This window comes from Phyllostomus discolor, chromosome 14 (assembly GCF_004126475.2).
Source record: "Phyllostomus discolor isolate MPI-MPIP mPhyDis1 chromosome 14, mPhyDis1.pri.v3, whole genome shotgun sequence".
NCBI lineage: Eukaryota > Metazoa > Chordata > Mammalia > Chiroptera > Phyllostomidae > Phyllostomus > Phyllostomus discolor.
The window spans coordinates 3,690,147-3,894,439 of record NC_040916.2 but is presented as its reverse complement, the minus strand read 5'-3'; the positions used below and the strand labels follow the sequence as shown (position 1 = coordinate 3,894,439).

The 204,293-nt window shown below is 49.8% G+C and overlaps 3 protein-coding genes and 1 non-coding gene across 5 annotated transcripts; 3 read left to right on the top strand and 1 right to left on the bottom strand.

Moving 5' to 3' along the window:
- Nucleotides 1–27,590: 27,590 nt before the first annotated feature.
- Nucleotides 27,591–161,491, top strand: PLEKHA6 (pleckstrin homology domain containing A6). The gene is given in 26 exon segments (XM_036015413.1): nt 27,591–28,168; nt 33,391–33,467; nt 36,487–36,544; nt 121,588–121,668; nt 122,345–122,459; nt 127,179–127,283; nt 127,972–128,044; nt 130,506–130,606; nt 134,030–134,172; nt 135,680–136,133; nt 136,135–136,163; nt 137,257–137,746; nt 144,119–144,187; nt 145,426–145,506; nt 145,797–145,946; nt 146,748–146,843; nt 148,291–148,402; nt 148,964–149,103; nt 151,465–151,594; nt 151,804–151,910; nt 152,784–152,957; nt 153,956–154,123; nt 154,199–154,332; nt 154,840–154,985; nt 159,382–159,505; nt 160,184–161,491. Coding segments are annotated over 25 exon segments (3,432 nt in total). The 5' UTR covers nt 27,591–28,085; the 3' UTR covers nt 159,498–159,505; nt 160,184–161,491.
- On the bottom strand, nt 65,405–65,511 carry LOC114512192. The gene has a single exon (XR_003685774.1). It is a non-coding gene; the product is annotated as a U6 spliceosomal RNA (small nuclear RNA).
- Nucleotides 161,492–171,384: 9,893 nt separating the features above from the next.
- GOLT1A (golgi transport 1A) lies at nt 171,385–188,713 on the top strand. 2 transcript variants are annotated; one of them, XM_036015306.1, is made up of 5 exons: nt 171,385–171,494; nt 184,417–184,508; nt 185,558–185,670; nt 187,652–187,715; nt 188,379–188,713. In XM_036015306.1, the coding sequence occupies exons 1-5, from the start codon at nt 171,470–171,472 to the stop codon at nt 188,415–188,417; spliced, it is 333 nt and encodes a 110-aa protein (XP_035871199.1). In that variant the 5' UTR covers nt 171,385–171,469; the 3' UTR covers nt 188,418–188,713. The 2 variants fall into 2 exon arrangements, with proteins under 2 accessions (XP_035871199.1, XP_035871198.1); XM_036015305.1 differs by having other exon boundaries at nt 185,492–185,670.
- Nucleotides 188,714–192,212: 3,499 nt separating this feature from the next.
- KISS1 (KiSS-1 metastasis suppressor) lies at nt 192,213–195,088 on the top strand. Its single transcript, XM_036015741.1, has 3 exons — nt 192,213–192,587; nt 193,380–193,474; nt 194,608–195,088. The coding sequence occupies exons 1-3, from the start codon at nt 192,448–192,450 to the stop codon at nt 195,069–195,071; spliced, it is 699 nt and encodes a 232-aa protein (XP_035871634.1). The 5' UTR covers nt 192,213–192,447; the 3' UTR covers nt 195,072–195,088.
- The last annotated feature ends 9,205 nt before the right edge of the window (nt 195,089–204,293 follow it).

Below are 204,293 nucleotides of genomic sequence, written 5' to 3'. Positions count from 1 at the left end.
CCCAGTATTATCTTTTTCCTACGGTTTCCTCCTGCCTTTGCAGAATTCTTTTTCACTGCTGTTTTATTTTATAGATCCTTACCTAGAAGAAAGAAGACCTTCACAATATAAGAACAGCACAGGTGCCAAGGTTTGTGTTTCTTAGAGGTACTTTCCATCAAGAAGAAAGGACCTCACAGAGTTCTTAAATCTCTTCAGAGCTTATCCCACATTTCCTGACCAGAACATTAGGTTAATGTATACACTTGGAGACTGGAATAACTATCAGAAATATTCCGAAGGTGTTCAGGGTCCAAGCAAAGCTGGATTATGCTTTGAGTCACGCTTGCTTTTCTTAATGGAGTCCATACGTTGGCTCTGAAAGCAAAAACTGGAGAGGAGTCCCAAAAGAGTTCTGAAAAAAGCTCATCTGGATGTATGTTCTGAAATGGTGGTTTAAAAATTTTTCATCATGAGAAGACTAGTTCCTCTTTGGATCTCGTATTCCTTCCAAGAGACCTCTTACCACCCAAACCACCAACCCTGCCCTTCCATTTCATTTTCCTTTTAAAATTATGCTCACTCTGACATTTGTTAACATTTTTACTTGTTTCTTGTCTGCTGCCACCCTCACTGGTCTGTTAACTCCAAGAGAGCAGGAGTGTGTCTTATTGTATGTCTTATTTACTCTGAGCCCAAAGTCTAGAACTGTGCTCAGGACATCATAGATAGTCAACAGGTATTTGTTAAATGAGTTAATCAAGTCACCTATCATCTAGCCTCTACCAAGTTTCCATCAACACAGCCATGTCTGATTAGAAACAAATGTTCTGCAATCATAGATGATGTAGCACAGAACTGAAAGGTCCTTAGAGAGAAGCTGCATAAGCTCTAAATTTGTAGAATGTAATTACAAATTTTAGTTTGGCTAGGGATACCACATCAGTTAATTTGAATGTCATTAATAAGGTGCAGGTTAATTTATGAATTTAATATGTAATCAAATCAGCTGAGACTTTTTCTCTTGTAATTAATAATCTGTATTCAAGTATAAAAGTATCTTCTCACTGCACCAGAGGTTTCAATCCCACTCCCTTTTGACAAAAGATTGGCTTTGGATCGCTAGAGATCCTCTGTTAATTCCACTAGATGGTGTTACCACCTCGGATTGCCTGGTGGATCCCTATTACTAACCTAATGGCTGTTGCTAGCTTGGAGGTCATTTCTCAGTATAAATAATCAAGATGGAAAACGTCCCAGCTTGTAGTAACTACCTAGAATTGGGGGCTGTTTCTCCTGTGAGAACCAAGATTTATATTTGTATTTGAACTCAAACAATGAATAAAATGAATATAGTGATTTAGGAGACTGGAGGTGACATCTGAGAGTCTGGCATGGGGATATTCGCTGGGTTTTGTGTATTGGGATTTTTCCAGTTAGGGCTTTATTTTTACTGGACTGTTGGCTCAGCATTCAGCTTTGTATCGCATTCCTGTGCATCAGGGCAGTCATTCCCAGTGAGAGGAGACGTTGCCACACCGCTCAGGGCATGGAGAATCACTATGTCTGGTTATGGTCAGCTATACATGTGATTGGCCTGGAAGGAGGTAAAGAACCTCAAGAACTATTGGGCTGGGTTTCCATGCTGATGTTCCCTGTTTCCCTTGCAGCTGGTGGCCAAGACCTGGTGGATAACCAGGACTGCCCTCAGGTAGGTTGGTGTTGGCTCCAAGAGGCTGCCCTGGACCCACTTGCTTGCAGGGGTGCAGAATGGAAGCCGTTGCGTGTTTGCATACAGTCCCCCTGTGCCTGCAGTGACCGAGGCACCTTGCAACTGCATTCTTGTGGTACTTTTCCTTTCTTTTATTTCAGCCTGATTTAACTGAGTAGGGAGGAGGGTAAGAGGTGGGTTTTTCTTTTTTTTAATAACTTCAGGAATTTACAGAGAAGGTTTATTTTTTAAATATATTTTATTGATTATGCTATTACAGTTGTCCCTTCCCCCCTTCACTCCCCTCCACCCTGCACACCCTCTCCTACCCACATTCCCCCATTTAATTCATGTTCATGTGTCATACTTATAAGTTATTGGATTCTAAATTTCCCATACTATTCTTACCCTCCCCCTATTTCCTAGCTTCCATCTATGCTACTTATTCTCTGTACCTTTTCCCCCTCTCTCCTCCTCCCACTCCCCTGTTGATAACCCTCCATGTGATCTCCATTTCTGTGGTTCTGTTCCTGTTCTAGTTGTTTGCTCAGTTTGTTTTAGTTTTAGTTTTAGGTGTGGTTGTTAATAATTGTGAGTTTGCTGTCATTACAGTGTACATGTTTTTTATCTTTTTCTTAGGTAAATCCCTTTAACATTTCATAAAATAAGGGCTTGGTGATGATGAAGTCCTTTAACTTGACCTTATCTGGAAGGCACTTTATTTGCCCTTCCATTCTAAGTGAAAGCTTTGTTGGATAGAACAATCTGGGATGTAGGCCCTTGCCTTCCATGACTTGGAATACTTCTTTCCAGTTCCTTCTCGCCTGTAAGATCTTTTTTGAGATATCAGCTGACAGTCTTATGGGGATTCCTTTGTAGGTAACTCTGTCACTTTCTCTTGCTGCTTTTAAGATTCTCTCCTTATCTTTAATCTTGGGTAATGTAATTATGATGTGCCTTGATGTGTTCCTCCTTGGGGCCAACTTCTTTGGGACTCTCTGAGCTTCCAGTACTTCCTGGAAGTCTATTTCCTTTGCCAGAATGGGGAAGTTCTCCTTTATTATTTGTTCAAATAAGTTTTCCACTTGTTGCTCTTCCTCTTCTCCTTCTGGTACCCCTATAATTCGGGTGTTGGAACATTTAAAGATGTCCTGGAGGTCCCTAAGCCTCTCCTCATTTTTTTGAATTCTTGTTTTTTCATTTTTTTCTGGCTGGATGTTTCTTTCTTCCTTCTGGTCCACTCCATTGATTTGACTACCAGTTTCCTTCCCGTCGCTATTGGTTCCCTGTATATTTTCCTTTATTTCTCTTATCATAGCCTTCATTATTTCCTCTAATTTTTGACCAAATTCAACCAGTTCTGTGAGCATCCTGATTACCAGAGTTTTGAATTGTGCATCTGATAGGTTAGCTATCTCTTCATCGCTTAGTTGTATTTTTTCAGGAGCTCTGATCTGTTCTTTTGTTTGGGCCATTTTTTTTTTTTTTTTTTTTGGCTTGTCGCACGTGTCCCATAGTGAGGGATGGAGCCTTAGGTGTTCATCAGGGCCAGGCAACCCAGTAACTGGGTTGTGATTCTGTATGTGGGGGAGGGGTCCAAGAGGGAACAACGTCATTTCTGCCGCTTCCAACAAGCAAATTGGGCCCTTCTGGTGCTGATTCATGGGTGGGTGGGCTTGTGTACATTCTAGGACCTTGTGGGTCTCTCCAATGAACTCTCCTGTGAGGCTGGGAGTTTCTCCTGGCACCTCAACCCCCACAGGGTGTTTTCAGTTGGTGTTTTGAGGCTTTATTTCCCTGTACTGGGACCCTGGCTTCCTCAGCCTGTCTCGCTCCCCAGTTTTGCCTGGTTTATCTGCACGTGAGTGTGGGACCGCTCGGGGTCCACCAGCCGCCTTGTGGGCTGCACCCCTCCACAGTTCTTCACCTTGCTGGGTCCGCCAGCCACTGCCTGGCCAGGAGTCCTCTCCGCCCAGCTGCCTGACTCCGCCCCTCCTACTGGTCTGGATGAATGTGTACATTAACTCCTTGGTTGTCAAACTTCCATACAGTTCAATTTTCTGTCAGTACTGGTTGTTTTTTGTTTCTAAATTGTTGTTGTCCTTATTCTGGTTGTGCAGGGAGGCACAGTGTGTCTACCTATGCCTCCATCTTGGCTGGAAGTCCTGTTTATTTATTTTTTGTTTTACTACTGATTGCTGTATTTTCTAGAGATCCACCTTGGAACAGAGTGTTTTTCCCAGGACAACCTACCAAAAGTCACAGCTGTATTGGTCTACAAGGGTGTACCCCAGTACTGCCTGAGAGATGGTCATCTTTCTTGAGCAACATTGAATTGCAGAAGAAAAGTCCTGCTGGGCAGTTGGAGTGTTGAAACATGTACATGTTCTTGCAATTAACTTCCTAAGTTGTGTCAAATGGGATGACAAGTTACATTAAATCAGTGTCCCTTCTTATCTCTCCCATTCAGCACAGACTCCCTCAGGGTCATTGGGGAATATTCACCTTCCTTGGTCAATCAAGTTCATCTTCCCTCTCAGGGGTGTCCCACCTTTTGGCATCTCTGGGCCACACAGGAAGAAGAAGAGTTGTCTTGGGCCACACATGAAATACAAACACTAACAAAAACTGATGAGCAAAAAAAGTGTTTTCTATTTTTTTTATTTTAATCATTGTTCAAGTACAGTTTTCTCCCTTTTACTCCCATTCCAGCCCACCCACCCAAGCAAAAAAAGTTTTAAGTATTTTACAGTTTTGTGTTGGGCTGCATTCATAGCCATCCTGGGCCATGTGCACCCGTGAGTCGGACACCCATGCAAAGGCTTCCCTGCTGATGACTCCATCTCTGTATCTTCATAGTTCATCTCGTTTTCAGTATTAACAGCACCCTGTCCACCTTTTTATCACTGTTCATGTCACATTGAATTGTAATCGTGGTTTGCACTTTCTTTTCCTCCTGTACACTGTGGTACATCTTTGGCGGAAGGGTTCTCCACACAGAGGCCAGAATGTCTTAGGTACACAATAAACTTGTTTTTAATTCAAGTGACAGTTTCCATAGCCACCTTCTGATGCATAGACTCTTCCCCCAACCCACCCACACAACAATTAAATAATTTATTAGTTCGTGTTTCAAAGAAACAAATGTGTGAAAAGGTCTATCTATATTTAGTGTATACATTGTATTTATGTATAATACTGGAGGTATTTTTAAGAAGCTGGTATTCCTAGTGATGACTTTAAACCTAAGGTTTTAAATCACTTGATGTTAGGTCTTCATTACTGATCTTTCAAGTAACAGCATAAGGGTTAGTGGAACTTGCTCAGTGGTGGTATGAAAAGCACTTCTTAGCATTCATATACAATTTTCCTAAAGAGTTAAGAACATTTTTATCAGTTTATTGATGTATAACTTACAATAAAATTAATCAATTTTAAGTATAAAATTCAATGAGTTTTGGCAGACATGTAAATACTACCACAGTCAAGACAGAGCATCTGCATCACCCCAGAAAGTTCCCTCATGCTCTTTCGTATTCACCAACCTCCAGTTTTTGGCAGCCATTGATCTGCTTTTTATCACTGTTTCACCTTGTCTAGAATTTCATAAAAATGGTATCATACATACAGGATGTACCTGTTTCGTGTCTGGCGTCTTTAATCTGGTGTGATGCTTTCGAAATTCATTGATGCTGTTAAGCACATCAGTAGTCCATCCATCCCTCTTTACAGCTGAGTAGTGTTCTGTTGTATGATTATATTACAGTTCATCCATTTACTAGTTGAGGAACAGTTGGTTTATTTGCAATTCATGGTTATGAGGAAAGCTGCTATAAGCATTTGCATACAAGTATTCTGTGGGCATACATTTTCATTCCTTTTGGATAAATTTAGGAGTGAGATTGCCGGATCATGTGGTAAGTGTATAGTTAACTTCATAAGAGAACTTCCACTTGGCAGCAATGTATGAGAGGTCCAGTTGTCTCACATCCTTACCAGCATTTGGTTCTGTAAATCTTTTAAAGTTAAGCTTTTCTAGTGGGTTTGTAATGACACCTTATTTTGGTGTAAATTTGCATTTCCTTGATGTTTAATGATAGGGGGCATCTTTTTATATATTCCCTTGCAATGGCAAATACCTTTTTTGGTATAGTATGTATCTAGATCTTTTGTCTTTTTTAAAAAATATATTTTATTGATTATGGTATTACAGTTGTCCTATTTTCCCCCCTTTGTGACCCTATACCCTGTACACCCCTCCCACCCGCATTCCCCCCCTTTAGTTCATGTCCATGGGTCGTACATATAATTTCTTTGGCTCCTACATTTCCTATATTATTCTTAACCTCCCCCTGTCTATTTTCTACCTACCATTTATGCTACTTTTTCTCTGTACCTTTCCCTCATTCCTGTCCTCCCCTTCCCCACTGATAACCCTCCATGTGATCTCCATTTCTGTGATTCTGTTCCTGTTCTAGTTGTTTGCTTAGTTTTGTTTTTGTTTTGTTTTCAAAGATTTTATTTATTTATTTTCAGACAGAGGGGAAGGGAAGGAGAGAGGGAGAGAAACATCAATGTGTGGTTGCCTCTCATGTGCCCCCAACTAGGGATCTGGCCTGCAACTGGGAATTGAACCAGTGACCCCTTGGTTCACAGGTTGACACTCAATCTACTGAGCCACATAGCCAGGGTTTGTTTTGTTTTTTAGGTTCAGTTGTTAATAGCTATGAGTTTGTTCTCATTTTACTGTTCTTGTTTTTTATCTTCTTTTTCTCAGATAATCCCTTTAACATTTCATATAATAAGGGTTGGGCAATGATGAACTTATTTAACTTGACCTTATCTGGGAAGCACTTTATCTCCTTTTTCATTCTCAATGATAGCTTTGCTGGCTAGAGGAATCTTGGATGTAGGTCCTTGCCTTTCATGCCTTTGGATACTTCTTTCCAGGCTCTTCTTGCCTGCAAGATTTCTTTTGAGAAATCAGCTGATAGCCTTATGGGAACTTTTTTGTCTTTTCTCTTGCTGCTTTTAGGATTCTCTCCTTATCTTTAATCTTAGGTAATGTAATTATAATGTGCCTTGGTGTGTTCCTCCTTGGGGCCAGCTTCTTTGGAACTCTGAGCGTCCTGGACTTCCTGGAAGTCTATTTCCTTTGTCAGATTGGGGAAGTTTTCCTTCATTATTTGTTCAAATAAGTTTTCAATTTCTTGCTCTTCCTCTTCTCCTTCCGGCACCCCTATGATTCAGATGTTGGAACATTTAAAGATATCCTGGAGGTTCCTAAGCCTCTCCTCATTTTTATGAATTCTTGTTTTTTCATTCTGTTCTGATTGAATGTTTATTTCTTCCTTCTGTTCCAAACCACTGATTTGAGTCCTGGTTTCCTTCTCATCACTGTTGGTTCCCTGTTCATTTTCCTTTATTTCTCTTAGCATAGCCTTCATTATTTCCTCTAATTTGTGACCATATTCAACCAATTCTGTGAGCATCCTGATTACCAGTGTTTTGAACTGTGCATCTGATAGTTTGGCTATCTCTTTGTCTCTTAATTGTATTTTTCCTGGAGCTTTGATCTGTTCTTTCATTTGGACCATTTTTTTTTTTTTTTATCATGGCACGCCTGTTACATAGTAAGGGGCAGAGCCTTAGGTGTTCAACAGGGCGGGGCAACCCAGGTCACTAGGTTGTGATTCTGCATGTGGAGGAGGGGTCCGAGAGGGAACAATGGCTCTTGCTTCACTCTCTGCTGGTTTTCAGTCACTTCCCCCGCTTCCCACAAGCAAATTGGGCCCTTCAGGTGCTGATTTTCGTTCGGGTGGGTGGGTTTGTCTACATTCTAGGCCCCTGTGGATCTCTCCAATGAATTCTCCTGTGAGGCTGGGAGTTTCTCCCACCACCACAACTCCCACAGGTGCATTTCAGTCAGAGGTTTTGAGGCTTTATTTCCTCACGCTCAAACCTTGGGTTTCATGGTCTGTCTCCTTTCCCAGTCATTCCTCCTGGTTTATCTGCACTCGAATGTGGGACTGCCTAGTCCTCAAGCGCCGTCTCACTTGGTCCAACACCTTGCCTTGCCTACCCCAAACCTCCAGCCGCTGCCTTGCTGCTAGTCCTCTCCACCAGACTGCCCATCTCTGCCCCTCCTACTGGTCTGAATGAATGTTTCTTCTTTAACTCCTTGGTTGTCTGACTTCCATACAGTTCCATTTTCTGTCAGTTATGGTTGTTTTTGTTTTTAAATTTGTTGTTTTCCTTTTGATTGTGCAAGGAGGCACAGTGTGTCTACCTATGCCTCCAGCTTGGCCAGAAGTCTTTTTGTCTACTTTTAAAACCAAGTTGTTTGTTTGCGTGTGTGTATGGTTTTCAACATATGCTAGATATAGGTCCCTTATCATATAAATGATAATATTATATATTTGTAAATGTTTTCTCCCAGTCTGTGACTTGCCTTTTTGTTTTTGTAATAATGCCATTTGAAGAGCAAAATTCCAAAACTTTTCAGAAGCCCAATTTATCAATTTTTTTCTTCTGTGGTCCATGATTTTTGTATCCTATCACAGAAACCTTTCCCTAATGCAAGGACATGGATATTTTTGCTGTTTTCTTCTGGAGGAATTATTGACATTTCAATCTATTGACATTGAAATCTATGACATTTCAACCTAACCTCTTTTAAAAATTAATTGACCATATATTTGGGTCTGTTTCTGGGCCCTCTGTTCTATTTTATGTTCTGTGTCTTTGTCCTTCATAAATACCACAGTCATTTACTTGATTACTGTAACTTTATAGTAAGTCTTGATGTCACTTTTTTCTTTCAAAATTGTTTTGGCTATTCTAGGGTATTTGCATTGATATTTGAATTTTATTCAATTAATTTATTTTTTAAAGATTTTGTTTATTTTTAGAGAGAGGGGAAGAGAAGGAGAAAGGGAGGGCAAGAAACGTCACTGTGAGAGAGAAATATTTATTGGTTGCCATTTGTTTGCACTCTGACCAGGAACTGAACCTGCAACCCAGGTGTGTGTCCTGACCCAGAATGTAAATGGCAACACTGGTCAGGGCTATTGAACTGTATGGATTTGAATTTTAGAGCTGTCTTATTAATTCTACAAAAAAGAAAAAAGGCTGCTGAGCTATTGAATGAGATTACATTGACTTTATAGACGGATTTAGGACAAGTTGATAACAATATTGAGTATTATTCATAAATCTAGTATATCCTTCCACTTATTTGGGTCTTTTAAAATTTCTCTCAGCAATGTTTGTAGTTTTCAATATACTAATCTTGCACATATTTATTACCTTTATCCCTAAATATTTCCTACTTTTTATAATCCAAATATCACTGGAGGTTTTTTTTTAAAAAAAATTTATTCATTTATTTTAGAGAGAGGAGAATATAGAGAAAAAGAGAGCAAGAGAGCCCTGGCTGATGTTGCTCAGTGGACTGAGCGCCAGCCTGCAGACCAAAGGGTCACTGGTTTGATTCCCAGTCAGGGCACATGCCTGGTTTGCACGCCAGGTCCCCAGTTCGGGGCATGTGAGAGGCAACCACACATTGATGTTTCTTTCCCTCTCTTTTTCCCTCCCTTTCTCTAAAAATAAATAAATAGAATATTTTTTTAAGAAAAGAGAGGGAGAGAATGATATGTGATAGAAACATCAGTCAGGTGCTTCTCACATGTGCCCCAAGGGGGGACCAGGCCTGCAACCCAGGCAAGTGCCCTGACTGGGAATCGAACTATTGACCTTTCCACTTTGTGGGATAATACCCAACCAACTGAGCCATGCCAGTCAAGGCTAAATATTTCCTATTTTTAATGCTATTGTAAGTCTTACTTTTTCAAGTCAATTTCCAATTATTTTCGTATATTGATCTTGTATCCTGGCCATTAGGATTTTTTACACCGATCATCACATTGTAGATTAAAAACTAGCTTTTCTCCTTTCCAATATGTATGCTTTTTTTTTTTTGTCTTCTTGTACTGGGTATGATATTTAGTACATTGTTGAATAGAAGTGGTAAGAGCAGACATCCTTGTCAATAGGATTGGTGCTATCTTTTTCATTCTTGATGTTGATAATTTATGTCTTCTCATTCTCTTTTTTCTTTATCATTCTGGCTAAAGCTTTGTCAATTTCATCGATCTTTTCAAAGAACCAGCTTTCATTTATTTTCCTCTATTGTTTTTGTTTTGTTTTGCTCTGTTTTGTGCTCTAGTCCACTGGATTCTGATTTGCATCTGAATGTCTGTTTCCTTCTATATTCTTTGCATTTAATTTGATTTCCTAATTTTTTGTTTTGTAAGATTTTATTTATTTATTTTTAGAGGTGGGGGAAGGAAGGGAGAAAGAAAGGGAGAGAAACGTTGATGTGCAAGAGATACATGGATTGGTTGCCTTTCACATGCCCCCAACTGGGGACTGACCCTCAACCTAGGCATGTGCCCTGACTGGAAATCAAACTGGTGATATATTGGTTTGCAGGCCAGCACTCAATCCACTGAGCCACCCCAGACATGGCTTTTTCTAATTTCTTAAGGTGAAGATTAGACCGCTGTTTCAAAACTTGTTTTTCCTTCTAATATACGTGAACAATACTATAAATTCCCCTATAAGCACTGCTTTAGCTGCTCCTCAAGTATGTTTATATGTTATATTTTCATTTTAATTTGGCTCAAGATATTTCTGATTTCCCTATGTTCTTTTTTTTTGACCCATGAGGTTTATTTTTATCTTATAATTTTTTTCAATTACAGTTCACACTCTGAAATATTTTGTATTAGTTTCAGATGAACAGCATAGTGGTTAGATAGTCATATACTTTACAAAGTGATTCCCCTATGGGTGGGTACCTGGCACCATACATAGTTATAATATTATTGACTATATTCCCTATGCTGTATTTTGTAACTACCAATGTACTTCTTAATCCCTTCACCTTTTTCAGTCAGCACCCCCAAACCTCCTTCCTCTGGCGACCATCAGTCTGTTCTCTGAAACTATGAATCTGCTTCTATTTTGTTTGTTCATTTTTTTGGTTCTTTAGATTCCACATAATATTTCATTTTTATGGCTGAGTTAATATTCCATTGTATAAATGTATTAGCACTTTTTAAAATCCACTTTTCTCCTGATGGACACTTGGGTTGCTTCCAAATCTTGGCTATTCTTAATAATGCTGCAATGAACATAGGGTTGCACTTCTTTCGAATTAGTGTTTTGAGTGTCTTCAGATATATACCCAGAAGTGGAATTGCTGGGTAATACAGCAATTCCATTTTTAATTATTTGAGAAATCTCTATACTGTTTCCATAGTGGCTGCACCTGTCTGCATTCTCCCCAACAGTGCTTGAGGTTTGCCTTTTCTCTACATCCTCACCGACATTTGTTGTTTGTTGATTTATTGATGACAGCCATTAGGAAAGGTGTGAGGTGATATCTAATTGTGGTTTCAATTTGCATTTCTCTGATGCTTAGTGATGTTGAGTGTCTTTTCATATGTCTATTGACCATCTGTATGTCCTCTTTAGAAAAGTGTCTATTCAGGTCCTCTGCCCAATTTTTAATTGGATTGATTTTTTTTAGTCCCCCCTTCCCTGTTTTTTTTTTGTGTGTGTGTGTGTTGAATTGTATGAGTTCTTGATAAATTTAGGATATTAACCCTTTATATCAGCTGTGTAAATGGTAAATATTTTCTCCACTCAATAGTATATTTTTGTTTTGTTGATGGTTTCCTTTGCTGTGCAAAAACTTTTTAGTTTGATGTAGTCCCATTTGTTTATATATTTTTTGTTTCCCTTACCTGAGGAGGTATATCTGAAAAAAAAAATATTATTAAGAGAAATGTCAGAGATTATATTGCCTATATAATCTTTCTTCTAGGAGTTTTATGGTTTTGAGTCTTATGTTTGTTTTTATTTGATTTTATCCTTGTATATGGTGTAAGAAAGTGGTATAGTTCCATTTTTTTGCATGTATCTGTCCAATTTTCCCAACATTATTTAGTGAATAGAATGTGTTTACTCCATTGTATGTCCTTGCCTCCTTTATCACATATTAATTGACCACATAGGTGTGGGTTTATTTCTGGGCCCTCTATTCTGTTCCATTGATCTATGTGTCTGTTTTTATGCTAGTAATAGACTATTTGATTACTGTAGCCTTGTAGTATAGTTTGATATCAGGTGGTGTGATATCTCCAATTTTGTTCTTCTTTTTCAAGATTGCTGTGGCTATTGGGGGTCCTTTATGTTTCCATATAAACTTTTGTATTATTTTTTCTAGTTCTTTAAAAAATTCCATTGGTATTTTGATAGGAATTACATTGAATCTATAAATTGCTTTGCATATTAATTCTTCTTCTCCATGAGCACATTATAGCTCCATTTATTTCTATCTTCTTCACTTTCTTCCTTCAATGTCCTATAATTTTCTAAGTATAGGATTTTTTACCTCCTTGGTTAAATTTATTTTTAGGTATTTATTTTTTATGCAGTTGTAAATGGGATTTTTTAAATTCTCTTTCTGATTGTTCATTATTGGTATATAAATATGCAACTGATTTCTGAATATTTGTTTTGTATTCTGCTACTTTACTGAGCTCATTTATCAGTTCTAGTAGTTTTTTTGTGGAATCTTTAGCATTCTTTATATGTAGTATCATGTTATCTGCAAATAATGACAGTTTTACTTCTCTTTTTCCAATTTGGATGCCTTTTATTTCTTCTTCTTGACGGATTGCTGTGGCTAGGACTTCCAGTAATACGTCAAATAAGAGTGGTAAAAGTGGACATTCCTGTCTTGTTCCTGATCTTAAAGAAAATGCTTTTATTTATTTTTTATTTAATTATTTTTAATGTTTTTTTATTTTTATTTTATTTTAATTGTTGTTCAAGTACAGTTTTATGTCTTTTATCCCCATTCCAGAAGGAAACACTTTTAATTTTTTCCTCACTGAACTCTGGGTTTGTCATATATGGCCTTTATTATGTTGAGGTTTGTTTCCTCTATTCCCACTTTGCTGAGAATTTTTGTCATAAATGGGTGCTGCTGCCATGGCTAAGTAGCTCAGTTGGTTAGAGCATTGACCGGATACACCAAGGTTGTGGGTCCAATCCTCAGTCAGGGTACATATAAGAATCAACCAATGAATGCATAAATAAGTGAAATGATAAATCAATGTCTCTTTCTCTCCCTCTCCCCTTTCTTTCTCTAAAATTAATACATAAAAAAATTTAAAAATAAATTGGTGCTGGTTGTTGTCAAATTCTTTTTTCTGTATCTATTTATATGATCATATAATTTTTTATCCTTCATTTTATGTGATGTATCATGTTAATTGATTTGTGGATATTGAACCAGCCTTGCATTCTAGGAACAAATCCCACTTGATCATGATGTATAATCTTTTAAATTTATTGCTGAATTTGGTTTGCTAATATTTTGTTGAGGATTTTTGTACCTATGTTCATCAGGGATATTGGCCTATAATTTTCTTTTTTTCATAATGTCTTTAGAATCAGGATAATGCTGGCCTCATAAAATGAGCTTTGGAGTTGTCCCACCTCCTGAAGTTTTTGGAATAGTTGAGATGGATAGGTGTTAATTATTCTCTGAATGTTTGGTAAAATTCACCTGAAGCCATTTGGTTCAGGACTTGTGTTTGTTGGGAGTTTTTTCATTACTGCTTTGATTTTGGTTGTATTTGGTCTGTTTAGATTTTCTGATTTTTTTTATTCATTCTTAAAAGATTGTATGTTTCTAGGAATTTATCCATCTCTTCCAGATTGTCCAATTTCTTGGCACATAATTGTTTAAAGTATTATCTTATAATCCTTTGTATTTCTGTGATATCAGTTGTCACTTCTCCTTTTTTATTTCTAATTTTATTTGGGTCCCCTTTTTTTTTTTCTTGATAAATCTGGTTAAAGGTTTACCAATCTCATTGATCTTTTCAAAGAACCAGCTCTTGGTTTTATTGATCTTTTGTATTTTCTTTTTTAGACTCTATTTTGTTTACTTTTGCTTTGATCTTTATTATTTTCTTCCTTCTACTCACTTTGGGCTTTGTTTGTTGTTGTATTTTTAAAGATTTTATTTATTTATTTACTTTTAGACAGAGGGGAACAGAGGGAGAAAGAGAGGGAGAGAAACATCAATGTGTGGTTGCCTCTCACGTGCCCTGCACTGTGACCCTGGCCCACAACCCAGGCATGTGCCCTGACTGGGAATCGAACCAGTGCAACCCTTTGGTTCACAGGCCAGTGCTCAATCCACTGAGCCATACCAGCCAGGACTGTTGTTCTTTTTCTAGTTCCTTTAGGTATTAGTTTAGATTGTTTAAGATTTTTCTTGTTTCTTTAGGTAGGCCTGTATTGTTATGAATTTCCCTCTTAGGACTTCTTTCTCTCTATCCCATAGATTTTGGGTTGTTGTGTTTTTACTTTCATTTTTCTCACGGTATATTTTGATTTGTTCCTTGATCTCATTGTTAACACATTTCATTACTTAGTAACATGTTATTTAGCTTCCATGTGCTAGTGTGTTTCTCAGGATTTTTTTTCTTTCTGGTAACTGATTTTAGTTTTAAACCACTGTGGTCAAACAAGAAGATATAATTTCAATCTCCTTAAATTTATTTATTTATTTATTTATTTATTAATTATCTGTCTATCTATCTTTAGCTGAGAGATTTATTGTACACATTCAGCCACAAATGAGAACAGAACCAGTCTAGAATGTCACAGGTCCAGGACAAAGGACCTAAAGAGACATTGTCTGAGCAGGGTGGGTCTCTCAAAAGGTGGCTGTGGCGATCAGATAGCAATGTGTGTTTTAGATCCATCAGGAAGTTGTAGATAGCAGGTATGCAGTCCATCCATTTGTACCAATGTCCCTATGCCCTGGCTTCCCTTATTTCTGCCCCTGTGGCTTCCATGGGTACACAAGCTAACAGTTTACTTGGACTTCTGTGTAATCTTTCTCCTTTTGTGCTTCAGCCTGCACATTAGCTTCTTCCTCCACTTGGGTCTCATGGCACAGAGATTTTTAAGAAGATGGTGCTAGGGCCGAAAGACTCAATCTTCTTAAATTTATTAAGACTTGTTTTGTGGCCTAAAATGTGGTCTGTCCTAGAAGATGTTCCATGTGCACTTGAAAAGAATATGTTTTGCTGCTTTGCAGTGAAATACTTTCAAAATATCAATTATATCCATCTGGTCTAATGTATCATTTAAGGCTTATGTTTTCTTCTTGATTTTCTATTTGGAAGATCTATCCACTGATGTCAGTGGGGTGTTAAATCCCCTACTCTGACTGTATTATTGTTGATCTCTGCCTTTACATTCATCAACATTTTCTTTATAACCCTGCCTGTGTGGTTCATTTGGTTGGAGCAAAAAGGTTGTGGGTTTGATGCCTGGTCAAGACACATACCTGAGTTGTGGGTTTGATCCTAGGCCAGGCTGCATATGGGAGGCATCTGATCCATGTTTCTCTTTCACACCACTGTTTCTTTCTGTCTCCCTTCCTCTCTCTCTAAAGTTGATAAACATATCCTCAGGTGAGGATCAACAACAACGAAAAAGAATAAACACTTCTGATTTTCTTTTTGCCTGCCTTTTGTTCCTGTCCAGAGCCCTGAAATATGGGGGTTTTTCTGCATTTTTTTGCCTAGTCTTATATTTGCTTTTGTTGATCTCTTCATGCCACCAAAACTGGAGGTCTGACCATCATTTTACTTTTAATATATCTGTATTTATATTTAAAATAGTTTTCTTGACTTCTGGCATAGGTAGATATACTTTGCTTCCTTGCATAACCAAAAGAAGGACAACAACAAATTTAAAAATAAAAAATAACCAGAACTGCCAGAAAATCAAACCGTATGGAAGTCTGACAACCAAGGAGTTAAAGAAGAAACCCTCATTCAGACTGGTAGGAGGGCAGCGATGGGCAGCCAGGGCCAGAGAGGATGCATGGCAAAGCGACGGCTGATGGACTGGGCGGTACAACATTTGTGTCTGGATAAATTGGGAGGAACAATTGGGGAAGAGACAGACCTCGCAACTCCGGGTTCTAGAATGGGAAAAGGAAGCCTCAAAACTTCTGGCTATAAAAATCTGTGGGGTTTGCTGTGGTGGGAACAACTCCCAGCCTCCCAGGAGAGTTCATTGGAGAGACCCACTGGGTCCTAGAATGTATACAAACCCACCCACCTAGGAATCAGCACCAGAAAGGCCCAATTTGCTTATGGGTAGCAGAGGAAGTGACTGAAAGCCTGCCAAGAGCTGAGGAAGTGGCATTGTCCCCTCTTGGACCCTTCCCCCACATACAGTGCCACAACAGTGACCTGAGTTGCCCCACCCTGGTGAATACCTAAGGTCTAACCCTTACTATGTAACAGATGCACCAAGATAAATATGGCCCCAATGAAAGAACAGATCAAAGCTCAAAAATTACTTAAACCTTAGCAGTAATCTATATAAAATTTGAATAATAATCTCTCTCAGAGTACTTGGGAGAACTAAATTAGATAATGTTTGAAAAGTCTTAGGTTCCTAATCATATCAAACACATATGGTGTGTATTGTGTGATATACCTGTATACCTCCCAATTTATAGAGAAGGGACCTAAGGTGTCACAACCTACTCAAGATTACACAACCAGGGAGATTGGCAGGGAACTGGGAGTTAGATCCAGACTGGCTCTAGAGTCCATGCCTCTAACTACAATGCTTCTCCCCTTTCAGTAAATGTTAATGAATGTGATGGCAATAGGATTGGACTTTGAAAAATGAGTACTCTTAATTGGGTGGATGTTGAGGAAAGGGGTTAAAGGTAGGGAGACAAAAGACATTTAATGTAGAAAAAATAGCTTTAGAGAAAAGGTTGAAATGGAAGAATGTAGGAAGCATGTTGCTGAAAGGGCCAACAGGCTGGTCAAGCTAGGTATGCATTCTATGGGATGGAGAAGTGTAGCATGGAGGGTAAGGTTTGCTGTGTAGACTCTAAATGATAGAGTACTGTGAAGGCCATGCAAAAGAAATCTGGCCTGTTTCATTCTACGTAAAGTTACAAGCCATCAAGAGAGTAACATGGTCAGATGGGTTCTTTTGGAATAGCTCTTGGGTCATTTGGTGGATGGATTGAACTGAGGAGAAACTAGAATACAGAAGTCAAGTAGAATGTTCTTGTACAGTTACATGTATGAAGTAATGAGCTCACCAGAGGGGGTTAGACTATAAAGGGGAAATCATGGAGGTATAATAGTTAGCAGGGCTCCGGGGCTTATTAGATGAAGGAGAAGGTGATATTACAAATGAGTCAGCTTCACTATCCTTGATGGCAAGGAGGAAGGTGATGTCATTAATTGAGACAAGGAATTCTAAAAGAGGAGCAGGTTGGTGAAGGGAGATATAAAAACTCTGCTTTATGCAGATAACTTACCGTTTTAGCATCTTCACCACCTGTAGGAAGCAGCAACATGGGCCACCTAAGGGAGGTTATGTAGGATAGTTCCGAGGGGGAGAGGACATGGAATTCACAGAACAGAAGCAGATTTGGCATGATTTGCCATGAGTTGAAAATGGCATGGAGGTTCGGAAAGGTCTTATGAGTAGCCTGGATCAGCACTTTGCTCTATAAAATTCCCACCTCAACTTTCTACCTATCCTTTCCCTCAAGTCCAAGCCTGGCCAAGATGCAGCTTCAAGGAACTATGAAGGTTTGAGACAAGACCATATAGGATGTAGCCAGGGTAAACTGAAGAGTAAGGGCCCTTCCTGGATCTTTTGGATTCCCAGGAACTCCTTATGTCTCTAGAGGTTGGGGAAGGAGCTCAGTTAATTGAGATTCAATCTCTTGCCACCCCAGTGGTATGGGGACCTAGAGCAGATTACATTTTAATTAAGAAAATAACAGAATATGACATTTCTTACTTCCTGGCATATCTGTAACTATTATGATTATTTAGTTTAAAAGTTTCTCAGTAAACCATAAACTTCTAAAGAAACATATGTTATTAAGGTGAGCCTAGTGCCTAGCATAGAGCTGGGCTGACTCTCATTAATTTGTTTACTTAATATCACTTATGAGTACAGTGGGAGGCCCTGTACTGCGTGCTGAGTATGCACTTATTCAGCAAATATTTACTGAGCACTTACAGTGTGCCAGGCCAAGCACTGAGAACACAGATATGAACAAGACTGCCAAGGTCTCAGCTCTCAAGGAGCTTACATCTTGGATAGGGGAGTCAATGAACAGAGAGAGAAACTTGGGGAATGACTTTGGATACAGCAATTAGAGAGGGCATTGCTGAGGAGGGGACATTTGACCTCATACCTGAATGGTTAGATGGAGTGATTCATGAAATGTGGGAAGCAGGGACAGGAAGAGGGGGAACAGACTGTTGGATGACAGTGGGTGAGTAAGCAAGGGCCAGATCATTCAGAGCCTGCAGGAATGAAATTTGGATTTATTCAAAGTGTACTTGGAGGGTTTGGACTGGTAGGGGTGTGGGGTGCTACAATCATATTTCTCTTTGAAAAGATCCTCTGGCTATTGTGTGAAAAATGTAGTGGGCCAACCAAGGAAGCAGGGAACCATGTGAGGAAGCTAAAGGGATGGTCTAGATGGGACACGATGGAGGCTTAGACAAGGTGGCATTGGGGGTGGAAAGAGGGTATGTCTGGAGAGAGAACCAATTGATTAGATGCGGAGTGTGAGGAATAGAAGGAAATCTAGGGTGACTCCTATTCCCGTGTGCCCAAGACCAAGGAGTTTCCTGGGACGTGGGCTTTCAGAGCCAAAACCAGAACAAGCCCCAGGCAAACCAGGACAAGCCCCAGGTAAACAAAGAGAGTTGGTTGCACTGCTGCTAGGACTTGGGGCAAGCAATGAGTTGACTGTTGATCGTGCTATATACTGAGATAGGGAGGACTCTGAAAGGTATAAATCAAACATTCTATTTTGGCCACATTAAGTTTGAGATACTATTAATCACCCATGTGGAAAAGGAGTAGGCAATTGGATTACATATCTGAAGCCCAAGGGAGAGGTCAGATTCAGATGGAAATTTGGGAGCCAGCAGCATGTAGATGGCATTTGAAACAATGGGAAGATGGCCTGGGGAGATTATGTAGGTAGAGTACAGAGCAGGCTGAGGGTGGAGCCTGGATGTGCCAACATTTTGAGGTTAAGCAGAGGAGAAGTGGCTACCCTGCAGATTAAGAAGGGATAGTCAGAGAAGAGGAAAAGAAAAAACAAAACAAAACAGGGGAATGTGGTGTCCTAAGGCTTAGAGGGAAAAAAAGCTTCATGAAGGAGTAGCATCCAACTGTGTCAAATGTTGCTGAGTAAAATGAAGACAAAAAAGTAGATTTAAAAGGCAGCCCCTGGTCCTAAGGAGTTTCAGTCTGCAGGGAGACAGGAGAATGAGTTCCATACAATGATGAGTGCTAAGACAGTAATGTGCACAGGATGCCAGGAAGGAGCATGGGGCTCCTTCCTGGGATGCACTTGGAAGGAGAAGTGAAAAACAAGAAGCAGACAGATAAGGGTTCTTTAGGCCAAGAAGGCCACAGACACTGATAGGGGACAGTCAACAGGATAGTCAGCTGTGGGGGTTTCAGGATGGTGGGGGCATAAAGTGGTGAAATAAATGGGGGCACCCAATGCAGGAAGGCCTAGAGCTATTAACTGCATCAGAAAGTTCACCTAAGATGAGACAGAAAAGTCTCTGTTGGCTTTAGCAATCTGGCAGTAAGTGTTTATCTTTGCCAGAATAGTTGTGGCCATTTTCAAGGAGATGTAGGGACAGAAACCAGGCTGTAAGTAATGGAGAGGCAAGGAATTAGACACACCAAGTGCATAGATAACTCCTTTAAAAACTTGAAAGGAGAGAGTGGGTAATAAGTTGGTTGAAATGGGGGTGAGCATGGGATTGGGTTTTGCTGTGTTTTTCTATGGTAGAAGTCTTTAAAAATTACTTTATTGAATTTATTGGGGTGACATTGACTAATAAAAGTATAGGTTTCAAGTGTGCGATTCTATAATATATTATTTGTATGTTTTGTTGTGTGTTCACCACCCAAAATCAAGTCTCCTTCCATCATCATTTATCCCCCTCTACCCTCTTTATGGTACAAATCTTGACCTTAGTTCTATGCTTGAAGGAAAGAACTAAAGGAGAGGGAAAGCTTAAAAATATAGGGAAGAGGGGATAGTTGATGGAGAAATGTTTCTGAGGAGCTGGTAAGGAGTGGGCACTTGTAAGGGTGGAAACACATAGAAAGTTTAGCTTTGGATAGGAACAGAGAGACAGATGGGTAGAAATATAGATGGTTGCAACAGTGGCCACAGAGAGATTAAAGTGAAGGTGTTCTAGGGTGAAGCTGTGCCTTTCTGGTTACCTTTATTTTCTTTTGGAATCCTGATGGGGGCTGCTGCCAACAGTGACATGGACCCAGTGAGGGGCATGTGGAAGGCAGAGGAGTGTGAATAATGGAGCATCGATGTGATTAATTCCTCCAATGGCTTGGTGTGATGTTTTTCTGGGCATATGAGCAGGGAAGGCGGAAAGATTAATCCTGGATAAAGTTTTACAGTGCGGATAAAGGTGGAGACAAATGAACAGGAATATTGTCTGGAGAGGGCAGGAAGTGAGAGGCTAGGCGTTTGAGACGAATAGTGCAGGAATGAAACAAGCTTTAGTTGCTGCAGTAAGAAAAAAATTGAAAGGCCAAGTGTACTATAGGAAGGCAAGGAACAGGTGTAAAGGGAAGAGAGGAATGAGGGTGTCGGAAGGACAAAACTGTGGTCAGAAAGAGGGATATTAGAGTTTATGTTTTTCAAGTTGCAGTAAATCTAATTGGTGAGAAAGTCTAAGGCATGGCCTTGGTTGTGAGTAACTTTTTTTTTTAATCCTCACCCTGGGGTATTTTTATTGATGAGATAGAGATAGAGAGAGAGAAGCATTGATCAGTTACCTCCCATGTTAGCCATATGGAGTGTTGAACTCACAACCTAAGTATGTGCCCTGACTGGGGATGAAACCCACAACATTTTTGTGTTTGGGATGATGCTCCCGCCAACCAAGCCACCAGCCAAGGTGGGTATGAGTAACTTATTGAAGCAGAGGTTAATATCCCTGGAGTTGAAGATAATAAGGTATTGTGTGGCTAGGATAATGGATAAGTTCATTAACATTAGCACTGAAATCACCCGAAATGAGGGAGTTAAAGGATGGAGAGGAAGGGGCTAAATCAGGATCCCAGGCCTTGGATGAATATAGAAGACTGATTGGCAGGCTGGTGGATAACAAAGATGAGAGGGGAGAAACTGAAGGCTAAAACAGTTTTTACATACAGTGGCCTAATGGTGCCTTGTAAGGGTATTGAACTAAGCCAAACCGAAACGCTTGCTGTGTTAGTTCCAGGAAAAGCCAGCACAAGCGTGAGCTGCCATTTTCTAGAAGAACCCCAGGCCAGACATTAAAGTCGGCACAGAATTGTGTTGCCCAAGCTGTAGATTCAAGAAAAGACCCAGAAGAGAAATATCACCAGGTTGACTACCAGGCTATTCCTCTGGGCCCCACTCAGCCCACATCTTGTCCTGAGCTGATGCCTGACAATTTCATTCCTCCCCTCCCCCTCTGGGGAGTTGCCAGTGCCGGTTCCCTGCTCCATAACACAGTCTTGGCAGGAAAAATCAGCCAGCCATCTTGGGCTGGCATCTTTCCCAGGAGAAACCAGAGCAGAGACTTTGAGAGATGCAGCTGAAGGCAGCACATTTCAGGCACACTTCTCTCCAGTGAGCAAGGGCTCATTAGCCAAAATGATCATCTTCCTAGGCTCAGTCTCAGACCAGCTTAAAAATAACCTGAGCTGTCTCTCCACCCTTTCACACAGGAGTACAAGTTGCTTCCTGCTCAGACAGAACCCACCCTAACCTCAGCCCTTCTAGAACACAAGCACCATTGGTGCGGTCCTGCTCCTTGTGCGCGATGTGAATACTCTCAAGGCTGACTTCCAGGACACTACTTTCTCTTGTTCTCCTGCTTCACTAGCTGCTTATTATTCAGCCTCCTGTGCAGGTTCCTTCTCATTAACTTGACCTCTAAAAGTTGGAGTGTCCCAGTTCTCAGCCCTTGATCTCCGCCTCCTCCCTACCTACGCTCATTTCCTTTATGATCTCAACCAGCCTCATGGCTTTAACACTGTCTAATCAGTGAAAAGCACCAAGTGTATATACCTGTACACCTGGAATAGACTCTAGTCTTATACATGCTGTTATCTCCCTGTGTCCTAATTGGGTGTCTCACAAGCATCCCCAACTTAACACGCTCAGAACTGAACTTGTGTTTTCCCATTCTCCCCTGACATGCCTTCTCTCCCTGTAGCCTACGCCCATCTCGGTCAACAACAACTCCATCCTTCCCACAGCTTAGGCCAGATACCTCTGAATCAACCTAAATCCCCTCTTCCTCTCATGACCCAATTGCAATCTGTCAGTAAACCCTGTCAATCACACTTTCCAAAGATACCCAGAATTTGACCATTTCTCCTCACTGCTTCTAACCCCCAGCACCATGAACCAAGCCATCATCATGTCTTGCCTGAATTATTGCAATAACCTTCTAACGGGAATCTGCTTCTGAACAGCAGCCAGAACGAGCCTCTTAAAAAGCTGTCATGAAGATCATGTCACTCCTACCCTCAGCCCTCCAGTAGTTTCCCATCTTGTTCAGAATAACAGCAAATCTGCTTACAGCGGCCTGGACTGATCTGTCCCCCTCACTGCCTCTGTCCTCATCCCCTACTATTCTCTCCTTCATTATTTCTGCTTCAGCCACACTGGTCTTCTTGTTGTTTCTCAAACACCTCAGGAGTGTTCCTACCTCAGGGCCTTTGTGCTTGTTACTTCCTCTGCCTGAAACGTGCTTCCCCAATGTCCACATGGTTTGCTCTCTTACTTCCTTAGAGCCTTTATTCAAATGTCATTTTTCTCGGTGAAGCCTTTTCTGCCCACCCTATATAAATATATGAAATACAACATGTCAGCATCCTACTCCTTCTCTTCTTTCAGTTGTACTCCATAAATCCATCATCCTCTGAGACCCCGTATTATTACTAAATGCAAACTCAATGAGAGCAGATACTTTCTGTTTTGTTCATTTCAGGATCCCCTATACCGGAAAAGTACCTGGCTCACAGAAGGTACTCATGGAATTCAAGGAACAAATGCAATTCAATCCAACTGGATATAGGCAGCCCCCATATTCTACCATCCTCTGGTTACCAGAACCAGTACAGTAGTTTTTGTAACAAAAACCTTTTCTCTCTAGCTCTTCTAGAAATACAACTTTAATAAAACAATTAGCTTGTCTGGGTTCTTGCATATTTGTACCATCATGTATCCATTCCCAGCAGATGTGTCCCTTGCCTTTTCTTCCTTTGCTTCCTAGTTCCTATAAGGAAATCACAAGTGACTGGTGACCTGGTCTGCAGGTGAGCATAACTATTAAACACTTGCATGCAAAAAAATTACTGTTGTGGTTATTCTTTTAAAGACTAGAGGTGTCTGTTATTTTAATCTTCTAGTAACTATTGGAGTCTCTTCACCAAATATATATATATACATACACACACACACACACACACACACACACACACATATATATATTTAAATTTTAGTTTTTTAAAAAGACTTTGTTTTTAGAGAGAGGGGAAGGGAATGAAAAAGAGAGGGAGAGAAACATTGATCAGCTGCCTCTCCCACACCTCCAACAGAGGACCTGGCCCACAACCCAGGCATGTGCCTTGACCAGGAATTGAACCAGCAACCCCTTAGTTCACAGACCAGTGCTCAATCCACTGAGCCACACCAGCCAGGCCTTCACCAAATATATTTAAATGATAAAGCAAATGGCTTGAAATACAGCTTTCTACCATGGAATTGCTGTAACTCTGGGTACTTCACCTGAGTTCCCCAGAATTCTCTAGGGGGAGAATGTAGGCTTTGAACTAGATGACCATTAAGACCCTTTTTTGGTCTAAAATTGTGGGCTTGTTGGAAGAGAAGAGTTCCTGTTCTCAAGTCATTAGAAATGCAGGTGGTTATCTCATGGGCTCTCCCAAAGAAGCATTGGTTATGCCAAAGAAACAGTCAAGGACACAAGACAATGTGACCTTTATATTGGTCAGGACTTTTCCATTGTTAGGGGTAGAAACCCAAGTCAAACTGTCTGAAGCAAATAAAGGTATTTATTAGCACCTACGAGTCGAAATTCTAGGGATACAGCCTTTTCTGGCAAGCTGGGTCCTAGGGCTCATGGGATAAAAGGCGGACCCAGTCTCAAGCCATCTTCTGGCCCCACTTCTTCCTGTACTGGCTTCACTTTCAGTAGGCTCTCCTCCCACAAAGACTCCAGCAGCACCACAATGACACATGCCAGCTTCACATCCAAGAGAAAAAAGGCTTCCCAAGAATTCTGGGATCTTCTTAAAACCGAGTCTCATTGATTTGGTATGAGTTATGTGGCCTTTCCTGAACCGATCACTATGTTTAGAGTCAGATGAACCTCATCTGTGTCCTGTTCTCCAGTGGAGCTGGGGTGGGAGTGGAGCCAGCCCATCCAGTCCACACGGGCTGGCAGTGGCAGGAGGATGGATGTCCAGAGGAAACCCAGGGGGCTATAACAGAAGAAGGGAGACTGGATATTGGACAAATGAAAATAATAGATACTAATTTCTGTCCTCATTAAGTTTTGATTTTCTTATGAGTACTCTATTAATTTCCCATGGCTGCTGTAACAAACTGGGTGGCCTAAAACAATACACACTTACTCTTGCACAATTCTAGAGGCTAGAAGTCTGAAATCAAGACACTGACAGGGCCATGTTCCCTCTGGAGGCTCCTTCTTTGCCTCTTCCAGCTTCTGGTGGCTGTCAACACTCTTTGGCCTGTGGCCACATCAACCTCATCTCTGCCTCTGTGGTCACATTACCTCCTTCCCTTCTGTCCTTTCAGCTATTCCCCTGCCTCCCTCTTATCATTGATTCAGTTGTCATTGAATTTAGGGCCCACCCAAATAATCCTGAATAATCTGATTAAGATCCTTATCTCATTATATCTGCAGACATTTTTCCAAGTAAGGTCACATACTTAGGTTTCAGAGTTTGATGTGGACAGCTTCTGGGAAGGCATGGTTCAACCTACCACAGGTATGAAACCGGAAACATAGTAACATTTAAGTGACCAGACCGAGGTCTCAAAATGTGTGAGAGAATGAGAATCATTTCTAAATGCTACTGGTGTATTTTGTCGACATGATTTGTTGATTTTTAAAGAGGTGAAATAAAATTTGCTGCAGGGAAGAAATAAACAACATCTATAACGTACAAAATAAATGTTAATTGACTGTTTATGTTATCAGTAAGCCTTCTGGTCAACAGTAGGCTATTAATAGTTAAGTTTTGGGGAGTCAAAAGTTATATGCAGTAAAGTGTATGATTGTCCAACCACTATGATGTATACCCAAAACTAATACAAAATAATATTGAATGTGAACTGTAATTGAAAAAGTTATATGTGGATTTTCAACTGTCCCAACCCCCGTGTTGTTTAGGGTCAACTGTATTAATATTGATAGTAATTTATAAACAAGAGCTTGAATGGAAAAAAACCACCAGCAAGAATACACCACAGAAAGCTATTTTCAAACCTGATTTCTTTTCCTAATCAAATGAATAAAAACATTCAAAATCTCGACCACTGGCTTTTCTCGACTAGGTCAATGTTTGCAGGAACCTGAGCCAACATCAGAGATGAACAGGACACAAATCTTGTGAAGAGATCAACAGGATCTCCTACTCCTTCAAGAAGACAGCGGCTGAATACCTGTTTTCAAATATATGTCATTTTGTCCCCTATTTCCACCCACATTCAGCCCAAGCAGCCACCCTTACTGGTTGCTCAGGTTTGACCGGGAGTACACTGGTTGCTGGTATTTTCCCTGGAGGCTTATTGGCAGTACTTCTGGATTCAAATCCTCCATATCACAGGGGCTGGGCAGGTGGCTCTGTGTTTTATCAGCAGGGTTAGTCCTACAGGTGTTTCACAAGGCTGGGGACTAGGGACGGGGGACTGGTGAGGAGTCATCCCTTAGCCCTCTCTCCCTCGCCAGTTCAGGAACTAAAGGGAATAGATACTCATCTGTGATTCTCAGGTGTGGCTCTGCTTTCTCTACTAGAAACCTGTAGGACCTGAGAAGGGCGACAAGAGTTGGGTGTTATGATTTCTGTTCCTCTTCTGCATCTGGAGACATAGTCAGCTTACACCTGCCACACAGGAATCAGCCTGTTTACACACCGGGAGAGCAAATTTTCCAGTGTTGTAGGCAGAACAATGTAATAGAAAGAACTCTGGCCTGGGACACTGGTGGGCTGACTCTTCTTTGCCACGCCCTTGCTTGGTGACCTAAACTGGCACCTTTTCTTCTTTGCTCCTTAATTCTACATATTTAAACAAGAGGATTGGACTCAGAGGCAGCTTCTAGCTTCACTATCACATGCACATGTATTATACCCTCAATGTTCAGCATTTGGGATACCTGTAAGGCTCATTGGCTGCTTCTTTTTCCAGAATGCTCTCTTTCTACACACCCTGATGTTGCTGATGGTGAAATTTACCAGGACCCTAAATGATGTCCCAAAGTGCAGGACTGTGGTTAGAACTGAGCTGAACCCAGCTATGCCAGTATCAGTCATTCATCAGACATGAATTGGGTGCTCCAGGTGGGCGTTAGACTAGTGAATGAGATGGAGGCTCTGCCCAGAGGAACAAACACACAGCTCAGTGAAGGAGACAGATGAATAAACAAAGGTTTGCTTTACAGAGTGGTAAGTTCTACTGTAGGGTTATTAATAGGGCTGCCTGACACATAGAGGATGGACATATTAATCTGTCTTTGGTGGAGTCAAGAATGGCTTCCTGGAGGAGGTGACACATGGGCAGACACCTGAAGAAGTGAATAGGAATTACCCAGGTGGAACAGGGATCCAGTCTCTTACGGTGTTCCTAGTAAGGATGCTCACTCAGCAGACTTGCCACCCGCCCTGGGACATATTGCTTCCTCTAAATGCAGCTGTCTCTCCCCTTGTCTATTCCATCGGGTCTGACACACGGATTGGAACGGTGTGCGCCTAACTGCAGCCCCAGGGGAAGGTCCTGTGTAAGCTGGGAAAGCTTACCGGAACCCAGCTTTGACACAGACCTGGTGGCTGGACAGCTGCGAGCGCCGGCAGCACCATCTCTGATACACCAGCACGGCAGCTGGCGCCCTGTGTCCTGTGCACAGAACACACTCCCTCCTCTGGTTTTGTTTGCTTGTTTGTTTGTTTTCCTTTTCCTCTTCCGCTGAAAGTTTGGGGGAAGGCACATAAAAGCTGTTGGTTTCTGAGCGTGTTTCTAAGGTGTCCTCTGATTCTACTTAGTCATGGCGGGCTTCTTGGAGGAAGTGCTCAGAAAGAAAGGTAAGGACTAGCTTGACTAACGAGGCTGGCATCTTAGCAAGAGGAGTCTACTAGGGCCTCCTGCTGCTCACACCCACGCCACCACCCTTCCCTGAATTTGACCTTTGTTCCTCTACTACACTCCCGCGGAGTATAACCTGGTTTGACCACAACCCCTTTTCCGTTCAGTGGCTGGACATGTCCGTCAAGTTCGTGGTTCAAAGCTTTCAGCCAAACTGGTTTTCCAGCGCCTTGCATCTGGATTTGGGGACCTGAGGGCTGCGGTCATTCTGGCTGTGAATTACCTTCGCAGGCGGCGCCCTGGCTCCGCCCCCCCCCCCCCCCCGCGTAGGTTCAAGTGTGGGTTGGGAGCTGGGGCGGTGAGGAAACACTCCTCGCTCGCACAGCAACCTGCTCCCTGCTCCGCCGCCAGGCTGCTGGCCGCTGGGAGCTGGAGGGACGGAGACCTGGCGCGCTACCCTGAGCGGTCCAGGCCGGCAGCGACCGAACTCGAACCACGCAGATCTTCAGTCCCTAAGTTCACAGGCGTCCGAAGAGGAGTCCGGGCTCAAGCAGGAGGCAGATAGCACCGGGGCTCCGGCGGGGCGGCGCGGAGCACGCACGGCCCCGCTAGGGTTAAGTCTTGCCGGCTCCCTGCTGCCCGGCTGTCGGCCAGCTGCCTTCAGGGAGAGGCCGGAGCCACTACCAGGGACCCGGAGGGACGCCGCCAGCTGGGGCTGCACCTACAACAGACCCCCCTCCCTGCCCCATCACTGCTTCGAGGAGGAGCAGAAAGTGGGGGCTGCGGGTGGGAAGCCCCTGCCAGCTCAGCACCCGGGTGCCTGGGGAGCCAGAGGGGCAGCGGGACACCGAGATGGCCGATGATGTTGACTGGCTGGACTTGCCGGGCCGGTGGACCTATGGAGTTGACCACGGTGGGCGAGTCTTCTTCATCAAGTATGTTGTCTGTCATGTTTCTTTTTTATTTTGCATTTCTTTAAAGTTGTCCAACTTGAAAGGTGGCAGGGCTGGGGGCTGGCTGTTGTGGGAGTGGGAAGTGGTGGCTGGAACCACAGGCATGACTAACAAGTTTATCTCCATGCCTGTTGGAATGGGTCTCCCGCCTTTTCCTCAGCGGATCAAAGTCCAGCACAGGTTCAGCTTCCTGAAGTCTGGAAGGGCAGGGCCAGGCAGGGTAGGTGGTGGCCTTCCGCCTCCCTGCCAGTCACAGATGGGAAGGGGGGCTCTGCGGAGGATGACTGGACCCAGGGCCCAGCCTGCAGTTCTTCCCCTGCCGCTCCTGGCAGTCCACCGGCACGGCCAGGAGTGAGTTCTTTCTTTCTTGCCCACTCCCCCCTTCCTAAGGGAAGACCTGGGCTAAGTGACAAAATTCCAGGAGACCCTGCCTCTACCACCCACGTCCCACTGTTCCCAAGCCCACAGCCTCTACTTTCCTGCTTCCTTATGGGGCTGTGGTCAAGGGGAAGGAGAAGATACCCAGAGCACATTCAGCATTCTTTAGAGAGATGGAGCCTTTGCTGCTCTCAGTAATATATTAGCACTGTTATATTAATTTCATAAGCCAAAATGGCCTTGGCATAGTCTCATTATAATAGAGTGGCACCGCTGGCACTATTTTGGCCCACTCCTACTGTAGTTACCTTTTGCCAGGAGAGAAATCTCCCGATAATGTAGCGAGTCTACAAGCACAGCATTTGGAACTGTTACCCACATGGGATGAGTGTCCCTTCCTCAGGATAGCCACTCACAGAACACTAGAGCTGAGGGGGTCTCGGCCACAGCTGCCTCCTTTTCAGATGGGAGAGCTAGGGCCTCAGAGCCTGCGAGTGCTCATCTGAGATGAGGCCACTTGTTAACTGGAGCTCAGAGGAGCCCAGTAGGTGCAGACTACAGTGCATTGCCTTCCCTGTGCTAAACTCCCTTTGCAGGTAGCTGGCGGTTTCTCTTTGGTGTTTCTCAGTTTTCACACTGGCTGTAGGCCGTTCTTCTGTAATTATCACTATTATCATAATTGAGGCTGTAATTAGATCATCTTAGAAATTAACGCCACTAAAGTTCTTGACCCTGGGTTAGATTCTTAAATAACAGAACATCCCCAGGATTGAAACTGGAGTTCCTTCTGTCAATGGTTTGAGACTTTGTTGCCCATAAGAATCACCCAAGGAATTTATGAAAAAGGTTGATTCTGACCCTTCCTGCTGGGGTTCTGGTTCAGAAGACCTGGGGTAGAGCCTTAGAATCTGAATTTCCACACACGTTCCTCAGTTATTCTAATGAAATATTAATTTGACTCTTTTCATCTTTCTTTCCCATCTCTTTTTTGCCTTCTAGCTTCTTTTACTCAATCATTCCACAAACATTTATTGAGTCTCCACTGTTTGTCTGCTGTAGGGCTAGGCATTGGAGATAAAAAAAAATGAAAACAAAGACACAGGTTTTTCCTTGAAGGGAGTAGAAAGAACATGTAAGTAAATACTTAGGAAATAATAGGATACATTCTGGAGGTATTTGCATGGAGGTATTCACTCCAGGAATATAAGGAGAACTAATGTTTTCTGGGAGGTTGAGGGAGGGCCTCCCCAGGAGGAAATATTTGAGCTGCATTTGTAGGATAGAGACTGGAGTAAAAGGGGCCTTGAAGCAGAGGCTTGTGGGAAGGAGGGCACTGAGGGGTGCCAGGGCACAGGTTATACAGGACATGCTGAGGGGGTCTCTACCGATGGAGTGGAGGCTGCAGAAAATGAGACAGAAGTAGGAAGGGGGCAGCTTCGGAGAGGCCTTATGCGGTATATATAGGCTGAGGGTCTGAACCTGATTCTGCAGGTGGAGGGAAGCCAAAGGAGATTTTAAACAGAGAACTGACATAGAGCTGCCTTTTAGAAGGCTCCCTCTGGCAGCTGCAGGAGGGGAGATGATGTGAGGGTTGCAGAGGGAGGCAGGGGGGGACTTGAGGGGTGGAGAGCAGTGAGGAAGCAACTGCAAAAGTCCAGGAGACGGGTGTGGGGACCTGAATTTCAGTGGTGAGAACAGAAAAGAAGGGGAGGGAGAGATGGGAGAAACCTTTAGGAGTGGAATTGAGAGCATTCACAGACTGCTTGGATGCTGGGGAAGGGAGGGAAGAGGAGGAATGGAGGGTACATCTCAGAGTTGTTCACTTCAATCTGACAGCGATCAGGAGTATGGGAGGAGGAACAGATTTTAGGGGGAGACAAGCTTGGAGGGGGAGGGTAATCGAATTGAGGTCCCCGCAGGATATTCGGGAGATGATTCTAATAGGATCGAGTTTGAAGAGAAAAGCTGAGCTGGAGCGTCCTGGGAGTCATCATGTACAAGTGGGACAGCCCAGAAGAGTGGGAGAGAGGAGACAGGAGGGTGCCCAGGCAGCACCAGCTTGTAAAGAAAGGGCAGAGGAAGAGCAGGTGGAGAAGGCCAGGGGTCACAGAGGTGCACAGCACCAGGGCCAGGGACGGGAGCCGCCCCAGACTGTGAGGAGGAAGGATGTCAGGAAGGAAGGAAGGAAGGAAGAGTCAAGGGTCAACAGCGGAAAAGTCAAAAGTGTCTACTGGATTTAGGAACAGGGGTGGGGTGGGCAAGGTTTTTTAATGACATCTAGGAAAGTAGTTTTAGGAGAGGACTAGAAATAGAAACCAGGTTACAAAGATTGCTGAGTGGGAGGCCAAGAAGTGGGGACAACTAGAAGGAACTGGTTCCCAAGAAGGATGTTTGGTCAATAAGAAGAGGAGCACGAGACAGGAAGAGCGAGGAGGGGAGGCAACGTCCAGAGGAGCATGGTTGCCTCTCCCGCATCCCAGACCCGGGACCTGGCCCGCAACCCAGGCCTGTGCCGTGACTGGGAGTCGGACCAGCCACCTTTCAGTCCTCAGAGCAATGCTCAGCCCACTGAGCCACACCAGTCAGGGTGTTCTTTTTTTCTTAAATTAAGAGATAAGGTATTTGTTGAGAAGGGGAAGGGTTGGGGAGGAGAAGCAGGTGAGAGACTGTGAGGTTGGTGAGAAAACAGAACAATCTGCAGATCGCAACTGACTGAGGCCCCTGAGGAAGATTCTAGGTGGTGCTTAGGGCCCAGCCAGGCCTGGGGACTGTGGATTTGCAGTGACATCAGCCTTCCCCATTCCACAGTTTCCCCGTCAGCCCGAAGCTGCAGTGGAGACAGCCTGCGGCTTCGGTGTTCTGGACAAGCGGCTCACCTGGGGAGGGACTAGGGGAAGAGGAAGTAGAGGGCGTGGTGGGGCGTGCCCACACGGGTGACCTCGTGATTGTTCGTGATAGCCAGGCCAACCGGAGATAAGCCTGTCGCCTGAGGGAGCTTGGGTGTGAGAGCAGGACAGGGATCAGGGGCCGGAAAGTCTTCGGGCAGCAGGAGAGGAAGTATGAGGACCAGCGTCCCCCTCACACTTACAGTTACAGTCCTTTGCCGGCTGGGCTTCCCCGCCTCAGGCACCTGTCCCATGGCCTCCCAGACAAAGCCCAGCCCAGAGGTCATCTCCCAGCACGCACAGTGTCTCCAGGGCCCCAAGAACACCAGAGCAGGGACTTTGTTTCTTCTCTGCTCTCCTCATTAGAGGGGCAGTTCAGCTGGGAAGTCTCCCCTGCAGAGGGTGGCCACCCTAGAGAAAAATTCTTTTAGCCAAGAGAAAGGAAAGCCTGTGTCCACACAAAGACTTGGACATGAGTGTTCGTAGCAGCTTCGTTTGGAATGGCCCCAAACTGAAAGCGACCACAACAGTTGTCAACAGGCGAGTGGATGAGCACACCGTGGCACCTCCTATAATAGACTACTGCTCAGCAACGAGATGGGAGGTGCTACTAGCATGCGCTACCACACGGGAGGGAGGGAGGAGGTCTGGTTTGTGTGATTCATGTACACAACACTCTAGAAACTCTAGAAAATGCCAACTAGTCTATAGTAACAGGATGCAGATTAGTTGTTGTTGGGGGAGGGGGAGGGTAGCAAAGGCTGTGGTGGCGGGGAGCCGAGAGGAATTACAAAGGGCCCAGAGAAAGCTTAGGGGAATTCACCTCTTGATTTGTGTGGTAGTTTCGTGGGTAAATACTATGTTAAAACTTTAAATTGCACATTTTAAATATGTGCAGTTTATTAGATATCTTGCTTCACTAAAAATGTTGTGAGTCCTTCTTAGTGGACTTTTTAAATATCCATTAAAGTATTAATTATACCTTAAAAGCATGGAGTGTAGTCCTGTCCTGGGCCCCAAGGACTGCCGGCCCCCCCAAAGCCTGGATAACACAGGGGATCTGAGAGTCCTTTCCTCCTTGGACTGGCCAAGAAGGTTCAATATTTCATGGCTCTGGAAAAGTCTGTCACTTGGTTGGTGAGGGCTGAGAAATACCAGTGGGCCATCTGCCCCTGGAGGCCAGGGCCCAGAGGATCTGCGTGGCCAGGGAGTGCCCACTGTTGGCAGTAGATATTAGGGGAAACTCAGGTTTTAGAGGTATGCGTCTGCACCTGAGTCCTGGTGTCATCACTTACTGACAGTGTGACTTTGGGCCAATTACTTCACTTCTCTGAACCTCACATTCATCATCTGTAAGTTCCTAATGCGAGGGCATGTTGTGAATGAAAATATATAGTATTGTAGACACCCAAGAACTGCCAGTTTCCCAGGCCTCCTGCTTCCTGATCCGTTGAGCAGCTGCCATGGAAGGAGGGACCTTTCCTGTCCTCCCCACGTGACTTCACTGTCGCCTCAGATGCCACCTCTTCAGTGAAGCCCTCGCGCTGCTCCTCCTCCTCAGCTTCACCCCTGTGGTGTGTGCACTCTCTGTGCACAGCTGTGATGGGGGTATACATCCTACAACATCATCCTATAACTGCCTTTTTATTTCATTTTTAAAAACTGAGGTACAATTGACACGCAACATTATATTTTGCAACTATCTTTTTATGTTTGTTTCTTTGAGGTCAGGGATCAGATATTACTCCTTTCTGGATCCTCAGACCCTGCTCAGTAAACACTTTGTGAATGTGAATGAATGAGTGAATGAGTGAGTGAAATGTGGGTGCTCCCGCCTCGTGTGTCTGGGATCAGACAGTTGGTGTGGGCGTGAATTTGGAGACGGGTCCCGCTCAGGGAAGCCTCTCTTGAATCTGACCCTTGCTCATTGGTTTTCTACAGTGATGAGGAAAAGTCAACCAGTTGGGTGCACCCTGGTACGAAATCACCCATCCAGAGTGGACACTGCTCCAGCCCAGGTAAGAAGCTCATCTGTCCCTGCCTTTCAGTCGAAAAGGAAGCAATGGCTTGAGGTGGCAGTAGGACTTTGCTCCTGACTTTTTCTTTCTCCATGGATGGGCTCAGCTGAACATTATTACATCCACCATCTGGAGGATATTACAGGAGGGCTGATGCTCACTGTTGGGTCTTTTAAAGCCTCCAGCTTTAAGATTAGTATCTGGGAAAGACCTTTGAGAACAAGGATTTTACTCCTGTCTCATCCTCCTGCTCAATCAGCAAATCCCCTCCATCTTGAGAGCCCCGGACGGGCGGAGCACCCGCCCGGGAACTGCCGCCTCGGGAGGACCTCGCTCTGTGCCGCCAGTGCGGTCACCACCGGCCGCAAGTAGCTGCTGAGCAGTCGGAGTGTGGTTGTTGTGACTGAGGAACTGAATTTTAAATTTTAATTAAGTTAAATGTTCAGTAACTAGGAACTCCTTCACATAGGGGAACATGACAGAAAAGGGGACAGGGCCCACAAGGATTGCTTACTCTGCAGAAGACTATTCCTACCCTTGGGGACCCAGGCTAGTGGCAAACGGGGGACAGGTACAGGCAAAGATTTCAGTCCAAACGGAAGGACAGAAGCACAAAGACTCAGAAGGCCTGGGGTACTTCAAGTGAACAGCCGATTGTCCTCTTCAGGCCAGCAGAGACCCACCCCCACGGGCCTCCCAGCCCTCCACCTGACCACAGGGCAGGCACGTGGTCCGGAGAGGCTAGGTCACCCCTGGGCCAGTGGCTCTGCTGGGCACACTGGGGCAAGCTGTTGACTTGCCCCCAGCCTACTTTCTTTTGGATTCCTGGCTGGAATCATTGTGTTTTTCGAGCTGGAGGGGATGTCGGGGATCCTGGAGTCCAAGGCCTTCATTTTAAAGTCGGGAGGTTGGAGAGCAGAGAGGCAGCCCCCCGCTCAGGGCCACTCAGTGGAGAAGCGGAATCAGGGCGAAGTGCAGACGTTGTGGGGGCAGGGAGACCTGACTCAACGCTCTGTTAGTGTGGCCTTGAGCAATAATTTTTCCAGGACTCGGCTTCTTCCTCTGTAGAGTGGGGATAGGATTACGGACCTCAAAAGCCTGTGGCACAGAGTCTGTGAGTGAGTCACTCTCAGCAGAGGCGACTGCTGCTGTTACAGCCGGAGGTGTCTTTCTGACAGCGGGCCTCCTGACCCCAGACAGGACTGTCTCCTTCTTCCGTGTTTCAGCTGTTTGCAGTCCGAGTCCCTCCACCTTATCAGGGCTAGGCAGGACTGGGAGAGGAATAAGAGCCCTCGGGCCTATTCCTTCATTTTTGGCTGCAGCCAACTGGTTGTCCAAGGCTGGGAAGGGGTTAAATGCCCCTGAAGCTTGCTGGGAGGGCAGCTGTCTCAGCGGGCACTCCGCCTGGGCAAGAATATAAGCACCCTTGGTGTTGCCCAGGCGGAGAGGGCAGTGTGGAGGGAAGTTGCTGGAAAAGGCAGGGCACATAATCCATACTGGCCTCTTTCCCAGGCACATCACAGTAGCAGGATTTTTTATGATTCTGACCCAATGGGGGTCCCTCTACTTGGGGAGGCTGCCAACCCACACCCTTCTGAATGGGAATGTCCTCCCACAGGGACACAGGGGAACAAGTAGCATTCACAGAGCAGCACAGAGCAAAGAATGTGAGCTCTGGAGGCAGCAGACCAGACTCACATTCCGGCTCAGACACTTCCTGTGTGACCTCAAACAAGTTGATTGACCTCTCTGGGCCTGTTTTCTTATCTGTAAAAATGTTTGGGATGAAGCCTATTATGTGCTGTTGCTGTGCAGATGAAATGTGCTAGTGGTGGTGAGATGTGCAGCTTAGAGGAAGGAAGCCCACGCTAAGTGGTACCTGGTGCTGCTATTTCTATGGACCAAGTTCTGAGGGAGCGGGGGGGCGGGGGGGCCTGCTGACTGCTCGCCTGTGTTGAAGCGGCAGCATTTCCATCAGCAGCAACTATGGAAATAAACCTCGACAAGTAGGGATGAGTAAAATGAATTTATCAAAACTGGGCTCTCCACTCTATAGAACCCAGCTGGTAATATAGCTGGGGAGATCCAGGCCTGTATTTTATGAAACCTCGTACACAAGGTGGGCATTTGGGCTGACCGGAAATGTGGCAGTGATTGTGAAGAGATCCCACACCTGTTTTCTAATATGTCAGCCAGGGACCTCTTGCACCCCAAAATGAATGATCTCCCCCAGAGCCCTGCCGGTCCCCACCTCTGACAGCGGATCCCCTCTGGTCTCTCCTTTGCCTCTGTGGGGCGGAGGAGCCCTGTTTGCTGGAGACACAGGATGCTGTAAGGGGCCGTTTTGGAAGGGCAGACAGCACGAGACGGAGACCCCAGGGCGCTCTCAGGAGATGGCGGTGCTCCGCTCCGGAGCTGTGGGCGGGGGCTGAGCCTCCCGTGGGTTCCTCAGCTCCTCAGTCCCTGCTCACTCGGCGGGTCTGGGATTCTCTGCTCTGAGCATTTCTATGGATAATTTTCCTTGCAGAAGTGCTATTAAAAATTGTTTAAGAAGTCTGATTTTCTGGGACTGGTATCTTGTCTTTGGCAGCAGAATTTGGAGCTAATTATCTGTGAGGCCTGGGGCTGTGATATAAGCAGGCGGTGGGACAACCCTGAGAACCCTCAGGGCCACAGTCTGTGCGTTCACGGCTGCGTCCCTGGGGGCTGGCGCAGGGCCCCACACAGAGCAGCTGCTCATCAAAGGTCGTTGAATGAGTGAGTGAATCCTGTGAGGTGGTGATTCGTTTGGTCACTGCTCATTGACAGGGGGTGTTCCGTTTGCTGCCATCTTTCTTTCTATTTGCTGGAAACAGTCTGATAAGAATAATGGACAAAAAGGGTGAAACGTGGGGTTTGAATGCTGTTGGCTGCTCTGAATTTCCCTAGTTCCCCCAGCTCCCATCCCTCCTGAGTTCAGATCGGGCTTGTGGGGCTGAGAAGGGAGAGAGGGTGACTTTGTGACCTTGCTTCCTCACAGATCTGCCCACGGGCTGGGAGATGGATTCCACCCAGGAAGGAGCTGTGTATTTCATCAAGTGAGTATGGTGCGCTTTGCTTCTGGTCTCCCTGTTGGTTCTGCTTTTGTCCTTGTCACTGATGCCTTCTTGAGAGGGGAGAAGGTTCGAGCGTCCAGTTTTTCTCTGAAGGCCTTGCTGGGTTCTCTGGCCAGGTGTCAAGCCTTCCGAGCCAGCGGCAGATAAAGCTGGGTGTGTGTGTGAGGTGTGTGTCTCTGCGTGTGTTTCTGTTGGCCCGGGAGAGCCAGTGTTGATCGTGGGAAGTTTTCTGAGGCAAGGTGGGGTGGGTGGAGCATTGGGCTGGGCTGTGGGAGTAGGAGGGAGGGGGCTAACAGAGGAGAGAGGCTGTTCTAGACACACAGGAGGAACGTTCAGAGGAAGGGGACGGAGCCCTGGGTGCCAGGAGAAACAGGAAGTGAGCCAGTTGGAGGGAAGGTGTGAGTCAGGTGCACAACAGGCAGGTTGGGTGGTGACAGGGCTGCCTCCACTACTCCTGCTCCTCTGGGTGGGGTCACCGCCATCCTGACTGGGGCAGGTGTGGGTCCAGTGCTCTGTTTTTCTCAGGGGCTTGGTCAAGCCCCCTCTGTGGGCTGGGATAGCGCATGCTCTCCGCAGCTAAAGGCGCCACCATCGATGTCACCATGGAAGCAGCTCTTTGGGCCGGGGTGGTGCGCACCTGCCCGATTGGACTCATTTCCCCCTGCCTTGGCCTGGGTCTCTCCATGTCCCAGCCAGGCTGGGTCCTGGCTTTGTTCCCATGGGTGAGGCTCAGCGTGCTCAGGCCTGTGGGCCTCCCCACGTGGTCTGGCCTCAGATCCTGCAGGGCTGGTAGAGAAGATGGCTGCCCAGAGGGGGCCCCTACCCAGCCAGGGGAAGGAGGACCCTCCTCCCTCCTTCTCCTCCCTCTCTTTTTTGAAATCTTCGCTCACCTATACCGTGAGAGGTCACTTTTCCATTCCCACTGTGAGACCAGCCAGCACTTACATCAGCCTGACTGTTAACCACTGAGGTTAAAACAAAAACAAAATGTGACAAATTATCTGTTTTGGAAATTGTTCCGATATCACATGGCTCTCACGGCTTGAACTTCCCCTGAAACAGCCCAAATCCTTCCTGCTGCAGTTAAGACGTTTCTCCTTTGCTTTTTGAAGACACCGTCTCAGCATCCAGTTACATGCATTTGGTTCTCAAGGTCACTGACTGCGAGTTTTCACGTGCCCCATCTCTTCTCATCAGCCACAAAACGCCTCCCACCTGCTATGGCCTGGCCCTGTCTTCCTCTCCCCGACCTGTCCAGTTGTGGTGATTTTCACCTTTCTTTTCCCCATCACACCGAGTTCATCCCTACCTCAGGACCTGTGCACTTGCCTGTTTGCTCCGCCCGGGAGCACTTTCCTCCTGTTTTGGCCCATCTGGCTCTTGCGTATTATCGAGCTCAGTGTTACCTTCTCAGAGGGACCTTTCCCGACGACCTCATCTGAAGATCACCCCCACTCCTCCTCACTGCCTCTTACTTTCCCTCATTGCACCTGCCACGACTCGAAAGTTTTTTGTTTATGTGTTTATTGTTGGTGTTCCCCACCACTGACACATCAGCCCTGAGAGTGGATTCTGGCTATTTTGTGTTCCCCTCTGTCCTAGAACCTTCCTGACATATGATGGGGAGTCAATATTTGCTGGAATAAACGATTGAAAACTGTTGGGAGATAAACAACTGTGGCATAATTAAGTCCTGGTTAAGCGACCAATCCGGAGCACGTCTAGTCCTGAACTCATGGCCTGTCCATCACTGACACCTATCCCATCTTCATCAGAGGGGCCACCAAGGCAGAACCCCAAGAGACAGCCTCAGGCTCTCCCCCTCAGGGTCTGCCAGTTCTCCTAGATATCCCTCCACCCACTCCCTTCTCATCATCGTAGGGCCACTCCCTGGGTTCATGCCCCCTGGGCTCTCACCTGGGTCATTCCAGCAGCTTCCCAATTGACCACCCTGCCTCCAGGCCACACTGCTGCAAGAATGCTTTTTTCTACAATGCAAATGTGGTCATATCGTGCTCCGCTGAAAACCTTCCATGCTTTCAGTTATAGGGCAAACTGAGGCACTCCTGCCTTCCTTCTCCAACGCCCCCGCCCCCCGCCACGCCCCAATTTGCCAGACCAAATTGCCACGGTCCCCTCAACACTTGCCTCCCTTCTGTGCCTCCAAGCCTTTGCTGGCTCTAATGCCTTCTCTAGCTTGACTTGTGTCCACCTGTGAACACTTGCTCTTCCTTCAAGACTCTGCTCATTACATCACTTCTTCAGGGAAGCCCGCCTGTATTGTAATTGCTCGTTTACACATTGTCATTTTCCCTAGATCAGTGGCTCCCAAACTCGAGTGTGCATCAGAATCTCCTGGAGGGCTTGTTCAGACAGATTGCCTGGCCCCTCCCCTCGAGTTTCTGATTCAGAGAGTCGGAGCATTTGCATTTCATAACAGGTTCCCAGGTTATGCTGATGCTGCTGGTCCTCAGACCACACGTAGAGACCCACTGCTGTAGACTGAACACTCATCAAGGACAGGGGTGAGCGCAGGGGTGAGTGCAGGGTGGTCGTAAAGCCTGGAAACAGAGATGATGTTATTTCATCATGTGTTGTGACAAAGTGGCAGCAAGCCATCTACTATGCATTCTTGGCTGTCCCCAGGCATGGTGGTCACTACACACACCGAGAGCAGCAGTGGATACTCTAAGAGCTGGGTGCTTTCCTGCATCATTTCATTTCATCCTCACTCCAGCGTTATGAGGGAGATGCTATCATTCCTAACTATTTAAGCAAGCAAATTGAGACTTGGTAAATAACGTGTTTAGTGTCACAAAGCTTGTAGAAAGCAAAGCTGGGACCAGCCCCATGTCTGCTTGATTTCACAGGCTGTGCTTGCACCTAAAGCCACGGTGTCTCCAGCAGCCATGGTCCTGGGCTCTGGCAGGGCGGTGCTCAGTAAACCCTCACCCACTGATGGAGAATGAGTGAACGGCCCACTCCTTATTTTCACAGTTCCCTGAACAATCCACCCTAAAAAGGTTTATGGCATTTGGTTGGCGGGTGGGTTACAAACTCTGAGGACCCAAGACATGCATCCCAAAACATAATAATAAAAGTGAGAAATACAGGCAACTTGGGAAGCTATTTTTTTCTTTCAAGATTATATTGATTTATTTTTAGAGAGAGAGGGGAAGGGAGGGAGAAAGGGTAGAGAAATATCAAGATATGGTTGCCTCTTGCACGCCCCCTACTGGGGACCTGGCCTGCAACCCAGGCATGTGCCCTGCCTGGGAATGGAACTGGTGACCCTTTGGCTGGCACTCAATCCACTGAGCCACACCAGCCAAGGCAGGAAGCTATTTTTTTCTTCCAGTGTGAGTAAGCCAGATTTCATTGACAAATATTAACATTTGCCCAGGATCAGACAAGTATAATCGTGTGTCAATAAGCCCTTTCCTTCATGCTGCATGGGAGATGATTCTCATGGTACCCATAACTGATGTCATTGCCTAAGTGAGCCTGCAGTTTCGAAGTTGTCATTTACAGGAAGGGGTGGTGCAGGGAGAAGAGAAAAAACAAAGGGTTAAAATGTGGGTAAAACCCATTGTAAGCCTTATGTGTGTACCAAATAAATCCAGAAGAGGGCACCAAAGCATACACGATTGGCCCAGCAAAGGCGAAAGGGAGGGCTGGGCATCTCTCCTCAGGTTGGTAGGGAGGGCCCTCCTGGACCTGACAGACCATCTTGACCATCTTCCGCCACCTCTCAGCCATGATGGGTCTTTCAAAGCTTAAGCATCTGGCTGTGTAGCACCCATTCCTGGTCTCTGGCCCTGGCTCCTTCCACTCTTCCTGCGGCAGCAGCCAGGGTGGAGCTTGCAAATTCCGTCTCCAGTAGCGCCTTTCCTAAACTGGTGGAGGGGGAGATGTGGCAGGGATGCTTTCTGCAGCGCCGCACCTCTGCTGACCCCTGTTCCTTGCTCGCGCCCCTGCTGCTCCTGCATGTGGGTGCAAGTGCCTCCGTGGGCCATGCCAACTTGGCCCGTGCCAACTTGGCCCTGAACGTCCTCTAGCCCAAGGACCGCTGCCCAGCTGTTATCACTTCGTCCCACTTCTGGTCCGAGCACTTCATCCAAGAAGGTGGTGGCCACTCCACCAGTGCCTCTGGCTCACCCGAGCTGCTTGCTCATGGCTGCACCAGGGCTGCGGGAGGCAGGGGTGCAAAAGCCAGGGCTCTCTCCCCAGGTGCTTGTGGGACCCCCTAACCTTTGGGACCCCACGGCAGTGGTGCCTGGGAAGTGCCGTGGAGACACCAAGAGCTGTTCTGTTGCCTTCAGAGGGCAGATGGGACAAAGAAGAGAGGTCACAGGACAGCAAACCTGCAGTTAGTGCCCATGCTCTGCCCTCGGAAAGGTAGATAATGACCACGACCAACCAAGAACGAGACGGAGGAGGAGAAAAGGTTGTGAGTGATGCAGGGTCCATTGGCAGGTGAGGAAAACTGAGTGAGGCTCAGTAGTCAAGTAACTTGTTCAAAGTCCCTCGATGGGGTGGGAGACGGGACTGGGGTTCAAACTCGGGTAGGTCCTCGAAGATAATTCATCACATGGGGCTCCCTTTTCTGCTCCCCACTTGGCACATTCTGGGAGGGAGAGACCCACGTGCGCATGGCCTGGGTGAGGAGTGGGCAGGGTGTGTGCGACAGGCAACAAGTCCTTCGTGGTGGCGGCCTCTGCGACCGCAAGATGGGAGTGGCGATGACACCTGGAAGGCAGGGAGGACTGGGGTGTTTGGGGAGTTGTGGACTCCCGCTCTGAGCACCGGGGCTGTGGGTTCTGGGGCAGAAAAGAGAACCACAGAGGTATGTTCTCAGGAACCCTCGTTCCTTTGTCTGACTCCTCACACCCTTCCCAGCTCAGCTGCTCTGGACAAAGAGAATTTAGGTTTGGCCAAGGGAGTCTGCTTTCTCTGCTCCACTTCACCCGTCCTTGTGGGAACTCTGAGACCCGCCTGCTGCGTCCCCCAACCCTGCTCCTCGGACTGAAGGCACTGTCCCCCACCGCAGTCCTCCCTTTGGCCTCTCAGGCCCCCAGAGCCACCCAGATCTCCCAGAAGCCTGGATGGGTCTGGCTCAAGCCTCTCAGAGGATCCACAGGGCTCGTATGCAGCCTGTGCCCTCTGTCTGCCGGAGGGGAAACCCTCTCAGCAGGCCCATCTGTCTGTCTCCTGGCTTTTCCAGCTGCCTGAGGGTTTTGTGGGATGGGGGCCGGGGTCCTTGTCTCTTTCCCCACCCTCCCTTGCCCCTCCCGGGTGCTGTGATCTCTGGCCCCTGCCTTGCTTTGCTCCATTGGCTTCTCAAGGCAGAGGTGTCCCCTGAGCCCCTCCCTCATCTCTGTCTATCGGAAGCCAGCTCTTCCCCAGCCTGTACAGGGTGGCCTTGCCAAATCCTGGAGAGCCAGGGCAGGTGGGTTGGGCTTCACCTGCCCTGCCTGGCACTGGGCCTGCACCCAGGACTTCTCTGCCACCACTGCTGAGTGGCCTTCCCAGAGCCAATGAGCTCAGCACCCCAGTTGAGCTGGGGGAGAGTTGGGGGGTGGGACCTAGGGATCGCACTGCCCAACACAGCTTCAGGCAGGTGCATGACGCTGCAATCGGAGGGATCCCGCCCCAGCCTGGCCTTCTCTGCAGTGGGAACCACAGTCCTTCTCGTAGCTCTCTGTGGTGTGGGGAATGGGGTTTGGGTCAGACCCCCTTAATATCCCCCCAGCAGGGCTCCTCCTGAGCCTCAAGGGAAGTCTGCATTTCTGATTATATCGTAGAGTTTTCTTGTAAAGATAAAGTTTTCAGTTGGTAAAAATGATGCTTATACTTTAAAAAGACCGGCAGAGCCCTGGCTGGTTAGCTCAATTGGTTGATCGTCATCCTGATACCCCAAGGTTACAGGTTTGATCCCCAGTCAGGGCGCATGCAAGGAGCAACCAGGGAAGGCAGAAGTAAGTGGAACAACACATTGATATGTCTCTCTCTCTCTCTTAAAATCAATAATAATAATAATAAAAGGCCCACAGAGAAGGGTAAGTATTTGTATTTGAGGGAAGAGGGGCTTAATTAAAAAAATTGAGTTGTACTAATAATAAACATTCAAAAAAGACAGAATAATCATGTGGGTGGTCCTTGTAGATGCCCTTCCTCCAGCCACTGCTTTGCGAGATGTCTCTGTGTTCCCAAGTGACCCCAGGAGCTCCTCTGTTTCGGGCTGCAGCTTCTGGGTCTCAGGGCGGAACTGAGACCCAACGAGCTGGCCGGGGAGCTCAGGGGGAAGACACCACTTTCTCGCCATCTTTCTGATTTGGTTATGAAACTCAGTCTTACCCATTGTCACAGAGAATCTGATACTTTTCTAGCATCTATAGAAATGTGAAGAAGAGAAGAAAACTGAGGGTGGGAGAGATACAGAGGGAGAGAGGGAATCTCTTAATGGTATGGCCTCGTCTACAGCAGCAACACGGCTGCCATCCTATTATCTGAAGCCCTCCCTTCTGCCTCTGACCCTAAATAATGCAAAACACAGACGCCCCCTAGCTCCACCAGCATCCTTGCCCAAGGGCATTGGAGACCATCTTGGGTTAAGGACCAGAAGGTCCTAGCACCTTGTCATGGACTCCTACCAGCTTTGAATGTTATTTCTTTCAATTCATTGTGCTGGAGTGGGGGTGGGGATGTGAAGGCGCTAGGGCCCTGGCCAACTCTCCTTGGCACCCAGAGACGTGCCCATGTCTTGGGTGAACAGCCACAGAGGTGGAGGCTACCACAGATGGGCCCAGTGAGGCCAGACCCCTGGGTACCTTCTGGCTCCCTGCATTCTGGGGAGCACTGAAAAATGCTGCTTACACAGAAGGTGGCCCAGATCCCCTTTGGGGGGCAGCCTTGTCTCAGTGGTGGAAGGCCGGGTGAGCTGTGCTGAAGTACCCCATCCTCTCCAGGGTGGCCGCATGGGTGGTTAGCAGCTTGTCGCTGGTGTGGAGGGAGTTAAACCTTTCGGGGGGACTATTTACTCCTGATCCTAAGTGACAGCTTGGGGAGGGAGAGTCACGTGGCCCTGAAATCCCCTCGGGAGCCCACGGAGCATGCCCAGCTGCCTCTGCCTGGGAAAGATGCTGGATCCTGCAGTCACCACAACAGCATCCTCTCCCCGCACCAGGGCCCCGCCAGCTGGAGAGATGACTAATTAGACCAGATAGGATCCAGAGCCCCGCTTTTCCGAAGGGGGCCCTGAGAGGCGGGGGAGGAGGACCCCAGCTGGCCTGAGCTGGGGGGAGGGGTGCTTTGGGGCCCAGAGAGTTAATAGCTCTTCAGCGTGGGGCTCACACCTCAGAAGCCGGTGAGTCTGTTTTGATGCATCATGTAGACGAGGTGGGAGGAGGGAGGTTGGGCTCTGGTCGGAGCTGGCAGCCGCCTGCCCTGTGAGCCCAGGCTGCTGGCACTGTGGTGCCACTGCCTTCCCCCTTCCTTATTTTTGGCAGCGTTACTTGGGGATCATGGATTCTGAGAATGCTAATTATAGTCCTCTCTGTGTCCCCTTCCCCAGACCCGCCCCCCCCCCCCAACACCCTCAGAATCCCCAGGAAGGGCTGATGTGGTTTGAATTTATTATATTTGAATGGTACCTCCTAGGTGAGGCCAGTTTGGGGCTGTCAGCTAACAAGGTTCCATCTGGGGACCCCAACCTGCCTAAAGCAAAGAGACCAGCCCCACCCTGCCTCTGTTCTTGCCGGAAGGACTATGTTGATGGCAATAAGGAAGGAAAGATGGAGGGAGGTCCTGGGGTCAGACTCATGTGGGCAGGGCTCAGAGTGTGTGTGTTTTATGGGCCGGAGGTTGGGGCCCAGGTCTCCTGAGGCTCTTGGACTCCCAGGGGGCATTGGACCTCTGTAGTCTAAGATCAGGTCAGGGGCACCTGAAGGAGCTGGAGCCTGGTGTGGGCACTGGGGGCCTGGGGAGCAGGTTTATAATGATGGGATCAGGCTGCAGCTGGATACGGGCCTCAGGCTTCCTGTGTGAAGTTCTGGGTGAAGGAGTGAGGTTGGGGAGCTGGCAGAGAGGGATAGGAGGCGAGAGGGGGGGTTGTACAGGAAAGGCTGGGGACAAAAAGGGAGAAGAGGCCACTTGAGATACTCTTTGTGACAAACCAGGAAAGGTAAGAGAGGGGAGAGCCAGGATGGAGGGAGCCAGTCCTGGGTTGCAGGGACAGGGAGGCTGAGCTGCAGTGGGGAAGGTGGTGGGAGGGGATGGGCTCAGAGTCCAAGTCCAACGGAGTTGCAGCCTTCAGGGCTTGACAGTGCTTCCCCATCCCCACAGACCCCTCGCCCTCCGTCTGATGGCGTGGGTGGCGGGCTCCACCGAGGCTCTGGTACATGTGCGGCCCCAGTGGGCCTGTCTCTGCCTGAGCCTGTGGTCTAGATGTCCTATGATCCCCCAAACCCTGGCTCCCAGGTCCTCCCAGAGGAGCGTTACTTCCTCCTCGCTGCACCTGCCTTTCAGCTCGGGCAGTACATGAGCAGGTCTTGCTGCTGGAGAGGAGGCAGGAGGGGGTCCCCCGGAGACTCGGGCCTGAGGCTCCAGCCATCTCTAGGTGGGGGTGGCAGGTGAGTCGAGGTGGCTACCTGGCACTGCCCTGGGCTTTCCGACAGGAAACAAGCAGCTCTGTGTCCCCTCACCTCAGGGAGTGTGGGGCTACGATAGGAATTATTAAAAACCCTTGGTTTTCCAATCAGTGGCAAGGTGATAAATGTGTTAGCTCAGAGTGTAATTAATCCTGGGCGGCTGCACAGGCTCTAGACAATATGGGATTTTCTTTCTTTCTTTTTTTTTTCTCTCTTGCTTGGTTGGGTTCTTTTCCTTCTTTACAGGAAGGTGATGGTGCAGGATGCATTACACAGATAATTACTTTTAACACGTCTGCCTGGACTGAGTTGGATTCTTCCTGCTCTGTGTAAATGAAGTAATTACAAAGGAAGTCAGTGAGCCAGCAGCTCTGGCTCCCAGGCCGACATCACGGCTGGTGGGCCTGAGATGCCCCCACCCAGCCAGGCCCAGCCTGTGTCCGTGGGCTCAGAGGAAGGAGCTGGCGGGCCCAGGGCCCTGGACTGGGAGGAACTGAGTTGAGCGTGGGCCCAGCCCAGGGTGAAGAAGCACTGTGACAGCCGGTTCTGATGGGTCTCTCTGAGCCGTTTCCTCTCCGTCTTCCTTTCTGGCCTGCTGGGAGGTTCCCTGAGGCCATTGGCACTGGGCATGGGGGTCCCCCAGAGGATAGTCAGGAAGAAGAAGGTTGCAACTGGATTGCAACTGCAAGAGTGGGCCCTTGTTTCTAGAGGCTTTGCACGGGCTCTGGGCTCTGGTCTGAGGAGGTCTGGAAGCCAGCACATCAGTGCGGTGACTTCGGCAGGCCAGTCTCCAACCTCTCAAAAAAAACATTTAGAGAGGAGAGACCCTACTTTGTTTGGGGAACATGTAGAACAAATGCAGAGCAGAGAGGAAGAAGAGTTGAGAATAGGCTGGGTGAGCCCTCTGTGTGCCTTCCAGTGTGGCAAGTGTCCGAGTGTTACCCACAGAGAGTGGCGCGCTGCCTGCTGGGGCTGTGGAAAGACCACTCATCTGGAATTTGAAGACATGGATTCAAATCCTGATCCAAATTAGCAGCTGTGTAATTTGTAGCAAGTGTTTGCTGGTTGTTATTATTATTATTTGAACAGGGCATAGCAGAAGGCAATACCTTCACTCAGAGGTCAGACAGGTGTTGCGGTGGATTAGGGGGAAATGTGTTTAGGACAGATGGTATTCAGGGTGACTGTTAAAACGCTCCCAGGTCACTTATCCAGTCTCTGTAGAAGGTTGTGTGAATTCAGGAAGCTGAGCTGGGTGTGTCAGTGCTGATCTCATCAACACGTGGGGACGCTGAGGCTGTACTCCTGCAGGGCCTAGGAAACCCCTCCATGGGGAAGGTGAGGCCCCTCCCTAGCGCTGATGATGCCCAGTCCACCCAGTCTGACTCATCATTACCTGAGAACCTGGGTCTATGATTGCAAGTGCCAATTTGCTTTTTCAATTAGCCTAATGATTGCAATTAGCCCATTAAAATCAACCTAGTCTCTGGTGGTAAGGTTGTTTTTCTGATTTTGCTTGGTTCCTGGATTCTCATTAGTATCAATGGGCTATCCAAAGAATCGTAGGCAAGCCTGCTTGCCTCAGCTGAAGCTTTGGCTGCCCAGCCGGGGAACCGAAGAGGTTATAGCTAGGAATGAAAGCCAGCTTTCGGTGAGGTGGGATGGTGGTGTGGGAGTATGCTGATGAAGGGGTCGTTAGACTTGTTAGAATCACAAGTGAGGCCTAGACCCCAGGTTCCTTCCTTCTAATCCAATGTTCTTCCCCTTTTGAGCCTCAGTTTCCCTAGCTCTGAAGTGAGGGCAATAATTCCTGCCCTGCCTACGTCACTGAGGTTCAAATGAGGTCACGTAAGAAGTGGGTCTGAATGTAAAGCAGTGCAACATGAAATGGCTTTATCACATTGAATGTGAAAGCTCCTTAAAGTTACACAGATGGTCTCAGTGTCCTCGGCCACTAGTTCCTAGACCCCTGTACCTTATTAGTCACTTCCCACACTGTCCAGTAATTCCTCATTTCCACTGCCTTCTCATGCTGCCTTCTCTCCCCCAAACCATGAGTGATTTGAGGGCATTAGCACATAGTAGTAGATGCTCAACAAATGTTGGTTGGATACATGAAGCTTTGAATGAGTCAGAGTTTGGCCCAGGGAATAGGCATGGGGGAACAGTCCGGAGAAAGTCTTTGATGGCGGTGGTGGGGATGCATTTATTTCCCATCCTCTTCAGCCTTGCCTCTACCTTCACTAGACTGAGCTGCTTCAAGGCAAGAGATTGTCCCGTTTGTCTTTGTCTTTGTGATGTTTTGCACAGAGCCAGACATATAGCAACTGTGTGATAACTGCTACTTGAATGAATGAATGAGTCAGGGTAATGTGGTAGAGAGCACATGGAATCGAGAATCAGATGACTGGGACTTGGAATCCTGGCCCCTCTACTTTCCTTTGGCAGATATTTACTGTATGCTCATACCAGGCAGGAACTAGTTTGCAAAAATGAAATTTTAAATCACAGTCTAGTAAGGGAGCGGACATGGGAGCCAACGGTTGTCCTGTCTGTGACAGAGACACACGTGTGCTACACACGTTGGTGGGCAAGGCAAGTGAGTGATAGGCTCTCCCAGCAGAGTCAGGAGAGGGTTCCCAAAGGAAGGGACCCCTTAAGGTGGGTCTCATCGGCTTGGAAAGGTCGCTTAATTTTGGGGGGTATTGGTTTCTTAAGCTACCATGTGAGGAGTCTAAAGCCTCCTTCACAGAGGTAAGGACTAAGTAAAATAATATGAATAAAACATCTGGCATTGAATAATCTTTTAATAAAGGTTCAAAATGTTTCCTTGAAGTCAGACCAGGTTGGTGGGGGATGGACAGGAGCCAAGAGCTCAAGGAATTTCAAAAGCTGGTCCACCCTTCATCTTAGCTGTGCTAATTAATGACCTTAACAAGTGCCTTAACTTCCCAAAGTCGCAGTTGCTATATCTGCAAGGTGCGGATAGTAAGCCTGTTGTGTGGATCAGTGGAGGAGCTTTGCACAAGGTGCCTAGACCATGCTTGGCACATAGTAAGAAATATGAGCTAGAAAATAATAGCTCTTCTTTGTTATTATTACCAATATATATCATGGAGAGACTACACTGTACACACACACACACACATGTTGCATGTGTGTTAACTCTCAGATATGCTCAGAGAGGGAGGAGGGTGGGAGGGGCTCAGGGTTAGGCTGAGTGACAGCCAGTTGCTCCTCACTCAGAGAAAATTTACTTGAGGCGAGGTCACTGGAACTCCAGAACAGGTTGGAGGGACCAGGCCTGAACTAGAAAACTGAGGAAGTCTTCTTGTGGCTCATGTCCCAGGCTGCCTCAGAGGAAACTGAGAGGTGGCCCCCTGACAGCAGTAACTTCATTCCCTCAGGCACATAAGGCCACCCCTCCCCCCACCTGGGCCAGTGCTGCTGGCAAGTTCGCTGCAGCTCTGTTGCCTGGCTGGTCCCCTGACCTTCCTAAGCAAGACAGCCTGGCAGCCATGCTGGGTTGCCATGGTAACTGGCAGCCTCCCAGCTGGGTTGCCCGGGTAACCAGTTAGCTGGCATTGGAGGAGGGGGTGGCAAGCTAGGGGGAAATCAGCCTCAAAAGAGGCAGAGGAGGACAGAGGGGACCAAGAGGAGGACAAATCCCAGATGCCCCCATCACAGTCCTCTCCTCTCACTCTCATGGGACGGGGAAAGCCTGAGAAAGGCAGGTAGGAAAGGATGCCGTGTGGTTTCCACTGCGCACGCGTGCACGCGCCTGTGTGTGTGTGTATGTGTGTGTGTGTGTGTGTGTGTTGTGGTGTGAGTCATCTCGGCCAATGCGGGATGCTGGTAGATGAGCTAGGACGACGCGCAGGCGCTCTGCTGGGCGGTGACAGCGGCAGCGTGGTCCAGAGGGGAAGCCATGGGCTTCCAAACGTAGCTGTCAGTCCTGGTCCCCGCCCCCTCTTTGAGCTCTAGTTTCCTCATCTGTAAAGTGGAGGTGCTAACGTGGACGTCCAGAAACGTCGTTTGGGACAGTGCCTGATACTGTCAGTGGAGGTCCCTTCTCACCTCCATGCAGCTTCCTCCTAAGTGGGTGCCTCCCAGCCTGGGCACGGCTCCTGTCGGAGAGCCGCCCTGGTCCGAGTGCAGCCCTGCGGCAGGATGGAGGTGGGAGGGGTAGGAAACGCGGCCCTCGCACTCGAGGAGTTGACCATCCCAGCCTACCCAGGGCGGGAAGCAGGTTTGTCAGGCAGGAACACCTGCAAGAAAGTGTTCAAAGTAAGGCCTGACTGAAATTTTTGACAGCAACCAATAGGAATGAATTTTTCATCACAACCCAGAAAACACATGTGTGTTTCCTTTACTGCTAGCTTCTGGTTACATTCAGACTAGTCTGGTCTCTTTTGTTAAAAAAAAAAAAAAGATAATCTTGACCCTCCAGCATGATTTCACACCCACCAGCTGGGTCACTGCCTTCAGTTTGAGAGGCACTCGGAGAAAGTCCAAGCCTAAACTGCTCAGGCTTCTCTCGCCCTCCACGTGCAGTGTTGGTTGGATCCCCGCAACTCCAATCTGTGGGTTTACTGAGGCACACAGGTAAACTCGAGTTGCCCAGAGTCACAGATCGGAGGTCACACACCTTGCCCAGGGTCTGTGTTGCTGATGCTGTTGCCCAGTCTTTTCTTGCTGCAAGAGGAATGGAAGGACTCTTATGGAAGGAGAAACAGGGATCTAAAATCAAGGGCCTGTAGCTGAGCCTCGAAGCTGGCACCTCTTGCTTGTTGTTGCAGGGATGGGAGAGGCTGGGTGCTGGGGAGAGCTGAGGGAGGTGGGGCCGGGCCTGAAGAAGTCCGGGGTTCCCTTGTGAGGAGCAAGTCCGGGAATGAAAGGGGAGCGCGGTCTGGTTTTTCTGGTTGCTGAGCCAAGGTGGGTACAGCTGTGAGAAAAGAAAGAGCCTGTGTCAGGGTCCTGGGGCTTGCGCCTCAGGCTTCTGGGAGATCTTCCGAAGGGAAAGCCTTAAGCCAGTTCCCATAGAGGCCAGTTTCTAATGGTCTACCTCCAGTTTGGACATGATAGTCAGCAGGAGGCCTGGCACATGGTTCAGTTGGGGGAGAGCTTAGCACCGGTGGCGGTGGTGGCAGCGCGGTGAGGAGTGGCTGGACTGGGAGGGCACAGAATCCCTATCCTATAAATATTTATTGGGGTAAATTAAAGGTAAGGCCTAGAATCGGAATCGGGAGCACGAGGAGGAGCTCATACTGCCCGGCCCCATTTTCAGCCGCGCTGTGAGAGTTAGCCTGTTTCTCCGTCTCCCAGGACCTGGCTTTCCCATGTGTACGGGTGCCCAGCGGCTGGTGCCAGTTCCCTCCCTTCCCACCAAGGACTTTGCCCTTGGCAAACAGAAGCATGGGTGAGCAAGGGGGCGTTTAGAGCTGACTGGCAGCTCCTTTCCGTTTGGGCGTATTCCCCTCTCAGAGTTCACAGGGCTCCGCTGCCCAGCAGCGGTGTGTGCCTGTGGTCCTGGGAGGGGGTGGGGTGCGGGGCGAGCGGCCCATCAAACCCAGCTGTTCCTTGTCTATCTAGGCTTCCTGTTAATTTACTCAGCACCCACTGATTGAGGTCAATTCCAACCATAAAAATGAGAGCAATTAGAGGTATCTCATCTAGGCTCCTGACCTCAGGCTCTGGGTGCCTTTGTAGTGCATTGGGCCAGGGCAGTGGGTGTGTGGTGGAGATCTGCTGGAACCCCAGTGGGGTGTAGGCTTCCATCTGAGGCAGGGTGAACAGAGGCTGGGGCAATATGGGTTTCGGATGAGGAGATTCAGTACCCTAGGATTCTACAAGGAGGTCGTGCCTGATGCTTGAATAAGGACCAATCACACAGGGAAAGTGGATGAGTATCTTTTTGTAGGGACCTTTATCTCTACATCTGTATATTCTGCATGTCCCCAGCTTGTGCAGGGTGACTTTTGATGACCCCCCCCCCCTTTTCCCTATGCAGAATCTATTTCTGAGATGATGGACTCAAGAGTACATTGAGAGGTGGGGGAAGAGTCAGAACTAGAATTTACAGGTGTTTTCATGCTTCCTGCCCAGCTCTCTCCTCACCCCTTATGTGGCCCACATTTGAATGCAGATCATGGAAATGGGGCCAGGGGAAAGATGAAGACATGGTGATTTATTTGGCTCCACTTTGTCCTGACACCCTCAATAGTCACAGCTTATTTGCAGCCCCTCACGACTGCCCATCTGGCCTCTTCTCCTCAGGTGCCCAGACCCTGAGTCCTGGGAGAGGCGGTGGAAGGTAGGTGTGGTCTCCTCTGCAGGAGTGAGAGTGTGTACATGTGTTACTTGCAAGTCCATGCACATGTAGGGAGGGCCCACAGCTGTTCTTGGCCTCGTCAGGGGGCCCCTTCAGGCCATGCAGAAAGAAATCCACAAAGACATTGAGGCAGAGGCTTGGAGGCAGAGCTGGGCTGGAGGGAGAATCAGAAATCCTATCTAGTCCTTACAGTTCCCTTCTGCCCACATACTACAGGAGGGGGAGGAGGGGGGGTATCTAACAAGGCAGTAGATCCTCTGGAAGCCCCAGTTGTTTTTGAAGTTCAGGTCTCCTGTGAGTCCAGAAACCCTCTGGTGACAGCCAGCAGGGTGGGCTTAACTGAGTCTCTCCTTTTCCCTGTGTTCTGCTCTTCCCTGATATCCCTATCAATATGGTTCCTTTCTGAGTGTGTGTGTGTGTGTATGTGTGTGTGTGCGTGCTTGCATAGATGCGAGTGTGCATAGTGACCAGGCAAGCTGGGCGAGCCCTTTCCCCAGTGCCTCTGGTCCCTTACTATTAAGGTCAAAGGACTCAGCAGAGAAGGGAGGGTTTGCTCTAGTGGCTTTTATGGGGGGACCTGCCAGAAGGGAGGGAGCAGCGCTTTGGTGGGAGGAGAGGGACAGGAAGAGTCATGGTTGATCTTGCTGTCCTGTTCAGGGCGATTCTAGAGTGTCCCTGTTAGTGTGTGGTGACCCAACCAGCCTCCCATCTCTCCAGGGCTGTGCAATGGGTGAGGCTGCACCCAAGGCAGAGCGCCCTGCGGGGGAATAAAGGTGGAATCCTGCAGACCTGCCTCATGGTGGCAGGCCCCAGATGTGGCAAAAGCAGGAGGACGGGGGAGACACAGACCAGGCAGGGGTGGGGAGCACAGAGAGGGCTCCTCATGGAGGGAAACCCTGAAGGGAGGGCCCTGGGCCTGGGTCAGCATCTTCCAAATCTGGTGCTGTCAGAAGCAAGGCCAAGTCAACAACACTTACACTGATTCAGTTATGTATATATATTAAAAATGTTTTATTTATTTATTTTTAGAGAGCAGGGAGGTGGGGGAGAAGGTTAGGAAGAGAAACATCAGCATGGGAGAGAAACACCTGATTGGTTGCCCCCGCACCCACCCCCACCAGGGACCCGGCCACAAACCAGGCGTGTGTCCTGACTGGAATCGAACTTGTGACCTTTTGGTTTGTGGGACGACACCCAACCCACTGAAACACACCAGTCAGGGCTTATTAAATTATACTTTTATAATGTCCTTTTATTGACTGAAACAGCCAGCTGGAAATAGTTGCAAAATATTTTTATGCACATATGTCCTTCTCTATGATTAGTTTGTGTATCCCCACAGTAAATAGCATAATGCCTTCAAATCACTGGTGCCTGACACCTCCCTTCCCACCCTCCCTGGGCACTCTGCTTGGGGGTGGGGCAACCCACAGGAGGGTAAGATAGGAAACTGCTCTCAGCCCAAACCCTTTTGTGGACTGAGATTTCAGATAACAGTGGACTCTTGACAATGTGGAGGTTAGGGGCTCTGAACACCTGCACAGCCGAAAATCCACTTATAACTACGGTCTACCCTCTGCGTATGTGGATTCCCAACGAAGGAGCTGACCCTTAAACAACATGGGTCAATTGATACAAATCTGCATGTAAATTGGCCGGAGCAGTTCAAACCCATGTTGTGCAAGGGTCAGCTGTATTTCTCCACCTAGCTCAAGCCGGGACCACTGTCTCCCAGGCACTGGCTGGCGGGTTTGCAAGGCGGAGTTGGATCACATCTTGTCCATCTGTCTATGCCTTTTTCCTTAGAGACATGGCCTTGTCACTCACTCCTGGGGCACTCTGAGAATGTTGGTAAGGTGCTGGCCCACTGCGTAGTTTGGGACAGGAAACACAACCTCTTACGTATTTGTCATGATGACTGTATTTATTCATATTTCTTTGAGAAGAAGCGAGCTATTTTCAGCCAGCTTAGAGGAGTTTATCCCTCCCACAAGAACCTTATGAGATAACAGGTCAGGGAAGGCGTGTCAGCAGAAACTCATTCACGTAGTTCTCCAGACCTTCCTTTGGCTCAGTTTGCAGCTGTCCTGGGTGACTGTCGTCTGGGCACTGCTGCCACTTTCTACCACACACTCCAGAATTGGTGGGCAAGTCAGGCTAAATGTGGCTCTTCATAAACTCTGTGTTCTGGTGTCAGAGTCTGTTTTTCTAGATGGACAGACCAAGACAGGGGAGGGACCTAGAGTCTCAGCCTCGACGGCAACCTTTCATTCCTTCCAACCCCCCTCCCAGAGCAGATGTCTTTCCAGTGTCCTGGACCCGTGCCCGACAGCACCACCGACCCCTCCATGGCTTGGAGCAGAACTGTGTCAGCAGCCTTTTCCATCAGTGGACATCAGTGGACAGTGCTGATTCCTGTCTTTCCTCAACATTGATCTTACACTTTTCTTCTTCTACCATCCACTCTTTGGTTCCAGTTTCACACCCTAGTTGTTCCTTCCTGTCCTCACTTGTTTGTCGCCCTTTCAAGAGTCAGACAAGTGTCAAGAGACAATATGACACAATGGGAAAAATATAGGCTCTGGGGTCCATCTGTCTGAGTTTGCATCTAGCTTCACATTCACCACCTTGTTACTGTCTAAGCCTCTGGTTATAATCCTTAAAACCTCTTTAAGCCTCAACTTACCCATCCCAAACCATGAGGTCCTTACCTCATAGTATTGTTGAGAGGGTGAAATGAATTAACACATGTAAAAAGCTTAGGACAGTGCCTAGCAACTGTAAGCCCACTCAGGGCATGCTGACTTCTCATCTCCTCTTAAATAAGCTGTGTAGACTGGAGCTCGGTGCTCCAGATGTGGTCTTTTCGGGGGACTGTGGGGCCCTCTACTTGATGGTCTGTTTCTGTTATGTCAGACTGTGTGTGCAAATCACTAGTGTTTAAACTGAGGTCATTGTACTGAAGTCCTCAGGTCACTTTCCCATGCACAGCTGGTAGGTTTGGATTTCCATTCTCTTACACAAAAGGTGTGATCCGTTTCAGAGGGAAGGTCAGTGTTGACGGGGGCCCAGAGTATGCCTTCACATTTGTTCCAAACGTACCTGTACCCTCATGGAAGCAGTCTGGCCCTTTTAATAATGCTGCTCTGTGACTGGTGTTCTATTTGGAAAGTCCCTTGACCTGCAGTGGCCTGAAATAAAACTCCCTGCTCCAGGGGTTTTTCCTTCTTCAGTGGGTCTCTCCCACTTTTCTCTGCACTTGTTTATCATGTAAGCTGGGCAAGTACTGTTGCAACCTTCCTAACTTCCAACTCCACTGGTAAACCTTTGAGGGCCTCTAAATCCTTGCTCTTCGTGGGCCAACAGCATCTACACCACCAAGGAGGTACAGAAATGCTTGTTAGATTCTGCTTGTTAGAAATGCGGAATCTCAGGGCTCACCCCCCAGCCACCAAATCGGAATCTGCGGAATCTGCGTTTGAACAAGCCTCCCCCCCCCCCAGGACACTCACACGCACATTACAATATGAGAAGTGCCGCGTTACATCATTCACTTGGGGCAGGAAGGAGGTTGGGCGGGAAGAATCCCATCTTCCAAGGTCTTGAAATCAGCCCCACCGAGCAGGCTCCTGGGACAGACATGACACTATTTCCAGGTTAGCTGATCACAAACTCCCCACACTCCCTATGTGCCTCTTGCAATGCCAATAGAAAGGTTTTTATAAAACATTCATACATCTAAAAAAATCTAGATTGTGTTTTTCCTATTTTATGAGGAATAGGCTTTTGAGCATATCTCAAACCTTTGGAATATATGTACGACTGGAATCTTTAAAATGTTAAATGTAGGGTTTTATGTTTATGACATATTTCATCTTGTCAACGTTAGGCTATTATTTCAGAATTCAGTCCTGATTCTGTGTGTATGTACCAGCCATCCCTCCCAGCTCTCGCTTCGTCAGCAGCAAATCTGATAGCCTTGTCCTCTGTGTCCTTATGCAAATCATGGATGAAGAAGACACAGACACAGCAGGGTCAAGAACAGACCCCCCGCGGGGCACCACGGGAGGCCCACCCATTGGTTCAGCCAGCCCTGTAATCTGATGGGCTGCTGGGAGCTTGGCTCTGCTGCCTGCTGCCTTTGTCACCTTTGGCAAGGTGTCACTGCCCTGCTGGACTCCTGTTTCCTCACCTGTAACTGAGGACATTGGAGTAGTCATTGGCATCCCCTGGGGGGCATTAAAGAAATGCGTGTGTCTGGGCCCCTGCCCCCACCCTCCATGCAAAGATCCTGATTCAGTTGGTCTGTAGTGGTCCCAGGACTTAGTATTTTTAAGAAACTGTCTGGGTAATTCTAGTATGAAGCCAGGATTGAGAACCACTGGATTAAATGATCTCTAAGGTGATAATCTGCCTCTCTGATCTCAGCAGCTCCCCAGCTCCCCAGAATCCCAGCAGACATTTTTCTGGGGCCGCAGGTCCCACAGCCTGACCTCTGCAGGCCGTGGTCCACAGTCGGAGGGAGGGCCTGGCTGGCTGGTGTGGCACAGTGGCGTGCCCTGGACGGGCCACGCGGGACCACAGGGCGCCCTTGTGGACGCCTCCTGTCAGCTGCTTGCTCTCCTACCCTTTTTCTCAGGACAGAATGGATTCTCTGACACTGGCTCCTTTCTGTGCGTCTGAGCTTGCTGCCTGAGAACAACAGCCCAAGGCCAGTGTAAATCGGTTTCAGTGTGGGTCAGCAGAGATGGCTCCCTGCTTGGTTCCTCTGGGCCCTCTCTTTCTTTCCCCTGTAACTCAGGAGGCAACAGCACCTCTGGGCCTTTCCTCTCTCTTCATCAACTCCCATTGGCTGAGGGCTGCTTAAGGCCTGGCTGCGGCAGCTCCAGGAACCCTGTTGGCCAACCTGTGAGTGACTATGGAGCCCTCTGGCTTGGCACTGGAGGTCAAAGCACCTGTATGCCCTGCTGGCTCATTTGGGGCATGATTGGCTTCTGGCTTAGGATGGATGTTGCTTTGAGCATCCCTTTCTGCTTCTGGAGTAGGAGTGTACCCAAGATCTGCGTTCCCTCGTCCTGCTCCCCCCACACCCCTCCCCGTTGCTGCAGGGTGCTGGGAGTGTCTCTGCAGTGGGCTTGGTAATTGGCGCTTCAGTGGGCTGATTGACTCTAATGCTGGCGAACATTTAGTTACCCGGCAGCCGCCTCTCAGACAGCCGCTAATTGCAGGCACGAGAGACAATAATTACAGGATAATGGGCGGCTTTTGTGTGAGTCCTTCTCCTTGCACTGTGTCAGCAAACACCAAGGGTTTGTTTCCTAACATTCAGCTACTCTCCTGAGGAGATGCCCTAGCCCCTTCTGCTCACTGGTCCCTGTCGTCCAGCCCAACCCATTCCTGCCCCCAGCCTGGGTTTGCCCACATCCCCTGGGCCACAGACAGTACGTTACCATCTCCCCAAAATATTATCTCCTAATCTGCAGGCAGACATGCCCCTTTTTTAATACTTGCGAGTTTGAATTTGTGCCTTATTAAAATGTGGTACTTAACCAACTTTGCTTAAAGAAAGGGTAAGTAAATACTGTACTCTGTGCCTTCGTCCCTGGGCCCTTCTTTGTTAATATTTTTATGTAGCTGTAATTAGTGTGTAGCTGTTGTTCTGTGCCATGCATTTTTTGTTTGTTTAACGTTATTTTATATAAATACTTCCAGGTATGACAATAGCCCATAAATTTGTCATTTTAATAGCTGTAAATAATTCTGTCATGTTACTCCATTATTGTATTGCTTTTCTATTATGACTGGGAATTTGGGTTGTTTCCAGTTTGTTGCTATTATGAATAGCTCTGCTATAAACATCTTTATATGTTACTGATTTTCTCCCAGTTATCTCCCAGGGGGGTAAGTTGAATGATAAGTTGTATTGATCTGGCATCGTGTTGGAAAGAGGTGAGGGGAGTGGGGGGCTGGAGGCTACTGGGAGAATTTAACTGATTCCCTCTGTCTCTCCCAATATACAATTTCTTCTCATTGTACCTCTTTTCCTGTCCATTTCTATAATAGCATGATCCTTGCTCCAACTTCCTTAGAAACACCTCAAGTTAGTGATGTGGAGTCTTGGCACTCTGGTTACCTATTGCTACATGTAGATCACCCCAAGATGTAGAGACTTAGGGAAAAAATGTGTTGTTGCCCAGCTGATATGGCTCAGTGGATTGAGTGCTGGCCTGCCAACTGAGAGGTTGCCAGTTCGATTCCCGGTCAGGGCACATGCCTGTGTTGCAGGCCGGGTCCCTAGTTGGAGGTATCACATTGATGTTTCTCCCCTTCTTTTTCTCCCTCCCCCCTCCTCTCTGTAAAAGTAAACAAATAAAATCTTTTTTAAAATGTGCTTCTATCTCTCAGGGTTCTCTGGGTTACCTGAGCTCAGCTGGGTGCTGGCTTGGCTGTCCCCTGCCCTTGCAGTTATGTGCAGGCTGGACTGGGCCAGATGGCCAAGGTGGGTCCTCACATGGCTGTCATCTGGAAGCTCAGCTGGGCAGTTTGTTCCTACAGGGGGTGTCTTGAGAGAGTAGGCCAAGAGACCCAAGTGGAAACTTCAAGGTTTCTTATATCCTAGCCACAGAAATCATATGACATCATTCTTTTACATTCCATTGGTCAAATGGAATCATAGGCCCACCCAGACACAAAGGACATGGAAAAGGACATAGACTCCACCTCTCAATGGCAGAAGTTGCAAAGAACTTGCAGTCATGTTTGATCCCCTACTCTTAAAGACAGAAAGTCTGGTTTTTTAAAAAAATTTAATTAATTTATTTTTCGAGAGAGGGGAAGGGAGGGAGAAAGAGAGGGAAAGAGACATCAAGGTGTGGTTGCCTCTCATGCACCCCCTGTTGGGGACCTGGCCTACAACCCAAGCATGTGTCCTGACTGGGGTTTGAATTAGCAACCTTTTGGTTCACAGGCCAGCACTCAATGCACTGAGCCACACCACCCAGGGCAGAAAGTCTGTATTGATTTGTAGCCTATGAATCCTGTCAGCATCTCCTTAGGAGAAACCATATAAGAGACCCTGCCCCTCCATTTCACCTCAAAATGCTGCCCATTCCCACAGCTCAGAAGTCATGTGACCTCTCCTCAGAAGCTTCCCTGATGGTCCCACGGGAGTCATCTTCTTCTCGCAACCTCCATCCTTTACCTTCCTAAACTCCCAAGGCCCTATATCTTTGCTCTCGTCTTACACAGCTCTTATCACACATCACAACACCCAGTCATTTCATGGGTTTGGTTCACTATGCTGTCAACTCCTGCCTGAAGGCAGGGATTCTGTCCTGTCCCTCTTGTTAATTTCTATGCCTTCCCCTAAAGACCTTGTAAAGTGCCTGGCGTGTAAAAGGGCTCCCATCAGTCCTATTCCCTGCCCCCTTTTCATACATTGGACACGCCACTGTCTGTTGAATGAATGAGTCATCTCAATGAATAAGGGGCAGAGAAGAGGACTGACATGTACTGGACATTTACTGTGTGCACTGACCACCACTAGCTAGGAGCTTTATATAAATGATCTTATTTAATGTTCACAATAACCTAGCAAGTACTTAGTTGTGTCTCTGTTTTGCAGATGTTGAAGCTGAGGTTCAGAGAGGTTAAGTACTGTGTTCAGGGTGACATCGCTGGGTCACATAGAAAGTCGTAGAGTCATGATTTAAACTTAGGTCTTTGGGAACTCAGGACGACTGTTCCCTTCTGTACACATAACCTCTTGGAACCTGAGTCTCTTCCTCTGTAAAATGGGGAGGATAATACTTAGCTCATAGGGTTGTTTGGATGAAGGGAAATTCGACATGCCAAATTTCAGCACTGGTGTACTGAAGATGACGTGAGACGTGAGAGTACGCACTCACGTCATCTTGCCTGTGAGGACGTGACTTCTTGAGCTCCGGGGTTTGACGAGCACTCTCTGCCTTGGGATGGCTTCATGGCTACCAATGTAGTTGACAGAACAGCTCTGTCGCTGTCTTTTAGTGTGTGCATTGTTCACTGACACACACATGATTACTCTGGCACTGTGCTTCCGAATCCCTTGGGCAGTCATTTCCCAGGTGCGACCTCCCACCTTCTTCGTAATCACAGTGCAGGCAGCCAGGTCTCCAGTCACCCAGGCGCTTCCCCTGCAGCTGAGCCTCAGGAGTCTGCCCTCCCACAGTCACTGCTTTTGTTTGCTCTTTGAAAATTAATTCCAACAAGAGCTCATGCGTTCTCTTTCTTTTCCTCATCTTCACATTCATGTGCCCTCTTTACCCCTTGGCTCTAATTCATTGTGGTCTCTCTCTGTCTCGCCACATACAAGGACCCCTTTCGGGATGACTCTGCAGTGCTGACGCCTTGCTGGGTGACTTATGATATGGACCAGAAAGGAGACTGCAGTATTGTGAAGGAGGGTCCTTGGTGGAGCTGGGGGTGGTGATGATTTATGTCTTTTCTTCCCTGGTGTCCTTCCCTCTTATTGGCTCTGGCCGCATCATTTTCTGGCTCGAGACACTGCCCAGGAAGGGAGGAGCGAGCTCGTCTAGGCGTCCACTAGTCTGGTCTGGTCTCTGTCCCTTCATTCCAAGCTCAGTCCCGTCTCCTACTCCCCTGCCTGGCCACTGATAAATAGCATCGAGTTGCCAGAGTCACGGAAGGCAGAGGCGGTTGGACATTTTTTTTTCTTAACTCTTCTCATACCCTTCCCTCCAAAGGTCCAAACAGAAAAGTCTAGGAATCCAGACAGACCAGAGTTTCTTAAAATTCTTTTCTCCATGGCTTCAGGCGCTTCTTTTCTTTCAGTGAGGGTTGTTGGTAAAGTGCAGGGCTCCCGCCAGGCCAGACGAAAGCCATCCCAGCACGTGCAGGGGGCTCCCCACAGGCAGCTACTGGCTTTTGTGATTCTGTTCCTGGATGCCTGGATTTTGACAGATCTTCAAGTGCAGAAAAGCATTTCCGGCGTCCATGTGGATTTGCAAATACAGGAGTGGGCTAAAGGAGGTTTACAGTTGTGAGTATGTGAAACAGAGCTATTCAAGCTATGGTAATAGTCATAACCTGCATGTCTCTTTCCATTTGAACAGCTAACTGTGAACCTACTTTTGCCCGCCCCTGTATATGGCCTTTATGTTGGCAAGCTGGTGGGGTGACGGAGGGAGGAGGAGGGCAGAATAGCATGCAAGCTGACCAGTGCATGATTGGGAATAATACCTCCTCCCCCCTCCCCTGCCCCCGCAGCTTCCATGGAGTCTGGCCTGATAGCCTCAGCCAAACCACTCCTTTCACTGAATTCCAGTGACTTGTCACATTTACAGGATATTTATGCTTTTAGTTATAGGGTGGTCGTAGCAGATTGTATTGGATACACAAATTGGGGCTAGGTTATATAAGGTCTTGCATTTTGAACTAAGAAATTTAGCCTCTACGCTGCAGGCGGCGGAGATGCCCTGAGGGTTTGTGAGCCAGGGCAGGGCCAAACTGCCGAGAACAGGCAGACCACGTTCAGAGGTGCTCTTTCACCTCCAGGGCAATGTGACTGGGGTTGCTGTCTCACATTTAATCTGTGGTCTAAAGTCTACCTCACAGACAGGGAAGATTTTCTGGTAACGGGGGGCTTCTGGTGACACAGCGAGAGCTATTTTGGGGGCTCAGGGGTGAGGCTGGGAGTCCAAGTCTTAGGATAAAGTTAAGTGGGTGACTGGTGGCAGGAGGTGTAGGGTCAGAGCATAGAGTATCAGATCTAAGGGGTACAACACCCTTCTCTTGCTTCTAGAAGGGTTCACATTGGGCCATTCCCACATGTGGGGGCTTTTGCTCTGGAACACCTTGGAGGCACCTCTTAAAGGACCTGGCAGAATTATTTGCTGGCTCGAAGTAGTTGAGGCAAGACAACAGAGGACTGTGGTAGAACAGTGGCTATGGGGGGAGGGATTCACCTCTGTCAAGAGGGTACAGATATGCCCCTGTCACATAGGCACCTTCATGCCCATTGCATGGCTCAGAACAGCTGGCCCTTCCCTGTGCCCCCTGGGGACGGAGCCCTGACTGCCAGGACAGAAAAGGGGGAGGAGGAAATGACAGACTCCTTGTCTGTCAGCCATCTTCCAAGGTCACTTTTGTCTCTGCACGGCTGTCCCTGCAGCTGCAGGCTGCCTGCTGTTGCCTGGGTGTCTCCTTGCCTTCGTTCTGCTGCTCCGGCAGAGGGCAGAGGAGGGTGGAGCTGCCTGCTGCAGCTTCGAAGATGCTGAGGAGACAGAGGTCCTCCTTTGGACTGCTCCCTAATCCCAGAAAACAGCCTCTGCCACCCCTCACCCAAGGGAGGCCTTCTCTACAGCCTTTCATTGGTGGGGGAGGGAGGGAGAGGCTTGGTCCGAGGGGCCCAGGGAGGGTGTCTGTACCCTGAGTGGAGCTGTCTGTAGTGTTGGGTTGGGGCCAAGCTAAACACCTCCCCACCAACTGTCCCATCCATCCTGCTTTTCTGGCCTGGCTGGGGATGGGGGCTGGAGGGGGTGGTTGTCTGCAGGTTAACCCTTGGGAAGCCAAAGAGAAGGAGAAATTCCGGTGGGAAAGAGTCCGTTTCCTAGACGGGCGGTCTCATCAAGCCCAGAATGGCAGGCCCAGAGCCTTTCTCCTGGGATGATGTTATTAGAGAAGTTCTTCAGATAGTCAGGGACCTTGAGTCACAAAAATTTAAGAGTTCACTGAACAGGCTGAAAGAGGGCTTTAACTTCTGCTTTACCTTGTTGCCTCCAGCCCTACCTGGCACCGCCCCCTGAGGTGGGGGTTGGTTGTATTAGCTGTGGCCTTGGTCTCGTTGCCCTGTGCAGAGGTTTGCCTCAGGGGAGCTTCTCAGGGCACCTGGGCTAAGGCACATTGAGTCCACACTGCAGGCTTCACCCCAGCCCAGGCCTGTCCCCAGGGAAGGTTCTGAGATGGGGATTCTCTTTGTTCCCCATCCCTGCCATAGTCAGCATATTACTCTTGGCCTTTTGCGTTCAAGGCCTGGGGAGAAACGGCACAAGGCCGGACCTCCTCAGAGGGACCTTATGATTTTAAATAGGCTGATATAGATATTCTTGTCTAGCAGGAGCAAGATGAGTGGATACTTCTTGTTTTTTTTAATATATTTTATTGATTATGCTATTACAGTTATCCCATTCCCCCCTTCACTCCCCTCCACCCTGCACACCCTCTCCCACCCACATTCCCCTCCTTTAGTTCATGTCCATGTGTCATAATTATAAGTTCTTTAGCTTCTACATTTCCCATATTATTCTTACCTTCCTCCTGTCTATTTTCTACCTACCGTCTATGCTACTTATTCTCTTTACCTTTTTCCCCTCTCCTCCTCCCACTTCCCTGGTGATAACCCTCCATGTGATCTCCATTTCTGTGGTTCTGTTCCTTTTCTAGTTGATTGCTTAGTTTGTTTTTGTTTTTAAGTGTGGTTGTTAATAATTGTGACTTTGCTGTTGTTTTACTATACATGTTTTTTATTTTCTTTTTCTTAGATAAGTCCCTTTAACATTTCATAAAATAAGGGCTTGGTGATGATGAACTCCTTTAACTTGACCTTATCTGAGAAGCACTTTATCTGCCCTTCCATTCTAAGTGAAAGCTTTGCTGGATAGAGCAAACTTGGACGTAGGTCTTTGCCTTTCATGACTTGGAATACTTCTTTCCAGTCCCTTTTTGCCTGAAAGGTCTCTCTTGAGAAATCAGCTGACAGTCTGATGGGAACTCCTTTGTAGGTTACTGTCTCCTTTCCTCTTGCTGCTTCTAGGATTCTCTCCTTCATTTTTACCTTGGCTAATGTAATTATGATGTGCCTTGCTGTGTGCTTCCTCGGGTCCAACTTCTTTGGGACTCTCTGAGCTTCCTGGACTTCCTGGAAGTCTATTTATTTCCTTTGCCAGAATGGGGAAGTTCTCCTTTATTATTTGTTCAAATAAGTTTTCCACTTGTTGCTCTTCCTCTTCTCCTTCTGGTGCCCCTATAATTCAGATGTTGGAATGTTTAAAGATGTCCTGGAGGTTCCTAAGCTCCACAGTTTTTTTATTTCTTATTTCTCCATTCTTTTTTGTTTGGTTGTTTCTTTTCTTCCTTCTGGTCCACTCTATTGATTTGAGTCCCAGTTTTCTTCCCATCACTATTGGTTCCCTGTGCATTTTCCTTCACTTTTTTTATCATAGCCTTCATGTTTTCATCTAATCTGCAACCAAATTCAACCAATTCTGTGAGCATCCTGATCACCAGTGCTTTGAACTGTGCATCTGATAGGTTGGCTATCTCTTGGTTGCTTAAAAGTATTGGCTCTGGAGCTTTGATTTGATTTGTACTTCTGTTTGAGCCTTTTTTTTTTTTTTTTTTTTTGGTCTGGTTGTGCCTATTACATATGAGGGTCAGAGCCTTAGGTGTTCATGAGAGTGGGGCAACCCAGTCGCTGGGTTGTGACATTGTATGTGGGGGTGGGGTCCAAGAGGAAACAATGGTGCTTGCTCCTCTCTCCATCGGATTTCAGTCCCTTCCGCAGCTTCCCCCAAGCTAACTGGGCCTTTCTGGTGCTGATTCCTGGGTGGGTGGGCCACGTTCTAGAACCCCATGGGTCTCTCCAACACACTCTGCTGTGAGGCTGGGAGTCTCTCCCTGCACCTCAACCCCCACAGGTGTTTTCAATCAGTTCCTGGAGGTTCTGTTTCCCGGTGCTGGGACCCTGGGTTGCATGGCTGTCTCACTGCCCAATTTCTCCTGGTTTATCTGTGCTCAAATGTGGGATCACCTGGAGAGCCAGGTGCCTTGCATGCAGTGCCTCGCTTCACAGTTGCCACCTCACTGGGTCTGCCAGCTGCCTGTGCGCCCAGGGTCCACCCGCTGCGGTCTTGCACTCGGGATGCCTTACATGCCCAGGATGAATTACGAGTCCAGTGCCACCACTTTTTGTGCCGCCACCCCTCTCTGTCCAGCTGCCCAACTCCACCCCTCCTACTGGTCTGGATGAACGTGTATATTTTAACTCCTTGGTTGTCTGACTTCCATCCAGTTCAGTTTTCTGTCAGATCTGGTTGTTATCTTGTTTCTAAATTGTTGCTGATTTTATTTTGGTTGTGCAAGGAGGCACAGTGTGTCTACCTACGCCTCCATCTTGGCCGGACTTTTTGGTTTTTTAAGGGAATGTATTGCTGGTAAAACCCTGGGCCTGCCATAGAACAGCCTGCCTTTAACCCGTGAGGCCCCTCAATTCGCCTGGTCCGTAAATGGTTGCTGACTCCTGGTGGAGGTGGCCCAGGCAGAGCGCACTCCACGGAGTGCTGGAGAGCAGCACCAAGGAGGTTTCCCTCAGAGGGTGAGACAGGCCTGTGCATTTGTGGTCACCGCGCCCCTAAGCACCAAGCCCTGGGCTGCACCGGGTATGAGCCGCTTCCCTGAGATGCATAACTTCCAGTGGTGAGTCCCCCTCAGAGCGCCAGCTGTTCATCAGCTGAGGAACAGGGATTGGACACGAGGCTTCCCTCCTGTGGATTTGTGAAGCTACAGTGAAAGTAGTCAGCGTATATAAAAGGTTATGCAGAGATTGTTATGAATATTAGTATTCTGAGGAGAGGCCTTATAGTCCTAGGTTTCAGGACTAATTCCGTGTGAAGTTCCTGCAGCCGCAGCTTCCTCCCAGGGTGGGGGGTGAGGAGAAGGAGCCACTGTGTGTGACTTGCCTGCCCCTCGTAGCCACCCGCTTTGGGCCAAGCCCTGGATGGTTAGAGAGAACCCATCAACCCACACAGACAAATGCTAGGGCCAGAGCATGCCTTCCTGCCCATCCCTCTGTCCCCTTCTTTGCTCTTTTTTGAAGCATTTTTCACGAATTTGTGTGCCATCCTTGTGCAGGGGCCATGCCAATCTTCTCTGTATCGTTCCAATTTGAGTGTATGTGCTGCCGAAGCGAGCACTCTTGAAGCATTTTTCATTGCCCCCTCCCCCACCCTGCAATCACGAACCATGGAGCTCCTAGGCAGGGTGCACAAAGCCTGGGGGCCTCGCTGTTCTGTGGCTTGGTTTGTCCTTTGCCTTCTCCTTATTCAGATGGCCTTGGAAAGCCTTACAGAAACCTGCCTCCTCCTTCCTAGGTGTGGCACTCTCGTTTATGGTAACGATACCTCACATTTATAGGGCGTCGCTTCTCCTGCGAGCCTTGAGCATTTTTCCTTCTGTGCTTGCTCCCATGGCTATGGAGGTGCAGGCTGCGGGGGGACAGGCTCCCAGCAACTTTATAACAGAGGCTACGAGGTGGTCAGTGGCTTGCCTTAGGCCACACAGCAAGTGGCAGAGCCAGGATTTGAGTTTCAGAGTTGGAAGGGCCCTGGGATCAGTCACGAGGTTCCTCAACTGTCAGCAAGGCACTTGTTGGCTCACTTGCTCCATGTGTTCAGGGGAGGGCTGATGCCTGCCTGCCCCGGGTTTGGTATGGGTTGGCTCCAGGGTAACCTTGGGATGGCCCTGTGGTCCCTGAAGGTCAGTGAGTATTAGGAGGTGGGAGGCTGTCACCTTGTGGCCACCCAGCATGTTCATGAATATGGAACAGGCACCTGGTATGAATACTAAGTTAACCTGTGTCCCCTTCAGCACTGTGCCCCCAAAAGGGCAGGCTCTGGGCAGGCTCCTGCTGGCTCCCTTGATTGGCCACTTAGTCTGAGGTGGAGCCTCTTTTCTGGCACTCAGCCCCTTAGGAGGCAGGTGGATTGGTCTGCTAGTTTCTCTTCCAGGAGCAGGCTGCTATGAGGTAGGAAAGGGACCAGCTGGGCCAGGAGGTGTGTCTGCGAGCTGGTGCCCGATACCCCTCCTGGGCCCACAGGGGCAGGGAACTCCCTCTGAGCAACTGTGCTGGGATGGGTTGGGGGACCCTGGAGGCATGGGCTGCTGAGCGGGGTGGGCAGTCACTCGGGTTACATGTTCCTGGGGGCCTCTAACTCTCCTGCTCCATCTCTCTCTCCTCACACCTTACTGTTGCTTTCTTTCTCCCTCGCTCTCTCTTCTCCTCTTTCCTTTGCACAGTTATGGCCTTAGCTCCACAGTTATGGCCTTAGCTCCTGAATGTGCCAGGCCGGGCACTCTCCCCATCTGTTCCTCATTTCCCAGGGACTTCTCCAGATACCCCGTAGTCCTCTCCTTTCCCTTCTGAACTCTCCATCCCGTTCTCCCTCAGTCTGCTCTCCTCTCCAATGAGCTCTGTGGTCAGTAGCACCAGGAAGTGCTAACTAAGGGAGGGACTGGCCTGGGAGGTGCCAGTTGTTTGCCCAAGGTGGGGTGGGCGATGCCTAGGCCCCTGCTGGGCTGGGCTGGAGTGTGGGCTTGGGTGGTTGGTGCGTGTACGGCCTGCCTTTTCACAATTTCTTCCTTCTCCCCTCATCCCCTTTCCCACTCTGGCGCCTAATGAGACAGAAAGGCAACAGGCACTCCCTGCAGTTACTGCGGATGCTGCTTTGTGGCGACAGAGTTCTTTTCAAGTCCTAGCGTAGTAAGAGGTGATATTCAGCATGGGGCTGCAAAGCTCTTCGTTTTCAGCTCTGAGCCAGGATGGTCCGGGCAGGAAGGGCAGTGGGGGATTCTGCCTCAGAAGACTGAGTGTGTCTCCACTGCTGCCTTGTGCTGGGATTGAGGGCTGCTTTTTCTGCTGTTGTACTGGCTCTGCCTCTGTCCAAGTCCCCAAGGGGACATAGCTGTAGAAAGTGAGGTCTAACTTGTTGCAGGGGAGCTGTTGGAAAGGGGGAAGCAGCCCGGGTCCTCCTCCATCATGTTCTCAAGGTGTGGAAGCCCCAGAGGCCAGAGCCAGAGGCCCGGGCGGCTCAGAGGAGCGTCCCGCACTGTGCTGTGTCACCAAATGCCGATCGTGGGGTCTAAGTGTTATTTAAAAAACTTTTCATCGTAGAAAATTACAGATATGCATAAAAGTAGAGAGAATAGTATAATAATCACTGTGGATACAAGCTTCAATAGTTTTTTCTCTTTTTAAAAAAGGATATTATTTATTTTTAGAGTGAAGGGAAGGGAGGGAGAAAGAGAGGGAGAGAAACATCAATGTGTGGTTGCCTCTCGTGCACCCACAACTGGGGACCTGGCCCGCAACCCAGGCATGTGCTCTGACTGGAGATTGAACTGGCAACCGTTTAGCTTGCAGGCCGGTGCTCAATCCACTGAGCCACACCAGCCAGGGCCCAAGCTTCAATGGTTCTGAAGGCATCTCATGGTCAATCCTGTTTTAGGTATAATCCCAGCCTTCGCTACCTTCTGGCTATTTTGAAGCAAATCCTAGACAATTTATCATTTCATCTCTAAATATAGGAACTTAAGAAAATCATTGTCATACCTAAACAAAATGAACAATTCCATAATATAATCAAGTATTTAGTTAAATTTCCTATTTCTCTGATTATTATTTGTTTTCCCCTAGTTTTCTTTTTCATTTGGATCCAAAAACATCTACATATTGTGACTACTTGTTACAGTTTTTATGTCACTCAATCTATGGATACTCTTTTCTCCTTTTTTCTGTCTTTCAATGTGTTGCTAAAAAAATTGGGTCATTTGTCCCGTAGAGTTTCTAACATTCTGTATTTGCCCCATTCACCCTCGTTATATCATTGTTTTCTGTCCACTGTCTCTGTGCTTGTGGTTAGACTGCAGCCCTAATCAAGTTCAGGTTTTGTTAATGTATTTATTCAGGGGAGGGAAGCAGGAACCCCCGGGTGATGGCGCACATCTATCAGGAGACACGATGTCTGGCTGTCTCTCCTTTTGTGGTGCTAGCAGCCTTGATGATCATTGCCGAGACTCGTCCATTCATTACGGGCTAATTGCCTATTAATAACTCTCCCTAATTGGACGTTACTTCTTTCACTCCAGTAAGTAATCTCTTGCTTTGGAAAAAGGCTTCCTTCTCTGCGAGGTGTTGCTGAGGAGGCCGAGACCGCATGGCAGTGGGGCAGCCCCCTCCCACCCGTCCTGCCCGCCCTGTGGACCGGTGAGGCAGGCCTCCCATAGACACCAGTCTGGGAGCCTTGGGAAAAGTCCTCTGCATCCCATTTTGTCAAATTCCAGGTATTTGTGTTCATAGAGAGAGTCAGAGCCCGAGACACCCCAGACAGCCTTTCCGGTTAGCTCTGAAATACAGCTCAGCTGCATGTAATTAAATTAACGCTCAGACACAAATCTTCCTGGACTCTGCACCCATCCCTGGCTCATGGCTACCCATCAGCTACCTAATAATCACTCTTCATATTTGTATGATAGTTTATAGCTTGCAGAGCACGTGCCTGCACACATGAGAGGTTAAGAGGGAAGCCCTGAGGTCAGCTTACTTGAATGTGGATTTTGGTCCACCTCTTTGTCGTTGCTTGGCACTGAGCAACTTAGCCAGTTTTCTTCTGCACCAGTGTCTCCACTGATCTGACATTAACTTAGATCATGTAAACAATGCCTGGCACATAGTAGGTGCTCAATAAGTAATAGCTATTATTATTTTGAATCATCTGCTCAATCCAGTATCTAGCTGCAGGAATCCACCAGCACTACATAAGGACAGAGTAGTGGCCGACAACTGAAATTTGACCGTATGTCACAGATTAGAAGTGTGTGCTGCTTGTTCCAGAATCCATCAATGAGGAGGTACAAACAACATTTAATAGCAGTTTCTTTCCTTTTCACCCAGACAGGGTCATCTCAAAGTAGCCAGGGCCCCAGATCAAATTTTAAGGCTGATGAGGCTGTGTCCAGAGCAGTCAGAGAACTTGCTCTCTGAAACACACAGAGAGTCAGAAGCTGTGCCTATAATGGGAAAGGAGACCTGGCCACCCTGGCCGTCTGATACTTGTGCTGTCCTTTCCTTAGGAATGAGAGCAGTGGGGAGGGACTGGGAGGACGTAGAGTTTGGCTTAGACTTGCTCTTGTATTTTTCCCTTTGGAGGCCTGGGCTGTCTCTTGCCCTGGAGGAGGCCCCCTGAGGCCTCCAGTGTAGAGAACCAGGTGATCAAGCCTCCTCCCCGGGAGTTTGTGGTCCCCTGGGGCCTGGCACAGCTGCCTGTCCATCTTCCCATGCAGATCAGAGGCAGAAATCTGCAGTTGGACAGTTAAACAGAGCAACCTGCCCGGGCAGAGGGGTGCCGATTAACCTCAGGGCTCTCAGCATGCTCTTTGGCCTAAGTGGGCCAGAGACTCCAGGTCAGGAAGGGCTCCTGAGAAGGGGCTTGGAGAGAGACTGGTCGGCACCAAGCTCATTTGCTCTGTATTAGCTCCTTATCACTGGCTGTTTCCTGTAACTCTCCATGTGCTGGGCAATACAGTTAAGACACCATTTGCAGCTTTCAGAGAGATACAGAAAGGAGTGGGGCTGAGGATAAATAGGGAGCAAGGCCTCAGTTCCAGGAGGGAAGGAGGGATCAGAGGGCTAGGCAAACAGAAGCACTGGCACTGCTTTCTTAGGCATAAAAAAAAAGAAAGAAAGAAAGAAAGAAAGAAAGAAAGAAAGAAAGAAAGAAAGAAAGAAAGAAAGAAAGAAAGAAAGAAAGAAAGAAAGAAAAGAAAGATACTGGTACATAAGGAACAAAACAAAATGTTATATTGCTGTTTCACTGGGCGCCTGCCTGTTAACATCCTTGAGCTACTTCTTTTCCTGGGAGTTCGGCTTGTGATTTGTGCATGCGAGCTGAGAGTGGTGGACTTTCCATCCCAGGCAGATGAGAAAGGGGGAGGGGAGAAGTGGGGGAGAAGCAAACACCCAAGTAGCTTCTTTGTCCACAATTTCACACTACAGAGGCCTCCGTGCAGAGTGGGCTTCTGCCTCGACTGTTCCCAGCCTAAGCACAGGGCTGGCCCCAGAATTTGACCAATAAGGAGAGTGTGAAGGCGCACAGCAGTAATCCATTGGAATCATGTAGCCAGAAAGGGGATGATGGGGACAGTAGATGCTGGGTGAGGTCAGATTAAACTCCTCCCTGAGCCCCTGTGCCTAGGTCTGTGCTGGCACACAGAAGGCTTTTATAAAATGTGAACTGAGTCCTGTCCGATGTGGCTCACTTGGTTGGAGCATTGTTCCATAAACCAAAAGGTCATGGGTTTGATTCCCGATCAGGGCACATGCCTAGGTATAGGTTCAGTTCCCTGTTGAGGAGCGTACAGAAGGCAACCAATCAATGTTTCTCTCTCACATCGATATTTCTCTCCCCCATTTCCCCTCTCTCTAAATTACAAGCATGTCCTTGGGTGAGAATTAAAAAAGAAAAGAAATGTGAAATGAATGAATGAATGAACCAGTCCAGGAGAAGGAAAAGAAATTTGAGTAGTACAGCTCTCATTAGACCCTTTTCATTCTCTAGATTGAATCTTAGGGGTTAGACTTAGGACTCAGGCGGTAAAAGTTGCCTGTTAGAGGTGCATTCTGAGTTGAAGTAAGTCTTGGTTATCTGTCCAACAGATCTCTGCTTTGTGAATTAACCAGGATTTTGGCTTCTTCTCTTTCCCTTTTATCTCCCGACTCTGCCTGTGCTCACTGATGTGGGGACACAGAGTGGAGCAGCCATATGCAGACTCCTTAGGGTGAGCACTGGGAAGGATCTGTAGAGTTCGCCTCTCGTGTGCTCCTGCCCCTCCTAGGGTTCTGCCTGGGTCTTAGTTGCCTCTGTTTTTTTCCTATTGTGTTGCACGTAGTCGGCACTGATAACACATTTGCTGAATTAAGAAATACTATAACTTGGCGAAGGCAGAAGAGAGAGGCTTTCTCTATCCTGTCTTCTTTGGCCCTGTTCCTTGTCCCTGGCCCTAGACTAGGACAGACTGCCTTTAAGGGACAGAGGAGCTGAGTATCTACTCATGCCCTCTGGTCTCTATGAACTCAGGGGCCCAGTTTGAGCCCGGGCTTTGTTTCAGCTGGCAGAAGGGGCATGGAACTGGAGCCTGCCCTTGGCTGTAGAGAAAGTCAGCTACAAGCAGGACTGGACACATCCAGTGCTCAGCAGCCCGCCCCACAAAGCAGCTCGGGAGAAAATGAAGTGGATTCTAGCCAGGGGAACTCAGCTCCCTGAGCGGGACTCGTTCCGATGGGGCTGGGGCAGGGTGAGGAAAGGGGCACTGCCCCTTTCCTGCTCTGTCCAGTCTGTACGTTAATGGCAGCTCAGCTGTCCTTGGTGTTGGAAGCCTGGAAATGGCTGTTCTTGCTTCCCCCCCCTGCCCATCCTTAGCCCCTAATGTGCCCCAGCCACTGAGTTCTTTGAAGAACTAAGTGATCTCTGGAATGGCCAGGAAGCAGAGTCCTGTTGTGGCCCCCTCCTGGGCTTGCTCCTAGGCTACTCTAAGAAATCACCAAGAAAGATCTTTCTCAAGGCCCAGGGTCCCAAGAAACCTCAGTTAGTTTCTGACAGTGTTTTGTCTTCCAGCTGGGAAGATAAACTCACCCAAACCTTCTGGAGGAACCAAGGCCCAACGAGGCTGGGACAGGGGCACAGTAACATGTGCCAAGGGCTCCCCAGGACAAGCATAGGGGCACTCGGCCTCCCAGCCCTGGACACCCGAGCTCTCAATGCACTTGAAGATTTCATGTGGTATCGAAGGGTCCTTTGGCAAACTAGAGGCTTATTTCATGGGTGAGTCCTTTGGTTTAATGACCAATTCGTCCTGGTTGGCCTGGGACTTTCTCCATTTTAGCACCCGAAAGTCCTGCATTCTGCAACCCCCTCAGTGCTGGACAAACTGGGACAGGTGGCAGACCTATCCTTGGGGATTCTCCAGGTTTGCATTTGTCTGTGTTGCTTAAATCACAGGAACTTTTCTTCCTGCCATTCAGCTTCCGTGAGCTGACCCAGAGATTTGAACTCAGATATCACCTACCCAGGGTGCACGAGGCACAAGGCACGTAGTCCCTATCTGAGGCACTCTGAGACAATCAAAACAGCCTGCAGCTGGGGCAGCTGAAGCATTGCCTGGAGGTGGCTCCTGCCTGTCTAGAGCCAGAAGCTCTGATCAGATCTTGCATTTCTGCATCTCCTTTTCTCTAAATAACTCCAAGTGTGGTCTGCTTTACCCTAAAACAGTCCCTATCTCAAGGGATAAAGAAGACTACTGGCAACATGATACCCTTTCAGTAAGTGGGGAAGCTGAAGTCTGCAGAAGGTCTAGTGAGCTGCTGGTGCAAAGTCATCCAGAAGCACTAAGATCAGAATCAACTTTGAATTCAGCAACTTTACGCCCCAAAACTTTAGCTTTGGTGATTTCTGGGTTAGGCTCTCCTGTTCCAAATCCCTTCTTCTGAGTCTTATTCCTCCCAGTTAGGATTGTTTTTAGAGAAACCTGATGTCAGAGAAGATTATTTATGTGCTCTTTTTCTTTGGTCCCCATTTTGGTCATGTCGGTGCTGAGATTTTCCTTTCTTGACTGGGGCCAAAAATTACCAGAGCTGGAATTGCCCAGCCCCATCCTTTCCATCCCATCCCATCCCATCCCATCCCGGAGTTATTCACCACGGACTCTCTGCATCCTATTTATGAATATCCCAGTGACAAACACGACTCTGCCCTCCTTACCCCATCCTCTTCTACATGGTTAAGGTGCCAGAAATTTTCTCCAATCCTTTATAATCCATAGCCCTGGATTTTTTTTTTAAAAAAAGGTTTTATTTTTAGTGAGAAAGGAAGGGAAGGAGAAAGAGAGGGAGAGAAACATTAATGTGTAGTTGCTTCTCACATGCCCCCTACTGGGGACCTGGCCCACATCCCAGGCATGTGCTCTGATTGGGAATTGAACCAGCAACCCTTTGGTTCACAGGTTGGCACTCCATCCACTGAGCCATACCAGCCAGGGCCATAACCCTGGTTTTTACCAGGCCTGTTAACAATCAAGTCAGAGAGCAGAGATGGTCTTTGGGACACAGGGCCATAAGAGCAGCAGGACTCTGGGATGTGGACAGTGTAGAGGACTCAGGAAGTTCTTGTGCAGCCAAAACAGCCCTCTCCAGCCCCAAACTGGATTTGTATTACACCACATTACAGCCAGGGGTGACTCAGGCAGGCTCATGCAGTGCCTTGTGGCCCAGGGCAGAAGTGTGACTTCAGTCCTCACTCAGCACTCACCAGAACACTCATTCAGTGCGCTTGTAATGAGAACTGAGCGATAGCGTGGATGGCGGAAACATATGACCTGTCCTTGGCCAAGGTGGTCAAGAGCACAGTGCTGGGGTCCGTCTTCCAGGTACTACTTCGCGTGTTTAAACTCATTTTGTCTCATCTGTAAAAGGGAGGTGATAATAGCTACTGTGAACGTTGTGAGGATGTCGTCAAGATGAAATAAGTTGCATTTAGAATTACGCCTGACACAAAGTGTGCTGTCATTACTAGCTAGCTCATACCCTCTGCCACGTGCCTCTCTAGTAAGTTGTTCATTCATGTGACAAATATGTACTGAGTGCCCATTATGTGCCAGGAAAACAAGAACAAACTTGTTCCAACTTTCTAGTTACACAGCATCTTATGACACCCTCTATTTTTGCTTTAGCCTTCTTTCTTCCCTGATGTGGATTGGCAGTGATGGAGGTTGAGAAACAGATCACCACTCGGTCCCATTGAGCTCTCTCAGGTCCTAGTCTGCATGGTATGGGGCATGATGCGACGCAAAGGCCACTCACCTGACTTCTGCAGGTGACCTACCTGATAACCAGCTGGGGTCACTTCATCTTTCTGGGCCTCAGTGGTTCTATCTTTCAAATAGAATAATAAGACCTTCTTTTCTACCTTATTAGGGGTGTTGGGCAGATAAAACAAGATAATGGATGTAAAAGCACCTTGCAAAACTAAAAATCCTTTGTAAACGCCAGGTACTGGGATGGAACAAAGAGGAGACAGTGCCAAGAGAGCTCCCAGTCTGCGTGCAGAGGTGGGCCCCCCAGCGCAGGGCCTGAAGGCAGCTACCATGAGCATAAGCGCCTTTAGGGCACTGAACGTCCAGCGCCTAGCACAGTGCTTGGCTCACAGCAGACATATAATACATGCCTGCCTGGCATATGGTTGTAGATCCTTAGTAAATGTTTGTCAAATGAACAAATATAAAAATGGCTCCAACCACTGCACATGCAGGGAGGGTATTAAGTTCTGAGGAAATGCAAAACAAAGGCAAGATCAGGGTTGGGCATAGTCTCTCGGGACAGCTTTCTGGGAGAGATGACTGAGATTTGGGATGGGGAGAAGTACTAGAAGTTGCATTGGTGAAACAACACTCCATGAGACGGGAAGGCTGTTCACAAAACCCCCAGGGCCAGTTTGCTTGGTTTGAGTGTGTGTGTAGTGGGGGTGGGGGAAGGATGAGGGGACAGTTCACAGAAGAAAGGAGTGAAAGGAGTAAGGGATGTTGGGAAAGAACCCATGAAGCCCAGGAGGAGGGGTTGCGTGGGCAGTAGTCACAGCTGGGTCTTGAGAGAAGAATGTAGGGACACGTGGGAGAAGTGGGACTGTGGTTGGTGGGGGAGTAGTCACAGGCTGCCCATTATCTGCTGTCCCCCCATTACGGTCAGAATCCCAGTGGTAGATAGCTCTGGGTAATAGAGACATTGGTTGAGGCTGCAGGGGCCTGGGACTACCTGCCAAGCAGTCACTAATGACACTTTGAAGGTGGCAAAAGCTGGAAGGCAGCACTTCGGTGTGCAGTCCCGCTGGCTTCCCCAGGCAGGGTGGGGAGCCAGCCCGGCTCATTAGGCTTCTGGGAACTGCTGTAGCAATGGGAAAGGAAGGCAATAGAGAATTTCCAGAAGGCTGCCTGGGCTGCTAGGATGAAAGTTCTACTGTTCAGAGCCTTGAGGTTAATAGATTATTATTTCCTTCTTTTATAAAAGAAGTCTAGCCCTGGCTGGGTGGCTCAGTTGGTTGGAGCATCACCCAGTGCACCAAAAGTTTGAGGGTTTGATTCCTAGTCAGGGCATATACCTGGGCTGCTGGTTTGATCTCTGGTCAGGGTACATGCAGGAGGTGAGTTATCAATGTTTTCTCTCACATCGATGTCTCTCTCTGTTGCTCACTCACTCAAAAAAAAAAAAAAAGAAGAAGAAGAAGAAGAGGAAGAACTGTAGGCACACAGGTGTTCATATGCTCATGTTTTTAAGTTCGGCAGGAGGAGACTACGGGCAAGGGTGGTCAGACAGATTTGAGGTCCTGTCTGAGCTCTGCCACCTGCTATGTGACCTCAAGCAAGTTTCCCAACCTCTCTGGACAACACTTTTCTCATCCATGAAGCTTTTTTCAGGGAGTTTATTTAAGGATTAAGAAAAACACCGTGTCTGCAGTACTGACAATAGCACCTACGTAGCACATAGTAAAGTACTTACGAAGAGGTCATGGTTTAGTATTTAGTTCCTTCTTCCCAATGTCCTTGAGTCCCCCACTTTGGAGAGGAGGCAAGGCCTGTGATGCAGAGCCCAGGGACAGCGCCCGGTGCCTGCCTGTCCTGACTCTGCAGCAGCTGGGCCCTCTGTGCCCGAGCTGTCCTCAGCACTAGGGGCAGCACACCCTGAGACTGCCTTTCTCTCCTTTGTACCCTGGCACCTACCAGCGCCTGGCACAGAGCAGACTGCTACTAAATGTTTGTTGAATGAAAGAGGACTTTGACGTGGTCTTTTCAAGTTCACAGTTTAGCAGGGCGGACAGACTTATGGACAAAGAATTATGAAAAATAAGATTGGATGTGCAGAGTGCTTTGGAAACACAGAGGAAGAAAGTCTGCCTGGGTGGAAGGCAGGAGCAGCTGTGGGGGCACGGTGGGTGAGCAGCGGAAGGGTGCGGCTGCCGCAGAAGGAACAGCACAGTTGAGACGCACCAGGCAGCCTGGGAACTGGAGATGCATAGGTGTGGTCAGGGCAGGAGCACCAGGAACCCTTCAGGGGTGTCAGGGGAGGAGGCTGGAAAGGGGCTGTCTTGAGAAAAGCCCTGGCAGCTATACCCAGGAGAATGGATTTAACCTTTTAAGGGTTGCAGCAGGCATGGGGTGCCATTTCCTTCTTCTCCTCTCTTTGCCCCCATCCTTCAGGCCCTGTGCAGAAGGGCCACCTGAGGGTCAGAGAGACTGTGGCCTGCTTGAGGTCACAGGGCATGTTAGCTGTAGGGTCAGAATGAGAGCTCAGTGCCCTTGGCTTTCACGAAGTCGTACTTTATGTAGTGGGCTGTCGTGTCCATGTTGCCTGACTCCTTCTACTATCCTGTGGGTGCTCTCAAGGGTCATCTCAGCAGCTGTGGCCTCTGGCTAACATTCTCCACATTCTGTCTTGCAACAAGAGCCTTGTCCATTCAGAGAGCCCAATGTGACTGAGCCTGGACCGCCCCCCTGCCCCCACCCCTCTACCACCCAGGTCTTTGGCACAAAGGAGAAGCCACAAGATCTCCTGGAATAGCTTCCTGCTTCACTTCCAGGTGCCTGGCTGCCTGGCATGGACCAGGTTTGGCTTGAGGATTTGTTTTTCAAAAGAGATCGGGCAGAATTTGCACTGTGATGGCATTATTCTAGGTTCTTAAGAGAAGGCCAAGAATGTCTCTGCCTCCCATCCTACCCCCACCTATTCTAGGGATCCAGTTCCAGTTTGCCCCAAGGCCAGCATGCCTTGCAGATATGTGTATAGTAGGTCTTCACAAACGTGTGTGGGACAATGACTGCGTGTGGTCATGGCCCATATGGGGAGGGGAGGGGATCTAGTACTTCCCAGAGAGGAGGAGGAACCGTGGGGGCCTCTCAAGGGTTCAGTCTGAATAGGGCTGATCACAAAGTGTGTCTCTTCACCCCAGGAAAACTCCAGGGAAAAGTCAGTTTGCAAAGTCCTGGTTTCCAGTTGTTTCCCAGAGTCGGGCAGGGGCCAGCCTGCTCAGAAGCCCCTCCCTCTAGAAGTCACCCCTCCCTTTGCCTCACTGCGCCTTCAGGGACGCAGAGCTTGTGTTTGTGGTGAATCCAGATGGAGGAACTTGGCTCTTTCCTCAGGTTTCTGCTGGTGTCAGCCCCTCACCTCACCTCTGGGGCTGGGAGTCCAGTGGAGGGGTGACCAGCGGTGGGCGCCCATTCTCCTAAATCCATTCCCATCATCCAGGGCAGGAATGAGCCTCCATTTAACAAGGGGGTGGGGACAATGACACCAAGGCAGGCGTGGGCAGTGGGGCAGAGCTCGGCCAAGGAGAAGACGCACTGGCCCTGTTCCCTTTCTGCAGGTGCAACAGGGGAGAAGGGAGGACCACCGCGCAGCAGTGCCTGGAGTCCTGGAAACTTCCTGGCCTCCTGGGGGGCTGCAAGGCGCCCTTGGTCTCTGTCCGGGACAGGCTGGGGTGGGGGCAGCCTGCCTCCACGTGTCGCAGTTGGGCTGAGACCAGTGGAGCGCCATGGCGCAAGTCCCTTGACTCAAGGTGACCCTTATCTCTGGATACCTGGTCACCGCCCTTCCGGCTTCCCCTGCTTCCTGCTCACTCTTTCTCTGTCTGTCTTCCCCCCTCATCCCTCCTTCCCCTTCCATTTCTCCCTTCTCTCCTTCATCCCATTTTATCACTCCCACTTTCCCTTCCTCTGCCCTTCCCCCGCAAACATTTATTGAGAAATCACTACATGCCAGACACCAGGAAAAAAGATAAATAAGATTTGGTCACTGCCCTCAGGGAACTCGGAGTCTGATGGGGAGACAGATAGGTGAAAAGTCATTGCACTGCAGGGACTGTCATGTGGCTCAGAAATCCCTGTGTGAGGGTTACAGGGGCGGGGGGGCAGGTCACTTTGCTGGGTGTGGAATGGGAGAGTTCTGGAGGGGCCTTCCTGGGACCCATTCACACCTATAGTCACAAAGCTTGTGACTGGGAGCCAGTCGCTTAACCCCTCTGGATCTCAGTTTCCTTATTTATTTTTAAAAGCCTGTATTTGAGGCTTACAACAGAATGAAAATGTGCTAACAAAGCCATGGGCCCAGTGTGAGGAAGTGTTAGCCAGTTCTCACTGGAGAGAGAACACACGGATGCTGGGAATTTCGGAGGAAATGGTCTGTAGAGCTGGTGGCGCGGAGACGCGTGCTCCTCTTGCTCCTGCTGGGGACTTTCCGAGGGAGGTGAAGGGCGGTGGAAGGGGACCCGACCCACAGTCGGGCCTGCCATCACGTTGTCCCCTCTTTCTCCTCATTAGAAGTGACTCTGGGTTAGATGAACCCCTGTCAGTTCCAGAGATAGACTGGGTACTTGGGGGGACGTTTTTTAAATTAATTTTTTATTAAAGTATATAATTTGTACACAGTATTATACTAGTTGCAGGTATACGACACAGTGAATTAACATTTATATACCTTACAAACTTACAGTGTAACCACGCCCTAAGTCTAGTAACCCTCCGTCATCATGCAAAGCCATTGCAACAGTATGCCCTGTGCCCTGCACGGCACCTCCTGGACGTACTTATTTTATGACTGGGAGTCTGTTCCTCTTATTCCCCTTCACTGTTTACTGTTTCACCCGTCCCTCCGCCACTCCCCTCTCCAGCAACCATCACCTTGCTCTCTGTTTCCATGAGTCTCTTTTTGTTTTGCTTTGTTCGTTCATGTATTTTGTTATTTCTTTAGAGCCTCCATATAAGTGAAATCATATCATATTTCTTGATCTGACTTATTTCACTTAGCCTACTGCCCTCTGGGTCTATCCAAGTTGTCTCTAATAACAAGATTTCATTCTTTTTTATTGCTGAGTAATGTTCCCTTGTATGTATGTACATTTTTAAAAAATTTGTTTTCACTTGTTGATTTGAGAGAGATGGAGAGAGAGAAAACTGATTTGTTGTTCCTCTTATTCATTTGCTGATTTATTCTTGCATGTGCCCTGACAGGGGATCAAACCCGCAACCTTGGTGTATCGGGACGATGCTCTGACCAACTGAGCTACCTGGCCAGGGCTTGTACCACATCTTTTTTTATTCATTTATTTATCAATAGCCACTTAGTTGCTTCCATATTATAAATAATACCACAAAGAACATAGGGGTGCATCTATCTTTCTGAATTAGTACTTTTGTTTTCTTCAGATAAATGCCCAGAGACTGCTGGGTTGCATGGCAGTTACATCTTTAGTTTTGGGGACTCTCCGTGCTGTTTTGCACGGGGCCGCCCCAGCGCACAGTCCCACCGGCAGTGCACGGCGTTCCCTGTCCTCCACATTCTCGCCAGCACTTGTCACTAGTACTGGGGACATTTACGTCAGTGTCAAGGAGGTAAGGAAACCAGGGCCGACCGGGAGGGTCATGTGGCACTAGGGATGCTGATGCGGAGGCCGCCTCACTTTCTTTTTTCCTGTCAACCAGAAACCTTCCCACTGTTCGTCTTGCACTCACTCACAAAGCGGCCTCTGGCAAGTCATGAGCCTCTCAGGGCTGGAAACAAGAGACTGTGCCCCTCCTGGCCTCTCTTGGCCTTGGAGAAGATAAAATGAGACACAGCCAGACAGAACTTGGGTCTTGTACAGTAGAGTAAAAGGTGCGGGGAATTTCATGTCTTCTGGTCAGGTTTGTACTGCTCGGCTAGATTGAGGACTTAACACATCACAAGGTTACGAGCCCTGTTAACCAAGTTTATTACCTCCAACTATTGTTGCAGAACTTTCTGGACTCTATGATGGGACCCTGGAGGTGCTGCTTCTTGAATCAAGCCATTAGAAAATTAAATTGCTTGGTTTTGAGGCCAGGGCAATGGAAGCTGCCTCTCTTACAAACAGGGCGGCCTCCACAGTCTCAGAGCCTTCTCAGGTCTGGCTTCCAGAAGGTGGCATCAAAGTGAAACAGACAGACAGGGCAGTACAATGGCTAAAGGCCCAGACTTGGGTGGGAGGCAGAATGCAAATCCTGGCCCCACTGCTCATTAGCTGGGAGGCAGCTTACCCTCCCTGTGCTTTGGCTTCCTCACTCTTGAAGTGGGAGCACGACAACACCTACCCCACAGAGCTGAGTGTGGGTTAAGTGTAAGTTAATTTGGAGAGCACTTCACACAGTGCTTTCAGATACTCAGACCCGCTCAGCCCAGCCGCCTGCCCCTCTCTCCCTACCGTGAGCAGGAGGAACACCAAGAAACCCGAGGCCGGGGAATTTGACTTGAAGCCTAGCTGTCCCCAGACAGACGCTTCCCAGCTTCTCCCACAGCATCGGCTTCAGCTTGTTCTCCACACTCCAGGAAGATGTTCGCCTTGTCAGCAAAGATGCGTGCGTGCACACACAGACACAGACACTCGTACATGCGTATATTAATACATGAAGGTACACTTTTATGTAAAACTTGAGCCAAGAACTTTTCCAGATGCTTTATGTATATTAACGAGTGTAGTCCTCCCAACAGCCCTGTGAGGTGGACGCTGCCAGCGTCCCTGTTTTAAAGATGGAGACACTGAGACAGAAAGACTAAGTGGCTGAGTCAAGGTTCTAACACTGTGTGTGTGTTCCGGGTTATTAAAGTATCAGAAATGAACTCTTACGAAGTGCAGTGCACACAGTTTTCTATTCTGTTCCATTAAATTTTAAAAAATGCCAATCTTGATTTACTAAATTGATTTCCCCAACCTACTTATGAGTCAAAAATTAGTGTGAAAGTCGCTGTCCTGCGGAATCTGCTCAGAAAGTGAGCTGGGTAGTGACTGGAAACCTATGGGGACGGGGTGGGGGGGGTCGGGGGCCCGGGGGATGGGAGAGCCAGGGCAGCTCCACTGTGGCCCTTCCTCAGAGGCGGGTGCGGCCCCAGCTGGGGGTGCCAGGGCTCTGAGACACGGGAAGGTCCCTGTGGTTCCCAGAGGTGGGGCCCGGAAGACAGTGCGCACAGATGGCTGCAGCTGGGCTCTGGTGTTTGCTCCTGAAGATCTGGATGTGGGGGTGTTGCTGGTCCCCACCTTGTCCCTTACCGGACTCCAGTCAGAGAGTGGCCACCAGCCTGCAGCCCTGCTGGGTGCCCAGGGTGTGGGGCTGACGGTCCGGTTCACAGCACTGGGCCCTTATGAGCAGATCAGTGTGCCATCCACAGTACTCTATGTTTTGCTTTAGGCTTGACTTTTGAAACATTTCTTTATTTATCAAGTTATCACATACAAGAACTGAATTAGGGAAGTGGGGGTTCTGGCCCATTTCACAGGTGAAGGAAGAGGGCCATGGAGAGGTTCAGTGACGTGGCCACGGCTCAGAGCAGACTAGGACACAGGTCTCCTGGCTGCTAGTTCCAGCGATGTCACCTGCAGGTCACGGTTGATGCTGGGATTCCGTGCTGACCATGGAGGTGTTTAAGGTAGTGGATACGAAGAGGCCGCCTCCCCTACCTGGGGTCCTTCATGTGGCTCCTCTGTTCCTCAGCCCCAGTGAGGTGCCCACTGGTGAGATACAGTGGAGGCATCACCACCCTGGGGGATCCTAATGCACAGGCCCGAGGACGGAGGGGTGCGCCGTGGCTTCCGTCTGCCTGGTAGTGTCATTCTTATCCGGGTAAGTTCGATTGCTGCATTGCCTTCTCCAGCGGGGAATACATTTAGATGCCAGCCAGCCAGATAAAGGTTTTACTCAAGACTGGATGGCTGCAAAAGGTGGAAACCAAGGGGACCTGTGGCCTATGGGAAGGGACCGTCTTCTTTCTGGGCTGGGCCAGCTAAGGTGTTGTGCCCCTCCCACAGGAGGAAGGAAAAGGTCAACTGAAGAGGCTTTGCCAGCTCCGGGGTTGCTGAGGGGGCCCTGCCCCTGCAGCCCCCACCCTGGCATTTAGGATCAGGAGCCGCTGGGGAGGGGGATACTAGTAGGCCGGCCCGTTGGTCTACCCTGAGTGACCTATGGCTGTCTCTCAGGGCAGCTGTCCCCAAGCCTCCTGTGGGTTTCTTGCAGGGACAGGGAGTGCTCTGACGCCCACTCTCCATCCTGTGTCAGGAAAGCCAGGCCCCCACCCGCCAGCGCCTCCCTCCCTCATCAGGCCTGCTGTTGCTTTTAATAGTTGAACAAGCCGGGGAAACACTTTCCGGGGCTCTAGTTGTTCCCAAAGGGTCCTGGCCTCTCCCCACTGGGAGTGAGCCTTCAGAGATCATTTTATCTATTGATCAATAAGAAAATATTTCCTGAGCAGGAGCCACTTCGTGCCTGGTGGGACTCCACAGCCTGGCCCGAGACACTCCTCCCGCTGCAGTTAGTTGTGCGGGATAAAGAAGGTCCCGACTAGAGAGCAGTCCCCGTGGTGCACGGTGAACATGCAGGAGATGGAGGCCATTCTTACCTCCAGCCGCCCCCTGACCCAATCAAGGGCCAGGATTCTCCCACCCGTTGCCTGTGGCACCCTTTTGGGAGCGCTCCTCCCCCTCAGAAGCTGTTGCAGTCCCCGTGCTGCTCCCTCCCCTGGTCACCCCCTAGCTCCATCATTCTGCCCCTTGGTGGGCTGCCCTGGAGGGGAGGAGGGCTCTGTGGGTTCAGTTCCATCTGCATCAGGCACAAGCCTGGGGACTCCTCGAGTTGCAGGGGCCTCACCTGGTCTCAGGATCTAGCACTGTGGATGCTCAGGGGATGTCTATGGAAATCACGTCCCTCCGTGGCCTCCCTGGTGGCGGGGGGTGGGGGGTGGGGTGGGGTTCTGAAGGTGTGTATTTGACCAAGGCTTTCTGCAAGAGGTGGTGTTAGAGCTCAGCCTGAGAGCAGTGGCTGCCTGGCTTCTGGGGAGGCTGAGATTCAACAGGCTTCTGGGACAGGACCAGGGAATCTGTGTTTTAGAGGAGTTTCTTGGGTTACCAGATAATCAATTTGGCTGAGATCTGCTATCTTAAAGGTTGTCTTGCTCTGGTGGCTGGAGAGGAGAGGGACATCTGGGAAACAGGGTGGGGATGCTATTGCCAGAGCAGAGATGCCTGAGGCCACTTGGGGAGATATCGAGACATACTGGGGGATACTTTCTGGCTGGGTCAGAAAGTTTACACCCCGAGCGGTGGAATGTGACACTGGAAGGTGGGTGGGGATGCGCTGTGGTGGGCTTTCGGCACCAAGACAAGGGGTGAGCGAGGACTTCAGGTCGCAGGCAGGGGAGGGGCAGCCATGGGAAACTCCTACTGGGAGGGTAACGTGACGCCTACCTGGGGGAATTGGCTGTAGTATTTTTAAAAGTGCAATGGCAGAGTCCTAAACTTCCTCTTTTTTTTTTAGATTTTATTTATTTATTTTTAGACAGAGGGGAAGTGGGGGAGAAAGAAGGAGAGAAACATCAGTGTTTCAACAACATTGGTTGCACTTGTGTGCCCCCTACTGGGGATCTGGCCCGCAACCCAGGCTGGGAATCAAACCCACGACCCTTTGGTTTGCAGCTCAAATCCATTGAGCTACACCAGTCAGGGCCTACACTTCCTCTTATCACTCATTTTGAGTGCTTCTTGGTGTCTAACCTAAATCTTTTCTGCTGTAATCAAAGTCCACTTTATCTTGTAGGAGTTGGAAAACAGCTGGACAAGACCCAGTGACTGGAAAGAAAAGCTGTTCCCCCATTTCTGTCAGAAAGACCCCACATGTCTGGGAGGAATGAGAGTGTGTGTTAGGCTGGCAGAGCCTAGGGCCATGTGAGGGTACTGATCTCGGTGCCTATCTCCTGTGGCTTTGGGGTAATTTAAGCCCCTGTGGAACTGGAAGGCCTGGGTTTGTCCCTGAGGTGCTGTTCCGCCGCACTCCCCCCGCCCCCTCCATTACTGGCATACACACTGGGTCTTTGAAAAGCTTGTGGCATCAACACAGCCATCTCTACCCTCCTGCTCCATTGTGCAGGTGAAAAAGGTGGGGCTGATACAGGTCTAGAGCCGGGAGATAAGGGCCTAGAAGAAGAAAGATAAGATATTCAAAGGTGGGCACAGGGGAAGAGGTTAAGGGTGGGGGGCTCACTGCTTCCCACCCCAGCTTGTTGGGGTGCAGAGAGGGGGATGTGCCAGGAGCCACAGACGCAGCAGGTGTCCATTCCCCTCCAGCCTCCAGCTTAGACCGTCCCAGGCTAGGGGGAGTGGGCAGGAGTTCAAGTCTGTCTTGTCCTCCATGGGTCCTCTTCTGTAGTTGCTCTTGTCCCATTTTCTCCACCTGTCATCTGCAGCCGTATCTGATGGAACCCCAGAGACTGCAGTCCCTAAAAAAGAAAGCTTTTCTTAAACAGACGATTTCTCCCCCTGGGCTTCTAGGACAAGTGGAACATTCCATTTAAAGGCTGAAACAGGAACAGGTGAGTTACAGTGCAGAAAAGACAGTGCTCAGAGACACAGGTGCGAGGAGTGCTGAGCCACTCACACTGCTCACCTCCACCTCGGCCACCTCTTACCAACCTGCTCAACCTGCTGGGTCTCCTTGCTGCCTGTGCCCTGACCCGAACATGCCAGCAGGGCAGGACATGGCTCTGGGACTCCTAAAGAGGTCAGGTAGGCAGACATCCTCTCAGACAGAATCCGCTGACCCTGCAATCTGGGACTTTCACTTTCCCACCCGCCTGGGGCTGCAGTGTCCCACAGTTCTGGGGGCACCGTCCACACCGAGCTCCATGTGAATGGCACCCCTTGGGGTTGTGCGGAGGCCGGAAAGTCAGTGCCACCAGATAAGGACGAGGGCAGAATCAGACACTTTTCTGTGCTCTAGGCAAACAATAGGGACCTTTCCAGGAAGCTCTGGGGAGGGAGTTGCCTGTAAGAGGATACGGGGGGTGGATGCTCTGTGAGGTGGCTTGAACAGGTTTCTGCATTTGCTGATTGCTTAATTAGACACCTACATAGTGCTCTCTGCTAATGACCACATCTCCCAGGGAGATGGCAGATGAAAGGGTCGGTAACTTCATCTGGCAAGAGCCAGGTGAAGGTCTGAAGAATGGGCTCGGGAGAATGGGGGCATTGGAGGCAGAGAATCATGGGATTTCCTTGGGCCAGTGCAGACTATAGACTGTCAAAGAGCGTAGGTGTTTTCTCTCTGCGACTGACAAGGGAGGCAGTGAGCTTGGGGCCAGTTTCTGTCCACAGTATCAACATGCTGTGTGTGTGAGCTTCAAACTCCTGGCTGTGGTTTTCCCGCTTGAGATGGGGAGGATCATCCCCAGTGTCCAGCCAGTGCCCGAGACCAGATGAGCTCAGGAATGTGCACGTTCCTGGGTGTATGAGCTCTGAAGTGGAGAGCAACCAGGTGTTTTTCCAAGCACCTGTGTTAGGTCGTAGAGGGAGCAGGTAGGGAGCTCTGCGGATTGTGTGGAGGAGTGCATCACTGAGCCTTGTGAACTCCGTCTGAAGAGACAATCAGAAACCATTCTGGGACTTGAAGCCGAGTTTCATAATGTGCTAAGGGCCTAGCAGCAGCGGTTTCAGAGCTGTTCAGAGGATGTGCTGGAGGCAACTGATGCAGGTGCCTGACTGGGGAGTGGCTGGATGTGAGTGTTTGTGATTCTTCTGAGCCCATCCAGCTCATCTTCCTAGAACAGGGATTGTCCTGTGGGGCAGAGTCCCCAGCCCTCTCCTGGGTGAGGCAGCCAAATATTTACCAAAAGAAAGTGCCAGGACCCAGGTAAACGTTGTGCTTGTGCTGCCCAAACAGTGCCATATTCCATGGGCTCCCAAACACCAAGCCCTGTTGGGAGACTGGAGCCAGAACCCTGCGAAGGTGGGCTGTAGGAGAGCACAGGACTGGGCACCTTGTGTGAGCCAGGGAGAGGCCACTCGCTCCTTGGGTATCTCTGGGACGCTGATACCCTCACTTTGGGTCTCCTTTGCTCTCATCTTCTCCACCTCAGGAAGGCCCGACTACATCGAGAGGCTGGAATCTATTATCGGACTGCAGGACTGCTATAGACTGCGGTTTCTTCCCTGCTTCTGATGGAAATGATAGAAGTAATCATTCCTATGCATTTCAGAGACAGGGGAGGGTGATGATCTACCGCCATGGAAACATCAGACTGTAGGAAAATGCTGGATTTTGAAGCTGGGCAAAGCTAGTTTTGAATTTTGACTTTCCCACTTACTGGCTGTGTGACTTCGTGCAAATTATCCGACTCCTCTACTCAGAGTTTCCTGTGGTGTAAAGTGGGACTTTAGGGCCCACGTTGCCATAGGTGGTTGTGAAGTGTCCTCCTGTAAAGAAATAGCACAATTACTTTTACAGCATAACCTGAAATCTTTCATGTTGGGAAGAAGGAAAAGTGACTATATTCAATTTTATTCAATAAATGAAAAGGTGTTAGCAGTTCCAAAGAGCCAGCGATTTTGTGTCTTTAAACCCTTTGAACATCTGGGGAGGAGGAAATATTTGAAAACTCTCTTATATTTGGCAGTTATCATTAGTTTTTTGTTACCCATTCAGGAAGTCTTTTTCTGTTTAGCCCCAGAACAGGAAACACGGGTGGAAGCAGAAAATCATGCTCACAGCCCTTCAACAGGCGACCTGCAGAAGTCATGAGCGTCTGGTCCTGTAGGGGCTCAAGTGCCATGCCCGCCTTTTCTAGGAGCTGGGGAGCGCTTTCCTGCCTTGGGTGGGGGCGGGGGCAGACTGCTTAGCCCTGAGATGCCTCCTCAGCGTGGGAGGCTCTGATGCTGGGGCCGCCAGAATTTCCCTACCCTAGTAGGCTACTGCCTGAGAGATTGGAATTAGGAGGAAATTCCCCTGGGGATTCCTGACTTCCATCTCCAAAGCACACACCCTTTTGTTAGGACCAAGTCTTGACTCTGACATCTGTCTCCTCCCTGAGTGTTCCTCACCGCCACCGAAGGCCTCGTGCTCCTGCGCACTCTGGCTCTGCTGCGTGTCTCAGGACTGGCTTCGGCTCCGCGTGGATCTTGCCCTGTCCGCCAGACCATCTCAAGCAGGACGGGAGATAGCGCTCAAGCAGCTCTTTACAGAATTCCCTCCGGGTGCAAGGCTCTGGTGCAAGAGCTGAGGGGGAAGGCATGGGACTGTAATACATAGTCCCAGTCCTTAAAAAGCTTCAGTCTCTCTTTTGGAAACAACACAAGTAAAAAGTTAGGTGCGGGCACAAGGCTGTAAGGAATGACCCTTAAGTGGGAGTAATGGCAACGGTAGGGAGAGTGAGTCGTGGGCTGAGGCACTTGGTGACCTGGGCCCGGGTTTCGGACACAGATTACTGCCGGGGTGAGACACTGGAGCAGGAGGGAGAGGTCAGAAGCTGGCCTGGCCGTTGGAAGGCTGTGTGACCGAGACAGTAGACGTCGACCTTGATAGAAGTCAGAGAACTTGGGTGAGGAGCCCGTCCACTACAAAGTGTTTTAAACATGCATAGATCACAATATTCACATGGCGCAGAGAAGTACCCAGTGAAAACTTTCCCTCCTGCCCCGTCGGGGACCTACTCCCTCCTCAGAGATGGTCACTGTCACCACTGTCGCCATGTCCGTCCTGCGATGCTCAAAGCCAGTCTCAGCTGTGACCCGTGGGCCCTGCCCAGCTCACCACCTAATTTTGCATGACCTGCAAATCAAAAATGATGTTTACATCTTAAATGGTTGGAAAAAAAATAAAGAGAAGAATAGTTTTGTGGCACATTAAAATTATATGAAATTCAAGTAGAGTTTTATTTGAAACAGCCGTGCTCATTCATTTATGCTCATTTCTTTATGTTCATTCATTTATACTCACTTGTTTATACTAATTTACACTCATTTGTTTGCATATATCTTTGGCTGCTTTTATGCTACAAAGGCAAAATTGAGTATTTGCCACAGATGCTATATGGCACATGAAACTAAAAATATTTGCTAACTAATCCTTTACACAAAAAGTTTACTGACCTCTACTCTAGGCAAATACAATCATCCAGTTAGTTACAAATTCTCTCTTAACCCAGATGGTAGCATACTGAGTTAATTGCTCTGCCACTTACTATCTTCATTTATTCTGTCTGGGAGACTGTACTACAATGTAGTTAGTCAGTGGGTGGTGAATCTTCATTTTATTTTAGATATGCTGAGTTTCAGGCGGAGACTGCAGGCACACCCTGGGGATGCTGTGGGTTTGGTTCCAGGCCAGTGCAATAAAGAGAGCAGCACAAATAAGCCCAGTTGTAATCTTTTTGCTGGTTAGGGGTCAGGGTCTTGCCTTCACTTCATGAAAAATACTCGGTACTTGTGAAGCACAGTAAAATGAGGTGTACCTGGAGTTTGGGGGCAATGTTCAATAGCTGGTTGGGCTCCCGGGACTGAAACTTGGCGCCTGGAGGTGGGGACATTTGCAGGCAGCTCTGCAGGGCGCATCTGTGACCTTGGTCTGTAAATTAAAGATTTCCCTTTAGCGACTTGAAGCGCTGCACTGTTAGCACTGTACAAAGTGACCTGTGAATGTTACTAATCAGGGTGGCATAAAGATAATGAATGAGACATGGTAAGCCAGCACCTGAAGGAACAGTAAATGCTAAAGGCAAGTTACAGTCACCTCTTGAGACAGAAGTAGGAGGGAGTGTGCAGTAGTGAACAGAGCAGGAGAGCGGTGGATCTTCGTTGAAAACCTACTGTGTGCCTACTGCTTTATACTTGTTACCTTATTTAGTTGTTCCTTTCTCTGGTAGTAGCATTTACCTCATTTCACAAATGAGGAAATTGAGGCCCAGAAAGGTTAAGTGACTTTTTTCACATTCAGTGATTCAAGCGAGTGTCTGGTTGTACCAAAGCGTGATTCCATTGGACATTTAAAGCCGCCTCTTGCCTATCACCCAAGATGCTGAATTGGGCTGGGAGTCCCTCCCAGCTTTGACAAGCCCTTTCATCTTCCTGGCCTCAGTCCCTTACCTGCAAAATGAGGCAGTGGTCACCATAGACTTCCCTTCCCACTCTCCCGTGGCCTGATTCTCTCGCGGGTGAAACATTAAGGAAAGAGGGGGCTCTATAACAGCCAGACACTGGGACTTGGGAGAGGAGAGGAAGGGAAGAAGAGGGGAGGGGAGGGGAGGGGAGGGGAGGGAAGAGGTGTGCTTATCAATTAGTATACTCCAGACCAGTAATCTGGGATCTGATCCTTAGGAGACTGTTATTCCTTGAGGTGGAGGAAGAGTCTAGAGATAGCTTCTAAACTGGGAACTTGCCCATCAGCTTACTCCCAGGACTGTGAGCGCCGCTTAAGCACCTAGACTTGAATTGCTGGAGGGGCTCAGGGTTGGGCGAGAGGGTGGACCCTGCCTGACAGGTCTCTCCCTGGTCGGCTCGCTCTGCTCTGGGTTTCTGGAGGAGCTGCAGCTAGAGGGCTGTCTGATGTTACTAAGTTGCAGGCGGGGAGAAGAGGGAGGGGAACAGGGGCGGGTAAGCCATCAGACCCAGGAGCCTGGGCGTGAGTGTGTTTATATAGGAGTCAGCCAACCTGCAGTTTCAGATTTCAGACCCCGCTTTATCCGGAGACTTCCCCCTGGTTTTCAGTCCATGCTGGAGTGAGGCGAGAGCGCTGACACCAGAGCCCGTCTTGGAAGGCTGAGGCACTTCTGGACTCCCGGGCTCCTTTCTTCTCACAGCAGCTGCATTCGCCACCTTTGGCAATTTTCTCCGATCTGGAACGTTGTTTCATTTCTTCCCAATCAGCCGTCTGAGTCTTCCAGTGGGGCCCTGTCCTCCGGCCTGGAAGGTAAAGTCTGGAGTCCAGGGGATCTGGGCAAGGAGGAACTGGGGTTCCCTACATGATCCAGTGGAGAGGACTAGGGAGAAGGAGGCACGTGGGCAAAGAGGAGTGATGGGGGGTGCGTGGGAGGGGGGTAGAGAGAAAGAGAAAGAATTGAGGCATTTCTGTTATATTGAAAGTAAGTCTTCTTTTACTTCCTTTTCCTTTCATTTATCCCCTCTTTCTCTCCTAACAAATAAGAATGTCCCATGAATGTCCATCTTCCTTTGGGACCTCCCATCAAGAAATGGGAGAAAATTTCTGACTTCTAGAATGTGAATATTTCCTCACTTGGAAGTAGGGGCTGCAGAGGGAACTTGGGGACAAGGGTTGGTGCCGCAGATCTGTGTCCCGAGGACTGATGCCCCTAGAGCCAGTCTTGGTTTTTGCAGGCACTTGGAAATATTCCCGATGAGCTGTGAGTCCTGTAGCTGTTTGCATGTTGGGAAGGTGTAACCAGTGTGGATACCAGCATGGTCTTCACGTGAAATTAGCTGCAACCATCCTAAAGGGATCAGAGCTGTGAAAGGCCAAGAGCCAGGAGCACTTTCTGCCCAGTGCCTCAGAATGGGTCAGGGTGGGGGTGGGGCTTGGCACTCTTCCTGAAAGCAAACATTTGGGTGAGGAAGTGATGGGTGGGTGGTGGGTAAGGCTGGCTAAAAGTGACTCTGTCTTCCCAGGGTTTGCATGATGTTTCTCAGTAGCCAGGAGCAGAGGTCAGAGGTCAGAGGTACCTCCTACAAGGGCCGGTGGGCTGGCAGCTTGGCCTAGATGCCCAGGCCTGTTGTTTGTGCAGTCATGCCCAGTGGGCAGCCCTTGCTGTGAGGCAGGGTCTGGCAGGCATGGCGGGTGGACCAATGGGATTCTGTACAAGGCTGAAGGTGGTTTTTGAAAAGCCCATTTGGGGTGGTGAGACAGCGTCGGAACAAGAGTGTGGTGGAGTGAGCTGGAGGCAGAATGGAGGGAATAGAAGGGAGTAAGGAGAGGGGACCGAGGAGTCCTAAGCTCTCACACATTCCAAAGCTGCTGCCAACCAGGGGGCCTCAGCTCTCAATATAGATGCAACCCAAAATAGTGAGTGAACCAGGGTTTGCTCACCAAGTTCTGAATATAACACGAGAAATGGCTGAGAGGCAACGGGGGCTGGGCAAAGTGTGTAAAACACAATTTCAGCGCAAGAAATTGTACAACGCGGTTGAATCTGCAAGGCACAGCTTTGTTAGGCAATGCAATTAATAGGTTGTATAGTCTGATTACTCTTGAAACTATGGGTATTTAAAAGTTATTTTTTATTTACATCATTGGCTACTTCCAAATAGAATTCTAGTGTCTTTGTATATTTGATAGATGGTGTGGTGCCTAATTTTAGCCAACAGATCATAATAACCTTTTCTTTTCTCAGTCGTGTAAGAGCCTTCCAGCTTGGAGTGCACTCCCATAGGCTCAGTTTACCAGATGTCTACCAATCCCGTTCTCTCTGAGGTCCTGTGTGAGGTATTGAGGATGCACAGCTGGATGAGACCTGGTTCTGCCCTCAAGGATCTCACAATCTAAGTACAGTCCTATCAGGAAGATAGAGGGGAAATCATTCCTACAAATATTTATTCCGAGGTTACAGCTTTCTTAATTTCATGAGCTGATGATGAGAGTTGATGGTAGTTGGCCTTTTAATATGTCCTTATTTGGCAAACTTAAAAACTGGCAACCTTTTAATGGTTTGTTAAATTTCATTTTTTGGTTTAACTGGTTCATGAAATCCAAAAATCTTGCCTCCAGGCAGGATCTTCTCCAGCCCATGAGAGTCTTCCTGATAAAGGCTCTTTGGGGCAGGTTCCAGAAAACTTGAGTTCTGATCTGTCTGCGAGATAAACTCACATTGTCTTGGTTTCCTCATTTTTAAGATGTGGGAGGTTCCTACCTCTAGGACAAGGCCATCGGCAAAGGAATGTGCTCTCAGTTCCTCTTCCCCTTTGTCAGAGAGCCTGAGACTCTCTCATCTCAAAGGCTCTTGGGATCAGGCCTTGGAGCCTCAGGCCACCTCCTGTTCCTATAGTCATCTCTTGGGAGTGGCAGGAGTCACCTTCCATCTGCGGAAAGGTGAAAGGGATGTGTGGACTGGATTACGGGAGGGAGCAGCACAATGGATGTTTTACATTGGGGTCTTGGTGTCCAGTGATGATCATTTGGAAACACCTCTGTAGCCACATGGTCAGGAGTCCAGGGCATTTAAACATCTTGCTTTCAGTTTTTGAAATGGTGAATCTTCCTGAGCCCTCAAGAATATCAGCCGGAGCTTTTCTAAACCAGGAGGCTCCTGGAGGCATTAGAGTATCTGAATCTTCTAGCTTCTGAGGAGCCAGGCCTGGAAGAGCAACAAATATGTGGGAATCCCCAGGCAGCCCCAGCTGCCAGCCTGAGACATGTGGCTGGGCACGCACATGTGTGTAGACTTGCAGGAGAGAAACCGTTTAGGGGAAAATTAGTTTGAAATCACCCTAGACATTGAACTAGATGCTCTCTTTGAGATTTATCTAGGACCCTTTTTTCTGACCTGGAAGGCCTGGAAGGCCATGAGAATCTCCTTCGCCAAAAGGCTCCCAGGCCGCGCGGGGCCAGTTCAGCAGCACGGCCCATCAGAATAGCGCCGCGCAGAAGCCTGTGACTATGGCAGGCACCGCGACCTACTCAAGCTAGCTGGGAAAAAATAAAACAAAGTGAGGAAGGATCCACGGGGTGCTCATTAAGGACCTCTGCCACAGTTCACCTGCTGGCTTCACCTCGGTTTGAAGCAGGGGAACAACAGTGACGAGGCATCTCTGGTCACCAGTGATGGTGGCCATGCCTGAGGAGGCTTTACTGAGAACTTTGTCCTACGTTTGGGTAGGTTTGGGACACGGAGACGTGGGGTATAGTCAAATTCTTGGAGATAGGATCTTTTCTGAGACGATCAAGCCAAGAGGGCAGAAGGTGTAACCATTTAGCATGGCTTTTTCTGATGATAAAGCTCAGCAAAGACATGATTGAGCCCTTAAAGACATCCCCGCCCCTGTCACGGTGAGGCTGTAGAAAGCACTGTCTGGACTCCAGGACTACCTTTGTCTTCAACTGGCTGTGTGATCTTGGGTAACTCATTCCCTCTCTGGGCCTCAGATTCCTCATCTGTAAAATGAGGGAGTTAAATTTGATTGGCAGCATCCTATTTGTTTACCTGTACGTGCTTCAGTCTCAGAGGCGGACAGTGGGGCCTTCCCCAGAGCTTCAGGTCGACCTTACCACTGCAAGAGAAGGAGTGTCCACCATCTCTCTCAGAATGGCAGGTCTATTTACTGTCTGACAACTGCGTGTCTATCGGAAAGGTGGCTGGAGGTGGCAGCATAAGGCAGGCATTCTCCAGACAGCAGATCCACAGTCAGAAATGAGAAGCCCGCGTGGGCAGCTGTGCCTCAGATTGGGTCGAGCCCCTAACAATCACCAGTAAATCCTTAAAATGTACTTTTGGAGCCAAGAGATCTGAGGACACCAATTGCCCAAGATCGTTCACAGTTATTGGCCGGGGCTGGTTTGCTGTTTGAAAAGCCTCCTGGGACCACGAAACACGTCAGGAGGGACTGCCAAACCTGCTCCGCTGCGTGTCCCATCCTCATCATCTCCCTCACACTCGGCATCTTTTCCTTTACTCAGTCCAGTTCCCCGCAAACGTTGGCCCCTTCTACCCATTAGCATTTCCCGATGCTCAGCCCAGCTGTTTACTCCCCTGGGAATGCCTCTAGGGAGGAGGTAGCATGGAGGAAGCTGTGGGGGGTGATGGGGTGGAGAGAGGGCTGGAAGCCCAGCAAGGTGGGGAATTGGGAGGCATGTGCGTTAAGAATCTTCAGGCGTGCCCCCACCTGAAGTCCGGCGCAGGAACAGCCATGCACTGCCTCTGTTGGCTTGCTCGGGTGGAAAAACAGCAGATCCTTAAGGGCTGCTGGGCTCCTCTTTGGATCATCTTCCCTGTCCCATGCCAACTCGAGTTCCAGGGGCCTGGCTCCAGGCTGCAGGGACCCAGGGGAGACCCAGATTGTGATGAGGCAAGTGCTTTGGTTGGCTGTCAGCAGCTTCAGTTTCAATAGCTCTGGTGGCTCTCCTGAAACCCCTGTCTGCAGGGGCTGGAGGAGCGGCAGAGGCAGCTCCACGACTCACCTGAAACCCTTGGGGCCTGCAGGTTTCAGAATGGTAACACGGCCTACATACTATGTATTACCTAACACCTCCAGCACGGCCTGGAGCCATTCCAAAGTCAAATATGTTAATGTTTCTGCAACAAGACCTATTTAAAGGGTCATATTACATGGAATAAATCAAAGGCTATAGTCTCATGCCAGTCCGGGTCATACCTTGCTGCCAACTAGGGTCAAGTCAGGTTGGGTTCTGCCACCAGTTGAATTACAAAAAAGCTTTCAATTCTCAGGTGTTTGTGGATCTGGGAGTGCTGTAAGGCACTGCAGCTCTGTACTGCCTCCCAGGATCCAATCAGGTGCGATCAGCATTCCCATTTCACAGCTGAAGAAGCTCGGGCTCAGAGAAGGCCAGAACTTACCTAATGCTCTTCAGCCCATGAGTGTGATTCTAGCCACACAGCAGAGCTGTGATTCCAAGGCAGGACAGTGGGTCTCCAGAGCCAGGCTTCCTTGTGGGAGGCGTGGCACCCTTTACCTCTCTAGGAGCGAGTGAAGGAGACTCAAGGGTGGGGGGTGAGGAGCTCTGATTAGGAAGGCACTTTCTGTACATCTGATAGGTTTTATATACTCATACGTTGACTTTTGGAATCCCAGGAGGCTTGTGGCTTCCAGAGGAACTCAGCTGGCTTTGAGGGGACAGTGAGAGCCAAGAATAATAGGGTCAAGTTGGGTTTAGGGAGAGAAGCATCACTTGTAGGGGGATACCCCCCATCCCCTGTGAAGAACCCATGGAATGCACAGTGCTTGCTGCTAGAAGTCTTGCCTTGAGTGGGGACCAATCTTGAGAGAACTGTCTGGAAGGATCACGAACCCCAGCAAAGGATGATATTGATGTGCAGCTTGAAATAAGGAAAATTCAATTAGGGAGTTTCACTGGTCTTCATAAGTGATGTGGAAAAGGTCAAGGAAAATACTAATTCAATCTGCTAAAGACACACCATGTACTTTTAATACTTTACTGGAAAGATGGACATTGGTCTGTTGTCTGAGCTGTCAGATGGCAACAGCCATTTCTGGGTCATCTCTAGGTCACATAAGATTTGAACTGTTAATAATCCAGGCCTGTGTGTCTGCAGTGTGGCTGTGTGGTGAGCAGCCTGCCATCAGGGAACTCTAAGCAGCACAGGGGAGCGGCCTGAGCTGTGTCCTTCACTGGGAAGACACCCATTAGGAAGGGTGGTAGGTTAGTTGCCATAGGAACAAGGAACATCTGCTCCAGCCAACTAGAGAACAGATGGGGGAAAATATTCTTAAAGGGGCCATTAGCTCATTAAATTGGTGCCAGGAAAGTAGGTTTTCCTAAAGAAGCCCTGAGGGGCAGATTGGACCCCTTGGCTGAGAGAACTGTGAGGCTCCAAGGCAGCAAAGGAAGCACATTTGCCTTAGAAAATGCAGGAGAAAGAATACAAGGATTTTTTTCTCCCACGAAGAATGACTGTCCTGTGGGACAGCATGTGTCAAGCTCTGTCAGCTTGCTGGTTCCGAGCTCCCCAAGCCCATCCATCAGCAGTGCCCACCTCCACCTTCATTAGGGGTCTGAGCTCACCTATGGCCCCTCATTTGTTGCCAGGTCCCTCCTAAACGTCCTAGGGACTTTTCTAAACCAGAAAGCAGTAACCTCACCTGCTTTCTCAGACCTTTGCCTTCATCCTGCCTCTCTGGCAGGCTGAGCTCTAGGCCAGCCGAGGTCTCCCAGCTCTGGTTTCTGCGGCCATTGGGCAAACCTCCCACTCCTTTTCCTTTTCCCCTTCCTTGTCATCCTCATGCCAAGTATGCAGAGGTGACGAGATGTTGGGTCCTCTAGAAGTCACCATGGTCATCTTGTCCTTCTCCTGGTGTGGTTAGGACTTCTGAGTACACGTTACTGAAACTACTCATAGCAGCTTAAGCCCCAAAGAGGGCTTTAGTGTAAGGGTCAGAGGAATGGCTGGTCCACAGCAGCAAACTAGGAGCAAGAAGCCAGTGCCTCGAGTGTGATCTTGTTCATCCTGTCCATGTGCTGGCTCAGTCGTTGCTCTCACTGCAGAGGCTGCGACTTCTGGGTCAGTCCGCAGGGCGGAAAGGTCTCTGGCAGCCACCTCCTGTGCCCGTCACCTGGACAGGATGGCTCTCTCTTCTCTCCCAGTCCCAAGTCTGAGCCCTGGCGAGAGGTTTGGCTGAGCTGGGATCAGGTGGCTACCTCCATAACCAAGAGAGTGTTGCCAGGCTTTAAGAATGGGGCTATTACTACTGTAATTGAGTTGGTATCGGGATGGGGGAAGTTTCTAGAATGGGGTGGGAACTTTCTATCATAACCTTAGCCCTTCTTGGACCTCCAAGCCTAGAGGAGTTTGGTGTAAAGCAGGTGTGTTTAACCTGCTTTATGGCTCATGGGCTGCCTGCAGCTCAGGATGGCTGTGAATGTGGCCCAACACAAAATCATAAATTTACTTAAAACATTATGAGATTTTTTGGTGATTATGTGTTGCAATATATTTAATGTGTGGCCCAAGACAACTCTTCTTCTCCCAGTGTGGCCCAGAGACACCAAAAGGTTGGACACCCCTGGTGAACAGTTTACACACCCCTAACCGCTCTTATTCCGTTCTTTTCTTGCCTGGCCAAGGGGATGGGCAAGACCTAGGAGGCGGCAGCCAGTGTGACTGAGGCAGAGCATGGCTGAGGTGTCATGGCCCCTCCCTGTGGGTAGAAAGGCATGGGACCTGAATCCTGAAGGCCATTGAGGCCTCCACCTTGCCCATTGCCAAAACTCTGTCCTTTTAGTAAAGTCCTCCATACAAGATTTAATGAACTGTTCCATCAGACATTAGGGAGTCAACATCCAAAACTCATCACCATTTGTGAATTCCGTCATTTATAATGTAATTGAACCCACTGTCCCTCATCCCATCTTGGGCTCATGAGGACAACCACGCCTGCCATTTTGTTTAGGTTAGGGTCCAGCTGGTGACTATGGAATCAACCGCTTGCATGAGGACAGGGGTTTGGACTGGCCGCTGCCTTCATCCACACAAACCCCAGAGAAGAGACAAACTGAAGGGTCGATTGTATGATGTCTTCATGGTGCCACCCCTTTCTCTTTATGCCTCCCTCATGCCTTATTCCACCAAAACTCACCTCCATCCAGTGTAATAGCAGACACGAGCAGAAGTGCTGGGACAGGGAGGAGCTGGGGCTGGGAGGCAGGCCTTGCTTGGCTCTGCTCTGCCTGGCGTGTGTGGGAGGGGAATGGAGAACTGAGCACTTCCCTGTGATCCTGCCTGATTCCCCTGGAGCCTGGGAGGTGGGGGTGTCTCTGAGTGAAGGAGAGGGAGGGCCTGCAGGGGCCCAGGAGCCTGGCTATTTCTGTAACACAGAACACATCCGCAGCCAGCCCGCAGAGAAGGTCAAACTCTGGGCGCAGGGCTGGAATGCAAGGGGCCAGGCATTGGGGGGAGCTGTGGTTTCACCCCTTCTGGAAGCTTGGAGGGCCCCTGCAATGCCCTTTGGGGAAGGTGGGGCTACCCACAGCAAAATGCATGGGGTGGGGAGGCACTGGGCCCTGGTGCTGACGGTGATGGTGTAGTGCACTGGAGGGGCTGGGGAAGGGATGCAAAATACAAGTACCCTTTGCACAGCATGGGGAGGACTTCAAATCCAAAGGGCAGGGGCTCCAATCTGTGCTCTCCGCTGTAGAAACAAATCAGGCCCAGCAGAGCTCTGTGTGAAGGGGAGGAGAAGCAGTGCTGAGGTGGGGGGCTCAGATAGATGCAAGTGTGAGAGTGTGCACCCACGTGCAGGGTGCTGACAGGAGCATGGGCCAGCGTCCCGTGAAGTGACACAGCGTAGCTTGGGGCTCCTTCACCTGCACCGGCCCTTCCAGCGTCCTCTTTCAATGTATTTGCAGTCTTTTTTTAAATGAGGACGCCCCAAATTGTATAAGCTGCAGGCCCCACTACACCTGGCTCTGCCCCTGTACCCACATGCAACAGCGTCCACTCACCTCCCTCTTTCCCTCACTGCCACTTCACACAGCCCTCTCCTTCCTCACCCGTGATGTCTTCTGTGTCATGCCTGTGCACGGCTAGGGGCTTCCTGAGTTTCTGTTTACAGACAGAAAGTTGCCCTGCTCCAGCTCTGCCTTTGTCACAGAAGGACATCTTCGCTAAACCTGACAGTTGCTTGACGTTTGATCACCCTGCTCCTGGCCTGATCCTCCTCAGCACCCTACACACACACTCTTCTGGGGCTTTTACCTTCTCATGCTTTGGGCTGTCCTGGATCAACCCAAACCTCTAAAATGGGCAGAGCGCTCCAGGGGAAATTAGCCTTAGAGAGCAGCCTTCTCAAAGGACCTGAACTACTCAGGACTCGGTGGCCTCTTTCATCCTGTCACTGCCTCTGGGGGCAAGGTGAACCCCTGTCCCATGTCAGTGGGCCCCGAGGGGTAAGCACTTGCCCATGTTACATACAGCTGGATGGGTACAGGTGGGCACTAGAGCTTGAGTCTTTTTGGTTAACTCCTTCTGCCCAGTGATGTAACCCTTGGAACTAACGTGCTTTCTAACTTGAGAGTGTGATGCGACAGAAGAAAACCCACCTCCAGTTCTAAGTGTGCTAGGGGCAGACCTCCCTCCTACTTGAGCTTCTCAGGTGTTGATTATTCTGATTCCTCAGGAAAAGGAAGTGGGGGGCAGCTCAAGGGCATGACAAACTCAATTTAGGAATCTCTAAGTGCATCTTGATGGATAAGTGCTTTAGGAGCAATTATTAAGCATCCATCTTCACGTGTCACAGTGCTGAAGGGTTTCACAGTCAATATCAGGCCATTGTTTCCCGTGGGTGAACAGTCCAAGGCAGAGGCAGAGAGGTGATAATCATTCCTGGCATTTGTCGAACATTTACTAGGTGCCAGGACCCCTCTTAATTGTTACTTGTGTAATCTCATTTAATCTATGAAAAACCCATGAAGCAGGTACTGCTATGAACCCTTTTTACAAACAGGGGAATGCAAGTGCAAGGAGGTTAAGTCACGCATCCAAAGCCCTTTGGGTAGTAACTGGTGGGGCCAGGGTTTAAGACTAGGGCTGTCTGACTCTAGAGCCAAAAATCTCAAGGCCAATGCAGATTCAAGTAAGTAAAAATAAACTAAAGGATTAGCTCGTAGGATGATGCATGAGAAGGGAATTTCACTTTGCACAGTGAACACAAAGTGGGAAGAGAACTGCCTTGGGACTGTGTCCTGGGCTCCATTCCCAGCTCACCCACTTCCAACCTGTGCAGCCTCGGGCTACTGACTTGACCTCTCAGGTTTCTCTTCCATTAGCCCAGGGCAGCAGGACCTGTTTCCAGAAGTTATGCAGAGAATTTGCTGGTGTGATGGCCTAGGGGAGGTGTTAATTTCCTTGTCTTCCTGTGCCAGTTGTCAAGCCTTTTGGGAGAGAGGGAGGAGTCTTGCTTCAGGAGAAACGTGTCCACCCAGCCCCCCAGCACCCAGTCTCTGGACGGGGCCTCCTGCCATCACTCTTTTCTTCTGTCTGCTCTTGGTGTCTGCAGCTCTCGGGCAGCGGTTGCCTCTGGGTTTTCTTCATGGGGTGTTTTTTTTCCCCCTTCTAAAAACAAGGATATTCTCTTGCATAACCACGATACAATTAACAAATTCAAGAATTCTAACCTTGATGCAACACTTTAATCTACTATACAGTTCATATTTAAATTTCACCAGCTGCCCTAATTATGTCATTAGTATTTAATCCAGGACCATATTTCTACCCCCCTTAAAACTGGAAGAATGTCTCAGCCTTTTCTTTGTTATCTACGCACTGAGGGTTTTGAAGAGTAAGAACGCTCCCTAGTCCTTTGTGCGCCTTGTCCAGGCTGCCCCCCCACCCCCACTCCGCCCAGATTCGCTAGGGTAAGGTGACTGAGGCACTCTCCTTAGCCTCAAACTTTAAGAAAGTGTCAAAAAACTCAGTAATCAAGATAAATAACATTATTCTGCCTACCTTATAGGGCCACGAAAGAATCAGATGATGAGAGTTCTCTGTGAACCGTAAAGAATTTTACTTGATATTTTCCCTCCTGCTGTAAAACAAATAATCCTTTATTTCCATAAAGATCATATTCAGGTCTGCTACATTACTTTAATGCAATATTTAAAAAAAATCAAAATCAGCCCTGGCTGGTGTGGCTCAGTGGATTGAGTGCTGGTCTGCGAACCAAAGGGTTGCCGGTTCAATCCCCAGTCGGGGCATGTGCCTGGGTTGAGGGCATGAAAATGGGCAGGTGTGGGAGCATGGGAGAGGCAACCACACATGGATGTTTCTCTCTCCTTTTTCCCTCCCTTCCCTGTCTTTAAAAATAAATTTAAAAATATTTTTAAAAAATCAAAATCAGTATAAAAATTTCATGAACAGAATATCAACATTTTCAGCAAAGACAGGAGGAGTACCAGGGCCACTGTAAACCCTGTGGGAGCCTCGAGCTAAAGGGACGTTCAGTAACACTGGTCCAGTCTTGACGGACAGTACTTCATTTGCCACAGACATTTTGCATTTTTATTATTATTTTTTCCTTTTTTAAATTGTATTTTCTATCACCATTTATACTCCTTGCACCTACCTCCCTTCCCCACCATCACCACACGATTGTCCATGTCCATGATAATTTTTATTTTTAAAACTTCACATAAAAATATTATTAACCTTGATTCTTGAGTTTCTGCAGGGTGGATTTTCTCCCTCCCCCCTCATCCTGTCCTCAGAACAAGGGGGAGAGAGAGGTAGGGCTCACAGCCAGCGCTGTTCTTGCACCCGGGCCAGAGCAGAAAAGGAGGGAGAGTGGGGGACAGAGAGCACGGGCGGGAGAGGAGGGACGCAGAGGCCTGGAGCCCAGGGTGGGTCTGGCCTGCAGCCCTCTAACAGTTTCCAGCTGCTTCCACACCCACCAGACTTCCTGCCTTGGGAGTGGTGTTTGGTCGGATTTCCCCCACTCTTTTCCCATCAAATGTGTGATCTAATTAGATCCCTGGATCCTCTCATGTCTACTAATCTTCCTTGTCTTAACACTGCAGTGCTCCCCTGAGTTGAACCTATTTTCACCCTAGAGCTACCCGTTTTCATTCATCCTTGGAGCCCCTTCCAGGTCTGTTACTGGCCACTCCCTGAGAGAAAGGACCTGCCCAGTGCTGGGTGAGCACCACGGTACTGGTCCACATTGCCCACAGCTCTGGTACAAAGGACAAGGGCTAAGGGACCCAGGGAAGGGTGTTAGCCAGACTGAGGAGCACTCTGTGAGGGAGCAGAAAAGAGCTCTGGACCAACTGCAGGGTCAGCCTTGCCTCCCATGTAAGAGGCGGGTTATATTTACCTCTTAAGCTTCAGTTGTTTTTAAATATTTTTCTGCCTACCTCATAGGACCATAAAAGAACCAAATGAGATAATGAATGAGTGTGCTTTGTGAACTGTACAGGGTTTAACTCGATACTATCCCTCTGTCATAAAACAAATAATCTTTTCTTTTTATAAAGACCATGTTCAGATCTGCCACATTATTCGACCTAATCCATGAGAGGAGTGCTGACTGATTCAGGGGCCATGTCCATCCTTGCCTTTAACCAGCATTTTTGTCACACTGAAGCAGGTCACTAGGACAAACTAGAATCCCCTCCCATACCCCTACCCACTTCCCCATATTCTATCACAGTACAAAACATAATAGGTGGGGCTTAAGAGTTTGTGGGGAACTGTGTGTGTGTCTCTGCTGAAGGCTTTTCTTTTTTTAAAGCTTTACTGAGGTGTAATTGATTTATGATAAACTGCAGATATTTAAAGAGTAAAGTTTGATGCATTTTGTGAAACTATAACCACATGTAACATAATGCACCTGTATGCATCAAGCCCCCAGGTTTCTTCTTGCCTCTTTGAAACTCCTCTGTCCACTCCACCCCATGCAACTTCTGCACTGCCTCCTGTCACTACAGATTGGTTTGCATTTTTAAATAATTTTATACAGTGGATTAATACACTATGCACTTTTATTGGGGGGGATCTGACTTCTTTCACTCAGCATCATTATTTTGAAATGCGTCATGTTGTGTAGGTCAATAATTCATTTCTTTCTTTCTTTTTATATATTTTATTGATTATGTTATTATAGCTGTCCCATTTTCTCCCCTTTCACTTCCCTCCACACTGCACCCCTCTCCCACCCACATTCCCCTCCTTTAGTTCATGTCCATGTGTCATACTTAAAAGTTCTTTAGCTTCAACATTTCCCATACTATTCTTGCCCTCCCCCTGTCTATTTTCTACCTACCATCTATGCTACTTGTTCTCTGTACCTTTTCCCCCTCTCTCCTCCTCCCACTCCCCTGTTGCTAACCCTCCATGTGATCTCCATTTCTGTGGTTCTGTTCCTGTTCTAGTTGTTTGCTAGTTTGCTTTTGTTTTAGTTTTAGGTGTGGTTGTTAATAATTGTGAGTTTGCTGTGATTTTACTGTGCATGTTTTTTATCTTCTTTTTCTTAGATAAGTCCCTTTAACATTTCATATATAAGGGCTTGGTGATGATGAACTCCTTTAACTTGACCTTATCTGAGAAGCACTTTATCTGCCCTTCCATTCTAAATGAAAATTTTGCTGGATAGAACAATCTTGGGTGTAGGTCCTTGCCTTTCATGACTTGGAATATTTCTTGCCAGCCCCTTCTTGCCTGTAAGATCTCTTTTGAGAAATCAGCTGACAGTCTGATGGGAACTCCTTTGTAAGTTACTGTCTCCTTATCTCCTGCTGCTTCTAGGAGTCTCTCCATTTTTACCTTGGCTAATGTAATTATGATGTGCCTTGGTGTGTTCCTTCTTGGGTCCGACTTCTTTGGGATTCTCTAAGCTTCCTGGACTTCCTGGAAGTCTGTTTCCTTTGCCAAAACGGGGAAGTTCTCCTTTATTATTTGTTCAAATAACTTTTCCACTTGTTGCTCTTCATCTTCTCCTTCTGGTACCTCTATAATTCAGATGTTGGAACGTTTAAAGATGTCCTGGAGGTTCTTAAGCCTCTCCTCATTTTTTTGAATTATTGTTTCTTCATTCTTTTCTGTTTGGTTGTTCCTGTCTTCCTTCTGGTCCACTCCATTGATTTGACTACCAGTTTTCTTCCCATCACTATTGGCTCCCTGTGCATTTCCCTTCATTTCACTTAGCGCAGCCTTCATTTTTTCATCTAGTTTGCAACCAAATTCAACCAATTCTGTCAGCATCCTGATTACCAGTGTTTTGAACTGTGCATCTGATAGGCTGGCTATCTCTTTGTTGCTTAGTTGTATTTGTTCTGCAGCTTTAATCTATTCTTTTATTTGGGCCATTTTTTTGTGCGTGTGTCAGTGTGCCTATTACATATGAGGAGTGGAGCCTTAGGTGTTCACCTGGGCGGGGCAACCCACGTCATTGGGCTGTGATGCTGTATGTGGGGGAGGAGTCCGAGAGGCAACAATGGCGCTTGCTCCTCTCTCTGCTGTGTTTTCTGTCACTTCCCCCACTTCCCACAAGCAAGTCGGGCCCTTCTGGTGCTGATTCCCATATGGGTGGGTTTGTGTACATTCTAGGACCCTGTGGGTCTCCCAATGAACTCTCCTGTGAGGCTGGGAGTTTCTCCTGGCACCTCACCCCCCACAGGTGTTTTCAATTGGTGTTTTGAGGCTTTATTTCCCGGCACTGGGACCCTGGGTTGCATGGTCTGTCTTACTCCTCAGTTTTGCCTGGTTTATCTGTGCGTGAATGTGGGACTGCCTCGTGCGTCCGCTGCTACCTTGCGCACCCAGGGCCCACCAGCCACTGCTTTGCTGCAACCCCTCTCCGCCCAGCTGCCTGACTCCACCCCTCCTGTCAGTCTGGATGAATGTGTCTACATTAACTCCTTGGTTGTCGGACTTTCATACAGTTCAATTTTCTATCGGTACTGGTTGTTTTTTGTTTCTAAATTGTTGTTGTCCTTCTTTTGGTTTTACGAGGAGGCACAGTGTCTCTACCTACACCTCCATCTTGGCCAGAAGTCAATAAGTCATTCTTTTTATTGCTGAGGCTGATTCTGTTGTAAGGATGTGATGCATACATGCGCTCACCTTTTCATGGACTTCAGGTGTTTGCAGTGTGGGGTCTTCCAAAGCGGTTGCTGTGAACATTGGTGAACCATCTCTGTGTGGACGTGCACTTCCGTTTCTTCCGGGTACAAACCTGGGAGAATGAATGGCTTGTTTGATTACTGTATGTTTAACTTTTTAGGAAACTCCCAAACTTTTCCAAAGTAGAGGTATCATTTACATTGTCCCCAGGAGTGTCTGAGTTCCAGGGGACCTACGTCCATGTCAGCACTCGGTGTGTGGTTGGTCTTCATCTGAGCTATTGTAGTGAGTGTGTGGAGTCATCTCATTTGTGTTTGCATTTCTCTAGCGGCCAGTGACGTTGAACATCTTTTCATGTGCTTCGACATCACACATCTTCTTTGGCAGAGTGTCCGTTTAAATCTTTTGCCCATTTTTATAGTGGGGTTTTTTTTTTTTTGCCACCTTAGTACTAAGTGTAAGAGTTCTTTATATGTGCTACATAAAAGTCCTGTGCCAGTTACGTGTTTTGCGAATGTTTTCTCTCAGTTTATGGCTTACCTCGTCCTTTTTGTAGCAGTGTCTTTTGAAGAGCAAGGCTTTTTTATTTGCTGAAGTTCAGTGTATTGATTTTTCTTTATCATTGGTACATTTTGTGTCATATTCAAGAAATCTTTGTCAGACCCAAAGTCACCAAGATTTTCTCCTGTCGCCTTCTAGTTTTAGCCCTTACCTTTAGATCTTAGTCCATTTTGAGTTCATTTTTAAGGATACAGTAGAAGGGTCTCAGGCAGGGGTGTCAAACTCATTTCACCAGGGGCCACATCAGCTTTGAGGTTGCCTTCAAAGGGCCAAATGTAATTTTAGGGCTGCATAGATGTAACTACTCCTTAACAGTTAAGAGAGAGCTCGGCGCTACTGCCAGGTGGAAACAAAGTGCAGGGCCGGATAAAACAAGGTGGAGGGCCAGATTTGGCCCGCGGGCCTTGTGTTTGCCACCTGTGCTCTAAGGGTTTCTGTTTCGTTTTGGTATGTGGATCACCACTTTTCCCAGCATGGTGTGTTGAAGAGGCTGTCATTTCTGTCCCTGAGTTGCCTTTATGCCTTTGTTGAAAATCGGTTGAGTTTGTATGCAGAGTTTATTGTTGGACTCTTCTGTCTGTTTATCTTACGTTTATCATTATCTGACACCATGATGTCTCGATTACTGCAGCTTTATAGTAAGTCTTGATCTCAAGTGTGCCTTCCAACTTTATTCTTTCTTTTCAAGTTTTGCTTATTCTAGGTCCTTTGAATTTCCATATGAAATTCAGAGTCAGCTTGTCAATTTTTACAAAGAATATGCCTGGGTTTTGTTTGGGATTATAACTCTATAGAAAAATATGGGACAATTGCTATCTTAATACTGAGTTCTCTGATCCATGCAAACTATTTCTCTCCCTTTATTTGGGTTCTATTTAACTTCTCTCAGCAGCATTTTGTAGTTTTCAGTATAAGTCTCGCATATCTTTAGTCAAATTTATCCACGCTTCATATTTTTTACACTATTGTAAGTTATGTTTTTACAACTTTAATTTTTAATTGTTTGCTGTTAATATATAGAGATACAACAGGTTTTTTAAAAATACGGACTTTATATCCTAATCCCCTTTTAAAAACTTACTTTAACAGAACAGGAGCCTGGAAATACTGAGGTGCAGGGTATTCGCATGATATAAGCATTAAAATGGCATGTAAAACATCAGCATCTTTCCTTGTTTAACATCAATAACACATTCCATTAGCAACCCTGCAGCCAGCTGGCCTGGAAAGTCTGCCAGAGGCAGGGGTGGTATGGTGAGCCTGACCCTCCACAGGCAGTACTTCCTCAGGTTTTTGGGGTGTGCTTGAGGGTGAATGAAACAGGTGGCAATGCAGTGCAGCCCCTTTAAGAGACCAGGGCCAACCAGCCATCAGACCACTGGGGAGGCAGCCTCGGAGATAAGATAAGGCTCTTGGCTGGTTTAAGCTCAGGTCCTGAGCCACAGTGGCTGGACTACTGATAGACAAACAGGAACCAGGGTTGATAAGGAGAAGGTGCCAGCAACTAGACCCAGGCTGGCCAGAGGTGGAGCAGCCCAGTCACCCATTGGGACCTGAAGGGAGAAGAGAGTATTAATTGTGGGTGTTAGACCGAGGGCATCTGCATTCTTCTGTGTATCCTATCATTCATGATCATTGTTTAAAATCCCTTCTAGACTGCACTTAAAGGCCTTATATGTAGTAAATGTCCAATAGGTATATTTATTGTGCTCTTAATGCTTTCTCTACTAGTATCTTCATGCTCTAGTGAGATGCTCTGATATAGGAGCTGGAGACTACCTGATTTCTTGCTCAAACTAGAAAAATCCTGGCAAGGACTTACTCCAAAGAGCCTGGAGCTGCTCATTTGCACATATCTGCATAGATTTGCATACATCCTACATGTAGATACTTTTATGCTGGATTTAGGTTTCCTTAAATCCGCTGGCTATTTTTAAAGGGCTAAAGAGGGGATCTGTGTGTACCCATTCTGCCCACCTGTCATCTGCATCCTGCAAAGATGTAAAAACGGTTTCTGCTATTTGAAATGAAAAGACCACCACCTGTGGCCACACTGTTCATGCAGACATGAGCAATCCTTTGCCTGTCGAGACGTTTCCCTTCTTCCTTTCTATTACAATTCCTAGTTCCACTCTCCAGACTGCTGAGTGAGGCAGGCAGTGGTTAAGGCAAAGCAATCCTCTAGCTAAACAGGCAGGCACTGAAACTGCTTAGCTGCCTCCCAGGATTGTGCACTGGCCCTGGCAGAGGCTCTTCCTCCAACCTGAAGCCCGCCTTCCCACCACTTCTGTCCCAGGCTTGGGAAATGCTATGACTACCATTGTCTGTGCTTCCTCCACCAGGAATAAATAAAAATATCATTCCCTCCCCCAGATCCCAGCTCCTCTATTGGCCCGTGAAGCAAATATTTCATAATGTAGGCTCATCCAATTGGGCATCTTGCCAGAGCCAAGCGCCTCAGGTTGTGAGTGTGCTCCAATCAGGTGGGGTGGCTGGGGTGGGACTTAGAGGGCTCCCTCTGCACATGGGAGGCAGTGCACTACTCAGGTGCATGGCGTCAAGGTGAGAGTCGCCACTTCCTCAGGCCTGGGAAGAGGGGACCAGGCAGTCCACCAGCCAGCTGGAGGCAGCCCAGTGCTGAAGGGGTTAAGGCCAGTCAGCATGTGTGGCTGTTAATGATTGTTACTCACCAGGGACCTGGTGAGTATTAAAGGGAAACCTTTCTCCTGTTTTGAGTGTGAAAGGAGTCAGGGTGAGAGCGCAGGGGACAGCAGCAGAGCTCCGGTGAGTGAGTTGTTGGTTATCTGTCCACTGTGCGTTTGTCTGGGTGGCTGTGGACCAGGTGAGGGAAGGCTAGATATATCCATTCCTGCAGCTGGTGCTGGCTTTTGTTCCAACCAGATACAAATTCTCCGCTTGGGGCCAGATTTCCATATCATTCCTGGTTACTAGAAGGAAACCTTCAGGACTGTTTTAGTCCAAGGAGGTAAACTACTTGGCACAGAAGCGGAGGTACAAACCATTGTCTGTTCTGTGCGGAGACAATGGTTTTGTGCAGCCGCCCTGCAGGCAGAGCTGCAGCCGCTGCTCTTCCCTCCTCTCCGAGCCATTGTCTCCAGAGCTCTGGGCACAGGCGCCGTGGCCTCTCTGGAGGGCCAGTTCCCTGGGACTGCCACGGAAGGAAGGTGGAGAGGGCACAGCCAGAGGAGACCGACATAGTGGTGTTGTGCCTTTTATCCTTTTTACTTAGGTGTGGAGAAGTGGAAGGGAGACACAGCCAGTCAGGCGGTGGTGCAGAGAGTTGGAGGGAGAACTCTTAACTCAGTAAGACAAAGTTGTCATTTGGGAGCACGGTTGAAATCTGGGAAGGAAGGGCACCTGTTTTTGGGGTCAGGTATTTATCTCCCACTCTCCCCAACTTCCCGTGCAGATCCCTTGTTCCCTCACCGTCCGAAACACACACGTGCTCTTGGACTCGGGCACCTTCTCGTGACAGGTCAGACTTGTGAGGGAACGTGGACAAAAGCCCCTGGGCTCTGTTGCAGGAGGTGGATCAGCCCGATTTTCTCAGATGATGTCTGTGTATGTGTGTGTGTACGCCCTTGCATGACAGAAAAGGAGAGCCTGATTAGTCTCCAGAGCAAAAATGTTGACTTTACCCCCCTCGAAGCCAGGAGCCCTTTTGTCCTCCGCCTTCTTGGGAGGAAAAAGTTTCAGATGGAATAATGGTGATGTGAGGCGGCTCTGGAGGGGTCTTTGGTTAGGAACAGAGTGCTCCTGTGCCTTGAAGGCAGATCTGGGAGATAGGGCAAACCCACCTGGTGGCTGGCTTTTCCGGGTGCCTTCTGTGGCTGGACTGCCCTCAGGCAAACAGAAACTGGGCACAGGACGGGAGGTGCCAGCCCTGAGAGCCACAGGGCAAGAGCAAAGCAGCCCAGTTTCTGGGCATGTGAGCCAAGCAAGAGGAGGGGGCAGAGACTGGGAGCGGAGTGAGGCCACTTGTCATGATCTGCCTGGTATTGAGAGCTGAGCGCAAATGTGACCAGGCTTCCAGGAGCAGCACACACAGGAACGGCAGCTCCCAGCCAGTGAGGGCTCCATGGGCGAGCACTGTGCAGTCACCCCGCATGCTCAGAAGGGCTTGGTGTACCACTCTGCTGTTGCCATCCTGAGATTTGTATTGTTTTCATTTTTGACGTTTCATTGTTTATGCTATTACAGATGTCCCTTTCTCCCCTCCCCTCTCCACCCAGCCCACCCCCCTTCCGTAGTCCATCCCTCCACCATCCGTGGGTCTTCCATGTGTGTTCTTTGACTAGTCCCTGCACCTTCTTTCAGTGTGCCCCTCCTCCTTCCTCTCCACTTACAGTTGTCGTCTATTCCCCAGTTCCGACATTTTTAATTTGCAAGGGGCTCTGCCTTTTTTATTTTGCACTGGGCTTTCTTTGTAAATTACCTAGCCCCTGCTATTCCAGGCCCGGCCAGAAGTTGGAGCAGCAGGATAGTTGTTCGAGTGCTGCAACAGGTGTAGAGAGATGCACCTGTTACTCAGGTGTCAGTTACCAAGACTGGCTTCTGTCCTAATTTAGACCAGCACAGCATCCCTTTCCTCTTCTCTACTGGACTCCCCAAGCATTCTGTTCCTCCTTGTCACAGCTCATCTCCCTTCAAGGCCACTGCATGGCAGGGGGACAAGGGAGGGAACAGCATTGTCCCTTACTTGATTTCTGTCCTCATTTTCCCTTCTTCCCCAGGCCCCTCTTTCCCTTGCCTGGGCTCCAGGCTGGGGTCTGGGCCTGGGAGCACTTCTACCACTCTTCTGAGATCCTCCCCCCCTTCTCTAAGCCATGTTGTCCACAAACACACTCTGGCACCTGCTTCATATGCCGTTTGTTAGCAGCATGGGTTCTGTCAGGTCTGGGTGGGTGCAGGGGAAGGGAGACTCCTACACCTGCTGTCCTTGGTGGCAGCTCCTTTCTCTCTTCCCCCTGTGCTGGCTCGTCTTGCTCTGGACCAAAAGACCCTGCAGATCACCTCTTTCCTCTTCCTCCTTGCCGCCTTCGTCAGAAGTTGGCCAATCCATGAAGAAAGGGAAGGCAGGAGGGAGGACATCCTCTGTGTCTCTGGACTTTTTCTCCTGAACTCTTGCACTTTTTCCCTCTCCTCTCCCCACCTCCTTGAGCTGCAGTATAACCTTTCCCAAATGCCCCCCCACACCTGCCCTTAGTCGGGCTGTTAGTAACAATCTTTCTATTTTTATTTAATTTTTTATTTTTTATTTTTTCTTAATAAATGAGCACAGGGACGTCTTGGGGAAGTCGAGAGGGGGAGGTATATCATAGAAAGAGAGGAAAGGAGGGAGGAGGAGAGGGAGGGAGAGAAGCATTGGTGTGAGAGGGAACAATCAGCGGCCTCCCGTACATATCCCAACCAGGGATCCAGCCTGCATCCTAGGTGTGTGCCTTGACCGGGAATCAAACCCACAACATTTGTGGTGAATGGGAGGATGCTCCAACCAGCTGAGCCACTAGACTAGGGCAGTAACAGTATATTTTAAAAAAGATTTTATTTATTTATTTCTAGAGAGGGAAGGGAGAGAGAAAGAGAGAGAGAGAGAAACATCAATGTGTGGTTGCTGGGGGCCGTGGCCTGCAACCCAGGCATGTGCCCTGACTGGGAATCGAACCCGTGACATTTTGGTTTACAGCCCACGCTCAATCCACTGAGCTTTGCCAGCCAGGGCTAGTAACAGTATTTTTAAACTCTGGAGGGGAGTCTTAATACATATATATTTTTTTAAATGATGGATTATCCAAATTAATTTTTTATGGACTTTGAAATGTATCATTTGATTTTAGATTTGTAATATTTTTGTCATTGTTGCTGGCAGGAGATTTCTGTTTCTTTTTGGTTTAACTGAAGACTGTAAGGGCACGTGTACTCCCGGAGGACACTGAGCACACAGCTGGTGGAAGGACAGACTGGTTGGAAGTCAAGGATTTCACAGACTCCCAAAATATTAGAGCTGGACAGTGGCTCAGAGAATGTCTAGCCCGGCGCTGTCCAATGCGCTGTTCTGTCTGTGGAACGTGCTACAGCTGCTCTGTCCAGTGTGGTAGCCACTGTGGCTATTGAGGTGTGGCTGGTATGACTGAGGAACTGGGGTTTCATTTTATTTAATGTTAATGATTAACTGTAAACAGTTATGTATAACTGATGGCTACTAAATCAGATGGCACAGATTTGGGATAGTGCTACTAGTTTGTTTTATTCCTTTACTTTACTAATGGTTGTAATCAGACACTTAGCAACTATTACATGTCAAGCATTCTCCTACACCAGCAAATTTTAACCAGTGTGCTGCAAGAATTTTTAAAATATGCGACACCTGGCTGTTTAGTCAGAGGCACTGACCTCTTTTCCCTTAGACTGTCAAATAAAAAAAATGACAGCAGCCAGCACAGCAATAGCCGTCTGGTGTGACTGCCCCATCTTGAACCATAAACATACAGGTCACGTAACAGAGTTGTACCTTACAGTTGCACCTTACGGGTCAGGTTGCATAATAAGGTTGCATCTTATTGTGTACCTCTGGGTACCAGAAATCCTTATATAAAAATATAAGCACCTGAATTTTTAAAAAGTCACTTTGGAGCAAAAAGTGTAGGTGATATTTTTTGCAAATCAACCAAAACTATACCTATTTTTGTCAGATTGGCAAAAAATACATTTTTTGATGTGCTATAGAATTTTAGTAATTAGTTTATGTGTACCAGGAGATGAAAAAGGTTGAGAATTGCTGTACTAGATGCTTTAAATGTGACCTCGTTTAATCCTCACAGCAACTCCAGCGTCGCTGCATGTCACAGATGCAGAACCTGAGGCCAGGGAGGTAGCAGATCAGTGCTGAGAGCCCTGCCCTCCCTCTTTTCCTTAAGGATAATCCATGCTCCATGTCAGAGGAGCTCCTGACAATTGTCCTTAGTCCACAGAGGGACACGACACCAACACCTCTCCCCAGGCATAGCTGTTTTCTGCCTGGTTCCATTGGTGGCCCTTGTCCCCAAGCTCCTTTTGGACCCTCCCTCTAGCAAACCACAATCCAGGACATTCCTCTGCCCTCCGAGCCCTTGGCAGGCTCCCCAAGTACATGGGAAGTTCCAGACTCCTCAGTCCTGACAAAGGAGATGTTCAGAACTTCCCACAATTCATGTGTGTCCCCATGGCCTGTTTACTCCCAGTCCAGGAGGGACAAACAGCTGAGCCTCCCTCGGGGCACAAGGCAGACCCGCCCTGTGCCCCCAGGAGCAGCTCTACCCTAGAGATTTGCTGTCATCCACCTGCCTCTGTATCCTCACCCCATGCAACCCCCCAGGTGAAGGCTCCTTCCTCCAGAAGTAGTCGCCCAGGCTCCTGCTCTCCCACTCCCATGGATTTATTGCTCTCGACTTCCCCAGACAAATCCTCTGCTTTGTAGACGCTTATCAGAATCCAGCTGGCCACTGGGGAGGGGGCAGGGAGAGGCGGGGCCACGGAGCAGATGGAGAACTTGCTCATGGGATCTGGTGAGATGAATCTGAGGCTGAACTCTCCTGCCTCTTTCACTCACAATTCAACATCTCAGAGCAGAATGGCACACGTCCCCGCCCCCAGCCATGGTCAGGACACTGGCCTGCCTCTACAGCCACTCCTTAGACAGCCCTGCAGTTCCTGCTGGGTGTGACTGCCGGCCAGGGCACTGTGACAAAGAAGGCTAGGCTGTAAGGGGTGTGGATGTGGCTGTTCCTCCAAATCTCTGTGCTTAGGCAGGACCCCACCCCACATCACACACAGTCCCCAGACATATGCCATGGGGGTTAAGAGTGGGAGGGTCTGTGGCTTTCATCCCTGCATCCTCCCAGCAGGCGTGGGGCTGGAATCTCCCTGAACCATGAAGCTCTTTTCCTTTTCTTTCTTGGAGACCAGGAGCTCAGGTTGGGCAGATAGAAAGGACTAGGGCAACCAAGGAGACGGGAACTTTGTCTTGTTTCTCCTGTCACTATAGCTGGGCCATTGGACCTCAGCTTCCCTGATTCTAAAAGGGGCCTTGTCTTCCTTCCAGTGCAAGGACCAGGGACCACACCTGTGAATTCAGACTTTCCCCCCAGTTCTGAGCCCTCACGGCGTGATCATCTTTCTTCCTCTGCTGTCTAGTCTGGTGGAGAATTTGTGTTGTCTACCAAATAAGACTTCACTTACTACCATTGTCAAAGGGGGAAACTAAGGCACAAAATAGCTTGACCCTCAAAAGTTGCTGGATGGGGAACCCAAAAGGCATTTGTTGTAGCTTTTGAGGATGTGGAAGGAAGGACATCAACCCAGCTTCATATGAACACTTACTTGGTAAAATTCTTTCCTGCGGGGTGGGGTCACTGCTCTCTGTGGGACACCAGAACCAAATCTGCTGAGCTAGGAATGAATGACCTTCCATGGGCCTGGGAGAGGACAGCTGGGCCGCCTCAGCCTCTGAAAGGTAGGGGGTTGGGGTTGGGCTCAGAGTTGGGGGAGGAGGGGTAATTAATTATTGCCCTGCCCTGTTACCTCTTGGGACTCTTTCTGTGTGGCCAACTGTCAGGAGAAGGCAACTTGGAGGCCAAGGGGAGGGGACTGGAGCCTTCTCCCTCTTACTATCTGGCTTAGCTGGAGGCTGAGAGAAGGAAAATGTGGAGCTGGAGCCCCAGGAAGCCCCCTTTCCTCCCCCTTTCATTTCTGTCTCCCCCTTGCAGGGAACAAGATGAAAGCCCAAGGACAGGAGTGTGAGGTGCCCGGGGAGCTGGGTTGGCCCAGTTTTCCATGCTGGGACAGGGTGTGAGGGGAGAGTGCCTTCATCCTGCCCGTGGCCACCTCCGGGCCCCAGAACCACGGTTTTCAATACTTGAAGGGACACCCGTGTTCAGACAGTTCGGGAATGGCTGCCCAAGGAACGACAGCCAATAATGTGTCCGTCTTGAAGGACACTGGCGTGGGGTGCTGGAGGGCCCTGCAGTGTCTCTGGATCACTGAGAGGTGGGGAGGGCACTCGAGAGGCTGGCAGAGCAGCTCCTTACCAACTAATAAGGAGGAAGTTCCACGTTTTGGTAACTGGCATGACAATGCTGAATACCCTGGTTGCCTTCATTTTCCAGAAGACAAAAGGAGATCATAAAGTAAAATCATCAGTTTAAAGATGAGATCATCCAAGCTATGATGGAAGATCTTCATGAAGATTCCTCACAAAGTTCTGAGAGATATTCAGATTCCCCCCACATTTGCTCATGCATTTGCATGCACCACCCACATATTACACACATACACATTATACACATATGTGTACACGTTTATAGGCCTATAGTTACACATACTACACACAAATACCACACAACACATATGCATATCATATACATAGACACAAATGTACACACATGCACAACAGACACATACACAGTCATGTACACATAGACACATATACTATAACACAAGACACATCTCACCTAACTATACGTATACACTTACAGACATACAGACACTTATGCACACACATTTACACACAGACACGCATATACCCTACACACATAGGCTTATCACACGTCATGCATATAGACACACAACATACACAAATAGACACTACCCACAGAGACACAACACCCATGCATACAGACATACACACACAGACACAGCACACACATACACGTAGACACATACACAGGTACATACACATGCGCACAGTGAGCTGTTACCCTGACTGAAGAGTACACAGGCCCCCCACCCCTTACCCCGCTGCCTTCGGCTTTCCTCGCTCCTGTTATTGGAATAAAAGGGACGCAGATGGGAAAGGACACCCACATAGGATGGGAGGGAGGAAATGCGTATCTAGGGTTTGATTTGTGATTTCCATCCCTTGGCTCCTGAGTCAGCTCTTGTGCTTTCTGCCTGAGGTGAGGGCCCAGCTCAGGGCCACCTTTCCCAGTGTCCCCTGACTGGCCATCATCTGGAAGGAAATGTGTTTTCACTCTGAGGGTGAGGATGGGGTGTGAGCACAGGCAGAGGTAAGTGGGAAAGAGCAGTGTAGGTTTTATCCCCTCGACCCTCAGCCCACTGGCCTAGCATTTTCAGAGGGATGTGACCTTGCTCGCAGGAGGACACCCTCTCCAAGTCATTTTGGAAATTACTGAGGCATAGGAGGAGAGGCAGGGCCAGGACAGAGAGGAGAGGGAGCGAGTGCAAGTACAAGTACAAGGCTGGCAGCTGGGCCCCCAGAGCCCGCAGAAGTGGTGTTTTGATCTGTAGGCAGCAAATGGAAAAGAGACCATGTCTTCAGAGGAGCTCCTCTCTTGAGGTGCCATGGGGCCTGACTCACTTAGGCTCTTCTCTGTGTGCAACAGCAGTTAGGAGAACAGAGAGACTCTGGTGGGGAGGAGTTGGCTGGGGAGTGTATGTTTTCCTAGGGATTACTAGAGGAGCTCCAGGAAGCAGGCACATCAGGGTTGGAGATGTAAACCTAGCTGGGTTTTAATTGGGACAGAATGCCGGAGCAGATAAACTGCCTTGAAAATAATGATGAGATCCAGAAGCGGGAGGTGATGAGAAGGAGCCAAACTTCTCCCCACCTTCCCCTCTGTTGGCAGTAGAAATCCTCCCTGGTGTGGACAGCACTGGCTTGGAATTTGCTAGCTGGAGGAAAAGAATGAAGTGGGAGGGGTGGGCCATAGGCAGCCGCCCTTCCCACTCACCTCGCTGTCCTCTCTCCATCTAATGAGCTGTAATGCCAGAAGCCAGAGCATTCTCTGGATGGGGAAGCCTGGCCAGGGCTAATTCTCTTGTCAGCAGATTCTCGGGAGCTATGGAAATGAAGCAGCTTGGTGTACGCAGATAACCAAGAGAGGCCCAGGGATGGAAGGAGTTGAGTGCCTTCCTGTAGCTGTTTAATATTTATCACAGTGGGAGCTCTGGGCGTCTAGCCCGGGTGTGTGCGTGTGCAAACATGCATGCCTGCAAAGGGTCGTGAAGATCCAGGTGGAATTTGCTGCCTTTCAGTGTGTAGTGCCAGATATCACTCCGGATAGATGCTGATTCTCGGGGAGGACATTTGGAGAGAAATCAGTATGCAGTTATGTCTGCAGTGAGGTTGTCACTAGGGCGCTAGAGGCTTAGAGTGACTCGTCAACTGGAGAAAAGCCCCAACCAGATGGAGAGACAAATGCCTGGAGAGCAGAGAGGATCTGCCTCTTTTCTTTGTCGTTTATTGGTCCTGGTGCTTCTGGAATGCCAGCCCCTCATGCCGAGCCTTCTAAACCCTGAGACCCTATGATGTCATTTTCTAGCTTTAGCACCTGGCATATTTATTTGTTTTTAAGCAAAATGATTAAAACTATTATGTCTTATGCATAAAACATTTCACATTTTTGCAAGTTTACAGCTATCATTTTATAGGAGAAAAGCTAAGGGCTATCCTGGCTGGTGGGGCTCAGTGGGTTGAGCACCAGCCTGCAAACCAAAAGGTTGCCAGTTTGATTCCCAGTCAGAGTACATGCCTGGGTTGCAGTCCAGGTCCCCAATAAGGGGTGCGCAAGAGGCAACCACACATTGGTGTTTCCCTCTCTTTCTCCCTTCTTTCCCCCCTCTCTAAAAATAAATAAATAAAATCTTTTAAAAATAAAATCTAAAAAACAAAACAAGAAAAAACTAAGGGGCAAAGAAGTCAAATCAAAGTGCTAATTCATGTTGCATCTTGGACCAAAAGCCTGTTCCTGCCCATTTTCTTTCCATGGATGCCACTGCCATTGGGGCTACCTTCGCAGGTACAGGTGACAAGGTTAACACCTGGTGGGCAATCCAGGAGTTTAGGGATGCTCCTGCCTCCATCCCCAAATCTCCTTTACTGCCTTTTCTTGGTGGAATTTGAGAGGTCTGTTTGGAGGTGTGTTCATAACCACTCGTCCTTGAGAAATGGGGGCCCTTTGTCATCCCCGAAGAAAGTGCAGAGGAGAGTGAAAACTGATTAGCCCTCTTTGTTTCCTTTTTAAAAAATGTTCTGCACCTGGTAAATTCTTCCTGATGTCAAAACTGAAATGAAAAGCTTCCATTCTGTGTAATTAGTGGAGAAGGAAAAGAACCCAGGCCAGGCATTCTGTGTGCTGTGTGCAGATGTAACAGAAGGTTTTCAGAGCTCTCAACGGGCAGGGCAAACTCTTGAGCCTCCATTCCTATTCCCTGTGCTGCCTTCACTGGGCACAGGAGAAGTCATTCAACTTGCAACTTAAGCAAAGGCTGCGGGAGGCCCCTGAGCTCAACTTGAAAGGAAAGGGGGTATTTTTCTTCTAGAGAAAGAAAACTCATTTTCCCAATGCACCTCCGCCCCCTCCTCCTATGCAGAGGAGCTTAATTGTCACCCCTTCCTAATGAAGATGGATCAAAGCCAAACAGTATGTTCAGGGAGAAGCCAGGCAGGGGAGTTGAGTGAAGGGGTGAGGGGGCAGAAACAACTTCTCTCATGGAGAGGAAGTAATTAATTTTAAGAGAGAGCAGAGATAGGAAGCCCTTGGTAATAGAATATCAAACTCCAAATGCAGGTGGATAAAAATTAAATCAGCACGGAGAGTTTCTTTTGTTCGTTCATTCCCTGGCTCGTTCATTCAACACACACTGTTCTGCTGTGCGTAGGCCGAGACCTCAGGTGTGCATCGGGGGGCCCAGCTCTCCGTAACCACAGCGGGGTTCGGGGAACTGGGTAGGGAGAATGTGGCATCTGGAAACTGAAGCCTCTTGTCATTAGGAGAAAACATTTGCAAATGTACCACTAAATGTCTGAGTATATTGGCCTTTTGATTTTAGGATTAGTTGCTTAAATATCAACAGCTGTTGATCCCAGCTCTATCTGACCAGCTTGTTTTATCACAGGTTAAATAATAATGTTGTCCATCTGCTCTTCTGTTCATTGATTGCATTGTCCTCTGACCAAGTATTATTCTCAGTCCAAAAAAAAAAAGATTAGCCCCTCCCTTTCAGTGTCTGTTGTGACATCACAGAATTGCCATAATAACAGACTGTGATGTCACCAGAATGCCTGGTGCTGCTAAAAGGAACCACATTAGTCAGAAAGGATTTTATCTTCCAAAGATAAAAATGGATTAATCTTGAAAGCCAGAGGGAACTGAAATTTGCTAACAAAAAGAGCATCTCAGCAGTGTTAGAACAGTGGGTCTGGAGCCTTCCTTGCTTGAACCCCTTGCAAACAACCAAAGCACGTAACGAAATGGACTGCAGAGCCAGTGGGCTTGCGGGGAGGTAGGGAGATGGAAGAGGTGACCTTCTGAGGCCCTTGTAGTCCAAGGACCCTGAGTCACGGAGGACACTGGGAGAAGGGGAAATTTGACCGTCTTTGGTGTCTGGGGAGCTCAGGGGAATGAACAAAAATGCAGATCTCCTTGCCCTTGAGCAGATCTGACAGTTGCCAGCTGGAATTGATCACGTTGCATCTGGGAAGATTTTCAGAAATAAACACATGGTGACCCCCCTGAGCCCCGTTTGCTGCCCTCTTCATTGGAAGCTTTAGGAAGAAGCTTTCCTTCAATTTTGCCCAAGCAAAGAAGCCAGTTCTTGCCACCCCCTCTGGCTCTGCAACACCAGCGCCCTGTGCTCCACATGCTCCTCATCAGCTGGACCACCCTAAGCAGAGGGCAAGGGAGCTGGGGCTGTGTCGAACGGGAGTGTGTAGGGGACTTGGCAGAGAAGCTTTGCTCATTCTGCTCCTGCAAACAGAAAAAGGCTGGGCAGGCGGAGAGGAGAGGAGACGTAATCAACTTCAGCTTCCAGGCAGCATGGCAACAGCGTGAACCGGAGCTTCATTTAACCCTTGTGCCACAGGATCAGAAGCGTCTCTGGGAAGCAAGCTGATTTCAGCCCAAGGGCCTGTGTCCTGGGCTGGGAGTTGGACACAGGGAGAGCTGTCTTCCCACAGGTCGGCTGGCTGAGTTTCTGCCATGAACCTGGGCAGGCAGCCCCAGACTCCTCCACCCGCCCAGCTGCTCTGTGTCCTTAGCTCAGCGAGGTCGGACTACCTGGAAGTTGTACACCTGCTCCACGTACGCCTGTCTCTCCAACTCAGCATTTTCTCCTTGGGACTTGGACTGGGAGGATCATCCCCTGCTCGCCTGCTCTGCCTGGAGCACTCTGATGGGCTGAATGCTGGGGAGCCACAGGCCCCCTCAGGCACCTGGGCATCCCTCCCACCACCTGGGGAGAGCCCTCCCCCTTCCCTTGTGCTAGAGCCAGGAGGAGGGGGGACCAGCAGTGTTTGGAGCTCGGCCAGGGCCCTGCGCGGGACCAAAGGACTTACTGCTCAGAGGGATGGTAGGAGCAGGGTGGCTGGTGGGTCCTCTGAGGCTGCCGAACGGGGACAGAGCTGCCAAAAAGATGTTGAAATTTCGGGCTGATCGCCGGGTCAGGTAGGGAAGTCTTCAGTGGACATGAGCCAAGCGACGTGGGAGCTTGTGGAGTTGGCAGCTCCTTAGATCCGGGGCTTCAGAGTGTGGGGTCTGCCTGACCTGACCCGCAGGAGGGAGAGCAGTTAGGTCAGTGGCTGCTGCATTGCAGTGCTTGTCAAGGGGAAGCTATTTTGAAATTGGTGTTGCTGGGTTGGAGAGAGGACGTCATTTGTAGGGGTTGCTGGGTAGGAGAGTCTGGGGCAGGGAGAGACTTGCTGTGCCCTGGAAGAAGTGTGCCAGCCGACAGCAGACTGTGTGCTTCTGTGCGTGCGTGCGTGTGTGTTTACTAGGGCCTGCAGGAAGGTCTCAGCAGAGTTAGCTCACGAACATGTAGAGCACAAGGGGGCTGGGGTGGCGGACAGGTGCTCGGTGCCACTAGGGAAAAGCAGAGACCTTGGCTCCTTGAGGACCTGAGCTGTCACAGACTGCCAGCCCCCTGGACCCCTAGTTAGGGCAGAGCCAGGGATAAGGGTAACTAAACAGCTACCCTCCCTTGCAAAGCTCTCCTGCAGTTAGGTCGAAGAGAGTATTCTGGTTGGACCTGGCAAGGAGGGAGGGAGGGAGAGAGTTTGGGAAGTGGGAGGAGGTGATCAATGTGGTAGTGTTAGAACCCAGGCCAGGTGGACAGGGCCAGAGTTAGGGTCCTGGTCAGCAAGCCCAGGCTGCAAAACCTAGATTTCCCTTAGGCTGTAGCTGCCGCCCACTGTGCTTCTACCTACTACATGGCTTTGAATTCCATCTGAACAGGACTGGTTTGGAAGCTGAAAAAAAATGCCTTTGGACATTATCGTTAGCTTCAACAGAGAGATCAAGGGCTGAGATGTGCCCGGGGCTATTGAAAGGGGGTCTCTACAAGTTATCTTACTTCTCTGGTGCAGCTGAAGGGACCAAGCTAAAACCTCTTTCCTCTGGCACGAGCTGACCAGCTAGCCCTCTGCTGTGGGAGAGCTAATGTGGCCAGCTGGTGTCAGGACCCACAGCCTCGGCACAACCTCCTCTGGGATCTGCTCAAGGGTGGACTGAGCCTGCTCTGGGCTCTCAGAAGTGTCTCTCTCAAGAGGGGTGGGTGAAGGGGACCTTAACACTCTTCCAGCCCCTCACTGGCTGCATGTTTGAATCTGCTGCAGCCTTCTTGCCAGGTGGTCCTCTGTGTGCACAACCCATCTCAAATGGCTGCCATCTGTGGCTTAGACCCACTGTACCCGCCCCCTCCCTGCTCTACTTACTGCCCCTCCCTCCATTTCCCCAAAGAGTTACCAGGGAACTAGCTTGACATTCACTCGGCCAGAAGAGCCACAGCAGGATTTCCCAAAGGAGCCTCCACAATATCACTCCCCATCTGCCTCTGCACAGACTCCACCCCTGGCCCATGCCCCCCTGCTTCCTGCAGGCCGTCCTTACAACACCCCACTCCTGGGCCACCCATCCCTTCATTAGATCTGACTGTTGAGCCAGCACCTAACCTCATGCCTGGTAACCCCTCAGGTCCCCACAATATCCGGTAGCCTGGGAGACCCTGGACTTAGGGTGAGGGTGGGTTCTAGCCCAAGCTCAGGAATGGAGTTTCTGGATCTCTTACTTCATTTAAGGGCATGGAACACAGAGCAGGGTAGGAAAGAGTCCAAGGTCACGAGAGAATTCTCTCAGCAGAAATGAGTGAGCAGTTTTTATGTGGAGCACTGGCAGGCGTTGTCCGTAGGGAGAGCCACCACGAGTGACATCTTCACTGTTGGATCCCCTCCCTGCCCCACCCACGTAACTGCCTAGGACGACCACCGAGAGGGTTAAATGGAGCTTATTTCCAGCCTCAGGGATCTCTAGTGAGTGGTTAACACTGGCTCGTGAGAGGTGTGTTTTCTACCCCCCATCTGGCTGCAGCTGTGTCTCTCGGCCTCTCCCGATCCCACTGGGGGACAGAGGAGCGAGCCTCTGCATGGTCACCAGCCCTGTCACTGCTCAGTGCCTGTCCACCCTTGGCTTGTGTTTGTGCTTCCTTCATCTTGACCACAACTTCTCTCCCCATTTTGCCTCCACAGCCACAATGAAAGACGGAACACATTTCTACACCCAGTGACCGGCCAGGTCCCAGAGGAAAACAAAAAATTTGACTTGAAAACGTAGGTTTGCTCCACTTACTCACTAACCTCTCCGTATTTAACTGCACCACCCCACTGCCACTTCACAGCTGGGAAGGGAGAGGGGATGGGGGAGGGGATCAAGGGGATTTAGGGTCAGTCCCTTCAGTTCCGAGGGCTGGAAGCCTCTGAGGCCCTCTGGCTTAACAGCCTCGTCCCCTTTTCCCCAAATCTAGCAGTTCTCAGGTGGGCGCACATCACAGGTGGAGCTAAAGCAGTGAGACAGGCCCGAGGCTGGAACGGCACCCGTGGGCTGCTGTGGGGAGCAGGGAGGGGATCTGACACAGTCACGAGAGCCAAGTGCTGCTTCCACTCGCTCTGGACCTTGGCTCAGTAGAAGAAAGAAAAAAGATAATTAAATGACTCTCACAGTGCACTGGGCTATTGTGTACTTTAAATTAAAAGGAAAAGGAGTTCCAGAGTCCTACGGTTGAGGTTTTTTAAATAAACTTATAGGAAAGAGGAAACAGTCAGGATTACTGGCATACAATCTCAGAAGAGCAGAGGGAGCAGTAAGCTGACCTCCTGATGGCACTCAGGGTCTAATTTTGTGCTGATGTTGGAACAGCGGGTGGCAGGGTGGGAAAGGGAGGGCAGCTTCCATTGTTTCTTGGTTCTGAATAGCCTCTTTCTTCTCTTCTGGTCAACCTGAAATCAGATCGGCTTTGGACATGTCCAATAAAGCAGGTGGGAAACGCCCGGCTACCACCAACAGTGACGTATCCAACCACAACATGGTGTCTGAGGTCCCTCCAGAGAGGCCCAGCGTCCGGGTGAGTCCAGCCTCTGAGGCAGGCTGTCGGTCAGCAATCCTAGGAAACATATTGGCCCGTCCAGCTGTGTCTGCAGGCTCCAAAGAGCAGGCGAGGTGCTCAGACTAGAACCTCATAGAAAATCAACATCTAGACTCAGGGTTCTCAACCTCGGTGCTATTAGCATTTTGTGTTGGATAATTCTTTGCAGTGGGGGGTTACTCATGATAGGCTGCTGAGCAGCCTCCTTGGCCTCTACCCACTAGATGCCGGTAAAACCCACCTGGTGACAATCAAAAGTGTCTCCAGGTATTGTCAGATGTTTCCTGCGAAATAAAATTGTTCCACCCCCTTTGAGAACCACCGATCTGGAGGACAGTGAAAGAAGAATAACTCATGAAGTACATGACAGCTGAGAGCTCAGAAAGGGAGGAGGAGGGAAGAGGGTCCCAGGAGGAAGAAGTAATCTGGAGAAGGATGTTGCCGAGGGGTCGGTATGATAAGGTCTCACTTAGACGAGAACGTCCAGGGAGTTAAACAGCACTGTGGTAACTGGACGCGTGACTGGGGCAGTCCACTGGTGTAATGAGGGCAGAAGACAAACCAGAGAGGGCTGAAGAGTGGTGGGGTGGGGGTGGGGGGAGATGCAGACACACTGGAGAGAAGAAACTTCTAAGAAACTAGATGACCAGTGGTGGTCTAGTCGTGCAGTGGAGTGCTCTCTGAAAACCAAATGGACTAGAACTCTGTGTGTTAAGAAGGATAAACTTGAAAACATAATGATGAGTAAAAAGCAAGTTGCAGACTATGAAAAATATATTGTTTATGTAAAATGTACAAGCATGAAAAGCAATACCATGTATTTATAGGTAACCATGCAGTACAAGCACCTAACCCGGACAGGCTGGCTAATTTTGGGTCAGTGGTTGCCTCTAGGGAGGAAGGAAAGGTAATGAGGTTGCAGAGGGCCTCAAAGGGCATTTCGGGTCTATTTGCCATGTTTTATTAGGGAAAAAAATTAATACATGGTGGTAATTTATTCCATACTTTTCTAAATATTTGAAATATTTCAAAAAATACTTTTAAAGAAACTTGGCTGTTGAAGGGAATGAGGGGCAGAGGGTGGAAGCTAGAAAGATATGCAAGATGGAGGTAGGTTTTCTTTGTCCATTTTGTTTTGTTTCAAGATGTTAGAAGCAGGGGTGGAATGACCCAGTGGAGAGGCTCAGGAGAAAGGGGTTAGCCGGTGAGTCGAGTTTCTGTGGAGACCAGAGTCAGATGCAGAGGTGCTTTAAGCTGGGACAGGGAAGAGATGCTCTTTCCGAGACTGCATTTTAAAAAAAGGGATTAGAAGTGCGGGAGGGCAGGGAGTGGCTCTAGGAAATTAAAGGCATCCCCACCTGTCATCCTCAACTTTTGCTGGGAAGTAGCAGGCAGGGTCGTGTGCTGAGAGGAGCTGGGTGGGTGGGAATGCACTGGAGATTTGAGGATATGCCGAAGGTTTGGAGAGCAGGAACAGTGGTCAACAAGGGACATATAAACGATTACTCTATAGGGTGAAAAGGTCATCTGAGGTCATGGACTCAATCTGTGTGGCTCCAGTCCCCAGGTGTGTGGATTTCCTCCAGCAATGCTCATAGTCTAGCTATCGAAGCAGGGAAGGCAGGTGGTCGAATTGACCTAAGGCTGAGGGTTGCTAGGGAGCAGTGACATAAAGACAAGGAGGCTGGAGTATGGAGGGTTGGCAGGAGATTAGCTGGGGTGGTGAACTATGGGGAGCAGCTTCTAGGCTGCCCCGAGGAGGTTATGACAGTGATGGACTGAGAGGAAAGGCAAGGATTTGGGGACTTGCTTATTGTTAGACTTCTTCAGATGGCTAATCTCAGCCATATACGTGGGATTTTACAAGTAAAGTTTGGAACATGGTTTTATTTCCTAGTTTTGGGGTACTTTATAATAAAGCCTAATTTCTTCTTTTCTTCCTTCTACAAGTATTTAGCATGCCTCCTACAGCCAGATCTCTTGCTGGGCTCTGGCAATAAAGAGGTAAACGTTCCTTCCTGTGAAGCGCTCACAGTCTAGTGAAGGGAATGGAAGGCGAGGACAGTTTTAGACTATAACTTTCAGACTATAAGAGTGGATGGAGAGGAGGGAGCAGCTAACTGTTCTTGCGGGAGCGGGGGCGGCAGTGGCAGGTTTTGTGGAGTAGTGGGTCTGCACTAGGCTTTAAAGAATGAATTGGGATTTGTTGATAAGGGGCCTGGGGCTCTCCCCCCTGGTGTGGAAGAGCAAGGGAACCAAGGAATTGGGTGCGGGAGAGAATCACAGGCGTTAGGCATGACCAGGGGTCAGTTAGGCCTGTCTGCTAACATGGCAGAAGGTGGGTGACGGGCTCTTCCAGGTCTTGTAGACCTGCCTTTGTGTGCTGTGCTGAGGAATTTGAATTCACTGCTAAGTGATAAGTGGCAGTGAGAGTGATGGGATTATACTGTGTTTTAGAAAGGTAACCTTAGTTCATGGCAGAGGCTGGACAGAGGAGATGGCAACCTGTGAGGCAACAAGTGGAATTTGAGGACTTTCAGGCAGATAGATTCCTTAGTCCTGCGTGAGTGATTGTATGAAGGAGTGGAGGGGGCAGCGTGCGGCAGTTTGGAGTGCTGGTCTGGGTGGCTGGGAGGACTGTGCCATTCCCCAGGAGCAGAGACATCGGAGAACAGGTTTGGTTAGGAAGAGGATGAGTTTGGTTTTGTACTTTTCTTAATCTTGTGTGGATAACCAGTTGCCAAATGAACTGGGGCTAGGAGAGACGTCCTAGATATAGGTTAGGGAATTGTCAGCATATTGCTGGTAGGGGAGGTTATACGGGCACAATGTATAATGATATGAACAGGAGTAAAAGGATAAAAGTTTGGTTGAGGTCCACCAGCACTCAGATAGAGGGAAGGGAGAAGAGGAAAGGCCACAGATGGAGGTATTGAAAAGGAAAAAGAGCATCACAGAGACCAAAAGAAGAGTCTTAGGAAGGACAGTACGACTGATACTGTCCAGTGCTTTAGAGTCGTCAGGGACTGCACACGCTTGCTTCAATGTCATTACAAGAGCCATTTCAGACAAGAGGTGGAGGTGGGTTAGGAGTGAACGGGAGGAGAGAAGTCAGGACTCTTCCCAGGAGCCTATTTCTGAAGAGAAAGAGGGAAGGGAGGGAAGGTGTTACCTGACAGTGGATGCAGGGTTAAGGGGGCATTTAGGGGTATGAAGGATGAGGGGGAGATAGAGAGACAAGACAGAGAGAGAGAGGCAGGCAGATGCTTTAAGATGGAGCTACCTGAGCGTGTTTGTGGAGAAGCTGCCAGTGGAGAAGGAAAAGTGGGAGACAGAACTGAGAGATTATGATTAATGGAGCAAAGTCTCAGAGGAGACGGTGGATTGGGCGTGTTAGCCTTAGAAAGGATGGCAACTTTTTTTTTTTTGACATTGGAGGGAAAGAGACAAAGACAGGTAGGGACAGTAATTTTCTGGGTAAAAGGGTGTGAAATTGAGGGAGTGCGTGTCTGATAACATCAATTTTCTCTGTAGAAGAGGATCCAGGCCCATTGCAGGGAGGGCAGAGGGAGAAATTGCAGGGCTGGGGGGGGGGCAGTGAGGGTACAGAATGGAGGTGCCATCTGGGGCTGAGCCCAGCTGGGGTCGGGACTGTGGATCTGCCGTGGCCTCATCTGTATCACGTGTGATTTTTCAGCCGAAGCCATAATCTGGCTGAGTGGAGGGAGGATAGATAACTGTGACTATCTGGGATTTTGAGTTTTAGACAAGATCGGGCAGAAAGACAGCAGAAAGAGGGTGCAGTTGATCTATTTTACCGAGGGCCCTACACTTTGTAGAGAAATAACTAAAACCATGAGGCGGCTGATGGAAAGAAAGGGAAGAATTGAGGAGCTGGGGGTCCCAGTGGAGTGAGAAAGCCCAAAGAATGGATGTTGTGGTCAGAAAATGGGAATATTAGAATTGAAGGTGTTAGCGATGAAGAGGCTCTGGTGCTAACCAGGTCTAAGGTGCGGCCATGGGAGACAGTGCTGGGTGGCAGTGGAGGATTCTGAGTTGAGGACATCAAGGTCGTATAAAGTTAAGGCATCAGATGGGTCACTCTTAAGAACAGTGCCCTACGGATGGCAAAACTGAATGAAAAGGATGACTGGCTCTGAAAGAATGCTGGAGAAGCTGAGAGTGATGAGAAGGACTCCATGGTGGAAGGTCCATCTGCCTCTGGTGACTCAGGAAAGAGGGGCCGTTGCCGGAAGTGGAGGAATGGCAGGGCCCCCATGCAATGAGGAGCTGGAGCATGCGTGGGTGCTCCCTCCTGGCCAGTGGGGGGGGGGGCGTGTGTGGGGACGAACAGGATTCTGAGGGGACGGTGATGCAGGAGTAAGGACAGCAAAAGAAGGGTAGGCCAGGAGTGAAATGAAAAATCTTATTTTCTCTTCAAGAAAACCCCCAAGCCCCCACTGCTGTCAGGCAGGCAGGATTATCCTTTTTGAACCCTATTTTGGAAATCAGAGAAAGAATCAAAGACTTAGGAGGATGTGCTCCTGACTTAGTAACAGATCCAAGATTCACACGTGGGTCTGTCAGCGTGAGGGCACCTTGGGGTGACCCCAGAGAGGTACAGCCGGTCCCCTGGTCAGTGGAACAGGAAACAGGAGAGGGACGAAGTCAGGCCGGCTTCTCTCTGTGCTTCCCTAGGCCACCCGGACATCCCGCAAGGCCATTGCCTTTGGCAAACGCTCACACTCCATGAAGCGAAACCCCAATGCCCCTGTCACCAAGGCGGGCTGGCTCTTCAAACAGGTGAGACCCCCTCTGCCATTCCGCCCCCATGCCTAGTGCTTTCTCCTTATAGCACTGTGAGTCCTCTGTGGTTACCATAGTCCACATCTATTGTGGTGTGTCCTCCCATTCCTCATTTGATATATCTCTGTGAATGAATCTTCTAATTTTATGAAAGCTCAGAGAAGTCAAGTATCGTCCCAAAATCACACAGAACAATTAGTGTCATATTTGGGAATCCAGCTAGATCTCCTGATAGACAGATACAGCGATTTTGAAATATACTGGGCGACCTACCCAATTGGAGCAACCTAATGGCTCATCCTCAGCTGGTCCCTCTTGCTGTGGAAAGGGGGGTGGTGGCAGTGTCTCCTTGAAGTCTAGGGTCCAACAGTTCTCCCCATCAGCCTTGCCACTGTCCCTGCCCGCCCTCTGCTCTATCATTCTGGCTCATCTCTTGCCCTTTTAGTCTTCCCCATAGGGGAAGGCACTGAGGCCAAGGATGACAGAACTGAAGGTCACAGGCAGTAATCTAATGTCAGGTTCCTGCATCTGGGCACTCAAGGGGGTTGCTGCCACTTGTTAGTGGCTGAGCTCTAACCAGAGGCAGGATATCCCTGTAGTTAGTGCAGCACTTTTCCTGTCACATCCTAGTCTCCCTCGTGCCCAGCTCACAGCCCCCGTCTGTCTCTGTCCACCTGCCCTACAGGCCAGCTCTGGCGTCAAGCAGTGGAACAAGCGCTGGTTCGTCCTGGTGGATCGCTGCCTCTTCTACTATAAAGGTGAGTTTGCCCCTAGGCCAGTGGGGGCAAGAGTGCCCACTGCTCTCTTGCATTCTGCCAGGTCACTGGGCTCTGCTTTGGATGGACTCTGGGGGAGGACGGATCTCTACCCTGCAGTCTCCAGCACCAGTGGGGTGTCACCATGGGGTAAAAACAAAGCTCACTTGCTCATGCATTCACTCACTCACATTCAATATTTACCAAGTGCCTACTGCGTTTCAAGCAGAGTTCTAGGCCCTGATTGGAAATAGAGAGGGTGAACTGGACAGTCCTATGACAGATGGTGAAGCCCGGGGGAGGCGTGAGGGGGAGAAGAAGGGGAAAGAGAAGAAGGTCCCTAGTCACTATTAGCAGGTCACCTACTAACTGGGGCCTGTATGCTGATCTTCCTCCTGTCCCATGGGATGCATGATCCGATCCATGAAGGCAGCAATTTTTGTCCATTTTGTTCACTGCTGTATCCTCAGAGCCTACAGCCATGCATGGCACATAGTAGGTGCTCCATTCATGTGGAATAAATGAATGTCCCTGGTGTCTGCCCTTGTTGCACACCCAACGCTCACTCCTGACCCTCTCCAAGAAAGGAGGGCAAAGATCTGATGACACTGGTGCAGCAATCTCTAGGAAGTTATTTTTAAAATGCACATAGCAAAATTGTGTCAGGGGGGCATAGGGGACTAGTGAGGGTGATGACAGCGGCGGTGCCGTCACACGGACGTGGGGCACTGGGTAGAGTCGGGTGAAATGACTTGGCAGTAGGGGAGGCTGTTCCCTTTCCCTCCATGCCCTCCATGCCCCGGGCACGGCAGAGCCCGGCCTTCTCTGGGCCTTCCTGGAGCAATTCGGTGAATCATTAACTTTGGCAAACAGAGGTCGTTCCCCGTGACACCCCCACCCCCACCACGCTGCTGTTCCTGTGCCCTGAGTTGCTGCCACCTGAACTCTGAGGGGAAAAATCAGGAAGGGGCTGCATATACAGGGTCCAGTCACAGAGGAAACCCCAAGATTGGGGGAGGAGTGTCTGCCCAGCCTGCACCTCTGGGATAGGGGGCTGCTCTGCAGCCAGAGTGTGGACAAAGTTGGGGAGAAGCCAGGCTCTCCTCACAGGAGAGACTCCGGGCTGGCATGAGGGCAGACCCTTAAAGTTGCGCACTTCAAGGGACACTGCTGTGGGGCCGCTGATCTCTGAGAGATGCTGTCGGGAGAGCAGCCTGAACACAGGCCTGGACAGTATCAGGCAGAGGCCCACCTCCTCCAGGGGCCAACAGCCTCTGTTTTCCTAAAGAAATCGGGGTCTGTAGCCCCGGGATCTCCTGCTCCTTAGGTTTAGCCCCTCTCTGGGTACCACCCTGAGGCTGGCACAGGAAGCTGGATGTTGAGCCAAGTATCTTGTGCAAGTGATGAGTAAGAGGAAAAAGAGAACTAGTGGAGTTTATAAATCCTATCTGAGAGTTTTACAGGGTCTCCTGCCCAGGGAATAAAGGGCAATCCTGGGCAAGTGTGGAGGGTCTTGCCATGGCCTCGTGGCTGCCCACTTCCTGTCCCACAGAACACCCCCGCCCGTTCGTGTCTCCCGCTGACAGCTGGTGGCCCGACTAGCTAATCCATCAGGCTGCTTTGGAAGTTCAGGATGAATTATGTAACAGCCCGATTGTTAGCCTGATCCAGGGGCCTGAGGGCCAGGAGGCCATGCAGGGGCAGGTCTTCCCCGAGGCATGGGGCCTGGGAGCGGGGGTGTCTACATCAGGAGAGGACAAAGCAAGCTGCAGGGTGCCTGGGAGAACCTTAGGAACAGTTACCCAGAGGAGCCAGAACCAAAGAGGAGACCATCCACTCTCCCATGCCCCATCCTGGTATCCTGCTATGTGTATGGCTGTCAGAATTGTCTTGTGTTGGACGGGCACTATGCACAGTGGAGTGGTTAAGAGTGATAGCTTAGGAGTCAGACTCCTTGGGTTCAAAGACCAGCCCACCACTTTGAAACCTTGGACAAATTACTTACCCTCCCTGTGTCTCAGTTTCCCAACCTATAAAATGGGGGTAATAACAGAACTTGGTCAGAGGATTGTTGAGAGCGTCAAGTCCATGAAGGCATTTTACTCAGAACAGAGTCCGATGTAGACTGAACACTCCAAAACAGTAGCTCTAACTGATTTGCTAACTGGTGGGCCAGAATGTCAGCTTCCTGAGGGCGGGACTACTTGCCTCTCATTCACCTCTAGACTGGTCTAGAGTGTGTTCACAGAGCCGCCACATGCCCCAGTGCCCCAGCTCCAGGGAGTGTGCCTCTCGGTGTTGTGCAGAGCACACCTGTGTGGTGGTATTTGGTGGCCCTGAGTGCCTAATAGTAAGTGAGTGACAAAGATTTATTGCAACTTATCACAACGGGGCTGACATGCTCCTCTCGCCTCTCCCCCTGCAAGTGCACACACATCTCACCCAGGCCTCTGTTTCCTGGCAGATGAGAAGGAGGAGAGCGTCCTGGGCAGCATCCCCCTCCTGAGCTTCCGGGTGGCCGCCGTGCAGCCCTCAGACAACATCAGCCGAAAACACACCTTTAAGGTCAGTTGGCCTTCCTCTCCCAGGCCAGATGGAGGAGGGAGGCCTGTTCTTCCAGAGCTTAAGGGGACGGAGAAGGGTCAAGAGCCACCTCCCAAAGGAGTCTGAAGTGGCAGCAGAGGGAGGGAGTGGGCGGCCGCCCCTGGACTCAGTGCAGGCTGTCCTAAGGCTAAGGTGAGGCCGTGCCGGGACCCCTTCCTGTTTCCTGCGGGGTTGGGTGGGCGATTCTCCCCAGGGTAGGCCAGTAGGGATGTGCTTCACTGGTACCACAGCTTTTTCCAGGGGAGGCAGGAGGAGTGCATCAGCCCTGTTGGGATGTAGATCAGTAAATGTAGCCCAGTTAATTCCTGAGCCTGTGGACCCTCTGCCCTGTGGCCGGCACCTGGGAGCCCTTCGCAGCAGAGGCGGGAGCTATGGGCTGGAGGGGCTAAGGTGCTTTCTGGAAACCTAGATCCACAATCAAACTCACTCAAATTTTAATCTCTAGAGAAAATTAGGATTTGGGTTTCATTACAAGCAAGAGAAGCAAACCTCGTGTAGACATGTCGAGAGAACGGGTATGCAGGAAGACGGGCCTCACCGGCCTGCTCACCGTGCCCCACCCCCCCACAGCCCTCGGGACCCACCCGTCAGGGGCTGCAGCTGGCTCATCCTAGGCAGTGTATTTTTACATTTAAAAATTCATGACCTATTAAAAATGATAAAAATCCCAGGCTCTTTTTGTATTTTATGATGTAAAGACCCTAGGTTCCCTTTCATTTTCCACATACGGAATTCTGATGTTGCCCATGCACTTCCTTAGCACAGAGCCCCTCTCTGCAAGTGAGAGTCGCTGTCCAAGGGCCTGAAAACCCAGGGCAGTGGCGTTGGACTGTAGGGCCTGCAGGCCACCCAAGGTCAGTGCTCAGAGACTGACTGCCCCTTTCTGTCCTTTGGCCTCTGGTCACCAGCCACAGAGAAGAGGTGGGCAGCACACACAGGTGCTGCTCTGGGAACAAGGAGGGACTTCTTTGGCACATAATTAGTTTCCAGCCTCCCGGGTCCTGTCTGCCAGAGGTGTGAACAGAATGAACAATTAATAAAACTCTGGCTCCAGGGAGCCGGGTTCTAGCTGGGGAAATAGGAACAGGCTGTTTAACCAACAACAAAACCCTGCTACACACAGACACACACACACCCACACAAGCAGACGGCCTGTCTCACCCTCCCCTCCAGACCTGTGCAGACGCAGGTGCACTGCAGCGTGTGGCTCAGCAGGCATCAGATGACACCGATGACTGACACCCACCCACCCTAAACCCCAGGCCTTACTTCTGTGCCTGTCAGCCCCTCTCTCCCTTCCCCGTCCCCGAGGCGCTCACTGCCTCTTTAAGCCGACTCAGAGAGCTGTGCTCAGTGGCCACAAAGGGCTCCAATTGTGGCTATTCAGAGGCCCTTCCCCAGGGAAGGGAGGGTTGCTGAGACAGATGGGAGGCTTGTCCTGCTGTGGCCACCAAGTGAGACTCTTGGATGACTGGTAATGAGCCCGGACTGTTCCTGCCCAGCCTACTGCTGAATGCTTTAACCTCTTCCTACCCTAGCCCCGTGGGGGTTCAGTGGCCTTCACCCCGCCAGAGCACCTCCCTCAACTCTCTGGTCCCCCTTCCTGGTTCCAGGCTGCTGTTCCCTCCCGGCTCCCCTCCAGGGGCCCTGTCTTCCCCAGGCCCTCTGCCTTCCCCCATCGCCAGCGGTTGTTCCCAGGCCTTTGCTCCCTCCTGTTTCCCCGTGAGCATGTTGTGTCCTCCAGCTTAGCCGTGAGGCCTTCAAGTGCAAAGAGCCTGTCTTTGCTTTCCTTGTGCCTGGTGCCCAGAGCAGTGCACTGCACTCACAGAGGCTCGTGAGATGCTTAGCAAATCAGCTCATTCACTCCCGACTCCAACTGGCCCCAGGACACACCCAGAGTCCCCATGTGTCTCCCCTCTACCCTGGCTCTGTCCTTCACCACAGAAGGCTAGCCTGAGCCCTGGTCTCCACACACCTATGCAGCTCCAGCCCCCAGACACCTCCTTACAGCTCTCGGCTTCTCCTCAGCACCTCCGTGCTGGGCCCCCTGCTGGCGGGTGGGGACCGGCAGGGTCCAGAGGAAGGAGGCCCCCCTCTGTCCATAGAGAAGGAAGACTAGCCTCAGTGCGAAAGGGCTCCTGCAGGGGAAGTCCCATGCAGGGGAACGCGGCTGCAGTGGAGTGAAGGTCCGGCCAGGACAGCATTTGGAGGGTGTGGGTTTAGTGCTGCTGCTCAGGAGAGCCCTGGGGCTTGTTCTGAGAAGACCTGTCTTCTCTGCTTTCAATCCCCAGAGACCCAGGATTTAGCACCCAAGGGGTCAGAGGCCAAAGTGAGGTTCCCATCTGAGACTCTTGATCATTTTTGGATCCGTTATGCTGGGTGGGCTAAACACGCTTTCCCTGGGAGATTGAAGGTCTCACTTAGGGGATGTGCTGAGGTCCCAGAAAGAAACCCAGCTCGGGAGCATCTTCTCCCTGTGGCCTAAGAATCTTTAGTTTCACCAGGTAGACTCCTCCCCGTTAACAGACGTGTGCATTAAGGCCAGAGATGGTCAGGAGCAGAACTAGCATTAGTGCTAGGATTCCCTGACGTCTCTCCACCACCAGCCCAAATTCCCTTGGTGCAAGCTGTCCCCTCCCCTCCCTGGTGGGCAGATCGGGCATTGCTGGGTGCTGTCGTCCCGATGACACCAGTAGAAGGGGATGGTTTGACTAGCTCCCCACTTTCGTCTGCTTCTCAACATTCCTGCCATGTCGTCTCCTGTCTCTCCCTCTGGTGATTGATTGACCTGTTCTCTGCTTCTCCTTCTTCTGACTGCGTGAGGACCCCTCCTCTGGACAGGAGCTCTCTCCTGGGTTCCCGCCTGCCGCACCTGCTCGCGGCCGCCAACTAGGTAGCGTGCTCTGACCACCTGTGCATGCCCCTTGCATGCCACGAGAGGGAGGCCTGGCTGTCTCTGTGCGGAACAGACAGCGCTAGCTTCTCAGAGGCTGAGAGATTGGCCTGCGCTGGGGGCATCTCTCCCAGACATTCGGTAATTGCCCCTCAAATCAAAGACAGAATTTGATAGGGGAGTGGGTGTGGTAATTGTCCCTCCTGCTTATAATCACCTCAGGTGGGGCAGGTAAAGTTACCTGGGCTGCCCTGTGGTATCCAGGGAGCTGGCCAAGGCAGGTACCTGAGCGCCAGCTGGAGCACTTGGTGTACGTGCAGGCCACCCCCCTCACGTTCCTCCTGAGCTCCATGTGGGAAAATGTGCTGCAGGTCAAGGGAGCGGCCTTCCTGACCACCTGTTCTGTGGGCATGGGTGTCTTCTCCCTACAGGTGACCGTGTGCTGGGTGGACGAGGCCGGAGCCGGTTCCACGCACTGCCTCTCCCCACAGGCTGAGCATGCTGGGGTTCGCACCTACTTCTTCAGTGCTGAGAGCCCTGAGGAGCAGGAGGCCTGGATCCAGGCCATGGGGGAGGCAGCCCGAGTGCAGATCCCCCCAGCCCAGAAGTCCGTGCCCCAAGCTGTGCGTCACAAGTGAGTGCCAGGGTCTGGGCCCGGGGGTGGGGAGTGCTAGGGGAAAAGGAAGAAGCAGGCAGTGCTGCGCTCTGTGCCGTCACTGAACCCAGTGTGCTGTCCTGAACCGCTGAGAGCGTGTCTGGCTGAGTGATTTCAGACCTGGTATTCTCTTCCCCTGACCGCTCTTCGTCTTCTCTCCGAGCTGGCAGAGCCCCAGAGAGAAGCCAGGTTCCATGGGGGCCTGGCCAGGAGCCCAGGGCCGGGGTCATTTGCTCACTTTGTCTTGGCTGTGCATGTTAAGCACACAGCCTTTGGAGGCAGGTGGACTCAGGTTTAACTCCCAACTTGGTCACTTGCCCCGGTGCCACCTCAGTGTGACTTAACCGCCATGAACCTGAGTTTCCTTTCCTCAAAGATAGCAATTACGATCCTGACTCACAGGTCGTTGTGAGGACTAAACAGTATGTAGTAAAATGCTTGCTATGTCATAAATGCTCAGTGCGTGGCTGTGCCCAGCACTCCCTCGTCCGCGTCTGGGGGTCTGTCTCTGCTTGAACTGGGAGCTGAGTATCGAGTTAGACATTGAAGGGGTTTCTAACGGGGATCCAGAAGGAGGTGTTAGAGTGTCAACTCCAAGTCTAGTCACATGTCTTAGAAATGTTTACCAAGCAAGGTCTCAGCAAGGACACTTGAAGATGTTGACTTTGAGAAACTATAGGGAGAATACCTTCATGAGATTCCACTTTTGTTTCACCCGAGAGGCATATTTCCAGAAGGCTGCTCATTCGCTTCATAAATATTTACTCTAAAGGGAAATGTATAGGGTACTCTGTGAGGTCTAGGAAAACTAGGGAGCAAAATTCTGACATGATCCTGCCTCACGGAGCTGATGTTCCAACAAAAACTTTGTCCTGGGAGAAGCTTGGTTTTGAGAAGGGAACTAGCATGTTTCTATGTCTGTGAAGTTTGAGGCACCGTCCCCTGTCTGGTGTCTGCCGTGTTTGACCCCAGAGCGGTCCAGGGAAGGGAGGCATCATTATCCCCGTCCTTGCTGTCGAGGAGCCCTGGGCTCATGGAAGGTGAGGAGCTTTCTGTGGGAGAGAGGGCTGACCTGTGACAAGCCTCTGGAGCTGGGACATCAAGGACGGTTGGTGTTGTGAAACCTTAGTGCAGTGTCTGCCAAGTTTGGGGGCTGTATCAGGGACAGGCTGCAGAGGAGATCTGGGCTGGGTGAGGCTAGTCTTGGCCACAGCTTGAAGGCTGGGCTAACGGCAGGTCAGCTGAAGGGAGTGGAGCGACCCGTGGGAGGAGACCTGGAGGGCAGAATGAGCGTGCCATGCATAGGCAGAATCTGATGACTTTTTATAATAACTGGGAAACAGAACCGAGATGTATTAAATTCTGTTCCTACTGCTACCTTTCTGCCCAAACTTCTTTGCTCCTTTCTCCCTCCCAGTGTACCACCCCCTACCCAACTCCGTGCTGGGCTGGAGTCACTTACAACATCTCCCTTGCCACCCTGCAGCCAGGAGAAGCCAGACTCAGAAAACATCCCACCCAGCAAACACCTCCACCAGCCACCTCACAACAGCCTCCCCAAGCCTGAGCCGGAGGCCAAGACTCGAGGGGAGGGGGATGGCCGAGGCTGTGAGAAGGCAGAGAGGAGGCCTGAGAGGCCCGAAGTCCAGGGTGAGCCTCTGGTGAAAGTCAATGGCATCCAGGCTGGACTGGAACCAGCCTCAGAACCAGGCAGCCCTTACCCTGAGGGCCCAAGGGTCCCAGGGGGCAGGGAGCGGCCCACCCAGCCCAACGGCTGGCAGTATAGCTCCCCAAGCCGACCAGGGAGCACAGCTTTCCCGCCTCAGGACTCGGAGAGTGGGGGACACCGGCCAAGCTTCACCCCACACGCGAACCCTGACAAGATTGCCCAGCGCAAGAGCTCCATGAACCAGCTTCAGCAGTGGGTGAACCTGCGTCGGGGGGGTGCTCCCACCTGAAGACCTTCGGAGGTGAGGCCTGGGGTAAAGCTGGGGTGTTGTCATAACTAAGACTGGGGGAAGGGCTGTAACATGAGAGGCACCCCAGTTGGAAACCTTCTGGAAGCTAGACTGTTGGGAAACCAAGAAAACCCCAGGACTCCCAGCTTGCCCCGATCCTTTCCTGCCCTGTGGCTCTCTCTGCCCTTGATTTTGCTTCCTCCAGAGGGAGGAACAGAGTGCCCAGTGTCTCTCCACAAGGGTGCTGGGTGGCCCCGGAAACAGGCCGGCGATCCTAGGGAGGGGCCTTAAAGTTGTTTCAGTCAGACATCTGTCCGTCTGAGCTTCCACCCTCTTACAAACAACATCCTCTGTTCCCGTGTTTCTGCTAAGAGGAGACTCACTGATCCACTGCCAAGCCAACTCCATTTTTGAATGGCTCTAGTTGTTTGAAAGCCAATGTTTATAGGCAGTTTTTAAAAAGAGAAAAGAAGGAAAATGTTGCCACTCACTGATCCTAGTTCTGCCCTCTGTACCAATCTCCTCCTTTATCTGGTGACTCTGGCCTTCAGACATCTGAAGGGACTTCCTGGGCCCTGGGGTCTGGGCAGCTCAGAACTGCAGGTAACAGCCTCGGGCAGGCTGTTCACTGCCCGCAGTCCGGTGCCCAGGGCCTCCGGCCTGCCCGGGTGGAGTGCAGGGGAGTGCCTCCCTTCATAGGAGCCCCATAAGATCAGGGAAGCCACCGTTTGTCCCCCCTCTGCACCTTTCCCCCAGGTGTCCGGCACTCTTGCTTTCTTCTGTTTACCTCTCTGGGCAGGATCTGATAAATCGGTTCACAATGAGATAGAGATGGCTAATAAGGCTTAAAGTTTCTCCCTGGGGGTATTTCATGTTAAAGAGGCAAAGATGGAAGCTCTGACTGGTGGACTTTTGGGCCTCAGGGAGCTGGTTGAAGGAGGAGCTCTGAGAATGGCTCTTCCAGGAACCTCTGGAAACAAACCTGTTTCTCTGTGTGCTCACGAGGCCACTCCAGGCTGGGGGACTCCGAGGTGGGACTGGGGCCCCAAGGAGGGGTGGGGACATGCCCACTCTGCCCAGCTCCTTACACTGTTCTCTCTCCCAGTCCCTCTAGGTTCTACCCCATGTCCCGCAGGGCCCCCGAGTATTATGGCCCCTACTCCTCCCAGTACCCCGACGATTACCAGTACTACCCACCAGGCGTGCGGCCGGACAGCATCTGCTCCATGCCTGCCTATGACCGGATCAGCCCTCCCTGGGCCCTGGAGGACAAGCGCCACTCCTTCCGCAACGGGTGCGGGTGGAAGGAGCCTGCCAGCTATGGACGGCAGGACGGCACCGTCTGGATCCCCAGCCCCTCCCGGCAGCTGGTCTATTTCGATGAGTTGGATGCCGCCTCTGGCTCCCTGCGCCGCCTGTCCTTGCGGTCCCACTCTGTGCCCCGCTCGCCCAGCCAGGGCTCCTACAGCCGCACCCGCATTTACTCCCCGGTCCGCTCACCCAGTGCCCGTTTTGAGCGGCTGCCACCTCGCAGTGAGGACATCTATGCTGACCCCACTGCCTACGTGATGAGGCGATCCATCAGCTCTCCCAAGGTGAGCCCCTACCTTCCTCATCCCCTGAAGTCCCCTCCTTCCCCATCCCCCAAGGTCTCAGCCCATCTGCTGAGAAGAGGTGGAAGTGCGGCAGCATCTAGGCCATGGGGACACTGGGCTGTATGTCGATACAGCCAGCAGCACTGCCCAGGGAGCCACTGGTCCTGTGGTCCCGCCCCCAGGAGAGCGGCCCTCGGGCCTTGCTTTGCCCACCATGTAGGAACCTTGCTTTCTGTGCCCATCGCCAGATTATGCCAAGAACCTTAATTCTATATGAGAGCAGAGAAGAATCTGTTTTCTTGAGGCCCTGAACAGATCACTGCTAGGATATTGCACTGGATAAATGCTGTCCGTTTCAGTCTGGAGTCTGCTCTGGGACAGGATACAAATATCCCTAACCTTGAACTTCTGTTGGTGGGGAAGTCCGTGTCCCAGCCGGACCCCCTCACCTCTCCAATTCCCTTTCTCTTCCAGTATGATTACCTGGGAGACAGGCGGCCAGTCCCTGCAGGACTGTACCCCTACAACTACCCACCACCCCCCACGGTCCACGATAAGATGGTACGTCCTCTCCTCCCCAACCACAGCCCCTCAGCACCTCTGCTCCCAGGGAGGGCCTCTGGGCCCAATCCATGGCCCGTCTGGTTTTTAGTCACCTCTGGATACCTCCTTCCTCCTGGCCAGGACTCTAACCCCAACAGAGTTTGGTGCCAGTTACCCCTTCTCTGTGACACAGGGCAGAGAAGCAAGGACAAGAGCTGGAAGCACTTAATGTCCTGCCCCTCTGGACCTCAGGACAATCCTGCAGCATGCCGAGGGGCCTGCACAGGGCCTCAGGTCACGGGCTGGGAAGAAAGTCAGGCCAGAGCTCCCAACAGCAGGCATGGTCTAGCCTTTCCCCCTATGCTTCCGGTTTGTCCAGCCTGCAATGCCACTTTGGGGAAGGAGTCAGTGGCAGGACTGAGGAGGAAAAGATTTTCCATATTGTATTTTTTTCTTTTCCTCTCCCTCTCTACTGTGTTTCTTCCTGGAATTTGTTCTCTTGAGAATTTTTATCTCCACCTGGAGAACTAGAGGCAGATGCCCCACTTGAGGAGCTGGGGAGACCCCCTGGAGCCCACAGGCGGAGTCCTTGTGCCAAAGGCCTGGTGCTGGCCCCTCTCCCTGCACAGCTCCCAGGGCCCAGGTGCAGGAGACCTTGGCCGGTGGGGCGGGCTGCCCTCAGTCCCCTCTCTCATCCTCCCCTGCCAGGGCCCAACTCCAGCCTTGACACACGGTAAATGCACCCATCCAGAAACAACAGATTTTCCCAGAAAACTTGAAACGCCTGCAGGGGTTGCTGACCAGGTTGCTTCAGTGGTGCCTCGCTCACGGGGGGAGGGCCAGGCCAACCAGGGAGCCTCGGAGTCGGGGCCCAAGTGTGTCTCCGGTGGAGGCCGCTCTGGGTGGTCCCACCCCTCACCCCCACCCACCCTTCCCCAGAACTCCTCCAGGACAGAGAGGTGCTCTTCCTTGCCCAGCTGACTCTTAACTGCTTTGCTTCCTTTTTATTGTTTTCTTTTGTCCTGTTCCTGTTTGTGTGTGTTGCCGTTGGGCCTCGGGCTCTCCGGGTAGGATGAACTTTTAGACCTTCAGTTGCAAAGAAACCTAGAGTATTTGGATCAGCAGGTAGGCAGAGCTGGTGCTCCATCGCCACCCCCTGCTCCTGCCCTGCCTCCTCGCTTCCCACCTCCTTCCCACCCCCTCATCGACCATTCATTTGACAACCTTTGTTGGCACTACCGGGACACAACAAAGTGGCTTATATTTTGATTTGCACCTTCACACCCCTTGTCTCCAAAGCTCTTTAGGGCAGCCGGGAGTTTCTCTGGGGGGGGGGGGGGATATAAACAACCACATGCCACATGCATAATTAATGCTACCTCTTGTGTGTTAGGCCTACATGGAAATGGCCCCAAGGGACAGGCAGGAATTTGCATCTTTGCCGGAGACAGTGGCAGAGATGAGAGGGAGCTTCTTGCTTGGACCTTCAGTGCTAGGATTTTGTTAAGCACAAATCTGGGAGATTATCCTATCATACGCCACAGGTTCTTGCTAAACTCCACAGTTTGTAAACTGAGGACTGCACACCTGTGCAGCACCCTGTGACTTTAGACAGGCCGGGGTCAACATGCTGGGCATTTATGTGAGCACATACACCTATGTTCAGATCTGCTCTACAGATCATGGGGGCCCTGGCCACGCACACACTGCCCTGGGGGGCGGCCTGGGGTGGTGGTGAAAATCATGCCAGTAATGATAACAATGGCAGCAGCTGCCGTAATGGGGTGCCTCCTCCCTGCTCCATACCATTCTAAGCACTTTACAGAACCTAACTCATTTAATCTTTATAACAACCCTGCAAGGTGGGCACTTTGATTATCCCCATTTTATAACTGATAAAATGAAAGCACAGAGAGGTTAGGAAACATGCCAAGGGCACACAGCCAGTGTGTGGCAGAGCTTGGAATATGATTCTGAGCTTTTGACCTAGTTTACAGCTAAGGAAGCATCTAATATATGAAGAAGCTGGGGTCAGGCCTCATCAGGATGGTTTTGTGCTCTCAAAGTTGTAGAAAGCACCATGAATATGAAATCAGAGGATTTGGCTGTGACTGTTGGTGATACTAGTTGCAGGCCACGTGACCAGCATCTCACTGGGCCTCCCTGTCTTTGTGCATTCATCCTCGTGATGAACTTGGGCACTGGAGGCACTGATATCTGTATTTTAATCAACAGGGAAGGCACCCAGCCCTCAGGGTACTGCAGTTTAATTCCAGAAAGCAGCGTGTGTTATCCAGTCCATGCGGGCGTCTGGTTGAGGACGCTAGTCCCGAGCAGGCCTGGATGCACCAGCCCCCTCCCCTGCTCCAACGGGAGCAGGCTCTGCTGTGCTGGCCAGTGGTGAGGGGCGGGGCTCTGTGCCCACGGCCTCTGGGCAGGCTTTTCTCCCTGTGGCCCACTCACAGTGCCTGGCTGGTCCTCTGTTCAGACGAGATCAGGTGTGTTTAGGGTGGTATGGCCATAGACAGGCCAGGTATTCAATTCAGACCGCAGTGACTTTTCTTGGGCTTCTGTCCCCCCAGAGGAGTGAGGCCCTTAGGCTGGGATCTTCAGAAATAACCTCTCAGAGGATCTCCTCCTAGGTAAATAGATATTCTAGATATTCTTGAAAGGCAGTTTTATATGATAAGAGTCCAGAACATAAAGTCAGACATGGCACTTTAAAATGGCTCTGCCATTTACAAGAAATTTGTTTTCAATCTTGAAAATATCACTTAGATTCTCTGGGCCTTTGTTTTCTCAATTATAAAATGGACACTGTGGAGCCTGCCCTCTCTACCTCACAGGCGTGTTGGGAGACTCAAACAAGAATGACAGCATTTTGTCAGACACTGGCAACGAGTGGTAACTGCTGCTATGGTTATTCTATTGTTCTTTTTCTTCCAGAACTCAATTTAAAGTATTAACTGAGCACCTTTACTATGCGTAAGGCACTAGGCCAGATGCTTTTGCACAAGATCTCTAACATTTTGGAGAGACAGAAGATGGTACACAGGAATTCTTCTATGGACAGGACCCACGTGGACTGGAAGATCCCCAAAGCCATGTCAGGGGTGGGAGCAAGCCAGGGACAGAACAGGAAGAGAAAAGAGCCTGCTTCTCTCCTTTATCACTTTAGATCCACTGGGTGGGGAAAGCATGAGATCGGGGGGGTACAGGAAGAGCCTGGGCCTCCCCTGCCCTCTCACAGGCTGATGTGTTGGTAGACCTGCCTTGTTTTCCATCCGTACATACACCATACACACACACACATCACACACGGGACACAGGTTGGACACACAGGCAGCAGATGGAAGCATACACACATATGCACCACCATACACAGTAAACACAATCTTACACAGGCCCCAAGAAGACAGGGATCAATTTGAGTTTCGATCCTTACAGAAAATGCAGTTGATGTCCTGTTGACTTCTAACTATTTCACAAAGACTCAACCTCACATCATAACTGCTCTTTTGAAAGCCTCTTAAATGACATTATATACCATAGAAAAGTTTTTGATGAGGCTATCGAGATAGAAAAACCAGATCCTAGGACAGAAAGTCTTTTAAAATGCTATAGACCCTGCAGATGGGAGTGGACAGGCACCCCTCGCCATATCCATGGCATGTGGAAAGGAAGTAAGGCCGCATTTGGATTGCCACCTGAACAGGACAGGGAAATGCATGTGGGTCCAGTGAAGACTGGAAAGACAAGGGCAAAAAAACCCGTGGGGTCTCCTGAAATGTGAACCCAGAAGGTCTGCCCTAAGGTGACCCTGTCCCTTCCCTTACTCGCTTCTCCTCCCCAAAAAGCTTTTCTTGCACGACCCCTTCTGCTGCCTGTTTCTGCAGATGAATAGAGTTAAAGGGACATAGAGCCAAGGATATTCCCTAATATGTTCACTCTCGGATGCTGTCACATTGGAACCAGTGGGGGAAATGATGGCATTTCTGGTTGATTTGGTTGGCTTGTCCCCCCATTTCCCTCCCTCCTCCTCTCCCTCCTTCCCTCCCTCACCTTTCTTTCTTTCTCTGTCTTTTTTGTTTGGCAAATAGTCTTTCCCCCCCATGTTCCTAATGATCCTTGAAACATAACGTGTTGGGAGAGCAGTGTTCCAATATCTGGTGTCCCTTTAACATGGCTTGCTTGTTTTGGCCTCCTTATTTGCTCCCTAGCGTCATCCAAGATCGGCATGGATGCTACCAGCCCAGCTCTGGAAACCGTGTTTAGCAATCCTTTCTACTCTAGAGCCAAGAGGTGGGCAGGGGTTGGGGAGAGAGACCTGTGCCTATGTGTTTGGGAAGGCCCATCCAAAGAGGAAGGCCCATCCAAAGAGCAGGTCCCAGCTGTTCTTTTTCTGTTGTTTCATTTAGTTCAAATTTTGGGAGACTGGTGTTTGAGATGGCCTGTGTGGCCTTTGACCAAAGCAGTGTGAGAAATGAGCGCTGGGGCAAGGAGATGATGACCTTGGCCAATGTGGATGAGACCCACAATACTCAGGCACCCTGGGGAAGCGTCCTTGGGCTGGGGCCTCTTCAGAGCTGTGAGCTAGGGCACAGTGGCCTCCCAGCTTCCTTCTGTGTCCTTTCCTCAAGGGCAGCTTCAGTGCTGGTCCTGAGATGGAGTTCACAAAGGGAAAGCAATGGGTAAGGCCAAGGAGAGGTTGCTGCAGTCCCCAAGAGGAGTTGCCCTTTTCTGTATCCTGGAAAACAAGCACAGGGGGGCTTGGGGAAGATACCTGTGAGTCTGAGTTTGAATCATCCGTTCCTTCCTCTGCTGCAGATGAGTGAGAGTGAGACTCTCATCAGTATGGTGAACCGCATGGTGGAGAGCTCCTCCCCCAGGGCCCAGCTCTTCATGCAAGTAAGGCCTCTGCCTGGCAGCATGGTCCCTGTCAACACCATTTCAGCTGCTTGTGCATGGTCAAGTCAACCCATCTGGGACGGGGCTTACTCCACCCAACCCACTCATCTGCCAGGTCTCATCTCCCAGGCTCAGCCTGGTCTTCCTCCTTTAATTCAACCGTGTTTCCTCCATTCTTCGTGTTCATGGATAAACCCAAGGCCCATTTCCCAAACCATCAAAATAGCCAGCATCAACATCTCATGCCTGCCAGGGATCACAAGTCTGCTTTTTAATTGCCTAGGCCTTCCGCTTTTTATTTGGTGTCTTCTCCACAGACATTACTGGGGTTAAGGGCATGGGGGTGTGATATGGAACCATTCAACGCCAAAGGTGTGAAGAGAGTTCTGTGGCTACTGGATGTGTCATCAAGGGTAGGGAGCATGTACTGGACCCAGAGACACTTCTGAATTTGTACCAGTCCTGGTTTAAGCACAAGCCTGTGACAGGTGTCCTCTAGGTCAATAATTCTCAAACATTTCCACTGCTCATTCCATTCTCCCATGGCTTGTTCTCAAAAACAGCTGAAGGTTCACCGTTGTTCTCATGGTCATTGCCAGCAGGCTGTCAGGAGCTCTACACCTTTGGAATCCTTCTCAGCTGGAGATCCTAGAGCTCAGGGAAGGGGAGATACACAGCAGGAGCTGAGCAGCATCTCTGTCTCCACGGGCAGCCTAGGATAATTGGGATGGAGCTGAGACTGGGCCATCCCAGTTTGCTCAGCCAGGGCACGGAGAATTAGCTCATCTCAGGGCCCCAGATGGAAGCTACCGGAGGTGATGCACTGCAGTCTCTGGCAAAAAAGGATCAAAGGTGGTCACTTTCCCACCTCCACATGTCCTTCTGTCCCCTGCTGCAGTAACCGGCCTCCTGTTCCTGCAGGTCCCTCCGTACCCAGAAGTGTTCCGGGACAGCCTCCACACCTACAAGTTAAACGAGCAAGATACAGATGTAAGAGCAGCTCTCCTGCTCCCTCTGTGCACTCTAGCCCCTCCCGCTGTTGTCCTCATCCTTGCGCTCCTCCATGGGGCCTCTCCTCCTCATGGCTCATCATGCATTTGATCCCTGTCCTTTCTCACTGCAAAGACAGTTCTGCCTGTCCCACCTCACCTCCTTGTCTCACTCTCCCCACTCATCGCTGCCTCCCGCGCTGGCTGTGTGTTTCCCCACTGAGCTCTAGGACTCTTGTTTCTGGCAGTGGGATCTGCTTATTGCAGGAACACAGACTTTGTCAGGAGGTCAGTGGTAGTCCCTAGGTAACTGGAAAGAACATGGCCGTGCCCTTGCCTTCAGGGTGCTTCAGAGCAGTGGCAGACACTAGGTGGCAGCATACGATTCCTAGGCTGAACAGCCCACCGTAGGTTCTGCAGGAGTGCGAGGTAGTGAGACCTTGTGGGTCGGGGTCAGGGACAAAACAGGTAGCATGTGGGCTGGTCCTGAACTAAAGGCCCAGAGGGCAAGAGCATTTCAGTGGAAAGGAGCCACAGGGTGTTTGAAGGACGGCATGGATAAAGGTGTGCACGTAGGAAAACACAAGTCTTCCCCAAAGAGAAGTTTGGCCTGACCAGCCCTCCCCTGCCCCCCATCACCACTGGGCTTGCCTGGGCAGCAGATCTGCCCAGCAGGCCCGGGAGAGGTTCCATCTAGGTGAGGACCAGACCCCTGAGGGACCCCAGCATCAGCCATCCTGAAGTGCTGGGTAGAGGAGAGAAGGGGAGAGCACATCATGTGGGACTGTGCAACCAGTTTACATTGTTCACTGGTTTTCTGAGACTGTGGCCCAAACACCGCACCCTACCTACCCCTTGAGTCCATACCCACCTAGGAGGCCTGGAAGGCCAGGCCACACTGTCTCCCCAGCCCTCGCGGATTGGAAGCCCTAGGAGGACAGAATGCAGGAGCTTAATGTCTGGCTTTCAGCCCTCTCTTCTCTCCATGCTGACTCACTTCCTCAGAAAATAAACATACCGCCCCTCCCAGTGGGTACTTGGGAGTCTCCCAAGGTAAAGACCGTCTTCCTGTTCCCAGGAATTTCCAAAGTCAAGGTGAAGGGCTAGGGTTTCTCAGCAGGGGGAAGGAGGAGGTATCCAGAGGCCGGGCCCTGCCAATCCAAGTCTCAGGTCCCCATCAACTGTGTCCTTCACCCCCTTCTCTCTCCCTTCCTGTCCCCCACTCCCTTGGAACCCCAGAAGTTGCTGGGCAAATTGTGTGAGCAGAACAAGGTGGTGAGGGAGCAGGACCGGCTGGTGCAGCAGCTCCGTGCTGAGAAGGTAGGAGCCAAGGGGCAGCCTCGAGTGGGGGAACACGGGGGAGGGGGGCTGGCACGGAGGAGGTGTGGGCTGCTGTCTCCACCCTGACTAAACTGACAGGGCTTTGCCTTCTTTGAACTTGTGTCCTGTGCTTAGTCAGACCTGCTGACGCTCTCCTGGGGAGGCTCAGGCAGTGTGAGGATAACCTCTGTTCTGCCTGATTGAACCTCGAGGGCTCCAGCCTGTGTTGCTAACAGTCCCGGAGAGGAGATCTCAGGACTGCTCATAGCCATTGCCCTGCCTTTCTTCAGGAGAGCCTGGAAAGCGCTTTGATGGGGACCCACCAGGAGCTGGAGATGTTTGGAAGCCAGCCCGCCTACCCAGAGAAGCTGCTGCACAAGAAGGAGTCGCTGCAGAACCAGCTCATCCACATACGGGTGGAGCTCTCTCAGGCCACAACGGTAACCGAGTGCCGGGTCTGCACCCATCGGGAGAGCCTCCCTCCCAGGTGGTGCTCCCCTAACCCAATTCTCCTTGGAGGGACAGAGCAGGGTGCTCCTCCGGGAGGGACAGAGAAAACAAAGACTTGAGCAGTGCCTTGCAAAGAGACAGCCAGCACGCCAGCCTGCTTGTTCCAGGGTCTCCATGAACATTAGTGAATTTCCCACCAACTATAACTGCACCAGGATTTGTTCAGGATGGTGTAGAATCAGGGCCACTCATTTCCTCGGCTGCTCTGATACCTTTGCTGCCCACCTCTGCCTTCTCTCCTGGAAACCCAGGACACTGGCAGCAATGCTGATGTTCTGGTCATGTCCTGTTGGGCACAGGGAGACCCTCCAGTACTGACGGCCTGGGTAATAGCTGTAGGAACAGCAGCCAAAGCCCCAGGAAAGCATGGCCCAGGAAGGAGAGCAAGCCCCTCCCTCCATCTCCTTCCCTCTTGTCCTCCACTTTCAACTGCTGGATCTCAGAGGACAGGAGTGTGAGGGAGTGATGTTTCCTACGCCCTCCTACCCACATATCTGGAGGGAATGGCATGTCCTCTCTATTTCGGTTTGTAGCGGGTGGGCTGGGGCACCTCCTGTGAGGCTGGTGTTTGGCTGTCATTAGAATGCCTCAGCCCTGCACACTCTCCTTGGGGCCCTCTGTGCCCTCCTTCCAGACCTGCCAGATGGCAAGCGCGTGGCCCCAGGCCCAATAGCAGGATGAGGAGAAATGCTGGGGATGGCCGCTGTCTCAGCAAACCCTCCCCCTTGTAGGCCCTGACCAACAGCACTGTGGAGTATGAGAGCCTTGAGTCGGAGGTCTCTGCCCTGCATGACGACCTCTGGGAACAGCTCAATTTGGACGTCCAGGTGAAGAGGGCCCTGGGCAGGTGGGGGTTGGCGTGTGCTTTGGGTCTTTCTTCCCTGTGCTTTGGCCAAAAGAGACCAGGATGGCTTCCTTTCTTGCTTTATAGATTTCAGATTTAAGATGAGGAGTTAGTTCTAAGACAAAAGACAAGTTCAGAGCCACTAAAAGCAGATGCTAAATTTCAAGATGAAAATAATGTGGGTTTTTCATTTCCAAGAAATCACAGGGGATGGAGTCAAGTAGAAGCATCGGAACTTCAGTAAGATGTCAGGAGTTTCATGACTGGAAGAATTTAACAAACATATAAATACAGGATAAATACGAATCTCTCAGGACATCAGAAGAGTAGTCAGCACAGAAGCGATGCACTCGGGTGTTTTAAGATAGGAAGAGGCTTTCCTTTCTTCTGGAACTGGTTCGAAACACTCTGTTTGCAGGGAGCAGGCTGGACACACTGACCTTGGAGAATCTTGTTCTTTGCCTCCCTCTGTCTTGTCTCTACCCAGCACACACACCCCATGCCTCCTCTCTGGCTAGTGTTGCAAGCCCTGTTTCTGTGGTGCAGTTGGAACCCTGGTTTCCCAGGTTTCCCTCCTGTTTCCCTCCTGGTAACAACACTTTCCACACCAGCCTTGCAGCTGGTTAGGTGAGGGGGAGGTAAAGACCCCCCCTGGTCCAGAGGATCCAAACGTCGCCATGGTCTGCGGGAAGATTTCAGGAGGTAGGGTAGTGTTGTGATCAGGAGCACCAGCTCTTGGAACAAAAAGACCCCAGTTCAGATGCTGGCCTTACAACAGATGGTTGGACCTGAGTCCCTTTATCTCTGAAGTAGGGACAGCTGCTGCCCTCGCCTCATAGACTTGTGAGCCAAAAGGGGTTAGTCAAAGCACTTAACACAGTGCCTGGTATGGGGGAGCTAAATAAGTAGTGGCTATTAGTTTTCAAAGAGTGAGTCCTGTAACTGAATATAATTCATGAGTATTTAGGCATATGTTGGGTATGGATATTACAGAAGAACTGTTTGGATATGAAGAAAAACAGGAAACTGGAATCTCTTACCCCTGGAAAATAGGCTCCATAAAACCTTCATATAAAGGGGTCTTCACTCCAAGACCACCCTGGCCTCCCCTGGAGGGGCTCTGAGGGGCAAGTCCTTACTCTCTTTTGGTCCTGAGTCCTCAGGTCTACCTAAAGGGGCTCTTTCCTGTGATGACTCATTATTAATGCACAGCTTTGTTTTAGAGAGGCTGCCTATGAGAAAGAGAAATGTGCTGGAGGGGTTTGTGTGCTGGAGGCTGTGTGTGTGTAATTGTTTGCTGGAGGTGTGTGTTTATTTATATCCGTTTGCACGCATAGGGCTCCTGTTACCTCTGGTTTAAGGGATGCAGGGAAAGGGCTGGGACACTCCTCAGCAGTCACTTCCTTTGACCTGCTCTGTGGCTGTTTCAGAATGAGGTGCTCAACCGGCAGATCCAGAAGGAGATCTGGAGGATCCAGGACGTGATGGAGGGGCTCAGGAAGAATAATCCGTCTCGGGGCACAGATACGGCCAAGCACAGAGGTGGGCACCTCCCCACCAGCCTCTTGGGCCTCTGTCTTCACCAGAAACACTGCGGCACCCAAAACCAGTCAGGGCCTTGCCAGGGCTCTGGAATCTTCCTTCCCCTGGGCCCTGGGATGGTGGGTGGGACTCCCTTACCCCTTGTCCCAGAACAGACCACACATACCACTCAGAGATGCTGTTGGCTCTGGTACACTAGATCCCTCCCTAGAAAAGGTCAAAGAGCACCTTGGCCTTTCTAGCCACTAAGCCCACAGATCCCTGGTGGTCTGAGACCTCTTCCTCGGGGTCTCCCTTCAGCCTTGGGACTTGGGGCTGGCTTTTTTTGACATCTTTAGGAGACCGTATTCTTCCATCATCTTCCCCGGTGCAGTACACTCCCCAGCCTGTGAGCCAGCCCTTATAGGAAGCCCCTTTGGCTGGCCTGGGTGGCCCCGAGACACTAAGCCCTCCCTTCCAGTCCTTGGGTCCTTCCCTGCCTCCTTCACCTCCCTAGCCCATCCATACTCCAAGCCCCCCTCCTACCCCATGCCTCATCTTTTTCCTCTTGTTTTCCCCAAGGAGGACTTGGCCCCTCGGCCACCTACAGCTCCAACAGCCCTGCCAGCCCTCTCAGCTCCGCCAGCCTCACCAGCCCCCTGAGCCCCTTTTCACTGGTGTCTGGCTCTCAAGGGTCCCCCACCAAGTCTGGGTCCAATGAGGTAAGCTGAGAAAATGGAGTAGAAGATAGTTGGGGCGGGGGGGGGGGGGAGGATCAGGTCCGCATCTGCCTGAAACTGCAAATTCTTGCCCATCTCCTCCCCAGAGGCCTCCAGGCCTCGTGCTGTGGCACTGTCTAAGGTAGCCGTTCACCTCCAGTGTGTGACCTTCCCTCCAGATTTCTCCTTTACCTGCTCTCATCTTCATCTGCCATCTCTAGCTTCTTGTCAGGGAAGTCTCTCCAAGAGCACCAGCATAGGTAGCAAAGACACCGGACACTTTACAGGAATTTAAATCCAGGATTGCTCTGAGGAGTGAGAGGGTTGCAAGCTGGTGTAGGGAGCAGTCAGCTAGTCAGTCAATTGGCAAGTGTTCACTGAGGCCCTGCTGTGGGCGAGGGAGGCAGGACCCTCTAGAAAGACACCCAAACATCCCAAGGCCTCCACTCCGGGAGCCCAGTGTCCAGTGGGGACTGAGTCTGAAATACAGTGAACAGCCTCAGGAATGTGGCAGTGTGTGTGTTTCAATGCCCAGCCATGTGGTTCAGACCACAAATGCTGATCTTCCAAAGAGAGGGAGGAACTTGAACTGGGCCCTGGAACGTTGGGACAGGTAGAGGAACAAGCCATTGCAGGAGATGGGGGAAGCCCAGGTACAGGGGTGGGAAGGTGTCCAGGGTGATGGTGAAGCAATGAGGAGAGGACTTTGGAGAAACCCTGGGGAGTGACGGGGAGGGTACCCAGGTGGGCACTCGGTGGAGGAGAGCCTGGAGGCCAGGCAGAGAGTCAGCTCTGCAGCTGGAGCTCCGTTCATGCCATAGGTGGGAGTTTGGTGGCTCAGGGCCCCCGGGTCTCAGCGACGTTGTCTGCCTCTGCTAACACTCTTTTCTGCTCTCACAGTGGCTGCTCTTGCTCCTCCTAATGCTCTGGCTTCTCTCTGCCTCAGGAGCCCGGCCCACCACGGCCCCCCCTCCCCAAAGCCTACGTCCCCCTGGAGTCTCCTCCCACCGTGCCTCCACTCCCTAACGAGAGCCACTTCTGGCCATATCCCAACTCCCCTTCCTGGCACTGCGGTGGCGAGACAGCCAGGGGTCAGGTACCCAGCACCCTTGGGTCCTGGAGGGTAGGGTGGAGGGAACGGGGCCAAAGGCCAGGTGAGGGGGCAAGGCAGGATGCTGAATCTGCTGAACCATTTCTGCATCCCAGTACTAATTTCCCTACACCTGAGTTTCTGCTCGACCCTCTGTCTAGCTGGACTTGGGACTAAGGAAAGGACAGTTGAGACACTCACACAGGCCTTCTTTCCCCCTTTTGCTTTCTGTGGACAATGGGGAAATGAGTCTCTGCCCTACCCGAAGCCCAGGCTGGGAGGGGCCTTGCTCCAGGGGGTGGTATGACCCACCTCACCAGCATGACCAGCTGATGGGAACGATGGAACCCCACATACATACTGGTGCCATTCCAATTTCCTGCTCTTGTCCACCCCAGGCTCCAGTCCTCCCATGCTCTCTCTGTCTCTGCCTTGTCTGTGTCCTCTCTGAGTCTTACCAGTCCCTGGAGTATAATGATATAGGACCCTCTCTCCCCTGTTCTGGCCCCTTCTCTCGCCTGGATCCCTAGCGAAGATCCAGGAGAGGTTTGCAGTTAGGCTTGGAAGAGGTTGCACGGTGAGTAGACAGTCCTGTGCCTAAAGCTGGCAAACTCATGTTCTCACCTCAGCTACTGGCATGTATATAACCCCGAGGGTCTGCCCAGCAAGGTAGGAAGAGCAGGTAACAGCACCTCTGTTTTCCAGATGACGGAAGGTGGTCGGACTTACCTGTACTCTCTAGCTGGGCTAGAGTGGAGGTTTCTGACCTCTGGCCTAGGCTTCTTGGTCTATGTTCCTCACCGAGACTTAGGTTCTTCCACTGCACAATGGAGGGGGAAGGGTGGGGGTGCAAGGTCCTTTGTAGTCTCCTGATTCTGTGAGACACAAGCTAAGTGCCCCTTTTCTGCCCCCAGAATACTGGCACTGACGTTCACCTGGTCCTTTTGCTCAAGTCTTGGGTAGGATGCAGACAGAATCCTCAGAGACCCTTGGCCTTGTTGCCCTCTCCTTTCTGGCTCACAGAAAGTCCGTGCTTCTTTGTGCTTGCTAAGGAGACCCGTCAGGTTGAGGGACCACCTGGAGGTCCCCACGAAGGCCTTGCATTGGCCAGCCTAATGCCTCCCTGCCCCTGCATAGCTGACACACATAGAGTATCCCTGTCCCCCTTGTTTTCAAGGGTTTGCACACCAGCCATTGCTAAACAAAGAATGACCACTGGGGGCCCAATTCCTGGCGGTCACTTTAGCATTCAACCTCTTATTCTTTCTTCCCAGCCCAAGGCAAGCTATGAGCCAAGCAAAAAAGAGCCCCGCCAGACATCACCCCTGGACACCTCTAGAGACATCAGCCTTGTGCCCACCAGGCAAGAGGTGGAGGTCGAGAAGCAGGCAGCTCTCAACAAAGGTACTTCCTGACCCGTCTTCCCCTAGAAGGAAGGCTGAGGGTCAGAGAGGAGCCCAGGGAGGTGCTCACTCACTCCCAGAGAGAGTGCTTACCTGCCCAGGCCTTCCGTTTCCACGGGGGTGAGACTGAGCCTCTCTGAGAAGCAGGCTCCCCTGTCGCTCTGCCTTCCTCTCTCCCTGAGGCCCACTGGCTGCTCTGTCTCCCTGCAGTTGGCATTGTGCCCCCACGGACGAAGTCGCCCACTGATGAAGACGTGACCCCGGCAACGGTGGTGAGGAGGAATGCTAATAGGCTCACCAATGGTCTCTCTGCCCAGGTGAGTGCATACCTGCAGGCTGTGGGAGCTCGGGTGGGCCTGAGCCCGGCTGGTGGCCCCGGGGCCTCTGTGGGTCCACCCACCTGTCGCTACTGTTCAAGAAACCCAGGGCTGGAGGCAGAAGGCAGAACAAGCAGGAGGAGGGTAGCAGCCCTACCGGAGGAGGTCTTCTTCAAGGAGACGTGTCAAAGGACAAGGGATATGTGTACAACAATGATGAAAAATATTTAACAAAGTTATGATGACATGCCCGTGGTGAACTACAAATAGAGCAAAAACCAGTGGTCAGCGTGCAATGTGCCACCCAGAGCAGCACGTCAGTGCCTTGGTGTTGCTAGGAAGTGAGCAGGGCACCACGAACCTGGGAGCTTAAAGCAACAGAGGCTTTATTCTCTCACAGTCGTGGAGGCAGAGGCCTGCAGACAAGGTGCTGGCAGGGTCGGCTGCTCGGGAGGCTGTGAGGGAGAGCCCACTGCGCACCCCTCTCGCAGCTCACAGTTACCACTGCCAGTCCTTGGTGTCCTCTGACTCGCAGACACATCGCTCCAGCCTCTGCCTCCACCTCCACCGCACCTATTCCGTGTGTCTTCTTGTCTCCCCTAAGGATGCCCGTTATTGGTTTCAGGGTCCACTCTGATTCAGGATGACCGCATCTTGAGATCCTTTACTTAATTACACCTGCAAAGACCCTATTTCCTAATAAGATCACATTCTTAGGTACTGGGGGTCAGGACTTGGACAGGCCTTTTGGGGACTAGTTAATGTACTACAGGCAAGCTTCCCAGGGAAGGAAAATGTCAAGGCATTAGGGCAGATGGGAAAGCTAGGTGGAGGGCGCGGCACCTGTCAGAGCCCCGTCTCCCACTGCAGCAGGAGCGCCCCAAGAGTGCTGTGTTCCCCGGTGAGGGCAAGGTCAAGATGAGCGTGGAGGAGCAGATTGACCGCATGCGACGGCACCAGAGTGGCTCCATGAAGGAGAAGCGGAGAAGCCTGCAGCTCCCGGCCAGCCCGGCCCCCGACCCCAGCCCCCGGCCGGCCTACAAAGTGGTAAGCCCTCCCAGGCTCCCACAGGCCTGACACCTGCCAACACGGCCCACTCCCAGGGTGCGGCCAGCCTGGGCTGCAGCAGTCGGCTGTGGCCTGGGGTTTAGAGGAGGAGGGAACAGGGAGGGCCGAGCTGGGCACCCACGGGGATGGGGGACGCTTCTGCCCACTGGGAAGAAAAGATCCTGCAACAAGTATTTCCTTTTCTGTGTTTAAAGAAAAATAATTCATAGAAAGGAATGCCTTGATTGTTTTGGTTAAAACAGATAATAGAAAGTTCAGTTAATAGAGAATAGTATAAAACCCAGCACCCAGAAGTAGCCATCGCTTGTAAATGGCCCTAGAGCGCTTTCCGTGTGCTTGGCACGGGGCCCAGCATCCCGAAGACCCCCGTGGCGGCTGGGCAGTGCCTGGTGCCGCACAGGTCATGCACCCTCGTCGTGCTGCCTTGTTCAGTCCTTCCAGCAGCGCCGGCCCAGGGATTGTTACCCCTGTTTCAGAGGTGGGGAGACAAAGTCGTGGGAAATTAGGGGGGTCCTAGGCCACACAGCCAGTAAGTGCAGAGCTGGGGGGAGCCCAAGCCATCTGCCTGATTTTTCTTTTTTATTAAATATCTAAAATATTAAAAAACTATGACTCATAAGTCCTGACCTCAAACAGTTTACATTGTGGTTAGTGGATTGGAACTTCTATAATATGAAATGATTAGAGATTAATGAAAGACACACTGAGTCAACTGCCCAGAATAACATGTCACAGGAAGTGAGCAAAGGGCACAGCGGGACGGTAAGTGACAAGTATTGCTGAGAGATATTGATGGAATTTTGCCCCCAGGCCCTTGCAGGCGGGCAGGCCTTGGACAGGCAGGATGGAAGGGTAGCTCTGCAGTGGGAGCGGTGGGGTGGCGGCCAGATCGGGTGTGCCGGTGGGGACAGCGAGGACACGGCACGGTTGGGGTCCCTGGAGGCACCAGCAGCAGTGGAGGCGCCCGCGTCCCCTAGGTGCGCCGTCACCGCAGCATACATGAAGTGGACATCTCCAACCTGGAGGCGGCTCTGCGGGCTGAAGAGCCTGGTGGGCAGGCCTACGAGACACCCAGGGAGGAAATCGCCCGACTTCGCAAGATGGAGCTGGAGCCCCAACACTATGACGTGGACATCAACAAGGAGGTGAGCAGAGTCCAGGGGGCGGAGGGGGCAGAAGCCCTGGGAGGAATGAAGGCGATGACCTTGGTCCCTCCGTAGCTCTCCACCCCAGACAAAGTCCTCATCCCTGAGCGGTACATTGACCTGGAGCCTGACACTCCCCTGAGTCCTGAGGAGTTGAAGGAGAAGCAGAAGAAAGTGGAGAGGATCAAGACACTCATTGCCAAGTCCAGGTAACTGGCCTGGGTGAACCTCTACTTCTGCCCACCTGGCACCTAGGGCACCTGGGGCTCAGGTGCCACTGACTCCAGCCCATGTCATTGGGGACTCTGAGCCTCCCCAGAGTGGAGCAAATGGAGGCAGTGGCCCAGGGCAGCGAACTGGCCCCAGCCCTGTGGCCAGGGCAATGAAGGTACCCGTGGGTGCCGAAGGGCTGCTGAGCCCTGAGCACACACTCTCACCAAGACAAGCTGATGGGTTGCCCTCCAATGACCCTTCGAGGGTCATTGCCCTAAACGTTCACTTGAACCTTCCAGGTCATTTTAAAACATTGTGGGTAGGGGTCCCAACATGTGTTTTGCCAGGTCCTACTCTCCTGGGGACAGCCTTGTTGGGGACCAGAGTCTGCAGTGCCCTTGCCCCCACCTCGCCCCCACCAACCTCAGTCCACAGGTTCCCCCCATTAGCCAATTGGACCATCCTGTCCCCCCCACCATGTCTGTGTGTCTGTACCTCTTCAGTATGCAGAACGTGGTGCCTGTCGGCGAGGGGGACCTTGTGGACGTACCCCAGGACTCAGAGAGCCAGCTGCAGGAGCAGGAGAAGCGGATTGAAATCTCCTGTGCCCTGGCGACCGAGGCCTCCCGCAGGGGCCGCATGCTGTCTGGTGAGAGGGGCTGGACCTCGCTCTGCCAGGGACAACGGCTGACCATGTGTAGGGGAGGAGGCAGGCGCTACCAGGGGTCAGAGACAGAGAGGAGCAGGGCAAGGGGGCAGTTCCTCAAGGTCAGGACGAGTACCTGTTGAGCACCAGGCGCTGTGCTGGGCTCAGGGTGCACAGGGGCCAGAGTTGCTGATGCGCAGGAGCTCAGAACCGTGATGACCCTCCTGGGCCCCGTATGGAGGAATGGCTGAGGCCACGTGGGCAGCAAGAGAGCCATTCTACCTGGGAAGGTTGGAAAAGGCACAGAGAATGGTAGTAACTGACTTGGTTGGTGTGAGGGCCAGGTATTCCAGGGTATCCTTTCACTTCCCATTCTTGCTGCATGCAGAGAGGAAGCATGAGAGAAGATGGTGCAGGTAACCAGCAGCTGAGAGTGATATGATCACCCCCTTGGCTACTGACCCCATCCCACTTTTCTGCTAGGGAATAATAGTATGAGGAATTGGCTTCACACTGGCACAAAGAGCAGTAGGAACCAAATGGACAGCGTGAGGTTAAAGTCAACAGGACTAACTTCTACTCAGCCTGATTCATCACCTGGAGTAAATCAGAGTGTGACTGGCAAGATGAAATGGAGGAAGATGGGAAGAATTAAAGAGATTCTGTGTGAATGGGAGCATGAAAGGTAGAGGAAAGACAGTGGCGAAGTCATGAAGATTGGGAGATGAAGTATTTTCTCCCTATCAAGACAAGGTGTTAGGGAGGGGGAGGGCAAGGGGCAGGGAGCGGGAGGGCTTTGAAGGCCAGTCAAGAGGGATGCCCCGGAAGGATGCTAGGTTGGATGACTCTGGTCAAGGAAGCAGAGACAGGGGTGCTGGCCACAGTGACAGCAGCCTGGCTGAGAGTCGGGCCACAAGCAGGTAAGGATGGTGGCCAGGAGCTCAGTGGAGGCGATGGCACTTCAGGTTGGTGATAAAGAGGGTTTTGAGTTCTGGCTCTCTGGGGCTCCAGCTCCTCACCTGTAAAATTCAAATCAAAATACCTGTCTGGTCGTGCAAGGAATAGACAGTGTGTGCCAAGCACCCAGCACAGTGCCAGGCACTCAGCAGGTGCTCGATGGAGGCCAGCCAGCGGTGGGCGCGGTGGTGCTGGGCGATGGTGGTGGCACAGGTGCAACAATGGTAGCTGATGTGGAAACAGGGACCCTTTATGCTTTTCCTAGCTAGTTTAATGTGGGTATTCTCGGAAACCAGAGGGCTTTATGCTACAATGAAGGGCTTTAAGTAAGCCTTAGGGAAGAGAGCCTGCTGGCACTTAGGTTACAATGGATATTAGCTGGTGGCCAGGGGAAGTCCCTGGAGACATATCAGAAGGAGGCTATCGGTGGGCTGCACTTGGGGGCAAGAGAAGGATGGGCCTCAGGGAGCCCATCCTGTAGCCAAAGGCAGCAGAACCAGTTCAGCTGCAAGGAGGCCTTTGTCAAACGTCCCTGTAGTTTAGCTGTGAAAGGAACTTCAACCCTCCAAAGATCAAATTCCACACACTCTGAGCATAAGGAAACTTCCTGTTTCGCGGGTTAGAACTTACAACACTGTTTTAATACTTCCCTCTGCACCCCCCACCCCAGCCCCTTGCTCTCTCTACTGCAGTTCCCCTGCCAAAAGGTCCACGAAAACAAAATTCACCTGGCCTGTCAGATAGATTCCCCTTCCCTACACACGGCTTCCATTTCAGGGTCTGTGCACTGAAAGCAAATGGTTACCTGGCTTTTGCCAAAACCCTAACTCTTTAAAAACTGGCCGCCAGCCCTCAGACTTAGCCCACTGTCCCCACCACCCATGTCCGTGGCCCAGGTCCTCAGAGCTGCAGATCTGCCAGGCGCAGCGAGGACCATTCCTGGGCACACAGCGTCGGTGTAGGTCCATGCCGGGGCCTGTGCACACAGGTGCTGGGTGCAGGTCGAGAGAACAGTGCAGCAGACGCAGGATGCAGTTAGCACCTGAGTGTGCATGCGTGGCACGGGCAGTGTGGTTGGTGACAAGTGTTGCAGCATTTGGCGGGAAACACTCAGCATGAGCAGACTCAGTTGCGTGGTGTATGGGAAGATGTGGCAGCATTCAGTTTGTATGTGTGGCCTGAGGTCATGTGCAGTGTGTGCAGATACACACGTATTTGTGTATATTCAAGTGTGCGGGGCATGGGGGAAGGAATGTTGAGTACAAATACAGGGGTGTGTATGTCTGTGTGTGTGCATGTGCAAAATGTCTATGGGTGCTGTGTGGAGGTCCGTTACTGGTGAGCACAGGTGGTGTTTGGTGAGCTGTTGGAGCGTGGACACATGTGTACGTGGGGGCCAGTCCAAGGGTGGAGGCAGAGTCTGTGAACGCATGTGTGCACGTGTGACTGACCCTGTCCGCAGTGTGGGGACGGTAACGGGTGTGTGTGTACTGTGCAGTGTGCACACAGTGAGACATTCATGAGCCCCTGCCTGTGTGTGCGGTCTGAGGGAGAGAGCAGTCCCATGAATGTGAGTACATGTGACTGGTTACGTGTGTGCAGATGTGGTAGTATTTGTGAACACACAATTGTCACTTCACATCTGTCCAGTACGTACTTCACACCTGTATGAATTTTAATGATTTCAATGGATGTATTTCTAATAATATATACTTAGGACTTCTCTGCCTTCTTAACTAGGTTACATTCAACATAATGAGTCTTGCTTGCTCTTGCTCCTTTAGTACCATCCTAAATACCCTTACTTTGCGTACCTCTGTCGAAGGGGTGCCGTTAGGGGCTATAATTGGTTCAGACCCACTCAGGGGTCTGAAATACTCCCAAACTGTTACACATTTAAAGTTATCATGTCTACTTTTTACAAAAGATTTTCTCTCTCCAGTGGTACCTTCTGATGGATGTCAGTGGGCCTCTCAATTCCTCTCTCTTAGAATGATCTTGTTTTAATTCTCCCTTGGGTAGAAACCCCTCCAGCCAACACCCACGAGAACCGTGTATAAACAAGGAGTTTATAAACAAGGAGTTTATACACGGACTCCAAGGAGCTCTCCTATGAGTGCAGTGTAAGAGCTTCACTGAATGTACATTGTACCTTCTGTCTGGCCTCCTGGAGCTCGCCCTGCCCTAGCCTTTCAGTCTTTGACTGTTTGAGAAGCGGAGGTTGCCAGAGGACTAACCGCCATGATACAGACATGCACAGCAGTGTGTGTTTCCAGAAGCACTTGTGATGGGTTTGTATGTGAACTTATAGGTGTGCTGGGCCATGTGGAAGTGCACAGACACACACGTGTCTGAGTCGTGTGCCACAAGTAAAGATACAGCTTTGCTGGGTCCCATGCACGATGCCTGTGTTGTGTGCAGGCAGACACAACCTCCCACTCATGGGAGAGCTCCGAGCCTCCGCTGCGTGTGTGGGGGTGTGTGCATAGGTGGAGGGCGGCACGCTGGCCCTTTGTCTTACGCAGAGGGCAGGGAGGATGAGGAGGTCCAGGGCAAGGTGGGGAGGGAGTAGAGCAGGGAGTTTACACCAGGACCCCTCTCCCACAGTAAGCATGTGTGACGCTGGCTGAGGTCTGGTTCTTCTCTGGGCCCGAGTGAGGACAACTTCTCCGTGCTCCTCCTGCCTCATAGCTGGGCAGAGGGTGCCCGAGGGCCCGAGACTGCACGGAGCAGGCCCCTAACAGTCCAGTTCCGTCTCATTGTTCTCAACACGGAAGAATCATGATAACAGAGTAAAATCTCATTCACTCAAAGCCACCACTTCAAGGCTGGTAACGGTTTGCCCAGGGGTGGAGGGAAGTCTGCCCTCCCTGGACTGAGCGAGGGGTCTTGAGTGGCAGCCGGGCACACACGCTGAGCCCTCGAGTCTAGTTATCGGAACTCACTCCCGGCCTCTCAGAAGGCCCCATTTTACTGGAATTGATTAACATGGTGATCACTTCACTTCGATCTAGTCATAAATGGGGGCCTGATGATTTGGACTGGTATGATTTTACTGTACAATTAATTATTATCATAGTGATATCACGGTAGATAAGGTGCCATCCCCTATTCTGTCCACACAAGTGGAGAGGTGTGCAAACCTCCCCATCTTACCAATGGCCAGGGAGCCTTAGGCCCAGAGAGGCCAGGCCATGCCCACAGCCACCGTCACACTGGTTCTCAGCGGAGCCTGGACCTGCCAGGTCACCTCTGGGGTCCCACGCTCTCCCCCACCGCACCTGGAACAAGGCCGGCTCTGCCTTAGCTTGAGCAGGTCCCCAGGCTCAGCTCTCCTCTCCGCTTGCCTCCTGCCCTGCCTCCCTCCAGCCCTCCCGGAGCAGGGCCTCACCTGCTCGCCCCACCCACCCCGATTCACTTCCCTGTTCATTTCTGTTTCCAGTGCAATGTGCCACCCCAAGCCCTCCCACCTCCCCTGCTTCCCCGACTTCACCAGCCAACCCCCTGTCGTCTGAATCCCCACGGGGCGCCGACAGCAGCCATACCATGCGGGTCTGAGCTCTGACGTAAGCATTCTTCTGCGTGTTTCATCCTCCCCGGGGGGTGGGAGCCCCGCCCTCACCCCACTGAGCCATCTGCACCGCCTCATTCCGGCATTGCTTCCCCCTCGGTCCCAGTGCCCACGCTGCTCTCCCCTCGCCATCCCTTTGCTTGAGCCTCTTTGTCCCTGTGCAGTGCTGGACTAGGGCCGGCTGGCAGGGCTGCTGCTTGGATGCTGCAACGCCAACAGGCTTTGCTTCTGGGAAAGCAGACAGGGAACAGAGCTGAGGTCTCCCTTGTCCGCTTTCGGGAAGGGACTCCTCAGACACCCCCCGCTGTCCCCCTCCCGTACCTCCTGTTGACCCACAAGCCTGCCATCCCTTGAGATACACAGCAGCCCTGCCTCAGGGGCACCCAGAAGCTGTTTCTCCCAGATCTTATGTAAATTAAAATAACATCAGAATCTATAGCCAAAGACTGTGCACCATCCTTACCTCTAGCACATGGCCGCCCAGTATCAGGCAAACGGAGAAGCATGTTCACTTCTAGGTACTGCTGCCCCTCTCTCAGGGTTGAGGGTGTGGCCGGGGGGGGGGGGGGGGTCCCACAGGGGCTTCACAGCCAGAGTCGTCTCTTTCCTGGGAAGAGTTGGCTGAGGTCTGCTCTGTGAGGCACCTTTCTCACCCGAGTTCTCTTTTCTTCAGCGCAAGCCCTGGCTGCCGCCAACGCTGTGAAGCTCCCCAGAGCCACCAGCTAAAGCCCTCCTCTGCCCTCCTGCAGTCCTGGCCCCACCCCGGCCCCAGGCCCCGTGCACCATGGGAAGACTGCCAGCTGCCAGGCTGGGGGCCAGGGCTGCTGCCAAGAGGAGCCCGGGTGCTTCGGTGTCCACACACCCGCCACACCTGGCCCCGAAGCCCTCACTGCTCAGATGGTGGTCCTCAGCCAGGGCCTGAGATGGTGGGGACGGGAGCATCCTTCTGATGCCCAAGTCACAGGGAGCCTGGGCCTGACTCTCTCTGGCTGGGGTTGTGATGGCCCTACTGGAACATTCCTTGATGAAGAAGACGCCCTGGTGGGAAAGATGCTCTGGGCTGCCTTAGGTTAGGACTAGAGGTGAAGAGAAGATGAACACTCTGCTCTTCCGGCCCTTCTTGACTCGAAGGACAGCACCTGCCATCTTCCTCGTCCCCCATCGGCCCCACGCACTGCCCCAGCTGTACCCAAGGCTTTGACACATCTCTGCTTATGGGTGCCCCTTTGCAGTCCAGTGGACACTGACCACCCTGCTTGAGCCAAAGACAAGGTGCCGAGAGACGGGGGAGACTCCCGGGCCCCCAGAGGGGTGGTGCAGGCTGGGAAGGAGAGCAGCAGGTCTGTGCAGAGTCTGGCGGAGGTTGGGAGGGGAGAGAGGAAGGCAGAGGTCCTAGGAAAGGGAGGGAAAGAAGCAGCAGGACTCATTCGCAAGTAAGAGGACAGAGATGGAGGGGGGATGGGAATGGTTTTCTGAGGTGAGCCTTAGCGCGGTGCCCAGGACAGTGCCAGATTGTCAGCTTAGCACTGCCCGCCCCATCCCCAGGGTCAGTGGTCTGCTGATGCCAGGGCCCCAGGAGGCCTCACCAGTGAGTGCTCGGCTGCCTTCAGCTGAAGCACTGGGCACGGGGGGCATTGTGGGCTGGGAGTGAGCGGGCTGTGTAGGGCAGCCTGGGACGTAGGTGGCCCTTTGTAGGTCTGGGCCCGGCGTGTGCCTCCCCTCCTTTGGGAACAGAGAGAAGGACCTGTCTTACGCAGGGTGTGGTCAGCTTTGGAACCTTTCCTAACCACTTTTTTGTGACCTTTCTGGAATGTGCTGTGGGCCAGCTGAGAGCATGCTCAGGGAGAGGGGATGCAGTCTGGGCCTCGGAGGCCAGGTGCTAGGCCTCACATCCCCGGCGTCCCAGGCGAAGGCCAGCTGAGGCTGTACCAGAGATCCCCTTCTAGGTTGACCCTTTCGGGATCTGCCCGCCAGGGAGACCTGGGGGCGGGGGGGGGGGGGGGGGGGGCGGGGGGGGGTGGAGACAGAAGCCCACTCATTCTTCTCTGCCTCGCCCACCTTGAGATAAGCGTAGCCAGAGAGGAGGAAGGGGGGAGAGTGCGACCGAACTTTTTGCCAGAGCCGCTGCCCTGGGACTCCAGCCGGACCTCCAGCGGCCCTGGGAACAGCCACTCTATCTTCCACCAATTCTCCACTCCTTCAGGGCTGGGGCGGTTACTGGTTCCTGTGCAAGTAAAGATGATAGTTCACTCAACAAATATTGGCCGAGCGCCTTTTACATACCAGGCACTATTCTAGGTACTTAGGATGGTCTCCTGCTTCCGAGGGACTATAGACTGAGGGGGTTCCACCTGTCTTTGCTTCGAGCAGGTTTGGGGCTGCACTTCTCATCTTTAGCCCAGCTCAGGCACCCCAAGCTGTCCGTTCTGCCCCCGGGCTGGCAGGTGGGGCTGGCTCTGAGGTAACCCTCTTCCTCCCTCCCCACACCTTTCTCATCCACAGGACACAGATTTTTCAGGGCCTTCCATGCCTTCCCCTTCATTTGTCTGTCTCTCCTTTTTTTAAAAAATGATATTTTAAGAGATACATGTAAAATACCAAGGATTAATGTCTGTATGTCTATCACCTCTCTCAGCTCTTATTTCATAAAGCTGGCCCTTTATGTTGCTTTACATGCCTTAATATATGTTTTATGAAAATTATACATATTATAGATATATATGTAATTAATATATATATATATTTGTTTGGATGTCTGATCCTTTCCTAGAACTCCTGCCCAGGCTCATTTTATTTTTTTTTACTTTCCATACCATTCCTAGCATGTTGAAGCTGTACCCCATGCCTTTTGATCCAAAGAAGGGGAGAGAAAGACTTATTTTAGGACAGATTGATTTTACGCTTTTATTATAAAGCAAATCTATTTTCAAGTGTGCAATGTCTGAATGGAATTGGTGAAAAATGTGAGGAGACCGAGGCAGCTGCCCCTAGGTCCAGCCATCCACCCTTCCCTCTGCCCAGCAGCCCCCTTCTGCCCATCCCTCCTCCCGCTCTGCATGGGGCCAGCCCTAGAGCTCACCCAGAGGACACCTTGCCAGGGGAGGACGCTCTCTGGGAAGTCCTGGTCTGAGGGTTTGATTACACTGTCCGCTCTCGATGACCCTCTGGGGTTACCGGATGGGCCTCCTCCGGAGGAAAGTGTTGACGCGTGCTCAGAGGCACGCCCAGGCAGGCACCGAACTGCTGGATGCGCTCTGGAACCCCCTCCCCCATCACCCTGCTGGAAAGAGTGGACAGCTTCATGGCAGCCTGTGCCAAACAACACCAAGAATGCTGGTCTGTTCCTTGACGGACCCAGGGTATGAAGCAAAGGCCAAAGGAAATGGTTTGGGATTCCTGGTCCTTCCGCGCAGACGTGTTCGAGTTCCTTGGACTCCTCACACTCCATTTCACTTGTCTCTCTCTAGTCTGGGTCACATCTGTGGCATCTGTTTCCCTCTGGGACCTTTCCTCTGGGGCTGCCTGTTGTTAAGGGCCTGGCAGCTCGGTCTGGCATCCAGACTGCACAGTCAGCTTCTGGGCTGAGGAGGGTCCCACGGACAATGTAGCAGCTCAGCCTTGGCCACGGACCCCAGGACTTTTCTGCAGCCAGCTGTCCCTGGGTGCTGAACTGAGCCAGCTCAGCCTTCCACACTGCTTTATCAACTGTGAAAGTGGGCAAGCAGCTCTTGCTTTTACAGATATGGGAAATATGGAAATCTTTTGTCCAGATCTGGAATCTGGGGGTTTGGAACCTAGCACAGAGCTCCTCCCAGGACTGGAAGCTTGACCTCCCAACTTTTGACACTTACTGGCCCCAGTTCCCAGCCTACAGCATCTTGCAATGAATAAATGGGGACCAGATGGAGGCCCAGAACCGATTAACCCACTTGGGTAATAGTCCTAGTACTAATTTAGAGCCTTCCCAATTAGCACATTACCTCCCTGATCAGTAACCAAGAGGCTGTAATCAAATATTGCTACTGTCACTTTAAAGATTTTCTGAGGTTGCAAGCTGTGCACATTTGCCCTTCTGCCTTGGTGAGAGGCACGTTCTCGGGGCCGCGCTGATACAGCAAGAGGAAACCAATTCCTTTCCCCTTTGGGCACCACCCCCAACCAGGAAGCTCTCAAAACTAGGGAAAAATATGAAATATACATATATACATATATCTATTTATGCACATATTGAGGCCAATCTGATTTGCTAGTATTAGACAATAAACCATACAAGGAAATGTATGATCTCATTGTCTTTATTTAGTATAAAAGTGACCTTAGAAGAAGAGTTAAGGTTAAATAAAGAGAGGGCATCTCGGTCAGGGGACCCAACAGCTGTAGCAGCCCTTTAGCACCTTTCTAGCCATCGAGTCCCCTCCCCCAGGGAGGGGCATCCTGACTGACAGTCTAGCCGTTGGGTCTGTTCTCAGCAGCATTCTTTTTAGAAATAGGGACTGAAGAACCCCGTGAGCTCTGCATTTGTATATTGCAAGTTTGTATGAACCCAGTGCAGGAAATAAAATGGTTTGTACAAGTGGTGTGTGTCTCACATTCTGTGTCCATGTCTGCTTGTGGCTGGCCTCAGGGTTCATGGCAATTTATGGGGGCTCTGGGTGGGGCCAGGCCTTCCTAAGAGCAGAGCTGGGTTCAAAGCGGATGTACCCCCAGCCCAACATTCTGCATCAGACTGCACAGCTCCACCCCCTGCCCAGGCAGCAACCCCAGCGTTCTCACAAGTGTGCGCCTCCCTGTGCACCGGGCTTGGTGGCGTGCTGCCAACACCGTGGCCATCCTTTTGGCTTGGGTGGCCCCAGATCAAGGCCTGTCCCACCGTCCTGTACACAGGGAGTATCAGATGCTTCGTGCCCTTGAACCTCCTCCTTGATTTGGTCTCTGAGGCTGAGGGTAGGACTATAGGAGAAGAAAACAATTGTCAGCCTTTCTTGATTACTACACAATGTCCTGCATTTCTACTTAGGGTATAAGAAGGTGTGTGATTTGGGGAGGGGGTGTCAGAAAGGCCACACCAATTCTTTTCATCCAGCCTCAATGCCTTTGGTTTATTTCTTTTGGCAAGTGATCAGTCAGTGGTTATCAGTTATTGACAGCGTGAAAGACTGAACTAAAGCTTCTCCATCATTCCTTGAATGATGAGGCAAGAAGCCCTATAAATTCTACAGGCTGGACAGTGGTGGGCCTCAGCTGGACTCATGCAGGATGTCTGGGGAGAGAGCGAGGTGTTAACAGTTCAAGGAAGAGAAGAAAATTGAGAAAGAGGAGATGGGAAGGCAAGCTTCCTCCAATTTGTGATTTTGCCTTGCTCTGGTTCTAATGGCTGGCTTTGAACCCTGGACACCTGTCCTCGTCCAGGAAGGGCTAGTGGAATAGGTGCAAATGAAGTGGCTATTTTGGGGGCTTTGTCAGATCCCAGGGAATGCTATAAACCCTCATGTCCTTTGTGAATCAGGGAAGGTTGGAACCAGGTGCAGGTCAAGACAGGCCTTTTGGGTGGGGGTGGGGGGTGTATTGCAGAACTTGTCAGTTCCCGGGCTGCGTCTGTATCTGCAGCTCCAGGGAGGCCAGAGCCCATGGCTTGGAATGGAGGTGGCATGTGAGAGCACAGAGCACCACTGGGTGTCACTGTACCCACGGACAAGGCTGGCTCCTCTCCAGGGATGGTGCTCACAGGTCCCTGTGTACTTCACATCGGGGCCCAGCTCAGCCCTCAGATGGCGACAGGCTGGGCTGTAAAAGGGGGTAGCACTCAGGAAATGTCAATAAAACAGCAACTAGCAGAATGCCCTGTTAGGAGTGGTGCTCTGCAACTGTGTGGCCATTTATCTATTCTTGAACGATGGCATGCTAGTGTCAGGAAGGCAGCCTGGCTTCGGGCCTGCCACTGCCAGGGAACTGGGCCAGCCTCACGCCACACCTCGCACCCCTGTGCCTCCAGTGAAGGGCTGGCCCCCCACGTTGCAGAAACTGATTGGAGAGATTATATTGTGTTCAACTCCTGGTTCGGCTCCTTGCTAGCTCCATGAAGATTTGCACAAGTCACTAAAACCCCTGAGTTCCAGTTTCCTCATCTGTGATATGGAGATATTTACCCAACATTATAGGGCTCTCAAGAAATTCAAATCAGAAAATAGGAGAAAAACACTTGGAAAGTGTGAATTCACTTACAAATGTGAGGAGGGGTGGCAATCTGTGCGGTCCCTTGACCTCCTTCAGGAGCATAATGAGGGAAGAGGGAACGTGTTTCTCAACGCCCCCCCCCCCCTTCACTTAAAGATGTCACAGGGCTCCTGCTCTTTAGCCCTCTGAGGTGTCTTTCCCCCAAGTGAAGAGGCTCCTCCCCTAGAGGGCGGACAGTGGACACCCCTCTGGGCACGGCTCCGGTATCCAGGGCTGCCATCTGAGAAGCAGCCCAGGAGGGCCCAGTTTCAGGAGAGTTTGGTTCGGAGCTCCCACGCAGGCTCCATGGCTGGGGGAGAGGTATTCCAAGCTACTTCATACATCTGTGGAAGCAGTTTAGAACCACAGCTCAAAATGAGAGCAGAAGTCTTTCGTGTAAGAGCACTTAATAGGATACTGATAAGAGTAATACTAGTAACATCAGTAATTGTTACAACTGTACGAGAAGAGTAATCTCAATTACTCCAGACTTTTTAAGACCCTACAAACTGAATTTCACCTCAACACATGGCGGCACTGTGGCAAGAAAAGTAATAACTGGCTCACAAAGTGTCTGCTATGTGCCAGGTACCTGGTCCTCCGCCCATTCCATGAATTTACTCTCTAATCCTTGTTTTACCTCTGTGTGAAAGGTACTGGCATTATCCGGGAAACTGAGGCACAGAAAGGATAAGTAAGATGTCCAAGGTCTCGCGGACAAAGGATGAAGCCCAGAGTACTCTGATTTTAGAATCAGAGCTCTTAACTGACCAGTGGTTTCAATGAGGGTGATACCACCCCTGGGGGGACTTCAGAAAGTTTCGGGGGAGCTCAAGTTGTCTCAGGGTTAAGGGGGCAAAACTCTTGCTGTATTTAGTGGCTGCGATGCACAGGGACAGATTTCCACAGTAATCATGGCCTTGTACCCCCACAACTTGGTAGTGTGCAAGTGGGCTTCACCTGAGACCGGGTAAGTGTGCAGTTCATAGTAGCACTGAAACATTTTTATAAGCTTCCAAGCTTTTTTATGTTTCCTGAATAACTCAGTAAGTTAGAAGACGGTTATTATAAAGAAGTAACTTAAATAAAATAAAGACATTGTCTCAAAATCATTAAGTAATATACTCCACGATACATTATGTCTACACAATATATAACATTTCAGCCCTGTATATTTGGTTGGAAACAGCGCCAATGGAATAGTTTTTGACCAAATAAGAGACTGAGTGTAAATGTCTAACGGAGGAGATCTGAGAGACTCAAACAGCATGAGAGCAAAGACACTTGAAACACAGGGGATTTCACTGGATCTCTTTAATGACTATTTCTAAAATTATTTCATATTATTGCCATCCTTTATGATTCTTAAAGTTTTTGCAGCCCTGGGATGGACACCTATGTTGTAAGGACTATGTGTGGTTTAAAAAAAAAGTGCCCTGGCCCTGGCTGGTGTGGCTCAATGGATTGAGCGCTGGCCTGTGAACCAAAGGGTCGCTGGTTTGACTCTCAGTCAGGGCACATGCCTGGGTTGTGGTAGGGGATGCAGAAAAGGCAACCACACATTAATGTTTCTCTCCCTCCCTTTTCTTCTCTAAAAATAAATAAAATATTTTTAAAAAAATGTTCTGGAGAGTTGCCTGTTGGTTTTTTTTATCTTTCTCTGACACTGTGTCAGGGGCCCACATGCAATTGCTTTAAACCACGTATATCGTCATTTCTCTTTCCAGTCCATCCTTTATTCCCCATTGCCTATTAATATATGAAATCCAAGGCCTTTTAAGACCCTACAAACTGAATTTTACTTCAACACATAATGGTGTTTTAAGATGGAGATTCATGTGTCTGTGATACGCCCCCGTGGCCGCACACGAGGCCATAACATAGGGAGCTGCCTTAGCAACACACGCAAGAACCGGTTCCTCTGCACTCACATTGTGCTTCCTCACTTTTTCTAGTTGGCCATCTCTAATTTGCTTTGCTTTATTATTCCTACTTCAATTTAAGTTATTTCCCCTTTTCTCTTTTTATGTGCAAGTACATCTAGTCTGTTACTACTTACTTAACATTAATTTTGGGGACTTCTGGCCAAGATGGAGGCATAGGTAGACACACTGTGCCTCCCCGCCCAACCAAGATAGGAACAACAACAAATTAGAAATAGAATAACAACCAGAACTGACAGAAAAATGAACTGTATGGAAGTTGGACAACCAAGAAGTTAAATAGACACGTTCATCCAGACTGGTAGAAGGGGCGGAGTAGGGCAGCCAGCTCGGGTTGCTGCACGGAGAGCAGAGAGCATTGGGACCAGGCGCATAAGGCATCCTGGGGCACGCAAGACCTCAGTGGGTGGGCCCTGAGCACATAGGTGGCAGCTGGCAGACCCCGGCCAAGGGGTGGCAACCAGTAGACCTAGTGAGGTGGCAATTGTGTAGCAAGGTACTGCGCACAACCCAGGATCACAGCGCCAGGAAATAGAGCCTTGGGTCACTGATTAAAAACACCTGTGGGAGTTGAGGCGCAGGGAGGAAGGGAGACTCCCAGCCTCACAGGAGAGGTCCTTGGAAAGTCCCACGGGATGCACAAGCCCACCCACGTGGGAATTGGCACCAGAAGGGCCCAGTTTGCTCGGGGAAAGTGGCGGAAGGGACTGAGGTCTGACGGACAGCAGAACAAGCACCATGGGTTGCTCTCAGATCCTGCCCCCACATACAACATCAAAACCCAGCAACTGGGGTGGCCTGCCTTGGAGAACACCTAAGGTTCCGCCCCTCATACATAACAGACTTGACCAGACCAAGGAAAAAAAAAAAGATGGCTCAAACAGAATGAAAGCCCCAGAGCCAGTACTTTTAAGCGACTGAGAGATAGCCAACCTATCAGATGCACAGTTCAAAGCACTGGTGATCAGGATGCTCACAGAATTGGTGGATTTTGGTTGCAAATTAGATGAAAAAAAAATGAAGGGTACAATAAGTGAAATGAAGAAAAATGCACAGGGAACCAACAGTGATGGAATGAAAGCTGGGTCTCACATCAATGGAGTGGACCAGAAGGAAGAAAAAGACATACAGTAAGAAAAGAATGAAGGAACAAGAATTCAAAAACATGAGCAGAGCCTTAGGAACCTCCAGGACATCTTTAAATGTTCCAGCATCTGAATTATAGGGGGACCAGAAGGAGAAGAGGAAGAGCAACAAGTGGAAAAGTTATTTGAACAAATAATAAAGGAGAACTTCCCCATTCTGGCAAAGAAAATAGACTTCCAGGACATCCAGGAAGCTCTGAGAGTCCCAAAGAAGTTGGACCCAAGAAGGAACACACCACAGCACATCATAATTACATTAGCCAAGGTAAAAATGAAGGAGAGAATCCTAGAAGCAGCAAGAGATAAGGGGACAGTAACCTACAAAGGAGTTCCCATCAGACTGTCAGCTGATTTCTCAAAAGAGACCTTGCAGGCAAGAAGGGGCTGGAAAGAAGTATTCCAAGTCATGAAAGGCAAGGACCTACATCTCAGATTGCTCTATACAGCAAAGCTCTCATTTAGAATGGAAGGAAAGATAAAGTGCTTCTCAGATAAGGTCAAGTTAAAGGAGTTCATCATCACCAAGCCCTTATATATGAAATGTTAAAGGGACTTATCTAAGAAAAAGAAGATAAAAAAGCATGTACAGTAAAATGAAGCAAACTCACAATTATTAACAACCACACCTAAAACAAAAACAAAAACAAACTAAGCAAACAACTAGAACAGGAATAGAACCACAGAAATAGAGATCACATGGAGGGTTAGCAACAGGGGAGTGGGAGGAGGAGAGAGGGGAAAAAGGTACAGAGAATAAGTAGCATAGATGGTAGGTAGAAAATAGACAGGGGGAGGGTAAGAATAGTATGGGAAATGTAGTAGCTAAAGAACTTATGACACATGGACATGAACTAAAGTGGGGGAATGTAAGTGGGAGAGGGTGTGCAGGATGGAGGGGAGTGAAGGGGGGATAATGGAACAACTGTAATAGCACAATCAATAAAATATATATATATATTTTAAAGATTTTATTTACTTATTTTTTAAAGATTTTATTTGTTTATTTTTAGAGGGGAAGGGAGGGAGAAAGACAGAGAGAGAGAGAAACATCATTATGCGGTTGCTGGGGGTTATGGCCTGCAACCCAGGCATGTACCCTGGCTGGGAATCGAACCTGGGACACTTTGGTTCCCAGTCCATGCTCAATCCACTGAGCTATGCCAGCCAGGGCAATAAAATATATTTTTAAAAATTTTTCATAATAAAGTGTTTGGAGCCCTGAAAAAAAAAACACATTAATTTTGATTCTACAATAGTATTTACTTCCTATTACTCTTCTGTTTTTTTTTTTTTTTTTTTTAAATTACATAATGGATTGAGCATGGGCTGTGAACCAAAGTATCGCAGGTTCGATTCCCAGTCAGGGCACATGCCTGGGCTGCAGACCATGGCCCCCAGCAACCGCACATTGATGTTTCTCTCTCTCTTTCTCCCTCCCTTCCCTCTCTAAAAATAAATAAATAAAATATATTTTTAAAAAAGGGCAAGAATACATTTCCAGATGCCCTACCCCCCAAAACAAATGCTGGGCACAGTTATCTAATTAAATAAGACTTACAGAAATAAATATATTTTTTAAAATTACATAATGACTCTGGTCTTCTATTCCTCTTAAATTCAAGTGTATTTATTATACACAAGTGCCAGTAATCTGCCTCTTTCATTTATGTCTTCTGCTGAGTCCTGCCTAAGCATTTATATATTTGGGGACATCATGTTTTATTATGACTTATTTTTTCTTTTTATTATAATTAGCTTTACTTGCATTTTTAAAATGATGTGCATAGACTGGTCACATCATCTATGAACTTTATTTCAGGACAGAGGGCACACTGTAAAGGGGGCTGGGTCTAATGGGTGTGAGAGGCACTGCTCTACAGTGGGAGAAGGGATGTTAGGAGCCACCCACCCCTCTTTTTTTCAGGCGCACATCTACACAACTGGTCGGTATACCAGAACCAGGATTCCTCGGCAGTCCAGCCCCACCCCAAGTCCAAATTCATCTGTTAACTCCCGTAACTCAACCCCACGGCCCAAAGCTGGGGAAAGAAGGTCGGAGCCCTTCATTGCCTAACTCCTCTGGGGCGCTTTTGTCCTAGATTTAACTCAGTCTGGCCCTCCCAGGAGACTAGCCGCAGCAAGTTTTACTCAGCTGCTTGCCGCCCCCTAGGGTATAGCATGGGTACTAACGAAAACAAGCAAACTACTTACAAGATGAATTTCGTCCTTTTCCGAAGAGAAACACAGCTTCCAACTCTTCCCACACGCTCCACCAAACCCAGTGAAGAGCCTGGGGACCCGTAGTCTCAGTTCTTTTATACACAGTCCAAGTTTTGTGGAGGAGTAGGAAGCAACCGAACTCAACCGAAGGGCATGGGGGCTGGGGTGCAATAGAAGAGTCAGGAGGGGGTACAAGATGCCCCAGGTGGCCAGCGGTGGAGCGGCACTGCTCTCTGGGAAGAACCAGGAGAAGGAAGCCTGCGACTTTCGGCAGCCCTTTGTGTGTGAGTGTAGTCGAGGGAAAGTTAATGATTTACCAGAGGCTCCTTTCACAACTTACCAAGGTTCAGCTTCCGTTTAGCATGCACAAGCTCGGTTCTCTGCGCACGTCACCCCTGGACAGCTCGAATCCAGAAGGCCCCCCTGCCAGCCTGCGGCATGATCTCCGTTACCGAATGGCAGAGTGAGTGTGAGGGGCCCTGCCGCAGAGGGGCTGGGCTGGAATGGGGTGTCGGGGCTAGGTGGGAGCCCAGACGATGCCCCTCCTAGCTGGGATCCCTTCGTAGGAAGCCTGTGAGGCGACCTCTGGAGCCATGGCCCAGAGCTGTCGTGTTGGCATCCTCCCTGCAGCAGGGCCACGGCTGGGCGTGGCTCCTCTACCTGCCAGTGGCTGGGGGTTGCTCAGGGTCCTCAGGCAGCCAAAGGCTGGCACCTGGGGGAACTGGCAGGTTCACCACTCAAGCTGGTGCCTTTCCCACTTGGGGTTCTTAGACCTGGGATGCTGCAAAGGCGGACCCAGGAGGTTGCTGCCCATTCAGACATCTTTCCCCCCACCAGCTCTCAGGGTTCCCTGTGGCCCTGGTCCCTTCTTGTCAGAAAATAAACTCCACTCCACTCCCCAAATCACCGTATCCTCACTTCTAAACAATCTTCTCCTTCCTTTGGGAGAGGGCAGGGAAGTAGCCTGCAGGTCAGGCAGGGGTGGGAACTGGTGAGTTACTCACAGCCCCTGGGCCTCGGCATCTCATCTGTGAACTGGAGGTGATACTCATTCATTCACCAAACAAATCTGTCTCCTCTCGTCCCAAACACTGTGTTGGGCATAGAGTACAACAGTGAATGAACAGACATATCCCCCCGCTTATAGTTTACAGTAGGGGAACAGGAGATTAACAGATGACAAAGTCAGTATGTAGTATGACAGGTGGTGATACATCCTCTGGACAGAAATAAAACAGGGAAGTAGGCTAGGGAGGGGCAGGGAGGGTTACTATTTTGTGTGCAGTGGTCAGGAAAGGCTTCACTGAGAAGGGGCCTGTATACAGAGACTCACGGGAAGTGAGGAAGAAAAACCATGCAGCTGTCTGGAGGGGAAATGTTCTAGGAAGAGAGGACAGCCGGTGCAAAGGCCCTGCGGTATTGGCATACTTGGTGTATTTGAAAAACAAGGAGGCTGGCGTTGCTGGAGCAAAGTGAGTAAAGCAGAGAGTAGTAGGAGTCTAGTTAGGGAAGCCACTGAGAGGCCAGACTGTAAAAACTTCACTTTTGTCTCTGTAAGATGGGAAGCCTTTGGAGGGTTTTGTGCAAAAGATGATGTGATCTGTCTTTTTAAAATATCACTGTGGCCCAGCTGATGTGGCTCAGTTGGCTGGAGTGTCATCCCGTTCACCAAAAGGTTGCAGGTTTGTTTCCTGGTCAGGGCGCACAGCTGGGTTGCAGGTTCAGTCCCTGGTTGGGGTGTGTGCAAGAGGCAACCAATCGATGTTTTGCTTTCACATCAATGTTTCTCTCTCTCTCAGGAATCAATAAATATATTATTATTATTTTTTAAAAGATCACTCTGGGTATTGGGTTGAGAATAGATGGTAGGGGTGGCTCAGCCACAGGGAGATCAGGGCTGCGGTGGGTGGGGGGAGTGGAGGAGACCCAGGTGGTAGCAGTGCACCCGCGGGAAGTGACCCTGCTGGGTCTGTTTGCAGGACATTGCTGGAAGGATTTGCTGGTGGATGTGGAGTAGGGGAGAAAGACAAGAATGCCTCCAATATTTTTAACCAGAGCGATTTGAAGGATTGACTTTGGTGTGCTGCTGTTAGGCATCCAGGTGAGATGTCAAGCAGGTAGTCAGGCGAATGAGTCTGGGGTGGAGAGAAGAATTTGGGAGTTGTGCACATATAGATGGTCTTTAAAACCACGAAGCTCTTTGAGATCATTTGGGGCATAGTTTCCCAGCCTCCCCACTACTGACATTCTGGGGCAGGATAATTTTAAAAAAAGATTTTAAAGAGTTTATTTATTTATTTTTAGACAGAGGGGAAGAGAGGGAGAGAGGGAGAGAAACATCAATATGGGTAGCCTCTCGTGTGCCCCCTACCAGAGACCTGGCCTGCAACCCAGGCATGTGCCCTGACTGGGAGTCAAACCAGTGACTCTTTGGTTAACAGGCTGGCACTCAATCCACTGAGCCACACCAACCAGGGCTGGGACAGGGTAATTCTTCACTGTGGGGTCTGTCCTGTGCATTATAGGATTTTAGCAGCATCCCTGGCTTCTACACACTGGATGCCAGTAGCACACTCCCATTCCTAGTTGTGACAATCAAAAATGTCTCCAGACATTCCCAAATGTCCCGAGAAACAAAATCACCCTCCCCAGCTGAGAATAACTGACGTTAATATTTGTAAAAACACAGAGAGAAGAGGGCTGAGGCCTGAGCCCAGTGGCAAGCCAACATTTTATTAAACCAAAATGTGCTAAATCTGATGAAGAATGTGCCGAATTCTATGAAGGAAAGAAAGGAGGGAACCAGATTTAGGTCAGGGAATGGATTGTGGAACCGGTTTCCCTGGGGACTGACATTTGCATTGAGACCTGAAGGGTGAGTGTGCATTAGGCAGATGACAAGTGGGAGGAAATTGCATAGCCCAAGGCCCTGAAGCAGGAGACTCACCATGGAAGCAATGATGTGGTTAGAGTGTAAGGGGGATGGCGGCAGGAGACAAAGCTGGACAGGCAGGCCGAGGGCCCATCGTGCAGGGTCTGTGAGCACAGGAAATGGGTGTTTCATCTCCACCCAGTGGGGAGCTGCGAAGGGTTCTGCGCTGTGCACGCATAGGATTGGGTGCTGTATTCTCCACAATCGGTAACTGCTGTGTGGAGAAGGGATAAGAGGGTGGCAGGAGCGAAGCACAGGCTAGCAGGAGAATGTTGGATGGTCCAGAACACACATGAAGGTGGCCTGGAATTAAATGGTAAGAGTGGAGAGAAACAGACAGATTTCAGGGTACATTTGGGAAGGAGGAGCAGTAAAACTTAGCTGACCGAGGGAGTAGCAAGGAGATTCAGTGATGGCTCTCGGGCTTCTGCTGCAGGCTGCTGGGGTGGGTGGTGGTGACATTTTCATTCATTTGAGGAAAACCAGGGGAGGTGCAAGTTTAAGGAAAGAAGATCAATAGCTCAGTTTGCACCTGTTGAGTTCAAGATGTCTTAAAGAGAGAAAACCAAGCAAATATGCTAAGTAGGCAGTTGGATATGAGTTCGGAAGCTCAAACTCATTCTTATTTATTTATTTGGGCTAAATAAATATAATATGTTAAAGATAAACATCAACATTGTCCGCACACAAGTGATATGTAAAGACATGGGCGTATGTGCGAAAACAGAATGAGAGGTGAACTTGGGCCAAAGGCCTGAGCAATTTGAATCCCAAGAGGAAGAGAGAGAAGTGGGAAAGGGCAAAGGACTGGGGCAGAGTGGTCAGAAGCGGGAAGGCAACCAACAACATGCCATCATGGAATCCAAGAGGAAGGCTGCTTCAAGAAGGGAGTGGCCAACTACTAAGCGATGAGGCCTGGCACCTGTCTGTTGGATTTGAGGTCATGGACATCACAGATGGCCAAAGCAGGAGTGATCTCTGTGGAGGAGTATCGGGGTGGAAGTGGACTGGACTGGGTTGATTAAAGGCACTTGTTTGAGAACCAGACTACTGGGACCAAAGCCTGGTCTGCCAGCTGCTGGCTGGCGCCCTGGGAAACAGACTTGATCGCTGCATTTCAGTTCTGCCTGTGAAATGGGGCTGACAGCATTCCTCCCTCACAGGCAGCCATGAACAGCCAATGAGTTAAGAAGACTTCAAGTGCCTAGACTGTGCCTGGCACCGTGTGCTTGCTAGTGTTGAAAAGTGAAGGAAGGTTCTCTCTCTCCCCATTTTCCTCCTTCCTCTTCCTGAACAATTCAGTGCTAAAGCAATTAGATAGAAAGGGGTGGGGGTGCCAGAGCAGGTGTCAGTACCCTAGCTAGGTGGAAGGGATTCGCAGTGGGGTAGGCTTGGTGCCAAGGTGGGTCAAGGAGGGTGTCCTAGCAGTGTCAGGGCAGGGGGTAAAGAGGAACTTTCTAGTGGAGGAACCTGGCAGACACCACCTTAATCAAGTGGTTAAAGAAACATTGTCAGTAATGGGCCAAACTGAATCATGCATCACCTAACAGATGCAATGAGAAGAACACAGCTTCCCACCTTGTACATATTTCTGCATAGCCAGAACCTAGTGATGAGCAAACATCAGACAAGTCCAAATAGAGGGACAGATGGCCCAAATCTTCAAAAGTGTCAGAGTCATGTTAAGGAAAGGTTGAGGTACCATTCCAGACATAAGACTAAAGAGACATAGAAACCAAGTACCATATGTGATTCTGAACTAGATCCTTTTGTTAAAAATGATATTACTGGAACAACTGATGAAACTTAAATATGGTCTGAGTTTAGATGATAGTAATGTATTGGTGTTAACTTCCTGACTTTGATGGTTGTATTCTGGCTACATAGGAGAATAAAGGAAACCACACCAAATTATTCAGGGGTGATGTGATAACCCGTGGCATCTACTCAAATAGTTCAGGAAAAATATTCTGTACTATATTTGCAACTTTTTTGTACATTTGTTGATTGTTGAGAGAGAGACAGAGACAGAGACAGAGACAGAGACAGAGACAGAGAGGTGTGCGTGTATGTGTGTGAGAGAGAGATGAATGGTGTCCCGACAGTCCCTGCACAGCCTTGGTTCAGGGGCCCATCCATCTGCTCCAAGAGATACAGTTTTCCTTTCTGGAGCAAGAAAGACATTGAACCTGGCTTCAGTTAATGCAAGTGACAGAGTGGGGGTTGGGGCAGCCCAGCTCATCTGCAACAGTTTCAGGCCATGGACTCTTCTTTCCAGCTGTTCTGGAGCTACCAGTTGAGGTTGCTGCTAAACAGAGCAGCCATCAGCCGGCCATGACAGAGAGACCTAAAGCCAGTCTGTCTCTGAGGTCTGGGGAGACCCCCAAGTCTAATTAGGTGGTGCCCTGGAGAGCTAGGCTCCCCTAAAGTTACCAGATCCTCCTCTTGTCCTTTTCTCCAGCAGGGGCGCACTGCCCCGTCTGCCCAGATCCCATTGGGCTGCAGACACTTCTGTCACTCCTGGTGACCTGCATACCCCCTCCCCCCTTCACACACACACCTCCTCCCTCTGCCATGCTTGTACCCCAAGAACTTCAGCAACAACCCCAGACTGGTAACTTAACTGAAATTGCTAAGCCATTCTGGGACAGTTGCAAGAGACCGAGAGGAAGGTCTGAGGTTGTGTGAGAAACTGCTTCTGACCCTTTTCCGAGAGGGTTTGTGTCCATGGTGCAGTTTCTCCACTGAACACTGGAGGCACTGCATGTAGCCCACGAAAGTAGGCTGCACGCATCACGGGCAATCTGTGGAATTGCACCAGCCCTTGAAGACGAATGTGGGGCGAGTTGGGAAAGCGGTAACTGTGTAAGCCAGCAAATCCCTGTCACAAAAAAAAGTATAATACAGGAGAAAAGACATAAAGTGTGAATTTGAAAAACTTATGCTCTTTCTACAAAATGAGCAAGAGGCTGTTCTTAAGTGTTTTCGGGGTGAACATATGGATACTTTAACAAAACAAAATGAAAACCCAATAAAATGTTCACATTGTGCTACCACACAAAAAAACATCTACCTAAGGGAGACAGAGGGGGAGGATGGGTTGTCAGAACTGGAACTGCTGATGTATTTCTGTGGTGGGGGTAAGCTAAGACCAGATATTTTTGTAACAGGCATAGAAATGTAAAATACCGCTGTTGTTCAGATGCAAGAATATGGTTATGGTCCTGCTCCACAACATCCCAGCCTATAAAATTATCATGACAACGCAGACATACTTCCAGATCCTCAACTGAGTGTCTCTGAGGACAGAAAAAGTCACGCAATATGGAAGGAAAGAACCCAGACTTTGCAATGACCCACGGGGGTTGTATTCTGCCCAGTTTCCTGGGCCGTAAGAGATTGGAGTCAGACGGGCATTACTGGGAGGTGGGAGTGGGAAAGAAGCCCAGACAGATCACGGAGTTTGTCAGAAACAGGAGGAATGAGCCGTTATTAGACCAGACGGGTGCTGGGCAGCTGGGCAAACATATTAACAGAGAAGATGTCGCACTGGGACCTCACGGAATCCGGCTCTGCCAAAGGCGGACCCGGTAAGATGGCACTTGTCTGGCCTAGAAGTTGAGTGAGGTTTAAAATTTGAACAATAACTCTCATTTCAGTATTTTTAAAAATTCTTTTGAGGAAGACCTTTGGCCATATTTCTCTACTGGAACTGATTCTAATCCTCTTAAAGTCTGTAGAGTAACAGATTATGAAAGATTAACTACCCAGAATGTGACTGTGTTGTTTCATGTTCTTTCATTTGTAAATACAGCTCAGTCAGTAAATCTAGTCTCAATTATTTTGTCTTTGTTTCGTTTTTACAGTTCTGCCTCTTAACAGCCAGATAGTTAACATTTTACAACTATCTGTAAAAGCATAGCAATAATTCCAATTTCACAGAGATTGTGAGAATCAATTTTTTAATTTTATTTAAATTGTTGTTGCAGTACAATTTTCTTTTACTCCCATCCCAACCCACCCAACCCTCCCCTGCCCCCTCCCATTTCCACCTGCCCCTAGTTTTTATCCATGTGTCCTTATACTTGTTCCTGTAAACCCTTCCCCTTTTCCCCTGAAATTCCTCTGAAATTCCCTCTCCTCTCCCCTCTGAACTCTGTCAGTCTGTTCTTTATTTCAATGTCTTTGGTTATATTTTGCATGTTTCTTTGTTTTGTTGTTTAGGTTCCTGTTAAAGGTGATATCATGTGGTATTTGTTTTTCACTGCCTGGCTTGTTTCGCTTAGCATAATACTTTCTAGCTCTATCCATGCTGTTGCAAAGGGTAGGAGCTCCTTCTTTCTTTCTGCTGCACAGAATTCCATTGTGTAAATGTACCATAGTTTTTTGATCCATTCATTTACTGATGGGCATCTAGGTTGCTTCCAGCACTTGGCTATTGTAAATTGTACTGCTATGAACATTGGGGTGCATAGGTTCTTTTGGATTGGTGTTTTAGGGTTCTTAGGATATAATCCTAGCAGTGCAATTGCTGGGTCAAAAGGCAGATCCATTTTTAGTTTTCTGAGGAAATTCCATACTGTTTTCCATAGTGGTTGTACCAGTCTGCAATCCCACCAACAGTGCCCTAGGGTCCCCTTTTCTCCACATCCTCTCCAACACTTGTTGTTTGTTGCTTTGTTTATGAGAGAATCAATTTTAAGATGTTAGTTAACAAGTTTTTCTCTTTAAAAATTACTATATGTTTTCTTTTAAAAAATTGAACCAACTTCAAACTTTAAAAATTAATCCATTTTTTATAAATGCTCAGAAATTTTGTTTATATATATGTAAAAGGGAATGGATCGAGTATAGTTATACTGATGTCATCAACTTTTTAAAATATATTTTATTGATTATGCTATTACAGTTGTTCCATTTTATTCTCCCCTTTATTCCCCTCCACCCTGCACCCCACCTCCCACAAGCATTCCCCCACCTTAGTTCATGTCCATGGGTCATACATATAAGTTACTTGTCTTCTCCATTTCCCATACTGTTCTTAACCTAACCCCCATCTATTTTGTACCTACCATTTATGCTTCTTATTCCCTGTACCTTTTCCCCCATCCTCCCCCTCCCCTTCCCTGCTGATAACCCTCTGTGTGATCTCCATTTCTGTGATTCTCTTCCTGTTGTTTGCTTAGTTTGTTTTTATTTTGTTTTGTTTTGGTTTTGTACCTGTTTTTTGGTTGATAGTTATGAGTTTGTTCTCATTTTACTGTTCATAGTTTTGATTAACTTCTTTTTCTTAGATAAGTCCCTTTAACATTTCATATGATAAGAGCTTGGTAATAATGAACTCCTTTAACTTGACCTTATCTGAGAAGCGCTTTATCTCCCCTCCCATTCTAAATGAAAGCTTTGCTGGATAGAGTAATCTTGGATGTAGGTCCTTGCCTTTCATGACTTGGAATACTTCTTTCCAGCCCCTTCTTGCCTGCAAGGTTTGTTTTGAGAATTCAGCTGACGGTCTTGATGGAAGCTCCTTTGTAGGTAACTGTCTCCTTTTCTCTTGCTGCTTTTAAGATTGCGTCCTTATCTTTAATCTTGGGTCATGTAATTATGATGTGCTTTGGTGTGTGCCTCCATGCGTCCGACTTCTTTAGGACTCTGAGCTTCCTGGACTTCCTGGAAGTCTATTTCCTTTGCCAGATAGGGGAAGTTCTCCATTATTTTTTCAAGTAAATTTTCAGCTTCTAGCTCTTCCTCTTCTCCTTCTGGCACCCCTATGATTAGGATGTTGGAATGTTTCAAGTTGTCCCATAGGTTCCTAAGCCTCTCTTCATGTTTTTGAAATCTTCATTCTGTTCTAGTTGAATGTTTATTTCTCTTTCTGGTACAAACCGTTGACTTGAGTCCCAGTTTCCTTCCCATCACTGTTGGTTGTCCGTACATTTTCCTTTATTTCACTTTTCATAGCCTTTACTTCTTCCTCTATTTTGTGACCATACTCAACCATTTCAGTGAGCATCCTGATTACCAGTGTTTTGAACTCTGCACCTGATAGGTTGGCTATCTCTTCATCACTTAGTTCTATTTTTGGAGCTTTGATCTGTTCTTTCATTTGGGCCTTTTTTTTTTTTTTTTTTGGTCTGGGCATGCCTGTTACATAGTAAGGGGCAGAGTCCTAGGTATTCACCAGGGTGGAGCAACCCAGGTTGCTGCGTTGTAGCACTATATGTGGGAGAGAGGTCTGATGGGGAATAATGTTCAGCTCTTGGCTGGCTTTTAGTCACTTCCCCTGCTACCCACAAGCAAATTGGGCCCTTCTGGTGCTGATTCCCATGTGGGTGGGCTTGTGTACATTCTAGGACCCTGTAGGTCTCTCCAATGAACTCTCCTGGGAGGCTAGCAGTTTCTCCCACCACCATAACCCCCATGGGTTTTCTCAGCCAGAGGTTTTGAGGCTTTCTTTTCCCTGTGCTGGAACCTTGGGTTGCACAGCATGTCTCACTCCCGAGTTGTTCCTCCCAGTGTATCTGCACTCAGATGTGGGACTGCCTGGTCCTCCAGCCACAGCCTTGCTGTGAGTCATCTTCACCCTGGATGCCTGTCTCTGCCCCTCCTACCAGTCTAGATGAATGTTTCTTCTTTAACTCCTTTGTTGTAGGACTTCCATACAGTTTGATTTTCTAGCAGTTCTGGTTATTTTTTATTTTTAAATTTGTTGTTGTCCTTCTTTTGTTTGTGTGAGAAGGTAAAGTGTATCTACCTATGCATCCACCTTGGCCAGAAGTCTAAAAAATTAATCCATTTTAATAAAAGTATACATTAGCCTTGGCTGGTGTGGCTCAGTTGATTCAGCACCAGCCTGTGAACCAAAGGGTTGCCAGTTTGATTCCCAATCAGGACCCATGCCTCGGTTGCAGGCCACAGCCCTGGTGGGGGGTGTGCAAGAGACAACCACATATTGATGTTTTTCTCCCTCTCTTTCTCCATCCCATCCCCTCTGTCTAAAAATAAATAAATAAAATCTTTAAAAAAAAAACCCTATACATTACATGCTACAGTTTTAAAAGGCTCTCTTTGCTTTATCTTTTAAAGACATTCATGCAACACCCCTATGCTCCATACAACTTACAATAAAAATAAAATAAGGCATTCTAGCTGTATTAAGTCAACGAAGCAAGTTTCAAAACTGTATGTACAATATAAACTTAAAGTTGTACAACCTCATCAGTAATTTTTTTTAAGGTCACAACACAATTCCACTTATAATAGTGTCAAAAAGTATAAGATACATAGGAATAAACTAATCAAAGAAGCAAAAGATGTGTGCAGGCATACCTCAGAGATAGTGAGGGTTTGGTTCCAAACCATCACCATGAAGCAAGTTGTAATCTTTTTTGCTGGTAGAGGGTCTTGCTTTCAATTCATAAGAAAATGAGACATCTGTAAAGCACAATAAAATGAGGTATGCCTGCACACTCAGAACTATAAATTGTTACTAAAAGGAATTGTAAAAGACACAAATAAATAGGAAGACATTCTGTGTTCATGGGTTGGAAGATTTAATGTTGTTAAGATGTCAATACCATCTGAAGCAATCTACAAATTCAATTCAATCTTTATCAAAATTCCAATCGTGTTTTTTGCAGCAACAGAAAAATCTATCCTGGAATTCATTTGGAATCTCAAGGGATATGAAATAGCCAAAGTAATCTTAAAAAGGGAGAAAAAGATGGATGTTTCACAATTTCTGATTTCAAAACATATTGCAAAGCTGCAATAATCAAAAGAGTGTGGGACTAGAATAAAGACTGCTATATAGGCCAATTAGTATAATAGAGAGCCCAGAAATAAACCCTAGCATACACGGCCAAATGATTTTCAACAAGGGTGCCAGGGCCATTCCGTGGGAAAAGGTAGTATTTTCAACAAATAATATGGGAAAACTGAATATCCACAGGCAAACAAAAAATTAACTTAAACCCTCATCTTACACCATATATAAAAATTAACTCAAAATTCATTTTATCTCAAAGTGAGAGTTAAAACTCTTAGAAGAAAACATAGGAGAAAAGCTTCATGACACTGACTTCTGGGACATGATACAGACAACTAAAGAAAAACGATATAAATTGGACTGTATCAAAATTAAGAATTTCTGTTCATCAAAGGATACAATCAATAGAGTTTCAAAGCATATGGAATGGGAGACAACATTTTCAAAGCATATATCTGATAATATCCAGAATGTATAAGAACTCTTACAACTCAATAACTAAAACAATAACAAAACCTGTTTTTAAACTGGGTAAAGGACCTAAATAGACACTTCTCCAAAGAAGACATACATAGGAGCAAAAAGCACATGGAAGGGTTGCTCAACATGACTGATCTTCAGGGAAAAGCAAATCAAAACAACAAGAAGAGCCCTGGCAGGTGTGGCTCAATTGGTTGGGCATCATCCTGCAAAGTGGAAGGACACCAGTTGAATTCCTAGTAGGGGCACATGCCTAGGTTGTGGGTTCGGTCCCCAGTCAGGGTGCAACAGGTTGATATTTCTCTCCCACATCAATATTTCTCTCCCTCTCTTTCTCCCTCTCCCTTCCACATTAAAAAACAAAGTGTGACTTAGCTCTTAAAAAAAATAGAAAACCGCAATGAGATACCATCTCACAATCATAAGGATAGATGGTGTCAAAATCAAAACAAAATGAAACCAAAAACAAGTGTTGTAAAGATGTGAAGAAAGCCAAACCTTTGTGCACTGCTGGTAGGAATGTAAAATGATGCACCTGCTACAGAAGATGGTATGGTAGTTCATCAAAAAATTAAAAATAGAACTACCATATGATCCAACAATTTCACTTTTGGGTATATGTCCAAAAGTATTGAAAGCAGAGCCTTGAAGGGATATTTGTTCACCCATGTTCACAGAAGCATATTCAAAATAGTGAAGAGGCAGAAGCAACCCGAGTGTCCATCTACAGGTGAATAGAAAAACAAAATGTGGTATATGCATACCATGCGATGTTACTCAACCCTAAAAGTAAGGAAATTCTGACTGACATGCGCTACAACATGAATGAACCTTGAGGACATCGTGTTAAGTGAAACAAGCCAGTCACAAAATGACAGATGGTGTGATTCCACTTCTCCAGGGAACCTAAAGGAGCCAGGGTCATAGAAACAGAGAGCAGAACGGTGGTGCCAGAGGCTGTGGGAGGGAGGGAGGGGGAAGTAGTGTGTGGTGGGGGCAGAGTTTCTGCTTTGTAAGATGAAAAAGAGTTTGGAGACGGATGCTGGTGATGGTAACACAACCATGTGAATGTACTTAATACCACTGAACTGTACACTTAAAAATTGTTAAGATGGTAGGTTTTATGTATATTTTATTGCAACTCAAAATTTCAATTTAGATCCATTTTAAAAATGAAGCAATATAATGAATTGTCATTTGTTGATTCTCAGTGGCAAAGATAAGTAAAATTAACAACTCTATGTTGTGAAGAGGGTTTAAGATAAAAAAGAAATTCATATCCCACTATCGTCACAACTCTTCCTGAGGGGAGCAATCCAAAATATGTGTCAAAATGTCAAAAACGTTGCCCTTGACCCAACAAGGGGGCCTTAATGTCCTATACTTTTCTGCTGCACTCGCTGGCTCTGAGCAAACTCTTACAGCCTCAGACACAAAGCCAAAGGAAATGGCACACTGCAGACTAGGGCTGGGGCACTGTCAGTGTGGGCCCGATCTTGTGCAGAACTGCAGGGCCACTGTGGCTGAAATTAGGAGGCTCAGGGATGCATGGTGGTGCCCAAGGCAGCTGCTGCAGGAGGGAGGAGACAGGAGCAGGTGTGGCTAGGGCGTAGACTCCAGGTGGAAAGATGAGCACACTTCTGGCTGATGATTTCTGTTTCTATGAACAAGGGTGAGAAGTCATCACCAGAGAGTTGGGAACAGGGACAGTTAGGAGGATGGAGACAGTGTGAAGAGGAGGGCTAGCCTCTTGAGAAACAGGCAGGACAGCCATGTGGTTTCAAGACTCTCTGGGCTGGGCGCCATGAGTTGTCAGTTGCCTGAGTGTGAGTTGGGCATCAGCAGCTCCCAACTGCAAACAGACAGGATTAGCATAGACAGACGGTTATTTCAGCCAGGAGCCCTGCCCTGCTACTGACCTGGATAATGCAGTGCTGGAAGCCAAGGGAAAGCTGAAAATGGAAAGTGGCAGCTCTAGCTACCCCACTGGGTTGTTCTGAGCACAGAATGCTGTGACATGTAGAACTGACTGGCAGTTTTCAGGGGCTAAATATACACTCGTGCCCATTCTTCCCTTCCCGTTCCGTCACTCCCTGGCGGCACAGAGGCTGATGGAAATGGAATCTCACTGACCACCCCCAGAGGGCACCTGTCCCCACCCTCTCCCTAGAGCCCATCCCATCACAGCCTCCTTGCCTGTTGCAGAGATTGGTGTGGGCATCACTGGCTTCGGCATCTTCTTCATCCTCCTTGGAGTATTACTGTACTTTGATTCCGTGCTCCTGGCCTTCGGAAACGTGAGTGCCCCTGACCTGTGGACCACACCTAACCTACCTGGGATCTCTATTGCTGGGGACAGCCCTAAGTTCCTTCTGATTATGGCCATCCAGGGGTCAGATGCCATCAAGCCTGGGCTGGTGAGGTGGCTGGGGATAGACAGCAGGTCCTGTTGGACAGAGAATCTGAGGACCTGGATCCTCACACCAAGCTCTGGGTGAGGCCCTGCAGGGGCCAAGAAGAATTGCACGCTGTCCCTCCATCGGAACCCCACCGACTAGGGATAGGGATGTCACACCAGCATACACAACTGGGGAGGAAGGCAGGAGCGCAGCAAAGCCACCATAAGACAAACATATTTAATATGAAACAAGGTGCTTGGAGGAAAGAGAGCGTACCCAGTTGGAGAAAGATGACAAGGAATCTGGAAAAGGAAAGTGGGTTTGGGGTTAGATAAAGCACTTTCAGGTGGATGGAACATGCTGGAAGAAAGCCAGAGTCCCATTTGACAACAGCCTGGACACTCACTCTTGAGGGGTCATTAGGAGCCAAGTGGAAGACCATGAGAAGGCCGGGTGACAGAGGGCCTGGAGTGTAATCCCATGGCTGCCTAGCTTATGCAGGCCCCACTTTTCACCTTCCTAAAGTGGGGAGAACCTCGCTAGCTATCCCATCTTCCTTGGGAAGTGTGATGAGAAATCAAGTCCTATATGAAGAACCAGTTGGGATCCAGGAAATTGAGTTGAATTGGGTGAGAAACTAGAGAACTTCAAAGTTCTCTTGGTCCAGCCACCTGCCTCTGGCAGTCTCATTCCTAACCAGCTCAAATGACCCAAGGCTCTGTAATTTTGCCACATGGCTGGGCCATCTAGTCTGATATCATCCCCCTGTAAGAGTGGGCAAGCCCTGCCCCACACCTGATGGCCGCTCCAGGCCCGGCCCTGGCCCCGGCCCTGGGGTGGGAGGAGGCTGGTTGTGCTCATGGTCCTCTCCCTCCCCACAGCTGCTGTTCCTGACCGGCCTCTCCCTCATCATTGGCCTGAGGAGGACGTTCTCCTTCTTCTTCCAGATGCACAAGCTTAAGGGGACCAGCTTCTTCCTGGGGGGCGTGGTCATTGTCCTCCTGCGCTGGCCTCTCCTGGGCATGGTTCTAGAAACCTATGGATTCCTTAACCTCTTCAAGTGAGTGCAAATCCCTTTGCCCTGGGTGGGACACTGGGGCCTCTGAGTAGCCGGCGTCAGCCCACCAGGTTTGGGTAGCATGATCAGCAGGGTGTGCAGAAGCTGGGCTTATCCCCCAGGAGATGGGAACCACGGAAAGATTGAAAATGGGGAGAAGCATCAGGTAGACACTTGGAAAGGCCCCTCCAGCAGCAGGCTGAAGGAGAAATCGGAGTGATCTGCCTATCCACCAGCACACGTTGAGCCCCTGCTGTGTGCCCGGCACTGTGCCCGTCATCAGGGAGGACACACAGGGCCCACGCTCAAGCTCAATGATCCAGATGGGGAGGAAGGGCAGCGAGCTAACATCTGTTAGGCCCTGAACATGCACCAGCACCATCAGCATCTCACTTTGTCATCTCCACAGCCCATTGTGGGTTGTCCTCTACAGACAAGGAAACCAACACTCAGAGAGGCTGCCCCTGCCCGAGGTCTCACAGGTAGTGTGCAAAGGATGTGAACTTGATCCAGCTGTCCCTGGCTCCTGGCTCCTCATCCCTCAGCCTGTCCCATGTCAGCCTGGGCCTAGTGAAAGACACGGTGGGACTCACTGAAGGTGTGCAGCCACTGTCAGGGCCAGAGTGTGTCCTACGGGAAGCAGGACCTGAGACGGGCCTTGAGGGATGGGCCAGGTCTAAGAGAAGACTGGAGGGCACTTAGGGAGAAGGAAAGGGTCGTAGTGGAGGTGGGGGTGGCAGGGAAGGCTCCCAGTGTCTCTGTGGTACCATGGAGAGAACAGGGGTGGGATGGGGGTAGTGAGGGCTGGAAGAAGCTTGGCCTATGGAATCCTGGGAAGCAGCAGGCTCCTGAGGTTCTCACAGGAGCCCTGAGTCTGCTCAATGTGGCCTTGAAGCCACCCTGATTAGCCGAGTGCTGAGACCCCATAAACATCACATAGTGTGGCTTCTAGAAATAAATTTTTCTCACACAGGTTCTGCCATCCATTTAATATTTGCCATTTATTTAATATTCAGACATTTATTTAATATTCAAACATTTGCTCAGAGTTAAATATATAAAAAGCACATACTATGTGCCCAGTGCAGGGCTAGGTCTGGGGACATGGTGCTAAACAGGGAGAAACTTCCTAAGGACTTGCAGTTCAGAAAGGAAGACACGCTCTGACAGCAGTCACTCAGACCAGGTGTTGAGACCTTGGGGCCATAAGCGGGGCCATGGCAGATTCAGTAGTTCAAACCCAAAATCAGCCTGGATAGAGATATTCTACAGCAGCGTTGCGGGGGATAAATCAGAGTGATGAGAGACCCCAAGGATGCAGGCGAACCTCAGTGAACTGGGACCAAGAAAAGAAGAGGACTAAGGCAGGATTCAAATTTCCAACCCCTGACCTCTCCGCTACACACACGGCTCCCTTCCCACTGCAGCCTCGTGCCCCATTGAGGGGTCACACCTGTGTCCCCAGGGGGCCCTGTAGGGTGTGATTGATGGGAGTGGGAGGTGGAGGCAAGAGGGAGAATGGAAGTGAGCACAGCCGCCAACAGCTAGCCCTACCAGCAGCCCAGGGGACCTGCAGCAGGTGGTGACACCCTTCTGGAGAGAAGACAGTGGCAATAATAAAAACAAACATTTCCCAAGCATTTCCTTGTGTAAGGCCCTAGGATATAGATGCTATTACTAACCACGTTTTACAGCTGGAAACAGATCCAGAGAGATTAAGGAATTTGCCCAAGTTTACATAGTGCTGGTAAGTGGTACAGCCAAGGTTAGAACCCAAGGAGTCTGACCCCAAGGGCCTCCATTCTTAACCACTCCACTTGGCTGCCTCTAAAGCACTGGGGGTGCAGAGCCAAGCCTGGTCCTGTGCCTGGGTGCCTCTCTTGGGAGCAAAAGCTGGAGCCTTTTTGTGGACCTCAGCCTTGCTCCCCTCTATCCACCCCTCCCAGGCCACCACTGACCCCTTCCTCCACCTCTCTGTTCCTAGGGGCTTTTTCCCTGTTGCCTTTGGCTTCCTGGGCAATGCCTTTAACATCCCCTTTTTGAGTGCGGTAAGTGCATTGTGTATGTGGCTTGGTGGTGGGGCCTGCAGGGGGAGGAGCAAACGGAGTTGGTAAAATTGTTGCCTGGGTGCAGGGGACCTTTCCCACCTCCCCTTGCACTCCCTTCCCCAGGTTGGCCTGCCTCAGCTCCTCTTCCCTCCCTGACCCTCCTCCATTTGACAAGAGCAGATGGGGCTGAGGGGACCCATGAGCAGCTGTGCCTAAGAGGCGGGCATAGAGGATGGTGGTTATTAATAGCTCCTTATTAGAGCCACAGAAGCAGAGACTCAGATAGTCTAGGTGACCAGCCAGAAAGTGGCAGAGATTTCTGCGGAGCTGGCTGAGTCTGGGTCTCAGACAGGGAGATGATGTGTGACAGCTAATGACAGCAGGAAAGGCAGTGGCAGATTTTGTCCTCTCCTTGGGGCAGACATGGGGCAGTCATCCCCAGTGCTTGCCCCCACCCTTCTCTGAAGCACCTGACCGAATACGGGCTTTCCAAGAAGCCCAGCAAGGCCCCCCAGCCAGTCTGCCAGCTGGGCACATCCCTGCACCCCCCTCCACACCTGCGCTTGGCACAGCCCCGACCCCTCAAGGCCAGCTTGGTAATAACTTAGATATTGAGTCTGCTCTCCACTCTTTGTCTTCGGTAATGATTCTTGGCTCCCACAGCTGTTCCAGAGGCTTCAAGGCACCAGCTCAATGGTCTGAACAGCAGAGATGAGCTCCTTGAACTTGGATTATTGGTTGAGGGGGCTGCAAAGGAAATGGGGCCACCCTCTCAGGCCCGCACCCTGCACTGACTCATGTACCTGGCACACCCAAGTCCAGAAGGAAGGATGGCGCTGGGTGACTGACCTCAAATTCCCAAGTCGAATCAAGAGGCCATCAGGATCGTTGGCGGCAGAGATCCAGGGCCACACAGATATCGGACTGGGGCTGGTACCACATCCCATTCTGTATTTATGAAGGAAAATGCAAAGATTAAATCCCAAGCTGTGAGTGTGTCTGAGACTCAAAGTCTGTCTCTAGCCTGTTAAGGCCATCTCCTGACTCAGGGCAGGCCGTCGCACACATCATTCCATATAGCGAGCGAGGGGCAGGCCTGCCCTCACTGGCTCATTTTTACCCTGGTGAGTGACATATCGTGTCTGCAAGCCCCTGTTAGCAGGAGGCATTACACAGGAGATGGGTATAAATCCTGCGTACTGCGGGAAGTGCTTCTCAGCCGTTAGGTGGACGTCTGCACAGCACACCTACCGGGTAGAGCCTGCGCTGGTGGAGTTTGCTGTCTGAGGGTGAAGACATGGCCACTGCCCTCAGACAGCCCCAGTCTGACAGAAGAAATCGCCTCTGTTCTAGGGAGCCCCTCATCCACAGGTAAAGAGTACTACTGCACGCCCAAGAAAAAGATGAGAGTCTATTGCAATGGATACATTTAGTAAATGTCTTTGAGGACCCTCTATGTCTGTACTGAGCAAAAAAGTGGGTGCTGAGGGTACAAAGGGCAGGAGATCTGTCCCTACCTTTAACACAGGGTACACAGTAATTACAAAACGCTGTGATCACGGGTGCCGAAGACACAAAGGAGGGAGTAGCACCTTCCAACATGCCGTCGCCTGGAAGTTACTTCTCTGCATTTCCTTAGCACTGCCCAGGTACATCCACCTTCTAGAGCTACCACTGGAGCCTGCTTTCTTAGACAGCTGCTTGCAGATCTGTCTCGCCTACCTGACCGTGTTGTCTTTACCTCAGAGCCCTGCGTGGAGTAAGTGCTCAGTAACTGTCTCGGGAAGGAAGAGAGGACAAAGGAAGGCACCTGCCATCACAGATTACAGCCCAGGAGCCCCCTTCTGCTCTGAGCTGGGCTCATGAGGGGAACCCAGAGCTCCCGGGTCCCCTGTGGCCTTCTCCTCTCCCTCGTCCCTTTCATGGTGCTCACTTCACATTCGGTGTATTGGTGGCTCTTGTCTGGAGGGGGACCGATTCATACTGACCCCTCACCACACTCTTCCTCAAATAGTCCTTTTCAACATTGATTGGAGCATAGTGGTCTCCTGCTGTGTGATCTGGGGTGGGGGGAGAACAGAAAGAACTCAGAAAGCCAGCCTTGGAGGGTTCTGGAGGGGAAGAAGAGGCTGATTTCAGTCATGAGAGCCAGGAGGCGGGAGACAGCGGTCTCCCTCCAGAGGGAGACAAAGGGGGGCCTATGCCTGGAGACGTCACCCTGGGCTTTATAAAAGGGCCAGGGATGTGATCAGAGAGCTGGTAAGAGTGCGGCCAGCTCCCTCTCTATGGGCGTTCACCCACCTAAGTAGTGTCATCACCAGAGATCCTGTGGAGCAGCCACCCTGCCAGGACCCCGGACTCCACCCAGGACAGAGCCAGGTAGGCACACTGTGGCATCCACACTTGGGGAGGGTTCTGCCCAGGCCCAGGGAGGCTCCCCAGCTGGGAACAGGAACTTAGTTCCAAGACTGTTGTGTCCCAGGCAGGCAAAGGGGCCTGATCAGTTGGCCAGATTATTCTTGGGTATCTGGGTAAATACATTGACTTGCATTGTATTTGTGAAGTCGGGACCCTTTCAAGGACTCCTCTTATTGTGGCAGGAATAGTTGCAATGAATGAAATGCGATTAATTGTAATTATTGAGTGAACTTTGTGGCTGGGATTAGAAGCCACAGGAACTTTTGGAGGGAGCTGGGGAACCACTCAGGGCTCATGAGCTCAATGGGTCTCTTCTGAGCAGTTCTCCCAACTTATGCCTGGCAAATACAAACCCAGCTAAAGAGCCCTGCACTAGCTGCTACCCTGCTCACACCCTGCTAGACCCCTGCACTAAGAAGGTCAACCTAGAACAAAGCCATCCCAGGAAAGAAGCCACCGCACTTCAAAAGCTTTCTGGCCATGCCTGAAATTTCTCTGTTACTAGGCACGAAAGCCCTTGAGATAGGGGAGCCACAAAAATTACCCACAGCAGGACAGCCACTGTGGCCCCTTGGAAGCTGATGATTCTTTTCTAAGCAATTCATTTCTATCACATCTGTTAGGAGTTGGGAGAAGGGGTGTGTGTGTGTGTGTGTATGTGTGTCTGTCTGTCTGTCTGTGTGGTGGGAACAAGTGGTAGGGAAAACCACACCACTCACATGGTGCCACGGCAAGTGCTATCTATGATGGGGGTGGAGGCGATGGGGTGAGGCCAGAGGAGCACAGACGGGGCCCTGCCTTCCAAGCACACAGCCCACATACTGCTCCCTTCCTCACTCAGCCTCCTGCTTTTGCAGAGCAGCCAGAATGCTCCATCTGAAATGCAAGTCTACACACATTCCTCTGTCTCAGACCCTCTGGGGTGAAGCCCCTGTGTGGCCCCATCACTTCCTCCAGCAAAGCCCGCCCTCCTGGCAGGCTTCAGGGACTGCAGTTCCCGCCACACCCAGCCCTGGCTGCCCTTTCTGCCTTCCGTATAAGCCTTTATTCATCTGCCTGACTTTTGCTCAGAAACTCAGCTCAGGGTCCACGCCCTGCAGCAAACCCACCTGGGCCCTCCAAGACAGGCTCCCATAGTCTCCAAAGACCCCTGTGCACTCACACACCTCCAGCCTGTCATTTACGGTGTTATTTGTATGTGGTCTGCTTAGGACTCAATTTCTTGTGCTAGACTCGAGATGAGGGTTGAGTAGCTGACAGCAACCCTGAGTCTTACGTAGCACCTGTGCACCCTAGCACCCAACACAGCACCCAGGCGGTATGCAAGGAGTAATTTCCAAATTAAACTGTGTGTGCACAGTTTGAAGCCACAAAAAATGATTTTATGTTCTTCTCTCCAATAAATCAATCCCTCTAATCCCTGCCCCACCTTAATGCAGGTGCAGAAAGCTGTGGTCCGGGATTCAGGGTGTCAGAGAATCAAAGTCTGCAAGGGTAAGTGGCCATCTGTGGGGACAGTCGGTGGCCACTCTGACCCAGTGGTCTCACTTTGCAGGTGGAGCACCAAGCCCCAGAGGTGGGGGTGACTCGCTCCCGTCTCTCAGAGAGGGCCGGCAGACCTGGGGCCAGATCCAAGAGCTTCTGATCCCACTTCAGAATTCCTTCCCTCCACCCCATGCCTGGGTCCTGAAGGGAGCAGGAAGGGGACGGGGAGTGGGGTTATGGAGGGGGCTGAAGGGCACACGTGGTGGTCCTGACCACCCACTGGCCCCTCACTGGCCCCTCACACGACCCCAGAGTGGCTCCAGCCTTCAGAGCCGGGTCCGCGCCCTTTTGGCTCCACCTGCAGCTCTCCTGCCTCTGCATCATTTGTTTTTAATCATGTTTGTTGGACACTCTCCAAGTGTCTGACGACTTTTTCGAAGAGAAATTAGACTTGGGAGCTGGAAGAGATGGGAGGCAGAAAGGAAAGGAGATTCAGAGTTATGGCTACTTTCTAATCTGAGCAGTCCTGCCCCTTTCACCAACAGGGATCCCTCCTTCTTCCCTATCCTGCCTGGCCGCCAGGAAGCCCTCCCTGCTGATCCTCGCCTAGACGAGGTCAGTTTTGACTACATTGCGCAAGTGGTCTCAGTCCCATCTCCACCATATGTCTGTACAGACTCACCCCTCCGCTGGGGCCTCCAAGGGCAGGGGCATCTCCTCGCCCCACACTGGGCTGTGCCCCAGCCCGGGCCTGTGCCTGACCTAGTCCTGCTTCCCTTTCTCTGTCTCGGCTTCAGGACACTTCTAGGACCTGCGCCTTCTCACCAGGATGAGCCTACTGGCTTCTTGGCAGCTGATGCTTTTCCTCTGTGCTATCTCCTTCAGAGAAACCTTAGAAAAGGTGGTGCCCGTGGAGAATCCTAGATCCACCGGTATGTGTTATCTGGGGAAAAGGGCGGAAGGGAGCAAGTGAGTTGTTTCAAAACAAAATTTACCACATTTTTCAGATTATGGCTAGGGGGTTGATGTGGGTTAAACAAGGTATTTAGTGGAAACCCAAAACTGGAACATGCAACTCCTTCGGTGGCCCCATTAACCTTGCAGGTTAGGGTTGGCTTACCTGCTATGGGCGACAGAAGGCTCCCCCAGGTCCAGGTGTTTGCTGACCACCATGCTCCTTCCTGGTTTTCTCACAGTGTGTGCTCTGCTCCATGCTAGTCACCTCTCTGAGCAGATCTATTGGGGAGGAATTTACTATGCAAGTTTCTTTCATCAGTGTCCTCAGTCCCATTGTGGGGCGTTTGAAAAAACAGAACCTAAACAAAAGGACAGATCCTGTCAACCTCATCGGCTTGTGATGGCACAGATGAGCTAGAGAGACTGAGGCCCCGAGATGTAAGGATGCTCCCCAGTCACTCAGTCAAAGGCTGCAGAAGCCAGCACGTGTGGGAGCTCCCCGAGAGGGTGTCTCTGAGTGGCACCAGAGAGAGCAGCGCTGCCCCCAAGTCAGGAGCTGTGGGTATATAACACTGCTGGGTTCAGCTTTCTGGGCACACTGGAAGCAGGGCTTAGCCCCAGGGACCACAGCTCCTCTGGCTACGGGACCGGGAGCACGGAGCATATCTGCACCTGTGGAGTCACTGTGCCCGTAAAATATTCCAGAACAAAGAGAACATGGCCCCAGTGTCCTTTGCCGAGAGTGTTTTCTCTCCTGGGATCAGACGTCCTTTCTGGATGAAAATGACCTCACCACTGTCCCAGGGACATTGCGTTTGCCGACTGTATTTTGGCAAAAGGCTTTAGAGGAGGCCACAAAAGGCGGCCCCAGAAGTGCTTCTGCTGCTGGGAGAGTGGGTGTGAGTGGGAACGAAACCACCGCCCCTTCCCATCTCAGTCAGGCCCCGAGTGGCGTGGGAGGGCCCTCCTGGGAGACTGTCATGAATTCTGGGCCACACCCACACCCCTCTTCTCCAAAGCACGCCAGGCCATTGAGGAGTGGGCCTCACAGCCAACCACCCCTGCAACACGCACCCACTCACACACGGGGCCGCATTTCCGCTAATCTCTTGCCAGGACTGGCTGGGTCGTTGTGTACTCAGAGCTCATTGCACGATTTTACTGCCAAAATTACAGTGCACTTAGTGAGCCTTGTATGTGGAATGCCTTCCAAGTTAGCCTTGTTAGCCCTCAGTATAAAGAGGAGAGATTATCCCCAAAATGTGGGAAGTGAACTGGTTACGGTGACCCTGATAATTTTCTGTTTTTCACTGAGTCCTTATATAGCTTATTTAGGGGGCTACCATTATCGGGGGTTGTGGGGGCACCATGATCTTAGCCTCACTTTCTTGGTTTCTGTAACTACAAGATTTCATTAGCTTTTGTGCAGTTAACGAGCGTTTACTGAGGCCCCTCTGATGTGTGAGGCCCCCTTGCCAGCGCTCCGAGCGGTAAGGAGATGAGTGAACACGGCCCCACCTGCCCAGGTGCCCAGGGACGCACAGTTCAGTCGAGGAGCCTGACGCAGAAACCAGGCAGAAGGCCAGTCAGTGAGCGGGGCTGAACTTCTAGCAGATATCTGAGTTTTCTTTATTTCCAGGCTTTACCCTGTTTGATTCCTAAAAGGAAGTAACTTCTTTTTAAAAAAGATTTCATTTATTTATTTTTAGAGACAGGGCAGGGAGGAAGAAAGAGAGGGAGAGAAATATTGCCGTGACAGAAACACCAATCAGTTGCCTCTTACACCTGACCAGGCACTGAACCAGCCACCCAGGCACATGCCCTGACCGGGAATCGAACTGGCAACCTTTTCCTTTGCGGGTGGACGCCCAACCAACTGAGCCATACCGGTGTCAGGGCAGGAAGTAATTTCATATAAAAGATAGTGAAGATAATTCTGGGAAACATTTACAATCAAAGCTGTGTTGAAAGCAGGAGGAACAAATGGCCTAACTACCAAGCTCAGATGCAGGTGGGCCCCACTGGCACTGAGCTCTGAGTCTCCTAGAGGCCAAGGGACAAATGGAAGGACAGGATGAGGCTTCAGGCAGCCTCAAGGAGGCTCAAGGAGGCTCTCCTGGCTTGGTCTCACCCTATGACTCTGTCCTAGGCCAGCAGCTCAGCCCCCTGCCGCTTTTGGCCGCCTGGGAGCAGAGCCCACTCTGCACAGCCCGAGGGAGTGAGCTGGGGTCCCAGGGGCCAGCCTCCTGCGTGCCCCGCAGCCGCCTGATCCCAGCCCCTCGGGGCGCAGTGCTGGTGCAGCGGGAGAAGGACCTGCCTGCCTACAACTGGAACTCCTTCGGACTGCGCTATGGCCGGCGGAGGGCAGCGCCCCAGAACCTTGCCCAGAGACAAGGGACGTCCAGCCCTGGACTGACAGGGCCTCTGGGCACTCAGAGTGGGAGAAGGGGGCAGGGAATGGGAGGGGGCCTGGAGTTTCCGGTACTGAATCAATAAAGGAAATGCCACCAACTTGTCCACCTGTGTGTGATTTGTGGCTAATTTTTGCAAGCAGTGCTGATAAGGCTGTTCCCCTTCTCTCCTCAAATGGCTCTTTAGCTGGTTCTGAGATGATTTTAATATTATCGAGGGCAGTGATTTTCAAACTAGAGGTGGTGAAGGACCAGGTTGTTTTTTCCCAGAGCAGATCAATACTTCTCTCACACACACTCTCTCTCTCTCTCTCAAAAAAAGTGAAAAATTTAAAAATAACAAAAGAAAAGCCCAAATTAGATGCTGCTTGGGTATTTCAGCAATATCACATTTCTAGCCCAAATGTCTTGATCTCGGACTTCCCAAAACCCAGAACTATGGGAAATAACTCTTTGCTATTTAGGTTCCCCAGACAAGGACATGTTATGTAAGTAGTTTTCCATAAATTCCGTAGGAAAAGAACTTAGCAAAACAAAACTGGTGACGCAGCCAGATAACAACTGAGGTTTGGGAAACTGAGGCCTGCACGAGAAGGTTCCAAGGCCTGTGCTGGGTCGGGAAGCAGCTGGAGTTGGAGGAAGCAGTGTGTGTGGTGGAAGCTCTGCCTCCCAAAGACCCAACAGCAATCTTGCCGATGGAAAGGAATCCCGTAATTGCCCCAGGCCAGTTCCTGCAGCTCCCAGTGGAAGCCACTCAGGGGATCTGATCCTGTAAATATGCAAGATCTGGTCCTTGGATGGGGAGTAGCATCCTAGAAGAGGCTGCCAAAAACTACTGTTCTTCCTACCAGCGCTCAGCCAGGCTAGACCAGGTGTGGTGGCAGCAGCAATGGCCTCATCAGAAGACCCCAGGGACCAGAGAGCCAGCCCCAAAGTCACGGGCCTTAAGACAGATCTGGGCAGCAGTCCAGGCGAGAAGTGGGCCCGCCATTGAAAGGCTGTCCTCACAGCCCATTATCAACTGTGCTTGCGGGAAACAGCTCTCCCTGGCAGCATCCCCATGCTGCCCCAAGCCCCTAGTTCCAACCTAGGAGCTGTCGCCCCTCCAGTGAAGACCTACATCTTGCTCTGTGGTGACAGCCAGCCCCATCTGACCCAGGAGGCCCGCTGGGGGGTGGGCGCCTTGCCCAACTTCATCCCCCAGTCAGCCTACTCTGCCCTCCAGGACACTCCTGAAGCCAAGGGGGGCCCCTTGAAGATGGTGCCTATGAGGTCTTCAGTTTGGGGAACAGTCATGGGCTCGCTCAAAGCCTTCTCCTCCTGGGTCTGTTGTAATGCAGACGAACTGGAAGAGCCTCACCATGGGAGGACGGGGTCAGCAGGCCAGGCTCAAGGTCCAGGGGCTGCCATTCCCAGAGCCTATGCCTCTTTGCCAGGACCTGAAAAATGCCAGGAAGCTTACATTCTTGGAGGAGGGGTATGAGGTATGGGGAGGGGAGGGAAGAAGGGTTAAACAACCAAATAAAAATTATTTTGAACAGTGACCCCCCAAAATCGAGTTTCCATAAAATTTTCTAAATGCTATCCTCTTCATTCTTAGATTTGCAGAGGCACATGAGCCACAGCCCACTCTGTGCAAATCCCTGAGCTAGGCCAGCGAGAGGCAGATGGCTTAAGTGCCTTCCCTGTCCTCAGGGACATTCTCAGCCAGTTGGACAGCTTGATCTGGAAGATGATGCCAGTTGCTGTCCTGTCGACTGAGGCTTAAATGTCACCCCATCTTCATAGTCAGATCTGTGCTGGTGCTCAGCCCCAAGACACGGAAGTACCATTCTGTGTGCAAGAGGTGTCAATGGGCACCTGGGCTATCCAACCCCCTCCCCACGGGAGTCCTGGATGGGTCAGGTACTTTACACACATCGGTCACCCCTCTGCATGCTTGTAACCACCCAGGGAGCTGGCATGGTATACCCACTTCACGGGTAAAAACCCTGAGGTTCAGAAAGATTACTCTCAGCCAGTGAGAGGCAAGCCTGCCCAGGGTTCTGACGCCAGAGCTGGGCTCCCCCACTGCACCGTCATGCCTCTCTGAAATGGCAGGGTTTCCACCTCAGCCGTGCTGGGCGTTAGGAAAGGCATGTCTGCTTTGTGGGGACATTTCTGCGGGCCCCAATAGTTGGGAAGTTGGAATTTCTGGAGGGAAGAGTAGAGTTTGTCAATAGGGAAACTCCAGAAAAATCCCTCCTCCTGCCCACAAGAAAACTCAGCTGTTACTTGACAGCAAAAAGCTACCTCTGCATGGTCTAGGATGAAAACGTTCTTTCCCACAAGGGTTATGGGGACGCTTACCATCCTCTGAAGCACCACAGTATTCCACCAATCATGGAAACCAGAACTCCATAGATTGGAGTCAGAGCTTGTTGCTATGGCAATGAGATAGGCTGCCATGGAAACAAGACAACCTGTCCCGGCCCATCTCTACCCTGAAACAGTTCCCAGGACCTCTCAAATAACCGATACTGCTGTGAGTTCATGTCATCGCATGGCATGGCAGGGGGGCTGTTTTTATTTGGAAGGGCACTGCATCCCCTCAAACACCCTGGGGTATCCCCACCTCAGGGAGAGGGATCGTAAACCCAACACCCATTTCATTAAGTGAATTATCTCCTGCTCCCTGGGCCAGTCTTTCCTTGGTGAAGACTGTGTGGTAGGAAGAAGCTGATGGGTCTGTGAAATCCACTCTTAGCCAGCCTCATTTTACAAAATTCCCGGTGACCCCCCTCATACCCTTCCTCAGAGTCTAGATTAGACACATGGGAGGTGGAAGCATGTGAGTGCATGTGTGTGTCGTTTCAGGGGCAGGAGAGTGAAACTTGTTCTTTGGCATGAGAGGCACACTGTGGGTATGTGAAAGGGGTAACCGCAAGAAACTGTGCGCATGTCTACAGACATGTGTCTGGGTGACCCCGTGTGGGGGGTGGGCCCTTCTAACTACATTTTGGGCCTTATCAGCTCCCACTGCAGCCCAAGTCCCTCCAGGATGTCCATTCTAGCTGACTCAGCAGGCAGCGGGCGGGGGGCGGGGGGGGGGGGGTGGAGAGCTGGGTCTGCCTGTCCCATGCTCCTTGTCCCAGGACTACTGCCTGTGAGACTCTGGGCCTTGCAGTTCTTGGACCAAGTCTTTGGTTTCACGATGCTCCCAGCCTGGCTCTGAGCCCGCCCCCTGGACTGGAGGGAGGGTGCAGGGCAGGTTGGAGGCTGTGAGGGACCATGAGTGTTGCTGGCACCAGGGACTCCCATTCCCCCTCCTTAGACTGCCTGAGTGGGCTGAGAGCTAGGGCACAAGGTTCTCCTGCCCCAGCCCCAGTGCCTCCCCGAGTTCTCCGTGTCATTACTCCTTCCGGAGGATCCACCCACACAAGACAACCCTGGCTGCTTATTAAACTGCATTCTGGGTCTTTCTTTTCCTCTCAAGGCCCCATCTGCTCTCTCTGCTGAGCTCAGTGCCCCATCTAATTGAAAAATTCCTCAGAGGAGCCAGCTGGAGCCTAAGCATGAAGTGGGGAGGGGCACAGGTGGAACAAAGCCACGTCCATTTTTTTTTTTATCTCCTGCTTCCCCATTTCCTTTTTATGAACAGAAGCAGGACTGGGCCAGAGATGTTTCGCTTCCCAACTCCAAGCCTCAACAAGTCCAATTCCCACCTCTTTACCTCCTTCCCTAGGGCAGTGACCATGGCAACTGTTCTCCCCAAGACGAAATCCACGCCTGTTTCAAAGCAGCACGAATCAGGCCTTTCCTGCGACCAGCATTCTCTCCCCCTGCCCTTGTCTTCTGCTGGCCACTCTCAGACTTGGTCTGAACACTGGATCTTCCCAGGGTCATCGCACAGCAAAATGGGATTTGGGGCCATTTTTAGAGAAACCCTGAGCACCACTTGTCTAGAGACACCGCGCCCCTCCCCCACCAAGTCCCTGCCCCCACTCCACACGCCCAGCCATGGGATCTGAAGAGAGATGCAAGCACCAGGCTCCAACTGGATTTATGTATCTCCTGACGTCGTGGGTCTGCTCCACTGGGAAAGGGCAAGTACCACGCAACCCTTCCCTCTGCGTCTCCTTGCTCCACTTCCTTTGACCTCGTGGTGACGCATCCAGGGGCCCGGACGTGGGATCCCAGGGAGCCTCTGTGAGAAAAACTGGACCCCAGGGCTGAGGGGACTTGGGAGATGACCTGATAAGGGTCCCTGCCCACTTTCCCTCCCACCCCACAGCCGAGGGCCCTGGAGAGGAGAGCCTCTCGGGTGGTTCCACCTCCCCTGCCGTCTTCTCCCTACCCTGACACTAGAAATGGCCGAGTAACAGGTCAGAAAACACAGGGCCCTAAAATCCCAGAGCTCTGTTGCAGGTCAGAGCTTACCACCTCACGGGCATTCACTCTGCTGGGCAGTGCTGGCTGCTAGGTATTTCTTACTTAGAACAGACTCTCCTGGCCACTCCTTGGGCCTCATGCTGCACAAATAGGCCTCCCTGGCTCTGCTTCCCTTGGAAAATCCTTCCAGGGCTTTATGACCCCCTGCAACCGAATGGAGAAGGTGGACCAAGAGAAGCACTTGAAAACAGCAAGGAACAGCTGCCTCTTGCCCAGGCTCTGAGCTGGAATGTCAGGAAAACCATGGGAGATTGTTGTTTCTGGACCTGTTACCCTCTGAGGGGGTGATTCTCTTTCCTCTCCTCTGGTCCCCTGCAACACTGGCGTGTAATTTGACTGTGCTTCACATTGTTCTTTCTCTGTCCTGGTGCGGCAATTCACACTTATTCACACTTGTCCCACCACTGCTTTCAGGGCCAGCATCACTGCACACACTGGCAGGAGGCAGGAGGCAGGGCTGTGGGGAGGGGCAGAAGCCTGGGTCCACAGGGGGCGCCTAGACCTGCCGGCAGGACCCCTTGGCCCTGCCGTTGCCATAGAAGAGCTGACTATTGACCTCGAACGTATGTGAGGGTCTGGTACACTGCACTGGATGTCTAAACTACAACTGGGTTAGGACTTAAAAAATGTCTTCTCCCCTCCAGAGAGCTCTGTGGGGTTAGCTGCACTCTCTGCTGCTCAGCCCCTGCTCAGCACCACTCCTGTGAATCCCACTGGCTCTGCCGGTCACCTCTGACACCCACGGCCACAGAGCGGGACTAGCAGCTGCAAGGTGGGGCACTCAGCTTGCCCTTCTCTCAGCTCTCTGCAACCTCAGCTTCCTGCCTGAACAGTGGGTATGCCAGTGCCCACTTCGTAGGGCTGCTGTACTTCCCAGCACACTGCAGGTGCTCAGTAGGTGCTCAGTAAACTGCTGGTGTTGCTAAAGTTCTGATGCAGCTTCCAGGTTGATTCCATCTCCCCACCTGCTCTCTATCCCGGCTCCTTGCTCCTTCTGCTCTAGGGTTAGAAGAGAGGGGAGGGAATGGAAGGATGGGAGGTCACTCACTTTCACTGGCCATGACAGGTCATAATCTTGAGGGGGCCTATTGGTGAGGAAGGAGACAATATCACCCTTGAGCCACTCTCCTGAGATCCCTGACAGACTCTCCATCAGATGAGGCCTCAAGGGGGGACAGGAGAGCTGCTGGGGCAGGACACTCATCACCTGGGCAACTGGACCCACACGTAACACAGGATATGACATGGGAGATGCAAGTGTCCACTCTGCTACTTTCCAGCTGTGACTGAGGGCACACTACTTTTCCCCCTAGGTCTTGATTTCCTCCTGCGTTCCAAGGATACTGGTCCACTCAGCTTCCAGGGCTGAGGTAGACATGGGGAAAAGTCTCCTCCTTCCAGGCCCTTGATTTTTGCCTTGGACTCCTTCCCCTCTCTCACTTGCCTCTGTGATTACTGGACTTGCAGGTCTCACCCCATCACTTCTCAAAGGCTGTGGCTTCTGGCTTACAGCCTTCCTCCACCTGGCACCCTTTGCAATCCCCCCAGGTGACATCACCACCCGCACAGACAGTGAGGGCCAGCACCCCAGCTCCTTGGTTTCCTGAGCATCCTCCTTGCAGGGGCCTCGCCCCACCCCACTCCACTGCAGCCATCCTCCCCCCCATCCTGCTCTGGATTTGTCATTGCAACTGCCTCTCTGAAGAGACTATCTCAAAAGCCCAGGTCTTGACCAGCTCTCTGACTTCCAGCTCTATGCTGTCACAGTTCCCACCACCATGGCTCTTTCCCCTCACCTGTCTGGGTCCTCTGCTTCTTCCAGCTCATCCATCCTGTCCTCTCCTGACTTCCTCTCACGCCCACCTTCTAGTCCACATCTTATCGTTCATTAACACTTTTGCCAGGACCCTAGGTCCCTTTGTCCCCCATCTTTGATCACCACATCTGGCATCAGCCCAGTCCTCTATGACACCAGCCATGTAATTTCCCTGTGTCTGTCCCCAGATAGCCAGGCACTATGGTGGTGGCAGGAGAGGCAGAGAACAGAGCAAACTGGCTTCCTATAAAGTCATGATTTCCAGCCATCTTAATTCCTCCCCCAAATCCCCTTAGTGTTCCTGGTCAGGTTCTTCCCACCTTCCACATTCCATAATTATTTCAAACTTTCACCATCTTCCTCATGCCTCCAAGTCCCCTCCCATTCCCAACTCCAGTAGAAGTCCTTGCTTCCAGAAAACAGTCACCAGACAGAAAGTCCCTCAGCCTCCAATACCAAACAGATAAACTACGGATGCTGCACGTACCCACCTCCCCTCCTGCCCCAGCGTGTCCCACCTGTGTGTGCCTGCCGTCTAGGGAACCCTACTGCACTGGGCACCCCTTCCTCTCAAAGGAGACCTTTCTATGCCTTTAAATAGAGTCAGCCCCCTCCCACCATTAGAAAGGGGGAGAAAAGAGGGGCAGTGGGAGAGGAGAAGAAAAAGGAAGGAAAAAGAGGAGGGGAGGAAGAAAGAGAGAAGAGAGAGAGAAACCCCCTCGCTTTGTCCTCATTCCCCTCCAGTTATCACCTCCTTTCTGTATAGCCCAACTTCTCAAAATAGCTGCTGAACTTCGTGCACTGCTCCATCCCTGGCTGGATTCTGGCCACCTGTACCACCGGAACAGCTCCACGAACAGTACCCATGGCTACGTGTCTAGGTTTTAATCTATCTCCTCTGCCCTGGTGGCAGCCCCACCACTGCTCACCATCCCTCCATACCGTTCTCCTCCCTCTCTCCAGGGACACCTATGTTTCCTCCCACCTTCTGGCCTCTTCTCTTTGGTGTTCTTTGCAGACTCTTCTTCCACCGCTGGTCCATTAAAGCTTGGAGTCTGGGCCTTCTTGTTCTCCACCCTCTTCCCTGGCTACTTTCATTCCTATCCATGGCATCAGCTACCAGTCACAAATAACGCACAAATCTCTCACCCAGGTCCATGCATGCACCTGCCATCTAACATCACTCCTGGGATATCTCAAAGGAACCCCACTCTTAACAGGTTCTCAAACTCATGGGCTCCCCAACCTGCTTTCCTTCCAGAATTCTGGTTCTCTTCCATTGTACCCCCTCTTTCACCAGGCATCCAGCATCTCCCTTACTCCTCATACCCAACCCACCACCCAGTCCTGCAGATTTTATTTCCTAAATTTCTCTCGGCTCCATCCGACCTTCTCTGTCTCCACCATGCCCACCATGCTGGTTCAAGCACCACGGCTCCTGGAACTGGTGTAGCCACATGACTCCAGCCCGTTCCCAAGTCCTTGCTAGACCACACTGTCACCAGTGTTTTTGCGAACATATTTAATTACATCATCAGTCTCTCCTTCACCTCTGCACCCACTGCTTTTAGGATAAACATAGCATGGAGTTCAAGAACTTTTACGGTTTGACACTCTCATCAGCTACGTAATGAGCTCTAGGTCATACTGCCTAAATTTATGGGCTGACTTCATCACTTATTGTCAGTGTGACCCTGAGCAAATTACTTTCTGAACCCTCTATATCTTGATTTCCTCACCCTTAAAATGGAGTAATAATGGTACTTCCTCATAAGATTGTTATAAGAATTAGACGCATGAAGCACTTACTTAAAACGGTGCCTAGCAGACATCAGTATGCACGCAGTAAGTGCTAGACCTCCTTCTCCTCTGCCTCCCCAGCCCCACCACCCACCTCACTCCCTCTCCTCTCTGTTTAGCCAAACTGTCTCTTAATCTGAGGCCCTTCTTTTCACCACAGTCCCTCTCTCCTCAGGGCCTTTGCGCATGTATTCCCATTGGAACTCTTTTCTTCCCCTCTTCAGCTATTCAGTGCCTGCTGGTGCAACCTTCAGATCACAAGTAATTTCCTTGGGGGAACCTTCCCGGAGTTCCTTGGCTGGTACTGGTCATTGTTAGTACATTAGGTTGGCCCAAAAGTTTGTTTGTTTGTTTCCATAAGGTAGTTCTAGTGGCATTTACTTGTCTTTAACTTCATTCAAAACAATTCTGTTAGATAGTATTGTGACAGCTGTCACATCAGTGGGCATTTAAAAACTATCAAAATTGGTGACTTTTTTGTGTAGCCACTTTAACACTGAAGATGGAAGAAAATGTGCAACATTTCAGCATACTATGCTTTATTATTTCAAGAAAGGTAAAAACACAACTGAAACACAATAAAAGACTTGTGCAGTGTATGGAGAAGGTGCTGTGACTGATAAAACGTGTCGAAAGTGGTTTGTGAAGTTTCATGCTGGCAATTTCTCACTGGATGATGCTCCACGGTCAGGTAGACCGGCTGAAGTTGATAGTGATCAAATCGAGACATTATTTGAGAACAATCAATGTTATACCACACGGGAAACAGCCGACATACTGAAAATATCCAAATCAATAGTTATTAGTGAAAATGAACAATGTGCCTTTTATTTTATGGAAAAAACTAAATGGACTTTTTGGCCTATCCAGTATTTTATGTTTGCATTGTGGTGAGACCACTCTGTCTCCACAAGAGCAGAAACCATGTTTATTTTTGCCACCTTTGTGACTCCAGCATCTTGAAATGTGTTTGACAAAACAGAAACGCTCTGTGAATATTTTCCAATGAATGAAAGAGCACAGAAACCTCTAGGATTCTTAATAAAGTCAATCTGACAAGACCAATCCATTGCCAGCCACCATGCCTATAAATTCTTCCGTTAGAGTTTACACCAAGACATACCAAATTCTCCTATCATTTGGTGAGGGTGTTATAATTTTGGAGGCCCAAACATTCATCAGTAGACACGTTAGCAACAGAGATGAGCTCCTCTGATTAAGTCTTTACTGTCTGCCCTGGCCTGTGTGGCTCAGCTGGTT

Bases quoted from the DNA above. Each gene is read 5' to 3' on its own strand.
- GOLT1A (XM_036015305.1), top strand. From the start codon at position 171,470: ATGATCTCCGTTACCGAATGGCAGA. The intron at 184,509-185,491 runs GTGAGTGCCCCT...CCCTCCCCACAG, and splicing joins TGCTCCTGGCCTTCGGAAAC to CTGCTGTTCCTGACCGGCCT. The intron at 187,716-188,378 runs GTAAGTGCATTG...TGGCTCCCACAG, and splicing joins ACATCCCCTTTTTGAGTGCG to CTGTTCCAGAGGCTTCAAGG.
- KISS1 (XM_036015741.1), top strand. From the start codon at position 192,448: ATGAGCCTACTGGCTTCTTGGCAGCTGATGCTTTTCCTCTGTGCTATC. The intron at 192,588-193,379 runs GTGAGTTGTTTC...CCACTGTCCCAG, and splicing joins AAAAGGGCGGAAGGGAGCAA to GGACATTGCGTTTGCCGACT. The intron at 193,475-194,607 runs GTGAGTGGGAAC...ACTGGCACTGAG, and splicing joins CTGCTGCTGGGAGAGTGGGT to CTCTGAGTCTCCTAGAGGCC.